This window comes from Rhinolophus hipposideros (assembly GCF_964194185.1).
Source record: "Rhinolophus hipposideros genome assembly, chromosome: 11".
Lineage (NCBI taxonomy): Eukaryota > Metazoa > Chordata > Mammalia > Chiroptera > Rhinolophidae > Rhinolophus > Rhinolophus hipposideros.
The window spans coordinates 56,955,365-57,243,722 of record NC_138057.1 but is presented as its reverse complement, the minus strand read 5'-3'; the positions used below and the strand labels follow the sequence as shown (position 1 = coordinate 57,243,722).

Here is a 288,358-nt window from a genome sequence, read left to right as displayed (position 1 = left end):
CTCACATAGGTTTGATCATTTCATCTGCAAGCAAATTAACAATATCTTAAGAAAATAATGCAGCTACAGATTGTTTTGTTGCATATGTATTCTACATTACCTTTTGTCAGATATCAAAGTCAAATAAATGTTCATGGATCAGAGATTCTCTATAAGGTACCAGATTAGACTTTAGATAGCAAAAGAGAAGTCCAACATCACCATACCAGCTTTCAATTAAATTGGAGATTAATGTGTAATCAGTGTGAAAAATTAACTCATACTTCACCATGGATGTGGATAAATATGTAATTTTTAAACTAATTTGATGTTTATCTAAAGTCCCAATCTGATTAGTGAAAATAATAATGATAATAATTTTTATTCCTATCCAGTTTAACTTCAGTCTAAGCCAATATTTAAAATAATCCCTTTGGGTAATTTTAAATGTTTTTTGAGTAAAATACGTTTAATTTCTCAGGTAGTTTCCACTTCCCAGCTTCTCTTCCCAAGATGATATCAATATACTGGGAAGAGGTAAGGCTGCCAGGGGTGGGGGAGATGGCAAAGGGAACCCCTGACCTCATGATTGTCCTTGGGCTTGCACTGTCATATTCTGACAGGGACTCACCTTCCTACATTTGCAGCTACTGCTTTAACTCTTTATCTGGATTCTTCCAACTGGGTCAGGCCTGGTATCAGTCACTGAATGACAACCTCACAGCACCTTCATCCACCCAACCAGTCTGCAGCCCTTGCTGGCCTTAGCCCCATGGTCCCTCATCTCCCCTGCCACACAAGCCCTGGGACAGGCCAGTCACCCCTCAGCCGAGCATCGGAACCACATAAGGACCTTAGAGATCTCCCCAGCTCCCACCAGTGCATCCCCTGACAACAGTGTGCTCTTATCCCCATGTTACTCTCAGCTACTTCCCTGGTGCCTGAGCCTGAACATGAAAAGAGGAAATCACAACACCTCCCTCTCTCGGCATCCATGTAGTAATCATAGAAAGATTCTAAAGATTAGCTAGTGGGTTTTCTGTGATGATCAGTTACCATAACAGGAAAATGTTCCAGAAGTCCCATGTGCAATCCTCACTCCGCAGGGTGTCCCTTCCTCCATGGCTAGAGCAAGAGGTCATTCACCCTTTAATTCACTCAAGTCATGCGTGACAGGCACTGGTGCAGGCCTGGCATTTCAGAGGTGAAAAGCAGTCAGGCCATCAGAATGTTACCTCTTCAATGGAAAAGGCAGAGACACAGACACAATCACAGCACACAGAAATATGCTGTGACAGAGGAAGCACAGGTCACTGGGGAGCACCGAGGAGGACACCTTGCCAGACGCGGGAGGTCAGGGAAGAGGCTGCCTGGTGAACCAAGGCCTGAGCTGAGTCCTGAAAATGAAACAGAAACTGTCTAGGCAACAACAGCAAGAGCATGCCATGAAAGGAAACAGCACTGGAGAAAGACAGGCGGATGTGCGAGAGTGTGGCTCATTAGCGGAACTGCCAGGTTGCTTAGTATGGCTGCCCAGTGCATACTACACATTTATCTTCCCGTTCTTCTCCTGAGAGGCTTTGAGTTTGACTTGATTTCCCACAGCCATGAATAAAGCTTTAAATGCAAAGCAGAAGTGAACAGTGTCATATGAAATGAAAAACTTGCAGATGGATACCTTTTGGAGATGAAAGCAGAAACATTTTATAACGTTTCTTAAAAGAATATGATTTTGCTTCTAAAGACTTCAGGTAGCTCTTTGGTTTTAGACAGCAGAATAATTGGCTATTGTTGTTGGTTTCTTTATTTTTTTCCCCAACATGAAAGAATTTCTTTTGATATACTCCACCAGTTACAGATTAGTGGGGAAGGTAAATCGCACAGGAAACTTCCAGAGTTCATAAATGCCATAGTAACAAGCCAGTCTACCTAATGAATGCATTCTTTAAACTACAGAATAATTGGAAAAGGATAGCATTGAGTATTTTTGCTATGGAATATTATCTGCCTTTATTCCTACCTACTTTTGTGTAAATGAGGACTCTTTACAATGTGCACATCTTACATTTATTTAGGCCATGTAGGAATAAATAATATAATTTAAGGAGAATGATATCAGCATAGAGGAGGGGGCCCAGTAAAGCACAAAAAGATGTTCAGTGGATGATAAAGCAGTAAAGGATGAGCATATTCCTAAAATACAATTTCTTTAAAAACCGTGCTATTGAAATCATTTTCTTTACAATAGATGAAGTTTACCTCTACCCCTAGAACTACAAATGTTTGTGCAGCTCACTAGAACTACCAAGATTATCTATTTACTTTAGTTGAAAGAAAGTAATTGCAGGAAAAGTGAACAAATTCATTCAAAATATATTAAATAAAATTTTAATCAGTTAAGAGAATTCCACCTGCTAGAATAGCATCTAAAAATGTTTACTTTGAAACCTTGGATCTCTCCCTGCCTATTAAAAATAATAAATATTTATCTCTACAAGAATGTATCAGCATTTCTACATTTTAGAGAAAAGAACTCCACCCTTTCCCTTCAGGACACTAGTCAACCTCTTTTTTCAAACGAGTGGATTTCACATGTCCTCCTCCTCCTTCTTCTTAGACGTAACTAGCTGTGGTTTCCCTCAGGAATTAAGTCCATGAGACAGCCTTTCTAACAGAATAAGTTTAAAGTATCGAGGGGAAAGAGAGCATGGAGGCCAAGCTGACAGAGTGTTTATGAAGTCAAGAGAGTTCCTTACTAAACTAGTCCTTTCAACATCATTTTTCCCAAGATTCCAGTGCCGAATACGCTTAACATGTCTTAAGAATTGATGAGGCTAGTGTCAAGAGATCAGTTTACAAGAAGGACTTAGAAGTCTCCCTCATAAGGCTTTATACTCAAAATAGGGAGGACTGCAGTGGAACACAGATTGGATCCAGAGTAATTGGCCAATGAGGTTAGACAAACTGGGGAGAGGATTCTAAGCCCAGAAAAGGGCCTGTCCCTGAGATTGTATTCTGACCCAGCCTTGATAGTCCAAAACATGAATTTGGGGGAAAGGCCAAAATAAAAGAGCCAGTATCATCATACTCTCTAAAACATTGAAAATAAAAGTTGGTGTCTATAGGATTATGCTAGCGATTTCATTTATTTGACCAGAATCTTACAGATGCTTCACTTGCATTAATAGGCTCAGAAAGGCATCAGGGCCCAATGTCCTCATCAGCAGTCAACACTTTGGGAATCTCTAGACAGAAAAGGAGACAAGGATATGGCAGACAACATATACCATGTTCCACTACTGACACCACTAGTTCTACTAAGAACTTAAAGAGAAGTGAGTCTTGGAATGGGGCTAAAGTTACTGTCCTTGTAGACAAAGATCCAGAGAAGTGCCATTTTTATCGTAAGACTGTTATATATAGTTTTACTCCCAGATTAATGTAGGTTGAGAAATAAGAATCACATGGTAAGTTTCCTTCTGTGGCATTCAATCATGTCTTAGAGATATGAGCTTACGAGCTATGTGTCCCATTCACACTTCAGCAGCTCATTATCTCCTTGCCTTCTGTTAAATAATTTTTCAGAAAACAGGAAAAATCAGAGGACATAATCAAGATTCTAGTTCCTTCTCCAAGAAAAAGACATAAGTTCCAAATACACTCAATGACTGGGACATTAAAAATAAGAGTACACTCAAGGGATATGTGTCTCATGAGATCAGAGACCCAGGTTATTGTTGGTCTCTGCCCATCAGGAAGATAACTGGGCAGTACTTAACATGGATTATGAAGAAGGTATACTCTAGAGGAAGAAAAGACATACCATGTTTCCCCGAAAATAAGACCTAGCCGGACAATCAGCTCTAATTCATCTTTTGGAACAAAGATTAACAAAGTAAAATAAGACCGGGTCACATACAATACAATACAATACAATACAATACAATACAATACAATACAACACAATACAATATGATATAATATAGTATATATTATATTCTATATAATATAATATAGTATAATATAATATAATACTAGGTCTTATATTAATTTTTGCTCCAAAAGATGCATTAGAGCTGATTGTCTGTCTAGATCTCATTTTCCGGGAAACACGGTAGTTGTTGATTCTACACGTAGATTTAGCATTAGCTCCCAGAACTAGGGTTCTCCTAGTCCTATTGACCTCGGTTTTCTCACTTGGAATCCTTCATGGTTTCTTTCTTTCTTTTTATCTTTTTTTCTTACGGATATAACAGAATATTTATGGTGACTGAAATGAGACCAAGACATTATCACAACATTTAGGGTGTCATTCCTTACTAAGATGTATGAGAAATTTTTGCTTGGTAACTGGAAAATGGAGGAGTTTGTTCCAGAGGGAAGCGATAAGAGGAGAATGACAAAGGAAGGAACAAGTCCCCATCCAGCTCCTTGTCTGTGTTTAAGCTCTATTGTTAGAGGCGTGAAGGACTGACAGTCACAGACCTGTCTTCATGAGGTTTTAGTCTAGAGGCATGGCCAGAATTTTATTCAACCTCTCAAATGAGACTTTTAGAGACAGAGAGAGCTGCTTTGAGGGCACTCATGACAGAGTAGGGTCATAGTCAAAGGACAAATAGATCTTCCTTCATCATTGTGAGTGGAACTCAGACCAAGTCTGGTCTTCTGAGGATTAGATATTTTAAGAGTAACTGGAGTTGGTGTCCTTAGGAAGGGCATTAGGATATTCGGGGGAGACGATTGGCAATATTGTGGATTCTCTGAGCCAAGTGATTTAGTGGATGACAACCATGGGGAAATGGAACACAGAACAGGAGAGGACAGACAGCATGTTTGCTGGGTGGCGGTAACTGCAGCTGACCCATTGTAGGCACAGAGAAGTCCACCTTCTGAAACTCTCAAAATAACTCCTGTCAGTGAAAAAGCTATGTGTGAGTAAGGTGTTGAATTTTGTTCTCTATTCAGTCCCTTGTGTCTGGTGCTTGGTGGGTGCTCGATAAATATTTGTTGTGGAATACCTGCAGGAAGCTTTAAAGGGAGCTGGTTTGCATCCATTAGTTCAGTGAGTATTTCAGCTAGCATCCTTTGACCGTTAAAATATTTGTGACATAACTTTGTAAACACAGATAAATTCTGCGAGCAGATCAATTTATTTTAGGTCACTCTGTGAAAAAGCCTTTTCTCTTTTGATCAGGGATTGAGGAGAGAGAGGCAGTTAGGGTGAAGGATGGGCATCATTCCTACACGGCAAATCGGTGGATCTGAGTAGTGGTTGTATGTTTATGTGTGAAAGGATGTAGTTGTTCTCTCCTGACTCTGCTCAGCTTTACGGATCAGACAAAGAATGGATGTGGGCAGTCTCAGAGCCCTCCAGAACTTAGCTTTCCATTGTGTGATCCTCAAATACCGAAACACGAGACACGGTAAATACAGCAATGCCCAAAGATTCCGTTGAATCAAAAACTTCCTCACACCAGTCTGTACCAAGTCTCTGATAATCCCTTATCAGGCAGTCTCTCAGCATAAAATGCCTATTTAAAATGCAAATATATTACCTCAGAGGGCTAACATATTAATCCATTACCAGCCATTAATACTACAACACAAATTAGTTTATCAGTCAGTCACTGAGTAGGCATTGCCTCAGGGAATGGTACATAGGACAGATTGTTAATTTTTCCCTGTCTTATCTTATGATTTATTGTATAAACAAACATTGCAGCAGCAATAAAGAAATCTAAAATAAGGACTAAATTCCCCTCTGTGGCCCCACTGTTGTAACATATTAATTGTTTTATCTGGGTTCCCTTTCAGCTTCTATTCAAATTCACAATCAGTTTCAATGCAAATATTTTCTCCTTTTTTTTGAACAATAATAGCTAACATTTATTAAATGCTTACTGTGCACCAGGCACTGTCCCAGAAACACTTAACCAAATTAAATCATGTCATTTTACCAACAGCTCATGAAGTAGGTACTGTTTTATCCTCATTTTACACATAAGGGGATTGAAGCTGGGAAAAGTTAAGTAACTTACCAAAGCCAGTAAATAATCAATTCAAGCACAAGCATTCCGCTCCAACATCCATGCTTTTAAACCCTGAACCAAACATCCCATTTAGCAGTAAGGAAATTGAGGCATCATGAGTTAATTAACTTGCCTATAGTGCCATAAATAATATGTGGCAGGAGCAGAATTTGGGCAGACTGCCTGGCCCTGTGCCCACCCTCTTTCCTGCACTGTACACGTGATTGACGCTTTATCCTCGTTGATACTCACCGCCTCTGAATAAAGTTGATGTCATTATGCCCATTTCACAATTTCGAGGTTCAAGAAGACTGATTAACTTGCCCAAGTACAGATCATAAATGACAAATCCAGGTTATAAATCCAGATCGTCTGACTCTGAGTTCAGTACTTTGTTTATGTTCTTTTTTAACTGCCTCTACTGACATTCAAATTTTTCAGTATAGTTTAAACAAAACACACGATCTGTATGTCTCCTACTTTATTCTTTTAATGTAATTCAAGGACACTTTCCCTTGTTACTTGGTAGTTTTCATATTTATCATTGTATTGGCAGTCCAGTAGTAGCCCGGGGTGATAAATCATAATGTACTTTAAACACCCTGGTTGAATTTTTTATTTTCTTTTATGCTTTTCTGCTATTATAAATAATATCACAATAAAGACATCTGTGCAATATCATTTTTCTTTTAAAGTGTTTCTTCAGGAGTGGTTAAATACAGCATCTCTCATTTTGTTTGATTTTCCAACAATGATTCAACCTTATGCAGAAAGCCGAACATCATCTCCTTGCAGATAGCAATAGAAGCAGACACTTCCCAGCAACCCCTACGTGCTCGCTGCCGGGAGAGACTTGAATTTTCTACTCAGTGGCCACTACAGAGGCATTCAGCACACTGAGCTGGCAGAGTAACCATTGGCTGGCACAAGGCCTTCTGCCTCCTGGTGGCAGCTTTTATACGGCTGCTGTGTGCAAGGACCCAAGCCTGAATCTCAGAATGGTTGTCAAGGTGGATTGATGCCACCTATCTGGGAACAGGGACGTTCTTTTTGGAATTGCCCAAAGCCCTGAGCACCTGCCTCAACTGTGCCTGTCCAGTTAGGCTAACGGGCACAGACGCCCAGTAATTAGTTGGACATCTCTGAGTATTGTCACCAAGACAAAGAAAAGTCTTGTAATTTTTGTTTCATCTGTTGTCTAGAATATAAACTCCTTGGGAACAGACACTAAGTCTCAGTGTGAGCCCCATACCCAGCTGATGCTCAGATATTAATTGATGTCTTCACATTGACCAGGGGGTGTGCCTTATGCTTTATAGTTAGCTAACTCAAACAACCACTTTCACTAAGATAAAAGATTGATGATTATGGGGAGAGTTTGTATGCTTTGGATTGCATTGCAGAAGTAATCTATTTATGCTAATCATCAAGTCTCCTTCCATAACACTTTCACTGAATGAAATATTTATTTTTAAAAAATAAAAGTCACCTTGAAAAAGGGATGGTTAACATATCAAGCATAGAGTTGAGGAAAATTATTATTTTTAATTAATCTAATCTCATTACATAAATAGATTTGAGAAAATAAGTATCTCGCAAAAGTTTATTATTACACAGCATTATAGTTTTCTGGAAACCCTCTGACACAGAAATAAAATAAGATCGTCATGTCTTCTTTCAAAATAAATTATTGAGTTAAAAAAGTTTGGAGTTAAAGTATCAGTGTAGGATAAAGGTAAATATTCACCTATCTCAGCCACAGGCAAGAGGTTTCCATTACTAGATGCAAAATATGAGCTGTGCTCTTGAGAAAACCTATATCTTAGGACTATTTATGTCATTATCACTTTGAACATTGGCAATATTTAATTATGAGCTTTACATTTATTGATCCTACAATTGCATTCTATGTAGAAGGTGAATATTAATTGCAACCAACTGGGAGGTAAAAAATAGAAATATATTGTGGCAACCTCTAAATATGAAACTATTAATACATCAATGTTTACAGTCAATATCAAAAGCAAGTTACAAGCTATTAAATATCACTGTTAGATAATTTTCCAAGTTATATAATTTTCATAATTATAGAGCAAGATCAATGAATTCTTATATTATGATCTAAATTTCAAATTCTATTTTTTAGAAAATAGAAAAGAGGGAAGTCAATTGTACAAATCACTGAATCACATCTGAGGCTTGTCTCTGGAATAAAATTCCCTGGAAATGGTCTGTTCTTTTCCAGCTCTGGAGTAGGTTGGGTTCCCACTGATAAGTTGATAGAGCATCAGATTAGCTATTTAATGATAAAATTCAATAGTCTTTAAACTGTTAAGAGAAAGTGTAGGGTTTGTGGAGGCCCATCACCAAGTACGGCCAACAGAAGCAGGAGGCCAAGGACAAAGATCCCAGCAATCCCACTGCGTTCCACCAGAGCCGTCCATTTGTATCTGTTTTAGAGATTGGCTTTCCAACTAAACGTTCTTTCTTGGGATTCCCAGGGGTGAGGGGATTCTGCTACTAAAACTATTGACATAATTTAATGAAGATGTTATAGAGCAAATTGAGTTAATCATTTTTCTCTTTTTAACTTCTTTGGCATTCTAGATAAAACAAAATTTTACTACAGGCTTAACTAATGACTTAAAGCAATCCACAAAGTGAAATAGGGGTTAATAGAAACGAAAAGGAATACATTTGGATCTTTAAGTGATCTAATATACTGAGGAACAGAGATAAAATAGAAGAGGCTTTAGCAAAGTAAATCAAGCAGTAGAGAAAGGAAAAAGAGCTGTAAGTCCAGAGGAGTGAAAAATGCAAGACTATGCTTTAATTATAAGTTTTGGTTCAGATATTTAAAGTGGGATGTGTTTTGTGTGTTTTGTTTCAACATTGATTTTGGCTCATCAGAGCCAAGATTTTTCATAAGTCTTGTTCAATTGAGATTATAAACTAAAAAAGAAGAAAAGAGGCTAAACCAGGAAACAAGACTCAAAGGAGGGTAGAATGTAATAAAGTGTGAGGCTTTCCCAGGAACCAAGCTTTTTCTCTGTCTGTTAGAAAGTCCAATTTACTCTTTCATGACATTATTCCTTCACCAAGTAATTACCAAGGCTTTACAATGTGCCAAGCTATTCTAGGTCCAGCAAAATATGAAGAATGATTTATTTTCTCTATTAGAGAAGGGGAAAGTTATAATAGTTGGAAACTTTCAACCCCCACTCCTATCCCACCTTCTTCTGGGTTCCTATAATAGTTTCTAATATTTTTAGTAGTGTTTACCACATGCTTTAAAAAATATTATTATTTTCACATGTGTTATTCTCTGTACTAAACTGCAAACACCTTAAGGTACAAGCCATGATACATTGCCTTCTACATAGCACATGCTCAATATGTATTTGGTGAATTTAATTTTTAAAAACCGTCAAGGTAGATATCATTTAAATTTTCATAAAACGCACCTTCAATAATGAATGTAGAGCAGGCAAAGTGTGAACTTTCATCCATTTGCTATTTTATATTAGGTCATGCTTAGAGTTACACAGTGCCTTTCCTCAAAGAGCTGTCATATATTTCATTTATTTCCACCAGCTGCCTAGAAGGTGAGTAAAGACAGGTATTATTAACTCTGTTTTAAATATGGAGCAGCTCAATAGCCACAATCATATTAAATATCATTTATTTTATAGAAGAGAAATCAAGGTCAAGTGTGCAGTTCTCATACTTTATACTGCAGTATTTTTTTATAAGTTTCCACTATCTAATTATTGGCCAATGCACTTGGCCAGCCTTTCTCTCCATTTTAGTCATGTAGGCTGGTTATACAGGGAGAGAAAACTTCCATGTGCTGTTCACACATCACAATCACACAACTCCTGTCAAATATCTACTCCAACAATCAGATCTGTATGCTGGTGACAACCACTTGAGAGTTACTTAATGCTATGTTCACACATAAGGTGCTTATACTACATACAGATGTGCCAAATACTGAAAAATCAAAACTTTGGCTATTTATCTATTTATTCAATAAATATTTTAGAATATTTAAAATATGTACTATGTGCTAGGCACTGAGCAAAAAATTCATGGAATTAACAATATAGTGAGGAGACAAAAATAATAACCAGGCAAACCCCACTGATAAACAAAAATTGTTAGATATATAATGCAATGAAAGAATCTATGATAAAGAATAAGGTGGGGAAGGAACCTATTTAGAAAGAGTAATTAATCTTTATATAACCCTTCGGAGGTGATAATTAAGCTGAGAAGAAGCCAGCCATGTGAAATTTTAGAAAAAGAGCCTTCCCTTAAAGAAAGGGTAAAATGAATAGATATTCTAAAGTGGGTGAAATCTTGGGAGGGAAAATAAAAGACAATATGACCAAATTATAGTGAAAGGGGTGAGTTGAGATTCTAGAGATATGCAGGATGCATTCCATACCAGGCCTTTTGGGCCAATATATGAAGTTTGGATTTGATTCAAAGTGCAATGGAAATCCATTAAAATGTCTTAAAGCAGGCAAGTAGCAAAATCTATTTTTAAAAGATCATTCTGGATGCTATAGGGAGAATAGATTGCAAAGAGAGGATCAGTAAATGGAGTAAGGAAACCCAGGAGACTGTTGAAGTAATTCCAAGTACTACTACATTATATGGCTTAAATTGGAGTGCTGGTAATGGATGTGGAGAGTGGTGAGATACGAGATGTAATTTGTGAGTAAAACATGCAGAATTTATTAATAGATTGGAAGTGGACAGATTGGGAGAAGAAAGCATAAAGGATTTTCCCTGGGTCTCTGGATTAAGCAGTTAAGGAGACAGTTTGTACTATTTACTGACGTGAGGAAGACTATGATGAGACAGGATTCATAAAACTGAATCTAAATGTGGAATGCCCATAAAATATCCAAATGAAGATGTCAAATGGGCACACAGATGTAAAGATTAGAGGTCTAAGAAAAGGTTAGTCTCAGAAACGTAAATTGTATGTCACCAGCGTATAGATGATATTTAAATCTATGGAAACATGTGAGATCTACTGCTGAATAAAGCCATTAGGGAAGGGGGTGGGGAATGGCCTATTACCAAAGCCTGAAGAACTCAGAGATGAGTCAAGAGGAGAGGAATCAACAATAGACGTTGAGAAGAATGAAGGGAGAAGAAACTAGTAAAGGGGAATGTTACCAAAAAAGAGAGAAGTGTTTCAGATAGATCCTTAATATCAGATATGCTGAGAAGGCCAAGTAGAAAGAGGACAGAAAACATAGACTACATTGAACAACATGGATGTGTCAGAGATCTTAACGAGAATGGTTTAGGGAAAACATTAAAGGAAAAAATTGGAGTGGGATTGACAAATGATGAACACCTGACCCAGTGCTTAGAGAACTCATTGGAGAAGGTTGGCAGCATAAGGGCCATTCATTAATTTGATTCTTTTATTCATGTTGCTCATTCGATTTGTTTTAAAAATATCTAATTTTAGCCATGAAATTTTCTGATGATCCCTTCAAGATAGATGAGTTGCAAAATGTACTTGTGAGTAATGTAGTGACTTGATCTGATACATTTAATAGTTTACTGTTAACCAAATAATTGTAAAGGATGTCTGCTCCACCAAAAAAAAAAAAAAATGATTTGAGTTCTATAACAGTTGATCTGAAACCATCTTTCTGACAGTAATGAAAAGATAGGACTGATTGTCTAATGAGACCATTACTAGCATATGTTAATAAAACCTTATAATGAGCAATATGTACTTTTTTCTTCTCAGTAACAGGGAGCATATATATTATTCAACCAGAAGGGGTTTTTTTTTTTTGGGGGGGGGGCGTCACTGAGGCACACAGTAAGTGCTAAGCTTAAATTCTGGTTCTTAAGATGCTCAAACTGAGACATGAAACAAGTACTTTTAAATTACAAAGCAGGATCAGCATAAATGATAGAAATGGTAAGAGCTGTGAGAGTTTGAAGAAGCATGAAGGTAGATCCCTTATATGTTTTAATTAAACTTACATGTTAAACAACTCACTTTTATGGATCTCAGCTTTCATATATATGTATTTTTTTTATAAAACTGTAGCATATAAGTAAAACATGCTTCATTGAGCTGTGATATGGTGTAGATATTATAACGAAACCTCATTCTTATAGAAAGATATGATTTGCTGGTAAGTTGTACCTTTCAGAAACTTATTGATACAGTGTTCTCCAACATTTTCTTTTTATCCAAATGTATTTTCAGTGGGGATTATCATATATCATCGTCTATTACAAAAGGAACAAAATAAATTTTGTAGCAGTTAATAGTTTTTCAATTGCATGTGACAAAAGACATGATTCAAAATGGCCAGGGGTTAGGAGCAATCCCCCCCCTGAATCACATCACAAAAATAAGAGATGAAACCTTTACCAAAGGTAGTCTTAGAAAGGTAGAAAATGGATATTATGCCATAAATAAGAGAGGTTCCATTGCAGTCAAACAGGATCAAAGCCACAATATTGACCAACCTTTATATTGACCAAACTTTCTAAAAACTTTCATGGGTTATAAAAATAAAGAGTAGAGAATAAGAACTATCATTTCATCAGCACAAGCTACTGCTGTAAGGTGCCTGCTTAGGTCCATTCCTTGGGGAATGTCAAATTTTAATTTTCCTTTTAAAAATTATTTTAGGTATCGTCACTGAAATAGTGATTTTCTACTGTTCTAATTAGCTTTTCGTGTGCCTCCCCAAAGACTTCTTCTGATGTACAAACTAGTGTGATATATGAAAGGTTTGCCTATCTATTTAAAAATAATTACCGTAAGCCTGAGATTTTACCAGGGAACTTAAACTACATATAAATTCCTCTGACCTATCTTTCTTACACTCATATTTAGCAATGGGTTATCCACTACTTAGCATCTTTTTAATCAAATGGTCTTTCAGGATCTTTCCATTATTGTGGGTAGAATGTTTACATCTATATTACTTCAAATAGAACACAACACACATTATATTTTCATCTTTATCTAGGAAGCTCTGCATTAACTAATCCAAGGAAATAAAATCTGTGTCAGACTATTGTACCATTTTGAGTTTACAATAAGTAAAAGACAATGCTTGTGTGCGTGTACATATAGTATCTTCTTAACTTGAAAAATATCTCCATATGGCAGTCTTTGTACTAAATAATGAATGAACAGAGCTATTTTTTTAATTTCAACATTTACCAATTTTGGGTTTTAATCCCAGAGATTATATTCAATTTCTCAAATCAAATAACTTTGAGTAATTAACTCTCATTTCACATATAGATGTCAAAAAAATGCAAAAATAACTTAATATTTGTAAAAGGGTGTTTACCAGTATGTATCATATTATATCTACTTTTACAATACCTTCTAAAATCCTATTTTAATTAAAATAATGTGTGGGCTCTAACAATTTCCTTCACTTGTAAGATCTGTGGATTCCCAGCAACTGTGCAAGGCTTTTCTGTTCTGAGGTACCTGGACTCTCAGAGATCCGCCTGGAGGAGTCAAATCACAGGATAAATTCATTAGACAGGGCTAGGTCACTGGTGGGTAACAGTTTAATACCTGCCTGAATTACTGTTATAAATAGATATCAGAAGCTGGATATGGTCATTTAGGAGAAGAAAATGGCTAAACATGCCGTGTCAAATATTCAGAGAAAATAATTGCTTTTTTGAGCCAGAATAGTTCAAGATTCGGGGACTAGACAGAGGGTGGATCCTACATACACGAAAAGGAGCAAAGGCAGAAATCCTTGGCAGAAGATGGCAAAAGAAACTGAGGCACCATGCAGCAAATGCAATTCAAGGGCCCTGCTTTTACACAAGTCCCTTCCAAAGTGAGTCCCTCACCATTGTAATCACATCCTCCCTCTTAGTAAAATTTTCAAAAGTTAGACATGTTAACAGTAAGTCGGTTAAGACCCTGTTTCTCCACTCCGACTTTCCCTCCGCTTTGCCTTCTATCTAGTGATGTGAAAGTAGTTGTGGCCACTTTGGGGATCTGGCTAAGGGGATATTTAGTGCTTGTATCTAGCTCATATATGAGGGGAATTTGATGTAAACTTTCCCCAATTTAATGTCTACTAAAAATGTACATGACATAACCAATAATAGGTCATGAAACTGGCGGAAACTTTTCTACCTTATCAATAAAAGCCAAAACACAAAGTTCTGTGCTTCTGGCCATGGCAGAGTAACTGGTTTCAGACTTACCCTGCCATTAGAAACAACCATATCACTGGACAAAATACATGACATTACTGCTTTCAAACATTAGGCTACAGAAAGGACTATAATTCATGAGAGAGGAAAGCACGTGGGGTAAATGCCACCGTGACCTTGGCTTTCTATCAGAGAGCAGTTCCCACTGTGAAACAAGGGGTGGAGGCCCAAGAAGAAAGCAGTGGTCTTGCTGAGTGGAGGCAGAGATTGGAGGGCAGGGTGTGGAGGTGGCTGGAATTTGCTGAACAGGACACCCAGAAAGGAAGTTGGTATGGGTTGTCCCCATGAGTCCTTGGGTTGCACATGGGCTGCATATGTACAGAGTAAATTCTGTAAGGCCCAACACAGAGTAGTGGTTCTGGGGTCCAAAACTAAACTGAAATGCCATATATTGTATAATGCTAAGAGACTTTGCATTCTAGCACATACAGAGTGGAGAGACCTTGCTAAGCATCACTGTCGTTCAGCTGAGACCCAAACAAGCTGCATGTAAGAGCCATGCTAGAGGACAAAGCAAAAAATACTCAAGAAGAGCAAAAGGATATAATGATATCAGGCCTCAACACACATGTGTATTAAGTAGAAAAGCTTCAAAGTGAAGCCCGGAGTATCTCCGTAGGTTGAGAAAGTGCAGAGACAGGGCTTTCTGAGAAGCCTGGAGTCAATATCGGGGACATCAGGGTTCAGCCACAGAACGTTAAGATGGGGATGCATTTCTTAGCAAAGTCTGGGGAGCACAGAAGCATTCTGCGGCCAGAGGAACATGACCAATGATCAAAACAGACCCCCAGTCCTGTTAGGAAGACGTGGGTATATGTAAGGGCCAGACCCACAGCAAGTGAAACACTTTTGAAGGTAGAACCGTTTCAGTACTTCTTGTCGCCAATCAGAGTTAGTTCTAGAAATTATGGGCAGGACTGACACTAAGGATTGGAAGCTAAGTGGTGGGAAATTATACAATCGATGAAGGGAGAAAGCTTGGTGACCATAAGTCTGGGTTCAGAGGAGACAGCAAGAGATGGGAGAGACCTAAATGAAATGTAATGGGTACAGAAGAAGCACAGTGTAAGAAAGCCCAGATGGCAGAAGCTGTCAAACCTTCTGATCAGACAGGACAGGCTGGAACTAGGAAAGCAACTTGCCTCCACTGCAAAATTGCCTTGAGGACCAAGCTGAGGTTTCTTCCTGCTATTGTAAATACACCTGTCTGGTTTTAATTAGGTCCATGAGTCACTCACAGACCAGGATAACAGCTACCATTATATGCTTCTAAAATTATCAACAAATGTGTATGTGAAAGAATAAAGTTGCATTCCTAAGATGACATTGACACTTGCTAGATTGACACCATTAATACAAATCAAAGAACTAATTAACAATCAAAGGGAATAATTTTGCCACACAGAGCAGTCTAAAGCTGAGTGCTTCTGAATACCTGCAGTGCTAGCAAATTGCTCTGGATCCTTAAGGTCAGAAAAAGTCTTTCGAATGATAATTCTAGGAAATCAAATAGGCCAAACAACAAGAGTAAGAAGAAGCCAGTCTTGGTAAGTGGGAGTTCTAGAAGGCAGGGCTTCCTGTTTTCTTCCATTAGCAACAGCAGGTTTAGGGGTTTATTTCTGCAAAACCCACAAAGAAACAAAGTGCAGAAATAGAAGGTAAAACCTTTGTAAATGAATACATATTATGAATAATTATAGATGAAATGATTGGGTATGTAAAAACACAAGTAAATGAACATTCTAGGTAATCATCAAGGTTGTTAAATACAAAAACCCATACGCTTCTAAAGTTAATGCTTCTGTTTCTGCCAACTCCCCACACTCACTGCCTGATCTACAATTTTATACCCAAGTTTTTATTATTACATTATAATGATTTCTATTAGTAATCTTCTCTTTAAAGTTTGTTTTGAAATTTATATTTTGATTACATCTGTAACCATTATAATTACTTATACCCTGCTTCCCCAGAAATAAGACCTAGCTGGACCATCAGCTCTGATGTGTCTTTTGGAGCAAAAATTAATATAAGATCCAGTCTTATTTTAATATAATATAAGATTGGGTATAACATAATATAACATAACATAACAGCATAACATAACATAACATAACATAATATACCGGGTCTTATATTAATTTTTGCTCCAAAAGACGCATTAGAGTTGATGGTCCGGCTAGGTCTTATTTTCGGGGAAACATGGTATTATTCATTTAAGGGATTTTACTGCTCACTTGTCAGTGCTCCTATGATATAACTTCACCATTCTCAGTGGTTCTTTATTATGATTCATCTCTTTGAAAGTTAGAAACTATCTCTGAGTAATACCATCAGAGATAGAATTTCTGTATTACATCTATGAGTTGTGTGTTTTGTACAATGTCTTTTTGTTGCCACAGCACAAGAAAGTCAATATGCCTGCAAGTAGGGTTTTTATTCATAATATTGTCAGTCTCTCACTTTAAAATATTGCTTCTAGCATTGCCATCTAGTAATGGAAAGAGACATCCTACACTCCACTTAGTTTGTTTTTCTACCCAAATAATCTGATTTTCCCAACTTGGATGTTTGTAAGATATTTTTCCTTTACCCTTTGAAATTCATATATCTCAGCAGGATGTGCCTAAATATAGGCTTCATTTCATTAATGCTGCCTGCTTCTTGGTGAGACACTTCATCCAGCAGACTCAATGCTTTCTTCAGTTTAGGAAAGTTTTCTATAGTCACAACTTTGATTACGGACTTTTTTTTTTTTTTACCATTTGTTCTGTTATTTTATTCGTTTATCTGTTATGTCAGTTCTCCTTAATGTTGCCTGTTTCACCTTCACTGTCATCATCTTCATATCTTAATCCTTTCACCCTGTATCCTGGAAAAGTTTCTCAAATGTGTATCTCACATTACTGGTTGCCTGTTCTGCGGTGTCAGTTTCAATCTTCATTAAAACTAATGAGTATTTCACTTCCCATATGACAGGTTTTAGTACCATCCTAGTATTTAATTACCTTGTCTGGCTCTGTTTTCATCTCAGTCTTTTGCCTTATTTCCTCTTTGTGCTCTTGTTTCATGTTCATGTTTTAAATTATTGAAACTGTAAAATAACAATTTCTAAAATGTACCTCCATGTACTACAGTATATCATTGTCATATCTGCACGTGCTCCTTAAATATTCTTCTCCCTTATGCCACAAAATTTGCATAGATATCATGTTAGTACATACTATTTTCCTATTTACTCATAATATCTGCCCAATACTGGGGGCTGGGGGTAGGAGTTCTTTATGATTGCCCTACTATTCACCTGTATGTTCTGAAAACCTCCATCTCACATATTAATCTGATCCCAGCTGATCAGCACATCTCCTAGGCAATTTTCTAGTATTTAGCAATCACTTATCTAGTGTCTCTGTGAGAATAAGGAGGGGCTACCATCGCCACACCTGGTCAGCTAAATGTGTAGCTGGATACATATTCCTGCACAATCAATGGGCGGAAAGCCCAGAGCTAACAAAGAGCAACCTGCCCACGGCCACTCTTTCTCATTAACACTTTCAGATCTCAGAATGAAAAGCATCATTTATACTCTCTTTTTCCCCTGACCAATGTTAAATTACTAGGAACTGTAGACCCTCAGTGGATATAGAAAAAGAAGTTCATTGGGAAGATTGATATGGGGGTAAGTTGGCCGCAGCTGCCTCTGACATTTGGTTGACCAAGATCTTACACTTTTGTGATAGATGCAGTCAATGAGGAGAATGGAACTCATTCTCTCCTTTTTCCTGTCTGACTTGCATTGCACCTTAGATCCCCATGATGCCAAGGTAACTGGAAATTTCTCCCGGGATCTGATAAAGCATTGGCCAAATATTCCTACTTCTGCATGTTGTTATGAATGCACGTATTTCTGTGACTATAGTAATATTTAATTGGAATTTGTGACTGTATTTGTATTTATTCAAAAACTGTGGGCTGCTAAGGAAGAGACATACTCAAGACTCCTTCATCCTTTACATTCTTTCTCCTTCTTTCTCCAGACTGCACATATTATAAAGAAGAATCTTATTAATCTGACTGATCAGTTTCCAAGAGAATGATCAGCCCACACTGCTATTTGGAGGAAGTAGCTATATGTTGAAAGGTCTTATACTCTAGTAAAGTACCTTTCTTCTATTACTGGGAAAGTAAGGTTCCCCAGGGTCTGCCTTCCCTGAATAGACCCTATCACTTTTCTCTTTCTCCTGTCCTTTCTTACAACTATCCAGAGGATAGTGAAAGCCAAGATTTGGATAGAAGGAGTGGTACTATTCGTGAGAAGCGAAAAGGCCCAAGTTCTAGCCAGCTTTCCATATTGGTGAATTTTGGACACAAGCCCAGTTGATGATAAAGTGACAGTTTCTTGTGTCTTGATCTCACTTTAGAACTATATGAAGAGGAGAAACAGTGAGTTGAGGCAGGCAGAGTTGTTCCTTGGTCTGTGGCCTAATTTTACCTAATATACCTTATTCTGTTTTAAACTTGATGAAGAAGTAAGCAAATAGTCATTTGTCATTTGCTTAACCCAACTTGTATTTGTACTAATTTAACTCACATTTAAAATATTGGAAAGAAGTATATAATATCAAAGGTGACCAAGAATAACTCCTGTAAGGAACATACTGTAGAAAACAGTGAAAGTTATTGTGCTAATATGCTAGCAAAATAACAATTTTATCTTAGTTGTTCAAATAGTACATTTATATACATACATTTTGATCTTACCTCAGAAATGATTTTTAATAAGCACAACCCCTCCCATTCAGAACTCCTATCAATTATATATGTATATACATATATATATAATAATGTAATTATATATAATATATACACACTACCAATTATGTTTGAAAGTTAACAGAAAATTATATGCAATGCTCAGATATTGTTTTAAGTGTGTCTAACACATGCAAACAATAGGGCTTCCTAATCAATTTCAGTTTACAAACACCAAATTCCTTTATCCATGGTTATTCAAAAAATATTTGCTGTAGGGCTCTTTCTTAGACACTTGGGGTATAGATAAGAATAAGACAGAAACAGTCCCTAGAACATGACCATTGATTTAATTTCTTTTTGTTAATGGGCAGGCAAGGCATTGGTTACAGTTATTTACTTGTTTAACCTTGTGTTAATTTAGAACTTGCGCACACACACACACACACACACACACACACACACACAAAATCTTAAAAAGGACCAAGAATGTTACCTCAGCTTGATTTCAAATGGATTATCAATTCCTGTTTCTGCAAGAGTTATAACTATGTTCTTAGTTACACAGAGATTGTTATGATAGGCTCACATCCTGGAAAGCACAGGCCACACCTAAATTACTTTAGGTGAGCACTACGCCATTTTTCTTCTTTCCCTCCTGATTTTCCTGACTCCCCTGAATCACTTAGCACCAGTTGGATTTTTCCAAGTGTCCTTCACTTTCCTATCCCTCACTACAGTTTAACATTTTATTATTGTCTTATATTTGTCACAGTGGAATTGCCACGTATTTTCATTTCATATAGTGGGTCTTCACTTACCTGAATAGAATTTGTGGGTTAACAAAGTTGTCGGGTCTGTCACAACTACACTTCATCACTCTATGCCTCTTGTTGGTTAAAATACTGTGTTAGTTACAAGTGTCAAAATGCTCATTAATTTTTTTTCCCTTTGACTTTCTGCAGTCATTTACTACAGTGATTTAGGGAGAAATTAGCCTCGAGTAGGTATTTGTAGCAATAAAGCTTTGCCGGTTCTCTACCTGTTTATTCCTGCTCTCACACTGAGTACTGAAATGCAATCACTCTATCATAATGATGGTTCTCCCATTTATGATGAGCTGGTCTTTTACAGGCTATGACACAGCCTGTGTGAAAATTCCTTATAGGCAGAGTTTTAGACAACCGCAATCTTAAAAGATTTCCCCAACACATTTCTAAGAAACCCAATGTTTCAGGCTGTAACATTTGTACTTTTGAACTCTACAATGTTGGTGCATTCATAGTAAGTGACATACTGTGAAGTCTGTCTTTTTTGTGAAAAGTGAAACATGTGATAGTAATTCTCGAGTCTCGGGCTTACACACACACACACACACACACACACACACGACATGTGCACACCTCTGAATATCTGTTATGGCACTTACATTCTGTGCCTTTTCCTTGTACCTGAAACCCAGTCGCTAGACACTGCCCGTATTCCAGACTAAGAGAAAATAAGGAAGTGTGTTATTAAAGAGATAAAGGCATAGAGATGTTAGATGTAACCTTGTTCCTAAGTACCTCACCAGGCAGCTGATGATACTTCTGTGATCAGTTAGATGGTACTGGAAGATATGTGCCAATAATGAATGGTAAATACTCTCTTAGCTTATTTCTTTAAGGTGTTTGTTGCCTTTTTGCTTCTTCAAAGAGAGAGCAACCAACCCTAGATTTTCCAATATGCCTGTTTCCACTTAGCACCTAATTTAATCACTTTCTTCTCATACATCTTGTGATTAAAGGTTTGACCCTATCTCAACCTCAGACTAGCAGTTTTAAAAAGCAGGTCCCAGACTTGCAGAACTATGAAACTGCATCTGTTAAAAACATTTTTATTGAGTGAGAGGAATAATACCCACAGGTCAGCCAACCCGCAAAGACTCATCTTCTGATCTTTTATCTGACTGCACTCTGGAATAGACTAGGCTGACCTACTGACCCATGTACCATTGGATTTCAGGGGCACAGAAGGAAAGCCAAAGAGTCCAACTAAATTTAAATATCTCCTGGGATAAATCTAACAGCCTTCTTTCTATTCAAATAGGAATAAACGTAACTAAGGAGATGGAAGATTTGTATACAGGAAACTGTAAAACATTGATGAAAGAAATTAAACAGGACACAAATAAATGGAAAAGCATCCTATGTTCATGAATTGGAAGACTTAATATTGTTAAAGCATCCATGCTACCCAAAGAAATCTACAGATTCAACTCAATCCCTATCAAAATCCCACAAACATTTTTAACAGAAAAAGAAGTCATAGCTCTTAACACTATCCACAACCACCTTCTTAGCTTAGTCATCAGAGTTGATTTACACAGACCTTTATTCCAACTGCACTAGACTTTTGCCAGTTCACAATCTTTGATCTCACTTGTCTCTTGAAAGGTAATTTCTACAATACACCTATTGTACATAATAAAATATTGAGAGAATTTCTAAACATTACTTAATAAAAAAGAAATGGATAAAGATACAAAATATTCAAATGTCTAAATGTTTACAAAATTGGGAAAATATTTAAGACAAGCACAAATGCAAAATACATTTACTATGTTGATGTCCAATCTATAATGAATTAATAGAAATAATAAAAAAAAGACATGGATGGTAAATGTGCCAAATATCAAAAAATGCATTTTACATAAAAAATTTCAGGGTGGCTAGATGGCTCAGTTGGTTAGAGCACAAGCTCTGAACAACAGGGTTGCCGGTTTGATTCCCCCATGGGCCAGTGAGCTGCACCTTCCACAATTAGATTGAAGACAATTAGCTGGCTAAAGTGCGAGCTCTCAATAGCAGGTTGCTGGTTCAATTCCCACATAGGATGCCTGCAACCAAAGATTGAAAATGGCGACTGGACATGGGGCTGAGCTGTGCCCTCCACAACCAGATTGAAGCACAACGACTTGGAGCTGATGGGCCCTGGAAAAACACACTCTTCCCCAATATTCCCCAATAAAATTTATTTAAAAAATTTCAACTGATTGGAAAATATATGGATAAATATTCAACCGAAAACATGCAACTTAAATAATGACATATTTTAACCTATAAATTAGTAAATATTAAAAATTATAGTAATAATGCCAGTGCATGGGGAAAACACATTCCTTAACAATTATTTTAAAAATGTTTAAACCCTGTAGAGTAGCATTTTGGCAATATATGCTAAGGGTATTAAAATTGTAATCTCAACTTTTGATTAATTTCTCTATATAAATTTAGAGAGTTCAAATTATCTGAGTGGGAAATTATTTAAATTATAGTACATGTGTTTTATTGAATCTATATATCCTAACGGTTTTTAAGAACACAGAAAAATGCAAATTAGAGAATTATATGTAAAGTATATAAAACACAAGACAATAGTAAATGCATGAAAATGTTATCAGTACTCATAAAAAGTGATAAAATAATCATTTTTCTTTTCATATATATATTTTTTAATTTTATTGGGGAATACTGGGGAATAGTGTGCTTCTCCAGGACCCATCAGCTCCAAGTCATTGTCCTTTCAACCTTAGTTGTGGAGGACGCAGCTCAGCTCTAAGTCCAGGCACCATTTTCAATCTTTAGTTGCAGGGGGCGCAGCCCACCATCCCACGCAGGAATTGAACCAGCAACCCTTTTGTTCAGAGCTCGCACTCTAATCAACTGAGCCATTGGACCGCCATTCTTTTCATATTTTGAAAATACTTTATTTTGAACACCTATTTACTTTGCATACTTTAATTTAAAAATATGTTCTACTTATCTTTCAAGTCATACCATAATTCTATTCCCCTATGAATTTTCATCAGACCAATGTAATATTTTTCTCCCTCCCTTCCAAAGCATACACAGGAATTCTACTGGAACTCTGAGCATACTACTTTGTTTCCCGTCACTTATGAGCATAGAAAAGGAGACAGTCAGGTATATTTCTTTATAGGATTTTTTAACCAATGTTCAATGCCAAATACATACCGTGATTCCCCAAAAATAAGACCTAGCAAGACAATCAGCTCTAATGCAACTTTTGGAGCAAAAACTAATATAAGACCAGGTCTTATATTAGATTATGTTATATTACATTATGTTATATTATACCTGCTATTATATTATATTATATTATATTATATTATATTATATATTATGTAATATATAAGACCCGGTCTTATATTAGATTATGTTATATTACATTATGTTATATTATACCTGGTATTATATTATATTATACTATATTATATTATATTAAAGACCCAGTCTTATTTTACTATAATTTTACAATAAAAATTAATATAACAAAATTAATTAATATAATATAATTATATTAATTTTTGCTCCAAAAGATGCATTAGAGCTGATTGTCCGGCTAGGTCTTATTTTGGGCGAAACACGGTAGCTGGCGATCAATTAGTATTTGTTGTAACATTAGTCTAACTTGTTTTAGTACATTTTCTGTTCCAAACAAGTGTAGATATTTTTCCCCATACAATTGACAGGTATTTTTTTAAAAACTGAAATTCTAAAAGGAAAAATTTAACTGTTTTGCATAACTGATATAATAAAAGAAAATCTGAAAGACAGGGCAGGGGATCCCCATTCAATTCTTTTTTAAAGAAAAAACAAGTTAGTTTCTGTACTAACTTACAGAAACAGTGTCGAAACAGTGTCTGTTTTAGTCCTGGAACCCAAAACTCTCACTAAGCTTCTTTGTCCCTTCCCTACTGGAATCAGCCAATACCCCGTGTTTACTGCTGGGCAAGAAGCACTCTCTGATGCCATACCAAAAACCTGTCAGATCCCCACCTAGGACTGGAGTTCTTTTTACCAGAGCCACTGAATTAATCATCCATTGTCAAGGTACTGCCCCCACCTGCTTGAGTTTGGAAATCATGGATCAGGAACTATCCATCATGTTTCTATGATGAAAACTATTATTGACATTTACACACAAAGATATAATGTTAACCCTAAAGTATGTGTGAGCTTACCAAACGTTTTTGCATATTTCCAGTTTTCTTGCTGTGACTGTGTAGTTAAGTAGCAGACAAAGAGATACTTTAAAGGAGTCTTCTTAAAGGAAAGCACCACACCTTTCTTCTCTCCATTTTCCTACCTTCCTGCTGACTGGAATAGAGCATGATGACTGGAGCTTGAGGGGCTATTTTGAACCATGAGACAAAATGTCAAATAAGACAGAGCATCAAAAGAGAAGAGAAGGAACCTAGATTCCAAAAGACTGTCAAGCCACCCTGAACTGCCCATCTTTAGACTCTCTTATATAAGAAAGAAAAATACATTTCTCTCTTGTTTAAGCTACCTGTTATATGCAGCTGAACTTCATCGTAACTGATACACATGGTATACATAGAACTGCTTTTCCAACAGTTTATACCAGTCTAGCCATGCTGACTATTAAATTATAAAATTCTTTTATATGGCTTATTGAGGAAAAACTCCACCTAAAAATGTTGTGCAGCGGCAGCAGAGGCCAGGAATTGAGCCTGTGAATTTTGAAAGTCCGAACATGGGCAACCACTGTTGGATTACTGAGTAGACAAAGCTGGTATCAGCAACGGTGCCAGTGGCACATTCTGGGCCCACCTGCTATTTAGGAGGAGCCCAACATTTGCTGGGGCAAACTGGCAGAGCAAACATGGTAGTGCTGATGGCAATATTATCATGACTGGTTGAAACTCAGGCTCCTCACAGATGCAGGCAGGGCAGCCAGCTGCCTTCAAGGTGGGTAAAGAACAGGGACCTGGAACCTATTCACCATCCATTGAATAAAGAAGTCACTTATGTAGTATACATGCTTCTCAATATCAAATCATCGCTCAGAGAGGTGCAACATTTAGGCGGTGAAAGCCGTGACAAAATCATGCTGTTAATTTCTAAACAAATCAACAACTGATTTGAAAATTATTAAAATAGATGAATGATTTATGTCACTAGGTAAGCAGTTGTATGAAGTTTTTACACATACATACATATTTAACTTAGAGAATAAAAGGAATTTTAAATGCATTTTTATTTATATAATACATTAATTTATATTGTCATATCAGTTGTTGCATTTTTGAATATCACCCAGGTCATTCTCAATAAAAGAAGTCCTGTTAGGTTAGAATTTTGTAAAAGGAGCTGCTTTTCTACTTTTCCCATTCTGGACATCGAATTGTTGACTACAGTTGCCACTTAGGACCTACCCAGTGATGATTTATCTGACTATAAAAATATTTGAGGAATATTTTACTTTGGGACTTTATATTTTTTAAAAAGAAGACTCTCGTGATGAAATAACATCATTAAATAACAGCAGTGAAACATGTGCAATGAGAGAACAACTTTAAAAAACAACTATAAAAATAAACATAAACTACAAAACACTATGATCTAACATTAACTAGCTACCTATATTTAATAGGAAAGCGGTAAAACCATTAGCTCAGTGTTGGTAAGGGATATGTGTCTCTTCCAGTCTGTCTCTCTTTTGATTTGACCACAGTGATTCCCTGATCCTCTTCTTTCAGGTTTCAAACTCTAAACCATTAATTTTGGAGCTCATTCAACTTCTTTATCAAGGACTTTAAGAATAACTGTGGAGAATTCTTTGTTTCATCTCAATTGCACTTTTGTCAGACTAAGTTAAATCTAAGGTCTTTTTCAACTGTATTTTTTATTATTTTTTTCCATTTCTCAGTTATAATCTGCACAGTTGCTACCCCCAGTCACTAAGGGTCGGGGTTTTCAGATACTAATCTTTTGAGCCGCTGCTTCAGAAAATCTTGCAGGATTTGTTAAAAATTCAGATTTCTGGACTGTGCTCCCATAAAGTATTCTGGGTAGATCCCAAGAAACTGTAATTTAGCAAGATTTTCAGCCCTAAAATCAAAAGCACAGAGAGATTTGAGAAACTTGTTATTTCGAGAAAGGCTGCCTTTGCTACCTGGTGAGGCTGAAGCACTGCTCTGACCTTTCACCTCCTCTATCCAAGTTCTTCCAGATCTTCCCTTCACTACAACTATTGGGAGGGAACTGGGGAAGGCTTTGAAATGTCACTCTGAATTTGGATAAACAGATGTGTTTTCCAGGTTCAAACACGGTATGAATTCAATGTGACAAAGCCTACTCCCTAAAAGGCAAACATTTTTACTATGTGTTTTTTCCTCAGAAACATCATGCCGTACCTGCTGTGGTTGTAATTGTTTCGGGTTTTACTACATTTTCACATTCATTGTCGGGTAACTCACATATAACTCTGGGAGAGATCAATGAAGAATTGTTAGGAAAGCTGTGGAATAATCAAATTAACGCATAGTATCGTGCCCAAGCATGATGAGGAGGGCTGCGGTCATCACACAGAAGCAAAACGAGGAGTTTTGAATTGCAACCAGACTTGAGCAGGTATCAGCCTGAAATCAGAGAAGGCAATGGGTCAGGAATCCAGCAAGTCCTACAAATTGAGACTTGTAAGACAGTTGTCTGGGGTCAGCAGGGAGCAGGAAAGGGGTAAGTCCATGATTTGGAGCAAGGCTGGAGAGATCAATCGAATCTTGTAGGTCAAGGCAGCTATAGAATCCAACAGCTTAGAGAATGTGAAGCAACAGCATCCATGAGTAGAAACAGTAAAGAAACTCTGAGCCTAAGGCAGTGAGTGATTTTCTCTGCTCGTGTTTTCTACCTCCTGTTGGAGACACATGGTTCTGAGACCACAGGTGTGTAATAACTGACAGAGGATCATCAGAGACCAGAAGGAACACTATGCACCTGACTGAAGGAAGGACAGAAGTGTGACAATACCTGGGAGCTCCTAAACATTAAACATACCCAGCAGGCAATTCATTCCTCATGTTTATTAATCTCTCCCCTGTACCTCACAATGTACAAAGGCAAGCACTGGTCCCTGCCGACTGTATGTTAACAGTGTATAAAAGACCTGGGGAAATCTTTCATCTGAAGTCTCTCGGGCAGTTTAATTCCTCATTAGCTTTCATAAAGGCCAATTCAGTAGGTCAAACTCTGTTCTGTTATAGAAATTAAAGTAGTGTAACCAGGGAAAGTTTCTTACCATCCACTTGAATAGGAAAATGGAAGTTGTTTGTGATAAACATGAAGTGTCCAAGCCTCACAACCATGTAGGAAAAAAAAAAAAAGAACTAAACCGTGACCTTGAACAAGTCATTTAACATCTCCAGGTCTCAATGTCCTCCATTATAAAGTCAGGAGGATAGCACCGCCCAGAATATGTCATGAGATTGTGATGAGACCAAAATAAGTTAACATAAAACAAAGCAGTTGAGAAGTAAAGCACTATTAATATCATTATTCATTATATTCATTATAGCTCTTTGGCCAGTATTTTATTTTAATTAAACATATTTACATGACTTTGTAATTGCAAATAATCACATTTCAATAATGCAAAGAGAGCAAAAACATTCATAAAAAATGGACAAAATTATAATAGTTATGTATTCCTTAAAAAGAGTACAATAAGAAAATTTCACACCAGGACAGGAGAAAATATAATCCAAATTTAACATAGTTTCTTCCTGTCATGTGTATTTTCTTCTTCTTTCTAATTGCACAAAAACACTAGAAAAAAATATAAATAGTATTAAATTCCATACCAATTGATATTTATAGCTATATATTTGTAACTAGAGGTCTGACAATTAAGTTTTCGAACTTACTGCAAAGATGTTACTAACCTTCTTTAATATCACAGGGATTATTCATTATGAATTTGTACCAACTGGACAAACAGTTAACCAAGTTTACTATTTGGAAGTGCTGAAAAAAGCTGCATGAAAAAGTTAGATGACCTGACTTTTCACCACAATTCATGGCTCCTGCATCACGACAATGCACCAGCTCACATGGCACTGTCTATGAGGGAGTTTTTAGCCAGTGAACAAATAACTGTATTGGAAAACCCTCTCTACTCACCTGATCTGGCCCCCCATGACTTCTTTCTTTACCAGAAGATAAAGGAAATATTGAAAGGAAGACGTTTTGATGACATTCAGGACATCAAGGGTAATGTGACGACAGCTCTGATAGCCATTCCATAAAAGAGTTCCAAAATTGCTTTGAAGGGTGGCCTAGGCACTGGTGTCAGAACATAGCTTTCTAAGTAGAGCAGTTCAAAGGTGACCATAGTGATATTCAGTAATGAGGTATGTAGCACTTTTTATAGGATGAGTTTGCGAACTTAATTGTCAGATCTCATGTGTCAGAAGCTACAGAAACATACTTTTTAAAAAACTATGCTTTAAGTACACATACAAATATGCAAGAAGAGCCTTCCTTCTACAGTATAGCCATTAATGTGACCCAGTTTCAAAACTCACAGTCTCTCTGCCACCCTCCTCCAAAATTCACATGTCCGGGAAATAAAATCCAATTGGCCCAGGTTTGGTCAATTATATAACCAAAAGTGTGGCGTTCAACAATACAGACATGGCCTCTCAGGCTTTTGAGGCCCTCCACTGTGTCTTAAGGCCCATTCCAGAAGGAGAAAAATTATGATTTTATTACATTTCACCCCTTGGCCACCTGCTGCCTGTAATAGCTCAACTGTCTAGATTCTAGACTCTAAACAGTAGCACAAAGACATAGCTGCTAGGTGGAAGATCTCTACATGATGTCAGTTGAGTTGTCTCTCATTGAGGAAGTACTTAGCGTTAATTATACATGTGAGGTGAACAGGGCTTATCACTTGAATAGGAAGGTAAATAACATACATTGAAAAATGTATGTTCCATGCCAGCTTTTATCAGAATTGTTATGAATTATAAACTACAAGTCTGTAAGTTAAGATTTATTATAATGCTAGTTTTCAATGTACATACCATGTGAAGAGAAATTGTATTTATTATGGAGAAAAATAGGAGCAGCAACATGTTTCTTTGAATTAATCAGTTGAGCCATTCTGTTCCAACTTTGTTTTGGCATAATTGTTTGTATGTCCTGACTCCAAGAACCACCAAAAATATCTGGTACAGATTTTCTAAGCTTTCGCTCTTGTCCTCTCCATACAAACAGAGGAATTTCATCCAACTTGACCCTTGTCTTTGATGGGGAAAAAGCCAATTCTGTTTTTGTTTTCTTAACTCAGCAAGTCTTACTTTTTAAGCAGCTTCCAAAAGCAGAATATGTACTCCAAAAGGAGTCATGGACAATCACTAAACCCTCTTCAGTGGCAAGAGCAAGAGAAAAACAGAACATCCAGATGGCTATGCTGGAAGTCTTTTCTCTCTTTTGGATCTACCCAGGGATGCATTTCTGATCAGATGGAAGCCACTGGACTCTTTTTGGGGCATTAAATGTAATTAGCTGTTTATCGTTATCGTTAAAATACTCTGCTGCGTGGCTATCAGGGCACCATCTGGACCGCTGATCAAATTCACTGGGGAAACCCGGAAATGTCCATCTAAAACTGTGTGTGTCACTTGCAGACATTTACAGTACCTGTCAAAAACTTCGTATCCAGAGGGAAACTTGTTCACAGATGGTGGATATTAAAGACAGAAATGCTCTTTGTGTGGGACAAAATTCCAACTTATAGTATTTGAACTGCTTTAAAGCAATCAGTTTTGAATAAGGTTAAAGAATAATATGTTTTCTTACATCTTTAACGATACCATCAATCTCATCCGGGCATTTGATTGCAAACAACTGTAAATGACACAGATAATCTTAAAGCTAAAAGCGAATTTATTGGAATGTTATTGAAAGACTGAAGGACCAGGCTTAAAAACTAGAAAAGTATTCAGTAAGCTTGGGAGGGCTACACAGAAGATAACCAGGGAAGATCACAAAACTCTAACAGTCACTGTATTGTGGTATCACTTGCTCAAGATTAGAAGTCCTACAAGATAACACCTGTTGGCCAAGCTGATGTCATAACTTTACTGTCTGATTTTATTGGGACGGCAAGAGAGACAGGAAGAAGTGCCCACTGTCTTCATGCATGAGGTATCCAAATTAATATGAGAATACAACTAAGAAGCATACCTGGGAGCTGAATAGCCACAAAGTGACAAACATTAACTAACTAATTTTACCACAAATCAAACCCCTCTATGACAGCTGTCTTCCAATTATGTTTGGGAAACCATTCTTAACCTAATCATTAACCAAATCTGTATTTACATTTTGTTGACAAGGTATTATAGAGAAATGTTGGGAATTTTGGATGAGGTGGTACATTTTACCTTACCTTTTGAGATCAATACCCTCAAAGGAAAAAAAAAAGACTTTCTTTTTCAAGATAGAACACTGGTCTCAATGGGCCATTTTTATGACACATATAGGCGTTTTAAAAGTTTCATTGTTTTTTCATTTATTCATTTCCTATTCATCTATTAAGATGTTTATATGTCACTATGTAAAGTTGATGGTGGGTGGATACAAAATGGTATCTAACACAGTCTCCATTTAGTCTAATTGAGAAAATAAAATATATCTATCCAAAACATTTAGTCAACCGGATAATATAAATTTCATACTTGGATGAAATTAAAATTCTATATATCCTGAGGCTTACTTAAGAGGACCTCTGTATACAGACAATATTCAGTTACCAACAAGTCTTTCTGGGCTTTAAAAATAGATATAGCAGGAAAATCAATTTGATTTTATCCTTCCCATCTGCTCTTTAATGTTACTAATTTGCTCCTTTTACCAAGACATTTAGGTACATCTTATCTAGTTCTAGCATCCTGTCACCTCCCTTTCATCTTGTTAACTCCAGCTCATCCTTCAAGATTCAATTCAGATGTACTTCCTGTAGGAAGAATTTCCTGTAGGACACACTCTATGGATTAAGTATCCTTAGTCTGTGTCTGGACATCTTCTCAATGGCACCATCCCCTAACCACTTAGGCAACTCATGCCCACCCCTTCTCCCCTGCTCCCCTACTCCAATTCACCCACCCCTTGAATAGGAGGAAAAGTACCAACAGGGGTCAAGGACAAATGGAGTGCTCAGAGATGTGCATGTAAACTAGAATACCCTGGAGAGACATTTACAGTCAGGGTGAGGCGTAAATAAAAGGATTACAATGCAAATTTGATAGGAGAAAGTGCTGATGATTGGAGATTTGGCAGGTTCCAGAAGTTCTGAACAAGTTCAATAATGACCCCTCTACTGAATCCAGCATTTCCCTCCTTTATCATGTGTAACTGACTAATTATGAACAGCACCACGGCAAGACTTGTAGATTAACACTGGTACTGTATCTCAGTGCTAAATAAATAGGAAAGGTTCGGGCTCTGCACCTCTATATCACCATCAGAGTGGCAGTGGGGCCTATTGTACATGTCCCTGCAGTCACCCTCACCAGTGATTTTAACAGAGATTTGATATGAAGAATTAATGAATAGGATAAAAGGAGTTAAAAAGCAAACCGCGAGGTATCACAGAAATGGTAACTGCAAGAAAAAGCTACTGTCTTAGGGTACCAAGAACGTAGAAGCTTCGAAGAAAGGTCCTGAAGAAGGGGACATAGACTTCTGAGAAGGGGGCACTGCTAGCTGGCTCTGGTATCTCAGGAGTTCGGAGGAGGATGCCCTCAGAGCTGGGATTCAGACTTACAAGGAGGACACCAGCTGACTAGTGGTGGTAATCTGGAGAGATTCGGTGAGGCTGGGATAGGGAACATAAAAAGAAACGTGGAAGCTGGACCCACCTGCTGCTGCTGGAGCCACCTTCTGTGCTCAAAATGAAGTACCAATACGAGGATGGCCCTGATGGGATGAGAAAGCAGAAAAGAAGGAGCGAGTCCCTTCCCTCCTCCTTCAGCTTTTCAATTACTCTCTAGTTCCCTATAGGAAATAACTGGCAAAAGAGAGTTACAGTTTACAGAGTCCCAGCCACAGTATCACAAAACCAAAGCCGAGAGATAAACACTTCTTAATCAAGTAGGGAAGGCAGTAGACAGCGAAGGAATCTCTTTAAAGTTAAAGTTAGGTGTCAGTTCTTCTTCTCTCTTTCTCTGTACAGATTTCAGTCTATACAGAGTTTAAAGTTAGGTGTCAGTTCTTCTTCTCTCTTTCTCTGTATAGATTTCAGTCTCAAGGTTGAGTTTTCAAGACTAAGGCCATCCCAAAGATACTTCACAAGCCTCACAATTACACTTTTTTATCAGACATGAACCAACTTGTCTATCCATTAGAGAATGGCCCCCGAGTTGCCTCGAAGTTGCCGGGGCAACTTCTTTCTTTAAATTGTCCATTCTTTAAAGTGCCCTGCTGATTTAAAAAAAAAAAAAAAGTTTCTAGAACGTGACTAATTTCCTGCTTCCTCTTTCATCACCATAATTTTTGATCTAATTAGAAAAAAAAATTTTTTTTAATGCAAATTTCCCTGTGTTCCCAGGAACAGGGTTTTCCTGGTCTTATCTGCAAATGTACAGACCCATTCCAACTCAAAATTTCTGACCCTCTAAATAAAGAAAGAATTACCACATTATATAGAGAATACCAAGTTCCATCTCTGGGCAGCCATGAGCTGTCAGTTACATTTAGCTTTCAGACACATTTATAAACTTTTGTTCTTCAAAAGGTTTTTTTGGGGTGTGTGTGTGTGTGTGTGTGTGTGTGTGTGTGTGTGTGTGTGTGTGTGTGTGTGTTTTAATCTCTGAATACCTTTCTCAAAGCAGCACTCACCAATGCAGACAAAAATGTAAAGTAAGTTTTCTGTGAACCTCACAGGGCCATACTCTAGCTGAGCACTGAGCAGTTTAATCAGTAAAATAATGATGAATGGATTGTTCTTTTCATACCTAAGCACAACATTGAATTAAAATCAACACTGTGTGAACTTTTAAAACTCTTCTGACAGTTCTACCCTGTAGCTTGGCCTTAAGCCTGTCTTTATAGGTGATCAGATTTGTTCAGGAATCTCCAGCAAGCAGCAGCTCTCAGTACCTACAGTTTAGTGCCTCATCATGGAGGAAACATTCTTTCCTGACTCTGAAGCTCCTAAAGCAATTTTTCCCCCTCTGATTTTTACAGCTGATGTCCAGTTGGTCAGTCAAGCATATCTGCAATGAAAGGAAAATAGCTTTGGGGGAAGTCACAGGGACTGCGTAGAGGAAAACGGTCCACATAGGAAAGATCCTATACAGTTTATTCTCTCTCCATTTTTGGAAAACATCTTTCACCCCTACCCTCAAAAATTGAGCAATATCAAATGGTTCAACTCCATGAATTAACTTTTACAATGATAACCATACACACTCTGTTAGACACAGTAAACCAAACAGAGTCTTAAAATTAAAAAATTCTTAACAATCTAGTAGGAATAACACACATTTTTTTCATTCAACCTTTTAATTTAGTCATGGAAAGGTGGTAAGTGTCTATGTCTCTTCCTTCTGATTTTGTGTGTGTTTTTTGATTGCTTTAATGAACAGAAGACTGCAGAAGTAACATCCTCAAGACAATTTGAGGTTCTTAGTCCAGCAATATAAAAATATCCCATACATTTGTGTTAAGTAATATCAAAGGTATAATTTTCTTCTTGGATTTTTCGGCCTTGACTTTGATCAAGCCAAACTATTAATAACACTAAGGAAACACTCTTGACTGCTTGCTAATGAAAATTTTCTGTACTTAAATGATTTAAATGAACATAATCCAGTGATGTTCTATCATATCTACTTTTTAGCATTGGACTTTACTGTTTCATTTTTTCGGTAATTATTTATAAGTGATAAGAACTTCTAAGCCATTTGGACAAATTAATAGGTGACTACAATAAATATATATCGCTTTAAACAACAACAACCAAAAAGAAAAAAAAGGTTGACAGAAAAACTTGAATACTTGAATGGATGTCAGAAATAACTAAAATCAACATCTTTTCATTCTTCTGTGTCCTCATCTCCAATAACCCATTAATTACATTAATTATAAGGAATTTTTTAAACTCACATTACTTCACAGTTTGCGAACTCATTCACACGTACTGTCTTACTTAATTCCCACTGTAACAATCAAGTATTTTATCAGTTTGCTACTGCTGCATAACAAACCATCACAAAATCTTAGTGACATAAAGTAATATCATTTACTTTTGCTCATGAGTTGGGGGCATTTGTTGCACAGTTTAGCTGAGTTCAGTGGGGTTCATTCAGCCTTCTGCAATCAATTGCGGGTCACCTAGGTCACTGATTGACTTAGCTGGGTTCTCTCATGTGCCTGGGCCTTAGCTGGACAAAGTGGGCCGTCTTGACTCTGTTCCACATACCTCATCCCGTAGTATGGGCATGTTCTCCTCATAAAGGCAGAGGAACAAGAGAAAGAGCAGAAGCACTTTTTCAAGCCTCAGAGTGCATCATTTGCTACTATACTATTGGCCAAAGCAAGTCACATGACTGACCCCAGAGTTATTGTGTGAGGAAAAAGATGTTGCTACAGGGATGCCATTAATTATGGCCATTAATGTAATGAATCCACCACAACTACCGGTATATGCTATTATTTTCTTTATTTTACATATGAAAAATAATGCCCAAGGGGAATCAGCCATGTGAGTGAGCCAGAAGCTCAGGTCTTCTTCAAATATGTTTTTTTCTAACCATGTCTGGCCTACACATTTGTAGAAGCTGAATTTATTGTCTCTGGACAGATAAAACCATTTCCAATTCCTCAGATATCCCAAAAACAAAAGTTAGGATTACTTACCTTTTTGTAAACTGGATAAATGCATATCCTGTTAGTTCACACTAACCTCTCTTGTCTTTAATTATCAAATAGTTATTGAGCTTTCAGGTATGCACTGCTTGTCCCTCCAGCTAAATTGCCACCCCTTCCAGGCAGAAACCCCACGTTCTATGTCTTTGTATTTCTTCCAGTGTCTGACACTGTGCTGATACAGGTAGTAGTAGGTGTACCACTTGATTGATAAAGCTGAAAGAACATGATGTCAGCCTGATAGAGTTCTCTGTTGGAGAAATTAAAAGAAAAAGGAGAAATCAAAATTGATCTAGGGTCGAGTGAAAAGAGATGATTTTCAACTGTGCTTACGTAAGAAATGAAAAAACTAACATATTTGTTTTATTTTCAAACCCTTCATTCCACCAAATATACATGAATATTTTCATTATATTTATTTGTTCTGCCTCAGAGTTGAAAATCACCTGAGATGATCTGCCAAGAGCTAATTGGTGAACTAATTCTTTTATTCAGTATAATAGCCACCACAAGTGTTGAGTTCAATGAGGTACTCGCTTTTCCATTGCAAAAATCGAATCCAGGTTTTCTGTACCACACTCTGAGGGATAACTGGGTTAATATAATTCTTTATCCTCTGTAGGTTTTTTATTCAATAACTTTATCAGACCTAGAAAAGGTAATGGTTTAAAGGAATGTGAGGTTTTGTCAAATATTTTCATTTATGGGTAAGTCAGGTTACCCCTTTCCCATGTCTGAGTCACACTCAGGAAATGAAAGAAGGGAACAAAAAGGTAATATAACAATTTCTGTGAAAGCTCTGAACATGCCATCCTCTTTCAGCAGTGTGAGTTCTAGAGGAATACACCAGATGATGCATGTTGTTTAGTTCCCATTGACAAGTTTCTCTAAAGAGAAAGGTAATGGAAAAACTCTACAGTGCTAAAATATATGGTCATAAATTCCCACACTTCAGCGAAAACTGAAATTCTTCCTTTAATGTTCAGTTTCAGATCTTCAGTTGAGAGCAACTCAAAGCCAAGTCAAAGTATATTGGCACCTGAGAATCCTTGAAAAAGGAAACTTGTCTTCCTCCTAAATAAGCCTATCAAAAGGATCCAGTCCATAGTCAAGGCTAACTTCACTATTAAGGCAACAATTAAGTGGCGATAAATGTGAAGAATGCTTCACGTTTCCTATAAATAGATCTATACTTTCTGAAACATACTGCAATAATGCCTGGGGATAAGGCTGTTTCCTTCTGACTTAGAGTGACATGGCTGAATTGTTACAGATAGGGAAACACTGATTGATAGTGACAGGTAAACCAAAGTGCTATACAAAATTTGAGATAAGCGTGATTCAATGGTAAATTATTTTTCAACAATAGGACAATGTAAACACTAGAATTTTGAGTCCAGATTTAGACTTAATCAACGTCAATTTCTGAAAATAAAAAGCATAATCACTACAATGGTTAATTTTATGTGTCAACTTGACTGGGCAAAAGTATGCCCAAAGAGTGATAAACACATTATTACTGGGTGTGTCTGTGAGGGTGTTTCTAGAAGAGATCAGGACTTGGATCATTAGACTGAATCTAGGAGATCGTCTGTCGCCAATGTGGACTGGCATCATCCAATGCACTGCAGGCCCACATAGAACAAAAAGGAAGGCAAATTCTCTCTCTTTTCTTGAGCTGGCATGTCTATCTTCTCGTACTTTTGGACATCAGAGCTCCTGGTTTTCAGTCTTTGAAGTTCAGGATTGAATTCTATACCATCAGCTTTCCTAGTTCTCTAGCTTACACATGGCAGGTCGTGGGACTTCTCAGCCTCCATAACCATGTGAGGCAATTGCCTTCCCATAATAAATCCCCTCTTTAATATGTGTCCTATCAGTTCTGTTTCTCAGGAGAACCCTGACTAATACAATCCTACAAAGAATCTTTTCCTGTGTGCAGATTGACAATTAAACAACCCCTCCCTCTAAACAACACTCACAGGAAATGCACTAGCAAGAACAGCTTCATTGTGGAATAACAACTGCACAGCGCTGAGATGTGTTCCTTCAAGACTCTTCACAAACTGTGATAACTAGCGTTTGTGTATATGAAAACTAGACAAGACTTAAAGGAAATAAGATATCCTGCAAGAATTTTTAAAATTTGTAGTAGTAATGAAATACATTTTTGAGTGACTACAGTCATGGTCACCAGATGTATTTCATGGTAATAATAATGAGGTTGGAAAAACTTATTCCGCCAAAACTTTGGAGGAATAATGATTACAAGCAGCATTGATTACTAAACTGTCTTAAGGCTAGAAGTTAGAAGAAATGGGTGCTGCATCACTATATGCAAGAAGCCTTAGGAAAGTCAGCTAAACTCTCTTGTGGTTTGCTCTCCAGCTCAGGGAACAATTGGATTATATGATCCCTAAATCGCTATGGCCACCAGGACCCAGTGACCTCTCTCTGTGGACTTTGGGAAACCATACAGTGAACTTCATTAGTATGCTGTCTAATTTTCATCATGCTTTAATTTGTTATCTATACTAATTTTCCTAAGTTATTTAATACCAGAAAACATTACTTCCTTTTTGATTCCCAATGATGATGTGGTTTTTTTAAGTCTCTAGCATTCATTGTAATTCCTTGGAGGAGAACAATAGAAAAAGGACATTTTATACTTTAGATACTATTATATAAAGATTGTGATTTTTTAAATAAAATCACAAATTACCCTTATTAATAATGAAATATTGAAATACTTTTCAAGTGATATTTTAATGCTGAATATTATGTAACAAAAGTTGTACTTCCATAAATTGCTAGTGAATGACATTGATTAGTACAACCCTAGTGGAATAAAATTTGATAGTCTGATCAAGCAGGAAAAGATTCAATATTTTGTTTCACTGTGGGCTGTAGAATTTAAGCAGTTCAGTCCCACAGAAATAAACAATTTAGAGTTCAAACCTGTATTATTATGTCATATTTTTAAAATGTTGAGAAGACAGAAAATGGGATCAAGCAGAAAATCACAAACTCAGCACTTTGGCTTGTGGATCTTAAAAGATATTTCCCGGGGTTTCAGATGCAGGAACTGTTCTATTCAAAACAAAAGTCAATACAGCTGAAGTTCAGTTCCAGGAATAGGAGGAAAAGGAAAGAACAAGAATAAATCAATCCATGGACAAGGATATCTGTTATTGCCAAAGTCTAAGAAAATAAGATGCCAGTTTATCAGCAATAAAATTTATTTGAGTACGTTGAAAAATAGTGGCTTCTATCCTTATATTGTTGTTGTTGTTGTTGTTGTTGTAGTTTATGATATTAAGGGGAGAGTTCACCAGAAAATTACTATAGCTGGTGGCAGGAAGGGTCCTGTTAATAGCCCAACACTCGGAAATAAGATAGGTGTTCACTTAGTCTACCAGGTACCATCTCTGGAGGAGGACTATGTAGGAACTTTTTAAGACTTCAGAAATGTATGTCTTCTTCATATATGTTACTTTTTTGTTTTCCCTTTTTCTGGTATGATTAGCAGCTAAGACATTAAAACCAGCAATTTCTAGTTCCTATCTTGGTATATGACAAGAAAAGAAGTTGAGTGGAGAGGAAGTACTGGGGGGGGGGGGGGGGCTAGGGAGGCAGTTCCACTTCACAGTCAGTTCCTGGGGAAGCAGACACCCAAAGGGTAGATAGATCAACTGCAAAGAAGAAAAGAAGATACAATTCCAAGTCTGAAAAGCAGGAGGATTTAGCTGGAGAAAAGTTGGGGGAGGAAGACATGCAGAGGAGAGTTCAAGCAACCTACAAATGGCCATAACAATTTTAGAAATTGATTTGAGATGAGTCCAGAAAATCAGTTTTCTATAACAATGTAGTAATTGTTTTACTCCCAAGGTTTACAACTCTATTATTTGCATCCATCTGCATTAAAATTCTTCAATGGTTGTGTTCCCACCAGGGACTTCCCCATTGGATCACACCTCTAACATACAGTGCTGAAAGCCAGCTCTGGATTTCTCCTCAGTGAAAATGTTCACAGTTTGAATTTATAAAGCAGTGATACTAATTCCCTCAAGGCACCAACCACCTATAGGGAAGTAAGAAACTTCATATTTTTTAAATATCTGAAATCTATATAGCAAATATGGCATAAATATACACATACATACATATACATACATGCATACACTGTATATATGCATATATGTACACATACATATAGCCATGCATGTATATACATATATACGCATATATATATATATATATATATATATATATATATATATACACACATGTGTATATACAATATATGCTAGAAAATTTTAAGGAAGTGACAGAATCAAGAGGTTTGCAGTCTTTTCCCAGGACACTTACCTTGCCTCGAGGTAGGATTAAATTTAAAGCATTCCATACCATATAAAACTGAAAACTAGAAAGAAATAACCCAGAAGCTCTATTTCAAATGGTTTCCAGGGGGAAAAAATTATTTCAATCACAGCCTAAATATAGCCACAAGTATTAGAAAAGAAATATTGTCCTAGAATATTGCTGCGTAGAAACCATGCATTGCTAACTTTGTGTAATAGTAGCCTCTTAGAGGTGGTTGACAAGCATGCTTCAAGTTCAGAAGAAGAAAAAATGGAAATCACAATTGTGAAAATAGAGCACAAAATGCTGTAAGATGGTACTTCGTGATTATGCTCTCCTAGTATGATTCACTTGGGAGTGGGACTCACTAGACTAATACAACATAAATTAGATAGCCAACACTAATCTACATTTAGTATTTAAAATCCACTCCCCTTCTTTTTTTTTTCTTTTACTGGCAACTAAGATTTTCTTGCTACTAGATAAATAACTTAGTGATAAACACCAAAATGTATATTCTTAAAAACATTGTTTCTATTAATTATATCATTTTTCCGTATTCTTGTTATATGTTATCAATGCTTTAAACAGTGTGCAATTTGTGCCCTGCATAAATGCACTTGGCCAAGAGGGTATGAAAACAAGAAAATGCAGCTCTCTGTCTCTTTAAGTCATATGCCCTCGTGAGGGGTTGCCTCTGCCAGGAAAGAAGGGAACCTTTTCCTCACTCGCCTACAGGAATCCTATGGGTTAACATCAAATCTGCTCCCACCTCCTACAATGATACCTACACCTCCATTCTCTAGCTTCTCTTCCTTTTTTTTCTCTATCTGCCTCTATCCCCCCAACTTTTGGGGTTGTCACCTATTTTCTTGACCCCTGCTGACCAATTTCCTCAGGGTCTGAGTTTACCCGGAAGTTCTTATTTTGGCGTTGGCCATGATCGTAATACATTTTAACCCCATCGTTGCTTCTGCTTTTGTGGCAACATGGCTTATTAGCTTTGGCTCTTGTAGCACTGGGACACAGACCTGCCTGTTGTGAAAAGCAGTGCAAGCAGCAGGCAGAGGATGGTATTCTCAGGGCTGGAACCAGTGCCAGTGATATCTGGCAGGAGCCCTGCAGTGTCCGTTTGATGGACATCTGCAGAATTGCAGATGGGCCTTCCTTCATGGGCCTCAGGGTTCTTAGGAGTGCAACACCCTCCAGGGACTCCCAGGAATAGTTGCAAGGATGCTTAGGTAAGAATGGAAAACTCACAGTGAGTGCAACTAAACCTAAAAATGACCATATTTGGTATTCTAGTTTGACCACTAAACTGGTTTCATGTAGAAAACATAACTTATATTTTTGTAGCAAGCTTATATAAAGTATATAGTGAAATATCTCAGAAGATTGAGTTCAAAACATTTACTTAGGCAGCAACTTGTAAAATTGTGACCAGTGAAGAAATGAAATTGTACAAATACATCAAGTGCTAGAGCATGCAACATCAGAGTAACATTAGAAATATTTTTAAAGGTTAAAAGAATATGATATGGAATATGAAAAGTAGAATAGCCTACAGAAAGAAATGGATTCGTTATAAAATACAGTGTGCGTATTCAGGAGATGGAGATTGTAGGCTAATAGGTTTAATCGGTAGCTACCCTATAGGATGTAAGACTATCTTTCTAGTCTTAATTTAGTCTATTCTTAATTTAGGAAAGGTACTTCTTAAAATTAAACACTCCCTAAAATTAAATCAATTTTCATCAAATGAGCCTTGTGATTAAATGTGGTAGCCTTTGTCTATTGCCTACAGGGAAAGAATATGCTGATCTGCTAGCCAGAGTAATTCAGTCCTTGCTACAGTCATATGTCTCAGTACAAGTGAGTAAATTGATATTCTAGTTTATACATGTCTCTCTCTTTTTATTGAAATGAAGCAATTTCCTAAGGTCTAATTATCTCAGAGTTCTGAAGAGACCAAATTTCTGGCCTTGCAAGACTATAGACCCTGGAATGTGATGAATCAATCACTAGACTTTACCTGTAAATGACTCTCCTAAGCTACAGCCAGTATCCTTAATGAGCATCACAACATCCTAAGTCTGGGACATCAACACACCTTGCTCTGTGAATTTCATGTACATTTCATTTGTTTCTTTTCTTAATATTTTTATTTGCTGTATTTACTAAAAGATATTTACTACGTTAGTAATTAGGGGGCATATGCAATTTATACATAATGAATAGTAAGTTAAGTAGAAGAATCATTTATACACATGCACAATTAGTTAAGTTCCAAGTATTTCTACAGAAGGTGGAGAGTGATATTTAATAACATAAAATAGGAAGAAATATGAAGCCAATACCTTTTGCATCGTATGTAAAACATTTGCCAGTATTCAGTCATTTAATCAAAAGCTAGCACAGTCTATAAAGTCTTGTTGTATCATGATACCGTGTTTCCCCGAAAATAAAGACCTAGCCAGACAATCAGCTCTAATGCATCTTTTGGAGCAAAAATTAATATAAGACCAGGTCTTATTTTACTGTAATATAAGACTGGGTCTTGAATAGAATAAAATAGAATAGAATAGAATAGAATAGAATAGAATAGAATAGAATAGAATAGAATAGAATAGAATAGAATAGAATATGGGGTATAATATAATATAATGCCAGGTCTTATATTAATTTTTGCTCCAAAAGACACATTAGAGTTGATATAAGACCGGGTCTCATTTTACTGTAATATAAGACCGGGTATTATATAATATAATATAATATAATATAATATAATATAATTAATATAATTAATATAATTAATATAATTAATATAATTAATATAATACCGGGTATAATATAATATAGTACTGGGTCTTATATTAATTTTTGCTCCAAAAGACACGTTAGAGCTAATTGTCTAGATAGGTCTTATTTTCGGGGAAACATGATAGAAGAGACAGAAACCATTTTGGATCAAAGATAGCTTCAGGAAGAATTTTTTAGTTTGTATCATAGGAAAACTGAACTCAATTTCTAATTAAAGAGCTAAGGTGCTAGATAAAGAATTGATGAGGACTGCATTTAAAATTTTATAGGTAGGAAATTACAGCTAAAGACTGAGAATTCATTGTGATTAGTATAGTATTAAAGATCTAATATTCTCTTCCCTATCCCCAAAAGATATATTTGGTCTTCATCCTTGTTTTTGGCATAGAGCTCCTAAAACCCTGAAAATTTCCTAAGTGATCAGAGCTATAAATGTGTCTTTTGTTAGGTTAATAGGGTGACTTTTGAAAAGCACCTAAGGATGATGGCTGGTTACCAGATGAGGCAGCGCAGTGATTAGAGGGTTGAAACATTCAGTCCTAACCCCCACGACCGCTCCAGGTAAGGGAGATGAAAAGGAGGTTGGATGAATCACCAATGGTCCATGATTTTATCAATCGATCAGAAGCAAGGTGACAACATGACATTGTAACTGATGTCTGAAGTCCAAAGAGGGGGGTCATTGGGACCAGTTTGTAGCCGGTGGGTCAGAAGTACAGATAACAACGTGGGCTTACTACTGACGTCTGAATTGTATGTGAAGAGAGGTGTCTGATGGGACTGAACACTTAACCTGTGGGAATGTGATGCTATCTCAGGGTAGATAGTGTCAGAATTGAGTTAAATTGTAGGACTCCTAGCTGGTGTCTGGGAATCATTTGTTGGTGTCATCACCCCACCCCCGAATATACAAACATTGGAATTGGGTCCAGGAACTCCAAAATACCTATGCTCAGGTAAATCAGCACATATTGTGTAGAGGTCCTGATAAGTGGATGTGCCATATGTTACACACTTACAATTTTCACACAGACCCTTAGGCAAAAATATGTCTGATATTCCTGTCTAACAACAGGAAATTTACCTCCCTATCTTAAAAAAAAAAAAAAAGTCTACTAAAAGCTATTGGACAAGTTTGCAGAATCATCACCAGTGGCTTCTGGCTTTGTTTCAGTGAGGAAATCATATAATGTCCCTATGTTCCCAGATATGAAATGAAAATAATCAAACTAAATAATCCATCTCTGACTGTATAAGATTCTCTAAGACCCCAAAACTGGGAGGATTACTTGAAAAATAACCATAGTGTCCTAAAAAAAATCATGTTGGAAAAGCTTTATGCAATTACGGCCAATAACATTCTCAATTCATAGTTTTTCACCAAATGTGATCCTATGGTAAAATCCTCCTGCTTATAGCAGTTAGAATTTTCAGAGTACAATCAATAGTGGAATATTAAACAGTGTTCTCACAAACATCTTCATGAATACCCTCATTATCTCTCATAGCTTCAAACTTTCTAAGTTTATATGTGAAAGATACATGGCTTTTACAACAAATACCATCTCCTTGTCTACATATATAATTAATATGTTTATAATTACTAAATTTACAAAGTATTGCAAAATAAAAGTGATTTGCAATTTCTCAGATGATTCCTACAAAGATCAAAGATTTTCACTAAAAACGCTGTTCAGTCTTTTTTCTATAAAAAGAGTGAATAATTTTTAGTTAAAATTAGACATCCTGTAAATATTCCTTTATAGCTTACATTTTCCATACAACAATATATTTAAGCATTTGAATATGTCGTTAAACATTATTAAATATGACATTAACAATTGTACAATACATCATTCAGTTCTTTATGGTGAGACATTTAGTTTGTTTTAAATATTTTAAAATTATCAATCATGCCTCAACAAACATTCCTAAATCTTTGGTGTGGTTCCTAAAAGTTTACTTATTTATTTACTCAATAGATATTTATTGTTCATTTACTATGTGCCTGATGCTGTGCTAGTTATTAAAGTCACAAAGAGATAAGGTAGTTATTTGCATTGACTATATGTTTATATTAGTCCCTAAATATTTCCCTAGAAACTTCTAGTCTACTGACTTATTTAAGGTCCAGCTTAACTACCTTATTCCTACAAATTACATTTTCTCTTTAATTAATGGTTTGGCGAGATCTTCATTTCTCTCTAATCAGCCATGTTTATTTTCTTTCCTTTTCATATTGATGAGCGATGGACTCATTATTGTTTCCATTTTAGAGTCATTTATTTTACACTGTTCACTTCCTGAAATAATAGAATCAAATGACAGAAAGGGACCTCAAGTGTCATTTTATGTAAAAATCCATCTGATCCTTGAATCCTTTATACAATGTCTTTACCGACTGTATATCCAGTCCATGTTAAAGACCTTCCATGATGGTCAACTCTTTCCCTCTGAAGGCAGCCTATTCAGTATATTTGTCCAGCAAATGCTTATTGTATCACAGATAAGTCAGGTATTATACTGTTTGCTGGGTATACAATGGGAAGTATAACACATGTGATCTTTTTTTATTTTTCATTTACAGTTGACACTCAGTATTATTTTATATTAGTTTCAGGTGTACAGCATAGTGGTTAGACATTTATATAATTTATGAAGTGATCCCCCGATAAGTCTAATAATATGTAGTTATTATAATATTATTGACTATATTCTCTATGCTGTACTTTATATCCCTGTGACTATTTTGTAACTACCACTTTTTGTACTTCTTAATCCCTTCACCTTTTTCACCCAGTCCCCTCATCCCCCTCTCATCTGGAAACCATCATTTTATTCTCTGTGTCTATGAGTCTGTTTCTGTTTCGTTTGTTCCTTAGTTTTGTTCTTTACATTCCACATATAGATGAAATCATATGGCATTTGTCTTTCTCTGACTGACTTATTTCACTCAGCAATATACCTTCTAGGTCCATCCATGTTGTCACAAATGGTAAGATTTCATTCTTTTTTATTGGCCAAGTAATATTCCATTGTATAAATGTACCACATCTTCTTTATCCAATCATATATTGATGGGCGTTTCAGTTGCTTCCATCTCTTGGCTAGTTTTACTGGTGCTGCAGTGAACATGGGGTGCATATATCATTTCAAATTAGAAAACATATCCCTCAGAGAAAGGCAGACAACAAATAAGAGAGAAACAAATGAATTTATAGTGATAGTTATACGTGTTCTAAGGAAGTGAGTATGATGCTGTGAAATAGAGAATAGCAGAGGATAGTCAGAAAAGGACTTTCTTAGGAAATAACATTTAAGTCAAGATCTGAAGGGTGATGAAAGTCCAACCATGCTAATAGGAGAGCATCAGAAAAGTTCTGGTATGTTTAAGGAATTAAAAGGAAGCCAGTGTGGTTTTAGCACGGTACACAAGTGGGGAGAGTGGCATGAGGTGAGGTAAGAAAAGAAGAAATTTCTTGTTTTGAATTGAAATCACTCTCCCTGTCATTCCCAGTCATTAGTCCTAGTTTTTCTCCTTTTGGGCCATTCAGAATAGATGGATCTGGAATGGCTGGTTAGCTCAGTTGATTAGAGTGTGGTGCTAATAACACCAAGGTTGCCAATTCGATCCCCGTATTAAAAAAAAAAAATGCCAGGCTACATGGATCTGATCTGCCTCTAAGAGGAAGGCCTTTCAACATTAACTTGAAGCATTTCTCTTGTACATCTGTAACTTCCCTTCAGTGGGCTAAACTGCCCCATCTCTTTAATCTCTCTTTCGTATGACTGAGAGGCCATACTTTCTGGGTCAAACTCCTGTATCTGTTACATAAGAAGCAGAGTGGAGGCTTGACCTGGGTTTCAAAGAATACCTTTGACAGGAAAAACATAATTACAGTATTACAAACTACCTCAAAACCAAGGAGAAAATACTTTATTACTTCCTGCTTCATTCTGTGGTTTTAAGATCCTAGCTTTCCTTTAAATGTTCTCTTTAGACAAGGGGATTTCCCAACTCTTTCCTTGCTAATCCTACCCCCACAGTACTAGCTTCTGTGAAAAACACCACCCTATCCCTAGCAACCCAAACTCCTGATTTCTACTCTCACACCGGTTTCCCTCTGTACCATGGTAGATCACCTCTGGTCTGTTACCTTCTGCTGCCCTCTATTGGCCATGATCAATGTGAGAGGATGACAAGCAACTCAACCCCTCCCTCTGAGGCGCCACACCTCCCCTTAGACAGGAAGGGCAGAAAAAATTCACCTTAATGCACAACACCTCCCCTGAGTACATGCACATAGCAGTTCCTCAGACAGAAGGTACAAGGCCCACAAGATATACCCACCCCACTCACCGTGTGTGTGTGTGTGTGTGTGTGTGTGTGTGCACGCAGGGAAATATTTCACTTACTATGCCAGTTTCTAAAAATACATCAGTAGATCAGAAATTTTTGTCATTTAAAGACTATGGCCTAATGGAAAATATAGCTATATAAACTGGCAGTAATGTATTTTGGCCAGTATTATGTTCCAGAAATCATATAATGCTATATGAATGGGGGCACATAACCGTGACTCAAGGAACAAAGAAGGCTTCAGATCTCAAATTGTGATCTGAAAATGGGAATCAAGGGTGTTCCATGCAGTACAGAGGTTGGCTCATAGAACCCAACATTTTCCGCCACCCTGCAGAAAATTGGGTCACTCACACAGTTCATGCCATCAACTCAGACCTTGGGTCACTTATTCCACTTCTAGATCTATTCGTCTATCAAAAGCTAGGACTTCATCGGCCTAAAATGACTCCTAAGAAACTGAAGAACTCCAGCCACCTACAGGGTAGAGCCAAGACTGATTATCTTGTCACTTTACTAACAGTTAAGCCCACCCACCTCAAAGCCATACTGTCTTTAGGCACCACCAAAGAAAACCTTCTTTGCTATCTGTTACCATATCAACACCTCATAATTAACACAACCACCTATTGCTCTCCTCTATTCCAAGCCTTTCCACTGTGCCCTCTAGAATCCTAAATTCTGAGTTATAAAATCCCTCTATATCTAGTCTTTTAATGTTTCCTTCATCCCTGCCTTAAGGTAAATTATCTTCATCCATTGCAGCTACTATAACAGAATATAATACACTGAGTGGCTCATAAACAACAAATTTATTTCTTACACTTCTGGAGGCTGGGAAGTTCAAGATTAAGGTGTTGGTGTTGTTCAGTGTCCTGTGAGTGCCCGCTTCCGGTTTGCAGACTGCCACCTTCTCACAGTGTCTTCTCATGGCAGAAGAGGTGACAGAACCCTCTGTGGTCTCTCATACAGGTATCAATCCCATTCCATAGGGCTCCGCCCTCATGACCTAATCACCTCCCAAAGGTCCCACCTCCAACACCATAACATTAAGATTGGGTTTCAACATATGAGTTTGGGGGTAACACAAACATTCAGTCTATAGCACTCCTCTCAAAATCTTGGTTTTCCTGCAACCTTCTCAAAGGAAGGTTTCTACTCTCTCACACCGCAAACTCTTTGTTTGTATCATTATGAAGCATGTACCTTCTTCATCCAGTCACACTCTCCCCTCCTAGTCCCCATCAGTCACCATCACTTACTATCACCTGAGTATTTTCCTCTTCCATTAAAGGGCTTGGCAATAACACACTTCCTCTGCACTCTGAACTTCAAGATCCATATGGATAATGGAAGCTTTAGTGGGTCCATTGCTTATGAATATGGTTTTCTTCTTACTCTGTGGCATTTTCATCTCAGTCTCATTTATAGACTGTATATCCTTGTATTAATAAACCACAGTGTTGGCTTTCTTTTCCTTTCATTCCACACCCTCTTCCTAGTAAATCACATCTACAACTATGGCTTCAATTAACATCTATGTGTGAATAAATAACAAATATTTACTTCCATCCAAATAGCTCTCTTGAGATCCAGAGACACATACCTATTTAAACAGACATTGTTTTTGACGGACCACAAGCATCAAAACTCAGTATGTTCATAACTGAATTCATCGCCTTTTCTCCTGAGAGTGCCACCTAAATGCTCAAGCCAGAAATAGGAGTTTCCTCTTTTATTGTTCCCTCTCCAGTTCATTTGTACACCCACCTCAAGTCCATCTCAGCATTTCCTCCTTTTCTATTGCCATTTTTCTAACTCAAATCATCATGATCCTGTAAGTAGATTGTCTTGCATCTCATCCTGCCAACTCTCCAATCCACTCTTTGTGCTATACCTACAGTGATTGTACATGTATGTGAATCTGATTATACCATCTCCTTGATTTAAAAAATAAATAAATAAAGCACTTTAATAGAACTCTTCTGCCTTCAGGATAAACTTCAAAATCCCCAGTAAAGCAAAACATACTCTTTTGATCTGGCTCCTCATTAACTCTCCAGCCTGGTCTTTCATTCCCCTCCCCAAGGCTGGGTATGCCACAGCCTTGCAGAACCACGAGGTGGCTTACTTCAGGGTGAGTAACAATTACAATTCCACTTGCATCTAAGACTAGATTTCCTTATTAAGTGTCTGAAGGTGAAGGACATGGGTTTCTAATGAAATCCATGTCAGTGAACCCCAGATCTGTGAATAAAGATAGTAGGTTACACGTACATTTGATTTCTATAGAGAATTCTGGTAAGTCCTGAGGGGACCACTAAAGAGAGAAGAAAAAAAAAACATTAACAAGAAAGCTCTACCAGTCTCCTTAAATTATGACAATGCTTACACATGATTGGCCCAGAATTTAGGCTGCAGTGAACCATCGCTAATGGCTCAATTCCAAGGCTAATAGAGCCAAGCAACTCCTTGAAAATCCTCTATGTCCTCATTTTTAAATCCCCAGATGCTGGCACATAATCAATGTTTAACTATATGCTGAAGATCCCTTGCAGGGCTTGTGCCCATGTCACCTAAATTTTTCAGAACAATTGTGATTTCAAACATTCTCCCCTGTAAACCATGGACATGTCCCATAAATTACAATTTTCATGAAAATAGTCATGGAGGGGATCAAGTAAGTAAGTACTGAAATACAATGATACACATTAAAAGGCAAAGAACAGAAAAGATTTGAGAAATCAGAGGCCAAGGAACTATTGTGATATATGATGAAAATAAAGTATACTAAGCCATGTCATACGTATCTCAGTATGTAATATTAAATGTGTACAGAAACAAATCAGATAAAAATAAATCACATTAAGGAAGTCATTTTCCTAGTTGGCACAATCTGAGTGTCAGAATTGAAATGAAGAGTGAGAGGATTTGCCTTCCTTTTTTTTTCTTTTTAAATAATTCTTAGGACTCTAGAAATTAATTGAAAAACCTGAAACCTGAATCAATTACATGAAAATTAGTTGAGAAAACTAAAACCTGAGTTAATTATACAAACAGAATACAATAGAAATTTTACAACGAAGTTAAGTCAGTATAGAAATTTATAGCTATTTTGGCTACGGGAAGATGTTTTGATGGACTCCTAGCCTCGTTTATTCACTCATTTAACCAATGCTGAGCACCTCCTACCGTGTTTCGCCGAAAATAAGACCCAGCCCGACCATCAGCTCTAATGCATCTTTTGGAGCAAAAATTAATATAAGACCCGGTATTATACTATATATATTATATTATATTATTATAATTTTATATATATTAAGCTTATATTCCACTCATACAGAGACAGTACCAATAAATGCGTAAATTAATAAATCACATAGCAAGTTAAGAGATGATAAGTTCTATGAAAAAAATGAAAGTAATATTGGGCAAAAGAATTGACTGTCAGTGAAGGGAGGTGGGTGGAGGCTGTAATATTAACAGGATGATCAGGGCAAGCTTCATCTGGAAGACAAGATGTAAGCAAACCATTTGAAAGGGATAAGAGAATTAAACAAACAGCTGAGGGAAACATGTTCCCAGGCAGAGGGGACAGCAGGACTAAAAGCCCTAGGATGGGAAGCCTTTTTACACTTGTGATTTCACATTCATATTTTGATTGTTTTATTAATCTGTCTCCTTCATTAGATTGTAGTCTCCAAAAAGTCAAGGATCGTACCTGCTAGCTCCATTTTCTCTCAAGCACCTAGTCCAGGGGCTGACACAGAGTAGGTGCTCAGAAAATATTTGTTGATTACGCAAATGAAGGAGATTAACTTGAACATTTTCTCCAACGAGCTAGAAAAACTCTTCACCTGGTTTGATGAAGACAAACATTTTCTATTCTAATGAACTCTGGATTTTGCTCCTTTTTTCATTTTCAGTGGATTCTGGTCTTTGCACTACCGCGTTACTGACACATCCTAATCTGCAATGGGATGACTGCTTCCTTGCCTCAGGATACCTATTACTAATTGTAGAAAATCTTTAGTCTCATTCTCTACATGATAACTTCAAGTTTGAGAGTTCTTATAAACCTTCCAACACCACTGAATAAATGTCTGCAACTGATTATTTTTTTTCTGTGTGAATTATTTTTGCTTTCTCCTAGCATGGCTGAGCAGGTTCTCTTTTTTTAATTCTCTGGCTAGGTGCCAATGTTCTACAGAATCAGTATTCTGCTCTGCTGTGTGATGGACAGAGTGTTATCCTCCCACTCTTTTTCTTTTTTTTTCTTTTTCTTTTTTTTTTGGCAGAAAGAGGATCTTCAAGTTTGGATCTGAGCTGAAAATGGGTAACACATTGAGAAGAAATCAGGTCATCACCACTATTCTTCCTGAGTAACTGGCTATTAAACATTTTCTTTGTATGAATTAGCTCAGGACTTTTTCTGTTTAACTATGGGACACAATACCATAAAAGATATAAAGATACATTATGCTGATTAAGTTCCATGAATTCTATAGCACATGCGAAAACCTGAGCAACTATGGTGGAGAGAAAAATACATTCTTATAGTTCAATTTTTTATGAAGTATGTTTTTAAATATTTCATTATTTATTTTATTGTTCAAATAAATACAAAGAAATTTTAAAAACACATAAGAGAAATGTGCACTGACAGATAAATGGATAAAGAAATTATAGTGTTCATAGACACAGACAATAGTTTAGTGGTTACCAGAGGATAAGGGGGAAGGGGGTGGTAGATGAGGGTAAAGGGATCAAATATATGGTCATGGAAAGAGAACTGACTCTGGGTGGTGAACACACGATATGATATATAGATGATGTGTTATCAAATTGTACACTTGAAATCTATGTAACTTTACTAACAATTGTCACCCCAATAAACTTTAAAAAAAGAAAAAAATTATAGTGTATATAAACAATGGAATATTATTCAGCCTTTAAAAGGAGATCCTGCAATTTGCAACAATATGGATGAAACTGGAGGATATTATGCTAAGTGAAATAAACCAGAAACAGAAAGAAAAAAAAATGGAATGATCTCACTTATATGTGAAATCTAAAAAAGTTGAACACATAAAAGCACAGAGTAGAATGGTGGTTACCAGTGATGGGGAGGTGGAGGGAAAGGGACATGTTGCTCAAAGGGTACAAAGTTGTAGTCATGTAGGATGAATAAATCTAGAGTTCTAATGTACAGCCTGATGAGTATAGTTAATAATACTATGTTGAATACTGGGAATTTTTTCAGAGGGTAGATTTCAGGTGTTCTCATAACAACAACAAAAAAAAAAGGTAACTAACTGTAACTAACTGAGGAGCATATATGTTAATTAGCTTGACTATGGTAATCATTTCACTTTATATGTACATATTAAATATCATGCACATTTTAAGCACATACAATTTTATTGTAAAATAAATACACAAGAGAAATCTTTCAATAGAATATGTCAAAAGGAATGTTTTTCCTAAACAATGTACCATTTACTCATAACGTTTGGTACATAATATTATAATAGAAATAAAATTTATGGAGAACATACAATGTTCTAAGATTAAATAGTATAATTCATGTAAAATGTGTGTTTATAATAGACATGTAATGAATGTAAGATATTTTTATCATCGTGAGTTCACCTTCATAGTACACTCATCCATGAGCTAAGCACAGAATAATCTGATCTCACTTAACAAATTTAATTAATCTAAGAAATATAAGTTAACCCTCAAATATGTAATATGCAGGTATTCAATAAAGGTGTCAAATAGAGTTTGTGTCAAAGGAGGAGATAATTGTATATTGCAATATTTACACTTATTAGTTTAGCATGTTGATTAAGAGTATATTATTCCAAGGCAGCCTTCAACTTCCTGAGTTGAATCTCAGTTCTGCTACTTACTAGCCACATATCCATGGTCGAGCTAGCTAATCTTTCTGAGTTTTTCATTTATAAAAGGAAACTAAAATATGACCTAAGTGTGATAGTTAATTTTATATGTCAACTTGACTAGACAATGATGCCCAGTTGTTTGGTCAAACACCAGTTCAGATATTGCTTGAGATATTTTTTAAGACATGATTAACATTTAAACTTTCAGTCAAGCAGATTGCCCTTCATGATGTGGGTGGACCTCACCCAATCACTTGAAAGTCTTAAGAGAAAAAACAGATCTTCCATAAAGGAAGACATCTCTCTCCAGACTGTCTTCAGACTCAAGACTACAAAACCAATTTTTCCCTGGTTCTCCAGCTTGCCAGCCTACATGCAGATTGTGGAATTGCTAGCCTCCACAATCATGTGAGCCAATTCCTTAAAATAAAGATGATAGATCGATCGATCGATAGATAGATAGATAGATAGATAGATAGATAGATAGATAGATAGATAGATATAAATAGATCTCTCTTCCTATTGATTCTGTTTGTCTAGATAACCCTAATACACTACCCTCATAGAACTGTTGTGACTATCTTTGCTCTGAAATCTACTTTGATTTGACATTATTATAGCCACTTCAGCTTTCTTGTGATTATTGTTAGTATGTTTTTTATATTCCAACCTTTTACTTTTAATTCACTCGTGCATTTTATGTAGGTAACATATAGTTGGGTTTTGCTTTTTCATCCAATCTGACAATTTCTGCCCTTACCTGAGGTATTTAAAATATTGCTTTTTAGGATTAGGCAGTATAAATGGGCAGTCACAAAATAGTCATGGGGATGTGAAATACAGTATGGGGAATATAGTAAATAATGTAAAACCTGTGTATGGTGTCAGATGGGTACTAGACTTTAAGGGGATCACTTCATAAATTATATAAATGCTTAACCACTGTGCTGTATACCTGAAACTAATATAAAATAATATTAAATATATATTTATATATTCATAGGATGTAAAGTACAACATAAGGAGTGCGGTCAATGGTTTTGTAATAGCTATTTATGGTATCAAATGGGTAGTAGACTTGTGAGGTTATCACTTTGTAAGCTGTGTCTATGTCTAATCATTATCTTATTTTGAACACCTGAAACTAATAAAAAAAAATCCTTTGTAAATAGAAATAGACTCACAGATACAGAGAACAAACTGATGGTTACCAGATGGGAGGGAGGCAGGGTGAAAAAGGTGAAGGGATTAAAAAGTACAAATTGGTAGTTACAAAATAGTCACAGGGATGTTAAGTACAGTAGAGGAAATGTAGTCAATAATATTATAATAACGATGGACAGTGCCAGGTGGGTACTAGACTTACTGGGGTATCACTTCACAAATTATATAAATGCCTAACCACTACACTGTACACCTAAAAGTAATTTAAAATAATATTGAATGTCAACTATAATTTTAAAATTTATAAAAGATACAGGGGGAGATAAAAAAAATAAACAAAATATAATATTCCTTTGTAGAGCTCCACATTTTTATATGGTACAGTAAGTCCTCACTTAATATTTTCAATAGATTCTGTGACTTTAAGTGAAACAACATAAAACAAAACCAATTTTACCATAGGCTACTTGGTATCGCAAGAGTTAATCTCCTACAGCATCTCATCCACATTATAAGGAAATGACACTGAACAAAACAATGTTATTAGGAACACTGATCAAAATGGCGGTGTGAGGTGAGCCTCTGTAAAGCTCCCCTGGAATTTACAACTAATCGGACAACAATAACTCCACAAAACAATGTTATTCAAGGACCTGCTCTATTATTTTCCTTCTACCTGAAGGACTTCCTTTTATATTCTTTTTTTCACCATGTTTATTTTTGAAAGATATTTGCAGTGGGTATAGAATTCTAGGATGGCAGTTGTTTTTCTTTTACTACATTAAAGATGTTACTCCACTATCTTCTCACTTACATTGCTTTCAATGAGAAATCTGCCATAGTCCTTACCTGTGATCCTCAATACACAATGTATGTGTTTTTTTTCTGGTGGCTTTTAAGATTTTCTCTTTAACAATGGTTTTGAGAAATTTATTTATGATGTATTTTGGAGTAATTTTTTTCACATTTCTTGTACTTGGAGTTCTTTGAACTTTTGGTGTCTGTGGATTTATCCAGTTGGAAAATTTTCAGCCCTTACTTCTTAAAATATTTTTTTGTCCCTCCCTTTTCAGGAACTCCAGCTACACACATTATCAGGTCACTTAGAATAGTCACACAGCTCATGAATTCACTGTTAATTTATTTTATTATTATTGTGGTTACTATTATTATTCCCTTTTCCCTTCTGTGTTTCATGTTGGATATTTTCTGTTTATATGTCATGAAATTCACTAGTTTATTATCTGCAATGTCCAATCTGTTATGAATTCCATTGAGTATGCTTTTCATCTCAGACATTGTACTTTTCATCTAGAAGTTTATTTTGGATTTTTAAAAAATATCTTTCATGTCTCTACTTAACATGCTTAATCTTTCTTTTAGCTATTTAAACATGTAGAATGCAGTTATAATACCTGTTTTAATATCAATGTCTGCTAATTCTAACATCTGGGTCAATTCTTGGTCAGTTTTCACATAGTGATTTTTCTCCTTATTACACATTATACTTCTCTGCCCTGTGCTGATAATTTTTTATTAGATGCCAGACTTGTGAATTTTAGCTTGTCTGGTGCTAGATTATTTTTATGTCAATAAATATGGTTGAATTTTATTCTAAAATGCACTTAGAAACAGTTAGATTCTTTTGGTCCTTGCTTGTAACATTTGTCAGGCAGAACCAGAACAGCATTTAGCCTAGGGTTAATGATTCCTCTAGGTTTTATCACTAGGGCAAAACCTTCCTGAGTGCTCTGTCCAATGCCTTGTGAATTATAAGGTTTCTAATCTGGCTGGTGGGAACAGGCACAACTACTGGTCCTGTATGAGTGCCACCTACTATTTCCTCTAACCATTTCAGGTTGTTCTTTCCCTCATGCCTCAGTAGTTTCTTCATGTGCATATGTTGATCAGTAGTCTGTTGAATATTCAAGAGGGAATCTCTGTAGGTCTCCAGAGTTCTCTGTGCATCTCCCTTCTATCTGAGACTCTGCCCTGTGAACTCCAGCTACCTTGATCTCACCAGACTCTCATCTTTATCTTCTCAACTCAAGAAGTCTCCTGGGGTAGACCTAGACTTCCCCCTCCCTATACATGGTATAGAAACATTCTCAAGTCAGTAAGCTAGGAAAATTGTAGAGCTCACCCCAGTTGTTTTTCATCTTTCAGGGATATCTCTCCTTCATTGCCTCATGTACAATGTCTTGAAAATTGTTTATATACTATGTCTGGCTTTGGGGTGTTTTTGGTTTTGTTGTGTTGTGTTTTTAGTTATTTCAGGCAAAAGAGTAAATCTTATCCTTGCTAGTCCATCTTAGTCAGAAGAAGTGTGGTGTCGTAAAAAAAAAAAAACTAATAAGATAATGAAAGAAAAGTGCTTAGAAAGAGTCCAATGAATGTTAGCTATCATCATCATCATCATCATCATCAGAGTTTTAAGCCATTTAGATTATACTTTTAGGAAAACCTCCCCATTATACGCATATGTACTAAGTTTTCATAAATATGAGGAAAGTATGGAACAATGAAAATATTAATAGCAATAATAATTGAGCACTAAGTGCTTTAAATTAATTGTCCATTTAATTTCAGTTCAACACTATAAAGTAATATTATCTGCATTCTATAGATGACGAATCTGAGGTTCAGAGAGGTTAAATACATTGTTCAAGGTTAAGCAGCTTCCAAGTGGTAAATAGAGAACAGAGCCAAGGTCCATCTCACCCCAAAGTCCAATCTCTAAACCTTCATGCATCACTACCAGATCACTTCTAAGCAACTGTGAAAATATTCTTGTTTCATAGACTCAAAGACTTTGGAAAAGAATTGAATAAAACTGTGTCTTAGTGTTATCATGGATTTTTCTAATCTAATATCAGAAAGGCATTTCCTCAAATATGTTATAACAGTATGGGTTTCACTGTGATTTTCTCAAGCTTGATGTCCTGCCACCTGGGGCAAATAACAAAGTTAATGATGATGTTTCCTCTTCTCAAAGCAAAGCAGATTTGATGATAAGACTGTAAGCACATAAATGGATAACATGAGTTCTAGCTAGCTTCAGTAGCACAAAACATAAAGGTAATAAGAATGATTTAATGAACTTGTCAGTTAACTGCAAAAGAACAAGGATAGGACAAGGGGCAAGGGCTGTGTATGCAATCATTGTGCCAAATAACTCATTGGATGTTTCACCAGTTGATATGGTAGTTATTGTAAAATATTCTGTTGTTTCCATAGATATACCATACAAAAAGTTAAATTTAAGATATTCTATGAGTTTATCTAAGTAAAGTTCAGATTTTGTCACATGCAAATGTACAATTTCTGAAGCCTATGCGTTACCCTAAAATAATATCAATATTTATTAGTTATTTTAATACAGAAAAATCTTAAAGAAAAAATGGTCTCCATAAATCTACTGTCCTGTTGACTTAAAAGAAAAAAAATACTAATTCGTAAATGGGGGTAAAAAAATTAAGCAATAAAGAAAGGTTAAAAAAAATATTCTCATCCAAAAACTTTTACCCTTTAGTTCTTCTCCCCAAAGATAATTATGATTAAATTTTGTTGTATTCACTCTCGGAAAACAGAGATATAGATATTCAGAAAAATCCTTCTTTAAAAATCTATTGAAATTTCTTTCATTATTTTTAGGAAATTTTTGCTTCTTTGTGGATTTTGAGAAGTTTCTCTCATTTGGAGTTTGTTTTGGAGATTTTTGTGAGACTTTTTAACAGTCTTGCCTTTTGTTTTGTGATATTCAACTAATGACCTCTAATCACAATGAGATATAATTATCTATGTGGGAATCTCTCTTTAAACAACATCTTGGCATATTCTCAAGACTGAGATTAATTTAGTCACTTATCTGAAACATATTGACACACCTGAACTAATCCTATCTTTTGCAAAACTTAAGAAAAAGTGGAACTTTATTTGGGCATGGATTCTATTCTTAATTACCATGATTTTATACTAATTCTCTCCTATGAGAAATAACAACAGATTTTGTGGAAAGAAAAGAAAACTGGGGAAAATTGAGTTTTTTTCCACCCTTTTCAAGAATAAAATGATAAGAATGTGGACCTAGAGCAGTCCATTGAATAATCTAAAAAAAATAGATCAAGAAAAAGGCTCTAAAAATCTCAGTCCTGATAATATTGGGAGTTCATAACTGATCGAGGGATGTAATTTTGAAATGTCTTTCATTCCCATACTTATTTCCATTTTTCCCTTTGTGATTTTCTATAGTGCACAGCAGTAGAAGAACATCCAAACAAAAAGTATTCCTGTGCCTGTTCAAAGGAAACGTGGGGGTACTACCTAATAGGTAAATAATTTTCTATCTCAGTTTTCTCACCCAGGTGTTTGCTGGATTCAAATCCTGACACTGTGACTTCACACTTATCTTCCTACTAGTTATTTAATACCCCTAAGTCTTGGTTTCCTCAAGTGTAAAATAAAGTAATAGTTAACTCACACAATTCTTGTAAGGATTCATGAGAAAAGTGCACCTAGAATTGTCAGTACTTAGTAAATAGGAAAAAGAGAGTAAGAGAGGAAACTAATATTTATTATATGTTAACTACTGCAAGATAATATTTATACATCTTATCTACAAGATTTCTAATTCTAACACACAGTAGCCATGTGGTTTTCCTCTCAAAAATTAGGAAACGGAAGCTCAAAATGGATAACCGACCTAAAAGCGAACATCTACTGCAGCAATTAATGTGTTAAGATTCAAATCCAGGTCTTCCTAACTTAAAAGGTTTTCTTCCCTTTGTACCACAGTGTCTCTCAAGCAAAACTGGTTGTAAATATGGATGTAGTTCTTACCAAGAAATGGTATTGATCTTCATAGGGTTTTTTGCGAATGTTTTAAAAAGATAAAACACATAGGGGCTTAGGCCAGTGCTGGACACATATTCTTTATCATTATCAGTGTCTCATTTTGCTTCCTAAAACCCACGTGGACTGTGGGATTCTGTGTTCCATTTCATATTGGTCAGTCTCTGCTGCTCTTTCTTTTTAAAGTATATCAGAGTTGATCACTTGATTCATGGGTTAACTAGAAATTGTAAACTACTAGTCTAGATGAAGCTACTAGTTCAAATAAAGAAATGGAAAAGATTGTTAACAATGAGAGGAAAGCCTTACTGCGATTTTGCCAGAAGGAGTCTTGCCCTCCCTCCTCCCTCTCCAGTTGTGCCAGAAGAGTCCTAACTTCAAATGAGCCAAGCCTAAGATATCTTCAAGTGAAGGAGCCCATCTTTGTATATCCAGATTAATATAAAAATATAATGGTAAAAGTGCAGAGTCTATATTGTCCATATTATTCAATGTACCTGAATATTTTTCCAGCTTTATTGAGATATACTTGGCATCCAACATTTTATAAATTTAAGGTGTACAATGTGATGACTTGATACAAATACATATTGCAAAATTATTACCACAATAAAGTTAGTTAACACATCTATCACCTCACATAATTACCATTTGTGTGTGTGTAGGTGTGTGTGTGTTGAAAACATTTAAGATCTACTCTCTTAGCAACTTTCAAATACATATGCAGTATTATTAACTATGCTGTATATAACTATAACTGTACATGAGATCCCCAGAACATACTCATCTCATAACTGGAAGTTTGTACTCTTTGACCAACATCTTACTATGACTCCCACTCTCAAGCCCCTGAAAACCACCATTTTAACTCTGTTATAGGAGTTCAGCTTTTTCAGATTCCATATATAAGTGAGATCATATGATATTTGTCTTTCTCTTGTCTGACTTATTTTACTTAATATAATGCTCTCAAAGTTAATGTATGTTGTTGCAAATGGCAGAATGTCTTTCTTTCCCAAGGCTGAATAATGTTCCATTGTACATATACCAGATTTGCTTTATTGATTCATCCATTGATGGACACTTAGGTTGTTTCCATGTCTTAGCTATTGTGAATAATGCTGCAATGAACGTGGGAGTGCAGATATTTCAACATCCTGATTTATTTCTTTCACATATATATCCACAAGTGGGATTGCTGGGACATAAGGTAGTTCCATTTTTTTCCCCTTCTCCTCTCCCTCCCGCCCCCACTCCGGTTCAAGCGATTGTTTCTCAGTCTAGTTGTGTAGGACACAACTCCCTGGCACATGCTGGTATTATGAGCATTGCGCTCTACCATGCTGATGCAGTCGGTTGCCCACCATCAGTCGGCCACTCACAGCAGGTCTCGCGGGCTGCTGGCTACTCACACTGGCTGCCGGCCACTCACGGCAGCCCACAGCAGCTCACAGCAGCTCACAGCAGCTCACAGCAGCTCACAGCAGCTCAGCTCCAGGTCAAGCCGTTGTTCACAATCTTAACAGGAGAGGGCGCAACTCACCGGCCCATGTGGGAATCAAACTGGTAACCTCGGTATTAGAATCACCAGGGCTCCAACCACTTGAGCCACCCGGTCTCCCTGGTAGTTCTATTTTTAATTTTTTGAGGAACCTCAATACTGTTTTCTTTAGTGGCTATACCAATTTTCAATGTAACTGCATTTATTAAGATGTTTTCTTTAAAAGAATTGGGATGTATCTCAGAGCACCTATCTGATTGTTCTGGTTTCATTTGGTGTAGACCAGTGGTTCTCAACTGGGAGTAATTTTGCCCTTTAGGGGAATTTGGCGATGCTTGGAGAAATTTTTAGTTGTCTCAACGAGATGGGAAGGAGAGGGCTCCTAACATCTAGTGGATAGCAGACAGGGATGCTGCTAAACATCCGGCAATACACAGGGCAGCCCCCCAAAACAAAGAATCACCCAGCCAGAAATGTCGGCAGTACTGAGTTTGAGAAACTCTTGTCTATGGCCATACCACCCTGAACACACCTGATCTCGTCAGATCTCGGAAGCTAAGCAGGGTCGGGCCTGGTTAGTACTTGGATGGGAGAAACTATTATCTAAATCAATAGTTCTCAGCCCTGGCTGCAGTATAGAATTACCTAAGAAGCTTTTTAAAATGATAATGCTCGTTGGATCTCCCCATACTCAGAAATTGGGACCTAACTGGTCTGGGGTAGACCTTGGTACATATAGTAAATATACATATATATTACACATTATATATGCCAGTTCCATAGGTGATTCTTAAAATGTGCTGTGCAACCGGAATTGTAAACTACTAGTCTAGATGAAGCTAACTCATTCAAATAAAAAAATCTTTACTGGGATTTTGCCAGAAGGATTCTTGCCCTCCCTTCTCCCTCTCCAGTTGTGCCAGAGCATCCTAACTGCTACCAGAGATCTCATTAGAATTCATTTTTCTGTTATGGCATTTTCCAAAACAGTATGTTTACTACTAGGAATAAATCTCATTTAAATGAGCTAGACTCAAAAAAGCAAAAGCAGAAAACTGGAGCTTACCCCACACACAAAATATTTACTACGAATAGCACCATATATATGGCTTTTACCTGCAGTCTTTCCTGTGAACAGCTATTTGGGTATTTTTTTTCTTTGTCTCTAAAATGTCTTTGTTTACCTCTCTTAACTTGTACCTGCACATTGCTATGATTCCTACAAATTCACCCTGCCCTTGGATGCTCTTTGAACCCGTGCTTAATTATTTCCAATTCATCCCAGAAACAAATCTCTTTCAGCTATATTTTCTCATGTGATTTTAAGTCAAAGTGTGGAAGAATATCGGGTCCCCTTTAAACACTGGTCATTCAGAATCCCTCTAGGGTCTCTCCTCAGTACTGGAGGTAGCTTATTAATTTACTACGATTATTGTTTAATGAAAAGTCAGAGCATGTGGGGGAAAAAAGGTTATTTAATTTCTCTAATTTAAGTTTTTCCATACATATTGATTTAGAAATCTCACTAGGCTCAGTGAAATATTTCAAGATATACTATGAAAGATGATTTGGGGCACATTTGTAACAGGGCCAATAATTATAAATGTTACACAATAAGTATATAGTTCATTCTCTCCTCCAGGTAACAGCTTTACCCTCAGCTGCTAGAAGTCCAATTTCTGCCAAAGGAGCAAAGTTATTTTAAGTTATTTGACAAAGTGATTTTACTCCCAGAAATAAAGCAAGCTGTTTTAATGTGTATCAACTGTAGACTTATTTTCTTCCTCGTGTAAAATGTTTCTGCAGAGTAAATGGAAAACTCCTACACTATGTGGAACTTGGACATTTTCTATTATAAAAAATGGCAAATGTAAATGGGAGAAGCAACGTAGTTAGAAATTTTAGAACTCTGTTGGTTTCCGTATGGCAAAGGTAATCCAGTAATACATATCGAAGAGAGAAGACCATTAAAAATAATGCGATTTGTATCATGAAAATATCGGTCATCAATGCAAAGAGAATCTGTGGGGTGTGCGAACAAGAAATAACTTGTAATAAAAACTCATGAATTGCAAAGGAACTATTCCTTCCTTAGCAATTTTATCTCTCGACTCCTTGTATTGGGTAAACCTAAAAGGTGCTGCTTTATAGCAGAGCTCTATAAACTTTTTCTGTAAATTGCCAAATAGTAAATATTTAGGCTTTGGGCCCTACTATTTGTGTCACAACTCAGCTCCACCACTGCAGCATTACAGCAGCCATAGACAATCCATAAACAAATGAGCTTGAATGTATTCAAGTAAAACTTTATTTATGGACACTGAAATTTTAATTTCATGTAACTTTCACATGTCAGAAAATATTATTCCTCCTTGTTTTTCACCCTCATAAAATGCTAAAGTCATTCTTAGCTCAGAGTCCACTGCGGCAGTGGACTCAGTTTGGCCCGTGGGCCCTAGCTTGCAGAACCCTGCCTACCAGTATTAGTATTTTTTTTCTATTATTGAATTTGAAGAACTTTTTAAATTAATTGTTGGAAAGCAAAGTCTTCAACTGAGAGTAAGGTGGAAGTCAGTGGGAAGATTTGAAGGTTTGAGAAAGTATGGAATTGTTAGAAGAGTTGAAGACTGAATGAGGTGGGAAAATATAGTATGATTACTGGTAACCCCAATCTTAAGGTTTGTGGTCATGAATTTTAAGCAAGATCATTCAGCTTCAGAAGTACAGGAAAATAGTAGGTAGAGAGCTGGATTTAATCAGGGCTGGGTTTTGGCAAAGTGAATAAAATGAATTGATATGGAAACAAGGCAGACAAAGCTGTATGAACTGGTATGATTAAAATGATTTGACTAGGTGAAGAAAAAAGTAAGTACATAAAGTGAGTTAAGGATAATTAAAATATAATAAGGTTCTGATAGGATCACATGAATGGAATCAGAATAGCAGGATAAATAGCTTGGGAAGATAGAAAGCAGTGGTCAGGCCTGTGCAAAAGAGTTATGGAGGGCTTGTAGTTATTGGTAACAACAAAGACCTTCCAGGAGAAGACAATAGAAGTGATGAGCTGGAGAACAAGCACACTGAAGGGAAGAAATTCAAAGAGCTGTGAGGCCAAGAATTTTGGAAGGATTTTCTGTGCAGAGATTAAAATTAATAAGAACTAAGTTTGGAATTGTTGAAGAGAGTGACAGTGAACCAAGAGTTAAAATTTGCTAGAAATGGTTTATATAAACCAAAAAGAACAAGACAAACAAATGAGAAACAAAAACTCATAGACACAGACAATAATTTAGTGGTTACCAGAGGGTAAGGGGGTGGGGGGAGGGTGATGAGGGTAAGGGGGATCAAATATATGGTGATGGAAGGAGAACTGACTCTGGGTGGTGAACACACAATGGGATTTATAGACGATGTAATACAGAATTGTACACCTGAAATCTATGTAAATTTACTAACAATTGTCACCCCAATAAAATTAATTAAAAAAAAAATTTGCTAGAAATGAATGATAATGGCCTACAGGATATTAGATGACTACAGCACAAAGATGTGAGAGATCGATGAAGCTTCAAACAAAGCTAAGTTTTAATGAGGCAGGATGGAGAATTGTCTGGATGTATCAGTGAAGGCTATTCTGTGCCTTGTAAGAGATTTAGCAACATTCTTGTGCTCTATCACCTAGTTCCCAGTAGCAATCCTCGTCCCAATGGTCACAATTAAAACTATCTCCACACATTACGAAATTTCCCCTGAGGAGAATTGCTCCAATTGATGACCACTGCTCTGTAGCAAAACCTCACAGCACGTTGTCCATTGTATTCAATTCCTCTACTCCTATTTTTTCATGGTTTTCCTATCTGGCATTCACTTCCACAACTCCATTAAATGTGTTTTCATTAAGGTCAGGAATGACCTTCTCATTGCTAAATTAAATGTTCAGTGCTTGGTCTCCTTTATATTCCTCCCAGCATTTGACCATTGATCATTCACTCCTCCTTAAAATACTTTCTTCACTTGGATAACAGGACACCCCACTCATAATGATTTTCATACTCTCTCACCAGCTGCTCTTTCCCATGTTCTTTCCAATCTCTGTGCTAGGTGAAGTGGCCTACAATTCAGTGTTTGAGTCTCTTCTCTTTTCTATCCTCACTCAGTCTCATGTCTCTTTCCAAGTCTTCTTCACTGCACTGAGACTTATATGGCCAGTTACCTAATTCTAATTGGTATCTGAAATTATACAAAAAATAAGTCATCTAATATTTTCCCTAAACTTGTCCCACCCATAGCCTTTCTTGTTTGATTTGATGGCAACTCCTTTCTTCCAGTGCCTGAGATCAAAATTTTGAGTAATCTTTACTCCTCTTTTTACTCCCATACCACCTCCAATCCACTGAAATATTCTGTTGGCTCTACTTTAAAAACATCCAAATTATAACCACTTTTCATTCCTTTAGTCCTACTCCAATCAAAAACATCTTCGGCATCTGAATTATTTAAGTAATATAGGAGGCAATAATAGTTTCCCATCTAGTCTCCCCTCTTCCCACTCCAGACCCCTATTGGTCTCCTTTATATTCCTCCCAGCATTTGACAGTTGATAATTCACTCCTCCTTAAAATACTATACAGTCTATTCTAAATGCAGCAGCCAGTAGTCCTCTCTAAACTTAGGCGTATGTAGACCATGTCACTTCTCAGCTCAAAGTCCTACTATGGCTTCTCATCTCCCTCAGAGTAAAAGCCAAATATGTTACTGTAGCCTACAGAGACCCCCTTGTTACTTCTTAGACCGGATTGTACAGTATTCCCAAAAAATTCATGTCTATGTAGAGCCTCAAAATGTGACCTTATTAGGAAATAGTCTTTGCAGATGTAATTAGTTAAGATGAAGTCACACCGATTGAGGGTGGGCCCTAATCAATGACTGATGTCCTTATAAAAAGAGAGAACAGAAACATAGACACAAGAGGTGGCAGTGGAGGGGAGAGGAAAGAATGCCATGGGAAACAGAGCCTGGATGGATGCATCAGCAAACCAAGGAATGCCAAGAATTGCCAGCAATGAGAGAATAAATTTATGTTGTTTTAAGCAACCCGTAAAACAACTTTGTGGTGCTTTGTTACAGCAGCCCTGGGACACTAATGCCTATCTTTCATTTCCTCTTCTTCTGCTCCTTCTCCTGCTCGTTGTCCTCCAGCTACAACCTACTGGCTAGGCCTCGAAGACCTAGGCTTGCTCCTGCCTCAAAGCCTTTCTGTGTTGTTTCCTCTGCCTGGAACATCCTTCCCATAGATGTTTGCATATCTCTTCTACTCATGCCTTGTGTCTGCTCAGAAGCCACCTTTGCATGATATCTGATGTAATTAAAAAGGCAACAGCACACCTTTCCTTCTTCCCAGCTTTATTTATCACCCTAGAAGCTTCCACCTCCCAACAGTCTTATTTTCTAAATTATTTTTCTCCCTGTACCGGAATGTAAGCACAGTGAAGGCAGCAATTTTGGTCTGTTTTGTCCATGGACACATCCCCAGTGCCCGTAACTGTGCTTGGAGCATAGGAAGATATCTAGGCTTCTGCATTACTTACCACTGATTATGCTAACTTTCGTCACCTGGACAAAGTAGTGTTTTCCATGTTTCTGCACTTACAGAAACTATTCTATATTCTTTAGAAGCAAGATGCTAAATGCAATGCACATGATTAAGGGATGAGGAGGGGGAGAAAAGGAAGTTAAGTTCCACCTCTGGAGGCGGTGTGTTTACATAAATTACCTGAAACTTCTTTAAGAAGGATTTGTTTCTTACCCATTTTATTTATTTCAATCATTTATTTGTATCAGTTTGTACTCATGTAGATGTATTTCATACTTTAGGTTATATAATCCAGTACTTATTTTGGAGCCCAATATTTTTTTTTTCTCAAAATGTTCCAGTTTTGGCCTTTAGGAGCTCTTTCAAGTTGGCCCCCGTGTCGTCCCATTAACATGCACTCATCCTTTTGTGTTCTGAGTACTTCATTACTCTCCAGCACTATAAGATGCTCTAGGTTCATGTTGTATTTTCCTTACCCCAGCCCTAAAATTAGCTACATATATCTAAGCACAGTGAAAGACTTTATTACATCTTTCCCAATAATTGGAAGAGAAAAAAGATGAAAATCAGTAAGGATACAGAAGATGTGGACAGTAAAATAAAGGAGCTTGTTCTAAAGGACACATACAGAGCATCGCAACCAACAATTGCAGACTTCACATCTTTTCAAGCATGGAAGAAATATTTACAAAGACTGACCAACTACTAGGCTCAAAATATCACTTCGGTAAAATTCAGATAATTGTATCAATCAGACCCCATATGCTGAACTCAATGCAATAATTTTTTTTTAATTAGTTATAAAAATATAGCAATGCTACAGTCATGGAAATTTAAAAGCATTCCTCTAAATGACTCATAAATCAAAAAAGAAATCATAATGAAAATCAAAAATATTAATAATAGAACAGTAATGAAAATATGACATACTATGCCTTTCTGAATGCAACTAAAGTAGTACTTAAAGAGAAATATGGAATCTTAATTGCTATCATTAAATTTTTTTTCAAAATTAATTATCTAAGCATACAAAGTTAGACATTAGAAAAAGATCACCAGAATAAAGCCAAAGAAAGCTGACAAAAGGAAAGAAAGGTTAGAGCAGAAAATAATGAAATGGCAACCAAACATAGGCTAAAGAGATCAACAAAGCAAAATGTTAGTTTTCTGAAAAAATAAACAGAGAAGCAAGATTAATCAAGAGAAAATGAGAGCATATGAGAGAAAACACACTGAAAATACTAGGAATGAAATCACAGATGTAGCAGAGACTAAACAGATAAGACGACATTGTGAATAAACATAGATAAAATGGACAAAGTCCTGAAAACTATAACATACCTAGACTGATTCCAGAAAAAATAGAACATCCTAATAGTCCCATAACCATTGAACCAGCTTAAATCTTTTTATCTAGCAAACAGGAAGTTCAGATAGAAATTCAGGTGACTTCTACCAAACATTCAAAGGCAGGTATTCCAACCTTACACAAATTCTTCGAGAGAATAGAAATAAAGAGGAAATTCCCCAACTCACCTTATGAGGCTAGTATAACTTTAATACCAAAACCTAACAAAGACAGAAACAAAAAATTAAACAACAGTCAATTTCATGCATAAGCATAAAAAATAATAATTTGAAACTTGTAAACTAATTCAATAATGCTTAAAAAATAACTAATTTTAATTAAATAGGTTTATCTCAGGACTAAGTTAGTTTAATATTAGAAATCAAAAAATAATGTAATGTACCATGAATAGATTAAAGCAGAAAAATCACATGATAATCTCAATAAATGAGAAAATCATTTTTGATAAAATTCATTATCCTTTCATGATATTAGAAAAACACAGAAGACAAGGCTAGAAGTAATCTCCCTTCACTTGATCATGGGTAGTTACCAAACACCTACCATACTACCAAAATTAAACATAATGGTATAATGTTAAAAGCATTCTTTATACTGTAAAATAAAAAACAAACAATGTCTACTATCACTAATTCTATGCAGCATTGTATTAGAAATCTTGCAATGCGAGGCTTAAGGGGAAATAAATGAAAGTTTTACAGATAAGAAATGAATAAACCAAATTGCTGATATTTTCAAATGCTATAATAGGCTCTGTGGAAAACCTAAAAAGAATCTACGACAGATTTTTAGAAATACTAAAAGCCTTTAATGATGTTGCTGAATATAAAATCAATACACAAATCAATTGCATTTCTGGTCAGCAGCAATAGTTTGATGAAAATGTAGCTTTAAAAATATAACCATTTATCATAGCAACAAAAATATAAGGTTCCTAATAGGACTAAATTTAACGAAAGATGTGCATGCCCTTTATAGATAGAAGTATAAAACTTTATTAAAAGTTATTAAAGACAACCCAAATAAATGTAGTGCTAAACCATGTTCCTGGATGGAAAGATTCAAAATCATACAGATGTCAATTCTCTCAGCTTCGTCTACAGATTCAATGCCATTCCAGTCAGAATCCCAACAGGATTTTTTTCTCTTGGAATTTAACAAGCTGATTCTAAAATTCATATGAGAGAACAAAGAGCCAAAATTACCCCAAACATTCCTACAGAAGAAAACAAGATTGGAGGATTTGCCCTGCTGACCACCAATACTTTATTGTAAGGTCTTATGAAGTCAGTGCAGTGCTTCACCAGAGTTAGTGAAATAGACCAATGGAATAGCCCCAAAACAGAGCCACATGCGTATGAAAACTGATTGATCACAGAGCTGTAGGAAAAGTATAGACTAAAAATGGTGTTAGGGCAATCAGGAGGGAAAATGGGATGGAAGTCAGAGAAGGCTGGGAGAGGTATCAGAACAAGATGCAGGTCCAACCTACATGAAGGAGGGAGAAGCAGAAAGAAAATTAAGTAGGAAATGCTTAGACTGTAGTGCCCCAGGAGAGTTTTGAAAAGCAGATGGAGAGTCCTCAATGTAAATTCACTGTTCAGGGAAGTGTATGTCTCCCAGAAAGGAACTGTTTTAACATCCTCGCCATGCTCAGTCACTGGCCAGCAGCAGCCCAGGGAAATGTGGCCTCAGTGGGAATGAGGTGGTGGATTTCAGAGCACAGCAGCTGGGACTGTTACTCTCCCTGCAATCGAAGATTCTGAGAGGCACATCTTCATAAATGCCTCAGAGAGCATAAGTAATTTGCCAGATGAAAAAATATGAAACCATTATTCAAACACATGCAGTATGCCTTCGCAACTCACACAGCTGACACCATGAAATGCTTCTGCCTTCCACCACCCCTGCTTCAAAGGATATTGGAACATATGTCTAACTCATCTCATTACCTCTGGCCTTCCTCATCCATTCATCCTTCTGCACAGAAGCCAAAAGTTTTTAAATAGGAATGATGACTGCTACCCTCCTTCTCAAAATTATTCAGTGCCTTTCACTCTTTCAGAATTAAGTTTAAAGTTCCTAACACAACATACAACCCTAATTATCTGGTGTTAATGATCTACCTCTCAAGCTCTATTTCCTGACACTCCCATTATTTTTTCAACAAAAATATTCATTTCTTCATTTTTCATTCATCCATTCGATGAGCATTTGTGGAGCACCTGCCACATGTGACAATTCTATTTTAACCACAAGAAATTGACTGAAACTACACGATGTCCCTGTTCTCGTGGTGCTTATGTGTTCTCTTTCCTGAGACAATAAGGAGCAAAGTTAATAAATTCAGAGAGGGATAAATGCTATAAACAAAACAAATTTTAAAAAAGAAATGTTATGGGAGTAACTAGATTGGGAAGGTGGGCCATAAGGCCTGAATAATAAGAAGCCAACTTTTGAAAATCTGGAGGGAGAACTTTATATGAGAGGAAACAAAAGGTAAAGTCTGAAGACAGAGGAGGTAGGCAAGTTCAAGAAACAGAAAGAAGGCAAGTGTGACTAAAGAGTTGTGGGTAGGGGGAGAGTGGACCAGGAGAAATGAGAGGTTTGGTGCTGTTGGCCAAAAGAGGGTACCAAATAGGGGAATGATGTGGCTGGATTTTTATGTTTTAAAAGGAGCATTTTGGCTTCGGAGTAAAATGTGAATTATAGGGAACAAACGTAGGAGTGGAATTTGTCAGCTTCTGGGCCTCCCACGCTTGCCTACGCCTCTGTATTTTACAGCTTCAGTAAACTTTTGCTCATCCTTTAGATCTCAGTCAAAATATTAGCAGCTTTGTAAAGTTTTTCTCATTCACCCAGGAAGATCTGAGTACTCCTTGCTCCAGAATCCCATTGCATCAGAGGAAATCAGAGGAAATTGTCAGAGCCTACATCCTTTGGAAGGATCAAAGAAGAATGGATATTTCTGATGTTTGTGTTATTTATATATATATATATATATATATATATATATATATATATGTATATATATATATCGTATATATATATATATATATATATATATATATATACGAGAGAAAATACTGGTACTGTCAGTCTATCTCAATTTACTCCAGCTTCTCAAGCTGGAAAAGAAAAATCAGTTGCCCTTTGAAAGAAGTCATAGTCATTTCTATATATGTCTGTATATGCTAAAACTCACCACAGACAAGTTAAAAGGAGTGCTTTACTATATCAAGTGCTAAAAGAAATGTCCATGTAACAAATGTTTTTATGTTTGTTTTTTATTGTTGTTGCTTTTACTACTGATCTCAGCGTTGCATAACAGATGCTGCATGGACAGCTACTGATGTCTTATTAAAGCCTGTCAATAGTCCTGAGAGGGTGGTCGCCCCACTAAAGCCATCATCAAGTGGATTTCTTTCAAGTACCTCAGGATCTTGCGTATTTATGAAGCCAGTGCTTCTCAGCTTTCAAATTCAGTCTTCAGAAGGAAGTGAAGTATATTTGATGGTTTCTTGTAGCAGAAATATATTTTTTTCTCTGACTTTCCTAATAAGTTTTTGATCTCTCACTTTTGTGCTCAGAAAACTCCCTTGTGGGTTTTCTAATCCATTGTCAAACCCTAATCCTTCTTACAGGCGTCAATATCGAGATGCCAAACCCACAGATGAAAAGCAGTTTCCTCCTGAAGTTTCCTGAAGGGAATCACAATGGACTCACAAGAACCCCCCCAAGGGAAGCACTATGGAAACTTACAAGGCATTACACCCTTTCCTCCAAGCCTTCAGAATGTTTGAAAACAAATCAGCACATGGTGAGTGCCCCAGTGCCTTTCCGCCATCCAGTTTCAATGGGGTTAAAGGGATTCTCCAACACTCTCCCTTAAAAACCAAGTGAAAAGCTTCACTGAAACTCTGAAAGTCTAATTTAGAAGTGCATTACAGTGGAAACTCAGGTTCCTTGATTAATATGATGTTTTCCCTTCACCTCCTTCCTAATAAATGGGCCATCCATTGCCTCATTGTCCAACCATTGCAACTCTAAGCTGCCACAAATGAGAAGGCCTTTGCACGAACACAGTTTCCTACCGGGGCAAAGCAGCACATACTCACTAAATTGTTCAGGGCCAGCTGTCAAATCAGAAATGAAAGGGATGATTTTTTAGGAGTTCGCAGAGCAGAAGAGGAAAACACTTTTAAAGTGTTGTCAAGGTGCAGCTGTCCTTGAAGAAATGGCTTCCTGACAGCTGCTAGTGCCTTCCTTCCTGCCAGTGTTTAATTTCTCTCGGAGAGAGGCAGGACTTTAATTAGGTTCCTAGGGCAGCTAGCTCTCTACATCTTTGACCTTATCAAAGATGCAGGATTTCAAAGCACAGGCTTAGATAGGCCTCCCTTCATTACTAATCAAAAGTCTCCCCAGAAACACTCCTGGGCCTAGGCTTCAGTTCCTCAGAAACCAAAGATGCCTTTACGTCTTCCTTCAAATGGGTCGTCTTATACCGGCATCCCTGTTCTTCAAAGGAGAAGGGAATGTTTAAAAGGCAGAAATTAGATTGCAATTCATATAAGAAGCTGTTCATGTATGAAACTACTTGCATATATCACTGTGAAGACCTTCTAATATTGGAAGAGGTTTGCTTGACTTGGTTTTCAAATGTATAACATTCTGAGTCAAAAAAAAAAAAAAATTCCTGTAATTGAATACGGGGCTTATTTTCAACCTGGTTGAGAGAGAGTAATTCCTCCAAAAAGACAGATGTTGAATTTTAATAGTGGAATTTTTTTCAGCATGTAAAAGTAAGCATAGAGCATCTGTTTTTACAATGCCAACATCTGTTTCTTTGACATCTCTGCCTTCCCTTCTGCTAGAACCAACTGTGAATTTGCTTTAGAATCTGATATGAAAAACAGATAAAATTGTTCTTGACGTGCTGAATTCTACAGGGCCAGCATACACTAGGCTATCAGGATTAAACTCTCATTCTAAAAGATTAAAAATGTCACGATACTCGGATTTCCAATTAAAATCAAGAAATGAAGAATTTTCCAAGGAGAGAGCAACATCATTTACAAATGATGTTGTGTGTTCTGTGACTTTCTTGTGAGATGCTTTCTGAAAAAGTATTTCAAAGGCAACTATTTAAGATTGTCATTAATAGTTTCACTCAATATATGTCAGTGTCATAACACCAAGCAAATTCACCCAAGAAAAGAAATTTCCTTGATTATAGGCTTTTAAAAAAGGCTTTCAGGGGCAGCCAGTTAGCTCAGTTGGTTAGAGCACTGTGCTCTTAACAACAAGGTTGCCCGTTCAATCCCCACGTGGGCCACTGTGAGCTCCGCCCTCCACAACTAGATTGAAACGACTTGGAGCTGATGGGTCCTGGAAAGACACACTTAAATAAATAAAAGTAAAAAAAAAAAAAAAAAAAAAGGCTTTCAGAGAGACTAAAATCACTAAAAATCCAATACAGTTTTATAATGAGAAGAAAATTATTGTATTAGGGAACCATAATAATCTTGTATTGAAGGAAAGCAAACACTTGGTTCAATAGTGGGCTGCCCAACTCCTTAGTAGGAACATCACTTTAATTCCTGTGTATTTACCTGCTGATTTAGCAGATGTTATTAACACCTAATTCTGTACCAGCATGGCTAGGTGCTAGGGATAACAGAGGTTACCCAGGCAAACACAGGTCCTGCCCTTATCAAGTGTAACTTCCAGTTGGGGAGACATATACTTAACATATAAACATGCAAACAAATATATAACTACAAATTTTGCAAAGAACTCTGTAGAAAAACTACAAATTGTTCTGAGATAAAGTGGAACGGTAGTATATTTTAGAAGTATTATTCAAAGAAGGCTTTCAGAGAAAGGGACGTTTAACCCAAAACCTGAAGACTGAGTGGACATCAATAATTTGAGGACATTGATAATGAGAAGTAAGGTCTTCAGGGGAAAAAGTTAGGGTGACACTTAAGAAACCAAAACAGTCCAATGTGGCTAGAAAGTGTAATAAGTAAGGGCAGAGAAGAAAAATATGAGACTGGAGAAATACAATTACTTCCATATGGATCCTACTAACTGCCTTAGTCTTGCCCTGCATAGGTCCAGAAGTCACTGTTGCCCTTGGCCTAGAAGAACCAGGAGGCCCCGGAGCAGATTCTCAGTGGTCAATTGACTGGTGGTATGACCTTACTGCTGGACGCAGTTTATTCACATGCCCACGATCACAAGTCCAACCTTGTATCCCAGTCTGAATAACAGGTTGCCTGCTGTTTTACTCCTAGCCTCAGCCCTATGCTTAGGACTCCCAATATACCCACTTCTGCTGGGCCTGGGGCCAGCCTGTTACCTGGCAATACCCCTGAGCTGATCATCAAACCTCAGAACCGTAGTAGAGCACTCTTCTATGCTCCACTCCGAGTTACAAACAAAACAAAACAAAAACAGTAATTCTTTCAAGTTCCTGCAATCGATAGGAATAATCGCATATAAAAACTTGAACATCCAGGCCTCAGGACCAGCAGAAACTAGACACTTGTTTTCATTCTGCAGCAGCTCTAGGGACCTCATGCCTCTTCCCTCAAACGCTCATCCATTTACATGACTGGGCTATTCTCTCCCTACCTGCACCTCCCTGCTTCTCTACCAGCTTTGCCACCTATCTTGTGTCTATTACCCCTGGCTTTTGCTCCCTTGTAACTTTGACTCTACTTGACTGCCATTTCTTCTCAGTATCCTCCAGAGATAGATTCTAATCAGCTCAATTTGTCTTTTTTCATCAGACCAGCTTATTGGTTGACCTAGGGTTAGTGCCATCCTTTAATCCTACTGGTTATGTTCAAAGGGCATAGAGTCTGATATCAAAAAACACTGCCCTCTCTGATTTCAAACTATACTACAAAGCTATAGTAATTACAACCATATGGTACTGGCATAAAAATAGAGATATAGACTAATAGAACAGGACCAAGAGCCCAGAAATAAACCCTTCTATGTATGGTCAACTAGTATTTGACAAGGGAACCATGGATACTCAGTAGAAAACGGATAGTCTCTTCAATAAATAGAGTTGGGAAAACTGGATAATCACATGAATGAAATCTGACTTTTACCTTACACCATTCACAAAAATTAGCTCAAAATGGATTAAAGACTTCAAAATAACACCCTGAAGCCATAAAACTCCTAGAAGAAAACATAAGGAGAAGCTCCTTGATGTTGGTCTTGGCAACACTTTTCTGGATATGACACCAAAAACACAAGCAACAAAAGCAAAAACTGAAAAAGTGGGACTATATCAAACTAAAAAGCTCTGCACAGCAAATGAAACAACCAGCAAAATGGAAAAGCAGCCTACAGAATGGGAGAAAATATTGTTTTTCTAGAGTTGTGAAATCACCTAAAAATGTTAAAATTCACATACTGTGGTTTGGATATTATTATACCTAAAATATTATTATCATTATCAAATTTAAGATACAACAGGATTCCATCATATATAGGATTCCATCATATATAGGATCCCATCATATATAATCCCTACTTTCAACATCATCTCACCTTCTTGTTCCTGTATCATTTATTATATGTTTACATCTCTTCTCTACTAGATCATTAACTCAGCCAATATTTTTTATAGCCAGACACTATTCTAGGAGTGTTATATGCAGCACTGGACAACATAGAATGGTCTCTGAACTCAAGGATATTATTATCTAACCAGAAAGACAGACAACTAAAAAGTCATACCTGTAAACAGTACAAAGCATGTGATATCTTTGCATGTCCTACTTAATCTACAGCACCTCAGTAGCTATTCATGCAAGGCAGTGACCACGTACCTTTAGGTTCTGGGACACAATTTCACTGTGGAGATAGGGGTCCCCACACTAACAAGCAATTCTCTGTAAACCAACTGGGTGTCCTAAATTCACCTCAATTCTGACACTAGAAGATAGAGTCAGATTCCACAGGTGAAGGGTTCAGTACCACAAGACTCCCCACCCCCTCCCACTTCAGACGCCCTTTGCAATCCCAGGTTATTACTTGCGCTTCTAACAGACCAGCTATAAGTTGCACGTTCCCATACCCCCTTCCTTGAATTTTCAGATGCCAGTTACAAGTCCAGATTGTTGCCTGTACTTCTGACCAACTTGCTATAACTAAGAGGTTCCCATGATCCCCTCTTTCCTTGGGTTCAATTAATGTGCTAGAGTGGCTCACAGAACTCAGAGAAACATTTTACTTCCTAGATTGCCAGTTTATTATAAAAGGATATAACTCAGGATAGTCTCTTCAATAAATAGAGTTGGGAAAACTGGATAAAGCTGTTCCAGGAACAGCTACATGGAAGAGATATAGAGGGAAAAGTCACAGAGCTTCCACGCCCTCTTCAGACATACCACTCTCCCAGACCTCCATATGTCCACCAAACCAGAAGCTTTCCAAACCCTGTCCTTTTGGGTTTTATGGAGACTTCATTACATAGGCATGATTGCTTAAATCATTGGCCACGGGTGATCGATTTAACCTTCAATCCGTCTCCCCTGGCAGTCAGGGCAGTGGGACTGAAAGTTCCAACGCTCTAAACACAGGATTGGTTCTCCTGGCAACCAGCTCCATCCTTCGGTGGGTTCCTAAAGTCACCTTACTAATATAGCAAAAGACACCTTTCCCTCTCATCACATATGAAATTCCATGGGTTTTAGGAGCTCTGTGCTAGAAAAGGGGAAGAAGAATAAATATGTATTAAATATGTATTTCTTATTATAAATCACAATATCACAATGCATAATTGTTATCATCATGCCTCTCGGTAGATAGCATAAGTGCCTGCTACCTACCAGAGGATGAACACACGTTTAATAAGTTCAACCTTGGGAAGGTTGACCAGGAAAGAGATGTACATAGTCCAGTCTGAAATGGAGAGGAGGAATGCTCAGGAAGAAAGCCTTTGCCAACTCAGAGACGCCGCTACCAAAGAGTCAGTCGGTGAAAGATATATAATTCTATAAATGGGAGCAATAGGCATATAGTAAACACTCCATAAGTGTTAGCTGCTGTAGTTATTATTATTATTATTATTATTATTACTATTATTATTGTTGTTGTTGTTGTTGTCATTTCTGGACTGCAAATATGCCATTACAGTGAAAAACCAAACCAAGCATTTAGAAGCTTTTCACATTATATTAAGAAAAGTGCACATAAACTATGTACAAAGAGCAAATTATTTGGCTTGCATTATAATTGAATTAAGGCTAAAATGAGGTGTCTCCTAGGGGGGACTACAAAATCATTTTTATTCCCCTCATTGTCTTTGAGAATGAGCCTGTAAAGGTGTAATAGAAACAATAAGGACAAAGAGGTGATGATCAAACAAGTTCTATTTTGTGAGAACAATGAATGTTCATTGTGTTTAAATTTCTAGGAATGTGATTCATTGCGTAACTGTTGTTTCACTCTTATTGCCTTCCATTAAGTTTGGAAGATTGTTGGTTGGTTATGCTGTGTGCTTGCTTGTTTTCATTATCCTTAGAGCACAAATAATAAGTTGATTTTCAAACTGCAAGTGCTTTCTTTTTAATCAAGCTTTTCCAGAGTAGAGCTTAAGTTCTAGAGTTGTTATTACTTTAAAAATCTGTTTTAACAACACAAATCATTATGGTTTCTAAGCACTCTATTGCCTCCAAATCGTGTTAACATGTGTACCCAGCAATTTGAGTGTTGGGCTAAATCTTAGAAATCTAAATGAGAAAGAAAACTAAGTTCAGTAACTATAGATAGAAAAATAGATATTGTGAATGTCCTCGTTTTTAAACACTTTTGGTTATTTTAAAGATCATACAGATAAATCATGCGAAGACATTTTCCACGTATTTTTTTCTCTCAAGTTTCTGATTCTGAAAAGTACAAAGAATGTCTTCATTGGGTATCTGCATGTATGCTGATTTAAAGAAAAAATCTTTTACAAGAATAAGATCTTCACAATTAGGAAAATGCCATATGAATAAACTCTTGCCTCTGTTGATTTCATTTAGGAATTTTTGGGGTAATAGTCCAGTCCATTAAATGATTATCCTAGGGTCCACTATGCAAATTAATGATAGAATACCTATTGCATTGCTTTTTCCAAAAATTCAAAATATGCTATGCTATATATTTCATGACTCCATAGGACGTTTGACTAACACTGAGAATTCAATAATTCTAAATATTGAGGCTGCAAGGTTCCTTGTAGTATCATTTAAGGTTTCTATGTTATCTGCATCCTGAATCTTCTCTATGGCAAGCCTGAATATCAATCGTCCTATCTCTGTCTGAACAGGCAAGGAAATTACTACAGCTAAAGACAGCTTAACAGAGATACCTGTCCTGAACTCAGCCCAGAACCTCCAAAGTTTACCATTGGAAAAATAATCTCCAAAGAGGACCAAATGATTCTAACAAAGTTCTGCTTAACTTCCACCTTTCCCTCTTGAACTTTATCCTTGGATTCCTGCAGCCACCAGCACCCAGCCCGTGAAGATTGTACTAGTCTCCAATTAAGGCTCTGTCTCAAGAAAAGATGATAACTCTTCTCTTCAATTTCTTTAGGATAGTTAAGCAGCCTGGGAGACTTCAAAATACTCCTGAGTGTAAAGAGAAAAGCGTAGAGCCAACAAAGGCTGCAGTTTGGCTTCTGTTACAGCCAGTGTTCTTCCCGTTCCTCTTACACCAAGCTCAACAAGATGCTGTCACCTTTTCCTCCTGCTTCCTTAAGACTAGATATCCAGAAGCACCTGGGCAGCTTTCGGTGCCTACAGTACTGAAGAGCAGGCTTGTGGGTCTAAGATGCCTCAGCACAACAACCCCACTGTCACTAAAGCCAAACACTGGCCATCGTATTGAGAAAGGGGGGAGAAGGGAATGTACTTTTAATGCAGAACTTAATGGAGCAGCAATGGAAGATCCTAAGCAATGTCCATAAAGTGATGTGTCATGGCCACTCCTGGTGTGGGAAACATGTATAGGTCATTTAGCAGAAGTAGGTCACTGTCACAACTATGTCTCATGTTCCTGTTTTTAATTTCTCATCGTGTTTCTTGTCTTTCCCCATCTAGTTCCTGACACTACTCTCGGTATATTCACAACTTTTTTCCCCTAGCAAATTTCTAGCCTGTAGCCTGGGAAGCACAATTCACATTATCCTTACTTTGCCTCTTGGACAGGAGACCAAAGAACAATGGTTTCTTCTCACATGCTGCCCTCCCTGAATGCTCAGTTTCAGCGGATTACCACTCCCTTTTGCAAGTAGCTGAAATCCTTCATAATGGTCTTTGGAAGTCCTCAGCCTTCAGAAGTCTGCCTGATCCATTTTAGGATCATGGTTTGGCCTGAGGTCAGAAACACAGTATCATGGGCAATCAGAGGGACTATCAAAGGGCTCATTAGAAAAAGTATTGAGAGCCATTGATGAGATCATGAGAACATCTGAAGTCCAAGGGTTCAGCCTATTTGGCCTCTAGGTGAGCTAGCCAGGTAAAAGGAGAGGAGAACCAACATTCAGAGGGCAGAGCAAGGCTGCACTGTTGGGCAAATGAGTAACAGATAAAGACAGTGGGGCTTGGGGCTTGGGAAACTAATGGTTGTGCTAAATGACTATTGCATCCCCCTATTATTTGTGTATTTTGCCTTCGAAGTGGACTTAAACACCAGGAAGCCTTTGATGTTACTCTGCCTTGATCACAGAATAGCCTCTTCTGAGTGGATAGTAAGGATCAAAGAATAGCCCTCTTCTGCAGTCCTCTTCAAAACGCAAATGAAACAGAAAGGGATAGCATGGAAGACACACACTCTTTGAAAAAAGACATATATTTATTTGGTGTTTTTTTAAATGTACTCACAAAAAGCCATGAATGTCTTTGTGTGTGTAAGTATAGAAACTTCAAACAATAGCGTCCCCACTTAACAGATGCTTTTCCCAAAATAGCTGCTACTCTGGATTATATGCATTAGGCACACATGTCCATACAGAGGTATGTAATTTTGTGTTTCTTTTTTAGGGTAATTGGTACTTTCATTTTTCTAAAAGTTTCTCTTTTTTACATAATAATGTATCTTGGAGCTTTTCAAATGTCAGTACATACATATTTACCTGATTTGGGGAAACTGCTGCATACATAGTGTTCGGTGAATGTACGTGCCACAATTTATTCAACTGATGATCAATTTATGGATTTTGCTCTTCTAATTATGCTGTGGTAACATCCTTCTGCTTACCATGTCCACATGTGAATAGTTCTCCAAAATAGGCCCCTAGAGTGACGTCATAGGAATGGCGGCAGCGGGGCACATTTTCTGAGTTCTCCTCCGGATTTTATTACAAACGGGACATATAACCCATCAAACAACTCTTCGCTCATCACGCAGAACAGCTAAGAGACTCCTAAGAGACTCGTGTAAGGATTACTTGAAGCTGCGCAAATTGGGCGAGCAGGGGAAGAAAGAAGGGAGCGGAGAGGAAACGCGCGGTCGCGCGGTGGAATCAAGCCGGCGGCGGCGGCTGGCGGTAAACTGCAGCTCTAAAGACACAGGGAGATATAGAACACGCAGAACAGCGGGGAGACTCGTGGAGGAATTTGCCTGAAGGTGTGCGCGGATTACAAGCAGGGGAGGAGGCGGGACAGCGAAGTGGAAGCGCGCCCCCCCACCCCCACCCGCGCGGAGCCGAGGCCGGCGGCGCCGGGACTACGGAGCGCAGACTCCTGGAAGCGGAGCACAGGCCGTGCAGCGTTGCTGCGCGGCTCCCAGGTCGGACGGAGGCTCGTGGAAGGTTTGCTTTGAGGTGCACTAGGTGGGCGAGCGGGGGGGAGGAGCGTGCTCACAGAAAAAGTGGAGGGCAGCACCCGGGGCTCTAGAGTCCCACGGGAGCCCAGGGTGTGGCGGAGAGCGTAGGGTCCAGGAGGTGAGCTCTTTCCCTGCGTCCCACAGTTGATCGCTCCCGCCGGGGCGGGCAGCTCGTGGGCCCTAGGGCAGACAAAGAACTGAGACGCCACACCTGGGCCCCTCACCGCGCTTTTCGAATCCTCCCCCCGCCCTTCCAGAGACTCAAACTACCCCTAACTGAGAAACAGTGTCAGATTACAGAGGGGCGTCTGCGCTCAGGCGCTGGGAAGATTGGCAGCCGGCTCTGACCATCGGAAGAGGCTGGGAGGAGGGGATTTTCGCTGGACGAGGAGAGAGGAGACTCCCACACCCCCAGCCACCACCTTTTCAGGCCTGCGGGAGGAGTGTGAGTGGCTGGCCTGGGAGGGAGGAGACCCCTCCATCCCCAGGCCCCACCCTTTCTGGCTGACCTGCGGTGGGGCAAGGGCAACCGCGGAAGCAATCCCTGAGTTCAGCAGTAAGCGGCAGTCGCAGCTCCCGGCTTTCAGCAGCTTAGAGATCTCCCGCCCGCCCCCTCCCACTCATCCTTGGAAGGAGGGCCCTAAGACTCAGGAGTACTGGGCACAGGGCTGTTGGAGCTACTCTCAGCGTGCATTTGTGCAGGAAAGGACAGAAACTGCATGGTCTCTCTGAAAACTGTCATCCAGACCCCTCAGCCCCTCGCATTTAAATCTACACTCCCAAATTCACTCTGGGCACCAGGTGACTAGCGATGCCTGCGCACTAGGCAGGGAACTCTTTGGCACAGCGGAGGACAACCTGGAGATCACCTGGTGGGCTTAAGCCAAGACTGGTGCTGCTTTCTGTTTTGCTTTGCTTGGTGGTCTTTATTTTTATTTTTTTTTTTATTTTTTTTTTTATTTTTTATTTTTTATTTTTTTATTTTATTTTATTTTTTTTTTCTTTCTTTCTCTTCTTTTTTTTTCTTTTTTCTGCTTGTTGTGATTTGCTTTGTTCTGTCTTTATTTCTTTGATATCTTTGCCTATGTAGAGTGGGGATTGTCGGTTGTATTTTATTTGTGAATGTACTTGATTTGTTTTCTTTGTTGTTGTTGTTGTTGTTGTACTTGCTAACTTTATTTGTGCTGAAACTGCCCTACCAGGGCCCAGCTTAAGAGGCACAAGATTCAACATATCCAGAAGCCAACTCTGGACCAAACCAGAGTACTACCGGGTTTGACCTACAAGTCACCCACGGAAGGAGGGCCCTAAGACTCAGGAGTACTGGGCACAGGGCTGGTGGAGCTACTCTCAGTGTGCATTTGTGCAGGAAAGAACAGAAACTGCATGGTCTCTCTGAAAACTGTCATCCAGATCCCTCAGCCCCTCGCATTTAAATCTACACTCCCAAATTCACTCTGGGCACCAGGTGACTAGCGCTGCCTGTGCACTAGGCAGGGAACTCTTTGGCACAGCGGAGGACAACCCGGAGATTACCTGGTGGGCTTAAGCCAAGACTGGTGCTGCTTTCTGTTTTGCTTTGCTTGGTGATTTTTTTTTTGTTTGTTTGTTTGTTTGTTTGTTTTGTTTTGCTTTTTTGTTTTTTTGCTTTTGTTTTTGTTTTGTTTTGTGTTGTTTTGCTTTGTTCTTCTCTTTTTTCCTTTCTTTTCTTTTTCTTTTTTTTCTTTCTTTCTCTTCTTTTTTTTTCTTTTCCTTGCTTGTTGTGATTTGCTTTGTTCTGTCTTTATTTCTTTGATATCTTTGCCTATGTTGAGTGGGGATTGTCGGTTGTATTTTACATGCGAATGTACTTGATTTGTTTTCCTTGTTGTTGTTGTTGTTGTTGTTGTACTTGGTAACTTTATTTGTGCTGAAACTGCCCTACCAGGGCCCAGATTAAGAGGCACAAGATTCAACATATCCAGAAGCCAACTCTGGACCAAACCAGAGTACTACCGGGTTTGACCTACAAGTCACCCATGGAAGGAGGGCCCTAAGACTCAGGAATACTGACCACAGGGCTGGTGGAGCTACTCTCAGCGTGCATTTGTGCAGGAAAGGACAGAAACTGCATGGTCTCTCTGAAAACTGTCATCCAGACCCCTCAGCCCCTCGCATTTAAATCTACACTCCCAAATTCACTCTGGGCACCAGGTGACCAGCGCTGCCTGCGCAATAGGCAGGGAACTCTTTGGCACAGCAGAGGACAACCTGGAGATTACCTGGTGGGCTTAAGCCAAGACTGGTTCTGCTTTCTGTTTTGCTTTGCTTGGTACTTCCATTTTTTTTTTTTTTTTTTTTTTTTTTTTTTTTTTTTTTTTTTCTGCTTGTAGTGATTTGCTTTGTTCTGTCATTATTGCTTTGATATCTTTGCTTATGTTGAGGGGGGATTGTCGGTTGTATTTTATTTGTGAATGTACTTGATTTGTTTTCTTTGTTGTTGTTGCTGTTGTACTTGGTAACTTGATTTGTGCTGAAACTGCCCTACCAGGGCCCAGCTTGAGAGGCACAAGATTCAACATTTTCCAGAAGCCAACTCTGGACCAAACCAGAGTACTACCGAGTTTGACCTACAAGTCACACACCCAGAAGGAATTCTCTGAAGGCACAAGAGCCCATAGAGGCCAAACCTCATTTAAGTGGCCAACCCTCACCCAGCAGAACACCCTGTGGTGAGCAGAGCCAAGTTTCACAACTAGACGGCCTAGGAGTTAAGCCCACCTACTCACAAGCAAAAAGCAATCAAAGTTCTTCTTGAACAGGACGATATACTAAACACACGAGCCTCCTGTGGAGCACATGCAGAGAAGAACGAAGTAGTCCAAGTCAAATATAAAAGACACATACTACATAAGATAACCCAGCAAGAACTAAGAGCTCTAGGGGATCTTCCTAATACATCAAAGCAAACACAGAGAGTCAGTCAGAATGGGGAGACAAAGAAACATGTCCCAAATAAAAGAACAGAAGAAACCTCCACAACTGGAACCAAATGAAGCAGAGGTAACCAACATGTCAGAGACAGAGTTCAGAACACTGGTGATAAGAATGTTTAAGGAGCTTAGAGAAGACATAAAGAAGGATATAGAAATCATAAAGAACAACCAGTTAGAGCTAAAAAAGGATGTAGAAATCTTAACGAACAACCAGCTAGAACTAAAAAACACAATTACCGAAATTAAGAACTCACTTGAAGGAATGACCAGCAGGTTAGATGAAGCAGAGGATCGAATCAGCGACTTAGAAGACAAGTTAGCAGAGATCACTCAAACTGAACAACAGAAAGAAAAAAGAATAAAAAACAATGAAGATGGGTTAAGAGACCTCTGGGATAACATCAAGCGCAACAACATGCGCATCATAGGAATACCAGAAGGCGAAGAGAAGAAGCAAGGGATTGAGAACATATTTGAGGTAATAATGTCAGAAAACTTCCCTAACCTGATGAAGGAAACCAACATACAAGCCCAGGAAGTGCAGAGAGTTCCAACCAGGATAAACCCAAACAGGCCCACACCAAGACACATTATAGTTAAAATGGCAAAGCTTAAAGACAAAGAGAGAATCTTGAAAGCAGCAAGAGAAAGGCAGAAGGTTACATACAAGGGAACTCCCATAAGACTATCAAATGACTTTTCTACAGAAACATTGAAGGCAAGGAGGGAGTGGCAGGAGATACTCAAAGTGATGGAACACAAAGGCCTACAACCTAGATTGCTTTATCCAGCAAGGCTATCATTTAAAGTTGATGGAGAGATAAAGAGCTTCCCAGAAAAGAACAAACTGAAAGAATTTATGACAACCAAGCCAGCATTGCAAGAAATACTAAAAGGACTTCTGTAAATAGAAGAAAGATGAAAACAATTTACTACAAATCTAAAAATGGCAATAACTATGTACCTATCAGTAATCACTTTAAATGTAAATGGATTAAATGCTCCAATCAAGAGACATAGGGTGGCTGAGTGGATAAGGAAACAAGACCCTTGTATATGCTGTATACAAGAGACTCATTTCAGATCAAAAGACACACACAGACTGAAAGTGAAGGGTTGGAGTAACATATTTCATGCAAATGGAAGCAAAAAAAAAGCTGGAGTTGCAATACTTATATCTGACAAAATAGACTTTAAAATGAAAAAAATATTAAAAGACAAAGATGGGCACTATATAATAATAAAGGGATCAATCCGACAAGAGGACATAACCCTAGTAAACATCTATGCACCTAACATAGGAGCACCTAAATATATAAAACAGGTACTGATGGACATAAAGACAGAGATCAACAGCAACACTATCATAGTAGGGGACTTCAACACACCTCTGACAACAAGGGACAGGTCCTCCAGACAGAAAATCAATATGGAAACAACAGCCTTAAATGATACTTTGGAGCAGTTGGACTTAATTGATATTTTCAGAGCATTTCACCCCAATGCTGCAGAATACACGTTCTTCTCAAGTGCTCATGGAACATTTTCTAAAATAGATCATATGTTAGGACACAAGACAAGCCTCGATAAATTTAAGAAAATTGAAATCATACCAATTGTCTTCTCTGACCACAGTGCTATGAAATTAGAAATGAACTACAGGGGAAAAAAACCAGGAAGATACACCAATTCATGGAGGCTGAATAACATGTTGCTAAATAATGAATGGGTCAAGCAGCAGATCAAAGAAGAAATCAAAAGATATCTTGAGACAAATGAGAATGAGAACACGACGACCCAAAATCTATGGGATGCTGCGAAAGCAGTCCTAAGAGGGAAGTTCATAGCACTGCAGGCCTACCTAAAGAAACAAGAAACATCACTAATTGACAGTTTATCTTCACACTTAAGGGATCTGGAAAAAGAACAGCAAAATAAACCCAAAGGGAGCACAAGGAAGGAGATAATAAGGATCAGAGCAGAAATAAATGAAATAGAAACCAGAAAAACAATACAAAAGATCAATGAATCCAAGAGTTGGTTCTTAGAGAAGATAAACAAAATTGACAAACCTTTAGCCAGACTCATTAAAAAAAGGAGAGAGAGGACCCAAATTAATAAAATCAGAAATGAAAGAGGAGAAGTGACAACAGACACCACAGAAATACAAAAAATTGTAAGAAATTACTATGAGCAACTATATGCCAACAAATTTGACAACCTTGAAGAAATGGACAATTTTCTAGAGGCGCACAACCTTCCAAAGCTAACTCAAGAAGAAACAGAAAGCCTGAACAGTCTGATTACCACCAGGGAAATTGAATCAGTAATCAATAATCTCCCAACAAACAAAAGCCCTGGACCAGATGGCTTTACAGGTGAATTTTTCAAAACGTTCAAAAAAGAATTATCACCTATTCTCCTCAAGCTCTTCCAAAAAATCCAGAAGGAAGGAAGACTCCCAAACACTTTTTACGAAGCCACTATCACCCTGATCCCAAAAGCAGACAAAGACACCACAAAGAAAGAAAACTACAGGCCGATATCTCTAATGAACATAGATGCAAAAATTCTCAACAAATTATTAGCAAACAGAATTCAGCAATACATTAAAAAGATCATACACCATGATCAAGTGGGATTCATCCCTGGTATGCAGGGGTGGTTCAACATCCGCAAATCAATTAATGTGATACACCACATTAACAAAATGAAAAATAAAAATCACATGATCATATCAATAGATGCAGAAAAAGCATTTGATAAAATACAGCAACCTTTTATGATAAAAACCCTTAAGAAAGTGGGAATAGAGGGATCATATCTTAACATAATAAAGGCCATATATGACAAACCCACAGCTAACATCATACTCAATGGGGAAAAGCTAAAACCATTCCCCCTAAGATCAGGAACAAGACAAGGTTGCCCACTTTCTCCACTTCTATTCAACATAGTGCTGGAAGTTCTAGCCACAGCAATCAGACAAGAGAAAGAAATAAAAGGCATCCAAATTGGTAAGGAGGAAGTAAAATTATCATTATATGCAGATGATATGATACTATATATAGAGAACCCTAAAGACTCCACCAAGAAACTATTAGAACTGATAGATGAATTTAGTAAAGTAGCAGGATATAAAATTAATATTCGGAAATCAGTTGCATTTGTATATACCAATGATAAAATAGCAGAAGGAGAAATTAAAAAAACAATTCCATTTACAATTGCTCCAAAGACTATAAAATATCTGGGAATAAATCTAACCAAAGATGTAAAGGATCTGTACTCAGAAAATTATACAACACTGAAGAAAGAAATGAAAGAAGACATAAATAGATGGAAACACATTCCATGTTCATGGATAGGAAGAATTAATATAATTAAAATGTCCATACTGCCTAAGGCAATATACATATTCAACGCAATTCCTATCAAACTACCAATGACGTTTTTCACAGAAATAGAACATATAATCCTAAAATTTATATGGGACCATAAAAGACCCCGGATAGCCTCAGCAATCTTGAGAAATAAGAACAAAGTGGGAGGTATAACGATACCTGATTTCAAACTATACTACAAGGCTACAGTAATCAAAACAACATGGTACTGGCATAAAAATAGATACATAGATCAATGGAACAGAATAGAGAGTCCAGACATAAATCCATGCCTATATGCCCATCTAATCTACGACAATGGAAGCAAGAATGTACGATGGGGTAAAGATAGTCTGTTCAATAAGTGGTGTTGGGAAACCTGGACGGACACATGCAAGAAAATGAAGCTGGACCACCTCCTTACACCATATACAAAAACAAATTCAAAATGGCTTAAAGACTTAAATGTAAGATCTGAAACCATAAAATATCTAGAAGAAAATATAGGAAGAAACTTCATGGACATTACCCGGAGTAAGATTTTCACTGATATATCCCCTCGCGCGAGCGAAGTAAGAGAAAAAATAAACATGTGGGATTACATCAAACTAAAAAGTTTTTTCACAGCAAAGGAAACCATCAATAAAACAAAAAGGGATCCTACTGTATGGGAAAAGATATTTGCCAATGATATATCTGATAAGGGAGTAATATCACAAATCTATAAAAAACTTACTCAACTCAACTCCAAAAAAACAAACAACCCAATTAAAAAATGGGCAGAGGACTTGGGGAGACATTTCTCTAAGAAGGACATACAGAAGGCAAGAAGACATATGAAGAAATGCTCAACCTCACTAACCATCAGAGAAATGCAAATAAAAACCACAATGAGATACCACCTCACTCCAGTCAAAATGGCTATTATCAATAAATCAACAAACAACAAATGCTGGCGCGGATGTGGAGAAAAGGGAACGCTAGTGCACTGTTGGTGGGACTGCAGATTAGTGCAGCCACTATGGAAAACAGTATGGAGGTATCTCAGGAATCTGAAAATGGAACTACCCTATGATCCAGTAATTCCACTCCTAGGCATCTACCCGGAGAAATCCAAAACTCCAATTCAAAAATCTGTATGCACTCCTATGTTTATTGCAGCACTTTACACAATAGCCAAGATATGGAAACAACCAAAATGCCCATCGGTAGATGACTGGATTAAGAAGCTGTGGTACATTTATACAATGGAGTATTACGCAGCCATAAAGAAGAAAGAAATCTTATCATTTGCAGCAACATGGATGGATCTAGAGAACATTATGTTAAGTGAAATAAGTCAGAAAGAGAAAGACAAGTACCATATGATCTCACTTATATATGGAATCTAAAGAAAAGACTATGTGAATGAACTAATCAGAGTCAGTTTTGGGGACGCAGAGAAAAAACCGAGAGTGGTTAGATGGGTGTGTGGGAGGGGGTTGGGGATAAGGGGAAAGGTAAAGGGATTTGGAAGCAGCTGGTAACCACAAGATGGCCTCAGGGTTTTTCTTTTGAAAATTAATTTGGGGAAGGTATTCTATAATGTTGTAAGGATTTTGTTGGGTATCCGATGGACATGCGTCCTATTTGGGAGACCACCTCAGGGATACTGTGGATACCTGATCATGGCATTGTACATCAGAAGCTAAACATTAATGAATGCCAACTATAATTTTATATATATAATGTGATGGTTCAGTGTGAGGTCGGAGGGATAGTGGATGGGGGGAGGGGGGTTCACAGTATGAGGGATATAAATGATGAACGTCTAAGTATTACCTTGTTTTGTACACCTGAAACTAATAAATAAATTAATTAATAAAAAAAAAAAAAAAATAGGCCCCTAGAAGTGGGATCATTACCTTGAAGATTACACAGTTTTAAGCCTTTATCAGATGCTGCAAATTGCCATCCAAAAAGGCTATACCAATTTATACAACCAATAGGAGAGCGTAAATGGGACATCCCACAACTTTGCGATTATCATGATTAAAAGTTTACCATTGTGTTAGGTGAGAATATTTTATTGTTTTTATTTGCATTTTCCTGCTTATTAGTAATGCTGAGCATCTTTTCATATGTTTATGGAGCATTTGCCTCTCTTCTGAGTCATGTTACTTTTTATTGTACATTCTCTACGTGGATTGCTTTTCTCCTGAAAAGACAGTTCAAAAAACTGGGGTTTGAGGGAATGGATGTACTTCCATAGAGAAATGAGAAACACTGTAGACAAATATCTTACATTGTTACTGAATGTCATAACTCAGAACCTCTTGGGGATAAACAAAGACAATATTGCCAGCAATTGAGTAGATTTAATGTACTAACATAAAAGGTAGAATGCTGTGTAAGTTTTACTTAGTAGTGTTTCAGGTAACCTTTGACAAATTACTTAACTTCTCTGCAGCTCAGTTACCTCATCTGTAAAATGGAGATACTGTTACATACCTGACAGAGTTCTTTTGAGGATTAAGTGAGTTTGATCTTTGTAAAGTGCTCGGAATAGTGTCTAGCATATAGTAAGTTGTAAGTGCTACATAAGCATGAATTATTACTATAATTTCCAAGAGGAATATTGTGCTCATGTGCAGTTGAGCAGAATTTATACAAACAATGGTGATTCAAAATGCAATTCAAGAAATTTTATGTTATTTTACTATAACATAAGACCAGGTCTTTATAATATAATATAATATAATGTAATGTAATGTAATGTAACGTAACGTAACGTAACGTAGTGTAGTGTAGTATAGTACAGTATAGTATAATATAATATAATACCATGTCTTACATTAATTTTTGTTCCAAAAGACGCATTAGAGCTGATTGTGAGTCTAGGTCTTATTTTCAAGGAAACAGGGTATTTAATCTTGACATATCCTCTGAATTATTTCTGGAGACTCATTCTGGAATTGTAACCTTTCACAGTTTGACATATTTATATGTCATTAAAAGTTTACAGAGATTTTTCATGAGATTAATTTTAGTTGTAGGATTTATTTTGAGTACCAAATCTGTGCTATTATGAAATTATGTCACCAGCATAAATTGTAACAACATCTTGTCCATACTTTCTTGGGGAGGGGAGGGCAAGGTGCTGGGGGATGGGGAGAAGGGGTGTGAGGAGGGACAGGTAGCAGGTTGTGGAAAAGGCCCTGAACTTCGAGTCAAAAGGTTGAATATAATCAATAATGCTGTAAAGATTTTGTAGAGTATCTGATGGACACTTGTCTTATTAGGGAGACCACTTTATGGACGGTGTAGGTGCCTGACCTCTGCAGGGTACACCTGAAACCGAAGCAGTAATAATGAATATCAACTATAATTTAATATATACATAGTCACAGGATGTGGAGTACAGCATAAGGAATAAAGAATAAAGTCAGTGGAACTGTAACAGCTATATACGATGTCAGAGGGGTACTAGATTGGGGAACAGGAGTTATCACTTTGTGAGGGGTATAAATGTCTAACTATTACATTGTTTTGTACACCTGAAACTAATAATTAAAAAAAATATCCATGGTTGTCACAAGTATCAACACTTACCAGAGAGACAAATCACTGAATTTCTTTTTTTTTAATTATTTTTTCAGTTACAATTGACATTCGATATTATTTTATGTTAGCTTCAGGTGTACAGTGAACTTCCTTTCTTCTATTTGTAAAATAAAGAACCACAGGAGTTAAAAGCTAATGTGTATAGATTTTTCCCACGATAATAGCTACCTCTATGAGTGCACACTGAATGCCAGGTACTTGGCTATGTGCATGACATGGATCATTTCATTTAATCCGCACAACAACTCTGAGTTAGGAATTATTAGTTGCCTCATTTTACAGCTGAACAGCTTAGAGAAGGCAAATAACTTGTCCAAAGTTACAGCGCATATAAGTGTGGGAAGTGGGGTTTCAAGCTCAGCACTAACTCCAAAATTAAACGTATTCACTGTTTATATGCTACTTTATTCTATGTTTTATTGGCTCCTCATACGCATATCAGCACAAAATAACTTTTAGCTGTTGTGCCAACTCTGACTCTCCAGAGTTCTACAGTTGACAAGGATTTTTCTTAGCACACCACTTATTGCTCAGTAAAATATTGTGCTAAGTGTTTTATGTATGTTTTCATTTAATCCTCATGACAACCCCACATTATAGTCTTATCCCCATATTACAGAAGAGGAAAATGAAGCATGACAAGTTCATTGAAGTCCCCAGTATCACACATGTTATGTGGGAAATCTGATTGGAACCCAGGTTTACCTGGGTTCAGGGTCCATTTACTTAACGACAGTACTGTATGGGGTCACATCAGATTCAGGTGTTAAGTTCTAAAGTCAGTATATAGGGCAAAAATTGCATATAATCAAAGCTACCACTAAAAATTCCTTTAATCACAGGTCACTACCATACATGGGCTATTCTCTACTACATTGGAGGCCAATAATTTCAGCACCAGAAATTTTTCTTGGGGAATTGGAACAATTGCTGTTTCTTCAATTTAGCACAAATGAAATAGTTTATGTTTAGAGTCCATGTTTTTGAAAAGTGTCTTTAACATAAGAATCATGGCCAGCTTGCTAAAGTGTTCACATTCTAAGTAAATGGAAAATGAAGCCAACTGACTGAATAGCAAAGGAATGTTTCCCATTTCATGCTCTCTTCAGGGCATATAGCCATCGAATGAAATGGCTCACCTGTACTACTAAATTTTTACTTTTTTTATTTTCCTTTTGAGCACACATAATGTGCTTCTACTACATGCTGTGAGGCCACATCAAGGGTCAGGAGATAATAGCGTAATCATTAGTGTTTCATGTAGGTTATGATTCTAAGAATGGTAGTTTGTGCCATAACTGTAGTAAGTACTTAAGTATTAACTAAATCTGAAGCTCACTCTTCCTTTCATGCCCACATAGCTTATACTTCTCTTTTATAAAATTTAACACACATTCCTTATTTGACTGTAAGTCCTTGAGCACAGGACCGATGACAGTTCTGCTAACCACTTTATTCAAGGTCCAGCAGAATAGCTAGCTGGAGCACACTGGCCCAACTCCAAAATGTTTTGTTGAATAATGAATGAATAAACAAATAAATGATTATGTTCTCTTTAAAGTTAGAATCTTGCTGCAATGTAGGAGAACTCATATTGTTTTATAGACTTAATCTTCACTCAGTTTAACCCTCTCATCCAGAAGGCATGGAGAACACAGTCTATTAGATTTCCTTGATCTCTACCTACCAAATGTGCTTAATATTGTATTACAGGAAGTTTTCAATAAAGGTAAAAGGATAGACTCAATAGTCAAATTGCTTGAGTTCATGTGCCTTGGCATTTACCTAACCTCTCCAAGCCTCAGTTTTCCCATCTGAAAAATGGGTAAACACAACAATTATGACTAACATTTCTTAAGCATAAATTATATGACAGCCACTTTATACAATCAAGCTCATTTGACATTCCCAGGTGCCCTGTGAGATTGCGTCTATAAGTTTAAGGAGCTTGTTCTGGATTGCACAGCTAGGAAGCAGGTAGCCGAGCTGGCATTTTACCCAAGTACCTTGACTCCAAAGCCCGTGTTTGTAACCAGTATTCTATATTGCCTCACAGTGTGGTCACGGTTAAAGTGGCCAGCTTCATAAAGCATTAGGCACAGTATCCAATGCATAGACAGCTCAATAAATGTTAGTGCTAATCATTAAGAATAACAATGATAATATAATAATTGCATGCACTGCATCCAGCAGGGAATGCTGTGGTCAGGCCACCCTAATTCCCCTTCACAACAGAGACCTCATTATCCAAGTAATCAGGAGTGCTGATGGCTGATAACCACAACCAAGTCGTTCTTAGGGAAACGCCCTCTGATAAAGGGAGCAACCTCTCCCAAGGTTCACACCCTCTCAAGGCAGCTCTTTTCCAATGTCTGTTTAATAAGGTAAGATTGGGGAAGGCAGAGCACAGGCCCTGTCCCCTTGTCTCAATTTGGCACAACTCTGAAAGGCCAGCCCTGCTTCGGAGATCACTGCGGGATCTGTTGAGGACTCTGTTACAAGGGCATCACCTTCTCCCTCTGTCCAATCCCTCACCTCCAACACAACTACCACCACCACCACCACAGGTGCTGTTCCCAAGCACATCCTCCAGAACACTTCTTACATTCAAATTTTCATGTCAGAGTCTGTTCTGGAGCACCTGACATAAGACCATAAGAGAAGAGGCCACAATACCTCACAGCTTCCTGAAGCCACAAGAATGTGTCGCAGGTGATGGTCTTCTCACAGAGAATTGTATCCCAGACCTCTTACAGACCACGGAGACTGGGTCTCTCCCTTGATGGGCCCACTTTGTTTCTGGTGCAACTGTTACAATTCTTATCTTACCCAAACACCTTTCTCTACCCTCCTATTTCTGTATTGAATCTGCCATCAACATTTTCATTGAAATGATAGTAAAAAATTACTAAGTAGAAAATAACAAGTATGGAGTGAATTCATGTACTATGATGAAAATAAATTAAAACATGCCAAAATTTTAGAGTTTTCAAGGAAATCTAAAACTGTATCCAGTTTTAAATGTTCATACATTTGTTTCTTAATTTTAGTGCTAAATTGGAACATTGTTCTCAAGGTAATTCTGATTTGATTTATACACAAATATCCCTTCTCACATTTGTAACTGGAAAATTCCAGTTATTGACAGAAAGCTGGTAATAATCTTGCAATTTCCCTAAATTATCCTGTAAAAACAGAACCTCCATCTCAGATTGTTCCTTGATGGAACCCAAGTGAGGCTGCAATTTTATATACCCTGGGTTGGTTGAGTTGAGCCTCTCTGTCCAGGGCTTCTCTATACAAAGAATTATGTATAGGCTAGTGGAATTAACCGAAAAAAGAAAAAAAGGAAAAAGAAATGTTCATAATTCTTTAAAGCCTGAATATGAAAAAATAATGATCCACTCTTAATTCTAGGAGATTTATATGAGTCACCTGCTATGCTTTGGCAAGGGGTATTGTCTCACCTGACAATTAATCAAGTCTGCTTGGAATATTACTATTTGCATGACTCTGTATTAACATTATTTTGAAAGCCAAAAGACTGTATTTTTATCAACATCTATATACTTCCTCATATGACAATAAAGTAATTGTACACTAATTAGCTAACTGAACATGAGAAGTGCTAAAGTGATATTAACAAAGCACAAACATAAGAGAAAGAAAAGAACAAACACAAGCTGTCATCCCAAGGCTGCAATCCTTGGAGGAAAAGCACCAGACATTTGCCCAGCTAGAAATGTCCGTGGTCTTCCGTCTGCGGGTAGCCCTCAGCCTCTTTTGGTAAATTAAATTGGGGACACAAGAAACATTTCACAGAGGATTTTCTATGGTCTGAATGTTTCTGTCCACTGCCCCAAATTCATATGTTGAAATACTAACTCCCAAAGGTGATGGTAGTAGGAGGAGCCTTTGGGAGGTGATTAAGTTATGAGGGTGGGGTCCTCATAAATGGGATTAGTGCTCTTATAAAAAAGCCCCCACAGAGCTTGTTAGCCCCTTCTGCCGTATGAGGGTACAAGAAGTCTGCAGCCCAGAATAGGTCCCTCACCCGACATGCTGGCACCCTGAAATCGAACTTCCAGCCTCCAAAACTGTGAGAAGTAAATTTCTGTTGTTTACAAGCCACAGTCTGTGGTAATTTGTTGTAGCAGCCTGAACGGACTAAGACAGGGTCTTCTCTAAACACCCACAGTAGCTCTCCACCACAGAAGGAGTACTTCAATTCCATCCAAAATAAGCAGATGAAGTGTTCCTCCCTTTCTTTATCAGCAAAAGGGAATGTCACAACCATTTACACCTTCCTACGCCACAAGGATGCCTCTGAAAAGGCCCACTGAGTCAGGAAAGTGGATGATTCAAAGGGCAAGATTTGACCACAGCCACCAACAGGAAAGAGCTTCTTCCCTCAACACAGTCCAGTAACCCCAGCTGTGATGACTGCCCATTCCTACACAGAACCAACCATACTAGCAGTTTTATTTTCATTGGCAGCTACTTTTATGATTCAGATGTCCCCAGTTAAGTTAATTCCTCTTTTAGGTTTCCAGAGCTGCTAAACAGCATTCCGTATTGTCTGCAACTTGACAGGGTGTTGGGGGAGAGAGAATGTAGGTAACTGACTGGATTGGAATGCACTTTTTTTCTCCTCTTAATGTTTCTTTGGGGCAAGGGACACCACGCTTCTACTCAATTAAGAGAAATATTTTTAGCAGTGCAGAGGTCATTTATTTATTTTTTTTTTTATTTGCACTTCTCATGCCATGAATTCATAGGAATGGATTCTAGCAGCTCAGGCTTCTTTCCATTGATTCTCACAAAGTGTGCTTCTCCGAGTGGAGCAGGCTGGTGTTTCAGTTGAACCCAGGTACCTTTCTGTTTGGCTTCCTTCTTTTTTTGATCATTTTTCTTCACCCGTTTCAAGAAGCTATCTGGGCTTTTAGAGTGCTTACGGGTAATATGCTTGATATGTTTTGTTCTTTACAGCTAAAGGCATACTGGTCCCTATGCTTGAAATGAACTGTTTACCAAGTTTGTAAGTTTTTAAACTTACTACTTAATAAATTTTGAGCCTAGGTCCGCATTTAAATAATGATGAAATTAATTGCTTTACCTTTTTTGCAGATCTTATTATAGAAAAAGTTTACAAAGGCACAAATTAGATGTTGTTTTTACATAGCAGATAACTCTTACCTACCAGCATTCAGATAAATGTGAATAATTCAGAAATAAGTGGTTTGAATGAGCCTTAGGATATATAGAAGGTGTCAAAAAAATGTATATACATTTTAAGAAAGGAAAATACAGTATTAAAATTGTGATACTCAATATATACCAATAACAAAAGATGAGTACAAGTCATATTTGACTTCTGCAATTACAAGAGGTGCTCAAAGTGGTTACCATCAGTGAATTTTAATGCAGTTTTTTGCTGTCTTAAAATGTGTATACATTTTTTTGGTACGCTCTGTATTTGAACGTATAAATAAAATACATTTACATAAGTAAAATAAAAAGGATCAAAATACTTTCACTTTTAATTAAAATCATATTCATTCATCTGTACATTATCATTATTGAGCATTCCTGCCTTAATTTAAGAGTGTGCTTTAGAAATGCTTATTTATATTAGAATTAAAAATGGAAAAATTGTGCACAAAGCTTTACCAATTCAGAAAATATGATATCGATGAGAATGCAAAAGCTAAGAGATGGAAGGTCTAAATAGGTGACCTCCAAAGTTCTTTCAATTCCAAGAGTCTAACATCTAGAAGGTTTTTGTTTGCATTCAGTTGAGTATTTCCCTTATTAAATTTAACAAATTTAGATAAATGTATAATGTATTATTTATAAATACAAAATGTGTCATTTGCACTCTTTTCTCTTAATTCAAACAGAATACACACAACTTGGTGTAACTGATTGATTGAATGCATAGCTAAATTTTGATCTATTATTTTCCACAAAGCATTTGAGACAACTAGCAAAAAAAACCCCAAAAAGCATTAAATGCAATAGTGGAATATAAATGGTGTAAAACACAAAATCAAGAACTTAATATAAAAAAAAGGCAAAAGAAAATGTCAGTATACTTGATTTACCTAAATTTCTAAGCTGGTACTGAGCTTCCTGGTAAAGTCAGTGAAAAGGAGTAGTTAGAACCAATTATATTTCTTGTTTCTACAAAGAAGAAAATACCATACTTCCTAAAGGGAAACCAAGATTTTTCTACAAAGCATTTATAAAAGAATTACTCACAGAGAGTTTTATATAAGCATGACTAAGTTGGATAGTAGAGAAAATCTTCAATGTTATTTCCAGCAAATGCGTTAGCAAATTTTGTTGTAGCAAAATAAACGACAAGTGTATATTATTAAATATAATTTATTATGTGCAATTTTTCAAAGGAATGAACTAATGCAATCCCAGTGTATAGGTTTGTGGTGATTCAATTTAATTGAAAGGGAGAATAAACTGATTCCTTGCCTTCTATTACAGTCTATTAGAATGCAGAGATGTTCTCTAAGACTTTGGACTTAGGTAATACAGTTTGCCTATATACTGAAGCCCATTCAGTTCTTTTGTTGTTGTTGTTTCTATTTTTATGGTACATAGGGTTTGTTTTCAGTCAGTAATAATAGTAGTAATATGGAGTACATGTTATGTGACAATTCAGAAGTTCAGAAAGATCTCTCCATTCAAAATATGAGCCTTTTTCCCCATTCATATGCTAGGTCCTTTTGTTGATATTTGACCTATTGATATTTGATCCATTCCTTCCCCTTTTCACGTCACTTACCATAGCTTTCTCTTTATGAATGTTCCAAAATCACCAGTAACACTCCCAATCACTTACCTTACCACAAAGAAACATGTATTAGAACATTTCAATCTAAGATTAGGTCCCAAATGTGGCTGTCCATTTGGCCACAGTCATAAGCTCAAACGTATCATGAAAGGGAAGAAAAGGAGTGGTGTTTTGGAGAGATTGCCTACATCTGTAGACCCTGATCTCAGCTTCTTCTACCTGGTGCTTCTTTGTCTTGCGGGTTTCTTTGAGGGTGAGGATTTTTGTTTTGTTGTTGCTCTATTGTTTTATTTCATTTTACAAAAGTATTTATGAATCATATATTTTTATGTTCTTGCAGACCAGGGAGGCTAAGGTGGGAATGAGCGCCAGAGCTGAAACTCTAGTGGCCTCTGCCTCTTATTCATTCATCTGTCCAAGTATGTCTGATACATCTATTGTTTTGATTGCTAGAAGGCAAGTAAAATATGGTTAATTCAGCTCGTATGTAGTCTGCTGGAAGTATGAAAGTCTGAATTTGCCAGTAATTATTTCATATCTAAGTGGTATCACAAGCAAGTTTGGGGAAATAGCAAAGAGTTAAGATTGTATACATCACCCAAGGATGAATGGATCCCATTATCTCTTTATATACCTAATCAAAACGTATTTTCCTGAGTTCTAAGTTTCACTTATTAAAACAAAGACATAACATAAATCCAGTGTAATCATTCAAGACAGGAAATGTCAGAGATATGCTTGGTGTGTTTATGCACATGCTTCTGTGTGTGTTGAAAAAATTACCAGCACCAAAACTATTTCCCTGAGCAGTCTGTTTATGGGTCCTGGATAATCTAAAAAATACCAATTATTCTGGCCATAAGGTCTTTAGAAAATGATAAATACTTCATGAAGTCAAAAGACAACATGAGAAAGAGTGACATGATGCCTCAAGCTCATTTCAATGGAGCACCATTTGACGCAGGTTTCTGTAGATCACAGAAGTCTTTGCTCATTATAAAAGCTTTCGATGTCCATTTTTTTTCAGGCCTTGTTTTCTTCCTCAAATCCATAATATAAAGCACTATCAAGTAGAATTCTACATATTTCCGTTCATTAAGATATTCCAGGATGACATCATAAAAATGGCGGTGTGAGGTGAGCCTTTTGAAATCTCCCCTGGAATTTACATCAAATTGAACAACCATAACTCCACAAACGACTCCCCCCGCAGCAGACAGGCAAGATTAAGAGGCGCACTACTGAAGTCATCCAAAGGTGGGCAAATTGGGGAGGGGGAAGGAAAGAAGAGAGAAGTGCGGAGGGGGATGCCTGGACGCGGGACGCAAACCCAGTTCGGTGCTCCAAGCTCGCTGCATCACGGAACTACCATAGCTATGGGAGAGGGAAGAACTCGGACTGCTAGGGCTCCACTTATGGCCCACAGGGCTGAGCAGACAGCATATAACATGGCTCAACCCAACGCTCATGGCAAAGACCTCGGAGCAAAGACTGAGGGAAGAAGGCTAAAAATGGTGGCCTAAGCCCTCACTGCTGAGCAGAGAACAGAAACCTTAGGCATTGAGCCTAGCCTCCCACTCCCTACCCTCCGAGAGCTTGTCCGGCCCACACCTGCCCCGTGCTAGAATCAGAACAGTAGCAGTATCAGATCAAAAGAACAGAATATTTACAGTTCTGAGAACTGTGGCCGCAGACACAGACCCGCAGCCCAACTAGTTCCGGCAAAGGGGAGGGAGCTGTGGAAGCAGGACTGGCTGTGATGGTGGTCTCTGCCATCGCTCTGGGCCACCTCTCACAACCCACCCCACCCCTGTCCCCACCTATCTGGGCAGATCGCTGCAGGAGTAAACAGAACTGCTGAAACACAAGGGCTCTGAATCTGGTGCAGGACGAGCTTTGGAACTTCAGAAGCTCTCCACATCCCCCCATGGGGGCTGTGCCCTATGACCTGGGTGAACTGTTCACAGAGGAGAAACCTGCCTTCCAGGGAATCTCTCCATTGTGTGAGAAGCTGGAATAGTACAGAGAGAATATAACACTACAGTGTGAGAGAGAATAAGGCTGCAGTCAGAGAGAAAATGAAACATTCTACCAACACCTAATGGAAAACAAAAGAAAGACGTCTTTCTATCAACCTGTTGCAGAACCCACTCCTGTAGATGTCTATGAAGAGAAATAATAAATCGTTTATTGCCATGAATAACCAAGGTAACAAGACAGCTCAGTAAGAAAATGAAAAGTCTCCAGAAAATGAACTTAAAGACATGGCAACATGTGACTTAAATGACAGAGAATTCAAGATGGCAGTTCTTAAAAACCTAGTGAAATGCAAGAAAACACAGATAGGCAGTTTAATGAACTCAGAAACAATCAAAGAACAAAATGAACATTTTACCAAAGAGATTGAAATTTTAAAAAAGAACCCAATAGAATTTCTGGAGATTAAGAATGCAATAAAAAAAATGAAGAATGAAATAGCCAGCTTAGGTAGTAGAGTTGACCAGATGGAGGAAAGAATCAGTGACATCAAAGATAGAAATCTGGAAATGACACGGATGGAAGAAGAAAGAGACTTGAGACTTAAAAGAAATGAAAGAACTCTACAAGAACTTTCTGACTCCATCAGAAAGAGCAATATAAGAATAATGGACATACCAGAAGGAGAAGAAAGAGAGAAGGGCACAGAGAGTATATTCAAACAAATAGTCGATGAGAACTTCTCAAACTTGTGGAAAGAACTGGATCCTCGAATCCAAGAAGCAAATAGAACACCTAATTATCTCAACCCAAATAGGCCTTCTCCAAGGCACATTGTATTGAGGCTGTCAAAAGTTAATGACAAAGAAGGAATCCTCAAGGCAGCCAGGGAAAAGAAGACAGTAACCTACAAAGAAAAGCCCATTAGATTACCATCAGATTTTTTCAGCAGAAACTCTACAAGCCAGAAGGGAGTGGGATCAAATATTCAAACTATTGAAAGAGAGAAATTATGAGCCAAGAATAATATATCCAGCAAACGTATCCTTTAGATATGAAGGGGGAATAAAGACATTTCCAGACATACAGAAGCTGAAGGGATTTTCTAACACATGACCTGCACTACAAGAAATACTGAAGGAGGCTATCTGACCAGCATAAATAGGGATAATCTGTGACAACCAAAACATAAAAGGGGGGAGAGTGAAGTCCTTAACCAGAATATGGGAATGGAAAAAGTAAGCATGCTGAAGAAAATGGAATACTCTAAATATCAAACTTTCTTTTACATAAACTTAACGGTAACCACTCAAAAAAAAATCCAGAACTGAAACATATAACGTAATAAAAGAAGAAACAGGCAAAAATCATAGAATACCACCACACAGAAGTAATAGACAACAACAAAAAGGCAAAGAAACAATGGAGACACAGTCTTACCAGAAAACGAAAGATAGAATGATAGGAAATCCTCACATATCAATAATCATCCTAAATGTAAATGGACTGAACTCACCAATAAAAAGGCACAGACTAGCAGATTGGATCAAAAAACTAAACCCAACCATATGCTGCCTCCAAGAGACACATCTCAGCTACAAGGACAAACATAGACTTAAAGTGAAAGGGTGGAAATTGACACTCCAAGCAAATGGTATCTAGAGAAAATCAGGTATATTCATACTGATATCAGATGAAACAGACTTCCGGATAAAAAAGGTAATAAGAGACAAAGATGGACATTTCATAATGGTAAAGGGTACTATACAGCAAGAAGATATCAAAGTCATCAATATTTATGCCCCCAATCAGGGAGCACTGAAATATACCAAACAACTACTACCAAAACTAAAGTGAGAAATTGACTAAAACACAATTATACTAGGAAACCTAAATACTTCATTGACAGCTATGGATAGATCATCCAAAGAGAAAATAAATAAAGAAACAGCAGCCCTAAATGACATATTAGATGAAATGGACATAATTGACATTTATGGAGCACTTCATCCTAGAACATCAGACTACGTTTTTTTTCTAGTGTACATGGAACATTCTCAAGGATAGACCATATATTGGGACATAAAATCAGCCTCAGCAAATTAAAGAAGATGAAATCATCCCAAGCATATTCTCTGATCACAAGGCTTTGAAATTGGATATCAACTGCAAAAAAAATAAAAAGGAGAAACCACAAAAATTGGAGATTAAACAACATACTTTTAAAGAATGACCAGGTCAAAGAAGAAATAAGAGGAGAGATCAAAAGATACATGGAAACAAATGAGAATGAAAATACATCCTACCAAAATTTTGGGGATGCAGCGAAAGCAGTTTTAAGAGGGACATTTATATCATTACAGCCCTATCTCAAGAAACAAGAAAAACCCCATATAAATAACCTTACGTTACACCTTAAAGAACTAGAAAAAGAAAAACAAATGAAACCCAAGGTCAACAGAAGAAAGGAAATAACAAAAATCAGAGCAGAACTAAATGAAATAGAGAACATAAAGACAATAGAAAAAATTAATGTGACAAAGAGCTGGTTCTTTGAAAAGATTAATAAAATTGACGATCGCTTGGCTAGACTCACTAAGATATAAAGAGAAAATACACTAATAAACGAAATCAGAAATGAAAGAGGGGAAGTTATCATGGACACCACAGAAATACAAAGGATCATCCAAGAATACTATGAAGGACTATATGCCACCAAATTCAATAACCTAGAAGAAATGTACAGGTTCTTAGAAACATACAACCTTCCTAGGCTGAATCATGAAGAATAGGAAAATTTAAACAGACTTATCACCAGTAACGAAATTGAATCAGTCATCCAAAACCTTCCCAAAAGCAAAAGTCCGGGACAGATGGCTTCACTAATGAATTCTACCAAACCTTCAAAGAGGATCTAATACCTATCGTACTCAAACTCTTTCAAAAAATTGAAGAAGAGACAGTACTCCCTAACTCATTTTATGAGGCCAACATTACCCTGATACCAAAATCTGGTAAGGATAACACAAAATAAGAAAGCTACTGACCAGTGTCTCTGATGAATATAGATGCTAAAATCCTAAACAAAATTCTAGCAAATCGAATGCAACAATGCATTAAAAAGATTATTCATCACGACCAAGTGGGGTTCATCCCCGGGGCACAAGGATGGTTCAACATATGCAGATCCATCAATGTGATACATCACGTAAACAAAATAAAGGACAAAAATCATGTGAGTATACCAATTGACGCAGAAAATCATTTGACAAGATACAACATCCATTTATGATTAAAACACTTAATAGAATAGGTATAGAAGAAAAACACCTTAACATAGTAAAGGCCATATATGACAAACCCTCAGCTAATCTCATAATTAACGATGAAAAACTGAAGCCCTTTGCTCCATGTTCAGGACCATGATAGGGCTGTCCCCTATCAACTCTGCTTTTCAACATAGTGTTGGAAGTCCTTGCCAGAACAATCAGGCAAGAGAAAGAAATAAAGGCATCCAGATTTGGAGTGAAGACGTTAAATTGTCACTCTTTGCAGATGACATGATGCTATGTATAGAAAACCCTAAAGACTCCACCAAAAAGCTATTAGAAACAATCAACAAATACAGTAAAGTTGCTGGCTACAAAATCAACGTACAAAAGTCCATTGCATTCCTATATACTAACAATGAAATCTCAGAAAAAGAAATTAAAAAAAAATAATTCCTTTTGCAATTGCCGCAAAAAGAATAAAATACTTAGGAATAAACTTAACCAAGGATGTGAAGGACCTATGTGCTGAAAACTATAAGACATTTTTGAAAGAAATTGAAGACGACACAATGAAACGGAAAGACATTCCATACTCCTGGATTGGAAGAATGAACAGAATCAACGTAGTTAAGATGGCCACATTACCTAAAGCAATATACAGATTTAATGCGATCCACATCAAAATCCCAATGGCATTTTTTAAGGAAATAACAAGAAATCATCATATTTGTATGGAACCACAGAAGACCCCGAATAGCGAAAGCAATCCTAAGAATAAAGAACAATGCTGATGGTATCACACTCCCTAACTTTAGCTTGTACTACCGGCAACAATAATCAAAACAGCATGGTATTGGCAGGAAAACAGACACACAGACCAGTGGAATAGAATTGAGAACCCAGAAATAAAACCACATAAATATGGACAGATAATTTTTGACAAAGAAGCTAAAAACATACAATGGAGGAAAGACAGCCTCTTCAATAAATGGTGCTGGGAGAATTGGAAAGCCACATGCAAAAGAATGAAACTGGACTGCTATCTGTCACCATGTACCAAAATTAATTCAACATGGATAAAAGACCTAAGCATAAGACCTGAAACAATAAACTGCATAGAAGAAAACATACGTGCTGAACTTAAGGACCTTGGGTTCAAAGAGCATTTTATGAATTTGACTGCAAAGGCAAGGGAAGTAAACGCTAAAATAAATGAATGGGACTATATGAAACTTAAATGCTTCTGCACAGCAAAAGAAACCATCAACAAAATAAAGAGGCAACCAACTGAATGGGATAAGATTTTTTCAAACAACGTCTCCGATAAGGGGTAATATCCAAAATGTACAAGGAATTCGTCCAACTCAACAACAAAAAACAAACAACCCAATTGAAAAATGGGCAGAGGACCCAAAGAGACATTTCTCCAAAGAGGACATACAAATGGCAAATAGACATATGAAAAAATGCTCAACATCACTAATCATCAGAGAAATGCAAATAAAAACCACAATGAGATATCACCTCACCCCAGTTAGAATGGCTATCATCAACAAGACAAATCGTAAGAAGTGTTGGAGAGCCTGTGGAGAAAAAGGAATCCTCATACACTGTTGATGGGAATGCAGACTGGTGCAGCCGTTATAAAATGCAGTGTGGAGGTTCCTCAAAAAATTAAGAATGGAATTACCGTATGACCCAGCAATCCCTCTCTTGGATATCTACCCAAAAAATCTGAAAACATTATCCATCAAGACATGTGTGCTCCAATGTTTATTACAGCTTTATTTACGGTGCGGAGATATGGAAACAACCCCAATTTCCTTCAATAGATGAATGGATAAAGAAGTTTTGGTGTATATACACAATGGAATACTATCTGTGGTAAGAAAAAATGAAACAGTACCATTTGTGACAACATGGATAGATCTTGAGATTATAATGCTAAGCGAAATAAGTCAGACAGAAAAAGTAGAGAACCATATGATTTCATTGATATGTGGTATATAAAACTTAAAACAACAAAAGAACAATACAAACAAATGAAGGTAGAAAAACTCATAGACATAGACAATAGTTTAGGAGTTACCAGAGGGTAAAGGGGGAGGGGGACTCTAGAAGAGGGTAAATGGGATCTAATATATGGTGATGGAAAGAGAGCTGACTCTGAGTGCACACACATTATGAGATATAGATAATGTCATAAAGAATTGTGCACCTGAAATCAATGTAACTTTACTAACAATTGTCACCCCAATAAACTTTAATTTAAAAAAAAAAAAGGATATTCCAGAATGGAAATTAGCACCTGTATTTGAAAAAGCCCAGTGTCCCTAACTTTTTTATTCTGTGATTAGAATGAAAACCATGGAGACTAAGAGAACCGTGAAAATTCAGAGTAACAAGGATGCTCTAAAAGAAAAGAAACCGACATCTATACAATGTGGCCATTTAAGCTATTTTGCCTTAAAATAATGTCAAATTCCAAAGTGAGTAGAAAGTACAGTAATCTGTCTGTTCAGTTTAATCCATATTCTGTTTTAGCTTTAAGTACACATATACTGCATTTAAATTTTTCTGTACTTCTAGCTAGACACTACACCAAGCACTTTACCTGCGTTTTCTCATTTAATTAACAACAGCCCTATAAATTTTCCCCCATTTTATAAATGAAGAAACTGAGGCTTAGAATTGTCATATAGCAGGTGAGCCAGGAGAGAACAAGTCTGACTTATCTGGAACTGGCTATGCTGATGTTCCAAGTTGGCAGCCAATCAGTGTCACTTTGCACAACTGCAAGACAGAAGATGCAATGAAGGTAAAGAGATTAAGGGATTTGAATTTAGAACACCTAAATTTAAGTTGCACAATCTTGAGCAAAGACACTTAACCACTTAAGTCTCAACTTCTTCTTCTGTAGAATGGGCACAATGGAAAAATAGTATCTCAAAAGTTTTTGTATGAATCAAATGAAGTAGTGCCTGTGAATGCACTGTATAAGTAGTGAGAGAAATTGTATGGATCTTGTTATTATCATTAATTTTCTGAGGTTTCTTGCCTCTCTTCTGATTATCTCTTCAAATCTGCTATGGTATAGAAATCAGTCTCACTAGAATGCCAAGTTGGTTTTTCTTCCAAATGGTTTGTTTGGTTGGTTGGTTGGTGGTTGGTTGGTTGGTTGTTTTTGCTCCTAGGATATGTATTTGCTTATTTTCTGGTTCCTATTATGTTTTAAATATGAGGGGTAACTGGGTAATTACTTTCTAGATTTGTTATCACTTTCATTTGCATATTTTTCACATTAAAATGCGTAAATGAGGTGCTTATTTTAAAAAATGATAACCATTATTTTATGTTAATATTTCTCTGATCATCTCTAATTTCTATCAATGTGTAAATGAAGATTTTTATTGCAGAATTGTAATCAAAGTGTATGCAATCCATACTTGATTTTTTTTCATATTTTTAGGTGATTTACAAAAAGCTAAGATTTTTATGTTTGTTTTTACTGACTGAATAAAATAACATAGAATTAATATGCCATAAATAGCTTGATCGTCCTCTATTACTAAATATTTGTGTTGTTTTCTGGGTTTCTATAATGTTTCAATTGTGCTGCAAAGTACCTTGATACCTTGAGCTTATAATCAACATAGGGGTATTTCTATTTTTATCAAAGCATCAACCATGCCATCTTAAGTACTTTGAGTTATTTAATTTTAATTTTCCTATGTGGTAATACTTAGCTCTTTAATCTAACTAAAGTATATAAGGTAAAAAGTGAGTTTTCTCAATGTCAATATGCAAACTTCCAAGAAGCAGTCAATTAGTAGCAATAATAGCATTCCCCACTGTTTATATTTTGAAATATCATGATATAGTTTTTCTTCTTGATAAGTAGTTTTTAATTTTTCATCCATCCCATCATTAAAATGCAGAGATGCTCTCTAAGACTTTGGATAGAGAGTTGACATTCAATTTTATTTTATATTAGTTTCAGGTGTATAGCACATATATATATAGTCACAAGATGTAAAGTACAGCATAGGGAATACAGTCAATGGTACAGTAATAGCTATGTACAGTCAGAGGGGTAGTAGACTTGGGGGGGTTATCACTTTGTGCGGGGTTGTAAATGTCTAATCATTATGTTATTTTGTACATCTGAAACTAATAAAAACAATTAGTTCAGCAAGTTTACATAATACAAATTTCTAAATTTGTATTTAATTAACTAAAATCTTAATAAAAATTATTTTATTGATTAAAATTTTTAAAAATGGATAGAGAGAGGATAAGGTTTATTGCATAATTTAAGGCAGAACATACAGGACAGAATCCTTTTGGCTTTTCAGTTCCTGAGTAGATTTTTGAGAGATGATCATTCTTGAAGGCCACATTTTCAAGAGCCAGGCTTGGGAGATAAATTTTTAGGTTTGTTTGTTTGTGTTTGTTTGTTTTAATTCTAAAAACTTTAAAGATTTAAAGGCCAACCCTTGGAGAAGTCATAAATTCTATTCACACATGGGTTGAAAAAAGTGTACATGAAAGTGTAAGACCTAGGTGAGGGAATAAAAGTATTACCAGCTGACAAGAAAAGCAGAGATGTGACTACAACTTTTCTACAGTGAGCCTCTGAGGGTGACCAGATCAATACCTCATTTGAGGTTTGTGAAGAACAGACTTCAGAGTGGCCCCCGTAATCCCCCTCTTCTTGTGTCCACACCCTTAAATAATTCCTTCTCTTGAGGGAAGTAAGGACCTGTGACTTGATTCGAACCAGTAGAATATGGCAAGTTAACAGGATGTCACTCCTATAATTACGTTATGTTTTACGAAAAAGGTAATGGATGACACGCCTATGATTATGTTTTGCATAATCCGAAGTTTTAGCGTCTCTCCTTGAGTGTTTGGTGAAATGATCTTGCATGTTAGAGAATCCCATGTGGAAAGGGAGTGCAAGCAGCTTCTGGGCACTACTGATGGTCTCTAGGATCCGAAGGCAGCCAACATCCAGGCCACCCAAATGTCAGGGCTCGCAGTCCTACCACATCAAGGAACAGAATTCTGCCAACAACTTCAATGAGCTTGGGAGGTGGGTCTTCCCCAGGAGAGACCTCAGATGAGAACACAGACTGGCCAACAGCTTGACCGCAGCCTGGTGAGACCCTGAGAAGAGGACCCAGCTAAACCATGGCTGGACTCTTGACACACAGGAAGTGTGAAATAACATATATGTGTTAATTTAAGCTGCTAAATATGTGATACTTACCATCAACAGAAAACTAATGCAGGCTTGAAATCCTCAAGGAAAAAGATGGATTATATGAACTCCAAATAGATTAAGAGGATAACACAGCAGAAGGAACTATTCTCTAGCAACTGGGAGCATAACATATAAGATTGGAAGCCTTGTAGAGAAGCCCCTAAGCATTAGAAGTGAAGGGAGTGCCAAGACAGAGGCCTGAGAGCAGCCTCCTCCAATTCCACACTCCTCAGTGTTGCATGGACAAGTGTCAGAAAATTCTCATAGCTGCCTAAGAGGGGTTGCAAAAGTGACTGAAAAAGCCAAGAAAGCCTGGAGTAGGAACAAGACACAGAAGTCATGGCCCCTAAGGCTTCAACACGAGATGCAGACCACATCAAGAAATGGCAGCAGAAGCTGGAACAGAGAGAGAAGTGCCCACAAAGCCAACTCCCCTCATCTAACACCGGGACAATTCATAAATCTACTTCCATCCCCGGAAAGGGGAGAAAGGGGATAGAAAAGAAAGAACCCAAGGGGATTGTATTAAATCCAGATTGTATTTCCTTAAATAGGCCTGTTTAAATTTTCACCACCAGTAGAAACAGAAACTTGAAAGCTAAATTAAGTTTTATTTATAGAGAAGTAGACATTTTTATAACCCAAAATGCCACCTAATGGAAGCCATAAAATTTAGAAATCCCTATATTTACTATGACAAATACAAAATGTATATTTGTGTGTTTATACATATACTAATATTATATTTGGGCTTTATTTTAACCCATTAGCTCCATTTTCTGATTTCTGTAATATGTATTCTGTGGTCTAATGTTATTTTTCTGTTGACTTCTTTATTTTGATATGTTTATAAAGAACCCATTTGCAAATCAGCAAGTATTTTCCATTTCCAGCTTTATTCCTCATATCGTTAAGGCTTTGTTGGAATGACAAAATTCTCCAACACTACTGAGATATCAAAGCAGGTACCTTTGCATTTGTGTCTGCATTCTACACCAAACATCTATCATGTCCCTAACACAGAGCCAATTTAGTTTCCACAAGTGAGGTGTCAACAGTTATTAAATTATGAGTGTTCCCAGCCTTTATCCTAACTCTGGCCACTAAAGATGAGTCTGGCTTGAAGTCCTCAGCTCCTGACAACTGAGGTTTGTTATGCAGAACCAGAAAGAAAGCCAGAGGCTGAGAAAGACTGGAAGAAAACAGGCTATTGTTCAAACAGGAAAATGTTCAAACGGGGAGGTGTGAAGATTTTAAAGACAATTTATGATGAAAGAAATGTGAAAGCAATTGCAATGATAAAGGAAATAAATGGGAAAGAGGAAGAAAATTTTAAAATATCACTGCAGTGTATGGTTCATTCTTCATGCCATTTGAAATGTGCAAATGAAGTCTTTGTTGTTCTGAGATAATTTTGTGGCTGGATGTGTTCATTTTCACCTTGACACCACTTATTCTAGGCACTATATGATTGTATGACATTGTTTTACATAAGTGCATGCTGAGCACCTTCAATTTCATGATGGTTCAAGGTCTTCATTGTGTTGGCTCATGCCAAGAGAATGAAACTTCACTGTGTGAGGTTGTAGAAGTAAATACAAGTGTTTGGACTGAAGTGGGCTTTCCCCAAGATGTACCATGGAGATGCTTGAGAGTATTTTCTTAACCGATAAAGCTCTGGTTTATCTTTGGAATATTCCTCCTAAAAGTGAGCGGGATGCATTTAATTAAAATTTTCCCCAGAGATTTATACATATGTATCAGTCACTGCTGCATAATAGAGAGCAACAACAACAGAGAAAAATCTCAGCAGCATAAAACAAAGCATTTCTTTCTCACTCACCAGAATGTTGTTTACTGAGGTTCCGCTGATATAGGCTGAGGTCAGTTGGACTTGGCTCCAAGATGCAGTTGGGTTCAGGTCTTTATGTACCTCTCATGGTCTTTGGACCAGCAGCTATGCAAAGAATGTTCTTTTTGGGGGTAAAAGGTAGGAGCTCAAGGAAACAAGCCTGTGCGAGCACATTTCAAGACTTTGTTTGCATCATGTCCACTAAAATCTCATTGGGCAAAGCAAGGGGTTAAGCAAACTTCAAGTCAAGGACTAGAGATATACACACCACCACGCATGAAATCATACTACAAAGGAATGCAGAATTGAGACTAATAATTTTACTTATTGCTAAATTACACTTGTAATACATGTATTTTATATCACATCACATATGAGTGGATTGCTAAAGCCTTTCCTAATACACTCATAGGATTTAGTGTAACCTCACTATTATATTTTCTGATCCTGTAAAAAATACAAAGATTATATTGACTAGCTTCGTTTCTTTAAACCACATCCCCTGACTGTGTAGGCAAATAAGATTTGCTGGCATTAGCAGAATCAGAATGAAATAATGTATGGGCAACCATACATGAAAACTGTATGGTTTTCATGTATGCAGAAGCCAGAAAGCTATAGACAATTGCCCGTACCCAACCCATACACATACAGATGCCTGCACCAACTGTGGATGCTGCCAGGGATAGGCTCCTGGCCACCCACTACTGGAGGGAAGATGATGTAATTTGGCACTGGAGAAGATACCAGTGGGGGGGAGGGGAATCTGTAATAGCAAATTTAAACCCCATGATGGGGAGGCTGATAAACCAGGAAAATCACAGCTTGATTTAGAAAGCCGCAGGGAGCTAGGAGGGAGACTTAAAGAGGAAGATTGAATAGCTGGTGCAATAGAAAAGGAAGATTGCTTTTGCTGAAGACCATTTTTGAAATTTCACAGAAACAGGACTGTGCTATCATCCAGATGAAGGACTCCAGGAAGAAGCCATACTAAGGTGGGAAGAAATTGCAAATCTCCCAGTTACAAAAAAGAAAAAAAACATGAATGAAGATTAAGGCAGATATGGCCATTATAAACAAATAGGTTACAAGTGTTTTTATTGCCAGAAAAGCTCAGCTTACACCTTACTTAATGGCATCAAATGTCCAAACGGGCCTTTTTGCCTGGGAGAAGATGATAGGAGGAACACTAGCCTACGTGGCACCAGCTCTCCATCTGTGCTCATAGTAGTAAATGTTGCTTCCCCACTTTGACTGCGGTAAAACAAAAGGTATTTCAGTTCTGCATCGGCCTTAAGCTGTGGAACCTTGGGCTATCAATTTATTGACTGTCTGCCTCAGGCATTAGTTATTCATAATTGATTTAAAACTATCTAAATATATTAATATGTCCACCCTCTTCTTACTTCAGAGAGATTTTTTTTTAATTCTGCAAAAATGCATTAAGCTCTTCCAAAAAAGAGGTGTCATCTTATTCCAGAATATAGTAGATGTTATTTTCATCCTGCCTCATCCCAATCAATCTCATTATACCAGCATTTTTAATGGATGAAATGTTTTCCCACTGAGTTCTTGGTAGAGTTCCATGTGATCATAAGCTAATCACAATAGTCTCAGCGTTGCCCGGTCTGCTCTCCACTGCGTGCTAGTACTGTTGGAGGAGGGAAGCAATTGATGTTTTTAATTAATGATGACACCCCAAAAGAAAGAAGTACAGTGTTAAAGCAATTTCAAATTCAGGAAGAAGACATCATTCCTTCTTCAGTAACAATTTCTAGATGACTAGCAGTCATTTCAAAGAGAGGTTCGGTTCCCAGAAGATTCTCCTTCATCATAATCATGAAACTTTTTTTTTGCGTGCATCAATTGGAAATGTCATTGAGGACAACTCTGTTTAGCAAAAGCTCATACATACATCACAATATGAAGTATATCCACTCATTTTTGAGTGAGCTAGCTTATACTATACAAATTCTTTAATCCTTTGATCAAGATAGAAGTCTTGTCAATTAGAGTATGTGAAGAAGCAGCTCTGGTCTTTCTTATAGGAAATAAAAGTTCCCCTTGAATTGAAATGTTCCTAGACAGAACATTCTGGAAGTATCATCCCTGGACACCCAGATTTTCACGTATTAAAATGGTCCTTGATATCCTGAGTATGTGGTTGCTGAACAGAGACCCTAAGGAAGATAATGAGTTATAATATTTCCAATAACATTTAAAACCACAACCGAGGTAGAAGTCACTTCACATATGAAAGAGACAAAAGATGTCTGCTGGATATTTTGTGGCCCAATAAAAGAAGAGAAAAATCATGATGATTCATGCCTATTTAAGTGTAGTAATAAACAGTAAGAAAATCATTTCTTAAGATCTTCTTACATATTAAAACTTTTAGAGTTTTCATTTATGTACTCTGACAAGTGCTAAATAATCAAATAACTTTGTGTTATGTTCATCCCTGTACATTAGCTAGATAACGGTTCTAGAGTCAGCCAGCCCTGATCATGCTTCCATTCACCTGACGATGGAAATGAAAACAGCGTAGACTTGAGTCAGAGGATCAAATCTGGGTTTGCTTCTCTGTTCTTAACAAATGATTCAACCTCAACAAGCATCAGTTGCATCATGTCTAAAATAAGCATAAACACAGTCACTTCTTGAAATTAGGAGATCATGTATGCAAAGTGCATGTAGAAATTCACTCAAGATAATAATTTCTAGAACAATAAAAAATTTTGTAATTCTTGCTCACATTCTGAAAATCTTCCTGAAAGTCTCTTTCTAAAAATACAAAAACTTTTTTTCTTAAACAAAATGTTTTTACAGATGTAAGGCATGAGATCTATGAAGGCAAATATCCTTAGAAATTTCCCAAATTCTTTTGGCTACAGTTATAAAATATATGATACAAACTGGGCACAAAAAAAATTCCTTTAGAAATGTCGCAGTCCATGATGGGCCAAGTTTTATTCCATAACTCATTTGGATAGACACTAAATTGGAATGATTGTCACCAAAAGAGAGAGAGGGAAAGAGAGCGCAACTAAGGAAGAGGGAGAGAGAGGCTGAGAGACACTACTATGCTGGCCTCTCCAAATCCTATTTGAGCTCCCTGTAGTACGTGGCTTGGAAGAGGAATGGGGAAATCCCACACTCAGCTAATAATCCTGGTGGATGTTGAAAAGGCCACGCACTTGTCACAACTGATAACTTACTCCCCTGACAACAGAAAGACTGAAGATATCACAGGATTGTTTTTCATTGCTGAAAGACAAACAACTATTGGCAAATCCTAATTTATCAATAGGTAATAGCCCTCATGTGAATTTGTTATCCAGGGTATAGGTGATGATGCGGTGCCAGAATGAAGACATTCTCCTTTGCAGGCTTCTGTGTAAGGGCAAAACTTATGCACTGTATGAAATAGACAAGAGGGACTAATTTTTTGTTTCTTTTTCTTCACACCGTTTTCTTAGTGCCTAGTACTCCTTTTCTCCTGTTTCCAGTCGCTCAGTTTGCTCAAACTTCTTTAGCGAAATCCCATCTGGTCCCCAAATTCTTGTAAATGCAAAATGTACTCCTCCTCACAAAAATTCCTGACAGGATATTCGTCTTACAACAATCAGGGTAAAACCATTTATACTAATATGTGATGGATAGCCCCATAATCATGAGTTATTTGCATTTTTTTAAAAAGTATGACTATTGCCAAAATTAATTTCTAATTAGTAGAATACAAGATAGTGTTACAAGGTATAGTAAATATAAGGCTTTTCTTTTTTAATTGAGGGAAGGAGAAAAGGATAATTGGGCTTTAAGTAGATGAGCCTTCAGGCTCTGCTCCTCTAAACTGACCTGTTCTGTTTTGTTTTGTTTATTTTCAGATTCCTTCCTTCCTCAAATTCTGCTGCCATAGCTTTTCTAGCAACTCCACACTTGTTTGTTTTTACCCAGAATGGTTCTCATAACAACAGAGACAAAGTTGGTGTGGGAGAGGGCATAACTGGGGCTTATGGGTACTATTAGCTAGAAGTGAGCACATTTTTCATCTGAATATTGATTTTTTTTTAAATCTACATTGCTACGATTGCATAAAAGCCTGACCCAGAGTTATGAACATGCCACTTAATATTATTCCCGTCTACAGAAACAAAGCTAGATATGGATAGAACTTGAAATATGTCAGGGTACAAGTCAAAAAACAAAAGAATGGTTGTACACACTTTTATCAATATGTGACTCCCATTTCCGTGGAACTTGAAAGGGTTCATAGGAGTCCACAAACTGCCATGTAGACAACTGGCAAGAGCTGTCACTACAACCCCAGTACAGGAGGAAGCTTGGAAGAGGTTAAATGTCACATCCATTGGGAAATGGTGCTGAGACTAGAATCAAAGTTCTGACTCCCACAGCGTCCCTCACTGCAGCCTTTCCTGGGCTTTTAGAATATCTCAGTTTTTAGTCTACCCATTGCTTGTACCAACAAGCACAGATGTGCACAAAAGCACATGTTAAATTGCCAGCATTTAGATTTGTTTTTGTTTATTTGACTCTCCTACATGGGTTCTTAGATTGATAGTTCTCATTTCGAATCTGGAAATAAAAAGAGCTTCATCTTCTCTGGGTAAGCCAATTTTGAAATTTGGCTGATTCTTGATACCAACAATAAAGCTGAGATAAACTTAGAATTTCAAATCCACACTGTCAGTCACTATGTGATGACTGTTTAAATAACCCAGCTTTCCACAAATACAGTTACCTATCGACAGAACTCTCGAGAATAATAACACTAACCTGATAAAGTTCTTGTTATGATTTCACAGTAATGTTATCTCTCATGTGGATTATTACAACAGTCTCATATGTGGTCTCTGACTTCCACCGTTGCCCACCTTTCATGTATTATCAACAGAGCAGTTAGAGTGGCCCTGTTAAAACATAAGTTCTGTCACTCTTCTGCGTAACATCCCCTCATTCCTTTTGGAGTAGAAGCCAGTTATTCATTGACTTACATTATCTGCCACCGCCTCAGTGCCTTCCTGGCCTCATCTGCCACCACTCTTGTCCTGGATCATTTTGCTCCAGCAACTCTGGACCCCTCACTATTCCTCAAACACACCAGAAACACTCCTGCCTCAGGGCCTTTACACTTGCTGTTTCTTTGCTTGGAAATTCTTGCCTTAAGTATCAAAGCGAATTGCTCCCTCACCTCCTTTTAGGTCTTTATTCAAAAGTTATCTTGTCAGAGAGGTTCTCCCTGGCTCCTCTATCTAGAATTCCAAGCCCACTCTCCTCCTAGTACTTCCTCTTAGTGCTTTATTTTTCGCCTTAGCATCAACTAACATGTCCTACATTTACTTACTTGTGTTTTATTGTCTGTCTCTCCCACTCGAATATAAACTCAATGAGAACATTTTCATTCACTAACTATGTGACTTTGTAGGAAATAAAACTTCTCTGAACTAGAGTTTATTCATCTATCCACAGGATAGTCTTACAGCAATGTCTGGCACTTAATAAATGGTTATTGAACTAATGACTGAATCTAAAAGACCTTTCAAAATTATGACCAGTGAAGCATGGCAAAGGGTGAGAAGAGCAAAAGGAAAAGGAAGATGTTGGGAAAGGAGAGAAAAGAATCACATCAGAGATACTCAGATTATAGTGATACAGAAAAAGAGAACCAAGCAGCAAAAGAAACAGAGGGGGAATTATAGTATCATAACTGAAAAGCCCAGAGAAGAAACAAACGGAAGCACAAGAAAGAAGGCTGTTCTTCACTGTTCATTCAATATTCACAAGAGTCAGCTACAGTTTTGTCATGAGCGAGGGGCAGGCCTATCCTCTGTCGGAATCCTCTTCTCTTCTACGAACCACCAGTTCAGCTGTTTCCTCAAGGTAGTCATGGACTTGTGAGAGGCCTAAACGGCACGCACACACGTAGTGATTGACTCCAGGATGCCATTACTCATTAGGCCCATCTGTTCTTCATCTACATCTATTTTCTTGGGAACCTGATTTAAACATATATGTAATGTCAAGAACTAAGAGAACCACTCTGGGGCAGGGTCATAAACTGGAATGTTATACTCCTCACTGCACACATACTCATATGCAAACATGCCTTGTTACTACACAATCCATGGATTCCCAATCTACCTGCAATGCAAGGAAGGACCAGGGAATGCTACACTTTTTCCATCCAGATTCCAATGAGTGAAATCCTTTGGAGCAAGAGGGAATTTCCAGCATCCATGCATGCGATGCTCTGTAAGGTCTTAGACGGAATTTTTTCCCTGTTGGCTGAGTCCCTTATAATTTTTAGTTTTTCCTCATGGGAGCCATTTTTTCCCCTGGTACCCCAGCCTTGAAAGAACTATTCTGAGTGTCAGGTAAGTTTTGTTCTGAGATGCCTTTAGTAGTCTGTGCTGAAGAAAACAACATTCACTTTGCAACCTTCTTGGGAATTTTATTTAGCTAGAGCCTCTTCATTCCAGGGATTTAAAAAACATAATGGAAACTTTAGCTCATGAATCAAAACAACTCTCCAGAGCTAAAAGCTAACGGTATTTGCATAACAATTTAACAGATCCAAACAACAGGGCAAGGTCAGGTGAAATAAATTGCCAAGGTCATGATTCTCCTGAAGTGGGATTGAAATTCAAAATTGCTGATTCCCAATGCTTGCTGGGCCATATGGATAACTCTCCTACTCACCTAAATGCTACTGTGGCATAAAATAAATTCACTGTATGTGTGGAAACCACCGACCTGCCCTTAACCCCTTCCTTTCCTTCTAATACAAGATCATTCAGATCAGGGAGGAAAAAATCATGTCATAACCCACAGACCTCACTATAGTTCCACAAAAATGAAAGAACTTACTAGAAACAGTGATACGGAGGACTCTTGGTTTAAACTAGGAAACGCTGTTGACTGTGCTTGAAACTCAAAAGTCTTTTGAATCTCTTTAAATGTCTTGATCAAATGATTGCTTCGAATTCACTGTTCTCATTCTGAGAACCTAAACACATAAGGATCCTTACAATTGGCCAAGGCCCACAGGCCAGAGAGAAGGAAGCTGAGTTGATTAAATGTGTAAACACATCTTGCTTTAATACCGTTAGCTTGAAATACCTTTAAAGCGACCCACCGAAGAGAAGCTCGTTCAAGTCACAGACTCTTTGAACTTTTCCCAGTGAACCACTGGATTTCAGATTCCTCAGGCGCAACTCCGAATTCAGAATTCCCCGCGGCTCCGAATCCTCGCCCTAGGAGGTCGCGGGGAACGTAGCAAACTGGGACTCCTAGCCTTTGAGGGGTGAGGACTTTCCGGGGGCGCGGGAAGCGCGGCGGGCGAATCTCACCACCAGTGGGCGTTTAGCGCAGCCAAGCGACAGGCTGGTGCCAGGGCTCAGCAACAGGGAGGCGCGGCTGAGGCGGGGAGAACTTTGCGCTCCGAGCACAACCACCCTTTGCTGGCCAGTCGCGTCGCTCCTCGGAGGAAGCGAACGGCTGCGGCGACTGGGCAGAAAAAGGACGAAAGGAAGAGGGAAGTAGCAAGGGAAGAAGAAAAATGAAGCCAGCGCTGGGGGAGCCCGCGAGGGGATGGCCGGCCCGGGAGCAAGACGGCTTTGGCTTCTTTTCCGCACCCCGGGCGTGAACGCCTTCTCCTGCGCGACCCCAAGGAAATAAGTGGGTCTTGCCTGGGTGGAAAAGGATGCGAAAAGACTCCAAGTGAGCGTGTTGCCTCGTCGGTCACCGTTGCACCGCTAGGAACTCCGGCTGCTTTCAGCCCAGTCTCCTCGCGGGATCCGACGCAGTGCCCGAACTGCCCTGCAGATGGGGTGGGCAGGGACCCGGCGCCCCAGCAGCGGGTGAGCGGCGCCGGCCCGCCCGCCTGCCCGGCTCCGCGCAGGGACCGGGCGGGCAGAGGATGCGTGGCGCAGGGACCCGGGAGCGGGGTCTGAGACTGCCGAGGGCACGCTAGGCTCCCATTTGGATGGCCCAGAGACCGCTACAGCCCCGGGGACCGCTTCACCTCGTCTAGTGAGCCGCGCGCCGGACCTGGGGGCGGAGACCTTAGGCGGCGGCTGCAGCGGGGCGAGCCGGGAGCTGGAGGGGGCGCGCTTTCTCCCTGCGGGTCTCAGTAATGAGGAGACTGAGTTTGTGGTGGCTGCTGAGCAGGGTCTGTCTGCTGCTGCCGCCGCCCTGCGCACTGGTGCTGGCCGGGGTGCCGGGCTCCTCCTCGCACCCGCAGCCCTGCCAGATCCTCAAGCGCATCGGGCACGCGGTGAGGGTGGGCGCGGTGCACTTGCAGCCCTGGACCACGGCCCCCCGCGCGTCCAGCCGCACTCCGGACGGCAGCCGGGCGGGCGCCCAGCGGGATGAGCCCGCGCCAGGGATTTGGCGGCCCCCGGTGCCCTCGCCCGGCGCTCGCTGGTTGGGGAGCGCCTTGCATGGCCGGGGGCCGCCCGGCGCCCGGCAGCCCGGGGAGGGCGCCGGGGCCGAGACCCTGTGGCCTCGGGACGCCCTCCTCTTCGCCGTGGACAACCTGAACCGCGTGGAAGGGCTGCTGCCCTACAACCTGTCTTTGGAAGTAGTGATGGCCATCGAGGCGGGCCTGGGCGATCTGCCGCTCTTGCCCTTCTCCTCCCCTAGCTCGCCGTGGAGGAGTGACCCTTTCTCCTTTCTGCAGAGCGTGTGCCACACCGTGGTGGTGCAAGGGGTCTCAGCGCTGCTCGCCTTCCCCCAGAGCCAGGGCGAGATGATGGAGCTCGACTTGGTCAGCTCCGTCCTGCACATTCCAGTCATCAGCATCGTGCGCCACGAGTTTCCGCGGGAGAGTCAGGTGAGAGGAGGCTGGCGCGTGGCGTGGAGACGGGCGCCGCTGGGGGCTGGGACCGTCGCAGCGGGCGGGGGGAGGGTGATAAAGAGAACGGGGCTTTACAACTTTGATACTGTTTAAGGATCGGACCAGATCTGTAGGCGGTAGGCAGAAGGGCCTCAGAAGTAAACTAAAACATTTTAAACGTAGATGGAAATAAAATGAGAGGTAGAGGTATCATATAGAAGGAAGTGGGGAGAATCAACGAAAACATTTTTATCTTTTGGCCAGCTGTTAGAAACCTAGTGGATGCCCGACGAAGTAGAAGTTCAGGCTGTTGGAATGCGATCGAGGTTTTAATGACTAGACAGGGGTTGGAGATGGAGGTTCCCTGCCCGCGAGACTTTTCCTCTCCCTTGAGGAACTCTGAGAGCTTGTGGCGGAAAGAGCAGCATCTGTTCCCTGACTTCCTTAGGTGTGCCTAAGCCTTAGGCGACGGTGTCAGGATGGAAGCACCTCCCTCCGAATTCCTCTGAGTCAACAGGAAATCTGCAACTACGTAGTTCAGAAGCGATAGGTAAAGAAGAGTGGTTAATTAGTCTTGGGTATTGGAATGCATTAGAAATATTGTGTGATAGCGTGAGAATAGATGGGATGAATCATACGGGTTTGTTTCTTTGTCCTTTCTATGTGATGTAGGTTCAAATTGGCTGTGTGCAGTTCAGCCCATTTCTGCTCCAATTATCTGGAAATAAAGAAAGAAGCATATAATGATTTAGTTTTCAATGGGTTAAAAAATTGAATATATTTTCAATAAAAGAAGCCATTTGAGAACTTAACTGTTGACGATAATGATGAGATAAATATTTAGGGAGAGGATGGAGTCCTTTAAGCAATGGGAATTTTCTGCATTTTGTGCATTATTTTTATCAAAATATCAACCTTCGTTAAACTTTGCAGAAAGTATTTATGAAACAAATAGGTAATTGGTATTGGCTTAGTGAGACATTAAGGAAAGTTCTGGGGCTTGACCAACATTGTCAGTGTACTAGTAAAAGAGTCCAGACACTGGAGAATTTCTAACTCTGTATCATTTTCACTCTGTCCCTTTAGTTGGAAAAAAACATATATATATATATATACACACACACACACATATACATATACATATACATATATACATGTATGTATATATATATGAAAATGAGTAAGAGCAAACATCAAAAGTTTGATAGAATCTATGCATAAAATATCAAGACAGTACTAAAGATTTATTTTTGTAGAAAAATGAATCTTACATTTTTAATCTTAGGAAGGGCAGGCACAAGCTACTTTCAGAAAGTTGCCCAGAAGATTCCTATTTAATGCTGAACTATAGAGATTTGATCTGTAGAGTGCAGGCTAATTAACTTTTAACTAAAATATTTCCGTCACCTGAATCTGAGTGACTGCAGGCAGCAGATGCAAAGGCATGGAAAACACAGGTGCACAATGCTGCCAATAGCCAAAGTGTTATAAACATGAAATTGCATCCATAGGGTGCATCATTATTAATATATATATATGCAGAATCAGATCTAATGAAATGCAAGAGTCAGCATCACTTGCTTGTCATCATTGCTTCTTTATTATCTAATACTTCATAAGTTGCCAATACTGTTCACAGTCTCCAGACTCCTCCATTTGTTTGGCAAGAATCTTGTTTGGCAAGATTGTTTGGCAAGAATCTTAAATAGCAAGAATTTCCTCTAAAATTAGTATTCCTTAGTTAGAAGGGACATTGTCTGTGTTGCGTGATGGATGTGTGCAGTATTATAGCACATTATAACAAGGGGACCAGAGAAACCTTGAAGCAGCATTTAGCATCAGTAGACTTTAAAGCTTTAGGACCACTAGGGAAACAAAGTCCTCCAGGGACAACATTTACAAGCAGACAAAAAAAAACGAATACTCTGCTAAGCACATTTACTTCTGTATTTCAATTCAGAAATTTATTATAAATCACTGTTGTCACTTACTTTCATGACACACATCTAGAAAGGGAGATCAGATCTAGTTTGCCCAACGGAGAACATTTTCTTTCATTTAGCTTTGTATTTTAAATTCAAACATATCTAACTTGTTTTACTTTTAATGTATCATTTAAATGTCATCCTATAATGTTTTATAGTAAGAATGTCCAGCTCAATGCCAACTCACTGTAATATGTAGTTTTAGGATATGACCATAAGGTGCAGTCAGCAAAAATAATAAATGATCTTTCCTTTGCTTCTCCTGAAAAGTGGACCTTTCTCTAATAGACTGATAGATTTTTAAAATACTATCTAAATATAGTAGAACGTCAGAAGCATTTTACACATTAAATAAGATTGACTTAATGTAGCCACTGTCTTCATTAGAGTCTATTGCCCAGTGACCCAACTTGTTGATTATGTCAGTGCCTGAATAAGAATTCTGGAAGAAAGTGGACTTGTCCCCACAACCGAGAAAAATAAAATTGTGTCTCTTATCCAGACAAATCAAAATTGTTTTTAGAGCAGGAGCAGCAACACTGTTTTCTCTCTCATTTGAGCTTCTGATTTCTTTCATATGAAGTCTTTAATTACTGAATAATGGTTTCGATGGTGTTCTGCCACAACTTCTGCAGGGAAGGCGATACCACTAAAATGATCAACCCTCTGAGAAAAGCATAACAGTTTTATTTCAATATATTGTTTATTCAAAACATTCACATAAACACAATTAACTTCCTTCAAGCAGGGAAATCCATTTAAAGTAAGATAGTTAACTACCCACTGTTGGAAACCATATGTGTATTATCACAGCATAATAAAAGCTTAATGAAACATTGCGCATAGAATAGGGTCAAAGCATGTTTCCATCCAAAAAATTCTGACTTTACTACCACATTCAAAGCTCCAGTTGAAGCTAACTCATTTTATTAAGATGATCCCTTCTTAGTTCTAAATTCTATTCCTATGACCTTCAAATTAGGATGGTGCATGTGGAACCAGTTACATTTACATATAAGTCACATTAAGTTCCTACAGTTCTTTCTCTTCCTTTCCCATAGTACTCTTTCTTCTAGGAGTTTTGATTGGTTTCTCCAAAATTCTTAAAATTCACCTGCTGAGGTAGTGATAGATACACGTTTCTTTCTAAAATGTTTTTCTCCTGTTAATTCCATCTGGCAAAGTTAATGGCGTAATATCATTGGCTTAGATCCAAACTCATGCAATTAAAAAGTAACTGCACCATTTTCAACTCTTGTTGAACGTACCAACCACAATTTGCCAGTCTCGTGAGCCATATATACTAATTATTAGGTTGGTGCAAAAGTAATTGCGGTTTTTGCAATTATTTTTAACCTTTTAAACTGCAATTACTTTTGCACCAATCTACTATATGTTTATTCCCACAGGAATGTAAGTGTTTTAGATAGTCCATTTTCTTTGACAATACAAGGCTAAGTATTAAAGCCTCTTTATTAGAATTTGACTAGCACAGCACCACTTTTGTATGGTACAGGGGTCAGAACAGTGATACCACTAATAACTTAGGCACTTCACGAGGGGACAGATGAGGGACTTTTATTTTTAAAACATCTGCTCGCAACTATGTTGGTTTTCTTTGACTTCCTCTATGCTAAGCACTGCTCTCTCTCATTTTGAGGAAATGTATTCTTCTGCATTTCTGATGAATGGCTGATAGTAACACCTGATTGATGCTGACCTAAAGATAAAAGATTTCAAATTAAGTGTCAAGTGACGCAAAACTTTTCTTAGCAGTGATCTTTTACCAGTTCTCTTGAAGAACCAAAATGTGAGATTAGTTTGAAAGTTTTTATTTTTCCTTTGGGAATTTTTCTTTACAATATTAATTTATTTTTCTATATAACTAGCAAAGGGAAGACTAGCAGACACTGTTCATTGGGCAATTAGTCTGTCTCACCAACTTTTCTTTGTTCCTGCCAATGTAGTTATAGAGAGAGAGTATTTGGTTTTGATCTTCTTTGACTATTACATCTTGAAATTAAGTTATGATTGAATCAGCTGAATTAAATATCTGAATCATTTGAAGACCAATTTCAATATCTAAATCCTTAATGTTGTATCTTCTGCTGTTGCCAAAGGCACCTGGATTTTGTGTCATTAGATTTTATTTCATGAATACCTCCAGTTAAAATGCAAGCACGTTGGTTAAAAGAACACAATATAGTGGAAGGTATATTAAATAGTAGAAAACCTCTCAGCCAACCTCTGCCTCTTACTGGCCATGTAATCTTGGGCAAGCTTCTTTATCTCTGAGCATGTGTGCTTATCAGTCAAAAGAAGGTATCTAACCAATCCAACAGAGTAGTTTTGTGAATCAAATGAGAAAAGTGAAGTACTTTGGAAATATTAATAGTGTCAGCCAAATACCTAGTAGAGAGGTGTTTATGATCTGATATGAATCATCCAAGTCTTAGTTCTCCACTAATTCTCCATTAGCAATTACTAATCAAAATGGGATGTGATTCACAGTGTAACATGTCTTCATCCTTCACCTTACTCTCTACCCACTCCTTCATTTTCTTTCTCTTAAAAAAAAAAAAAAAACTAAGTGGATTTACCACCACCACCCTTCCCCCACCCCCCCAAAAGCGGTGGTGGTGGGGTGGGGGGGGAATGAACTAAGTTCCAAAGTAAATTGCATATTTGCCTAGGAATAGAAGACATGCCAATATACCAATGTACCAATGGCAACTTTTTACCTATGGTACGTCTAACAGAGTTTCTAGAGCCATAGGTATTCTCATAAAAACTTCAATAAGATGCCCGAGGTTTTTCAGAAACGTTGGTTTCTCACATTGCTCATAAGTTGTTCCTATAGACAAACTTACAATAGATCATTCTTGAGATCATGGCCACACAGTCTAACATCTCCATCCCCACTCTACCTGCTATACCACTAAGTACACTTGCGGCTCATCTGACATTACTTTCACAGCATGTCTTTTTCGATGAAGAAAGCAATGTGTTGGTTCATACTGGCATAAACTCCTTATCTCATGGATGGATAACAGTTTGCAAAGCAGCTACTTTGAGTACCATTGCCCTAGACAATTATGTGGGGCTCTAATAGTGAGGTATTGTTCATTTTAGTGGCACAACTACATGTAGATAAGAGAATCTCATTGCCCTTTCTCTTGCCTACTCTAGCTATTCCCACTCACATACGCAGAAGACTAGAGGAAACTGTACAGCACCAGAAATGTGATGTGAAATCCATAAAACTAGGCAAGAAGGAAGTAAGAACATCTCAGCATCTGCCACATTGATTTTTGAGTGAATACGTACGTGAACAAATTAATGGAACTCTTTAAGCCACTCATTTGTCTTTCTCAGATCCTTCCTTTATGGGATGGTGGGAAGAAAGAGCAACAGGGAAAAAGTGAGCAAGGAGTAAGCCAGCTGTCTGCCACCTTCCACCTCCTCCCCAAACCTAACACGTCAGCCAGATTCTCAGATCTCCTGAATGTGTAAGATTCAGCCACTTTCAGGGGGCAGTGTGTTTGATTTCCTGCATTGAAGGAGCAGGTTGATCATACTGACCTGGGCTGGTACTGTGTCAGCTGGAGTAACCTCTGACACTGAAAGCTAGTATCTGATTGGCTAGATGGTCTGCTTACAGAGATGAGCCCTCAAGGGTTCAAGTGGTAAAGAATTAAAAGGATGACTTCTTTCTGAGTCAGTCTGATATATGTCTCATGATTATTCATGTGAGACAGATTTAGGAGAAAAAATCCAATCGTATACACACACATGCACACTCACACAATAGACAGTGCCAAAAAATGTATACACATTTTAAGAAAGGAAAAAACTATTAATTGTAGTACTCAACACACACCGATAACAAAAGATGAACACAAGTCACATTTGACTTCTGCAATTACAAGAGGTGCTCAAAGTGGTTACCATCAGCATCCAGACACTTCTGATTACAGCAAACTGCTGCTTGAGCATAGATAACATATCTTAAAACGTGTTTTAAGGGGGTTTTTTGGCACCCCCTTATGTGTGTGTGTGTGTGTGTGAGAGAGAGAGAAGAGAGAGAGAGAGAGAGAGAGAGAGAGAGAGAGAGAGAGAGAGTTTGTGTGTGTGTGTGTGTGTGTGTGTGTATGTGTAGCGTTTACGCTTTTTTTTTTTTTTAATACGAAATGCTTCACGAATTTGCGTGTCATCCTTGCGCAGGGGCCATGCTAATCTTCTCTGTATCGTTCCATTTTTAGTATATGTGCTGCTGAAGCGAGAACACGTTTATGCTTTTTAAGGCTTCTTCACAAACGTGGTCCTGTAATCCTTCTAACAGTCCTGTGAGGCAGGTAACAATGAGTAGGCAACATATAGTGTACTAGAAAGAGCTGTGCATTGTAGGAAGTGAGAAGTCAACAAGAAAAACAAGACTAATACCTCCTTCTAAATTTACTGTATTTGTCAGCCTCTAATCCAATTACAGAGTGGATCCATCATTGCTTTTGAATTATCCCAGAAAAAGGGGTAGAAGAGAGATATCTATTTCTAGGTGTGATTGTTAAAAGCATATTTCCCACTAAATATCCAAAAATGGAAATTAAAGGAATCAGTGAATCATGATATATATTTATAAAAATGATGCAGGAAGAGTCTGAAGAGAAGTCACTGTGATGATGTGGAAGTGGAGATTGGAGTGATGCACATGGAAGATGGAAGAAGGGGTTATAAGCTAAGGAATACAGGCAGCTACCACTAGAAGCTAAAACAAAAAATCCAGGACGTGGGTTATTTCCGCAGAGGCTCCATAAGGAATGCAGCCCTGGCCATTACCTCGACTTTAATCCAGTGAAACTGATTTCAGACTTATGACCTCCAGCCATAAGTAATGAGAAAATAAATTGTGCTGTTTTGGATCACTAAGTTTGTAGTCATTTATTATAGCTGCAATAAAGACTTAAACACACTTTGTGACACAGACTTATGGAGGCGGTAAAAAGGAGATAGAGTCTGACATGGCCTAGCTTCTTCTACGGAGGTAGATTCTGGTTCACCTTACACGTTTTGCAGCTGGACAAAATAAAATATCCAAGGGAAGCAGAGCTTGAGTCTTTCAAGATGCAGTGTCCCCACCCACGTGTAACCATGACCCAATTGATGTTTTAGGCTTCTTGGAGGAGATTGGGTTGTGAGAAAGGTCAGAGTCTAACTTGACATGGATCAAAAGTTCAGAAGTTTCCCATTTTTCATACAGGCTTTATCTGTACTAATGTAAGTGACTTGTGGCATACATTCGCTCACAGTTTAAGGGACAATAGCCCTATTATATACTAAGGCTTATAGACAAATAATACCTGTAAAGCAAACTCTGCCTTTTAATGAATGCTGACTGTCTTAAAACCATTTTATGCATACAACTTTGAGGGACTCGTTAAATGCGTGTTGTTTTTATGATTATAAAAGTAATGCATATGCCCTACTACTCCATGGGTGTCCACAAGTCACCTTGAGTAATGTTTTGATGCGTTTAATCTCTCACGGCTATAACAGTTTAAAATTTTTAGAAGCAGTTGGGGACAATTAAGGAAAGCTTTATATCAACACTAACTGGACATTGGCGTCAAATAATAGAAGAAAGGAAAACCTTTTCTGAAACTTTTTCAGAAAATTCAGAGTTGACATGGCTTTTTGAAGCTTGGGCACTCTGAGTTGATGGTATTTCTGTATTAAAAGGTGGGATTTTCCTTTGTTTTTGTAGTCTGTCTTTATATTGTCATCACTGTAAAGTGGCTGTGTCTGCACAGTTGCAAACAGTAGCTCTGTCTGGATGTCTCACTAGCATTCTTAGAAATGACTTAGAAATGAGTTGCCAGTACGCGTCTCTCAATTCGGCATGGTTATTAGCTGAACTTTTAATATCAAGCACTTAGATGGCTGTACAACCTGCATGCAATCTATTCATGTTTTATAATAAACCACCTCCACTCAAAGTCAAACAACAGTTGAGTTTATATTCTCTGGGTTAAAAATAAATAAATAAATTTATTTTCATAAACAAAGTTAGATGATCAGCATGTCTTTATCTAATAGAACCACAATCTGGCTCAGTTATAGGATTCTAGTTGTTCGTTCCCAACCAGAGGTACTTAAACAGGGATTCCATTAAAGAAAGAATTTGCTTCTCTATATGGTGAATTTAATAGGTACAGATAGAGAGCTGCTGTTATGTTGGTACCATTCGAGGAATTAATTTGAGTCACATCACACACATTGTGTTATACACATAAGGAAATGCTTCAGTGTATATCTGAAAATGAATGATAAATCCATACCTGAATTAATGCAGTGTGCCTTCACCTGGTCGCAGGCACAGAGAGCCATCTAGTGGCCTCTACAATATAATTTTAAGTTAAAGCGTCGCAGGAATCCAACCTCACAAAACAGGAACAGGGCTCCAAACAGCTTTTAGTCTATTTCCTGGTCTTTTGACTGGAGAAAATTTACGTTAATCCATCGAAGAAAAGACCTTCTCCCTTTTAAGAAGATCCAAGGATCTCTGCTGTTCTGTCACCATATCTATAATTGCAGTTCTAAACAATTGAGTAAGGTATCTCAAAGTATGTGTCTAGAGGGGTTGAGAGAAAACTGTGAATGACTCTGATTAACTTTAAAAATATTGAGTGGTTAATTATTTTAGTAGCTGTATTTACTATCACTTTGGTTCATAGTGCAGTGTGAAAAGATGCAGCCATTGTGTTAAGCATATCATTTGTTTCTCTTTTCTGATTATAAAAATATACATAAATTCTTTGTGGATAAGTCTGAAATTAATAAAATGACAAAGAATGAAATACAAATACCGATAAACCCTCAATCGAGAGATCGAGACATATGTGTGTGTTATAAACTTGGGACTGTGCTATTTTATGATTTTAACTTACCCATGTATTATCAACATCTTCTCATGTTATTAATATTTTTCCGTTATATTGAAGGGCAGATAGTCTGTCTTTGAATGGATTGTTTCATGATTTGTTTAACCCCTCTTATTTGAATCAGGTTTTTCCCGTGAAAAAAGAACCTTATTTGAATCAGGTTTTTCCCATTGCTACTAATGGGACTTGACCAGACTCGTCCTCCTGAACATTCTTGTCGGTTTTGGTGCCGTGGAGCACTCTCTGCTTGGGGTCTGTGATACTGTTATGGTTTCCCTCTTTTCGTCTCTTTTGTTGTCTTTCATTGATTGTGCTTTTTTTTTCTTCCCCCCTTGTAGTAATAATCATGATGCTGTGTTGTCTGTCCAACAGGAGAGCTACTAGCTCTCTATGAATACTCGAGTTAAAATAAAGTAAAATGATAGAAAATTTAAGCCAGTTTCTCAGGCACTCTACCCCATTTCAAGTGCTCAGTGGCCACAATTGGGTAGTGACGACTGTATTTCACAGCACATATGTACATTTTCCATCTTCACAGAAAGTTCTGTTGGACAGTTCTATTGCTGTCTCAGGGCGTGCAGTTGCAAGGAACAGAAACTCACTCCATTGAGCTCAGAAACAAAGAATTTGTGCTGAAAAACTGCAGGAAAATGAAAAAGAGCAGAATTGCATGAGGTACAGCTGGGCTGTACCATTAGGGGGCGGGGGAAGTGTCAGGGCAGTTACTCCTTCCTTCCTTCCTCTGGGGCCCAGTAGCTTGTCTCTTGCCTTCTCACTTCATATCTGCTCCGTCTTCCTCTCTGGATACATGCTTCTTCCGCTGCCCTGCCGTAACATTTGCCTGAATTTGGCTCTGATTTACCATGACAGGACTGAATTATATATGACTTTACAATTCTAACCGAATCAACTATGTTCCTTATATCTCTTAGTTCACATTTTCCATACATCTGATTGGCTCAACCCACATAGATTGGTTCCCTCTCCACCCCCAAGTTATATGCCCTCCCTTAACCCAATTAGCAATTACCAGATTCCTGAGTTAAGGGCTCAGTATAAATCTTAGAGTAGAGCAGTAGATAAAATAGCAAAGACCCTGCTCTCAAAGAACTTACATTCTGATGAGGGAGACAAACAATAAGACGTGCAAACACATAAATATATAATGTGATATTATTAAGTAGAGACGAGTGCAATGGAGAAAAATAATGCAGGGTAAAGGATTAGAGAACGACTATGCTTAGTCAATAAGGCTTGTCTGAAGAGGTAACATTTGAGCAGAGAATGAAGTAAGGAGTAAGCCATGCAAATGTCTGAGGGAAGGGCATCACAAGCAAAGAGAATGAAAGTGCCAAGGCTCTGAGGTAGGAATGAGCATAGCAAACAATATTTATTGAAAAAATGAATAAATGGACTATCCTTAGTACTATTCACTACAAGATATCTCTAGTATGTTTTTCTCCATTCTGCACACTGCTGCTAGATACATCTTCCTAAAGCAAAGCAACTTTCATTCATTTACTCATTCTTCATTCATTTAATCAACACTTATCAAGTATAATGCACTGAGCTTCATGCCACCCTCCTGCTCAAAAGGCATTTTACTTTACTATGACAGTGTGATCGTTCTTTTTTCCATACCTCAACACTCCTGAAGGGTGAAACACACACCTTAACATCAATGATTCACTACAAGAGTAATTTGCAACTTTGGAATAGGGCACACCACTCATATGAGAATGTATCAGATTGTCTGGGTTTTATGAGTTCAGTTCAAAAAAGCATTCCATCCCCAACACAAGACTGTGACAGGCATCCCCGGAAGCCACTGAAACGCAGGCTAATAATCATCAGCAAACTTACAGAACCTGATTCTCAAGGCCTTCCACAAACATGTGTAAATAACTTTCTTTTCTTTTTAAATAAAAAGGATGTTGTTTTATTTAGTTAGTTTTGAATTTGTTATATGTACAAAATCTACAAAATTCAAAAGGTACCAAAAAAGCACATAACTTCCTTCTCATTGTTTCTTAAAGAACCTGTCTTACCGCTGCCCCAGGTGCCACGTGCATCTCTCCAGAGATAATGCATGCATGATAAACATGCTCCCCTATTATCCATACAGAAGGGAACATACTGCACATACCATTTCACACCTTGCTCCTATTGTTATTAACACACACCGAACTCTGTTTGTGAAAATAACTTTCTAATTTGTGACATTCTGTGGAGATACTGGTGCCCCCAAAATATTAATGTCTCTAAGAATAGGAATATTGTTTGATTTTTTTTAATTAATAAGGAGGAATCATTATAGGAAGAAGCATTTCTCTATTATAGAGAGGGTGCCAAAAATGTATACACATTTTAAGAAAGGAAAACTGTATTAAAATTGTAATAATATATACCGATAACAAAAGATGAATACAAGTCACGTTTGGCTTCTGCAATCACAAGAGGTGCTCAAAAAGGTTACCATCAGCATCTAGACACTTCTGATTAGGGCAAACTACTGCTTCAACAATGTTGACCAAAGTGTCCACTTGTATACATTTTTTTGGTAACCCCACTATATCTATAGTATATAGAAAGACAGATATACACCGAAGTTGTAACGATTTGCAGATGAATTAAGCTCCAGTTCAGAATCGATTTTTTCCATTGAAACAATGTTATCTGTGGCTATTAAGACCTCAGGCCAGGCTAAAATGCCTGTCTGACCCATAATATAGCATAGCTCTGATTTTAATGGTTCTATAGACACTAAACACTGTCTGTAACCGGTTCTTTCTGTTTGAGACCAGGGGGTTGTAGAGTGAGGGGGGAAAGCAGAAGACTGGCTTCAAGTTATAGATCCAGACTCATCTGTATAGCCTTGGAAAAACCTCTCTGAGCCTCAGTTTCCTCTATAATAAGTTATAAATAGTAATTAAACAGGTATTCATGAGTGCCTACTGTGCTATTTTAAAGAATCGATATGGGTCTCAGTGACTTAATATCCATAAAAAACACTTCATAAATTCAAATAAAAAAACAGCAGATGAGAAGACATTATCGAAATGTCTTTTTCTTCAGGAAATCGCTCCTAGTTCCAGTTTTGGAAAACCAGGGACATCTTCCTGTGTACTAATTTGGCTGTGGGAACAGCCTGCACTTGTTCTATGCCCTTGCAATGAACCAGAGTGGTGGTACTATAGCTCCTAAGTGGTCAGCATCAGCACAAAGGGAGGAAAGGAGTGCAGGGGCCAAAAGGGACAAAAAGGTGTTTATTCTAAATGCCCCCATAGCTTGCTGCCTAGCCTGAGGAGAAGAAGGGAGTCTGAGAAGCAGACAGGGTATGAGGACCACAGCCAGGACACAGATGAGAATGAGAGAGACACCTTGGGAACCAAATATTAAAGCTAAGATTACCTGCTTATATTCGTAAAAATAAATTAGTTAAGAGTTTTGAGATTGCATCCATTTCTTAATAATACTCTATAATGGGTTGGGATCCTGGAAAATAATTAAATCCCATTCTAACCTTAATTCCAAGACTGCCTGTAACAGTTGCTGGGCAGTGGCCATTTAAAGATTTTGCACCTCCATCGGGACTTAGCCAGGACAGAGCACTTAGGATTCCCTTGGGCAAAGCAACACTAAGAAAGATCAGGAATGAATAAACAGGCTTAATTAACCATGGCCATACCATCTCTGCCTATAGTATTTCTTTTTAAAAAAAAAAGACTTTTTTAATTAAAATATAGCTAACATGCAATACAATATTAGTTTCAGGTCTACAGCATAGTTATTCAACATGTATATACCTAAAGAAGTGATCAGCATGGTAAGCCCAGCAACCATCTGACACCTTACCACGCTAGCACAATGTTATTGACTGTATTTCCTATTCTGTACATTACATCATGTCTATAGCATAGTGCTTAGACATTTATATAATTTAAGAAGTGATCCCCCTAACTAGTACCCACCTGGTACTATACATAGTTATTACCATATTATTGATTATATTTTCTATACTTTACATCCCATTGACTATTTTGTAACTTCCAATTGTATTTCTTAATCCCTTCACCTTTTTCACCCACCTCCAACCCTCCTTTCATCTGGCAATTATCAAAATGTTCTCTGTATTTATGAATTTGTTTCTGTTTTGTTTATTTGTTTTGTTGTTTAGATTCCACTATTAAGTGAAATCACACGACATTTGTCTTTCACTGTCTGACTTACTACACTCAGCACAATACCCTTTAGGACCACCCATATTGTTGCGGATGGCAAAATTTCATTCTTTCTAATGGCTAATATTCCATTGTATATATGTGCCACTTCTTTATCCATTCATCCATTCAGGGACACACAGGTTGCTTTCATATCTTGGCTATTGTAAATAATGCTGCAATGAATGTATGGATGAACACATCCCCTCAAAGTAGCATTTTGGGTTTCTTAAGATAAATACCCAGAAGTGGGATACTGGATCCTTCTTTGTCTCTTATTTTAAAGTCTGTTTTTTCTGGTATACGTATTGCTACCACAGCTTTTTTGATTGTCTCCATTTTCATGAAATAACTTTTTCTATCCCTTTACTTTCAGTCCATGTGTGTCTTTTGATCTGAAGTGAATCTCTGTAGGCAAAATATGTATGGGTCTTGTTTTCTTATCCATTCAGCCAGCCTATGTCTTTTGATTGGAGCACTTAATCCATTTACATTTAAAATGTTTGTCGGTAGATATGTAGTTAATGCCATTTTATTGTTCATATTTTTTTATCTTTGTTTTTTGGTCATATTTTTTATCTTTTCTTTTTTCATCTAAAGTTCCTCATAATAATGGTTTGGTGGTGATGAACTCCTTTAGCTTTTTCTTGTCTGAGAAGCTTTTTATCTGTCCTTCAATTCTAAATGATAGTTTTGCTGGGTCTAGTAATCTTGGTTGTAGGTCCTTGCTTTTCATCACTTTGAATATTTCTGACCAATCCCTTCTGTCCTGCAAAGTTTCTGTTGAGAATTCGGCTGACAGTTTTATGGAAGCTCCCTTGTAAACTAACTGCTTTTCTCCAGCTGTTTTTAAGATTCTTTCTTTGTCTTTAACCTTTGGCATTTTAATTATGATGTGTCTTGGTGTGGGCCTCTTTGGGCTCATCTTGTTTGGGATGCCCTGTGCTTCCTGGGCTTGAATATCCATTTCCTTCTCCAGGTTAGGGAAGTTTTCAGTCATTATTTCTTCAAATAGGTTTTTAATTCCTTGCTCTCTCTCTTCTCCTTCTGGTACTCCTATGATGCAAATGTTGGTACACTTGATATTGTTCCAGAGGCCCCTTAAACTGTCCTCGTGCTTTTCCATTATTTTTTCATTTTGCTGTTTTGTTTTGGTGTTTTCTGCTACCCTATCTTCTAAATTGCCGATTAGATCTTCTGCTTCATTTACTCTACTGTTGATTCCCTATAATGTATTCTTCATTTTATTATTGTATTCTTTATTTCCGACTGGGTCATTTTTATGTTTTCTATCTCCATTTTTATGTTTCCTATCTCTGTTGAAGTTCTCCCTGAGATCACTGAGCATCCTTATAACCAGTGTTGAACTCTGTATCTGGTAGGTTGCTTGTCTCCATTTTGTTTAGTTCTTTTTCTGGAGCTTTGTTCATTTCTTTTATTTGGGACATGTTACCTTGTTTCCCTGTTTTGGCTGCCTCCCTGTGTTTGTTTCTATATATTAAGTAGGGCTGCTATGTCTCCCAGACTTAGTAGAGTGGCCTTATGTAGTAGGTGTCCTGTAGGGCCCAGTGGCACAGACTCCCTGGTCACTAGAGCTGGGTGCTCCAAGTGTGTCCCTTGTGTGGGCTGTGTGTGCCCTCGTGTTATAGTTAAGCCTTGGTTGCTGTTTGTCCATCAATGGCAGGGACTGACCCTCAGGCTCATTGGTTGTGAGGACTGGCTGTGACTACAGTGAAGGAACTGTTGTGGAAAGGCTGACCCTATGAAGCAAGATTCGCTTTAGCAGGGCTTTGGTGCCTGCCAGTGTGCCTTTTGGGCATGTCGTCCTTGGAGGCAGCCAAGTGATGTTCTATCTTGGTTCAAAGCTGGCCACTGGGCATGCCAGCCCCAGCGCCACCCAGGAGGAGACCTGCTGCATGCCGAGTTTGCACCTGCCTGGGGCCACCTGGCATGAATCACAAAGCAATCTGCAGATGGCCACTGCCTGTGCTGTGCTTGTAGCTGCCTTGAGAGGCTTAGCTGGGAACCAAGGCCAGCTTCCGCTTGTGCTGGGTTTAGGGCTGCTCAACCAGAGGTACTGGGACACACTGAATCCAGATGCTACTTTTTGGGGTTTTGTGAACCTTTGAGAGACTTTAGAAAAGTTTGCAGCATGATCCAAGGCAGGCAGTTTGTATGAAAACGCCATTGGAAGCAGCTTGCATTGCCTGAAAGTTGGGTGGGGCACAGTCTCAGGTAATCACCAGGGTGGGTCAGATGAAAGGCGGTAGCCAATTTGACGGAGACTCAGATATGGTGGCCACCTGGGTTTGCATGGAGCAAAGGGGAGGGCTCAACAAAGAAACAACAGCTTCTGCCAGCTCCTCCATCCGGGAGAAAGCCACCCCTCCAGCTCTTACCCTGAAGCTAGACAACTCAGTTCCTCCCCGTGTGTCCCTGGTGCCTTGTAAGCTGCTGCCTCAGTGCTGGAGCTCAGAGCCAGTGAGTCCATCAGCAAGTAAGTCCATATATGGGCCCTCCAAGAGGAGCACCTTGGAGTGTAGCTGCCCTCCATCCCACTTAGCCACAATCTCTGCTGATTTTCATAACCAGAAAATATTGTGACTTCTTTCCCTGGCACTGGAACCCTGAGCTAAAGAGCCTGGTGCAGTTCTGGGACCCCTCGCTCCTCCACTGGGTACTTCCACAGCCAAGATATCCCTCCCAAATTTTAATGGTCACACGCAGGTGTGGGACCAGCCCGTTCTGCAACTCTGCCCTTCCTACCAGTCTCAAGGTGGCTTCTTCTGTATGTCCTTAGGTGGAAGGCTTTGGTTCAGCAAGACTTCAGGCAATTCTCAGTGATGGTTGTTCTGTAGTTTAGTTGTAATTTTGATGTGGTTGTGAGAGAAGGTAAGCACAGTGTTGACCTAATCCGCCACCTTGATTGGAAAGACTATAGTTTTTCAATGACCTCCTAACTGACTTCTTTGCCTCCATTCTTGGCTCTCCATTATATTTTCCAAGCAGCTGTCAGGAAAAAAACAAACACTTCTCTAGCCTTCTTAAACCCTTTCACCACTAAGAACAGCATTATTTCCCTAACTTTAGGCATTTATGTACTGCCTTCATACTTTTTGCAGTATCTCTGCATCATCAATTGCCATTAATACTTGAAATTAACTGTTTTACCTAAATAAATGTATTTAAATTTTTTTCCATCATGATATTAATGAAAACCCTTGCCATAAGTAGAAGTTAACCGTAAAAATAAGTACACACTAAAATCAAAACAATTTTCACCAGGTGCCCTTGCCTGAGCCCTTTTTTTAAAAGGAAAAATTTCCAGATGTTATAGAAGTGTTAAGGACATACTGACACCAAACTAAGGCTTTCTCCTTGATTTAACAGAAGGATTAAATGCTAATTGAAAAGGGATTAACTTGCTCACTTTGTGATTCAGTGTTATTTAATGTCAGGTCCCTGAACAACCTAAATTCTCTCATGAAACCACCTACACTCTGCCAAACTCTAACCCATAGGATGAATTCTGAGCAGCTTGTTGCAGCATTCAAGACCTTTCATTACCTGAGCTTTGTTTAACTCTCCTCATTTCTTCTAGTCTAACCCTCACCCTTTGTCCTCTGTGCTTAGCAATGCCTAATGTACTATGCTGTACCAAGCCTTGGCACATGCTGTTCTCACTGCTTGGAATGCCCTTTCACATTGTGTCTGCCTGAGACTCCTATTCAACCTTCAAACTTTTGTTCTAATATCACCTGTGCATGGTTCACTGCTCACCCGCTTCTTACCATTTTCTACCCTCTCTCTTTCACTTCTTTGTGATGTTTTTACCTGTACATATATTCTCTACATCTATAGCACAACGGTGTAATTATTTGTTAATGTGTGTCTCTCTCCTCCACTAAACTGAACCCTAGCTCCTCACACAATGTGTGGCTCATAATTGATACTTATTGACTATTGATTAAACCCAATTAATGGTCCATTTCCATCCTTTCCAGTATGACAGCACTAAGTAACATCTGTGGAGAGCCCACTATCTGACAAGGTAGGGTGATGTGAACTTAAAAAAGTGTACTGTCTTATGAAAAAGGGTGCTCATTTGCTGTGGTGAATAGAGTTCATGACCACCCAGAATTTACTGTGTTATGTAAAACAAAGCTGGGAGAACAAGGCATTGAGGAAATTGATTTTTGTAAGAAATAGAAAGCATGTTTCTACTACCCTATTGGACTTTTCACATGTCCTTTATTGTCCTGCAATTGGTTTTCGATTTCCTAGAGACCACAGGTGATAGAAAAGTGATGTTGTTCTCATGTCTTTGAGCCATTGCTTTCCCGACTTCTCATCCCTTCCCTCTCTTCAGCCAATTTCACTATATTGCGAGGCCAAAGATTCTTGACATGTAAAATTAGAGAAAGTCAGAGTTGATGAAATGTTAAGTTCCTGGAAATAATCATCAGTGAAAAGGAGAAAAAGCCTGGAATTGTATTATCGTGTCATCACTTGTCAAGCAAAATATCAGGAAAACAGACAAGAATTCAGGTCTGGCTAAGATTAGCCAGTTCTATTCCTAGCTTCCCATTGTACTCACTGCCTTTCCTTCATTAAGTACAATTCCTTAGGCGTTCAGCCCCCTGGAGTGGTGGCCATCTGTGTGTTAGCCACACAGATCCAAGTAACTTTTCAAAATCTAGATTCCCAGACTTATCACATCAGAACCCCCTGGGGCTGGAGCATAGAAATCTATCTAAACAACAAACAACCTCACAGGTGATTCTGTTTCCAGGTGATTCTGAGTGTATTTTGGGTCAAAAGAGTTCCCCTTAATGTGATTTTCAGACTGACCAGGAACCACCTGAAACAAAATCACATTAGGTAATTTTTAAAGTGTACATTCTGAGCCTCACTGAGTTCCACTAGATTATATGCTATGACCTAATATCTGCATTAAAAGAAAACTCCCCTGGGGATTCATATATCCATCATACAGTTTAAGAGTCAATGACATAGGGCAGAGATCTGAAACTCAGATGCCTTATAGGGGCCAGGAAGGTAATAAAAATGTGAAAAATAATCCCAGATAATACAATAGGAAGTAGTAAAACTTGTAGGTAACCGAAGAGTGCCTGACCATTCTAAAGGAGGCAGCCAGCCCCCAGTCAGCTGCAAACAGTCAGCTGTTTCTCATGAGGATATTGCCAGATAGTCTGACTTTTCAAAGGATGTCAGATTGGATTTTTTAATGTAAAAGTTTCCTTAAATGTTGAAAACTCATTCACTTTTTTCAGCTTTATTGAAGTATGACAGATAAAATTATAATATATTTAAAGTGTACAAATTATGATTTGATACATATATGTAGTTGACCCTTGAATAATAACACGGGGGTTAGAGACACCAATGCCCCTGCACAGTCAAAAATTCTTATGTAACTTTTGACTCCACAAAAACTTAACTATTAATAACCTACTGTTGACTAGAAGCCTTACTGATAACATAAACAGTTGATTAAAACATATTTTGTATGTTATATGTATCCTATAATGTATTCTTACAATAAAACAAGCTAGAGAAAATAAAATGTTAAGGCAATCATATAAGGAAGAGAAAATGCATTTATTGAAAAAACTCCACGTATAAGGGAGACCCTTGCAGTTCAAACCTGTGTTGTTCAAGGTCAACTGTGCACTGTGAAAGGATTCCCCCATCAAGCTAATTAAGTAACTCATATTTTTAAAAATAATCTGCAGACTCGGTAGGGCTGGAAGGTCACCAGCTTGACACATGTGGACTAGGAAATGCCATCGCATTTGTTGTAGGCAAGACTTAAGCAGAAATGCCTCAAAGCCTGGCTAACCAGTAGGCCTGTAACCATAACATCTTAAAGTACAGTAGCTTTAAGATGCAGCTAGAAAGAGTTAGAATAAATACATGTTGTAAAGGAGAGGTGGCCACCCTCATTTAAAAGCAAAAGAAGAAAATAGGCACTAAGTCATAATGAATGGAATTCATTCCAGGTGCACTCATAAATGAATCTTGGAAACCTTACTTGTAAAATAGAGATAATGAAATAATAACTACTTACAGTGTTTGAGGTATTGATTAAGTAGAATAGCTTATATCAAGTGAATTCGCCAGTCGTCTAACATATGGGAGGTACTCAGCTTTAAAAAAAAAAAAAATGCTAATTCGCTTATTTTCTCCTAAGCCTCTCTGTTGCCTTGCACTAATATTCAAAAGGCACTGAAGAAAAGCAGGTTAGTGGCAAAAAGCTGACAAACTCCCTTGGTATTCATGTTTCTTTTTTAAAGAAAACTGTTAACATTTCTATGATGAGATTATTAACAGGGTAGTAATGACAAACGATTCAAGTCCCTCATAAGAAATGTCATTTCCAATAGTTTAAAGGTTACCAGAGGGTAAAGGGGGTGGGAGGTGATAGATGAGGGAAAAGGGGATCAACTATATGGTGATGGAAGGAGAACTGGCTCTGGGTGGTGAACACACAGCGTGCTATGTAGATGATGTATTACAGAATTGTACACCTGAAACCTAGGTAACTTTACTAACACTTGTCACCCCAATAAACTTTAAAAAAAAAAAGAAATGTCATTTCAAAATACAAAAATGTCCTTGCATCTCACAGTGGCTTTCTTTCCTCTACTGTAGTTCAGTGATTCTAAATCCTGTGCAAAAGAAGGAGATAAATGAATGGCCTAGAGGATTCTTGTGGATAATTCTGAAAAAGCTACTAATACTCTGATCTAGGGAAGTTGCCTTTACTTTATTGCTTGCAATTATTCATTGACTTTTTAGAAATTAATTTTATATGAAAACAATGTAATGTGATATGAAAAAATGTATTTATAGTTTTAAAGACTAATAACTTCATCACCTTAACATACCAATTTGTGTCCTCTTGTATACATGTCTTTATTTCTATGAGGTCACTGTTTTCTATTTTACTTGCCATAATAATCCCAGGGCCTGTAACAGTCCTTTGCACATAGCAGTCACTCAAATATTTATTTAAGGAATGAGTGAACTTCTAAAGTGATAGACAATTTGTATACTGCTTTGCTCATTTCCATTATGTCATGAATCTTTTATAGCTCCACAAACTTCCAACAAATTGTATTTCTCTACGTGTTTGTTTTGTTTTTTTCTAATTATAAAATCAGAAAAATATGAAGACCAAAAAAAATTTTTTTAATCTCACTCCAGAAACAATCACTCTTAACTTGCTGAAGTATTTCTCCTAGTATTTGTTACATAAAACTTTTTATTTAAATGTGCAGAATTTCTAGTCAGATTCTTTCATTTGATGTGACATTGCTAGTGTTTTCCACTGTATGGAAAAGTCTTTGTCTCCATTAGTTTATTAACTGCATATTGTCCCAAGCTTTTGGATGTATCTAGAATGGTGACAATTGAGTTTTTTATAATTTCCGTCATAAAATGTTCCACTATCAAGGTCTTTATTCATAAACTCTTTGTCCACTTTGTAGATTATCTCCTTAGCATAGATTTATGGAAGGGGGAAATAAATGTTGGTTAACTGCAGTATTTCCAGGGATCTTTTTCATATGGGGTATGTTTTCTATACCCTTACATATCTCAGCCTGTCTTTGTTATTTTTCTTACAAATAAAAGATAGATTGACAAGGCATAAAATTCTTTCCCAAACAAATTCAACTAGATATTACTTTATTGTCTTTGAGCATTTAAGGTATTAGAAATAAGAAAATCATATATACATTTATCACTTTGAAATTTACTTTTTTCTTTTCTTTCTTCCTAAATGCTTGAGTTTTTAAATTAAAACATTTGCCAGATAAATCTAAGTACAGTTCATTTTTATTGAGTTTGCTAAGAATGATATGAGTCCATCAAACTGAGTTTTTTATAACAGAAAATTTTTCTTCAGATATGTCTTTGATTATTCTATTCCTGTGGTTATGGTGTCTTTCTTAGTTAGGTACACCATAATCCTTTGATTTGTCCCCCATATTTAAGTGACCAAACAGTTTACATACAAACCAAGACAATTGTAAAAGTGAAAACGGGGAACAGTTAATTACTACACGGAACAATAGGCATAAAACGGGATTTGTCTGAGTGCAGACACCCAGCCACCCTGCCCAACCTTTTTCATTACTTGATTCTTTTGTTCTGTACCCTGAAAGGTTTTCTAAATTTGTCTTCTACATCACTAATTCAGTGCTTTGCAATATTTATCATGCCTTTTATGCTTCCAAAGCATATTTGAAATCTATTATTGGATTTTCAGTTTGCCTGTTTCTTTACATATAATAACACTATTCTTTTTCATTACATCCTATTATTGTTCATCTCAACATGTTCTCCTCTTGTGAATTACTCATGTTTCATGAAAGTCATATTGTCCTGCTTATTGCTTCAATGTCAGGATTTTGTGTTTATTTGTTTTCTAATTTTCCTTTGGCTTCTAAAATAAATCATTTGCAGAATATGTCCTTTTCTTTGCCTCTTCCACAGCATTCAGATAGGGCCCGTGTCGATTTGGGGTTTTTTTTCAGGTGGGGAGAAGAGTCCTTATTCTAGAACAACAAGAAATCTATCTATACTCTCTGTATAGGTTGCTTAGGTTGCAGGCTGCTTAGGTTGCTAATTGCCTTACTTTGAATTCACTTATGTTCTGGCTGAATCCCCTTCTAATAAGTACAGCTGGAGACGAAGTTGCTGTGCATAACGCCCAAACCAAATCCCGTGCATGTGTTGTGACTGCTGAACGGAGCTGGAATCTGCTTCGCCCCTGCTGAGCTGCTTACTGATAATGTGAACCAGTGGCTCTTAATCAGTTCCTCAACCTATGCAGCCTTTTCAAAATATACACCTAGGCTCCATCCTAGACCTCCTGGCTCAATATTTTAGGAGACATAGGCTGGTGTATGTAAAAAACTTCCCAGGTATTTTTGATGTGCCTGCTTGATTGAGAATTGCTGATCTGAACCAAAAGTTCAATACACTAATCTGTACTGAATGAAGTACATGAACAACAAAAGCAGAAACACAGCTGTTGGTTTGCATGTCTACTAGGGTGATTTCTGATTCTGCTACCTTCTATAATGCTTTTCTTGTGAGAATTAAACATCTCCCTTACACACTCCTTGAAGAAGCAGGTTTTATCTAGATATAGAAATAAAACTACTAATCAGAGGAGGGAAGTGATGAAATATCATTCTGACTACCTCAAAATGCAGAACCCTTACAATGAGAGGCCATGGTGAGTCTTCTAATTGAACTAAATAATAGAAGGAAAGAGATGATGGTCATTATAGGTGTAAAGAACCAGAGGACCCAGACTGCCTGAGTGTGAGTCCCATCCATGCCACATACTAACTAAATGCTATTAGGTAAGTCACTTAACCTCTCTATGCCTCAGTTATCTCATCTACAAGACAGGGATAATAGGATCCATTTCATTGAGTTTTAAAGAAAATTAAATGAAATAATTTATAGGAAGTTAAGAAATGCCTGGTGTATATTAAGCATTCAAGAAATGTTACCCTGTTTTCCCCAAAAATAAGACCTAGCCGGACAATCAGCTCTAATGCATCTTTTGGAGCAAAAATTAATATCAGACTGGGTCTTGTATTATTTAAGACCCAGTCTTATATTATAGTAAAATAAGACCAGGTCTTACATTAATTTTTGCTCCAAAACATGCATTAGACCTGATTGTCTAGCTAGGTCTTATTTTGGGGGAAACACGGTAGCTACTATTATTTTCAGACACAATATCAACGTAATATTTTTTTCTTCTGGTTCCATCAGCTTGCAGTTTGTGCAACATTCTTCCATCCCAGCAATAAGTTTATTGTGAATAGAAGTTTCTGGAGTTGTGGGCTTTCACATTTTTATGTTTTATTTGATACTTTAGTAGGTGGTTGAGGAATGCTGCATCAGATCAGTTCCTGCATTTTATTGGAATTTTATGGTTAAGTTCTAGAATGGTGATCCATCACTGTAGTTTCAGTTTGAACGGGCAAGCAATCATTTCATTTCTGTCCATGTTTTCATGCTATTTTCTACTGGCTGCCTTGTCTATTTCATCTCTTCCACCTAGTTCTGTGACTTTGGAGCAATAACCTGGTTTGAAACATGTCAATACTGGATACCCTAGTTGAAGTCCAGGAAGAAAGTTGTTCTGTGTGGTTCCAAAGGCCTCCCTGGGTAATAGTCACCAGCAGAAAGTTTAGCTCAAAACCAAGATCTTTCTATGCTGTCCAAGTGATTTAATAAACTGTCCGATATTGAGTGTGTCAGTGAGTGCCACTCAGGAAATAGAAACCACACCAGTTATTTGAGGAGAGAAATTTTAATATAATGAATAATTAGCGAGGTGCAAAATTTAAGTTAGGAAGGTTACTAAGAGAACTCTAGTATGAAGATAGCAAATTCTGAAAGCAGTTACCATCTCCAGAGCTGAGGAATCAATAGGAAGAGGCTGGAATTTTAACACTTAGAAGCTTAAAGGAAAAGAAAGCCCTGTGAGGCTGAAGCTCAGACATCTAAGAGAACGGAGTGCTTTCAGCTGATGAGTGTGTCTCTGAGCTCCAAGAAGGGACCCAAAGGGGCTCAGATCCAGACCTCTAACTGGCAGGATAAAGTGGTCATTGCAAGTAAGTATTGGAAACACTGCACTGGATTCAGCTGCTGTCCCTGGAAGGAACTGCTGAAGGGATGAAGAAGCATTGCTGGGGTGATGCTTAAAACCACAAGCAACCGAAAACCCACAGGAAGCAAACAGAAAGCCAACTGGAGGAAGCCAAGTTCCTTCTCTTCCCTTTAGCTTTGTAGTACCCTCCTGGTGACCTCTGCTGGCAGAGCCTACTAGGATCCCCCTGGAAAAGCAGAAATGTGGTTTGTAGAGTCCTAGCTCCAGCACCCCAAAGGACAGAAGTGGAAGGGTTTGGAACTGAGGGAGAAGAGCCATATCTGACACATGGAGTCAAAGTATCAAAGAAATAATAGTGATTGCTAGCATTCATTGCAGCATTACTGCAGGCTAGGCATCATACTCTACCATATTTAATTCTCACTAAATCTTCTCTCGCAGCTAATATTTGTATCCTCACATTATTGTGGAGAAATTAGGTATTCTTTGCTTAAGGTCACTCAACTAGTAAGAGGCACAGCCAGGAATCAAGTTCAGTCTTTGTAGCTCCAAAGCCTTTAACAGCTCCACTTCCTACAGTGTATGGCATTGGTGCTGTGGTTTCTTCGAACTCTGCGATGCGTTTATGAGTAATTAATGTCTCTTTGCTCAACGTTGTTTGATTTTGTTTTATTATCAATGAAATTATTATTTCACAACATTTAACTCAGTATGTCGGGCATGTGTGCCTAACTGCAGAGAGCTGTGGAGACTGGGCAATTTTCCTGTTCATCTGAACTAAATAGATAGTGAATCAGACCATACAAAGTTTAGAAAAAATATATTAATGTGAATTATTTGCTTTGGCCATGTACTTTGTCTTTTAGATTATCTGGACCAATGCTTTGTTGCCAATTGACTTTATGCCACGTAATGTCACTGTAATTGTTTGGCAAAATTCCTCCCTCAGGTACCTCATCACCAGAGGTTGACTCTCCTCAGTAGCTTCTCCATTAGAAAAGCAACTTGAGTAAACTGATTATATAATTTTGCCATAAATAGAAATCTCTGAGTTACAGTATGGATCTATGAAATAGGGTAAAAATTGGAAAGTATCAACCGACTGCAGGTTTCTAGACTAGAGATCTCTATTTAGTCAATTAGTCAATTTAGCAAATTATTGTTTTTAAGAATAGACTTGGGACATCAATCATTGCCAAACCTTAATATATCCACTGATTTCTGCAAAAGATTACTAATATTTGCACATATTTTGGCATTCACCATGCAACAATAAATTTTTGCCTTAATTTACATTTATGCTTAAGACTAAAAGTGTAATAAGAATTTTCTGACATAAAGAATTTGGTTGAAATACAAAATCACTATTATCTGTCATTCAAGATTTTTTGAGACCTAGATCCTTAATTATCTTAGCTCCCTAGTCTCCTCTCACCCACCCCTACGCTGCCCAGATTATCATTTACCTATAAATACTAGTCCAATTTTTAAGGACTGGATTGATACTGCCAATACATCAAATCTAATCTTTTTATAGTTCCTTCTTCCAGCCTCCCAAATTCACTCGGAGTTCTCTAAAACAAAGAACTTCTCAGAGTTCTTTAAAACAAAGGATTTCTATGAAAAACAATTTAAAACGAGTGCTAATAAAAGAGATACATTGTAGATACAATAATTTTAAGTTCGGGATATTCAAACACTTTTTAAAGGCCTTTTACACCATCATATTATAGATATGATAGCTCATAAAAGTACTGTTCCTGAATGGAGTAACAGACTCTTTCCTAACTGAACAAGAAACAAGTGCAGTGTGACATTACCATGGTCTCATTTCCTTTAGGTCTTGGGTACAGGACATGAGCTTTTTTTTTTTTTTTTTTTTTTTGTAGCTGTATGATAAAAACAATCACGCTCACTTGATGAGGATTTTATCCTTTTCAAAGTAATTTTAGTTCACATAACCCCACATACACATAACAACCTACAATAACACTAAGAGGAAGGTATTACTCCCCCAACTTACAAATGAAGTTATAAAGAAACTGAACCTCAGGTACGCTATTTTACCAAGCAAGTATTACAATGAAATTTTCTGATTTTAAGTGCAGGCCTCTGTCCACTAAGTCACTGCAGATTCAGAGATTCTTCTTAGGGCTTAGTGAGTGTAGGAGCTGCTGTGACAACGTAGAATCCAAAGGTCCTGACTCTTCTCAAGATCGTAATCACTAGACTCTGTTGCCTCAACAAAACCAGGCATATTCTGTGAAGGATCCCATCAGGAGAAAGTTGTACTCTGTTTCAATACATCATATATTCTTTAAAGCTACCTTTAGGTTATGCCTTTGGCATATTAAAGTGTTATTTATTATCATTGGAAGCTGCTGAGGTGGATAAATAATGAATCTTGTTTCTTTCTGGAGGAGATTGTTTGAATTTTCTATTTGACCTTGAATACAGATTCACATATTTACCATTAGTTTCCCTTACACATCCAGCATCTAGAAATCATAAGCAACCCATCTTCCTAGGAAAAAATCGGTTTCAAAAGAGAAAAAAAAACAATACTTAAAGAATTGCATCATAGGATAGGACTAGGAAAATATGAACATACTGTTAAAAGAGTGATTCCACTGCCCAGGGTTATTGGAGCATAGTGAAATGGCTTGTGTGTTATGATCATTTTGAATCCTTTTCAGAGGTTTTTGAAAACATTTGCCGCAGTTAAAAATCTAATCTTGCGCTTTCTACTATTATGTGGGATTCATAAAATATGTCCTATACTTATTTGGGGATTTACTGCAAAAGTTTATGTGAGAGCCCACAAAGTTACTTGGAAGATTTTTAATAAACATCTGCAAGACATTAGTGTAGACTTGATAACTTTAAAGCTGTAGGCTCACTCATCTGGTATAAAAATTTCAAGCTAGCCATGGAAATGCATAAGACAAATCATCCTATTATTTCTGAAGATTTATGCCTTGAACAGATAATAAATTTAATTCTGGATCTCTAAACCAAAATGACTCATTCATTGTTAATTTTAATTATATAAATAGAATCTTATGGTAGGTGTCATACAGATAATACCGAGGTCACATTAATATCTATGATCTTGAGCTCGTGGAGGGGTAGGATCTAGCCACCATCCCTCCTTTCATGCAGAGCATTCTACACTCATTATAGCTTAGCAAGACTATCAGATAGTCCCCTCGTGCCAATGGAGCAAAGTATGCTTTAATCGTCTCTACACGTATGTATTCATATAAAGCCATTACAAAAATCACATTATCTTCTTTGAAAAGATACTGGAAAAATCATATGATGCTACTCTCTTTGCCATTGGACAGCACATTTTCCATGATAAATGATATTAAATCCCTGAAAAATCATAAAATTCAATTAGTTATTCAAGTTTTAAAATGGGATTGCATTAGTTACTTAGTGATCTATTTGACTACTATTAGCTCTCAATCACTCACATGGCTTCAGGACCCTTCAGAATGAAAAATATTTTATTCTCATCAGCTAACTCATTTTAAACTCTTCACCCAATAGTAGGATTGTTCACATTTTCTTTTTATCTAAGTCTGTTACATATTCAGTACCTCCAAGGACCGCCCCCCTCCTACTTTTTGTATTGAGAAATTCTTTCTTTTCCTCACCTGGTAATTAGCAAGACGCAACTGTTTAACAGTAAGGGGACAGCCTTGCCAAAGCACTATCTAACGAGAAGTGAGCAAATTCTGACTTTGTGCTCCTTTCTACTCTCTTCCTCTGCAGAAACTTGAAACGTGAAGAATGGTAGAATGTTACCCTTGCCCAGAGGCTCCTAGAATTCCAAGAGGGAAGTCAAAGTTCACTATCTACTAATCCCAAATCCTTAGGTAGTCTTCCACCGTTAAGAATGAAAACAATTGCCTTGATATTATCTTAAAACTGTAGGCATATTATGTAGTGTTAGAAATGTCTACTTACACTAGAGAGGTAATTGCATTAGTAGTTTACTTTTTAAATAAGATGACTCCATCTATATCCATTTTTTATTTCTGAGGAGCTGTCAATCTGGGATATTTTAAAAGACGTATGAAGAAGGTATCACCAGGGCAGCCAAAAAGAAGACCTTCCTTGACTGTGCCAAAGATATGTACGATCAGGCAGTAAACTAGCCATACAGAACAGCAGTCAAATGGGTGTATGTAGGATTTGGGTTTGAATTCCATCATTTAAACTTATTAGACATAAACAGTTACTGGTGATAATAAATTAAGCTAGCCAGTGTGTCCCCAGTTCAGTACATAAATGATTACCATGGACAGAAAAGTGAAGACATTTCTGCTGATGTAACTACAACCCTAGGGCTACTTGTGGACTCTTATGCATAGTGCTATACTCCATAAGACAAAATATACTGCTGGGAAATTTGCATTTTTAACATACTATTTCCACAGTTGACATTTAAACATCATGATTGTTTACTCTACTGGGAAATACTGACATCTTTTGCAGATTTCAGTGGCTGTTGAATAATTGCTGTTGGGATGTTTCCTGCTTACCATTTGCTGGTTTAGTCTCACCACCTCATTACAAATCTGTGATTTCTTTTCTGAAATCTGTGCGTTTCATTGGCAAGTTTAAAAAAAAAAAAAGGAGATCAGTCCTTTTGGGCTTGGTCATTTGGCAATACATTCATTCTCCTCTTTCTCTTGGTCTCCCTTGTGTGCAACATTCTATAGTTTTAGATAAGCGTAGGGGTGAAGAATGAAATGTGTCCAAGGAGCAAACTGAAGCTTCCTGGTCTATCTGGGAATTAAATGAGCTGTGGCTTCAAAGGATCCTATGATGACCCCTTCTGGCATCACATTCTAATGCTCTGCCACATGGGCAGGGAGGACTTTTCCTAACGACCTGCATTACAAAGGAGAGGCACCATTTCCCTGAAATGATTTATTATCTAATGTGTCATAAATTAAATGCAATAATGTCAGTCCTTCCAGCTCCCTGATTGCGTAATCTGATTGCATATTTTTTAATTTTTCCTCTCCAAACTATAGCTTCATATACTAGTGGCTAGAATCTACAGAAGAATGGAAATTATTATTGTTCACTTCTTAGGGTTATTATTGAAGGTGTCATATTCATGCTGAATTCACATTCGTCCTGAGACAGACCATGACCATGTAGGGAGTTTTTTGCATGCATTCACATTTATTCAGCCTGACTTTGCATTATGTTAAACAATAGCAGAGATTGATTATATTGTAGGAAGTGGAAAGGTCAGAAGAGTGAATTCACTACCAAATTGTCAATAAGGAGCCTCTGTATTCCTTTGAAAAGAAGGTTCTAGTATTAGGTGGAGCAGAACAGCGTTGGAAGGAATTAAGTACAAATTAATTAAATCCTTCCCATTTCAGTTTTAACAGCTTTTCCTTAAGAAAATCTTCCCTGATTCCCCAGACTCAGTCACTCTGGAATGTACTCTCTATACTCTACTTTAGGTTCACGGAACTTATCATTATAACTGTGAACTTACTTGAAATGATTCTTGCCTCTCTCCCTCTTTTTACTTTTTTTAAACAAATCTCACCATGTAGTTAACACATAGAGATTAAAAAAGTATGGCTTCTCGAGCCTGATTTTGAATCCCATCTTGGCTTATTACTAGTTGTGTGACCTTCGTCTATGAAATGTTAGTAATTCCTACATCATAGAGAGTTTTGGTAAGGATTAAATGAGTTAATAATTGTAAAACACTTAGCTGCCTGGTAAACAGTAAGCATTCATTCAATAATCGTTACCTAATATTTATTTTATTAATATCTATCTCGCCCCCTAAGACTCTAAGCTCCATGAAGACAAATGACATGTCTGTCTATTTTGTTCATCCCCATCACATTCCCAAAATGTGTTACAGTTCCTGGCACATAGTAGCAATTCAACAAATATTTTCTGAATGAAAATATATTTACAATATATTGCCTAAAAACATGAATTACTCTGGAAATGAATATGACCTCAAACACCAAAGGATTAAATAAGACCTCTCTCTATGACATTACATTAAGCTATTGAATGGACTAGTCCTATTCTATCGAGAAACACTGTGGGAGAATAATTTAGGAAACTTGATTGGATCCGCAGATATCCAATTTTGCAGAAAAGAGCTATGTCGCTGTGAGGTTTTTTTTATGTATATAAAATAGCTCAAATATCTCATCTTTTTAAGACAATAGCCAATGCAGCAAGCTGTTTGAATATGATGATAATGGTTTCTAATGCTCCGTAAATACAGTCACTTGCCATTATTGCGCTCCTTTTAAAGGAAGCTCTTTGCCTTTTTTAAAACAGGAGAGAAAGCTAGAGATAGAGCCACAGAGGAGATAAAAGTTAGATAAAGACATTTAGAGACTAAGGTAGATCAAGATCAAGGCAGAGACAGAGACACAAAAGAATGTGGAGGCAAAGGAAGCGCCAGATGGGCTTGGATGGAACCAGGGGTAGCAAAGAAAGACCGATTTCTATAGGTCAGCCACCCCAGAATAATTCCTCTTAGATATGTCTCATCAGTCAAAGAATGAGCTTTTGGAGTTTTGAGTAGAAAGATAAATTCTAACAGGTGATAGAGAGGAATCCTGTGTCAGTGAGTCAGTCAGCCAACAAACGCCTCTAACCATTAATCGAGTCCCCAAGGATACAGTGAAGATAAGTGTTTGGGCCCTCTGGACACTTCCATTTTAGCAGTGAGAAAATAGTCAACAAACAAGTAAGGTAATTTCCTTATTGACCAGCTCGCCGAAGAAGGTAAACTTGTGTGCTATGAAGAAAATGATGGATTTGGTGGTGGACGGTAGAGTGGGGAGGCTCCTGCCGTTAGATGGAAAGCCGGAATTGGAGCTGAGGCCTGAATGGAGAGACAGAATCAGTCCTCTGGGGGAAGAGTATTCCCACCTTGCATAAAAGAGAAGGGACAGCAAGTACAAGGTTGGGGCATAAAGGCTTTGAGACCACACAGGTGGAGTGTGAGTGAGCTTAGAAGAGGAGGCAGGGCCAACATTTAGGGCATATTTTGCTCTCCTTGCAGTGGGAAGCTATTAAAGTGTTTTAAGCTAAAGAATGATGTGGATTTAGATTTTTAAAAAGATCTCTCTGCCTGTTATGCGCAGAACTGATTGCCAGACAGGCAGTGGTGGAGGCAGGAAGACTAGTGACGGGCTGTCACATTAGTCCAGCTGACAGATGGAGGCTTGCTCTGGACGCAGTGAGATAATGAAAGTGACTGAATTCAGGATATATTTCAGAGTGAATGAGACTTACTGATGGATTAATGAGTGATGTGAAGGAAAAAAGGGGTTAAACATTGACGGCTTAGTTTTTGGTTTGAGCCATTGGTGTGCATAATGGTACAATCACGGTGACTTGGGGAGGGCCTTAAGGGAAATGGATTTGGCGGGGGTATCTGGAGTGAGGGTAAGAGGAAAGAGCACAGTGAATCGTTTTGGATTTGTTAAGTTTCAGTGCCAAATAGGAACCCAAAAGGAGATATCCAGAAGGCAGTCAAATACACAAGGTCCAGGTTAGAAAATAAAGGGTATATAGGTAGTGCTTAAATTTAGTGGGCTGGAGTATAGATAAGAAAAGGAGATGTGAGTACAGAACGAGCCTTGGGGTACCTCACCTTTAGAAAATGATGCCCTGAGAAGAATCAACTGGTGAGGTAGGAAGAAAACAAGACCGATGGGATTGAAAAGCCTAGAGGATGAAGGGTTTCAAAGGAAAGTGAACAACTGTGTCAAATGGTGTTTACAGGTGAGAAACAGGTAGAATAAACAACAGCCTTTAGTTTCAGCAGTATTTGGTCATCAATTGCTTTAATAAAAGTTGTCGTGGTGAATTTGAAAGCTTGATTGGATGAGAAAAAATGGAAAATGAGGAAATGGAAATTTTAAGCATCGATAAATCTTCACACTTGTGCTGAGGAAAAGAAGTAAGACCTGGAATAGTAGCTGGAGGAGGAAAATGGGTGACATTGAAAAACAATTGTGAGCTGATCCCAGGGGAGAGAGAGAAACTGCTGAAGCAAATTCTAGAACAATTCTAGAACAAGAGAGGAATGAAAAAACTCCCCGTCTTTTCTATAATTGAAAGTTGCCAGACACTTCAGGAATGAATTCTGGGCCCACCTCATAGCATTCTGCGCTTTATTTCCTTGAGAAAGAGTAAGCATCTTTACTCTTTTGCCATATACAAGTACGTACATTCTGTGGCAAACTAGACTAATTCAGGGCAAGGAGAGGTTTATGCCGTGGTTTCACTGTCCATATTACCCTCTCCCCATTCGCCATGCCAGTGTAGCTGTGTTTCTGAATTCAAGTAAACAGAAGCCTGATTACTTTCTCTCTCTTTTTTTTTTTTTTTTATGAAAAATGCCAGATACTTTCTTAGTCGTAATAGGTGTGGTATTTTGTTTTAAACTCCTGACAAAACTTCTGTTACCTTCCTTTACCCTTTTCACAGTCCGTACGTCACTCACATAGTCTTCTTCATTGACTGTCATTTCCATTTACTTTGTTGGAAAACCATTCTAACTTGGTACTGAGATTTCAGTTATGTCTCCAGTTCTTTAATGGTACCTCACTTTAGATAACAGATAAGTAACTAAAAGGTTACCTCAATATGGATAGCTGTATATATTGAATCATGTTTTAAATGCACCAGTGTTGAGCATTTAAACAAGTTCAGTTATGAATTATTTATAAAGCACAATAAATAGCTCCCCACAACCATCTTGAGTGTAAAGAAAATGAATGACACGCATTGAGTTTGTGCATATCATGATTCACTGGTATTTCTAAACAGTGCCTCAGGTGCATATGCACTTGAACAGTTCTGTCAATCCTCTCAGTGTTCAGGTGCCACTTTTTGATTGACATCGGAGAAGATTTGTGTCTTCTTGGAAGGATAAGATTTTATGGGATTGCGGATAATAATTACACTTGCATCTGGAGAGAAACCATATTAGTCAAATAGGAAGGAAAAGAACTCGTAAAAAATAGACACACGTCTCAGTAAAGGTCAGGCTTCTCTGTCTAAATCTAAACTACACATCACCGTTTATTCATTCAACCCACAAATCTTCGCTGTGAGTCTCTTATTTTCTGGGCACTGTTACTCAGAATTTTACTATAAAAGACAACATCACTAGCCCCCACATAGTCCAGGGAAGGAGAGAAATGAATAAACTAATAATGACTAGCCATGTAATCAGTGACTAGGGGTATGTACAGAGTATGGTATGGCAGCAGATAAAAGCGAGGCAAGTAATTCAATTTGAGAGTGAGGCAAGTCAGTAATGTTTACGTGGAGAAAAGCCTGAGCACAGCCTTGAAAGATGATAAGGGATTAGTGACGCAAAAAGGAAGGTAAAGAGTGTTCTGGGCAAAGAAAGTGACCTATCCCATGGCTGTGGAAACAAGAGAGCTGGAGCACTTGTGTGTTCCAAGCTTTTTGGAATGGCTTCCAAGATAAAAGAAAACTAAGATATACTTAGAAAATTGAATAAACGGGACAAGATGACACCACTGTTGTGTTTCAAAGGAGATAAGCATGAGGGCTGGAATACATAGAGATGTAACAGCCTGCTCTGATGGGTCTTGCATAATCTGGAAAGAGGAGCAAGAGATATGATATCAGAGAAAACCATCAACATTGTGAATTTAGCATTTTGAGATGATGGACTATGTTATAAAGGCGAGGTTATCAATTTTCTCTCCCTCTCTCTCTCACTCTCTTTTTTTTCCTGGAAATAATAAAGACCTCTCAAGGTCCCTGAGACTGTGGGTCTATGCTCCCTGGACTGACTTAGAAAACATAATGATGGTCTTTGGCAGTTCTTGCCATTTTAAAGCCTAAAATCTTTTGGTGTGATATGTAAGAGTTACAAAGAAAATAGTGCTAATAGAGGCTAAATAATGCTAACAGAATGTATATACGTGGACTGTAAATAATTCCAGAAAAAGATAATTCAGGGTTCATATAATCAGATGGAAACCCAGAAAATTCATTTCATTCGATTGATTCTCTTTAGCACTAAATATATTAATAATTAATACATCTGTGCTCTCAAGACATGATATGGTTGTATATGTTTGTCACAGTGGAGAAGAAAAATTAGTGAATTCATAAATCAGTGTGCACTATTTACGAATGTCTGACAATTAAGCTCGTGAACTTGTTGCAACAATGGTGCTAACCTTCTTTGATATCAGAGGGATTATTCATTATGAATTTGTACCAACTGGGCAAACAGTTGACCAAGTTTACTATTTGGAAGTGCTGAAAAGGCTGTGTGAAAAGTTAGACGACCTGAACTTTTCGCCAGTTCATGGCTCTTGCCTCACGAGAATGCACCAGCTTACACAGCACTGTCTGTGAGGGAGTTTTTAGCCAGTAAACAGATAATTGTATTGAAACACCCTCCCTCCACACCTGGTCTGGCCCCCAATGACGTCTTTCTTTACCCAAAGATAAAGGAAATATTGAAAGGAAGACATTTTGATGACATTCAGACGTCAAGTGTTATAGGACAACAGCTCTGATGGTCATTCCACAAAAAGAGTTCCAAAATTGCTTTGAAGGGTGGACTAGGCACTGGTGTTAGTGCATAGCTTCCAAGGGGAGTACTTCGAAGGTGACCATAGTGATATTCAGCAATGAGGGATGTAGCACTTTTTCTAGGATGAGTTTGTGAACTTAATTGCCGTACCTTGTATTTATACGTCTCTTATAAAGGATAATTACTTGTGTCTTCAGGACTACAGAGAGATATTAGAATGTGCAAGTTGGGCTGAGCCTGAATCCTTTAAAATTCAGGAGATAACATTAAATCCAAGTAGAAATTCATAAATATTAAAATGTAGTCATATTCACTAATCACAATAATGAAGACAGACCACCTCAATTAAACAAATTATTAACCTTTCTAAAAGAAAGAGACATGCCTTTAATTCACTCTTACCCCCTAATTCATGGCATTCCATAACTATCAGGAGTTTGGGTTAGGTGAGCTTTAAGGTCCCTTCCAAACCAAATGATAAAATTCTAAGTGCATAATTGGTTTTTGGTGAATCATTCAAGCTTTAATATTTCTGCCCTATCTGATGATTATCTGGTTATTGAATGGATATGGGCAAGTGAATTCATAACAGGGCCAGATGCAATTCAAATTTTAAATTTGAAAACTAGCCAAGTGGGTCTTTTTTTATTTTCTCATCAGTGACAAGGCTCACATAGACCATCCTGAGAGAACACAGGCCTGTTCAGTTAGAGTTTATTGTCCTGGACCTGAGGTCACCAGAGCTGCTTCAGGAGCCTTTGAGTTTGATCACTAATTCATGAGAAAGGACTGCCTCCGTCACCAGTGACTTCAAGAACTAAATTCAACATTTCCAGTGCCCTCTTACGTTGAACCAGGATTTGAAAGGTATAAAGAATTAATTATGCTAATGAGTGCTTAGTAATGCAAGTGAAATAAAATGTCATTGCTTCAAAGCTCAATCATAATTAGTAGATCACATGTTTTGAAATAAGGTGCTAAAATGAAAATTTACTGAAATACTGTTTAATGGCATGCTAATACTATTTCTAGTGTTGAACTGGTCAATGGTAGGTAGCAGGTAATGAATGTGAGTCACTAAAAACCTCTAAAATTTCCAAATGAAATAAGAAGCCACTATGCAGTTACACTGATTTTATAATTATGCAATTAAAATGAGGTGCTAAACCGGTATATATAAAAGCCATATTACATCACAATTAGTTGAACCATGATTTAAATGTATAAAACATGTACTTGTATCTGTAAAAAAAAAGATGTCTTATGGAATTGAGGAAAAAAGTTTATGTCAACTGTGGTGTTAGTTCTAGAGGGTATTTAAAAAAGAAATAATCAGCATTTAGCTGAGTTTTCATTCTCAGTGTAATAAAGCAAATTAGCATGTGACAAAAGCCATCTCTTAATAATGGTTTTAAGCTGCATTGACATAATTACATTTCCAGAGGAAATTTAACTTGCATGCTAGACAGTTTAATTATCTGGTGCACATTTCAATAGTTCCTGGCCCTGTTGTGAACTCACTTGTCAAAAATATAAAAATATTTTTGTAAGAAAATATGCCAGAGTTTATCACCAAGAGTGTCTATAATAATAATTTGAATATTTTGATAAGTTTAATTTACCATGTAAATCATCTTCCTACTGATACATAGAAATGTGTAGGCTCATTCAAATATTACTTAATTTGGCCAAACCTGGGTGGTGATATAGGAACTAAAATCAGTCTTAAGCCAATATCTTTATTCCAGAGTTCTTAAAATGTAACAAATAATCTTGTTCTCCTTAATATAAAGATGGAAAAAGTTGGCATAGAATTTGAAAATTATATCTAACTTTAAAATTCTACTCCAGAAATGTCTCCTTTACCTCTGTCTAGATTATTGACCCCCTCCACCCCCTACTGTCTAAGAAACACACATTCAGATGCATTGTGTCTTCCACTTTTATAGTGTTCTTTACTTCATAAAGCACCCACATGTATAACATCATGTCATCCCCACTTTGCCCTGAAGTAGTTGGTTGACTGTTAATTATTATTCTCTTGTCACAGCTGAAGAAATGGAAGTCAAGTTCCTCAAAATAATCCTGATTTCAAATCCATCCACAGCGTCTTCAGTCCTGCTAAAACTCATCCATTTTGCTTATAGGATGGTTTTGATGTACTTTATTTTTATTTTAGACCAAATTATGACATGATCATTACTTTCTTTTCCTAGCTTGAAGCGTATTAAATGGGGCTGCAAGGAGGTGTTAAAAGTAGGCATGCTGACAAAATCAAAAGGGATAGTAGTTAACCTGACACCATGGCAGGAAAGAGAAAATACACTTTCTAAAGAGGCTCAAGAGCTCTGCTATCACCATAAGCTCAACTCCATTTGGTTCAGTCAACGTGGAAACCAGATGTCTCCACAGGCTCTGAGCATGTCATGGTCCTGCAGCTGGGCACAATGACTGGTGTTGACATCAGAATGCTGTGAGTCATTGGGGAAAGATCAATTATGCCAGCCCAAGGAAGGAAGTATGCTAATTTTAATAATAACAACAGCAGTAGCAATAAGGCTAATTGTTCCAAGTGCTTACTACATATCAGACATGTGATGAAGCCTCCCTGATTGTCAGGTTCTGCCTTCTTCTAGCCTCCTCCTCTCTTCCCAATTATCCATGGTCCCGTGACCTCCACCTGCAAACTTGGTCCTTCCTGCCCCAGTGCTCAGGGCTCATTCAAATGTAGGCAAGAAGGCTGTGAAATATTTGCCTTATAATCTAAGACTCAAAAACCAAATCACCATTCCTTTCAGTCGGGCTCAACCTATGCCGTATTTCTTATCATGGTCTACTGCCCTATTCCTAAACCGTTCCTCTCTATGTGATGCTAGTACCCTCTAAATTTTAAACTCCATGAAAGAAAAGACCATCTTGGTCTTACTAACTGCGGTAGCCTCAGTAGTCAGTATCCAATGCCTGGCACAAAATATGTATCAAAACAGGAATTCAACTGTCTGTTAAATAAACTGAAAATACCAGTCTAGCTAGCCCTTATACGTCAGTTCTCTTAGTGTAACGTTCCTAATCTCATCAGCATTGTCATCATCTTGTTTATAAACCACCACTTATATTTACTGTGTACTGATGCTCTATATACATTAATGTTATTTAATCCTCACAAACATTGCAAGGCAGGTAGTATTATTTTCATCACACAGAAGAGGAAAATGAAGCTTTATGAGGCTTCATGATCTTCACAGAGCCTGTCACGTGACTGGTAAATGGCAGAACTACATTTCAAACAAAGATCTGAGTTACTTCACATAGTGCCACCATGTTCTCTCCTCTGGACTCTCCCGGGAATTGCAGTGATCTTCTAAACCCCAGACCAAGGTTTTGGACTTTGTTGCTTGCTGATAGTCTTGCGTGATGTCAAATGCCCAGATTTCCAATGACGACCTGTGGCTGCTTCACCCTTTCCTATGTTGGGCATTTTGCCTGAGCTGACTGTTCCCCTAAGCACCACATGACCGCATATCTTTCGTAGCCATATGCTCTCAATCAAAGCCCTCCCTTCCCCAAGTGGATGACAGTAGTAAGCCTGAAGGGTTGCACCTGCATAGGTGTGTCTTGTATAAGTGGGCTGGGAGAAGAGGGCTCAGAGAGTGAGTGGCAGCCAAAGGTTTTCAAGATTACAGAGGATCAGGCGAAACAGTATAATTATAGGGAACAAAAGGCAGAAGTGGGGTGGGATACAGATGAATTAGTTGAGTGTCAATAATTAGATGGGACTAGAATGGGGGAAATAATGCATGATCGAAAGCTCAGTGCAAGAAGCTTGAGTAATTGCCACGAACCAGTCTGCTATGCCCCTGCCTTTCCTTTTTGGAAATTGGCCTGGGAAAAAAGATTGAGTTGGTTCAAAGGGAACCCTATGCATGCTTCTCCTATTGCTTCTGCCTATAGACATGGATCTCTGTATCTTAGCCTGGCAGATACTAGGCTTTCGACACACGTTTTGTTGGAGGAGCAAATCCACTAGGATTGATGACAGTGTTATGCATGTCAACACTTCTTCCTAAGACTGGGCCAGTCTACCACGTCTGCTCTAGTCCAGGTGAGACCAGACTTCTCTATATTGCTTCAGTGAAATAGACCGCACCTAGCATGATGGGCAATATTAGGCCAACTGCACCATGCATCCACAATCCTGCCATATGAAGCATTCGCTGCATTTTACTACTGTTTTGTACTGTTTGATAAATGTCACACAAAATTCTGAGGTATATGTCCTAAAATCTTTGTTGACAACCTCATACATATTGGTTGAACACCATCATGATTATAGCTTCAACCATGAAACTCAGTGAAATCTAAATGAAAAATTTAAGTGAATTTTTCCAAACTTTCTTCTACCAAACACAAAACTGATGTCATTAATTATGCAACTGTCTTTCTTTGTTAAATTACCATTAATGAAGAAATGCAAGCCTTATCCTTTCACAAGAGTTGTTACAAAAGGGAGGATGAACGAAGACAATGTCTGGAAAGCCAGGTGCACATTGGGCAGCAGGACAACCCCCTTGCTGGCTGCCCGTGTGACACAGGGCATGTCACTCTGACCCATGCCACAACACATCATAAAAGTGACTTGACTCCCTGAGCCTTTAGGATTACTTGCCAATAATTAAAACTATAAAATGTCAAGGCTCTACTTCACACATTGCTCTTATCAAGTGGAGGGAGCAGTACTGGCCAAAAGCATAAGTCCTACACGTTTGGATTTCGGATCCAGGCTCTCTTTCTTAGTAGCTGTGCAACCTTGGGAAAGTGACTCACTCTTTCTGAGCCTCACTTTTGTCATCTGTTAAAAGAGGCTAATCACTGTAGTCTCCTCATGAGGCTATTGTGAGGATAAAATAAGACAATATGCATAAAGCACTAGGGACATTACCAGGTATTCTTAGGTCTTCATTTGTGTTATTTTATTAGATTACAATTTCTGGGCAAGATCTCTGCATTATGTTTGCCTGAATCCTTAATGCAACCGTAACAACAGTTAATTTATTTAAAAGCCTGGGCTTCTAAGCGAATAAGCTTTAATTTTCAGAAAAAAAAAAGACTTCTCTATAATATAGGTCAAATGAGGTGTGAGATAATGAGACACAGAAAACGTCCTGCAGCCTCGTTGGCTGAGCAGAAGCGATAGCAGCATAGAAAGCTGGTTCTGAGCCCCTTAAACACCTCTAGTAATCAGCAGACTAATGAAAGGAAGGGGATTTCGTCTCTGTTAAAAGAAGTGGAAATATTATGCTCACTTGAGCTTTCTGAGCTTTGGCCTAGAAGGCAAAGTTAAATGGGTTTGCTTGCCAGGAAACAGCTGAGAGAATTTCATCTTTCCTCCGTTCTTGAAGTAAACCCTGCTTCATTACCTCTTTTCTTCTGTCAAGGGAATATCTCAAAGCTTTCTGGCATGTTCTTTACTGCATCCAATCCTGTTTTTAAAACTTTCAGTGATCCAGAAAATAGCTGAATCTGTGCTCTCAGGCAGAACAAAGATCGATGGGGGATCTCCAACTGCTGGCACCAAAAATTCCTTCGCTTGTGACACTAGAACTAGTTACCAAAATGTAGGGGAGAGAGGGTACTCTGCTGTAAACATAATATCTCCCAAATCAATAGCCTCTGTCATCCTGAGATAGAGTTGCTGTTTTCCTACTAAGGAGTTGGTGTAATTGGTATTTGTAAAAGATATCTATTTCAGGGACCATTGTGTGACAGTAGACAAGAGAAAGGAAAAAGCAATAGCAAAGAAAAAAATGTGGTCCTGCAGTCACTTTAGCAAGCACTTCCAACACAATGACTTAACTCTAAGCCGACTGTGACAGCTACCACTTACTGACCCTCACTCTGTGCCAGACACTTTCCACGCATTATCTTGTTCTCACATTTTAGTCTCAAAATGGGTCTGTAAGGTAGGAGGTATTATCCTCGTCTTGGAGATGAGGAATTTGTGACTGAGAAATACTAAATACCTTGTAGAAGGCCACTCGGCTCATAAATGTTAGAGCCAGAATTGAAGCACAAATTGTGCTGACTACTAAACCCTAACCATTATACTTTACTGCCTCTCAGAAGAGGAGAGAAAAGCTCAGCTAACTTACTTTACTGCCAGCAAGGACAGCTTAGGACTTACGAACGTTGTAGATACTAAGAAAAAGGACAATCAGAATCAAACAGTGGGAATATAGGAGTAGGTGGTGACTCCAACCCTTTATCTGGGACTAGAAAGATAGTACCTAGTCAGAGAAGAATGAATGGTCTAAACAAGACCACATTCTTAATTAAGTATGTATGTTTTTACAAATCATTATATATGTTTACCTACATATAGTGAGCAATCATCTTCATATACATCCCTTGTTTTTTCTAAAGTCCCAATTATGGGATGCTGATCTAATGAGAATATTTACATCCACCTACCCTTACGAATCATAATTATTAAACTTTTCTTGGACCATTCTTCCCCCGATCCCCAGTTTTGCCACATCCTATCACATTTGCAATAATTTCCATATTTTATAATTACATTAAATGTCTATTTGTCTACTTACTACAATCATGTCTTCTACTTTGAAGTATCTGGACTGGGTTCAGATATACACCCATTCCTCTTTCCAGAGGGTCTAGCTGACAGCACAAAAATCTAGGATGGGATCAAAGGGGCACTGATATTTTCTGACTTGGACATAGTTACCTGTTTCTTTCCATTAATAAAGGAAAATGAATCCTTTCTGTCACTTTCAGCAATTAAGTATTAAATGTGAAATGAAAAAATAAGATAGTGTCTATCTCCAACCCACTTTATAGGCAACAGGAAATGTTTTGCAGAGGTCAAGGCGCAAAAGCATTTTTATTGATTGAGTGAGATTAGTCAAGGATTCTATTTCCTGATTGATTAGTAAATATTCTCTATAATTTGTGAATATAACTCTTTGTCTATCAATTTCATTGCAAATATCCTCATGTTTCTCATGTTTCTTTTATGATAGGTGTCTAATGCTAGAAATAAGGTATATTGTGGTATTTTTTTAAGGTATGATTCTGTGATTTCTGAAGCATATTTACCTATTTGGTCTTTTAGTGATATGACATTGTATTTTCACTCTTAAATGGCCTAGAATTTACTTTTCATATATGGTGGAATTAGGAATTTAAATGATATTATTTTTCCAAATAATCCATTTTTCAACTCCTAATCTCACGTTTCTTCTATACTCCTTTATAACTTAAATGTATAACATATTAATACAGTATATTAGCTCAATGTACTTCTTCATATGCACTTACATCTGTTCTATTTATTTATCTGTTAATCCTTTTGTTAGTACTTCCCTGTTTTAATTATGAATGTTTTATAAAAATTGCATTTTCTTATGTGTTCTAATACTTTTTAAGGCAAGGCCCCTCTATAATTTTTCTTTTTCCAAATGTTCTTACTATGCTTGCCTGACTTTTCTGTCTGTGAAATCTTAACATGATAAATCCACTCTGATCCATAGCAGATGAAGTAGTCTCCCCCTGCACCACTGAATGATTCTCTAACGCATTTGCAATCCTCTGACACTGGCACCTGCATTGTCAACTTGGTGACTCCTCTCTCCCTCCAGCTCTGCACTTCACTTGTGATTTCATTCATGAGTGCACTTCAGCATGGCTATTTCCCATCCATACTTCTTGCCCTAGACTTTTGGACATTTCTGCTTCCAGAATAATGTAGAAACAGATAATGGAAATAAACCCCTAAAAATCTGGATTAGAGTAGCCTGTCATCTTCGGTAGAAATAAATATTCAGTTCAAAGTGTAGGAAAATTACATTTGAAGGTCCTTTAAATTGCCTATTTAGTTTGGCATATATGGTTTTATGTATACAACTATGTGTAACAATATATATTACAATTCATAAATATATATATTACACTCATTATATATATATATATATATATTACACTCATTTAGGGAAAGGAGAATTATCAGCTCTATTTAACTTCATATTTTCTCTCCCCCTACCTCCCTTTACTGTGCCTATTTATTTTAACTTACATAAATTGAATGTACTTATGAGGCAGTTTTACTCTATTGCATGGTTGAGAGAGGCTTCCTGATTCTTGGTTTGTTCTGTTACTGGATCTCTAATTTAGGAGGTAAGCTGTAAAAACTATTTTTAAAAATTATACCTTCTTTCAGGTCATGGGTTTTGCCCTTTGCAAAAAGCAAACTATATGTAAGACATAGGTTTTGTTTTTAAATTTGGTCTGATAGGTCTTATTTAATTTTTGTCCCAGATTTGATCAACCTTTACTATAAAGGTTGAATTTTAGTGTTAAAAGTTTTCATATCTGTGTGTGTGTGTGTGTGTGTGTGCACATGCACCTGTGCCTTTACATTATATGGAGAGAAATTGGGAGATGCTACATCTGAAGGTGCTAGATAAATACAATATAACTTAGATACTTCTAAAGTATTATTGAATAAATATTTGTTTGAAGAATTGTGTTCCTTGAATCTATGAAAGAATTAATTTCAACATCTGGAATTTCTTAATTGAATCGTTTGTAGGGATGAGCGTGATTACATGGATTAATGATTATCCATGGGAGTGGGGGGATCAGTCTTCATTTTACTCCCATGTCACTCTCTGATGCCAAATGCATTTGTTTCTCTGTCTGGTGCTAAGTGCTCAATATGATTAGCTATTTCACTTCCCAATTTAGCAAGAGGAGAACATTTTCATCCCTATCTCCGTTAGAGCTTGCTCCTTACGTTAGAGCTTGCTCCTTCCTTTTAATGAATCCCTCTGTAGGAAATACATGATGGGTCTTTGTTCCAACTGGGCACAAAATACTGGGGTTTGAAGCTCTGTTAGGAAAGATCTTCTCAGTCTTTCAATGAAGAAATTATCATCATAACCCAGGACTTGAAGGAAGCAAACAACAAAAAGAATTCTGTTTGACAAACAATCTCCTGTTAACTAAGAACTGTGCTAGAAGAGATGGTTGAGATGTGGTCCTGGTCCTAAAGTAGCTTCCAGTCTGGGGTGGGAGATAAACACATAACCAGTTAGCTACACTGTGGTGTGAAGAGTTCTGTAAAAGAGGGGTGAACAAAAATGACCCCATGACACAGACACGAGATGATTAATTCTGCTTGGTCAGCAGTCAGAGGAACACTCCAACAAAAACTCGATTCACCACTGCAGGATATCAACGGGGCAAAATTATTGTGAGGATAAAAAAGATCATCAGCAGCAGAAACAGCTATAAGTGCTCCATGAACTAGTTTCTGGAAATCTGTGTGGAAGAGCTGAGTTTTGCAGGATGAATATGAATACAGGCAAATGCATTCCCAGGTGGAGAGATCAACATATCAAATTTGTGTAGGCATGAAAATGCTCTCTCTCATACAAGAATAATAAATTGTCTTCTATGACTTGTCTTGATGTACATGTTTGGAGTATTGAGAATTAAAGACTAGGAATGGCCTCTTAAGCAGTATTACTGATTTTGAAGTTTATCTTATGGGTGATTCAGAGGTCATGGTGCGGAAGAAAGACATGGTCATATTTTTGTTTTAGAAAGAAAACTGGCAACAGGATAGGGAGCTGAGGCCAAGAAAACAGTTGGGAATAATTTGTACCTGCCAGGTATATGTAGAGCTTGCCTTCCATTGCTCTTTGCTCTGGAAGAGGGTTAAAGCAGAGGAGGAAATAGAGAGGAAGAAGGAGAGGAAGAAAGCTAAAAGAGGAGGGCGGAAAACTCTTGAGCAATTTATATTAATCACGAGTAAGAATAAGGAAATGAAGCTTTCATTCCTCTTACCTCAAGATCTTATATAGCTTCTCAAGCCTGTAAACCAGGCACTACCTACTGGCTACTGTCTCCCAGTGTTTGACACCTTTCTCTCTTTTGCCTCTCATATCTGATCATGTCTTTAAATTTTAATTTAAAAACAAACAACAACACAACTTTTCTCATTGCCCTTGCCACCATTCATTTTCAACACTGGCTTCCAGTTTAAGCACTTAGCACTAATTAAGATCCTGGAAGGCCTGTTTCCCCTCTTCCTGTTGAATGAAGCCTATAGATGATCCCCCCAAAGCTCTGGTTTTATCATTACAAACCCTGCTTGAAGTTTAATTTGGAAGGCAAAAGTCAAAATCTCAGAATAAAGTTTAAGACTCTATCCTACCTGTCACCATGATTGCTTTCATTTACTGCCTTTGGTCATAGTTTTTGTCCGATAAATTCCTTTGGAATCTTCACTCCTCATTCTACATATATCAAAACACTTTCAGTCCTTTAAAGAATTCAAAGTTCAACTCAAATCCTATTTCTTGTTTCACATTTTTTGACAGGTAAGGGAAGGCCACACTTCTTTTTTACAAAGGCTTGAAACTTTACTGAGAAAGTCCTCCTCATTTTTCTACTTAAATTATTGACCTGAATGTTTGGCACTTTCTCAAAAATAGTCTAATAGTCCAATAGTTCCCAAAGGGAACATATTTAGTTCAATTTGGCCAATACAGAGGGTGCTAAAGTACACATTTTAAGAAAGGGAAAAAACTGTATTAAAATTACACTGATGGTAACCACTTTGAGCACCTCTTGTAATTGCAGAAGTCAAATATGACTTGTATTCATGTTTTGTTATCGGTATGTATTCAGTATTACAATTTTAATGCAGTTTTTTCCTTTCTTAAAATATGTATACGTTTTTGGCACCCTCTGTATTTACTATGCACCTAATGTGAAAGAAGTTGTAGTAAACATTCTCAAGATGTCAATATTAAAGGATAGTTACGTTGAATGTCTGCTTTCAGCGAGAACAGTTTAACCAATTTATTCATTAGAGGACTACTGCCACTTCACCTATATGATTAATAACTTGTGACTCTTCAAATAAGATACTCTTCCTTCATTGAGTTGGTGAGTTCTATAAACAGATAAAATTGTGGTGGAAGTTACATAAGCACACATTTCACAGCAAGAATCCTGTCTCAGTAGATACAGAAATGTAATCAAGCCTTCAGTATTGGATGATTCACTTAATCTTAGTATATATATTGTTAATTATTCCACATGTCTTATTCTGTTCAGGCTGCTAGAACACAGACTGCTTGCAAACAACAGAAATTTATTCCTCACAGTTCTGGAGGCTGGAAGTTCAAGATCATGGTGCCAGACTGGTTGGGCGAGGGCCCCTCTTTTGGGTCACAGACGTCAGCTTCTCACTGTGTTCTCACATAGTAGAAGGGGCAAGGGAGCTCTCTGAAGTCTCTCAAGCATTAATATCATTCACGAAGTTTCCACCCTCATGACTTAATCACTTCCCAAAGTCCCTACCTCCTCATACCATCACATTGAGCATTTGTAGTATTTCCACATATGAATTGGGGGAAGCACAAATATTCAGATCATAGCACCACATATTTTAGAAGAAATTCTTCCTCGGGAGCTAAAAGTTTCGGAAACTGATGCATTCATTTTCCACACCATTCTTTTGCAAGTCCCTGCTATTGATTTTAAAGAAAAGCGAAAGTAATTTCTTTCAATTATTTCACCTGAAAGGAAAATTTAACAAACAGGTTAATAACAGCAATAGTTAGAAATGGGATGCATAAAGGGAACAGTCTGTAAGGAAGTAAACAAGATTGATAAAAATTTAAGACCAAATGTATGTATGGTTGTGTCACTCCTGCTGTCTGATACCCTTAGCAAACATTATAAGGAAATCAGTTGTAAGAAATCAGTAATTCCATCAAAATTCCCGCAGCTTTCCAAATGATGGGAATTTTATCCCAGAGACATTCGAGTATCTCAGGGAAAAATAAGAGATTAAGCCTCATAAGAAAACAAAATACCTTATGTTATAATCTTTGGCCGAAGCTTTCTAATTCTTCTTTTTCGTATCTTTAAATACAGAATCCCCTTCACCTACAACTGAGTTTAGAAAATTCCTTAAGTTCTGATGCTGATGTCACTGTCTCAATCCTGACCATGAACAACTGGTACAATTTTAGCTTGTTGCTCTGCCAGGAAGACTGGAACATCACCGACTTCCTCCTCCTTACCCAGAATAATTCCAAGTTCCACCTCGGGTCTGTCATCAACATCACCGCCAACCTCTCCTCCCCTGAGGATCTCTTGAGTTTCCTGCAGGTCCAGCTTGAGGGCATTAAGAACAGCACACCCACAATGGTGATGTTTGGCTGCGACATGGAAAGTATCCGGCGGATTTTCGAAATGGCCACCCGGTTTGGGATAATGCCCCCTGAGCTGCATTGGGTGCTGGGGGATTCCCAGAACGTCCAGGAACTGAGGACAGAAGGTCTGCCCTTGGGGCTCATTGCTCATGGAAAAACAACACAGTCCGTGTTTGAGTACTACGTACAAGACGCCATGGAACTGGTTGCAAGAGCTGTAGCCACAGCCACCATGATCCAGCCAGAACTTGCACTCATTCCCAGCACAATGAACTGCATGGACGTGGAAACTGCAAATCTCACTTCAGGACAATATCTGTCAAGGTAGGATGTAAGACCTGGGTCCTATCTCCACTCCTGGGGCTGTAAGGGAAGTAAAATTTCCCTATCGATCTCTTCGGCAAAAATCTTGACTCCGAATAACTTTAATAATATTTCTGAGAGGTTTTCAGGTTACATAAGGTTAGTATTTCATGATCTGTCACCTGGAATTTGATCTACAGACTTTTAGCACATGGTGTATTGTAGGGAACACTCAATCCTGCTTTTAAACCCGGGCTTAGTCCCTTACTACTTGTATATTCTTGGCAAGTTATTTAACAACTCTGAGCCTCGGTTTTCTAATCAGTAAACTGGGTTAATATTGAATAGCTTGATATAATAAAGATACCATGAAATTATATATGAAAAGTACCTAACACTGTGCTTGGCTCGTAGTAAACAAGTGTGTCTATCCCTGCCCATATTTTCCCATAACAACATACCTGAGAAACATCTCCCTAAATCTATACAGAGAAAAAAATTAGTCAAGCAAGAAATAGACCTTTCTCTCTCCTCCCAGGCATTGATGCTGAAGGCAGTATAGAGCAGTGGTTAAAGGCATAGACCCTGGAGCCAGACTCTGAACTTGAATTTTAGCTCTGCCTCTTACTACTTGTGTGACTTGGTCGAGTTTTACTTAACTTCTCTGAGCCTTAGTTTCCTATGTTCTACATCTATTTATATTATCAATAGATCCTACTATCCATGAAGTCATTATAACAGATAGATGGATAGATACATAGATAAAATGAACTAAAAGCTTACAGGAAATGATTGTGTGTATATATATATATATATATATATATATATATATATATAGAGAGAGAGAGAGAGAGAGAGAGAGAGAGAGAGAGAGAGAGAGAGAGAGAATGTGTGTGTGTACATTTTTAATTTAGGTACTTTTCCTCTCTAGTTCCTCAGACTGGTTCAGAAGCTGTGATGGAAAAAAGCCCATTTAAATTAAAGAATAGCCCATTTTATAGAAATGGTTTTCATGATCCCCAGAAAAAGGAAATCATCCTTAAAGGATATTTTATAGGGGGCCTAGATTTTTTTCTGAAAAGAACCACATATAGTCAGAGAGGCCAAATCAGAGAATCATTGCTTATTCAGAGATGAAGGCTCAGCTCTAGGCGAGGCCCCATTTTTAAGCAGTCCTATGGGAACAGGGACACTTGACTGTATTGAGGAACATAAGGCAACCTCATAGTGTCTTGCCTTTCAAAAAGATGATTATTTGATGAAAGGTCAGGAGGTCCAAGCATTTACGTTTAATTTTATATATGTGGATTGAACACCTACCATGTGCAAGGCAACATGCTAAATACCATATATATGGCAGAATTTAAGCACAGCCTATACACTCCCTAAAGAATGCTGTTAATAACATAAAATAATTGAAAACTCATTTGTTAGTGACCTATTAATGATAAAATTAGATGTTCTACCATAATCTGACTTTTCCATTTTTTTCAATTTTCAAATGAATTGCCACAAGAGTAAATTCTGTGCATATTTTTATTTTACAGCCGCTGTCCAGATTTAATCTACTGTTTTCGAACATTGTTGCAGCTCAGAATTTTATCTAGGATAAGAAGCATTCTCCTTTGTAACAAAAATATAAGCAAAGCTTTTGTTTATATCATAAAATAGTCATTATGTTGAAAGGACAATCGGAAACAGCAGACAGGAAAAACCACTGGTGGAAACTACATTAAGTTAGCATCTTTTTGTCTCACATGAAATGGAGACTACAGGAAAAATGATTCTGTTGGATCCTAAAAATGTCTAGAAACTACAGGAAAAAATATTTGTTAACTTAGGTTGTCTATACCTTAGGGGATTCATTTTATCAAGATCAAACTGATCTTTCTGGCTCCTCAAGATTTAATTTATGTTCAAGTTACGTGCCTCCTTCCACAAGGATCCCAAGGCACTTTGTACCTGAAATTATATGGTGGTACTTAGCCTGTTCCACCGTCACTATTTGCCTGTGTCTGACTCCTGAACTAAAATATAAATTCTGTTATGTGGAAATATTATTCAGCCTAGTTTAATACCTAGCATATAGCAACCATTTAATAGACCTTTATTGACATTGATGTAAAAAGAAAGGAAATTTTCTATTATATTTACACCCCACACCAAATGTAGCTATAGAAGAAAAATGAGTGGTTGCTAGATAAATAAAATTTTGTCTACACTAAAAACATAGTGTTTTTTTTTTTAAATTTACCTGGATACCATCTAGTTTTCATCTATTCTATTTTTTTCTTTTTAATGAAATGTTAGGTTGGTGGATAACTTTGCCCTTGTGGCTATTTCCACATGTTTATTCCACAAACTTTAAAAGCTATAAAAAAAGAGTGTGAGGTTTGAAGCCCAGCAGCAACTCACAATGTGTAAGGGTCAGTGACAATATTATTGCCCCCATGAATGTGTTTGAGAACGAACACAAAACACTTCAGGAAATATGTCCAGGACTTCTTAAACTCCCTGAGGAACACAGTCAAAGAGAAAGTTTCAAAGTGTTCAGGAAAAGGTCAAGGGAAGTGGGCTAAACCCTAAACGAAGTCTTTACAAGGAATAACTGAAAAGCTGCCTTAAGCTATAAAACATCTGTGGATTTTTCATCATCTTGATTTATTTTGTTGAATACAGTATTTTAGAAAGTTCTTTATTTTCAGTCCATAAGTCACATCTGCATACAGTAATTTTCTTAATTGTTCCTGAATTTTGTGAAGCTGACCCCACTTCCTCACTGCATAATGAAAGTCTTGAGGATAATGAGCCATGAATAGCAAGCATCAAAGTTGTGCAAGCTTTTCATTTCTCACACAGTCATTTTCACTTGGGGCTGACAGAATTGTTAACATTTTTAAATGTTAATGAAATCACCAAAAGCTTGGCTTTTTCAGCATAGGCTTTTAGACTAGAAAAATCATTTCTCATGGCAGACTAGACAGACGTAATTACAGGTATAAAAGATTGTGTTCTTCCTGGGCCCCCACATGCCAGAGCAAATGTCCATCACAACGAAATGTAGACAAAACCATTTGAGAGGCAAGTTCATCGTGTGATCTTTTAACAATGTATTGGCAAGTTGTTTTATTAAATGCTAATTATTTGAAGCAGTGAAACCCAATATATTATTTGGTAATAACTTCAGAAATACATGTGTATGGGCGTTTTTATGCAGCCAGTGACTCTTTGTTGAACTAGGGTGAGATAGACAAAAATGAAGATTTGCAGCCTGCCATTTTGGAGCTGACAGCTTAGAACATGAAGTTGGAAAATAAGAAAATGCTTATAAAACAAAGGGATATGTGATTCTTAAAAGAGCTATGTTCAGATACATAGGGGAGAAAGTAATTAACTCTTCTCAGAGACTAGGTGATGAGGGAAATAACACTGAAATTGGATCTTGATAAACGAATAGAAGTTTTTTGATTTGGAGCAAATTCACAGGCAGTGCAAATTTACCAAGACCTGAACGAGAAATTGAGTATAGTTGGAGCATACATTGCATATGAAGAGGATTTGACATGATTCTGGAAAAGTAGTTAATTTGATAACACGCCACACAAGGCTTGTATGCCAAGCTAAGGAGTTTTCATTTTATATGCATGCTGGATATCACTCGAATGGCAGAACATTAGCCATGACATATTATGAAATCATAATCCTGTAACAAATTAATCAAATACAGTAATATAGCATAAAAACCTTTCAAGTAATTTTTTAAAACCATTAGGATACAATTTTTTCTTTTTCCTGAAAATTGGTTTTAACCTTGCCCGTGTTTACTCCTTTATTGCATTCTAAACAACCAGGCTTTGGTGAAAATGAATAGAAGTTTGAGGACTCACCTACCTGCTCATCCTAGGGTTTTCTGAAGGTCTTGGGTGTTAATGCACCTATTCATCCTGGAGAAAGAGCTTCCTGGGTTCCTCATAGCCTGGTCAAGGCAATAATTATTTTTTAAGAATTCCTAGAGTCTAGACACTGATAGACATCTTTTTACCCTTGGCCTGTGTGCTCCTTTGGCCTGTGTGCTCCCTTACCCTCTGGCTAATTAATCATTTTCCCTATAGCTATTGTAGTTTCTAAGTAGGATATGGAATCTTGTCTTTGTTTTTTGAGCAGCTTATGTAGTTCAGTTCTGTATAAAGTAGGTAGTGATTAATTCATTTATTCATTCACAGACATTTGTTGAAGCTTACTAAAATTAGGCTAGGCCTTGGCTAATGCTAGAGACACAAAGAATAGATGACAGAGGCCCTGCTCTTGGGAAATTTACAAGCCCCTTTTCTGTTCTCCAACCAGGAGAGGATATGCTCCTCTTACTATCTGTATTTTTTATCCATTTTCTTTGACCTAACTATTATTCTTCACTGGGACAACACTCATTCTACTTGTGATTATCCTCTGGCATTAGCTGGTATTTTAAGCCCCCTGCTCAAGGCTGGCCTTGCAGAATGATCCAACATCCTATAGACTCTTTTCCTTCCAAGTTATGTTCATTTTTATGCTTGTATGGTTAAGCAATACCAAGATTCACCAGCCTTTCATTAATAGTAGATGTTGCTTTATTTATTGATTCTACACATAATATTCAGAACCTATTATGTGAGGTACTAGGGAACTTCAGGAAAAAAGAATAAAACAAATACCCATTCAAAAATCCCGTGGTATAAAGTCATGATGGTCCCTATTAAATATTAGAAGAGTTACAGAAGAACTTGAGGCTGCATGATATAATTATAATTTAAGGTATTTTCATCCTCCTTTATATTAATATACAATCATTGTGACCCTGGCAAAATTATTTAACCTCTGAAAAATTTAATTTCTGAACTATAAGGATTTTGAAACCTTGAAAAGTTAAGTGGTAAGCCTAAGGTCATTCAGCTAGTACTTTATAAGGGGAGATTTAAACGAATTCATCTAAATCGAAGTTCCAGGCTCTTTCAGAATTAATATTAACTTTCCTTAATTGGAATCCCATTAACATTGCAATTAATATTCTTTCAGTCAAAATCTATATAAATCAGGAGGCATGATTGCCCATGTATACGCATTCTTGTTCTAAGGACCTCTATTGAGCCAAACTAATTAGCCTATATGTTTCAACAGGTACTGAGAAGAAATGCAGTTTCCTTGAACATGGAAGACAGGGTTTGGGTGCTGGTAACACTGGTTCCTTGGATCCCCAAGGAGAACCCATTGCTATGGGGTGACCTACTTTGTCCATTTGTTACTCCTAGGTTAACTTTGAGTCAGTAGGTATTATCAATCAGGCATCAACACTTAAGGTCTGTGCTTCCAGATATTTGCTATAGGAACCCCTATCACCGGACTAATTTGGCTAAAATCCTTGGAATTTGCCCTTCCTTCTATGTCACTTAAGTCATGCAAAGAGCTGAGTCTGAAATTTTCTCTGAGTCATGGGAGCCTCAGATAAGGAACAATGGAAAAGTGTATTTCATCAGGACCCTATTTTGATGATGTATCAGCTTAAATTTGCTAATCTAGCAAACAGTAGGTATTAAACTGAAATTTTTCCAAAATAGGAGAGCTTCCAAGCTTTTATTTGTCTGAGAGGTAACTGTGTTCCTTTGTTGACTTTTTTACTTTGTATGCACCTACTATAAAAATTTGAAACTATGTCAAACTATGGAGATACAAAGGGCAATACTGCAGCTCTACTCTGAATTCCAGATCTGTCTTTTGGAGCCACTTCAATCTCTAGATCCTGTTACTCTTTGTACGGAGGCTTGACTGGTAAATACTGCATAATGTCCCATTGCCAGGGCTATGCTAAGGGAAGATATGTCAACACCTGGACTAGTGCTGGGGCCAAATCTAGAGAGCTAGAATGAATTAAGTGGGAGTATTACCCGAAGCAACCAGGAGCAGTCCAAGGGCTGGGCACAGGCCATAACTATGGAGAAGAGTCAAGGTTCATCCCAAAACGCAAAGGGAAAGAAAACAACCAAAGGGTAGGGAACAGATCTGACCACCATGTGGGTGAAAAACAGAAAAAAGTGTCAGCTTGCCAGTTGTACTATATGAAAGAAGAGAAAAGAGAATGCTATATCCATGTGTCTGAGTTTTTGGTGTAGTGACACGCTCACACACACTAATAGTAATACAGCCCAAAATTTATATTAAAATAGGACCCAATCACATAGATTAGTGTTTTTTCCTTCTTGGAAAAAAGTCAAGAAGGATAGGAGCACTCCTTCCACTCTACAGTTTCATCTATAGGTAACCGAATTGTGCAGATATTGGCAAAACGTAGACCCAAATAATTAATATATGTGTACATATATACATTTAACGTTATTAAATTACTATTGTCTGTTAGTGGATAGAAGCCTATTTTAAAAGGTGAGCTTTGTAAGTTGCTTTTAAAAATGATGCAATCAATGTTTACAATGTGTGGGACCCTCTGCTCTGAAGATTGAAATTTAGCCGTTTCTCATTCCTATTAAATTCCTTATCATCAGAGAGATTTCCCATTGAACTACTTTCTATTATCGATACTATCCATTATTCAGGGGGAAATGTGTTGGACTTTTAATGCTTTGAACAATCTATACATTGCAAATGCAAATACTTCCTGGCTGATTGAGCCCTATTCTTCTGGCAAAGTGATGAAGAGATCTCTTTAAGAGATGCATTTCTGATCTGAGCAGAAGACAGGTGTTTTATTGCATTTACCCCTCAAACATTACTGAGCAGTTATCCTGGCCAGGCACTGTGTTTTGCCTGAGATCCAAAGATGACTCAGTGAGATAAATGCTTGGGTGAACAGTGAAGTCTCTTCCCACATGACAGCCTGCAGTGTTATGAAGCAGAGCAGTGGGAAGGGGAGGATGTGTTCATTCCTAACAGCAACTCTGGAAGAGACTGTTCTCGAAATGTGGAAAACATCAAAATCCATGCGTCTTAGGGGACCTAGAGTGGCAACAACAACAACAACAACAACAACAACAACAAATAGTTAAGTTAACTAGGTATAGTCAATAGCTGATTTAAGATAAGATCTCTTACTAACAGGATGGAATATTGTTATTTCCTTTGTACAATGTCCACCGAAAGGAGGAGAAAGAGGGAGAGGAAGAGAGGACAGGATAAAATTCAGAAAATAAAATATGAGAAAGAACATTAAAAGAATAATGAGATAAACATAGATTAAACCACATGCCAAAAACTGGGAATACCGGAGGAAGAGGAAATAAACTAGAAGCTGAGGAAGACACACAAAATGAGAATAATTTAGGGAATAAGAGGGATTAGGGAAAATGTCATGAATAATTAAGAAAAATCACACACAAGGATTAAAATACAGACATAACAGTATAAATAGCTAATAATTCAGACAACTGGAGATCTATGGAGGCTGTGAAAGATGAGAATTGGGTATAAGTTTTCTAAAAGACATGAGATTATCCAAAGAGAGAATAATTTGGGACCCCTCAATGATAAAGAACAGAAAGGAAAAAAATGATGTAAGTATGAGCTGATACAAAGAAAGTTCACAAAGAGAAAAATAAATTTTAAGGCTTTACAGAGCAAAAATATTCCCATGTACAGATATGATAAAAGGAAGGCAACAATCTGGGAAAAGAGCAAAGATAAGAGGGCAATTTAATAATAAATAAGAACCAATGCAGTCGTGTACAACTGTGGAGGATGTGAGGTTTTGATTAGAAGATTCATTACATGATGGTAGATATGAATCACATGAAGAAAAGATGGGATTTCTGAATATCAATGGGTCTCTTCCCAACTCTTCTTCTCTTCTCCGGGAAAAAGAATGGGAGACTTTGGGAGTATTCCTCTGTCTTATACTAAAAGGGCTTTCTTGAGCTTTTCCACTACCGTCAATAGATCGGAAGCTAAATTAAACATAACCGAGAAATAAATATTTAGATTCAGTGCATAAGAGAAAGTAAACCTGACAAGAATTAGGTGGTGCTGGTGGGAGGAGAGTTGGGGAGAATGTCACTAGCAATAACATAGCCAAAGATTTCTAATCAGGCAAAGGTAGAAAAATCACAATTAAGTTCTCACAGGCTACGAAATTTTATAGAGCTTTGGAAGATGAACAAATCTCTCATTCTTCAGGGGGAAAATATCCAATATGATGAGATGATCATGGGAAAAGATATTCAGCTCATTTTTCAAGATATAATTGAATGAGGATACAGATTTTTTTTTTAAATGATACAAAGAAAGTTCCCAAATGGAAAAATAAATTGTAAGGCTTTACAGAGCAAAATACTAGATACTCTCATGTACAGATAAGATTAATGAAAGGCAACAATATGGGAAAAGAGCAAAGATAGCAGGACAATTTAATAAGAAATGTGAGATGCAGATCTACAAAGAGACAAGTTGGTGAGTAAAAAAAAAGACCAAAGTAGAAATAAATACACAAGAAATAAATAAACAATTGGGCATGGAAGAAGACACATGAAGATGATGATGTATTTAAACAATACAGATAGATTTATATGTCTCCAAAGTGAAGACTGGAAACAATGGCATTATTATAGAGCTAATTCAAAGGCAAGAAAAGTTACAAATTTATAATAAATATAAAAACAATATTAGTAAAACTTTATATGCTGTATAAAATAGAAGAAAAATCAGGAGGCAACAAGCCTTAAAATCTTTAAGATCATGACAGTATTTGTAGTGGAAGATTTTTTATGTAAGTTTAATAAATTTCAGTAACTTTAGAATTGGGAAGAGATTCATAGATGTTCAGATTTTAGTAAATTTTAGCAAGTTTTATAAAAGTAAAAACAGTTCATGAATAATATCATTAATCAGATAAATGAAGATAAACACTGCAGTTAACATTCTATTATTAAAGAAGATTATGTGAACACAAGTATGTCCTAATCCAAGAAAACTAGAAAAGCGAGAGAGGTGGGAAGAGACGTACAAAGAAGGAATTAACAAGACAAAAATCAAAATTCACTGAGGAGAAATGCTTAAATTCGTATAAATGATACATGCGATTCTATAGCAACAAATTCCTAGAAAAGTATCATTTGCCAAAATTGACCCACAGAAATGGAAAGCCCAGTAGAAGAGACTGAAAAAGTGATTAAACAGTTACCATTTTTTTAAAGTGCCAGGCCCAGATGGTTTTACCACTGACTCCGACAAATTCAAAAGGAAAACAAAACACTAAACAGTTCAGTTGACATTGATCTACATTTCCTGGAAAAATTCTTTGCTTTCTGTACTTTTAAGAGTACCTTTGGTCCCACGTTGAAAATAATACCATAACACATCTCTCAAATGAATTATAGGGGGATAGTATAATGAGATTTACTTTTTGCCATAAAATGAGTTAAAGAGACCCAAAGAGAACTTCCACAAGCTCTCTTCCCCACATCCACATCTCTTGCCTCTGGGCCCTACCTTTTCTCTGCCTTCTCTGTGCCCATACTCTTCAATTCGTAGCAAGAGCATCACCGATACTTGCACCTTAGTGCACCATCCCTTTTGCTCCTCAAGGGCACTGTCCCAGGAATTTTCCTCATTCTCTCCTACATCAGTAATTTTTCTATTTTTACTGGATCATTTCCATCAGCATAAAATCCTATCCTTTTATATACATCATATACACACATGTATGTTTACACACACACACACACATTTGTTTGCTTGATTTTTCCCTCCACCACTATTTTATTTATAGCATCATCCTCTAAAGAGTGATCTCTCGTTTTTCTCCTCCCATTCTCCCTTGAAGCATTAGGCTCCAACACCTCTCAAGTTACTCTAATGAAGTCACCGGTGGCTTACACATTTCTAAAGCCGATGGTCAATTCTCAGTCCTCATTGTATTTGATGGGTTAGAAGCGTTTGACACTGTCCCCTCTCTGCAACACCTTTTTCACTTGGCTTCTGGAACACAACACAGCCTGCCTTTCTCCTACTTTTCTCCATGTCTGGTTACTTCTTAGTTTCCTTTGGTAGTTCTTTCTCACCTGTCCCACTTCCCAATGCTGGAGTGCCCTGGACTTATTCCATGGACTTCTTCTCATCTACAAATACTCACATCGTGATCTCATTTGGTCTCCTTAAATACCACGTAGAGAGTGATGCCTCCCAAGTCTGTATCTCCAATCCAAACCTCTTTCCTGAACTCCAGGTGATCTCCAACTACCTACGTGACCTCTCCATTTGGATGTTTACAAGTTATCTCAAACGGAACAGCGAAATTGAACTCCCAATAGTTCTCACCCATCTCCAACCGTTTTCTTACAGTTTTCTTAATGGCAACTCCATCTCTCAATTACTCAGGGCAAAAACTTTGGTGTCACCTGTGCCTCTCCTTTTCCTAGCAACCATAGCTGAGCCATCAGCAAATCCTGTCAGTTCCAGAACAGACCAAGATCCAACTAATTCTTCCCACCTCCACTGCTACCATCTCAGTCCAAATCACCATCTCCTTTTGTCTGGGTGTTTGCAACATCCTCCCAACTGGTCTTTCTGCTCTTGTCTCTCTTTAGTCCACCGTGACAATCCTGTTAAAATGTAAGTCATATCATATCGCCTCTCTGCTCAAAACCCACCAATGGCTTTCTATCTCATGTAGAGAAGAAACAAAGACCTTACAAAAATCCTATTTTCCCCAATTCCCACTCCCTGTAAGTTTTCTCTGACCTTGTCTTCAGCTCTCCTTCCCTTCTCTCCTGTAGCTTGTCCTTAAACATACCAGGTATAATCCCATTTTGAGGACAATGATCTTCTTGCTCCCTATAGAGGGCGTGCTCTGTACCCTGACACCCTCCTGGTAGAAAAAGTGATGAAAAAGAGATTAAAGCTGGGGGAAAAAATTCCCTTTCATCAGCTTTTTACTCAAATATCACCTTCTCATAGAGGCCATTTTGTCCTCTCTAATCTAAAATTTCACTCCACTACCACCAATCCTGATGCATTTTATTTCCTAACTCTGCTTTATCTGTCCTCCTTTGCACTTAGCAATATCTAACATCCCATACATATTACCTATGTATAATATGTATTATGTCTCCTTCAGTAGAATATAAGCTACATATATTGTTGTGCTTTGTTCACCCAGGACCTCGAACAGTGCCTGGCACATTGTGAGTATTGTTAAGTGAATAAATGATTGAATAGGTGATGTGTTGTTTTGTTAATTTCTTTGTTCATTTGTTTTCATGAACAAGAAAGCTCTTTAATTAGTACGTCAAGTTTTGTGTGAAAATGTGGCTTTCAAAATATATCTTAAGTATATTAAACACTGATCTTACCTATACTGTGAACTGTCTCAAAAATATTTTTCACATAGTTTGCAAAGTGCAAATTTTATCTCAGCTCCTATACAAATCAACAAATTCTTAATTAGTGACATAATTGGGAATTTTTACTAAAGTAGTAAATTAACTAATGAGCTTCATTCTTTTGAGCAGAGTGGTATCTTGGGGGTTTGCTGATAAAAAGAAAGAAACATATATACCTGAACTGCTTTGTTACACACTCACCAGGTGCGAGGCACAGTGAAACTACATTCTCACTCATAGAGTGCGACATCAGACCCTTGGCATACCATGACAACTATTGTCAGATGCCTCTCCATGGTCTCCTGGCCGCCATCTCTTCCTTCCTATAGATGCGTTTTATCTGTTTCCAGATCAATATTACTAATGCAGGTTTCTGGTTGTATCGTTACTGTGCTCAGAAATCTTCATGGTCCCCCTTTTCCTATGAAAATAGGAAAATCTAATCTCATACAATAGACATGCGAAGCTTCTACAGTCTAGTTGCAATTTGCTTTTCCTATATTATTTTCTCGCACTTCTCTACCCTGTTCTCCAATTAGATTGTTGTGCTTACCACCCCTGTTATGTGTTCCGCCTCCTTACCTTTTCTCATAATGTTCCTGAATCTGGAAAATTTATTTAGCCTTCATATCTAGGCTGGAGCAGCATGCGATCAGCAGTGTGGTGGTATTATGGGCTCCTGTGACTCAGGCTCGAAATTTCTATTTAAAAAATTTAAGATTACTTTCCCCTTTGATATGCCCACATTGCTCTATGGACTTATACAGAATTGATATTCAACTAAATACTCCAGATCTTATTTATATGACTTTCCATCAAGCCAAATTTTACACATTCTTAGTATGGTTTGTAAACTAAACGCAACCCTGTGCATTTGGCTCTCTTAAAATCACTCCTCTTTTTTTGAGATATGTGTCTGTTGATTATGCCACCTTCTCTCCACTTCTACTGCTGTTGTCTTAGCCCTTATTCTCTTAAGCCCCTTGTGAAACAAGCACAAAGAAAGGAAGACAGGAAGCAAGAGGGGGGGAAGGAGCACTATTCCTGACATCAGAAACTACGCTCAGCCCCCTCTTCTTTCCAAACCATTTCCTAATAGCTAGGGGGAAACATCTTTCTAAAATTAAATCTGATGATCATGTGTCTCCACAGATGAAATTCCCTCCATGGCTCTCCATTACCTTCATCATGGCCTCAGACCTTTTGTAACTCATTTTCCATCTTTGTCTCCAGCCCTGTTTCTCACTGCTTGTCATCCTGTGGCTTGCCCTCTCTGTTTCTGACTTTTACACATGCATCTCCCACTGTAGTTGCTTCTTCAAGATTCAGCTCCAGCACATCTTTCCTCTAAGAAGCCTTCCTTGTCACCCCTAGAGTAAAATGTGCAGGTGCTCTGCTCTCTGTTCCCACGGCGCCCGGCTTTACTGCTATTGCACTGCTTTACAAGCAGAGAAAGCTTGTTTACTTTGCTTTCGCCCCATTCCTAGATTTTGAGCTCTTTGGGAACAATGAGTGGCTTTCATCTCTATAACTCTCATGGCTAGGAACAGTGCTTGGTTTTTATATCCGTTTACCTTGCCAATAAAATTATTCCCTGATTTCTCTTTTTCTTGTTCATCCAAGAAGAGACCGGGGCAAGATAAAAACGAACCTGGTCGAATTTGATTACAACAAAACCAGGATTTTTTAAATCTTTTAATTATCACACTGAGTATTGAAACTTCACTACACATTGTCATTGCATTACACAGAATGTGAAGTACGACAATAAAAGCTATCAGTGAGATCATTTTAATTTACCTTCACCATAAAACTGAAAATAAAATAGGCAGTAGTAATCTATCATAAATAGAGATTCTCTGAGACCCAGTTTCTTGATGCCAATTGCATAGTGAAATAAGCACTGGATTTTCTGGTCTGAGGAAATTGAAGACATTTAGGTCCTGATTGATTGGCCTTTCTGTGACAAATGAATGCCTCAGAGTCGGCTGAGCATTGTCCTTCAGTCACCGCCATCTTGAATGTTATTTAGTACCCACAACGAGGCATGGTTTTACTGGAATAAGGGAGTTATGTGATCTCTGAAAGATTTCTGATGGCGTCTAGTGCCTTCTTTTCTGAGATCATTTCAGTACATATGTATTCATTGGTCGTCTTTCAAGAGTGCATCCAGTTAAAAATCTATAATCATTAGGCCCCAAATATTCTTAAAGTAATGAAGGTCTCCTCTTTCTACAACTTTAACTTTCCTTTCTCAGTCACTCAATTAACTAAATGAAATTAACCTATTTATTACTAACCATTTTATTCCCCAGGCAATGTCAGCAAGTGTGTGTGTTTGTCGTGTGTTTCTTGACAAATCTAAAAGTAGGCTGCTCCTCAGAAACACAACTGTAGTCATCCTTTCCTTCTCATACCTAGGTAATTATCCATTGATTAATCTGTATGTTTTTATGATTCGGATCCCTACTTCTCTAAAGAAGCAGAAAACTATTTTAAAGTCTAGGATAACTGAGACTTCATTACTTGTGGCAAAATAGAATTCATTTTAAGTGGTAGCGTCCCACTGGGGAGTGCTAACATGAATAATAATCATTACGTGCAATCTACCAAAATGAGTAATTTCATTGCATTTAGTGATAGCATCTTCAAATGTGATTTACATTTATATCTCTAATGAAAATTAGTACATTCTTCACACTTTCTGATTTTTCTATCTCCTTTCTGTGGCAGCATAACTTCTTACTACTTGTATTTGCATTTGTAAATTACTGAGTAATGTTTGTGGCAGGCAGTGTTCATCCGAATGTGTTTTGCTTAGAGCCTAGACTTGTATCATCTGATTCCTCAAAAAAATCTTCTGTGGTACATTCCACATTTCAATTTAATTCCTTTTCATTTGAAATGTGTCTTGAGTACCCTCTATGAGTTTATCATAATGTAGTACTTTGCGTTTCCAATGAGAAAAGTTCTACTAAGAGATGGGAAAGTGACGTAGGAACAGCCTTGATTGAAAAAACTTGAATGACATTAAATAATAACCACCATATCTGGAGTACTTGTTCTATGTCAAAAGGTGTGGTCTGTGCTTTATGTTCCTTATTTCCAACCCTTATAATGGAGGAAGTATTATCTTCCCCATTTGCTGATTATGAAACTGAAGCTTAGAGTTAAGTAGATTGCCCAAGGACAATGCTAGAAGGTAGCTGAACCAATATTGAAGCATAGGTGTCTCTGATGTCAAGTCTGGGCTTTTATTCTGACACAAGGCCATAATTAAGAGTACAGAGGTGCCACAAACTTACCATGTTACCTCTGATTGTCTTATCTTCCCAAACTCAAGACGACAGAGGCTCTGATTAAGCATCTTCCTGCCTTGCCCATCTCAGAATGTAGATGTACGGACAGTGCCCTGGTTCCTGGGGTTAGGAATCAGTATGTCATTCAGTTGGTAGTTTTCCTTTCTTTGACTTCTGACAGAAGCTGTTTCTAGAGCCAGAGCCAGCTGTTTTTCTCTAATGACTTAAAGGGAGGATAGCGTGAGGCTATATGGAGAACTACAAATCTGTTTATTATCTTTTTCTTAGTTCTGTGGTTGATAGCCAACATGCAGCTTTAACTGGCCTCATGGGGACATATATGTTGATTGTTTCCACTCCACCAAGAGAAACACTGGTAACAAGATCTGGCTATTTTCTAGAATTATGAATACAATTTTTAAACAATTATCAAAATATGTTTACCAAAACTCATTCCTCACACCAAAAAAATAATTTGTCGAGCTGATTTCATTGGTATTCAATGTAGCAAACAGTAAAAACGAGACATGTTAAAGAGGCTGAGAACCTCTTTAGCTTAGAAAGTTGTGAGACTACATAATTAACAGTTTACAACAGAAAACAATGAACACGTCTTAACTAAGAATAAAAAGATTTGGAGTAAGACCAAGAACCAAGCACCTAGCGTGGGTATTAGAATCTGAGGGTGATCTCTCAATGAAATAGGATTCTTCTAGAGAGAGTCCAGCTGATTAATTCTTGAAAGATTTATAGTCAATGCCTTTATTTAAAAAAGATTAATTAGAGTTTCTTTTTACTAAGACAAAAATAAGCACTGCTTCCTTTCTTGGGCTTAGCCTCCCTGCCTTACCTTTTGCTTTTTCTCCTCTTTGCCAGGTTTCTAGCCAATACCACTTTCAGAGGCCTCAGTGGTTCCATCAGAGTAAAAGGTTCCTCAATCATCAGCTCAGAAAACAACTTTTTCATCTGGAATCTGCAACATGACCCCATTGGAAAGCCAATGTGGACCCGCTTGGGCAGCTGGCAGGGGGGAAAGTTTGTCATGGACTATGGAATATGGCCAGAGCGGGCCCAGAGGCACAAAACTCATTTCCAACACCCAAGTAAGCTGCACTTGAGAGTCGTTACCCTGATCGAGCATCCATTTGTCTTCACACGGGCAGTAGATGATGAAGGCTTGTGCCCTGCTGGCCAGCTCTGCCTAGACCCCATGACGAATGACTCTTCCATATTGGACAGCCTTTTTAGTAGCCTCCATAGCGGTAATGATACAGTGCCCAGTAAACTCAAGAAGTGCTGCTATGGATATTGCATTGATCTGCTGGAAAAGCTAGCAGAAGACATGAACTTTGACTTTGACCTCTACATTGTTGGGGATGGAAAGTATGGAGCCTGGAAAAATGGGCACTGGACTGGACTAGTGGGTGATCTCCTGAGTGGGTCAGCTCACATGGCAGTCACTTCCTTCAGCATCAATACCGCACGAAGCCAAGTGATAGATTTCACCAGTCCTTTCTTCTCCACCAGCTTAGGCATCTTAGTGAGGACCCGAGACACATCAGCTCCCATTGGAGCCTTCATGTGGCCCCTCCACTGGACGTTGTGGCTGGGGATTTTCGTGGCTCTGCATATCACTGCCATCTTCCTCACGCTGTATGAGTGGAAGAGCCCCTTTGGCATGACTCCCAAGGGGCGGAATAGAAGTAAAGTCTTCTCCTTTTCTTCAGCCTTGAATGTCTGTTATGCCCTCTTGTTTGGTCGAACAGCAGCCATCAAACCCCCAAAGTGCTGGACTGGAAGGTTTCTAATGAACCTTTGGGCCATTTTCTGTATGTTTTGCCTTTCTACATACACAGCAAACTTGGCTGCTGTCATGGTAGGTGAGAAGATCTACGAAGAGCTTTCTGGGATACATGACCCTAAGGTAAGTACTTATTTTTTACTCTAGCTTTATTTATTGTCTGTTATAACTCCATATATTGTATCTTATGCTGTAGTATGTCTATGTTTCATCTAACACAAAATATTCTCTCAGCCATCTATAGAGAGTAGTTCCAAAGTCTGTTGCTTGGTGGAATTAAATATCTTTTTGTTGTATTAAATAAAACAAAAAGAGTGAGGGAGGGTTAGGGAGTTGTCTGTTCCAGAGAAAATATTTCTGGTAGAAACATCTATTACCTCAGTTTTTCTTTATTTGACTATCTGGCAGAATGTTTATCAGGAAATAGTCTTACAAAGTATATTCACCCAAAGCAGACTTCAAAAACTGATTAATTACTTATCTTGGGAATTAATGGACATAAATAGTGAGATCCATATTTTGAATAGCAAAGAATCTTTTCTTTTTCACCATAAAAAATATTAAATGGAAAGAACCAACTTTTTATCATAAGATCCCAAAGTTAGGTACTAGAGAACTCAATGGGTCTGGATTAGGAGTGCTGAACTAACTGAAGTGGCAGGATTAGCTAAGAACAGGGTGCCCTTATAGTAAGGAAAGCTGTATGGCTGGCCACCTTGGGTTGAGGGGAGGTTGCCACAATTACATTACAATGTCCAAAGACATTTAAGAAAATTGTATCTATTCTAGGCTGCCTTTGATATCCTAGATATTTGACCCTAAGGATAGAAGGGAGGAGGAAAAAGAAGTTCAGGTGAATAGGTGAAGCAGTGGTGAGTTTCATAAATAAGAACCAAGGATTGCCAAAATTAAGTCACAATGCAATGCATAAGAAACCTGAAGCATTATTTTAGGGGATTAAAAAGAAAATCATAAAGATAAACCACACACAGCAGTAACACAATTTTTTAAGCAAAAAGAAATAATCATTCCATTCCCCAAGAATAATAGGTGACTTTTTTATCAATCTAACCTAGCCCACAGACCACATGAGCAGAACTAGACAAAGTCGACTTTCTGTTACAGCCTATAAGTTCTTAATGAAGTAGGGTAAGGCTAAATCTAAACCATTTTTAATTTGAAATAATAAATGAATTTCCATTAACGTTTCCAAAAATGTATATATCTGTCCTAGTGTTGTTTCCATATTAAAGTCCCTCATTTATAGGTTTGTTTTTGGTTTTGTTTTCATATAAAGACACCCAGATTATTTAACTAAGCAATACTTGGCATCTGAACTTTTGGGGACTAGTGTTGGTGACAGAATCATTCATCCAGATATGTGGTTTTATATAGACAACATAATGTCTTCACCCTCCCACAGAGATCAAAATAATTTCATGATCAAAATAATTTCTATATCCTTTCAGTCACTCATCATTCGTTCTTAAGTATGTTGAAGTTATTCACATGAGCACTTTTCTCTCCTCCCAATGTTCAATTCCTTGAGGGACTGTATCTTTTTCTTACACTAAGTAATGTGGAGAAATTCAAAAGTAAATAAATTAAGTAGGGGAGAAAAGCTATAAACATAAGGAGAAACAACTTAAAAAGCTATAAACATGCTGAAGTTTAGTAACAAATGAAATACTGTTGAAGTTCAAGAAAAGGATGATCACCTTCAACTTAGTGCATCAAGGAGAGGCTTAATGAACTAAATAGAATGTGTGCTTATTCTTGAAGAATATTTGGAATTTGGACATAAGCGTCAAGGGAGGAGGAATGCACATCCCACGCAAAGGAGCAGAATGAGGTACTTGGAGGGAGAAAATATAAGGAAGGCACAGTCAGGATGTCTTGGGAAATTCAATTTAGCCACAGCATGCTACATGAAGGGAAGAAGAAAATCTGAAAAGTAAGTTCAGTTGAGATAACAGAGGCTCTTTTTTTTTCTTTTTGTTTTTTTAGTTTTATTGAGGAATATTGGTGGACAGTGTGCTTCTCCAGGGCCCATCAGCTCCAAGCCGTTGTCCTTCAATCTAGTTGTGGAGGACGCAGCTCAGCTCCAAGTCCAGTTGCCATTTTCAGTCTTCAATTGCAGGGGGCACAGCCCACCATCCCATGCGTGTGAACTGGCAACCTTGTTGTTGAGTGCTCACACTCTAACCAACTGAGCCATCTGGCCACCCCAGAGATAATAGAGGGTCTTTGACATCAGGCTAAGAACAGTGAACATCTGACAAGAGAGATCCACTGACATTTTTGAACAATGGACTAGCACAGACAAGCAAGCAGTCTTCATTTAGGATGGTTGCTTCAGCAGCAGCATGTAAATAAGATTAGAAGAGAAAGTCAATGGACAGAGTTGATGTTATAGGGATAGTTACTGATAGAAAGAAGAAAGGATGCAAGAAGTACCCTGTTTCCCCAAAAATAAGATCTAGCCGGACAATCACCTCTAATGCGTCTTTTGGAGCAAAAATTAATATAAGACCCAGTCATACATTATAGTAAAATAAGACTGTGTCTTATATTAATTTTATAAGACTGGGTCTTATATTAATTTTTGCTCCAAAAGATGCATTAGATCTGATTATCAATAGCTCTCTGTAGATTGGATTTTGACTTTTTGAGATAAAGAATGATATTATCCCACCTGCAATGTCTAACTTCTTGCAGTGTTATCAGGGAGGACTAGGGTTGATCAGTGCCTATTCCAAACCATGAGTATTTGTGTGCGCGCCCGGTCACGTGTGTGTGTGAATATCTAATGAAACTGGTTTTAGGTGGTTTGCTTTTTTTCAGTATTTCTCAAACTTCTGTTATCGTTTTTCAGTTTCACTTGATAGTATTTTATTTCTGTTGAGTAAAAACATGTCATTTACAACATAGAAGTCACAGATCTTTTGTGGTTCTCTTAGGACCTTTGCTATCCTGCTGTAAGGTGAAAAATCTCCTAAATCTAAATGAGAGTTGATATATACAGAGTATTGGTCACACCCTGAAAATTCTTTCACCTCTGACTCATTACTTTTCATATTCTTTTATCCCCCTCACCTACTAGATATTAGGACAGTTCCCATTACACCATGCTGTGAATTCCATCCTGGTTTTACTACTCACAGCTCAGTTAACTCACCTCAGGCAGATTTCCCTGGGCCTCCAAATTAATGCTCTGAACACCTACCTCTTTCCCTTCTCTAACTCTTCTTTAGTCATCTCAGGATCATCTCCCCATGTCTCCCTATAACTGTATGCTGAAAACTTTGAGAATAACAACTCTCAGGCTGCCCTAGAAGAATTTTATTAAGACATGCTCCTAGGAATTGATGTCTTCTCCTCTTAGAGGCTATTTAAGCAGTCAAATTTGAAAAAGAGAAGACTTCCATCTACTCTTCCCATAAAACTACTTTTCTGTTGCATATAATATCTTAAATTATAATAATAGCACTTTCTTATTTTTATGTAAATAGTTTATATTGTTAGTCCAAAATTTTGACTATTTTTTTTTACATCAGTCTCAGAATCTAAACACCACTTATAAAATATTCCTATGGTAAAATGTGTTTGGATGAAAACATACTTAAAAAGTAAAATTTGTGATTTGTACTTGTATACAGTTCATCAGTGAATTGAGTCCTGGCTGCATAAGTATCTGTAACCATGACATCAGATAACTTGCAATGAATGTAATAGCTCCATTTTTCTTCTTGTTTAGTATGCTGGCTATACATTTAACACGATTAATAAAACTGTTAAGAGTTAAGAATATGAACATTTGTCACCATTTCAGAGTTGAGAATTCACTTGCTTCAACCAACTACTTTGAATCAGAAATAAAAGTAAAAGCAAAAGGCTGTGCAGGATGGGCCAGTTTATGATTTACTACATGTTGCAGCAGCCAAGGCAGGTTGGAGTACTTTTTTTTTCCAGACAGAGGTCAAAGGGAAGCCACCTTGTTGTGGCTGCCCTTACAGATAACCCCAAGGGAGGGGCACTGGCCCAATGTGCAAATGAAATTCAAGAGAATGGTTTTATTCTCACTTAACTATTTTTGCCAGAATAATTTATTTTACACTAAAAGTAATACTCATGGCTTCCCACTGACTCTTCTGGGAAGCAAGCTCTGTGCTTCAAAGCAGGTGGGCTTTTCCAGCATGAGACCATGAAAGAAAGAATTTAGGAGTGATATATTTCATACAGATTATATGGGTATTTCTTGACATAAAACTAGCAGTATTCATTATAGGCAGTGCAGAAAATAGAGTAAAGTAGACAGATGGAAACAAGCACCCATTGCCTCATCATCCCAAGTCATTTCCTCTTAGCATTATTGGATGATTGACAGGTGGATAGAAACTCCAGTATTTTTATCCAGTGAGGTCTTCATCTGGGTCTATGATCTAAGTTATTGACCTGGGCGTTCTTAGGACCTTACAGCCATTGACATTCAATCTGCTGATATATAAGACAAGATAAGAAAATCACTTCCTACATTGTAAAGTACCTTGAAAAATAAAACCTAACCTCCCTTCATACAGTTGAATTGGGCCAGTTAAAGGATACATGGGCATTCGAAATGAGCTATTTCCTGATTTTAATGGACTTTCTAGTTCTTCTTTCCAGCTTCTCACATAAAATGCCCCTTTAGCCCTGTTTCTATCATATATATATATATATTTTTTTTTTTTCCCCCAAATGTCAGCTCCTTAGAAAATAGGAGGTTAGTGTCATTTTTGTACAGGCAAATTATGGTGCTGCTTTAGAAAAACAGTGCTGGTGAACGTTCAATATTAAAAAATAAATAGACCTTCTATAAAGGCAAGAGCAATTTTAACCAGAAATATTAAAGGACATTCGCATAGCCCTAGCAAGAAATGATAAGCATTTCCCAAAATAATAAAAACCACCTTTATTGATCTTCATATAACAGTTTGTGGCTGCCCCGTAAAACATATGAATTTATATAATAAAAGCTGGCTAGCGTAGAAGAAGGGAGGGATGGCAGAACTCCAAGGCAAGCAAGACACTAAAAATGGAGTTTGAGGTGAGGGGAAAGAAGACTGCACTACACTAAACCATTCATTTGTTCTTTCTTTGATTTATCCAGTAAGAGCAACTTCTGTCTGAGGCACCGTGCTAGGTGTCTGGGAATTCAGTTGAGCAAAACAGACACTGTCATTGCAATATGAAGTTTAATAGGAAAGAAAGACATTCATTAAGGGAGCACATAAATCAGCTAATGATTTAAACTGTGATAACTTACTACAGAATCTGAGAGCCTCACCGGGGACCTGATCTGAATGGAGAATCAGAGACGTGCTCGCCCACCCCCACCCCTTCCCTGAGGAAAATAAGTCTGGCTGAGATCTGAAGGATGTAAATGAGCTAAAGGGGAGCTGGGGGGTATTAGAAGAAGAGGATCTCAGGGTGACCTGGCAGCATGTTCAGAAGTTACTAGACAGGAGGGAGAAGGCTACAACTGTGACCACCCCATCCTGAGCTAAGAAATTGGAAAGCCAGGAAAAGGGCTCAAGAATAAGACAAGAAAGGTGGTGGATTTTGATGACCAGTCTAGAGAGAAAATTTCTCAAAAGATGAAAAATCCAAGAAATGTTATCATCTGAAGAATGCTGTACTTCCCTTAGGCTCCATGTACTTCCAGATAGAAAACATAACAGGAGAAACATCCCATTCACTCTGGCAACAAAAATCACAGTATTCATAGATCAGGGAAGTGTCCTCTATAGGAATTGTGTTAAAAGAAAACAGTTTTTAACATACAAACATAAAAGATGGTTTGGATAAAAAATTGAATGTGCTGATGGTTGCACACATCTTGTCAATATACTTATACTAAACACCATTGAATTCTTATACTTCAAATGGGTGAATTGCATGGTGTGTGAATTATATCTCGATAGAGCTATTTTGTTATAATAAACAAACTGCCATATTACCAAATTGGAAGGCTAAATATTTGGAGATGTTAAATTTTCCCTTAGTTTATAGGTCTAAAGCGATTCCAATCAAAAGGACATTTTTGTTTGTTGCTTAATCTTCTAAAAATAATATATTAAAGCTAATATAAAAACAGAAGAGTCAAGAAATTTGATATTGAAAAACTTATTAGTAAAAATAACAGAAAAGCTAATACTCATTGACCACTCATATGCCAGACAGTATTGTAAATGACATTAATTAATATAGTATGTCTCACCATTAAGTAGTCATGGAAATTAAAATAATCCAAGTGAAGTAATTTATACATAAAATAATAAAAATAGTTAAGCCTTGTCAAATCAAATTTTAATATCAATACTAATTATATTTATCTTGAACAATTAGTTCTCTTTCATCCTCTTTCTCACTGCCAGTGTGAACCCAGGAAATGGCAAGATTCTCTTATTGAGCTAATGTCTAGAGAGAGTTTGGAGGCAAGCTTCTTGCCCACTACTAGCAGATTTCTTGTCAATGCAGGATGAATTTTAAACATTATTCCTGGCTTCATGTTGTTTCTTTTTCTACTTCATCCTATTTTTAATGTATACTTTCTTGTATTTTGTGAGTTTTACGCTGCCTTTTCCAGGAAAGAACAAGGTATACCTTAAGTAATGCTAAAATTAAGTAATAAATAAAGAATATTAACAATTCAGAAAAAGAAATAAAATTGACCAAGAAATATAAAAATGTTTAATTAACTGTAATCAAAGAAATGCTAACTGAAACAGTAATGAGATGTATTTTTACCTATCAAATTCAGACTCTTTTACTGATAGTTCTTAACCTTGAGGGAAGCACATTAAGACTGGCACCAACATACACTGCTATTGGGAGACAAGTTGGTACAAGATGTTCATAAATCAATTTGGCCATTTGTATCAAGAGCCTTATAGGATCATGCCTTTCACCCTTGACTTCCACTTCTAGGAATCTGTCCAAAGGAAATAATATATGAACAACAATTTATTGCAAAGGTTCATGGCAGTCTTAACTCAAAATAGCAAAAACTTGAAAATCACGTAAATGTCCAACAGCAGCACAATATTAATATACTATAATATTCCTGTGTGCTCTGTAACGTAGCCTGGAGAGATGGTTTTGAAGAGTTTTAAAATGCAAACAATCAAAATATCATGTTAAATAAAAAAGTTAGGATACAAAACCATATACTAGGTTTCCAGTTTTGTAATATGCATATGTATCTGCTATAAAGAGAAGTGATTAGAAGGAAATATAACACGCTGTTAACACCATTGATATCTGAGCAATGTAACTACTGGAAGTATATATTTTCTTATTTCCATTCCATATTTTCTACAGTGTTCATATATTATTTATGTAATGAGAAAGTAAAGAACGAGCCAAGGATGCATGAGAAAAATTCAGCCACGGGACAGTAGTCACGGCAGCAGTGTTTGTGCCACATGCCCTGCAGCCTTCCAACTCCAGGAAGGGTGACTCCCTCAGTGAGCATCACTCCCATAGTAAACTGTGTGCATCTTAAAGATGCTATGCCTTCCACAGAGATTTGCCAAAGCGAATTTTTATTCCCACCCAGTTTCTTCCCTTCATAGGATGTAACACAATCTGAAATTGTCCTGGTATCTATTTGTTGATTTGGTAATTATCCCACTGTGTCTCGCTCATCACTGGATCTACACAGGGTTGGGTGAACTGTAAATATTCTGTAAATTTCATTCAATTAATAAATAGGTGAAAATGGCAAGATCATTGGAATAAAGGTATAACCTTCTCCAGAGATTAGTTTGAAATCAATATTTTTGATAAGCCCATTCATAACCATTCTCTTACTAGATGCTATGGGATGAATAGAAGGAAAGCTCCAGTAAGGGGCAATGGTACTACGTTACAAAGGGCAAAGTCCCAGTGTTGGACAAATCTAAGTTTAATGTATGCCTCAATCATAGGTTAGTTGTGTGAAGCATAGCAAGTTACTTACATGGCCTCTGTGTCCCTACTTGAGAGGATCACAGGAGATAATGGATGTGAACTATCTAGCTGAAGTTCTGATTCCATTTACCACTAGATTATAAACCTCATGAGCATGGAGACTTGATCTCTTTTATACACCTGTATCCCTAGAACCTAAGTATACAGCAAACACTCATTCAGGTAAGTGTTGGGTAAATAATGGACTTGGCCGTGAAGCCAAGCACAGGTACGGTATCTAATAGGATAGAGACAAAGGGCAGGAGCACCTCTCACTTGAAGTTAGAGTGTAGTCAAGTGAATTCCAAATTATATCCAAGACTGACCCGGAGTGTTTGAGCCTTGAGATTGATGTAATCAGGTCATCTAAGTAAAGGAAACCTCAGACCATGATGCCTGTCTCTGAAGTAATGGTCAGAGGTGTATTATCCTTGAATGGGACCACAAGACGATAATTCTGCCATAGCCTGGGTGGTTCAGGGTCCCCAGCAGCAATCAGATTGTGGCATTAGGTCAGAAACATTTAGTGTTTCGGTAAGGATGAGACACACAATACGCGGTACTTACTAGGAGTAAGCAAAATGGGTATTTCCTTTCCCTTCCTGAATGTTCTTCAATTTAAGGAACTTTAGGAAAACCATTAAGACTTAGTTAATTTAGGTTGACAGGAAAACTGAACAAATAAATGTGTGATCTGTTTATTGCCTTATCTACTTCTAAAATAATTTTGAGATGGTATCTTTATAGAATTTTTTAAGTAACTACAGCTTTATTACTTTCAAATGGATACAGTAATTCATACTAACTGCAGCAAAGTGTTTTCAATTAGACATCCTGCTAGGTTTGCTTTAATGAATGTCTAAGATCACTTCCTTCATTTGAATACAAATAGAAAATATGCCAAATTTTTGCAAAACCCTTCTCTTAAAGTAGGGAGAAATTGGCTTATAACTTTGTTTATATTATTAACCTGCTTAGCAAGCACTACCTTTATGCATAGATAATTTCTATACCAATGAATATGTCATAGGACATCTATAAATATTCACATATATCTTATATAATTATAAACAATTATCTGCATACATGTCTATGGACTATGTATTCACATACATACATTTATATTATTTTAAAAGTTAATGCAGGTTAATGGACACAGTCATTTGTAATTTGGGAAAACGAAGTTACTCCAGGTCACTCTTGGACATAATGTAGAAATCACCTGGCTGCAACCTCCAGCTGCAAATGAGAGGTGCTCCCACCCTCTGCCTCTATCCTGCAGGGCTCACCTCAGCCTCCTAACCATTCAAAACCATTCTCATACTAGATGCTGTGGAACGAATAGAAAGAGAGCTCCAGTAGGAGGCGATAAACTGTGATTCAAAGGGCAAAGTCCTGGTGTTGGACAGATAGAAATTTGATCCAATTTAGGTTCGATGGTTTGCCCTGTGAAAAATCTCATTTTCACGTTCAATAAATACGTGTGTCAGAAGTTGCAGGCAACCCTCAAAGGAGCTCTTTTTCTGTCTAAAATACATATTTTAGCTCCACACACAGTACGAATTAAGGTGAATGTTGGATTTTTATGATTTACCCTCAACTTGACATTTTGATCCTTAATCAGATCACGAGCAAGCGTGACCTAACCAGGAAGCTGGACTATGAATTCGGCTCTATTCATAGAAATTCATATGGGAATTCGGCCAGTTAGCGCTCAGTTTTCCTATTGCTACTGCATACAAACCTGCTTCAGCCAATTGCATATCTACATATGATGTTATTCACAACTTAAGTTCAGAAAGACATTTTGTCAGAATCCATTAACATTTTTCAAACTCAAGAAATGCACTTAATGGCCACGGCATTTTATCAGGATGTTGCTTTCTTAAAAAATGCCAAAAGACAGAAAATTTTAACACTGCCAACCAAAATAGGACTTAGCAATATTTCCCTACGTTATATGTGAGCTGGAGGTTTTTTCCCTACATGATCGGAAGACATAGAATTAATGGAGGTGAATCTACTGGCAAATAAGATTGTAAATGAATGTAGATATATAAATCTGCATATTCTGTAGTTCATGTGTTTAAAATGATGATTAATCAGCATGCTGGAGGTCATAAATAAATACTTAGTTTCAAATAAGACCATAGATATAATTTCATAACAGGAACTGAAAATGTCAATAAATAATAATATAGCATTTATTGGATGCCTTCTATATATAAGGGACTAAGCTAACTTTACATGGATTTTTCTCGTTTAAACTTGACTGCATCCATGCAGCTGAGTAAACAGGCCTAACAGAAATTAGGTAGCTTGACTAAGGCCATATAGCTAATCAATGATATAGACAGAATTCATACCCAACAATATCTGATTGTGAAGGATTTCTAGTCAGTTTTTTATTTTACATGCAGCCTGATTTATTCCAGCCAGCCCTTTCCCCACCCCTGGACTTAGTCTAGGAAAGCTGCTCACACATGAATCATCACAAAGATGAATCAAGGGCAGACAATGCTGCTGAGGCTGTGACGTTGGAATTTGTGCACACACAGCATGTAATTGAGTATGGCATGAAGGAATGACAGAGACACAGATTAACTCCCACCCCACCCTCACCATCCTCATCACTACTACCCTAGTGTTGCAGCACCGGGTACTTCAAAACCTAAGAAAAAGGACCTATTTATCGTCACAGCGCCTTCCATCCACCACTGCTGTGGCACACTGTCACAGCGTCACACGATGCCCTGCTCCCTTGCCACCACGCCCTGTGAAATGGCAGCTTCTCTTGGCTTGCATTTGGAAATCTCCAAATGTAGCTGTAGGGTCTGAGTATGAACTGGTGCTAATTCATCTTCCCAGCAGTAAATCCCTCGAGCTGTTACTCCATTCCACCTTCAGTGCCATTCAGCTCACGTCAGTTTTGTTCAAAAAGAACAGAGACCACAAAATCAGTCTCTGCTCATCAAGATATTGTTTCTACTGTGGAGAAGCTATAAATAATCTATAGTCATTAAGAGGAAATTGGTTAAAGTAGTTCCTTTACTGGAATATAATGTTGCTATGAAGAAAAAGAATCAGATAGATAGATAGATAGATAGATAGATAGATAGATAGATAGATAGATAGATAGATAGATGATAGATAGATAGATGGATGGATAGATAAATACAGATATATATACACATATATGTATATACATATATATATATATTCAAGCAAAAAAGTAGATTTAAAAAAAAAAAATATATATATATATATATATATATATAAAACAAAATAGTCTTTAAAACCATTCTACTAACATTTTTGGTTTTATTGAATTGGCAATCACGTAAAAGGGTTGCTCACCACTAGAATACAGTGATATCGGGGCATCTCAAATCTTTTCCTGCCACAGATCTCCCAACAGCCATTTTTTTGTGTTAAAAAATTTCCTTCCAAAAGGCTCCTATATAAACTGCATATGTGTCAAGATAAGACAAATGTTCTCTGACATAGGTGAGACTTCTGTTAGTTTCCTATATGGGTTATTAATTTAGACTAGATGATTCTGCTTACATAGAGAACAAGTTACGTACCACTGGGCAGTTTCATGAATTTTAGAGGGAAGACAAAACCATAAGATTTGTGGAAAAAGAAACCAAAAGAAGAGGCAGACAGCATAGCTTCCTGTCAAGATTCAGCCTCCTCTTACTTTCTACTTCTCATAGCTGAGGCTACTTCACCCTCACATTCATTCACAGCCCTCCTCCTTACCTTTCCCTCAACAAGGCTCAGGAAGTAATCCTATTCTCATTCAGGGAGAATTTAAGATGCCCTGTCCAGATCCTTTCTCTTCACAAGTATGGTCTAAGAACCAGCAGTTTTAACATCTCCAGGAGCTTGTTAGAAATGCAGAACCTTGAGGCCAGCCCGGTGGCTCAGGCGGTTAGAGCTCCATGCTCCTGGCTCCGAGGGCTGCCGGTTCGGTTCCCACATGGGCCAGTGGACTCTCACCCACAAGGTTGCCAGTTCCATTCCTCGAGTCCCGCAAGGAATGGTGGGCAGCGCCCCCTGTAACTAACAACGCAACTGGACCTGGAGCTGAGCTGCGCCCTCCTAAGACTAAGACTGAAAGGACAACAACTTGAAGCTGAACGGCACCCTCCACTAAGATTGAAAGGATAACAACTTGACTTGGAAAAAAGTCCTGGAAGTACACACTGTGCCCCAATAAAGTCCTGTTCCCTTTCCCCAATAAAATCTTTTAAAAAAATGCAGAACCTCAGGCCAGACTCCAGAACTCCTGAACCAGAATCTGCATTTTAATAAGATCCTTGCATGTTTCATTTGTACAATACAATTGAAGAATTAGTGCTTTAAGTTAGTTCCCACATGGCCCAGCATCAAGCTTCTTTGTTACTGGCCTCATCCTTATCTTTACCCTTGAATCAGTGATGTGTTCCAGGACTAAACTTTACCTCCATCTTATAATTGATGTCCTGCCCTATTAACAATTTTAAGGTTCCAGTGACTTCCATACTGTGTGATTCTGCTCAGTATCGGGGAGATGCTTTGACTCAGAGCCCTAGCCTGCCAGCTACAATTTTAACCCAGAGAGTAGACATCTTGGATAATGGATCTTTACAATTGGATAATGGATCTTTACAGTTGTGTCCACTGTCCATTCAGAATTCTCCCACTGCCAAACTGATCTGTGGTACTTCCATGCATTCTAGCCAAACCAGCAAAACACCAGTTCGTCTTCTAAAGAATTTCAGAAAAGAATCCCTGGTCCTTGCCACTGGTCTACCCTCACTGCACATAAGTCTCCCATGATTTTTTTCTTGTTGTTGTTTTTTGTACGCCTTTTTACTTTTGTTCTTTTCTTTGTGAAGATAGTGACCAGCTTAGCAGCTTCTTCTTTGAACCACTATGAGCCCATGTGTCACCCTGCTCTTCAAATCTTGTAAATGCTCAATACATCATTGCATCCAGCTTGTCTGGAGGAATGAAAGGTGCTGCCCTGTACTCACATGCTACCATCAGCTCACTCTTGCACAGGTTCTTCTCTGCAACTGAATGCTGAAAGAAGAAAAAGTATTACAGACAGGAAATAGAAGCTCTGACCCTGACCCAGTGATTTTCTTTTTGTTTTTACATGCTTTTAGAAAATGACTATTTTTGCTTCACTAATATGACAAATAATAACGACACACACCATTTGTAAAGCACTCCATCACTTCCCAAGTACTTTTAATCCAACACCTCAGTTTATCCCCTACATCTGGTGGCAGAAAAAGTATTTAATAGGAGAGAAGACTGGGGTTCAGAGAAGTTAAGTGATTTTTCCAAAGTTCAGGCTGACACTAAACTCAAGCTTCCAAATTTCAGGTCCATCACAATTTTCAGTACAATATGCTCCCTCCTATTAAACTATACTAAAAAACAAAACTAAGCTGACAAGGATAAGAATGCTCATGGCTCCTAAAGCTTTGCTCAGCATTTCAGGAAGGTAATTTGAGAAAAATAATTATCAAAACAAATAAAAAACTCATAATATGTTTATTGAATTACTGCTGAATGTATATCTACTATTTGTGAATTACCTTAGGTTTTTAGATGGTTTGAACTTCCAGGGAGCTGAATATTGTGCAGGACAAATAGAAAAATCAAGCAGCCAATATACTGAAAGCCAATCTCCAGTCCAAAAATGCAGAATATATTTTGCTTTGTGTCATGTACCAAATGACTAATAGGTAGCAAGGGTTTTCAGGGTTATAATTTTAGCCCAAGGTACTGGTAAATACATGAAATCCTTGAGTGGTTTATGATATCATAAGGTGAAATTATAGCCCCTGTGGGCAAAAGTTGTAGAAATGCTTTTAACCACTGAGTACCGTAACTAGCCTGTCCTTTATAGCAATCATAAGAAAAACTATATTAAATGCCTAGTCATTTTGACAAATGACTTTAAATATAGAAATTATTTTTTTTAATGAAAATGGCAGGCAGGCGATTTATTCATCCATCCATTCCATGAATATGTATAAGTCACCATATGCCCAACACTAAGATAAGGGATGGAGTTACAACAAACAAGTCAGGTCCCTAACCCTGCCCTCAAAGAACTTTCATTTTAGCAGGGGAATCAGACATTAAATGACCATACTATGGGATAAGTGTTGTGATGATGACCAGAATGCTATGCCAATGTATTAACAGGAGCCTGACAAATTTGGAGGATGGGGGAGACATGCAACCAGAGAAGGCCTCCTTGTGGAAGGAATCATAAGACTGAACTATGAATGATGAATCAGAATTATGAAGGATAAGAGGAGGAGAAAGCTCATTCTTAAGAAACAGATAATGAGAGTAAGAGAGAAAAAAAGAGACTTTGAAAGGAGAACACTTTCTAAACTCCTTTGAAATAACAGGAACAGCTGTATGCAAGAGGAAAAAGTAGGAAAGAATAAAAAAATAATGTAACAGACATTAACAAAAAATATATATGTACATACATGTGTGTACATATAGATACACATATACATATATGCATATATATATTTCATGTGTATATATATGAAATATATATTTCATATGTATATGATATGTATTTCTCATATATACACTTATAACATGCATGTATTATATATAGTTATATCATAATATGTTGTATATAATATATGCATATAGTGTTGTGTATATGTGTATTTTATATGTTTGTATATGGATATACATATGTATGTGTGTGTACCAGCTACCAGACCTGAATTTGAAATGAGAAAACACCGAGCCATATTCTATAAAATGCCTCATCTCCAGTCACAAAAGCAAAGAATAATTTAAGATTCAAAGACTATAGAGATAATATTCTAAGAGTACCTAATTAGGATGATGAAATCAGATAAGATCATGAAATATTGCATTAAATGAAACTATAGATACAAGATTCTAAAAGAGACCAAGAGGTTATTTAATTATATTAAATGACACATTTACCTAGTGCAGATATCATTCATTTTGGAGGAGAATATAAAGGTTGCCACCAAATGGAAAAGCCCAGAAAGAATTACTGGTCACACAAGTCGTCTCTCGACAATATTTCAATATCATTTCAAAGAATTAAATTGCATTATTATTTTCAGTAATAATGCAATTTGTATTGTATAACACTTTACAATATGCATAACATTTCTCAGTAACTAGGTACACTAACAAAGTTTCAGCGTATTTAAATATAAATAAATCATCTAAAGTCATGCACATAAAATGAAAAATAGACACAAGAAAGGTTATCTTTCAGAATATCAAACTATATCAATAATAGGTGGCAGGAAAAAACAAATTAGAGACACAAACAAATAGAACAAAATGCTTACTTACGTAGGTGCCCCACATTCTAAATAAAGATTCTTAGACACAGGAATTGGTTTTGGTTTTAGGATATTTATTAGTAATTCAACTCCTCGAAATTAGGTTTTGCTAAGAAAATGACATTTTTAGAAAATGTCTCAATAATGTGCCATGTACAAAAGACTCACTTAAAACAGATCTAAGCTAAAAAATTAAAAGCTTGATTAGTATAATTCAAAAAGTATAGAAATTATTTTTAAATGTATTTTGCTACTTTAAATTCAAAAATCATAAAAGCAACCTAAATATTTCCTCTCTGAAAAGCTGTGTGCTAACCAAGCATTGCAATGAAACTCTGAAAATAATGAACTATTTAAACCATTTGTGCGTTAAATACCATTATATAGTTACATAAAGAATGAATCTAGCCTTTGGGAATTATAATTCTTATAAAATCTTACTCAGGTGTCATTCCTGAGACAAGTGACGTGTAATGACTGAAGTCTTCCTACCCATTTATACTTGGAATCTTTTTATGCATTAATAACACGTGGAGTGAAAATGAACAGCATTTTCCAAATACAATAACTCACAAATAAATAGAGATGTTTGTGCAAATGTTTCATTTTTTGAAAATCACCTTGTGCTGAGTCAAACCATGGAAAATTTTAGCTCAAAGGAAAATTCTTCCTCCCCCGATATTCCCCCCAAAAAATCACAAGGATGTGAAAACGGGATTATAATGGAAGCTGTCTTGCAACATTAACTGCAATGTTCATTCCCCTAAAAGCCATAATTCATGGCTGTTCTACAGCCTCTTTCTTTTAGCAATTATGCATATTAGAGGAAAGTTTGAAAACTAAATGCTGGTAGAAAACCAAGCCTCATAAAAGGCAAGTTTACTTGACCAATTTGCATTGAAGGAAAATATGAAAGCTCACTAGCCTGTCCAAGTCCCAGGTGTCCCTCGTCTAAGGAGGTCAGGGAAAACATGAAAACTCCAGTCGCCGGGCACCGCTTCCAGCCTGGGATAACTGGTCAACCCACTGGCCGGTACTTCCATCTCTAGGGGACAGTGTCTTCTGTGAGAGGAGCACGTGAGAACCACTGGCTTTCCTGGGAATTCCGTGCAAAAGTTGCTCTTCTAAATAGACAAACAGCTACATAGAATATTCAAACCCACTCTTCTTTCCTTCATTTCCTCTTTTCCTCTCTTCTGAGATTCTTGGGGTGACATGGAAAGCATTTCATGAGAACTCCCCAGACCATTGTCAACATCGTTATATTTCCAGAACCTAGTACATAGCCTAGCACTTAATAAACATTTGCTGAAGAGAGAAAAAAGAAAGATCTCTAAATCCTGTTTCAAGTCAGAAAACTTGTGTTTGATCTTGTCTCTGCTACATAACTGAGCTTTGTGATTCTGGACAAAGTATTTAAACACTAAGCCTCAGATTCCTCACCTAAGAAATAGAAATGAAAATTAATACCTACTCATAGCACTGTCCTTCGGCACTTAGGAGATAATGTATGTAAAATACCTGAGCACAGTGGCTGGCTTGGATCAGTGTTCTGTAATTATTTGTTAAATCTCCAGAGTTGTAGATGACCAGATAAATGAAGAACAGATTATATCTAACATAAACGCTGAGGCTCCGTTCTGGTTGTTTTTCTTATATCTCTAACAATAGGCCAAGACCAAATGCATCCTTGTGTTCTTCAGGAAAAATTACAGCCAACATTCTTGACATTCAGGTTTTATGCTTTGACATACATCTTTAAAATAAAGCTTGTGATTATTTTTAAATGGGAAATCTCAGAAGAAGTCTAAAAGTATTACCAAGGAATATTAAATTTATTTGTATAATTTAGAGACTTATAATAACCCTCCAAGCAAATAGCATAAATTTTAAAATTTGAAATGAAGACACCACACACACACATGCACACACATACACACACACACACAAAATGAACTTATTGTGCCCTTTATTATCAGAATAATAAATCAACCAGCAAGTTATGCTCTGTGTCTAGAGTCTATGGAAGATATGAAGAACAATGAACACAATTTTGTCCTCAAGAAATCTATAATCAAGTGAATGTTACAACACTGCAGTAAAACTAGGAAAGGAAGTGTGTTCACCATTAAGCACCCAATATCCTGATTGCCCTATCAAAAGTGCCCTTCCCATCTGACTTTTATCTCATCGTACCATTTTTTTCTTTTCTTTATTTTTTCTCATTTTTCCTCTTCTTTTATTTATTACTATCTGTAATTATCTGGTTTGCCTTTGTAGAGACCTTTTCTTTATTATTTATAGGGGGTTATCAACTGGTGCACAATATAGATTAGATAGATGACACGTAGGTAGGTAGGTAGATAGATAGATAGATAGATAGATAGATAGATAGATAGATAGATAGATAGATAGATAGATAGATGCATGTGCTGAATTAATGGATTCTTTGTCCTTAAACTTATCGCTTGACTCAGAGATCCTTACTTAAGTGGCAGGCAAGACCAAATCAGAAATATGCTTGAAATCTTTCAACAAGAAATCATTCGTTTCTTCTTCCATGTTCCTCTTTCTACCAGTTAGTATAATTCCAAAAATATTAATGAGATACTGTGATGGTTTCTAAAAGAGTTCAGAGAAACTCATAGTCCCTTCAGAAATACATACAAGTAAATAACTAACTCTACTACACTGTGATTTGTGAAATAATAAAAAGATGTAAAAGGGAGAGGTGGCACCCAGGAAGATAGTTATCTCTTGGGAAGATCAGAGAAGGCTTCTAAAAGGAGATAGTACCTAATCTGGATTTTAAAGAAAGAATAGGAGGAACCAACAGAAATGGGAATCCCAGGCAGAGGTAATAACAGGTACAAATGCAAAAAGGCAAAATTGGGTCAAATGACATGAGCACTGGGCTTAGAGACAGAAGATCTTAGTTAAATTTCTGGATTCTCATTTATAGTTGTTACCACTGTATCAGTTATCTGTTACTAAAATAATACCACATAACCAACAACCACAAAACACCAGTGTTATACAACGAAAAGCTCACAAGCTTGCCAGGTTCAGGTGACCTAGTCTGGGCTCACCTATTGTGTGGGGGTCAGCTAGCTCTTGGCTTATCTGGGGTGACTCCAGTAGTTGCTGGGATGATATGGCTCTGCTCCACATGGCTCATCTTCCAGCAGACTAATCCAGGCATGTCTTTCTCATGGTGACTTTTCCAAAACTGTGCTTACATCCTATCTGCTAACATTCCAGTAACAACAGTAAGTCACATGGCCATGACCAGAGTCAGAGAAGGTGGGCACTTATAGTGGCATGGCAAACAGTATGAATCAAAGAGGGAAGAAGAATTGGAACCATGAATACAATCAGTCGACTGTACTACTTAATCTCTCTAGAATTTGGTTTCCTATTTTATAAATGGAGAATACAACCATTCTTCATCTTGATATCCCAGGATTATTGGGAGGAAAGTTAGATAGAAGGTGTTTTTGAAGTTCTTTAGCTGGGAAAAAATAGACAAAAAAGTTATTGTGGAAATCTATGAGATTGGTGTCACTCTGTGGTTTGCACACCAGCTAGCCACACCTTTAAACTTAAACTCGTTGCATGCTCCTTGGACAGAATAATAGTCTCGACCAAGGCTAGTACATTTTCCAGTCTGTAATGAAAAAAGGATGTCTAAGTACCAAACGCGGTCTCTTAAATAGTGAGATGAGCTCAGTAATGCTCATCGTGGTAACCACTAAAATGTCAGCAGTGGCTCCTTCTAGAGGAGGTTACAGCAAAGGCTACTTCTAGAATCAGGGAGGAAAAAGAGATCCTGTAATGTTTTATGCCATAAAACTTCTGTTTGTTTTTTACAGTGAGAATAGATTCACTATTCACTGTTTTACTTGTGACATTAAATAAATGAAGATGTTTTTGAAAATTTTTCATAAAGTGAAATTAGTAAGTTTTTCCATGATTTCCTTTTCAACGGTCCAAACATCGATCCAGATCTTCAGGATTGCTTCTGTCCAATTTTCATCCTTAAATAACCGTGGATTCATAGACTTTTAACATTTATTTTTATTTACATGATTTGAGTAATCTCAGGATAGTGGAACCAGAAACTAGGTTTTGGTCCCAACTTTGCCTTAATCAAGTCTTGAGCCTTGGACAAGTCATTTAACCTTGATCACCTCTGGTTTCTTCATCTGCAAATTAAGGGTTGTGAATTAAATCATTCTAACATAACCAGGTCTAACATTTTATAATTCCAGGAAGAAATGGTCCATTTGCTAATGAGCCAGCTTCTCTGAAAGTTATCTGTGAGAATAGGAACAAAGAAAAGAGGAAGGAAGAGTTATTTCAGGATTTAATAAGTAAACAAATTTTTAAGCCAATTTTTCAGTTCAAAATATTTTATCTTTTAGTGTATACTGATGTAACAGATGATTTTTAAACAATCAGTTAGCTTCCAGTTACAATTACTTTTCATGCCAATGATTACACTTGACTATTTTTAACTCCATGTAAATTAATTAACATGAGTTTTCAGGTTCTGAGTCAACTTCCATTTTTTTCTTTCTCTACACTATGGGTGTAATCATTCATCAAACACTAACTAAGTAAGCATTTACTGCTACTATCTAGTCATTAGAGACAATTCATAGGTCTGTTCTTCCAGTTTGCACCAAGCCAGTTTCTACAGATGAATCATAAACTCCTCATGTCATGCTCGCAATTTGTTTGCCATGAGGATTACTCAAGAGAGTGGAATCAGAACTTACATTCAGGTTAAGTTCCAGATGCAGCACACCATTCAATATGTTAAATGTGTGCATAGCTCCACTTATCTTGGCCAAGTTGCTTAATCTTGCTGATCCTCATTTTTCTCAACTACAAACTTTATGAATCATTGCACTTTTTTTTTATTGCTGCATAAAAATTTTCTCATATTTACAAAAGAAGGAGAAAGAGGATGTCTTTTTAACTCAGCTGACTGCTGCCCTCTGATGCTTGGCTCACAAAGCAAAATGTTACTTTAGTTGTGCTGCTCTTGTGATTCATATAACAGGAGCAAATGTGCTGAACAGAAAAGAAAGACAAGCAAACACCAGCTCACTCATAAACTGGGAGATGGTATCAAGTGGAAAAGCTGGGAGCAATGCTACAGGCAGGCTGCCCTGGGGGAGGGGGAGGTGAGGTATCTTCTTCTGGACAAGTTGATTCAGAGTAGATGTTTGAATCTTTGAGGGCCCCTCCATCATAATGGCTCCATCACGGATTCCATGAGCATTTCAAGGCAAATACAGATGAATTATTCATCCATGGCCAAGAAGACTATTACATACAGCCCAAGGGCTAGTCTAAAAAAAAAAATAAAGCAGGAAAGAGGAAAGGATTTCTCTTCTGTTATTCAGTAGTTTGTCTGTCTTTCTGTTTATCTGATGTTTTCCTTTCGCAGCTTCAGTAAGACACTGGTTTTTTAAGGTCCATGCTGTGGGGTTACTGACCTTTAGACTAAACCTCCTACTGTATTTTCACACCCAACCCATCCTGAATGAAGGCCACACTCGACATGCTTTAATACTTAATTCTGTGTTGTATAATTCAATCAAAACTGGCATTAAAATAAGTTCCTCTGCCACAAAGATGTGGGTAGAATTGTGCCAAAAAGCTTACATCACTAGACTGAAGGGAAATTTATAGCTGTTTTCATTCATTTGCATTTAATCAGCCCAGAATTGCTGACTCTAGTTTGGGCACGGACCTTACAGCCGGCTCAGTCTGCTGGAGACAGTACGACTAGTGATGGACAATGACTCAAGAGAGAGGTTTGAGTTCCACCGTCCACACCTCATTTTTCACCTTGAAGTTTGGCTGGATAGCAAGTCAACGATATAAACAGAAAGCCAGGGTTATTCTGATGCCATGGACTTAAAGAAATCCTCCCTTTTTCCATAAAAAGCGTCTGTTCTGACCTCAGCTGACCTGCTTCAGGCCCCAATTCTGCTGCTTACAGTGGAATCACATCTTTAGAGCAATCATGGTCCTAAATTAATTGTGTTATGATCATAATTACCTTTGAAAATCCCCTTAAAACAGTGTCTTCCATGTAGTTGGGTTCTAGAGTCAGCTGATAATCACTGACTCCAACAGCACGGGCTTGAAGAGCCTGTGGAAAGTTATTTCATGTCTCTGAGCTTCACTTCCCTCATCCATGAACCGGACTTTTAACAGAACCTACCTCAGAGGGTTACAGGAAGTCTGAAATGAGATGGTGAATGTGGAGAGCCATGCATATCATCAGCACAATAACTGATGGCTACTAGTATTAATAGATCGTTAGGGGCTCATTAAGCTCCCCCAATTGGCCTTTGGGGTACACATACAATGGCTACACTCTTTCAATTAGCCACTTTGCAGATTAAGGAATTTAGTCAGTCTCACAGCAATTAAGGGAATAACTGGTAAAGCAAAATGCTTTGTACTGCGTGCTGTAGTGGTCAAGAGGATAAACAATGGAGCCACACAGCCTGCCCATTTCTGCCATTTGCTTAAGTTTAGACCAGTTAGTTGCTTTTGTGCCTGAGGCTTCTCATCTATAAAATGCACAAAATAATAAAATCAGCCTCACAGGATTGTTGGAAGGATTTAAACAGGTAATATGTCTAAAGCATTTAAACGATGCCTGGCACCTGGTCATCGTCACCACCATCACTGCCATTGTGATCATTACAATCCCATGCTTCCTTATTTGGAAACACCAGTAGTGTTGGTGGTATCCGTAGTGAAATAATTAGTCTGACATATGGGGAAGAAAATGGACTTCGCACCACAGGATCACTCAGCATAAAATGGGATTTCAAAGGGATTTTGACTAAGACAATTGGAAGGGTCTCAGTGAACTGAAAAGGATAGGCGGCGCCAGATAAATGGAATAAGACACTGAAACCAGGGTCAGAGAAGAAGAAAAAGAAAAGAAAATGACTTTACCTGAAAAAAAAAACAAGAGGGGAAGAGAAAACAAGGGCATAGATAGATCCTTTATAGCAGAATAACGATACTTCCCTGTAGAAATTCTATCATTCTTTGGTTTGCTCTCCATAGTGCGTACGCTAGACACTATAAAGTCATGATCACAGGCCCTGCCCTTGTGTTACTATGCATGAGGCAGAAAGATACCGGGGACTTTCGGAGGCCTAGTAAATGAGTACTGCAGGGCCATGTCATGGATGTTGCTGAGCAAATTTAATTCAGGTAATTATCTTTTAGAGAAGGAAATAAAGACTGGAAACTTACGGTTTCACAAATAGTAGATAGGGAGGTGTTATTGAACCTAGCATATTAAAAAGAAATAAAGAGCAACTATTTTCATCAGCCATATTCATTTGGGGAAGGGATTCTACATTCAACAGGGTTATATTTAAGCCTGAGTGAGGGTTTTGTAAACTCGCCTTTGCATTACTTGTGTGACCTGGAGCAAGTCCCTTCTTCACCTGTCTCATCGTGGGCCTAAATCTGGAGTCTGACGAAGTTCAGAATCCTCCTATATACTTATTGGCTGAGTGATCTTGGGCGAGTTATTTAAGCAGAAGCCTTAGTGTCTTGTGTGAAAGTTCGAGATGATAATAAATGACTCATAGGGCTGTTTACGAGGCTTAAATTACATAATCCATGTTAAATTTTTAGCACAATGCCTGACGCATGGGAAGTGCTTAATAAATAGAAGGTACCTGTCTTGTTATCTCTAAAAATAAATGAATGGACTAAATGATCTCTAGCATCTCCTCTAGCTCTTTACCTTTCCATTAGCCTGGGCTCTATATTTTTACAGCCTCCCCACTTTGACATCTCTCTTCAGGGTCAGTCCCTAGCCTCCATCTGTAACCTAAGTAGAGTAGGGGGAAAAAAGCATTAAGATGGCCAGTGTGGCAACAGAGATGTATGTGAAGATGTGGTGAGGCTGGCAGGGATGGAAGGGGCAGGGCTCAGACCTCCTACCACCACCCTCAAGACTGCTGAATACTGAGCTCAAGTATTGGACCCCCGTGGACTACAAGATGAATGAATGAGCTTGTTTTAGGGAGCTTGGTCCATCCATCTAGCTTTTTTTTTTTTTTTAACTTCAATGCATAGAACACAGAAACTATCATACTGCTTGTGCTTAGTGAATGGAATAATATGCATGAATGAGTTTTGTAAACAGCACAGTTCAGATGTTGTTGTTTTTGCAGCTTTTGCTATAACTGATAAACACCTTGTTTAAAAACCCAAAGGATATAGATTCTTTGTCTCATTTCTTTAAGCTTGCACAAATTGTTTGGACTAAATTGAACCTTAGGCTTGAGGAATGCCTCTCTCATCTATATAGCTTCTCAAAGAGAAAGAATCTTTCCCAAAGGTAGTATAAACGAGAGATTAATAGTACAAATACTCAGGTTTCTGGATTCGGTTCCTTGATCGGCCACTTTCTGGTTTTGTGGCCTTGGGCAAAAAGTTGTTTAACCGCTTCAAGCTTCAGTTCCCCCGTCTTTAAAATAGGGGTAATGATTATGTATACCACAAAAGGACAGACGCTGTGAGAATTAAATGAAGTGATGAATTTAAGATCTTGGCACAGTGCCAGAAGTGAAGGAGCTATCCAATGATAGCTAACTATTACCATTATTAAAATAAGAGAAGAAATAATAGCGAAAATAATAAAGAACTCCAGCTTTGATGAGATTGCAAGTACCAAGTTTGCATCCAAAGGATGAGAAATGGAGGAGAGTGACATAAAAAAGGGTGAGATGAAGAAATAACTCAGCTAGAATGAGTATGTGTATCACTGGCCAGTTCTTGTAGCCTCAGGCCTCTGGAGGCCCCTGCAATACTACCTGCCCCTGGGATTAAATTTCAAATTAGTCCAAGCATCGTACTGATGCTTCAATTTGAAATTTTATAACTGGAGTTTTTCTATGACTGGTCCTAGAAAGAAACAAAGGACTATAATGGTCAGGATCTCCTGTTGGGGGATTGAACACTCCATGCAGCTAGAAATGAGATGTATCATCATACTAAAGCCTTAGTCTGGACAGTGCCGGGAAGCCAGACTTGATTTATCAAACCTGTCTTTTTTCATTTACCTGGAAAGGTGGCATCTCTTAAGTGACCAATGGGATTTTAGAATAGAAAGACAATTTGAAATATGGGAGTCAAGGAGATGGTTTGATTCATATTGTCTATACCCGGGGCCAGCAAACATTTTCTGTATGGGCCAGATAGTAAATATCGGGGGTGCCAAAAACATGTATACGCATGACTTGTATTCATCTTTTGTTATCTTTTGGTATATATTGAGTATTACAATTTTTTTAATTGAAGTTTATTGGGGTGACAATTGTTAGTAAAGTTACATAAATTTCAGGTATACAATTCTGTATTACATCCTCCATAAATCACATTGTGTGTTCACCACCCAGAGTCAGTTCTCCTTCCATTACCATATGTTTGATCCCCTTACCCTCTTCTACCACCCCCCTCTCCCCTTACCCTCTGGTAACCAGTAAACTATTGTCTGTGTCTATGAGTTTTTGTTTCTCATTTGCTTGTGTTGTTCTTTTGCTGTTTTTGATTTATGCACCACATGTCAGTGAAATTATATGGTTCTCTGCTTTTTCTAACTTATTTTGCTTAGCATTACAACCTCAAGGTCCATCCATGTTGTCACAAATGGTCCTATTTCATCTTTTCTTGCTGCCGAATAGTATTCCATTGTGTATATATATACCACAACTTCTTTATCCATTCATCTATCGAAGGACATTTTGGGTGTTTCCATGTCTTGGCCACTGTAAATAAAGCTACAGTGAACATTGGAGCACACGTGTCTTTATGGATGTTTTCAGATTTTTGGGGTAGATACCCAGGAGAGGGATTGCTGGCTCATATGGTAATTCTATTCGTAACTTTTTGAGGAACCTCCACACTGCCTTCCATAATGGCTGCACCAGTCTGCATTCCCAACAACAGTGTATGAGGGTTCCTTTTTCTCCACAGCCTCTCCAACACTTGTTACTATTTGTCTTGTTGATGATAGCCATTCTGAATGGGGTGAGGTGATATCTCATTGTGGTTTTTATTTGCATTTCTCTGATGATTAGTGATGTTGAGCATTTTTTCACCTGTCTATTTGCCAATTGTATGTCCTCTTTGGAGAAATGTCTCTTCAGGTCCTCTGCCCATTTTCCAATTGTGTTGTTTTTATGGTGTTGAGTTGTATGAGTTCCTTGTATATTTTGGATATTAGCCCCTTATCGGAGGCACTGTTTGCAAGAGTATTACAATCTTAATACAGTTTTTTCCTCTCTTAAAATGTGTGTACATGTTTTTGGCACTCTTTATATTTTAGGCTTTGTGAAACCACATAGTCTCTTTCATACCTACTCAACTCTCCTGTTGTAGTGTAAAAGCAGCCATAAACAATATGTAAATGAATGAGCATGGCTGTGTTCCAGTAAAACTTGATTTACAAAAGGTGGTAGGCTGGATTTGGCCCATGGGGCATAATTTGCTGAGCCCTAGTCTATACAAGGGATTTGATGCAATGACCCCAGTTGTCAGAATAACGTGGGCTAAAGCACATGTAAATCAAAACAACGTCAAAGAATGTTGTTAACTAGAAATTAGCTGACCTAACATACAGGGCTTCAGACTGAAAATGAAAAGAGAGGCAATAAAATGCTTAAATTTAAATGGAGAATTTAGTTTCTTTAGAAGAAAATAGGAATAACACGGAAAAAAGAATTACGACATACATGATTCAGTAATTCACATTAGAAATTGGGGAGGGCTCAGAAACATTCACAACCTCATTTCTCTATATTTTAATGTTCAGAGCATCAGTAATAATTCAGCAAACACATATTTCTGTTTGCTGGGGACCATCCTAGTGTGCCTATTTTTGCTGTGTAATTTTCAGTAGTGTCCCCTTTTAAAGAAGTGTCCTAGTTTCCAACATAAATTATATGGCCACACCTATAATAACCAAAATGATTTTGAAATTGTAGTGCATACAGGTATGTATTATTTAGAGGTATCCTGAAAACTTGGACAACAAACGTCAATAAAGGCAGAATGTAGTGCTAGATAAGGTTAAGGGCTTCGAGTCAGACAGTCCGATTCAGATCTGAATTTATCACGTTCTGCTGGTCTTAATGTGCTGAATATCCCTGAATCTCAGTTCTTCATATGCAATAATAAATAATAACAGCAGTAATCTTGTTAGATTTAAATGTATTAGCATATAGTAAATATTTGAAAATAGTAGCTGTTATTTCATTATTATTGTTGTTGTTGTTATATATTCAAATAGATAGATTGGTTGGGTGGGATACAAATTCATCCTTCATATATAGAAGATGTGCCTGAAGAGGAGTGATTTCCTTATCACTGGAGACATTCAAGCAGAGACTTAACAGGCACTTAATAGTGATGATGTAAATAAAGCTTGCTACTCAAGTCTGGTCCGTGAACCAAGAAATCAGCATCAACTGGGAGCTTGTTAGAAATGCAGACTTTCAGGCTCCAACCAGGACCTAACAAATCAGAATCTACATTTTGAAGAAACTCCAGGGGTACAGGAGTATTTAGCTTTGCTATCAAGGATTGAGGTGGACGATTTGAGTAGATGACTTTTAAGGCCCTTGTGAACTCTGAGACCACCCCATATTATAGGATTTAAGTGGATAAAATAATGGATGAGGAGGAGCCGTGGTCTCAATACCTAAGATACCCCATTCCACTGGGCAAGTTAAGAATTTCTCTTCCCACCCAGTTTCAAAGGACATGATACCAGGTCCAGTGACTACATTTCATTTGTTATTTAAGTATTAATCTCAGATAAATACAAATGTAGACCTTAAATGAACATATTCAACATTAAGATTGCTTTTATTCTAAAGCATCACATTTACCTTGGACATAACAGCTTGATTATTTCTTGAGTTTGCTTCCATTTTTTTGTTTGTTTGTTTAAGCATATAAATATAGTTGTATATAATCTTATATTGGTTATATTAGTTTCATGTGTAAAATATAGTGATTTGACATTTTTATACCTTACAATGTGATCACCCACTAATTCTGGTAACCATCTGTCACCATGCAAACTGATCACAGTATTATTGACAATATTCCACTTCTCCTTTTTACCTATTCACCTCCCCTTCCCTTCTGGTAAACAGACCTTTGGTCTCTGTTTCTATGAGTCTCCTTTTGTTTTGTTTTGTTTTGTTTTGTTTTGTTTTGTTTTGTTTTTAGATTCCACATATAAGTGAAACCATGTGGTATTTGTCTTTCTCTGCTTGACTTATTTCACTTAGCATAATACCCTCTAGATCCATCTATGTTGTCACAAATTGCAAGATTTCATTCTTTTTTATTGCTGAATAATAGTCCATTATATAAAATACCACATCTTCTTTATCCATTTATCAATGGCTACCTTGGTTGCTTCTGTATCTTGGCTATTGTAAATAATACTGCAGTGAACACAGGGGTACATATATCTTTTCGAATTCTTGGTTTTGTTTTCTTTGGATAAATACCCAGAAGTGGAATGACTGGGTCATATAGTATTTCCCTCTTTAGTTTTTTTTGAGGAATCTCCATGCTGTTTTCCATAGTGGCTGTAGCAGTTTGCAGTCCCACCAACAGTGCACAAGGGTTCCCTTTTCTCCACAGCCTCGTCAACACATATTGTTTGTTAACTTTGATAATAGCCATTCTGACTGGTATGAGGTGGCATATCATTGTATACTATCATTGATTTCCATTCCCTTGATGATTAGTGATGTTGAGCATCATTTTGTTTTGAGCCATTTCTCTGCTTCTTGCAAAATGTCTGATTATTCTCTGTGTAGCTGCTCTGGCTAGAGTTCAGCATTCCATTAATAATGAGCAATTCACATACAAATAGTTAGCTTAACCTTACACATTTCCCCAAGGCCTGAAAAGGTTGACACAAATAAAAACAGAATTGGAAGAACTGGTGAAATATTTATCTGAGACTTTAAAGAAATTCTTTTTTCTCTGGGACTTTCTGGTAGTAGCTGTAATCCAGCTCAAATCATTTTTAGCTCTTTGTATGCAGTTATCCTCCCTCTTTGATTCAGACTTTCTGACATCACTGGACGTTTGAATTACACACCACGTGGACACACAGGGTAGACTATGCCAGTCGATCGGGTTGCACCAATTACTTCTCAGATCTTTTTACTGATTCTATTATTCCGTGACTGCTGAGTAGCCCATTGTCTTTTCCATTAGAATCTCACATGCAGAAATGAAAAAGAACATATTGTTTTAAATTAAGATAAGAATTAAGGGGAAATTTTTAATTTTTTTCCCCTTTCTTCCGCCACTCCGGTTCAAGCCATTGTTTCTCAGTCTAGTTGCGTAGGACACAGCTCCCTGGCCCATGCTGGTATTATGAGCATTGCGCTCCCCCCACCCAGGCAGTTGGTCACCAGCCGTCAGGTTGGCCGCTCACAGCAGCTCACGGTAGCTCTCCCTACGCTGGCCACCGGCCATGGCCACTACGGCAGCACACAGCCTCCCGTGGCAGCTCACGCCAACCTCTGGCTGCTCAAGGCAGCCCAGCTTCCTGGTTCTACTCCGGCTACCCTTACCTTCTGTTGCTCCTGTTGTCTTGCATACTATTCCATTTGAGCAAATACACAGCATGACTCAACATTGGTTAATATACTGACTTAAAGGAAAGAGATCATTTCATAATAACACCAAAAGTAAATTCAACAGACTTAAAATGTAGCACAGTAAGTCCTCACTTCATGACATCAATATGTTCTTGGAACTGTGGCAAAATGACATATAACAAAACCAATTTTACCATAGACTAATTGATAGAAACCAGTTAAGTTCCTATGACATCTCATCAATGTTACGATGAAATGACGTTGAATGAAATGCCATTATTCGAGGACCTGCTGTAGAGCATAAAGACAAATAAACATAACAGAGATGTGTTCACTGCTTTGGATCAGGTATATTTCAATCTCAGGATGCAAGGTTAAGTTATCCTTTGTGATTTTCTAACCAAGGAGGTGCACAGTCTTTAATGTGTTACCTTAACTGTATACTTTACCTGAAATGCAATTTGTAATAATGAGGCTGATTCTACATACCCATTTATAGAATTTCTAAAGAATTCTGATAAATTCTCAATATAAAGAAGAAATTGTTTTGTATTTTCTGTTTGTTATTTCCCTCTGTTTGCTTCTGAAGATAGTTAATTACTGATGTGAAAGCTGGGATGTGAAAGAACATCTACCTATGTCTACACATTTCTATGCGCATATTTATGCCTACGTGTAGCATAAAATTCTACATTATTAGATTCCAAGGAACAATGGAAAAGGAAATTTTTGAAAACAATCCTAAGACTAATTTATATTAAAGACATTTCTGTTTCTCCCCCATAGTTACATCATCCCTCCCAAGGCTTCCGCTTTGGAACTGTCCGGGAAAGCAGTGCTGAAGACTATGTGAGGCAGAGCTTCCCAGAGATGCATGAGTACATGAGAAGATACAATGTACCAGCCACCCCCAATGGAGTGGAGTATCTGAAGTGAGTGTCAACCTCTGGGGTCCAAAAAGTTCTCACTGAAATAAGTCATTTATGTCCTGATGTAGTGTTTGTTAGTTTTTGAAAATGACAGCTAAATATACCCACTGTGTGTTCAGCAATACTGCTCACACTGTATGAGATCCAGGAGGCAGTCTGGAATAGTGTGCATTTAATGATGTGACCTAGATTACGACTTACTTGCGTGGTCCCAAGTTAACAGTATCTTTGCTCAAAGTGCCAGTGGTCATTAGTGCAGCAGATGGTGAGGAAAGTAAATGTTGGTTTGACATCACTTGAGGAAACAATGGCGCAGAAATGATCAAACACTGAGAGAATGTAGCCAGAGGATAACGTGTCCCAAAGCAACCCCTTCCTTCACAGTGAATCTCTAAGCTGATTTCTAGACTGTCTCCTCTTGCCACAAGGAAGTAGAATTTGTCATAGAGATTTCCTGTAGAAAGGAAATAAGATAAAAGGCAATGATCTCATGCCTGCATCCTTCTCATCAGGATTTATGAGAAACAATCAAGAACAAGCACATTTCCATGGCACATTATCAGACCCTGTGATTCAGTAAGGCTGAATGCAAAGGAAGATGGTACAGTTATGGATCTGCTCATCTAGTTAGCCTGGGAGAAGGGAAGGAATGGCTCCTGATAAGCACTATGGCATGACAGTATGTAGTCCTCTCCCTTTTGCCTAATGGTCTCAGGACAAAGACATACATTCAAACCTCCCATCCCTAGAACTGTGCAGCATCAGGAAACTGGTGTCTCTGTAATCTTCCCAATGGAGAGCAGGACCTGCCACCTCAAATTCTTTTTTAAGAAAGAAGGGACATAAATAATTTCACGGGACATAAGGGCTCTACATTTCTCAAGAGGTCTAGTAATAGCTCCCTAAAACAATTTTATGGAATTTTGACTATAGTCTAGAGAGGAAGCCTTGCTCTCAGATCTGCAAACTTATATATGGTGCTAAAGTACTATGAAATGGTGCTTTAATTTTGCAAGAACATTAAAACAGTAGAGTACTTCTCTGACAGAGATTAGGGCTCCTTTGCCTCCCACCTCTTCTTCAGGCAAATTTGTGGCTGAGAGAGAGAATAAGATATCAGGGTGACAGCAATGGCTCCCAGCTAGATAGTAATGGCCACACTAGGCCCTTCTGGTAGTGTGAAAGGATGAAATGAGCCACTGCTACAGTCCCCAGTTCCACTTCACTCTGGATATCCATTTATTCTGGAGGCTTCACCTGAGAAGACCCCACTACTCAGAGTTGGCCCCACTCTAGCCTGGAGAGAAGAAATAGAAAAGCAGGCATAGATGAAGAAGCTGAAGTCCAAAAGAAGCAACTTGTCCCTGGAAACATAGCTAGCAAGTGGCAGAGTCGGGACTAGAATCAGGTCTCTAGAATGTAACCACTCCTTCTGGCTAGGAAAGGAACCATAAGAGAAAAATGGGTCCTTGATGTTCAAAGAGAAGTCCATGTGCCAGCAGCATTCATATTCCAGTTAGCACCTGAGAGTTCGTGAGAAATGCACAATCTCAGGCCCCATCCCAGAGTCTGCATTTTCACAAGCTCCCCGGGTGATTCACTGATCAAGGTGAAATTGGAATCTAGGCAGAGCTTACCATTGATGGTCTCTCACTTCTTATCTCTGGGCCTTTCTCCCCACGTTTGGCCTAGTCAAACGTGGGGAGCTCTTAGCCATCACTCCAAGCAACCACAGTCCTCGTGTTACCCGCTGACATCCCAGTGCCCTGACCTACAGGGCACAACCCTTGGAGTCTGCACAAGACAGGTTCCTGTCTTAAACCTGTCTCTCCCCTCTCCTATCAAAATTTCCCTGGGCTTAGTCCTCCTTACTTAGGGCCCTGCTTTCTCAGGTGACAGTTTTCCAATAAATTAATCCCTGTTAAAGTATTCATTTCTTTCAGTATGTTTATGTGACTGTATTTTGTGTTTTATGAAATGAATGCTCAAAAAGACAGAACATGAGTCTATAACGAGAGAAACAACTGGAGGGTCTGCCAATGGTAAGGATGATTCAGCCAGTCCAGAAGCTCCTTGTACCTGGATCACACCCAGCCACTTCCTTGTCAGTGAGTCAAGGCCCCACGAGAGTCTGTGAGCTGATTGCTTCTTGCTTTCCTACACAATACAGACTCGTCATAGCCAGCTGCACTTTGCAGTCCAAAATCAGAAGTCGTTACTTTAAGGATACCACTGAGGATGGACCTCAGGAATTACTTGTTAGAAAAAAAATGTTTTTTTCTATTGTTATTGCAACCACACATATTTGTGGAGTAATGGTAAACGGTAACTTGTTGCTATGTAGCCCCCAATGTACATTCTGCTACTGTGGCAGTAAAACTTTGATTAAAGAAACATCTTTCAGTTCCATTTTTATCGCCGAGGTTCCATTAAGGTTCCTCATCCGCAGCTCCTGGGGACAATTATATCCCCAACACTTTCTGAAGCTTCCCACAGCTGTGGAGCTAGGAGATGTTCTTTGTTTCAGTTAAAGTTAAACATAGGCTTCATTGTAACTTCAATCCAATACCATGGACAAGGGGATGTATTTTGAGTTGGCCATTTTACTTCCTAGGAGAGTAGAAGAAAGAAGCAATGGTCATTGGCACCAAGAAGGGAAGTTGACCTACTTACTGTGTGTCCACGCATGCCCCAGAAAACACCATCCATATAAAAATATATTTCGCGCCCAGTGATGAATCTTAGAGGTGTCTGGGAACATCTTCACTTTTAGATTTTGATGGGCCCTAGCCATGTCTTCCGCTGAGTTTAGATGCCCTTCCTTTGGATTGAATTCCAACAGCCCCATCTTTGGCTCTAAATGAGGAATGACTGAGCCTGGATGGGATAGAAAAGAACTGTTCTCTTTTCCAAGCTGTTTAGACAACACTGAGGGTCAGAAAGCTTTTCTTAAATGGATGTCTGTCCTGCACCTTTCCAAAAAGGATTTGAGGTGACTGAAAACAAGACTCGTTGTGTACACCTTAAACAGTTCCCTTTGAAACTCCTTCCTTGCTCAGCCAGGGCCGAGGCATAGCCTTCCTTTGGACCATCTCTGTGCCTAAGTCCAAAAGATGGCGAGAACACATGAAGGACAGGCAAGGCATCTGTGGGCATCTGGAGCCTAGTCCACAGCCAATTCATTGATACCGTCCAGGAACACCTCCTGAAATGATTCTTGCCTGAGCTCCCCCTGCGGTGGGAGTGAAACATGAATGTCTGGAGATAATAACTCCAATCACTGAGATCTATTACATGTGCTTCCTCTTCCTTTGATTGAATGTTAACCTACGGACTTTAAAGAGACCTTGACTCCCTTTTCCCCAGGAGTGCTAGATTTCTTACTTGCATTTTTTTATATCTACTTCTAAATAAGAAATAATGCCTGATCTCTGAAGAATATGATAGTAATCATAACAGAAAGAAATAAGAATTTCCACATACTAACTAATGAGCCCACCTGGCTCCAATACTTACTAGCTGTGTAACCTGGATCAAGTGACTTCAACGCTCTGAATCTCAATTTCCTCATCTGTTAATATGGGCTAATACTCCCCCATCTCAGAGTCATTATGAGTGATAAAATGTATTGCGAACAATAAATACAATGCCTCACACAAAAAAGTCACTCAGTTAATGTAACAGAAATGACCCTTCCCATTCAATTCAGAGGCACTCTGGCTTTGTTGTTGGATTAAGCAGTAATGAGGGAACTGGTAGATGAACCCATGGGAGAGCGGTCATGCTGTCCTATAAGACAGCATGTTTCCCCGGGTGCGCTCTCTGTACGTCAGTGAGATGTCAGCAAGGCCGAGTCAGCACCTAACTAGCTTGTACTGCCCTTGGTGTCCAGGTTTCTGTCCCCTAAACAAAAGCCAGCTGTCAGGCTTAGTGCTTCCTGTCCATTAATGAATCATTCTTCTCTTTTCTTCTCTTGGTCTTAAATATAGGAATGATCCAGAGAAACTAGACGCCTTCATCATGGACAAAGCCCTTCTGGATTATGAAGTGTCAATAGATGCTGACTGCAAACTTCTGACTGTGGGGAAGCCATTTGCCATAGAAGGTATTAATCAGTCATTCTTAATTCACTTGTACTCAGGATATGCTCATTTTGCCAACCTTGCAAGTCACACATACCAAAGTCAAGGCAAAATGCTATTCATCTTCCCTTGTTTTCATTTTCAACACATAAGCACTTAGCTATTAAGTTGCTGAAGTTAGGAATTTATTTTTCACCTACTCTACAGACATTTTTTTTTACCCAGCTGTTCAGAAAAACAACAACAAAAACCTTGTTACCCAAACGATGATGGGGGTGGTGGCATCATGTATTAAATGGGGAGTCCAATTTGAAGTTAATTTGTATTTTCTAATGGCCAAATCCTATAATGAATCTGACGCAAAAATTAGAATGATTGCAATTTACAACTGGAAGCAGACCCCAATATTGATCTAATCCAATCTACTCACTTTATACACAAGAAAGCCCAGAAACATTACATCACTTTTTCACAATCACACAATTAGATGATAATACTGAGATTAGACTCCAAATCTCATGGTTCTTAAATAAATGTTTTTCCACTAGTTGGAAAATAAGCAGGAAAAAATTCTCATTGTATAGTTTAATAACCTTTAAGAGTCCTAAACAAAACCTTGTTTGAGACCTCAGGTTTGCCTTTCTCCCCACTGGCAGCAAATTTTTGCTTCTAACTTAATCAACCAATCAATCAAACACCAGGATCAAAGAATTGCTTTGTCAGTAGCTCCTTTGATATTGGACAATAGTAGGTATATGGAGCTGATAGTTTGAACCAACAAATTTCATGTCTCCCCAATTCCCAGCTTCCCTTCTCTGACAGCACGCAAGTATGCTGGCTCTCAAGATAGCCGTGTTCTTGTCAGAAAACACTGACTTGAAACATCCCATGGGGGTGCCCAAGTTCTATTTCCCAGAAAACTGTACCTTCCTGTATGTTAACTAGTGTGTCAAGACTATTCTGATCCAATTTCCCAACCATGGCTGCTCTCTGTCTCCCTTAAACACATCAGCAAATTTTATACTTAAGTCTTTGCTTGTGTGACGAACGAGAATGTAACAGCTGTTTCTTTGTGCCTTCTCCTAAGAGAAATCAATCACTATAAGCAAAGTGACCTCTACCTGAACCAGGGACAGAACTCAGGAAGAGACAGATTTAGTAGTAGTGGTCGTCTATTAAGACTGCAGTCTAAGATAGCAAAGGCACAAAGACAAAAGAAAAAAGCTTGGAAGCCAAATGAACATTCATTAGGTAACCCCATTTTGATGTACCCCATTTCCATTTTAATGGAAAAATTCCCTTTTTTGTGGCATCTGGAGATATTCGAGGTTCCCTTCTGCCATTAGCAGCTAACAATGATGCTTCACTGTAACGGGCATAAGAATAAAGGACTCCATTTTTCTACCTTGGTATTCAGGAGACAGCCCTATCTTGTCAAAAGGGAGTGGTGAGATGGCTCGTTTGCCTCTGCTAGACCCCAGTGCCAGATGCCACACCATTTACTTCCCACTGGTTTCCTGTTTATATTTCCATCTGTGCTCCTAAGACTTAGTGTCTTGCAGTTCCCATCATCTCCGAACACCACATTGTTTTAAAAAGGGAATAATTACAGAATGGCCCATGGAAGAACTCTCCTTGCAAGAGAGCAAAAAGACTACAGCTTTGAACAGAGAGAACATTCTCCTCATTGTTGTTTCATTTCTAAAAAATACCATTGCTGGTTTATTCTGGGTGAGGTGCAAATCAGAACATTGAATTCAATACTGCCCATGCCAAGAAGTCTACAACCTAAAACCAGAACTTGGTAAAACACAAAAGGAGGTTACTTATAAGCCAGAAACAACAATGTCATAGAGATACTAGTAAAAGTCTTGATTGCTGCTTTAAAAAAAAAAAAAAAATCTTAATCTCAGAGATTTTTAGGGAATATTTCTCTCTTAATGAAATTTTTAAAAATATTATATGCTTTCCTTTAATAAAAATTAGATTTTTGGAACTTATGAAAATGTGGACTTTATTATTGACTTATTAGACTTTATAGGCATAGAAATATCATCAAAGCAATTTATGAACACTTCCTCCTCCTTATAGGAATGTTTCATATGTCCAGCTATATATCCTTTCATAAGACCTAGTAGATGCTAGGCATAGAACAGTTATATAAAATGATGTATTACCTAGTATATAATTCATTAGGTTAGATTTGAAATAAGTACGCAGTTCACTTACTAACGTAGTTAATCAAAAGCACCCTGCTAGTCTGCCTATCCTTTCCAAAGTGCTTAAACGATTTCAGGAACTTAGGAGGGAAAATGGAGTCCATTGATTCCTTCATGCTCAATATACATTCACTCTATACAGTATTGATGAAACACCAACTCAGTGTGACTACTGAATACCCCTCCCAACTTCACCATTCTGCATTTATTTAGGCTTAAAAGACAAAAGGTGAGGCAAATGAGAGACTGTGGCTCCACTGTGAGTTTGAAACCTTTTCATGAGTACTTAGCACAGCAAATCAAAACTATTAAGAATTCAATAGCATGTGGGAAGTCTTTGGCCATATTAAATACTCTATACTCCAGGGGCACAAAGACATATTGCGTGCTCTGGAAAAAAAGAAAGTGCTGAGATAAATGAATACATGTCCCAAATTTATGCATTAGAGTGAGCTTGACAATAAAGGTCAAATGAGAAGAAAGAATAATGGACCTGCACAATAATGATTTGTGACCTTTCTGCCAAAGACCTTTGCCTTTTTTTGAGTTTATTCTTTTACTTGCTTTTCACTAATTATTTAATACAATGCTTGGAGCACTAGCTGTGGAGCCTGAGTGTTTGGGTTAGAATAGAGTGGCTGTTACTGACTGTGCCACACTGGGCAAGTCACTTAATCTGTCCTTCAGGTTCCCTATCTGCATAGTGGGTTTACGAATAATACATCTACAATAGAGTTGTTATAAAAATGAAGTACAATAATACATGTAAATCATGTACAAGCACATAGTAAGTGCCCAATAAAGTATTGTTCAGTATATTGATTTAATAGATTGAGACCAATTCACTATAAAATTATCCCAGGATAGGTAGCCTTCATATAGCTCAGTTTCTCCCACACACTTCTCTCTACATTTTGATGTGCTAGAAGTAACGGAAACCCATTTTTAATGTCTCCTTTATAGTCAGGACTATTACAATATGTTCTTAACCATTGCCCCAGAGTAGCTACATATGGTATTCCAAGGACAGGCTGCAAAACTGAATTAGTCTTTCTTCTTGAAGACTTTTTTAATGCTACCCGAGATCTTATTTTCAAAATATCTATTTTCCAACCACATTTTAGGAAGTTTTTAGTGTATGAATTTCTAACTATATATTTGCTGGCCAAAATATATTTCCACCACTCTTGGCTGAGTAAAGCTGATTTATCCATGGGGAAAAGATCAGGATTCTATTCTGAAAATTGTTCTCTTGGGCTATTAAGCTGTATCCAATTTCCAGGGTGCCTGATGCCTTCATCTTTAGGGTTGAAGGATTCCATTCTGCTTCATCCATCAACCACAGAATAGTCACCCTCGTCTTTATTGCAGAGCCATGTTTCTAATGATAATGAAAGCAACTCAGGCTGCTAAGTTGAGTCAGCAATTTAAAAATAAGAATTCTTTGACCAATGAACACAATCAAATTTGAAAAGCAACTGATAAAGAGATGGATAGAAATGAAAGCTTCAAGGATTTACTATTTTATATCTGAGTAAAATGTATTTTTATTTTTTTTAACAAATGCCTATTCTCATCACCACATAATTTTTTTATTTCTCCCTTTGTTCCACATGCACAGTTTATTTTAATTAGCTAATGATTATTATTAATGTTAAAAATCATTAAAATGTCAATACTCAATATATGCATTAAAATAGAAATTTAAAAAGGACAGTAATCTATTTTTAGCAGTCAATTACAAATTGAAGTTGACATGATGGAGTGGAGTGATTTAATATTTATTATTCCTATGTAGCAATTTTTTTATAAATGTTCCTGCAACTTCAACATAGCTTTTTCCCTAAGGCAATTTTAATACTTTTGTTGTAGTGCCAAAATTCTATTCTTAGAATATGTAGATTTTTCATAAGTATTAATTTCAGATTTTTAAACTTTCTTATCATGTATTTTTGTCTTATCTGCCCAAAATACCACTCTCAAGAATCAATCGAAGGTGTCTTCTCTCATCCTCTTATCCGGTAGCAATCTGTCATTCCTCTGAAATCCACAGAGTTTTATCCATCCTCCTCATTGCATCCTAATCATTATATTTTTACTTTTATTGAATTTATGCCTCACCTATCTTTTATCCCAAGGAAAGTCCTGTAACTTCCCACCGTGCTGTGTGGTTATTTATGGATGTCTCATCTCCCCTGTGCCACTGTGAGCTTCTTATGGATAAAATTGGAGTTTGATTTAACTTGGTAACCTCCCTGGCACTTAGCAGGTGTCTGGTACAGAATAAGCATTTAATACATGTTTGTGGAATTAATGAATAGATGAATAAGTGAGCAACAAATGCCTATCAGGTGAAAAATGAAAATACGTCTGCCTTTATTACACTAATGTGGGCTGAAATAATTTAAGAGGATTTTTAGGAGGAACAATATAGTTAGGGAACATCCTTGCTCGTTAATTTCTTCATGTACATATGGTATGTGTGTGTATACAGTTAGGGCTGTACTTACACTATATTTATACAACTTAATGAAAAGTTGTGTAAACACAATCTGCCCATGAATAATACATATTTGTGTCTGCTGCTGAAAACAAGCCACCAGTTTAAATGATTGTGGTTTTTTTCACTTAATTGCCTGGTTTGGGAGAATTACATCAATATGACCATAGTGCTAGGGCCTGCAATGCAGGGGTGAACCTAAGTCAAGTATCCCCTTGACTTGGTTACATGCTACACTACATACGGTGGAACGAGCATTGGCTTCAGACTCCAACAGACCTACTTTCAAATGCTAGCTTTGCCAACTTTGAGCTGTGTGACCGTGGGTAGTTTCCTTATTCCGTCTTTAACACTGTGATACTTAATTCTATGTGGGTTCATATAGGGATTAGACACATGTGGAATAGTGTCTGGCACACAGTAGGGCTCAGTATGACTAACTCTTATTATTAGAATCCCAGAGCGACTTAACTGAACTATATGCCACAGTCTAGTACACAGTCTTGGTCTAATGCATGAGCTACAAAATGGGCTACGGTATGTAAAAAGTTATCATACAGCAGGACTGGGTATATAGCCCTTGATGAATATTAGAAGTTACTGTTTTTGTTGTTGTTGAAAACTGTTGTTTCAGCGGCTGAATATTATTGTATCTTTTACAATATTTTATAATACAATAGTTTGTGTTGTATTGTAAAAAAATATATAATAACATTGAGAAAAGCTGACCTAATGATCCTGACCATCAACCCATTTCCACCAGTTCCAAGTCCTCCTACTCTCTGTTCGCATATGCCCCAGTTCTTCTCCCTCACGGCAGTTATCTCATTGTAATGAAATAATCATGCACTGCATTGTTTAATATCTGTCTTCCTAATAGAGTGAACACACGGCGACAACAGCAACCATATCTTCCTTGCTCGCTGTTAAATCCCGACCACTGAACACAGTGCCTATTCACTCAGTGTATTTGTTGAAAGAATGAATGAATGAGTGAGTGAATGTGTGAGTGAATCAGTAAGTCAGTGAATATTATTGTACACATGCCTAGGATTGAGCCTGGCACGTAAATAAGTACTGAATGAATGTATGTGCAAGTGAACTGTCAATAGCACTCATTATAATAAATATTTCTAAAGAAAACTGCTTCCTTCCTTATAGTTACTCATTACAAAAAATGTTATTTAATGATAACATCAGGAAAAGAACAGGCTGCCCATGTAAAGCCTTTTGTTGTCAGTCTTGCCTTTCAAACCAAAACTATTAGGCACAAAATAGGCACTCAACATAGCTTTTTGTATGGAAAATTCTAATCATGCTCTTGACATTGTCATAATTTCCTTGACTTGCCATTATTATGGAACAAACAAAATTATCAGGGAAAAGAAAACATACAGCTCTTTAAAACTCAAACATTTTTTTCTGAATTATTTATGAAGGAATTCTTTTATTGGTTATACGCACATCTCAGGCCTTATCTTTTTTTAAAGAAGGATTTCTGTAATTTATGTATCTGCAATAAGAAAGGAACAAAAACTAATGTCCTTGGAAATAAATTGTAAGATACAATAATTATATCAGGTATTTGTTTCCAGTAAATATCTTTGTAATTGTGACAGCCCTTTAGTTTTTCTCTGTAAAAAAGGAAGTAACTGTATTTTTAATTTATCTTTCTCAATCATCTTGAGGGCAAAGCATCTTTTTTTTACTCTGCTATCCAATAGCTAAAGATAAAATATAGGTAATTAGCTCTTTCACATGGCTCATCAAAGAGATTAACAACGCAGTAACAGTTTGGAAAGCAAATAAAGCCACACAGAGTGGGGATATAGGATCCAACCTCATTAATAAAACTGACAACAAATTACATCCACCTTTATGTTCCTCCTGACACTTGTCTTGAGTAACTACTATCCTGGAGTTTTGCTTTATCATTTCCTTGATTTTTTTCTAAATATATTTGAATCACATACATATGAATTCCTAAAAATACATTGTTTTGTTTTTAATGTTTCTATATTTACACAACGGATTCATGCGGTAATCTTCTGGGACTGACCTTTTTCACTCAATATATTGCCAAAAGTCATCCATATTATTGCTATGTACTTCTAGTTCGTATATTTCACACTATATAATATTCCAATTGTGTAAATATTCCACAATTTATTTACCCATTCTCTTGTTAAAGAACATTTGGGTTGTTTCCAATTTTTGCTATTATGAACAGTGGCTCTAAGAATATTCTCATATATATCTCCTTGTGTGCTTGTGGAAGAATTCTTTGGGAATGTACTTAGAATCACTGGTCTTAGAGAGTATAAATGTTCAACTATACGAAATAATAGCAAACTCTTTTCCAAGTGGTTATATCAATTTGCATGACCACAAGCAATATGTAAGTGATCTTACTGATCCACATCTTCTCTAACACTTGGTATTACCAGACTCATTTATTTTTTCTTTGATAATTGAAGTTAGTAGTTACAAGTTCTTTGCTGATATTTTAGATTCTCATGTTATATTATATGCTCAGATGGTCTTATTGTATTTGTTAGAATAAACAAAATAAAAGCATAAGTGTGTCATGCATGACCAATGATGAGAATATGTCATAAACCAAAGATTATGATTAGCCCACTTTTGTGTATTTAAGGTCCAGAAGAGGGGTTCTAGGAGACGTGGATAAGGAATCCTGGCCCTGGTAAAGACCTCAAAGATGGCTTCTAAGAAATATCTTGAAAGGAAGGGCAGAAGGCCTTGGAATACAATGTGTCAGTTGTATACTATGCACAGCCCATTCCTCTCCTTTCCAGACTCATCTACTCGGAGAGGCAGCAGACCTAAGATAACCATAGCTTGGATATATTTGAGTCCTTGAAGGCATGATGGTGACAGTTCACCATCCCTTTGTTACTGGGCCTGCTGGCAATATCACACAAGTCATAGCAGCAACCTCTTAAGAAACTCGCAGGTGAAAAACTCATCTGAGATGGTATTTTTCTCCTAGGTTACGGCATTGGTCTCCCACCCAACTCTCCACTGACCTCCAATATATCCGAGCTGATCAGTCAATACAAGTCACATGGGTTTATGGATGTGCTGCATGACAAGTGGTACAAAGTGGTTCCCTGTGGCAAGAGAAGTTTTGCTGTCACTGAGGTAAGGGAAAACCACTGATAACATTGACACTGTATGGCTTCACCTTGAAGAATATGAGGAAGTGCTGATCTCTGTGCCTTGTGGTCAATAATCCAAACTATTGCGTCCACTAGCACTCACCATGATATTTGGATTACTCCTAATTTCATTTGAACAATGCTCCTTCCTATAGGAATTTGTAGTGAGATGTGTTTGTCTTGGATTTAGAGGTGATGCTATTTTGATGAGTAAATGTCTGAATTTCTACTTTTCCCCTGTGTGCTCTATCCAGAAATGCAGAAGAGATGCTGTTCTGAATTATAGCAATAGAATCTGAAAATGGCAATTACAGTGCTGATCATGATGTAGACTTTAAATATCCTTCAAGGTCTAATCAGAGCTAACTTCCAGGGATCCAGTGACGAATCCTTTGTGGGTTTAGAAAAATAGAAATAACTTAACCTATAATTCTTAGATTACAGAATCATAGTATGTTTTTGTTTTTGTTTTAACTGAAAACAACCAATTCCCTTCCTTTACAGATGGGAAACTAATACCGAGAGATCCTAAGTGATTGGTCAAGGCGCACAACTAGTTAGAATCTACTTCTTTCTGTTGCAATGCTCTTCCTTTACGATGCAATTATAAAGAAACCTGCAAAGTGAGCCAAAAATTAGATGATTAAGATAGGAGACTAAAAGGTATAACAAAGCCACAGAGCCTGGGTATTTAAAAGAGAAGCCAAATAAACCAGTACAAGGTCAGCCTGACATTTAAAAGAAAAACACCTAAAGCCAACAATGATGGCTTCAAATAGCTTATATTTGTCAGCAACTCCCAAATATGTATTTCAACACAGACTCCTCCTGAGTTCCAGAACCATATATCTAATTTCCAATTTGACATCTCCACTTGAATATCCCACAGACATCTCACATTTAACTTGTCAAAAACTGAACTCTTGATCTTCCCTCCTAAATCTACTCTTACCCCTGTGCTTCACATGTTGGTAATGGCACCACTGTTCATCCAGTTACTCATTCCAGAAACTGGCAGGAATCCTTAATGCCTCCCGTGTCTCACCTTCTACATCCATCACTAAGCCGTATATTTTCACTCTATAAAATATGTCTCAAATATGCCCATTTATTGCCATCTCCACTGTCATCGCTTTAGTCCAAGCCATTATCCCTCACCTGGACCACTGTAAAAGTCTTCTAACTGGTCTCTCTGTTTTCATCCCTGCCTTTCTTTGTTTTCTGCATGGTAGATCCCTCTTCTGCTTAGAAGCCTGCAGTGGCCTCCCATGTTAATTGGGGCATAATCTGAAATACTGAACATGGCCTACAGTACCCTGTGGGATGTGACCCTGCCTACTTCTCCAGCCTCATCTCATGCCACTTTCCTCCTGTCTCACTATAGCTCCACCAGAATGGTCATTTTACACAGATCTAACCCAGTGGCTTCCCTGCCTTAGGGGTATCTGCATACACTATTGCTTCCTCCTCTTCAAATACTCTTTCCCTGACACTTACCCAGCTAATGCCTTCTTCGTTATAAACTCCCAGCTGAAATCGCCTTTCTTCAGAGTCTGTCATTGTCCTTGATCCAATCTGAATCATATCTCCCTTTAAAATCTTATATCTCACATTATTTCATAGCACTTATCATAATTTATATTTTTTTTCTATTTGTCAACATATATTCAATCAGATTATTATTTGTTAGTATATTTCTCCTTCATCAGACTGTAAGACTTCTGGGGGTAAAGACTTTGTTTACTAGCATATTCTCAATGCCTGGTACAGAGTAGGACCCTACTAAGTAATTGTGGCATAAATGAGTCAGACAAACTGGAGAACATACCTGAGAAGAAGTTGGGAAGCAGAAGGTAAGAACAGAAGGCAAGAACAATATTAGTAGTGTACTGATTTGAATAGTGTTCACTCCAAAATTCATGTCTACCCAGAACTTCAGAACGTGACCTTATTTGGAAATAGTCTTTTCAGAGGTAATTATTTAAGATGAGGCTACACTGGGTTAGGGACTGGTGTCCTTATAAAAAGGCCATGTGTAGAGACATAGAGGGAAAAAGCCCATGTAATGACATAGGCAGGGACTGAAGTAATGTAGCCACAAGCCAAGGAATACTAAGGATTGGCAGCAACCATCGGAAGCTAAAAGAAAATCGTGCAACAGATTCTGCCTCTGAGTTTTCGGAAGGAATCAACCCTGCTGACACCTTGATTTCAGACTTTTGACTTTGAAATGTGAGAGAAAAATTTTCTGTTGTTTTAAGCCACACAGTGGTAATTTGTTACAGAAGTTTTAGGAACCTAATACAGGTAGATGATAGGTAGATAGATGATAGATAGATAGATAGATAGATAGATAGATAGATAGATAGATAGATAGATAGATAGATAGACAGATAGATAGATGATAGATAGACAGAAATAGAAGATGATTCTGATAACATCATGTGTGTAGAGATAGGAGGGCCACCACCCCCCAGCCTCGGGGAATGTCATGAACACACATGGAGCTATTCTTCTTCAGGGATGGTGGTCTGCACTGTGGTGGATCCTGGCCTCAGCAATAGCAAACTGATTTACAGTGATGCTCACCTGGGTGCATTTAAACAGCAGCACACATCCTGTGCACTGACTGGCACGTTTGTCTTGAAGAGCCTAAGTCAGAATTTCAGGATGTCACCCTCACAGAACCTAAAGGTAGAATGGAATTAAATGAAACCAAACTTCAGCTCATTGGCTGAACCTCATTTCCTCTGTGAAGACCCTCTGATTGCTGGATCTCCCTTTGATCAATCCATGAGTTTCCATCTGTCCCCCCCCCTTTTTTTTTTTTTGGTTTTCTCCCGGAAAAGGTCTGAAGAAGGAAGCATGCCTGTTAATGCTTTGTTTGTCATTCCTTTTGCTTCAAATATCATGCATTGCTGGGCTGTGTTAGCACAGAGAAACAGGACTGGCTTTGAAATCAGATAAGCCATATTGGAAGCCTGCCTCTACCATCAACATACCTTGGGCAAGTTACTAACCTGCCTCAGTCACAGCTTCTTCAGCTCCTCAGTGGCTCTGTTGAAGAATCAATAAAATGGTTGTTTAATGACTATGTCCCACCTCCTTCCCCTCTCCCCAGGGCAGGGGTACGGGGCACGGTGCAACAGAAGCAGGTATATTCCAAAGGGTACCCCCACCCAACCAGTTCGTTTGAGGAAAACGGTCTTCTGTTTATTTCTGACCCTACTTCCCAATTGCCAGGTACAGTCCCCGTCTATGTCTGTTGCCACAGAGTAATTAACATCGTTTCACACCAAAAAAAAGATTCTATGTTGGCTAAGGAAAACGTGAAAGGTGCTTCCCCCTCCCCCATTTTTGGCAGTTGGGCATTAATACTTGGTCCCCTGTGAAAACCTTGATTTATTCACCTCTCATCTGTCGGCTACCCCAGAACTGTCTAGCTGCAGTTTCTCTGGAGAATAAACTCATTTTGTTTGAATTCCAGGGCTTTATCTGCTCCCCAGAGTCACCCAGGAAATTGCAGGGCCAATTCTGCAGACTAGACTCCGGCAATCTTCAGAGAGGAATTTTAAATTGACCTCAGATGTTTCCATGATCCTCCCAGGACAACTGTGCCTCTGCCCACAATAGACTCATTGTAGATCAATCAATTCCACTGGGGAAAATGTATGGCAGGCTTTAAATTTCCTTCATTTTCTTTGACTCAAAAAAAAAAAAATTAATATTTTTTTTCAAGTCACTGAGTGAATTGAAAAGCTCCAGGACAATTCTGTGAAATCTGTTATTCACAAATCAGGAAAAGGAAGGCAGCAGATTACAGTTTAGCAAACCTCCAAAATTCTTCAAGGAATTATTAAGATATATGGTGATACCTCTTTTTGAAAGTCTAAATAATTAATTGAATAAGGCATCTTTTAACCAACTGGAAATAGTCAAGAAGAGTAAACAGTGGTCTTGGCAAGGAATAGATACACACTCAAGTAGTCTGAGGACAATTCTCAAGAAACTATTTGCAAAAAATATGGTTTAAGGAAACCAACAAAAATAGTACAATCTCCCAGGGCAGGTAAAGTGAAGGAGCCATTACCACACCTAGGCTCGAAGGGAAAAATGGAGAGCACTATTCCTAGAACCCAGCGGGAAACAGGCAAGGGCTTTCTAACAGGAGCCATAGCCTTTGGTTAAGGACAATCCACAGTGACCTGGCTGAGAGAGAGCCCGGGAATAAAAACCTGACCAGCTCAGTCGCCTCCTGCCTTCCCAGCTTCCACCACTGCCTTAGGTCAAGGAAGCCATTGATGGGATCCATAAAGGAACTTCCCAGGGCACAAAGCAGAATGGAGAAAGGTGGAGAGTACATCTGGAAAAGCAACAGAATGTTCTGCATGGCCCCTTGTGGTAGATGAAGGTGAGGCTGGGGCCAGCTAGAGGAAAGTGCCCACAGCCTGACCACCTGAGAATGTGCAGCTTCTGCATCCACAGACAGAGGTCCAGCATGCAGGAGAGAGACCATGCCTTGCACAGGTCAGAAGGGAGAAAGAAATACAACCAACCCCACTGAACGACCCTGGTCTTGGGAATCAGACCACCCTGGCTACCATTACTGTGAGGAGGCAGCTCTGAACCCCAGTTTAATTCATATCTTGTTGTGTTATTACATGGTTTTCTGTCTCTGAATGCAGGGGCCTCACATTGTTATTGAGTGGCGAGAGAAACAAATACTCACTAAGCAAGAGATCAAATGTTGTTATGAAAGGAAATCTATCTCAGGAATCCAGAGAGCTCTATTACATTGGGTAGGGAATAGGAGAAGTAAATTTTGATACAGTCTAAAAGGATATCATTACACTTTTCAGTGTTTGTTTTTTTTTAATCACCAAGGGAAGTACACAATAGGAAACTTTGCCCCATTCCATCCCTAAACTCATCCTCAACTCGACCTTCGTCCCATCCCTGAACTTACTTTATCCTTCACCTCACCCCATTCTTAGCCACCAACCCCAACCTGACTTTTAATCCACTCTTGACCCTTCCCATTTTTGGTTTCCCCAGTCCCAAACTTTATCCAGTAAGGGATGGGGCACAGGGCAAGGATGAAGCAAAGATGTATGTTAAGTTCATTATTAAGTAATTTTTAAAAGCTGAAGTTTAAATGGTTCGTTTCTAGGAGCACTGTAGAGATACAAATGTAAAAATACCCATGGTGTCAAAATATCCACATCAAAAAGGTGCATGAAAACACCATGAATATAAATTACTTAACCTCTCTGACTTTCCTTCCCTGCAAAATAAACAGAGCAATATTTGAGGTTTTTGACGTGGCGTAAGGAACAGAGATAATGTAAGTAAAAGTGCTGTACACGTAGTAGGCACTAAATGGATGGCAGTTATAATATTCGTCCCTACCGTGTCACGTACCAACTGAGTGACCTTCGGCAAATTACTTAAACTTACTTCCTCACCTTAAGATTGAGCCCTGCCGCATATCCTGCTTAGAGAGTGCTGTGGTTTCTCAAGCAGGTTCATTGAGAGGATCCTGACCTAACTAGCTAAAGATATTGATCCTGGGACACAGAAAAGGACAGTGAACAAACTGGCCTCTAGTCAGGGCTCTTCATCCTGACCACGGCCCCAATCCATCAAAATGGGCATCTAGTATGAAACCTGTTAATATTTGTTCACTGAGAAAACAAGAGTTTTCTCATGGCAGATCCATTCTTCCCTCTGTTAATTATTTTTTTGGCGGGGGGAGTAAGGAATGGTTAGTCAACTATACATTGAAATCCAAAGAGATCACACAAGCCACATCAAGAAGCTTCAATGCCGGTCAATTTTCTGTCCAGTTTATTTTTAAAAACCCAAAGGGGGTGGGGGAAGGGTGACTTTTAACGCAGTCTTTTCGGCTCTTGACAACTGGGTCACATCTCAACATCTTCCTGCCCCCTCTCATTCCTATCCTTTCCTTTTTTCAATTTAAAATGTCACTGCTATTCAATCTGATGAAACTTATGGTGAGGCAAGGAAAGTTAATGACTGTAGATTGCTTTAAATTGAAAACCCGTGTATGTCGAGAGCCACCTTGACAGCTGAGTGCTTCCCTTGGAATAGCCTAAGTAATTAAGTTTAATATTTAAGCCAGGCATAAGGTCAGATGCACTCTATCCAGGGAGTGCTTTCTGGAAACCTGAAGAAGCACAAAGCCGTTCATGTGTCCTTTTACGATGTGGCATGGAATTGCACTGAAGAAAGGGAGACCAGTCTCAGAAAGCCCTCACCTTTTACTCTGCTACCAGACAAAGTCATTCATTCATTCATCACTCACTGAACATGTACTGAACTCCTATGTGCCCTCCCCATGCCAGGTGCACACCGATGATGGAGAGATGCATACAGAGCTCACAGGCAGGGAGAGACATGTGAACAAACCCCCTCCACATGCCACCACAGGGCCAACAGAAGAGACAAGGTAGAACAGTGACACAGGAAAGCTCATGATTCACTCATAGAAGAGCAAAAAGGTATGAGAGAAGGCTTCCTGGAGGAGGTAACCCTCATAGAGGGGCATACCCTCAGCTAAAGCATAAACAAGACACTGAAGCATGAATTTATAAGCAATGCAATTTGGCCCCACGCTCTAGAGACACCATGCATGACCATGCTGGATGGACAGGACTCCGTGCCCTCTTATTGGTGCCCTCATCAAGGATTCTAAAATTATGGATGGCCACCTTCCCTGGCCCACTTCTGATGCAGCCACAAGAACGAGAACCAGGAGAAAATTATATGCCTTTAACTTTTCCTGTGTTCTGGCTTGTAGCCAGTCCCCCTATACCTCTGCAAGAGCAAGGACGTCTTTTCTAGTCTCTGTAGGGAAGGGAGTCTAGGATAACTGAAAAAACTTCAGCTTTGGAAGTGGGCGTACAAGGGTTTGACTCCTGTTTCCATCATTTGTGTCTATGCAAGCCATGCAACTTCTAAAACTTCAGATTTTCACCCCAAACTGGCGGTAATAAGAGTGCTTTGTAAGTACAGAAATACGTTTAATGAGCTAGTTTGTGGAGAACACCTAGTTTAACAAATGTTCTCTCTTTCTTCCCTAAGTTTAGGGCTATGTGCACAGAAGAAAAAGTATTTGGTAAATAATAAGCATATACAAGAAGTTAGAATTGGTGCACCCTTCCTCATGGACCATCTGCTAAAAAGCAGCAGCCTTTTATAATTACAAGTATCTTAGAATTCAAACCTAAATTTTTTTATTGTTTATTACTTATATATGTTATGCAACTGAAGACTTTTTTTGCAGGACTTGAGTAATACATGATTCTGGAATTTTCTATTTTGCAAAGTGCTGGATTAGCCAGCTCTTATGGTATCCTGTTATTCTTTTCTTCCAACTCAGCTTTGAGGTGTGAGTGGGAAATCATGAAGATGTCTTATACAAGCCATAAGCTGCACTTAAAACAGATCGTTAAAGAAACAACACTTAACTGTTTTCTTTAAATGTGGTCAATGGTATTTCAAGTTGCGTTGCAGTGTAGGTAGGCTGGAGACCAACAATTCTCCAGTCTTGTTTTTCCCCTCCTTCCATATCATCATAAAGCCAGGGCTGCTTCTCTGTTGCTCTCAGATTACAGTAAATGACAGAAGTTTGAATTCTAATGAAAACTAATTCCAGCAAGTACCCCTCCTCCCCCCACCGTCACCCTTGCTAATGACCACGTAAACAGATCTCATGGAATAAAGGTCTCCTCTTTTATATATGAGAGATGCTTGAGCACATATTATACCCGAGACCACATACTGTTAATAGTTCTTGCTTTTCCCCTGGTAAAATTCAACGAATTCATGAATATTTATGAATGTTATTTACGATGCAACTAAAGGGTATGAACAGTGCTCAAACTGATTAGGACTATTGTAAAAGCGTCTTTCTTCCATTTTTTTTTAGATTTCCATACACTGAAATCCGTGGGGGATCACAGGAAACAGGACTCCTCCCTAGTTATTCCCTTTACTAAGTAGTTGCCTTCAGGTCCTGTAGATTCTTCCCTTGAAGTAAACAGACAGTGTGGGAATGTGTGAAGATTGCCATCTAGTGGCTATGGTATGAGACGTCACAAAATGTCAGAAAAGCCATCTTTTTTTGCTCCTCATAAAGGGCATTAACCAAGCCTAAGGATGTGAGAAATTGCCCTGACATTTCCTCTGTCGTACTCAAGGCTTCTGAAGACAATTCCTACCCATGCAGCTGTGACAGCTGGTGGAATCTCAGCACATGGTTGAGAAGGCAGCATTGTGGGGGAGCCCTCAGTGCCTTACATGTGTTCAACCCTTTACATGTCGAAACACAATTGAATAAAGTATGTCCTGTATGGAAAGATTGAATAAACACTGCCCTTTGTTCAGTGTCTAGGGCATGGTCAAACCATCTCTTCACTTTATCTAATACCACGCTCTCCCTTGACCTCCCTGTCCCAGCCACACTGGCCTTCTTTAAGTTCTTCCTGCTTACTGTGCTCCTCCTGCCCCAGTGCCTTTGCATTTGGAGTTCCTTCTTCCTGGCACACTCATCCCTGCCCAGCACATCCAGTTAACGTCTTCGCCGCCTCCTTGAGATTTCAGCTCAATCACCACTTCCCCAATAAAAGTTTTGTGAATCTCTCTGACTGGATCAAATTCCTCCTCGCCAAGCTCGCATCTGTAACACAGGTGTTCCTTTAACATTTATAGGCATGTAGTTAATGTGCATCTTCCCTACATAAGTTCCATGAGGACCGAGACAGCTGGGAAAGTGTCTGCTTTAGATCACTATTGTATCCCTCCCACATATTAGATGCTCAATAAATATTTACGGAGAAAATAAATAGTTGAATATATCGCATGCATCTATATGAATTTTCCAGATGAGCCTAAAGTAAGCAATAATGATAACAGTACCTACTATGCTAAGCATTGAGTCTATTTCTTATGTGTTCTATCCCATTCAATCCTATAAATGATGCTATGAGTTAGCATTTGTATTTTCATTTTACAGATGAGCAGTGACTCAGACAAGTAACTTTGCCCAAGATCATCGTTATTAAATAGAATAACTATGATTGGAAATCACATGCTCCAAAGCTCGTATTAGAAACCATCTCAGAATTACAAAGAAAATCAAGCATATTACTTTTGATCCTTTTGAATATACAAGATAAATATAAAAGACTTAGCAAATAAATCCTCAAAGCCATACTTCTTAGTAAACTGTAGATTTCTCAATGGCAAAACTGTATATTTTTCAAGGGACTGTGTTTTGTTCACCACAGAAAACTCCATTACCTGGCACAGGTCCTGGCACAGAGGAGATGCTCAATATATTTTTGTTAAGTGGATTTAAATTGGAAACCAGGTTGGTCACATCTAAAGAAGATAAAACACAGATAGCTAGAGTCAAATTTTTGCTTTAGAAAAAGCCAATAAAGGAGAAGGAAAGGGAAAGTTAAGGAGACGGGATATAAATGCACCTACTGTGTGCTGGCCTGCTATTTTAGATACTATTTTAGCACCTACTGTGTGCTGCTATAGTATTTAGATACCATAGTATAGCATTTAGATACTATAATAGCACCTACTATTGAGCACCTACTGTGTGCTGGCCTGCTATTTTAGATACTATTTTAAATTATTACTTTAGGTATAATCCCACTTAAACCTACAATAACTGTATGACACTATTATATTATTCCTGCTTTGCAGATGAGAAATCTGATACTCAAGAAAGGTTTTAGGGGCGGCGGGATGGCTCAGTTGGTTAGAGCGTACGTTCTGAACAACAGGGTTGCCAGTTCGATTCCCACACGGGCCAGTGAGCTGCACCCTCCACCACTAGATTGCAGACACCAAGCTGCCGCTGAGCTTCCGGAGGGGTGGCCGGAAAGCTCAGTTGGTTAGAACGCAAGCTCTCAACAACAAGGTTGCTGGTTCAGTTCCCACATGGGATGGTGGGCTGAGCCCCCTGCAAGTAGAGATTGAAAATGGAGGCTGGACTTGGAGCTGAGTTGCGCCCTCCCCAACTAGATTGTAGGACAATGACTTGGAGCTGATGGGCCCTGGAGAAGCACGTTGTCCCCCGATATTCCCCGATAAAATTTAAAAAAGAAAGAAAGAAAGAAAGGTTTTAAACTCAGGGCTGTGGTTCCACAGTGTATATGGTAACTAACCTCAATACAGATAGATGTTAAATACAGTGACTGGCAACATCATAGGAAGGGGAGGATTTCCAGCTAGAGGTCAAGGATCACCTGTACAGCTCCCAGAATAGCCTTATATGAGCCTCAGGTCTCCTCACTTACATTTCTTTTGGTTTTATTTTCCCATGTCCGTTATTTTTGCAAGTGATCATCTCAAGAGTTCTTCATCTGGAAACTGTTGAGAAAGAAAAAAAATGACGTGTTGAAATGGAAGTGCCATCAGACTCCTGATTTGTTCCAAAACAATCTGTCAACCCTTTTAATTTTCTTACTACAGTGAGTGTCCTACTCTCCAGATCCCTACACAGTTTTAAACGGAAAGAGTAACAAATACAGTTTTCCATAGAAATGACTAAGAATAACGGTCAGAGTAAATGGAAACAATGGCATTAAATCCCATGATAATGTTGAACTACAAAGTTTATGAAATGTGGGCGGCCTCTTCGCTCAGTTTATTAGAGGGCGGTGCTCTTAACAAGGTTGCAGGTTCGATCTCCACGTGTGCCATTGTGAGCTGTGCCCTCCACAACTAGATTGACTTGGAGCTGATGGGTCCTGGAAAAACACACTAAAATAAATAAAAGATTTTAAAAAAAGAAAAAGACTTTAAAAAGTTTGTGAAATGAGCGACTCAAGTTCACATTGACTAAAACTTCCGATGAAGTGTAGCATTACATCCTCTATAAGGCAGGAGTAAAGCAATTCTGGTTGCACCCTTGAATTATTTCAGTGAAGTGGTACCATCTTCCCGGTATTGTCTGTTCAACCATTAAATTAGTTAACTCTTGTGACAATATTTCTCCTCTTACGTAACATTTCTATATGCACTCCCTCATCTCACTCTTACAATAACCACACACAGTAGATAAGGCAGGTAGAATTATCAGCTTTTACAAATGAGGACACTGCAGCTGGGACAGTCATGGCTTCTCTAAGGGCTCAGCGCTAATAGAAGCAGAGCAGGACCTTGGGACCTGGTCTATTTAATTCCTATCCTCTCTTCACTGACCCCTCGATACCTCCTACTAACATACCCTCATAGAGGAATACACATACTAAGACCCCTTTCTAAATGACGACCATCAAGTTGTCACTCAGGAGAAAGTCAGTGAGGATCTGTACAAGTGCTTGATGGGCCAGTGAAGTCAGTCACTGGATTCCCCAGGCCTGTGACAGAAAGTCTGCAGTCAATCCCAAAGAATGCTGAACGAGAGGAGCCAAAAGTAGTGCTGGGAAAGTGCTTAGAGCAGTGAGTGGCACAGTGTAAACACTATATGAGATGTGTTCATTAAATGGACATACATGCTCTCAAGTGCTCAAGCTGCCAAGTATTGTTTCTTTAAGAATTAATCTCCACCAACATTGTAAATAGGAATAAAATCCGTAACAACAATAATGATAATGATTCAGCATATTGGCCAATATCAACCTTAAGCCTCATATAACTGTACGAAATATATTACTGGCCCCGTTTTACAGGTGGGAAAGGTGATATTAAGCAACTTGTCCAAGGTCTTATTGCTCTAAGATTTGATGCTGAGTCTTATGATTTTAAATTCTTTATATTCTATAATCTTTCAGAACTAGTTAATTCAGGCAGTCAGAATAATAATTCAATCATCAATATTTTGGCCTTCAAACCATTTCTTACCCTCCTTAAACTGTCCACATCTAGAAGTTAGGTTTCCTGTGGCCTTGTGCCAGTTTCAGCACGGTTACCTTTAGACGGGTATTTTGGCTTAACTAAAGCAAGGAGAACATGCCAACATTGTTTTAAATGAGGGAGTTTTTTTCCCCTTCCATATGATTTTGTGGCCTAGGGTTTCCCCATATCCCTTTGAATTGTATTGTCCTTGAACCAAATTTATTTCTTACATATTTAGAGTAACTGCTGTGCTCCCAAGGAAGGAATATGAGGGCGTGTGAGATTAAGCTCCAACAAAAAGGACAAATCCAGTAAAGGGGGAAAGAGTGAGACAGCCTAGGAGCCACTGTCACCTTCAACACACTCAAAAGGCTTCTCTTGGGCACGTCGCAGCCATTCCCCAAAGGCTCTGCAAGAAAGACATCCACCAGGTTCCAGTCCAACAAAGACAGGGACTGTGCATGATGAGATGATGGATCTGAAGTAATAGGACGACCTGTGTCTTCTTTGAAAATGCCCCAAATGCAGTACCGTGCATTCCTCAGGAATACGTTATTACCTATAGCGGATCCATGTGAGAAATTCTGTGCGATATCTGAGGGATCTCTTACAAAGACCCCGCACCTGATGTCCTGAAAAAGGTCAGTGGCCACTGTTCCAGAAGGATGCCAATCCTGGCTTCTCCTGCCAAAGAATTTAGGAAATACATAAGGACATCACTGCTCTGGTCTGTTCTTTCATTTAGTCCTTACGTTAGGCAAAGTAAGCCTAAGTTCACTCCGTCATCCACCTGCATTTACTAAGCACATACTGTACATGAGGCACTGTGCTGGGGTTACTGTAGTGAGTAATGTAAATGCAGCCCCTTGCCCCCTTGGAGTCGGTCGTGCAAGGAAAAATGAGTAAGTGAGAAGATGAAATAATAGCAAAGGGGGTAGGGGTTTCCTAATGGAAACCTACAGGGGGGTGAGAGAAGGAAGAGAGGAGGGTAGCCCTGCTCCCAGCCTCTTCCGCTTCAATCTTCCTATCTCCTCTGCCCTGCAAGCTCCCCCCTTCCTGTTGCGTGTCCCCTCTTCCTCCCCCCCTCCCCCCACCAACTCCCCTCCAGGGCTCCCAGCATCTGGTGGTCGAGGGAGCCGTAGTGGTCGCGCGGGCCCACCCCACCAGGACCCACCCCTCCCACAGCGCAACCGACCCCGCGCGAGCCCACCCACGGACCCTGAGGACGGAGCCTGCAAGCCGACCCAGCCAGCCAGGGTCTGTTGTCCTCAATGGGAAATGAGGCCAGTTACCCTGAGGATATGTGCTCCCACTTTGACCGCGATGAAATCAAAAGGTTGGGTAAGAGGTTTAAGAAGCTGGACTCGGACTCTTCAGGTGCTCTGAGCGTGGACGAGTTCATGTCCCTGCCCGGGCTGCAGCACAACCCGTTGGCGCAGCGAGTGATCCAGGTCTTTGACAAGGACGGCAACGGAGAAGTGGATTTCGAGGAATTCGTCGTGGGGACCTCCCAATTCAGTGTCAAGGGAGACCAGGAGCAGAAGCTAAGGTTTGCTTTCAACATCTACGACATAGATAAAGACGGCTACATTTCCAACGGGGAGCTCTTCCAGGTGCTGAAGATGATGGTGGGGGACAACCTGAATGACTGGCAGTTACAGCAGCTCGTGGACAAAACCATCATCATCCTGGATACCGACGGCGACGGCAGAATATCCTTCGAGGAATTCAGTGCTGTGGTTGGAAGCCTGGAGATCCACAAGAAGTTGGTGGTAGTGGTATGAGCTTTCCTTAAGAACACCACCCAACCACTACTTTTACTTTGTCTTGTCTCTTTCAAGATCATCTCACAACGCCCAGCAACTGTCTTTCTGACCTTCTTGGAAGTATTTCTCTTTGTAAAGCCAAATTTTCTGACACAAACTTCATGACCAGCTCAGCGTTACTAATTCTTCTCTCAGTGATTCAGGGTAACACCTCAGGGAGCCTGGTGGGGAAAGAAAGTAAATGGCTTTTGTAAATGTCTTATTTTGTTTTGATGCAGAGATCAAACTGGAAAGAGGCAAGAAGAGCTTTCAAAGTTCAAAAAGAAGAAAGTATACGTCTTGACCTTTATTTCTCAGGGTTTTATATATGGGGGGAATGTACAACTCAAATCAGGTGTTAGGTGGACAGTTTTCATTTACTTGTGGTGTTCAGGTGTCTTTTGACAGATTGTTAACTTCCCATGTAGCAACAGGGACAAATAGATTTCTCTTGGCTAAGCACTTTTAATCATCTTTCTCTGGGCAGCAAAACCCAACTTTTCCTTTTCCAGGCTGCAGCCCACTCCCCATGATGTATGCAGAAATCCCTCAGGAGGGTTAGGAATCCAGTCAGGCTCCTTCTGTCTCATTGCTCCAGCTCCTCAAAAGAAACTGTTTATCTCAGGGATCTTGGAAGAACTGCTGAGCCTGCACTAAGTGCCCATCCCAACCGTCAGCCTCAGTGGCAGTGAGTTTTCAGGGTTGGCTGCCCACCCTAGTGTCAAGTTCAGTTAAGGGGGCTTGTACCCAAATAGAGCAGGAAACTTTCTGGAAAGCTCTCTCACGTCCAATAGTCAGCCCCACCCCTGCTGGACAGAATGGGACAGATAGATTCAGAGTCATTCCTCCCACAGGCAGAGGCAATGAAGATTCTGGTGGCAGAGGACCCTCTCCAAGATGCTGAAGTGGTGTTGCTCCTTCTACCATGTTTCCCGAAAATAAGACTGAGCCAAACCATCAGCTCTAATGCGTCTTTTGGAACAAAAATTACTATAAGACCGGGTCTTATTTTATTATAAGACCCAGTATAATATAATATAATATAATATAATATAATATAATATAATATAATATAATATAATATAATATAATATAATATAATATAATATAATATTACAATAATAATAATAATAATATAATACTGGGTCTTATATTAATTTTTGCTCCAAAAGACTCAGAGCTGACGGTCTGGCTAGGTCTTGTTTTCGGGGAAATACAGTAATCAAAAGACGCAAAGATGGGCAAGCACATGCCTATAGCAGAGGTGAATGCTGTCTGCACTGACTAAGCTTAGTTTTAAAAATCAGACTTGAGGCCTGGAAGGGAAACTGAGAGCACTCTCATCACAGGAAGCCGTTTCTCTAATGTTACACTCAGGCCAGAGTTCCTCACATCCTAATAAACCTGCAGTCAAGGGGCATGCTGGAGCCTATTCACACTGGGCAAGAGCCAATGTGTGTTCATCTCTCCCCAGCTCCCCAGTTGAAATCAACCATAGTGGGGAAAAAAGCAGAAACTTCTCATTGGTTTGGTTTGGTTTGGTTTGGAGAGCCAGTGCACCGGTAGGTACACTGTTGCCTGCCCCCTAGATGCTACCAATTCTGTGAGGTCCCACTTCACACCAGTGTCTGCCACTTCACACCAACCCTGTTTCTCCCAGTGGAGCAGTCCCCATAGACAGTGCTGAAGGCTTTAAAACAACAGGACAGTGAAACATACTCTCCCTACACATTCTCAGCCAAGAGGTAAAAACCAGGTGATCTTCCTCAAGACAAGGAAGATTCGTTTCAAGGAGATTTGTTATCCTTAAATTTTGAAGAAGCTGGTAGGTAGCTAATCTTGACCCTCCTTCCCCCACCCCACCCAAAAAAGTAGGAAAAATAACTCCACAGATTTCATTACTCTCTGGACACCCATTTATCAAGCCACCCTGTCATACTTTTTATTTAATAGATTACTTAGGAACCACAAAGAATAAGAGTCCTTGTCCCTTTAATTCCCACGCAGTCCTAAAAAAAATGTATTAATAACGCATTAGTGATATGAGTCATATCCCATTGCAAGATAACGTAGCTCTAAAACTCAGACACACCTGGGTTTGGATTCAGTTACAACTGGGTTTCTATCACAGTCACCCCTTAGCTGTGTGAGCATGGATTCAAAAAGGTCATACTTAACTTCCAAGCGAGAATGCTTTGATTTTTCTCTCTGTTTCTGGTTGCCAACAAATCTAGTTCTGTACAACTTTTAGAGGTGATAAATAGTACTTAACATTTACTGAACAACTGTCCCAGATACTGTTACATTTGTTGTTTCATTTAATCATCATAACAACACTGTGAAGTGGGTGCCATCATTTCGGTTTTACAGATGATGCTGTAGAGAGATCTAGAATCTTCTTCAAGGTCTCCCAGCTCGTAAGTGTTAAAACAAGGACTTGAACCAGGCTCTCTGACCCCAAATGCTGAGGTTTTCCACCTCACTGCATTGCTCCCTATTTTTATGGTTTCTGCATTTACCTGCATGAAATTATTTCTGATAGTTTTATTAATGTAATCAAATCAAGCCTCAGTTTTCACAAAAAAGGTGAATTGCTTGTCAAATAGCCTCACCTCTTTGGTTCTATGCATTACAATATATACAGAAGATGCAAAAAAAAAATGTCTACACATGTTAAGAAAGGAAAAAACTATTAAAATTGTAGTAATATATACCAATAACAAAAAATGAATACAGATGCATATACATTTTTTTTGTACCCCCAATATTAGGCAAAGCAGTCTTAAATCATCTTCCACCTTCATCTCATCTTGAAAAATAAGTGGTGGTATTTAGATTAAACTGATAACAGCAACCAATATCTGTTGAGGCTGTAGAGATTCGTAACGATATGTTGTTATGAATCCTGTATTAATGGATTTTGTCTGCTCTCTACCATATGTTGCAATCCCCAAACCACTAGACACTTATTTTTTTTGAAGCATAGAAAAAATATGGCCTTAGAACTGTTGGTTTGTCCTCTAAATCTATCATGCTTTAGAAGAATTCACAAGAAAAAATCTTCCAGGATTTTTTTTTAATTACAAATTCCATTTTTCACTTACACTATTGATTCTCTCTGTTAGGAGGTAGAGTAGATAGTTATTCTGGCTACCATGTTTTATCTATTTTGCATGCCTTGAAAAGAGAGAGGCTGGGATGTTTTTTAAAATAAGGTGGCATCATAATGAGTCTGAACTGGACTTCTCTGCTCTCTACCATAGCTATCCCAGTGGTTGGTGACTGTGAATACAGTGTTTCCCCGAAAATAAGACCTGGCCAGACAATCAACTGTAATGTGTGTTTTGGAGCAAAAATTAATATAAGACCCAGTCTTATTTTACTATAATATAAGACCGGGTCTTTAATATAATACAACATAATACCTGGTCTTATATTAATTTTTGCTCCAAAAGACACATTAGAGCTGATTGTCTGGCTAGTTCTTATTTTGGGGGAAACATGGTAGCAGCAGCAGATCATATGTCAGCTTTAAAAGGCATTAGCTGATTCATAATGAAAAGTCATAACGCTGAAGGGAGACTAACAGCAATAAAGGTGTGTAGATCAAAAGATACAATCTGATAGCGCATAAGCTAAATCTGACCCACAAATAAATTGTTCTGTTGTTAGTTTTACATGGTGTTTGTTTTCACAATTTTTTTATTTGCCAATATTTTTAAAATCTGAAGATTTTTAAAAATCAAATTAGCATAAAGGAACACGGGCCACGCCAGGATAGGGTGGTCCTTTTATTGGCTAATGCATCTCTGAAGCATGGGGCTGGGATTAAGTCTCAATGAAGAAAAACGAATGTGTTCCACTTTTTAGTACAAAAGCACAAGATGGACTGAAGTGTTCATTATTTTTCAAAAATAAAGCAACTGGTCATAAAACATTTATCCCACCACATGATATTTTCTAACAACTGAAACAACAGAACAGTTTACAATAACACAAACACAGCTGTATAAAATTTCAAACTGTTGTAAAATAGAATCTAACAAAACAAAGGTAACAGGAAAACTGAAAAATGGAAAAATATGTAACATGTTAGGAAAGGGGTTGATAGCTTTTTTCAAACTTTTCTGAAATGCATAATTGGGCAAAGGATATAAACATATGATTCATACAAAAGGAAATAGGGAAAACAAACATGAAAATCTAGTCTCAGTAATTGAATAACTAAAATTAGAATATTTAAAACAGGAAAAAGATGATTAATTATCAAATAGTGTCGTTCAGGATGTGAACATCCTGTGCATTGGGGCAACTCTAGTAGCACTGGGAATGACCTTCACAGTTTACAATGGCTGTTTCACACACCACAATGTGTCAAAACAGTTATGTCATCTGACCTGGTAATCCCACCCATTGCAATATGTATCTCAATGAACCAAAATGATTTTTTTTATTGCAGCAATATGTATCACATATATAGATGTATAAATAATATAAAAGAAAATTAAACACCTGACATTTTCAGAGGACTTAAGTCAATTATTACACCTCTAATTAAAACAAGAGGTGAAAATATAAAGCCATTAAAATTAATAAATAACATGACTGTATGTAGGAGCTATCGATATATCAGAAGCTCCATAGCCTTTCTTTCCTTTACCTCTCAACAAAAACATTACTCCTCTCCCACACCAGCTCTCTGATTGAAAATTATTTAGAACACCAGGATTTAGCTTTACAGACTTAGAGATCACACAAAGTTTAATGTACTAGGTCACTGAAAAATAAAATGATTTGCCCTGGTAGTCATTTTGCTCTGGGGAAAAGTACTTAATAACAGTAAGTACTAGAAATCTCGAGAGTAATTGTAACAAAGTTCTTTTTTCAGGTATGTACTTCATTTAATAAGCATTTATTGAACACCTACTATACACTTCTAGAGGTACACAAAGAAAGGCATGACCTCAGTCATTCATTTCAGTGTTCTGCATGAGAAATAAAGTCTATCTGAAAAGAGGTTATACGAGTATATTCTGTCAGGAAAAAAATAAAGCACGGTAAGAGGGATAGATTGTGTCCAGAAGAGAGAGAAGACGGCAGGATTTGACTCTTTAACCCCAGTGGTTAGGGTAGACTTCACTGATCAGTATCATTTGAGCAGAGACCTGAAGAAAATGATGGAAGGAGTAATATTGGTTCCTGATGGAAGAGTTTACAGGTGGAGAGAACAGAAGATGAAGACCCTCCAGCAGGAATCTGCTCAAGAGATTTAAGGAAGAGTGAGGACGCCCACGTGGCCAACTGGTTGAAAAAGTGAGAGAGATGAAGGATATGAAGTTAGGGAGTGTGGGACTAAATCATGTGAGGTCTTGAAGGCCCTTGTAAGGACTCTGACATTGACTTCTGTATGACACAGAAAACCATCGCTGGGCATTGAGCACAGGAGAGATGTCATGCAGGGTCTCTGGTCCCACTCCCTGCACAAGAACGCAGGACATGGTGAGGCCAAAAAGGAACACCCACAGAGCCATAGATAGGGGAGTCATGCCACTATATTCTCGATGGCATCTGGTCGAGACTTAAAAGCAAACATCCGCCAGTACTCCAATGAGGTGTCTTCCTGCACCCCCGTCTCGCTGGCGGCCAGGTGAATCACAGGAAGTAGGATCAACACGATCCAGAATCCACCGACTGCTTCTCTTCCAACAAACCCACCCCCTAGCGTAGCCATGGCAGTTATATTAGTGGCTAATGGCTAACCAGTAACAGCTGATGGCCACCCAGCCACAGCGGATGGCCATCTGATTACAGCCAATGGCCATCTAATAACTGAGCCAGCACCTTCCCACATGGGGTCGAGAGCCTGGAAACTGCTCTCCTGGCTCTGTCCCCACAAGTGATATTTTGAGTCATTCTGACTGCTATGCTGAAGATAGACTGAAGGGGTTGTTTCAATAGTCTGGGTGAGAGATGATGGTGGCTTTGACCAGGCTAGGGGAGGTGGTCGGAAGTCATCCTATTCTGGACATGCTTCAAAGGAAGGCTCCACCGTATTTGCAGACACACTAGGTATAGGATGCTAGAGAAAGAAAGGAGTCAAAGGTGCCTCTAAGTTTTCTGGCCTGAGCAATTTCAAGGATGGATATTCATTAAGATGGGAAAGACTGTGTGAAGAGCAGGTTTCAGGGGGAAAATTAGCAGTTTATTTGGATGTGTTAAGTTTGAAATGTCTATTAGATATTGACGGAATGAGGCTAAATTGGGAGTTCGGGAAGATATAAATTTGGAAGTCACTGGCATGTATGTGGTGTTTAAAGCCATGAGTCTGGATAAGAATGCGAATGTAACTAAGTAACTGTAGGCCTACCAATGTTTGTAGTCAGAAAGATGGAGAGGAAGTAGACCAAAGACAGAGGTGAAGAAAATGTTTCAAAGAGGATTAAATAATCGACAGTGTCCAGGCTGATACAAAAATAAGGTGAAAATTAGCTATTGGATTTGGCAATATGGAGGTCATCCATCGATGGCTGTGACAGGTGTTGTCTAGGTTATAGGTAGGGACAAAAGCCTGATTGGCGTTGGTCCAAAAGAGAATGGGAAGGGAGGAATTAAAAGAAATGAGTATAGACAACTCTTTAAAGGACCAAAGAAACTGGACAGTTGGGGGCCAGGGAGGCTTAGTTCATAGGACTTGGCCAGTAACACCAAAGGCAAGTGATGAGTGAAATACTTTAACTGCATCACTTGCTGGAGGTTTGAGAACTAATCAGTTATCTAACCAGCTGTCAGATATTTCAAGTGTCTATATCTGAGCAAGACACAAAGCAGGATTTGGGCAGCAACAAAATGGCTGGTCTCGGCCTCTACCTGTCATCACTGGAAAAACTGATGATCTGGACAGAAACCACTCAGAACATTTGATAGTACAGACATCTCCCTTTATCACAATCAAGTCTGTTCCAGAAAATGTGCTGGCTAGTGAATTTCCAGATGGTGGGAGTCCTTTCCATTATATTAAAAGGGAAAAACAATAAAGCATTCTCACCACTTCATCTAAAATCTCAACTAGTTTCCCTAAATATCACTAAAACACTCTTGGAAACCTGTAGGTGTTTAATATCTAATGCTCAATGCATGGATTGTTATATATGACAATCTACTTATATTATTTTTGAATAAGGCATTTAAAACACATATTTAATCCTTAACACTTCTTTAATGCTTAATTAGTGGGTATTCGTGGGTGCGATATATAGAATATGCTTTCCCTTGGCAGGGCAATGGACATATGTAAATGCACAATAAAATGTTAAAGAAACAAGTGTAAATACTTAGCAAAATAAAATAAGCAAGCAAGGCAATTTTTTAATGGTTGCTTATTGATTAAAGAGTTAACTGAGATTGGGTGGGCTACCGTGAGCTGGAAAGGACTAAGTGAAGCCATAAATGGCTGAGATTTGTCCCTGGCTATGTCCTGGGACAGTCTTCTCTCCTTGGCACACAAATCCCCAAAAGTGTGTGGCTGTGAGCTAGCTGATAAAGCTTCAGGTGAAGCAATGTAATGAAGAAAACAAAAAACTTAACGTTTGTTTGCATTTCTTTCCTTTCATTTATGGAGCTCTTGACAACCTGAGTCTGGGCTGTGATTGCATCGCTGAATGTGATGTTTCTACTCGTGTCACTTGGAACTGCATTCATCATTTTGTCTGCATCATTTACATTTATTTTAAAGACTTGACATTGAATATTCATTGCTCCTCTTCTCCTCCTTCCACTGACCAAGGGTGCATGTCAAGTTGAGCCAGTGGCACCTTATTAGAACACAAGTTGTCACGTGATCGTGTGGGGCAGATGTACCTATCCACTGTACAGCATATTCACACAATGTGGTCCTGGAGGACGAGCAGCTGGATTACAACTGCAGCTGTCCATCTTATCACTGAGACTCAGACACAATTTAAACATTTTCATTGGAGCTCTCATCAGATTATAGTGGGTTTTCAATTCCAAGGATGAGTTTTGAATAAAAATTTTTGTAAGTTATTATAGGGAACAAACGGTAAGAGTTCAGACAGCAAGGAGTCTGCAAATGGTGTTTGATTGAAAGGCAGTGCAGGCTTTGGCATCAGACACAGACCTGAATCCACAACCTGGCTCCCCCATTTATTACCTGTGTGATCTTGAGTAAAGTAGTTAATCTCTATGAGTCTCAGTTTCCTCAAATATGAGATGAGAGTAATGTTTCATTTACAGAGTTATTATAAGATCATACATGCTGTGCATATATGGTGTCTGGTACACATATTAGATGCCCAATTAGGAAAAAAAAACTTTTAATTTGTCTATTAGTATGTGGATGTAAACAAAAACTTAAAGAAAGAAATGTGTAAAATAGACTGAATACAGCATATTTGTTATTGAGGTACTAAGAGGAAAATGAGACTGATTATGGTTATGCACAAGAAAACAGACGGGGAAGCCATGTATTTAAAGGCAAGATGATTCACTGTAGGTTACATTTTTATTCTCTGTCTTGACAGCGCCTTATAAAAAAGCAGTGTCAGTCTGTTTAGTATTTTGCTGAATGTTTGATGATGTTAGTGTTCAAGTCCAAAATGAATTGCCCAGTTTGTTCTTCACCCATAGCAATAATAACATATGGAATCCTTCTATGATAGCCGCATCCTGTATACGTTACCACAGGTCCAGGCCAAGGGCTATTTTCAAACACATTTATATATACTTTCTGGAAGTCAAGGTTATAGGACTGGTCACCCTCTGTAGGGAGATGTTCCAGGAAAAGCCCGAGTACCTTTATAGCCCTCAGTGCCCAGTATACCTCCTCACCACACCCTATCCTAGACCAGCATTCCTTGCTCCCTGGGGCTATGCTTCCACCTGCATTCTCAGGTGGCCCAGCTAGTTTTCCTGTCTGTGTCTCAGTCTCCGGGACTTGGTGTATGCTCTATACCCCTTCTCACCTCTACTCATTAGTTCACCGTGGATCCTTGCACCCCTCTTTGAGCCACGGCCACTGCCTGAAGTAGCGTCATAGAGGAAATGAGATTCCAAGGCCCTGGCTCCACAAAGCCTGAAATCTCCAAGCTCCGCCTCTGAACCCTGCCCCCTAGACACACTTCCTGGAATACTCAGGAGGTCTAGCCATGTCTGATCCAGGCCTGGCTTGCTGTTTCTCCATGATTGGGGGTGGAGGTGGGGAGAATGAAAGAAAGGAAAACCACTTCAAGATGGGAGGGTCACCCACATCAGTCAAATGAGTGTAGGCTTTGGAGCCAGACTGCCTGGATTTGACTCCCAGCGCAAGTTGCTTAACTCCTTTGCTCCTAAGTTTCCTCATCTGTAAAATGGAGATAATAACAATAGCTATCTTATAGGTCATTAAGACTAGTAAGCAAGTTGCTACATTGATAAAGTGCTCAGAACTGTGCCTTCCACATATCAAGTATTACCGTGTTTCCCCGAAAATAAGACCTAGCCGGACAATCAGCTCTAATGCGTCTTTGGAGCAAAAATTAATATAAGACCCGGTATTATTATATTATATTATATTATATTATATTATATTATATTATATTATATTATACCTGGTCTTTTTTTTTATTAAAGTTTATTGGGGTGATAATTGTTAGTAAAGTTACATAAATTTCAGGTGTATTATTATAATTCTGTATTATATCATCTGTAAATCCCATTGTGTGTTCACCACCCAGTCAGTTCTCCTTCCATCACCATATATTTGATCCCCTTTACCCTTATCTACCACTCCCCACCCCCTAGACCCGGTCTTATATTGTATTATTATATAAGACCCAGTCTTATATTATAGTAAAATATGACCGGGTCTTATATTAATTTTTGCTCCAAAAGACGCATTAGAGCTGAATGTCCGGCTAGGTTCTTATTTGGGGGGAAACGCGGTATCTATCTATATCTGCATCTCTCTATCTCTATTTTTGTCTCTATCTCTCAGTCTCTCTCTAGAGACTGTAACGTGTCCCAGACTCAAGGCCTCTGCATAAGGCCAGGGACCACTCTCACAATAGGACTTCTATGTGAGTAACATGCCAGGAACTGCTCTGCAACAGCCCTCCGCCCTGGCTAGATTCCTTTCACAGAGTAGTATGCCGTGAGGTCTGCAGAGCACACAGGGAGGACAGTGTCCCGCTCTCTCTGGGTCCAGACAAAAGAAGGTGTGTCCTAGAACGAACAAGTGTGGGGCCAGGGGAACATCACCTCCATGGTCTTTTTTTCCTGTTGCCACAGACTCTGCAAATGGGCATCAAACACTTCTCTGGACTCTTCATGCTGCTGTGCATTGGGCTGGGTCTGTCCATCTTGACAACCATTGGTGAGCACATAGTGTACAGGCTGCTGCTACCACGAATCAAGAACAAATCTAGGCTGCAATACTGGCTCCACACCAGTCAGGTAAGTGCCACAGGCATCTTGCTCCAATCGTCTTAAACGTCAGTATTCCCAGTAATGGGAGAATGCAGAGCCCCAAGTCAGACCGACAAGTGACAAGTTACCAAGAACTCTAGGGTGGTATAGATACTCTCCATGTAGAGGATAATGTAGAAGATAGAGTTTCTTCTATCCCATTAATTCATTTCCCCTTAAATTAAGCTATCCCATAATGCCCCTTCCTTTCACACAACCCTCCACTGCTGCTCACAGTGGAAGTCATAGAATTGTTTTTAAACTGGTTTCATTTAATAGTGACAATCTGAAGAGATGGTATTAAAGATTTGTTTCCTACAGATTCTTTTTTGCCAAAATTGAAACCCATTAAATGAGCTTGAAGTCTCTGCATCCCTTTAGATCAGGGGTGTCCAAACTGCGGCCCGCGGGCCAACTGCGGCCCGCAATCCATTTTTAATTGACCCGCAGCAAATTCCAAAAATATACTTAGTTTACTTAAATAAACCAGGTGAGGCAATACGTACTTCACCTCGAGTGAGTGACCCGGCTGTTTCTGTATTTTACCGCATATGGCCCTTGGTAAAAAACATTGAAAAAAGTTTGGACATGACTGCTTTAGATGAACCCACTGGCCCTGTTCTCTCTGTATTTTCAATGGTCCAGAAAATGGGGCCATTTTCACCCCATTCATCTGTTTCTAGGTAGGTTACTGTCATTGTCTCCGTTACACTAGAACCCTATTTTTCCTACTTTCCTCCTAGGAAGTATTTGGTTTCCTAAGGAGAACTCCCACAGACAACTGATTTTCTCCATTGTATGTTAACATGATTGGTTGCTTTCTTTCTTCCCTTCTTTATTTTGGCTGCTAAGAAGTTCAGACAAGTTTTTGACTCATCTTTAGCAATTACACAAGGCTCTTTGCCACACATTAGTTACGATAGCTCTACTTTACATCACATACTTTTTACAACCCAGAGCATTTCTAAGCTTCCTATCAAATTGTTTGTTTCCTCCAGGTAGAATAATAACTGATAATTAGAATTCTTGTTCTCTTGAGATTTGGGAGTGAATGTTGATCTGTTTACAGGCATCCCTGGAAATTTATTTAAAGAGCCCAAGGTTTGCAGTGACGAGATAATCTCAGACGGTACTTTGTCCCTGACTGTGTGTTTCTAATGATCTCTATGCGTGAATCTGTTCTTTCCACCAGAGATTACATAGAGCACTAAACACATCATTTGTAGAGGAAAAGCAGCCCCGTTTCAAGACTAAACGTGTGGAAAAGAGGTAAGAAGGGGCCAGTGCCAGGTTTCTTCAAATTTGTTACTATAAAAGTTTACAGATGTAACTGAGATTCCATGCTCAAAAGGGGAATAATGTATAAATAATTCAGATCAAATTAGAACCAAGTTGCTGATAAACACAATCAGTAAAAATAGATGTGGTTTCAAATAGAAATAAAACAGACAGAAACCATATCTGTACATATCTGAACACTGAAATGCAGTATAGGCAATGTATGTTGTGGTTGAAAGTGCAGATGTGGTTTCTAGAGTCAAGCAGCTGGATCCAAATCCTGTCTCTGACATTTACAGTATGGGTGTCCTTGGGCAAGTTATTGATTTAACCTCTCCATGCCTCCATTTCCTCATTTGTGAAATGGAGATAAAAAGAGTATGTACTTCCTAGAGATGCTATAAGGATGAAATGAAATAATACATGTAAAGCCCTGAAAACAAAGCTCTTTCAGCAATCACTCTTGTGTACCAAATACATGTAAGGCTTAATTCATGAATACTGCAGGTAATTGATTTCATGTGATATGGCCTTTTTGGCATGTTTCCACTCCCCACTCCATTCCAGCACTCCTAGGAATCATTGAAATCTGCAACAGATGTGTTCTGCTTAATCCATTTCTTGGCACTCTTCCTACAAACTCCCCAGAAAGAAGCATCTCATTAACAGGAAGTAGCATGCATTAAATGCATAGATGACATTTGAAAATTGGAACTTTGCACCTTCCCCACATCCAGCCTGTGGATGACTGTTGTGTGTTTCATTCCCGGTGGCAAAAGATGTCACAAGCATTTGGGTCTGGTTCCTGCCTGGCGGCTGTTGAATGCTGCCTTAAGGCGGCCCTCCTGCTTCTTTCACAGGCCCAGAGACCTCATTTGAGGGCATTATCTCCAAGTAACTGTCATCTATGGCAGATTCTCAGCCCAAAGCTTGGCTTTCTGGGTAATTTTGAAATCTGACACTCACACTTCTCATTCATCATAGAAGAAAAGGAAAAAGGTGAAACACATGATTAGTTCTTATTATTTGAAACTCCCCTGAGACTGCTTGCAGTCGTCTTCTCTCCAGTGTGCCTCTAGCTTGTCAGAATCACTTCCGATACATTCCTTATAGCCTCTCTTTCCAGTCTATGAGCACACACCCCTCTCCCTCTCAGTCTGTGGTCTTCCCATATCATACTGCAGCGCTGTGAGGAACAAGCTGCAGCCTAATCAGGTCACAGCTGTTCTATGTCATGTTACATATGTTTTTTTCTGTGATTATTTTTGACATAAATTTTTAACCATAGGAACACAAGAAGACATAGCAGCAAAACATCATCTTCTAATGACAAAACATTTGTTTTCCAGCCATAATAGAAGCAGGAAGCCCAATAATCCCATTTCCAACTGTGATGAGATTCTTATTCCATCTCTCTCCCCTAAATTAAGAACCAAATGTGTTTTTCACTCGACTAATCCACTTTTCTTTGTGAATTCCCTTCTGGAATTCCTTAGTTTGAGCAGATAAGGCAGAACACAACCTTATGGCTTCCCTTGGGCGCACCTGTCCTGTGCCACCTCCCTACAACCTAACACTCACTGTAACCTTTCAAAGGCAATGAGTGTTTGAGGTCCCATAGCTTTCAGTGTCTCTTCTGAATGGTCTATTGGAGTTTCGAACCTCAATGTTACATAATTGCTCTGTGGAAGCTTGTTTTGCTCATGTTTAGTGTTAAATACAGTTCACTCACTGGTCACATTACATTCTAAGGCTGAGGAAGGAAGGCTTGATACAAAACTCAACCTAAACACTGTATAGGCCAGCAATGTAACATGCTCATTCCTTCAATTAGACACTAAGTCTGACACTCAAAATCTGTCATCTTGCATTCGTAGGTGGTCCAGAGCCACCTGTCAATGATCAGAGCAATTGTGATGCTAGTAACTAGGGTTTGTTGTGGAATCCAGCTTTTGTTTATCCTTCTATATTATATTCTCAGAAAAATGTACAAAGCTCTGGAGAAAACCAGATTGGCTATATCTACTTACCTGATTTCAGGGGTTGCCTGGACAGTCCAGGAAAATGAGTAGATGCCCTACGCCCAGGTTTTCCCCATTATGAATCATATTGTGGTACTAGAGTTAGTTCTGTTGGCTTGAAGACATTCTCTCCCTCTTTGGAAGAATATCTATGCAAATGCCCATGTCTGCTATGACTTGACATTCCTCCTGTGTGTCCCATATTTATTGAATGAATAAAGCAATAGATAAATGAATGAATTACTAACATGTGGGTTTGAAGAAAGGCTCAGAGAAATTTGGGGCCAAGGTATGAAAGTAGATGTTGCTCCTTTTTTATGCAAAGCAGAGAAAAAGGTAGATATTGCAAGAGACTATTTATTTACATATAGTTCTTGCTTTATTCAACATGTGATTTCATGTAACTTTTGGTCTATTCTTCACCCCTGGCTTTCTACTATGGCTTTCTACTATGCCATCTGGCTTTCTACTATGCCATCTTTTTTCCTTTCTACTGTGCCATCTGGCTTTCTACTATGCCATCTTTTTTCCTCTCCTCTCGCCCCAAGATACACAAACATTGTAAACTACATAACACATACCACAAATAAGATTGTTTTGAAATTATTCAAACTCAATTGGAAACGATTTAAAGGAAAAATTAAAGGGAAGTGTAAGGCCAGAAGGAAAATTATAACCACATCTTTGATCCAGGTGTAAAACCAGTAGAGCTAGCTATAAATGGGTTCATTATAGAATTTTTACCCAGCCTAGGACACATGAAAGCTGAGCTCTGGTGCACCCTGCTCTTTTATATGAGATTTAAACTATGAGAAATATTAAAGACCTACAGGGTGTTTGGCACGTGTTTGTGTATTTTAATAACTTGTGGCATGTATCAGTTAGTTATTGCTGTGTGAGAAATTATCTCAATACTTAATGTTTTAAACAACAGTGAGTTGCTTATGAATCTATGGGTCAGCTGTGCAGTTTACTGACCTGGGCCAAACTTGGCTGATCTTGGCTATATTTGCTCCTATGTCTCCAGCCAGCTTGGGGACAGTGGGGAAAGCAGCTAAGGGCTGGCTGGTGTCTGATGGCCTCAGCTGGAGCAACTGGAAAGACTGGGGACTCTCTCCACAGGGTCTGTTATCATCCAGCAGACTAGTCTGGACTTGTTCACAGGCAGTGGCAGGTTTCTGAGAGAGACAGCAGAACTGTGAGAGGCTTCTTAAAAGTTGAGGCTTAGAACTGCCACCTGCCACTCCTGCCACTTTTTATGGGCCAAAAAAGTCAAGAGACCAGACTAAATTCAAAGGGAAGGGAATGCAGATGTTCTCCCCTTGCGTTACCCCCATAAGGGTGAGCTGCAAAGTCACATTACAGAGGGGCGTGGATAAAAGGAAGAACAAAGGATTATGACCACTTTTGCAATCTACCACAGGGCAAAACGAAACAAAATCATCCTATTAAGTTCTTGTGTTTTCATTCCCATCCATGTAACTGAATCAAGACTTTATTAATTATCTCTCCCTTTCTCCCAGTCCCTATAGGTCCTTTCCTTCTCTTCCAGCCAGTGAGATTCCAGTAGTAAAGTTTTGACTCAGTTATATGGATGGAAACAAAGCACAAGGACTTAATAGAGTGTTTCTATTTTGTTTTTCCCTGTGGTAGGTTGCTAAAGTGGTCATAAGCCTCATCCTCCTCCTTCACATCCAACAAGGCTAAAAGAAATCAGTAGCGATGCTGCTTAGGGCTGTAATCTGTTCTTATGGCAAGAAACTCTTCTCGTGGCATCCAGCTGTCAGAGTGTATTTCAGAAACTAGATCCCCCTCTTCCTGTGCCTGGCCAGCAATAACTCTCTGGGTGTCTACAGCCATCTCTCTGAGATGGTGGTAGGTGGTTCAATGCAAGCTTGAAAGAGGATTGTGAATCCATTTCTATTTGACTTTCATTATCCCAGCAAAAATTTGAGGCTTTCTTGGGGGGGTTTTGTTAAGCTTCAGAACTGAGCTATCAGCCAAGTCATCCCTATAACGGGAAACTTTTTGCTGAAACTTGCAGCTTGTATGCTTTTATTCTCCTCAAACTCAAGTAGTAGTAAACATCCGAGTGGTCCTACGGGACTAAAGATGAGACTATTATAGTATCTATCATCAGGCTCATGCTTAGAGCCCAACAGCTGAATAAACCAATTCTTTCTTTGACCAGCTTTCTAGCCATAGAATGTTTCGAGACAGTGCTGATTTCTGAGCCTCGCTGGCAGGAAGGAAAACAGAAGGCATCTAGGGTTCTTCATAAAAGAATGTGCCATGCTCTAGTCCACCAGCCCTCAGATGATACACCCATGCCCACTTTCAGGACAGCATGAGACTTGATAAGACCTTGAACTTCAGTTAAAAAGAATTGTATTGGCTCCTTTTGTACCCATAACACTACCATGTTTCCCCGAAAATAAGACCGGGTCTTATATTAAGTTGTGCTCCAAAAGACGCATTAAGGCTTATGTTCAGGGGATGTCCTCCTGCAAAATCATGCTAGGGCTTATTTTCTGTTTAGATCTTATTTTTCGGGGAAATACGGTATCTAGCAGTCTGTCTGTCCATGGCTTTGTTACTCATCTCTGAATGCGTACCCAGCTCCATATTATTCACACAGGAAATGGCTTAACAATCAGGCATAACACTTTGAGAGCTGCAGAGTGAAAGGTCAATCTAAAGTGCCCCTTTGGTTCCTAGGTCCAATGTGGGATCCCGTCAGCTCTCCGTGTGGAATACTTCCAATCTGAGTCATGACAACCGACGAAAATACATCTTTAGTGATGAGGGAGCACAAAACCAGCTGGGCCTCGGGACCCACCAGGACATCCCGCTCCCTCCAAGGAGAAGAGAGCTCCCTGCTTCGCTGGCCACCAACGGGAAAGCAGACTCCCTAAACACAGCTCGGAACTCAGTGATGCAGGAGCTCTCGGAGCTGGAGAAGCAGATTCAGGTGATCCGGCAGGAGCTGCAGCTGGCGGTGAGCAGGAAAACGGAGCTGGAAGAGTATCAAAGGACGCACCGGACTTGTGAGTCCTAGGCGACCATGTGCTCCCGTCTCAGTTCCTGGACTTCCTCCGAGCCCTTGAGACACTTTGTAATGCTCTTTTGTAACGACTGACAAAGGTGTGGGAACCTGAGGTCTAGGTCTTCTTAGCGGTCAAGTCCGCTCTGCCCAGCCTAAAAAGCAGCAGCAATCCTTCCCAAGCTCACTCCCTAGGTCTCCAGGGTAGCAGTCTTTCAGAGCGAGAATCTTTAAATAGCCAGGAGTGAACTCTGCGTAAGGGATCTGTGAATAACCACACAACCCCAGCTCCTGTTAACCTTTTCACCAGGTGCCACAGTAATATTTCTGGGTTTGCAGTCCTTTCCCTGCCCTATCAATAACAAGAGGGAAAAAATGATTCCTCATACCTGTGTCTTACTGGGTTGTTGGGTTTATTCTTAGTATAGAACAGGATTATTCAGGGTTGTGGCTTTTGATACAACTCCCCAGTCTAGATGCATTCCTGCATTCTGAACGGGGAACAGGGTGAGAGCTAGAGAAACTTAGGATAGGGCAGTGGGTGCTTAAAACGTTAACTGAACTCATTAGTATCACAGCAGGCCAAGGATTGATTGGATCGGGCAAGAGCCATGGTATCGAGAGGGTCCTGGACCTCTGATACCATCCTAACATTTAGTAGGAACACGCTTACGTGCCACTATGAAAGGGGACAGGGATGTGGTGAGTGGTAACAGAGGACAGCACGAAGAGGCATTAAAAATGTACATGTGCTTTTAGAACAAAAGCTCTGGGCCAGAAAAGCACTTTGGCTGAGGAATGAATAGGACTAGACTTCTAATCTACCGAAGCTTCTCCACTACAGTGTGTGCCTTTTGTGAAGGAAAAGGAAAGCGAGGAAAGCAAAGCAAGGATGTGGCCTTAGGATAAAACTGGAATATCCCTGATTATTGTGTGTACAGGATATGTGAGCTAGGGCTTAAGTGAAAATATTCTGCAGACCACATACCAGGCCATGTTCGGATCGGCAGTTTCCTCTCTCTCAGCTCTCAGAATCCCAAGTGAATCTCAGTCTTGTGAACATCACAAGCTTCACCATTCAGGAATGTACCCTGTGCTTTTCATATCTGTATTGCAAATTTCCCGGCCTCACACCCACTCTCTTCCAAGGACCTATGAACAGCTTGGTCCCTCCAGTTCTCCCCCAGCTCCATCTAATGGCCCCAAGAGATTGATACCAGTAATAGTTTTTCCCTCTGCTGAGCCATCCCTTTCCTAGTGTACAGCTGCTGGACATGCAGAAAGAGGAAGGAAAATGGGATCTATAGAACTTCAGTTCCCAGTGTTAGGGTAGATAGGAATCATCTAGGAGCTCATTAGAATGCTGATTGTCAGGACTCTTCCCCAAAGATGGGGGGATAGGGGGAAGACTTGAGGTGAGCTCAGAAACTCTGGTTAACCAACATCCCCGGGTAATTGACACATGTGGTCCAAAAATTACTCTTCAAGAAACGCTGTTCTGGACATGGAACTGTCCCAGGGAAGGGGAGAAGTGGGAAGAGCCTTTCTGAGAGTTCTTTGAACTTCGGCACACACCTGCTGATTCACCTTCCGCACAGCCACTCCCACCCCAGGCACCATTGAGGACTAGGCCTCCATGTTTATCAGTTGTTTGCTTTATCTTCTCAGTGCTCTTCCCTGTACCCAATCCATTCCAATACCTAGTGAGTTTGCAGTGCTGTGGCAAGCCCTGGTGTTGATCCCTGCAAAGGCACGGCGCTCTCGCTAATTTTGGATGGAATGAATCCCTGCCTTTCCACCAAGGGCGACCCAGTCTCCCAGGCAAAGATAACACCCTGAGCTGTAATTAGATAACACTTTAGCAGTTAGTTAATTGTCTGAGAAAACCCACGGGTGGCTGTAGGCGCAGAGATGCTGATGAGGGAGGTTGGAGGGTTCTAAACTTAGACTTCATCAGCCTCACAAATGAAACAGTTCAACAGTGAGGGAACAGGTGGGCCCTGGTAACAGAAAGCACCACTCTGCTTTGAATGAAATGCCCTCTCCTCCCATGTTCTCACCCCAGACTCAGAAGTAGGTTTGCAACTGCCTTTGGAAGATTATGCCCCTTAGCCATCCCTTCCCATCTGCAACTGCTGAGGATGCTGTAGACTCTGGCATCATGCTCTGTGCACCCCTAAACCTCTGTGCAGCCTGGGAGGCTAACTCCACGTGTACCTCAACGCACATAACAGCCATGCTCCTCATGTTGTACGTGAACGTTTTTTATAACTCAACTCACTTCCTGACTGTATTTGAGAAGCTGGCTATTGAAAGGAACCCAGAGGTGAATTCTTTTGTAAAGAATCCTTTTGTAATGCAATTACTTATCCCTTAATGTATCTGTTTTGTAGGTTTGGATTTTTGTATATCAGGTTTACCTTAAACTTCTCTACTGAGGCATTCTGAGCAGAGGTGGTAACATGCCAGACCGCCCTGCCTGTCCACAAAGTAGACCACCAGTGCACAGCTCGAGTGTCTTCTGAGAAACTATGGGGCTAAAACTGTGACCAGGACACGGCAAGAGCAGCAGGGACTGAAAGCAGACTTACAGCTTGAAATGCCTTGAGGTTCTAGATAAACAAAAACAAAGCATAATTGCTTGCGGTTAAATGAAGCCGTCTTCCTGTTGATTAGCTATGGTAATTTTTATCGGTAGTGATTGAACAGTGTTTTGCAATTTGTGAAACAGTGTGTTGTGTTTTGTAAAAAGAATTCATGAAATGGTGGGTCCTTTCAAAACCCTCCTTTCTATTCTGTTCCACCTCTGTTCTCTCAAGTCCCCTCAGGCTCAAAAACACGAGGATCACAAGTCCTCAGGTGGAGGGTGGTGTTTTGGTAAAGAAAGACGTGAGGCAGGCCACCTTGCCTCTTTGAGGGCTGTCCTACTTCATGAGATCAGGAAGGCCATTTCTTTTTCCCCCAGCTCTGGTGCTGGGAAACCTGGAACATGACAACCTGATTATGTCGCACACCCCCAACCTTTCTTTCCAAGGAGGAATTTCTGGAACTGGAAGCACACAGTGAAGTAAGACTCGGGGAGTTAGAACAGAGAGAGCACTTGGTTCATGTAAATAATAAGGTCCCCAGAGTACGGATGCCTCAAGGTAGAGGAGCCAAGGGGATTCCTTCCACAACTAAAGACAAGTTGGAAGAATGACTGGGACAAACAAGTGAGGCAGCCACAGGGACAATCAGTGGAGGTCTTTAATGTGCCTGGAGGTGACGCTCCATTATTCATGAATCTTGTTGTGGCACAAGTTCTATAAAGGAGCGGCTGCTTCTGTGCCAACCAGAGAAGTGGTAGGTGGGACAAATGCCAAGGAAACAGAGCCAGGTAATCTGGCAACAGGCTTCTCAGTGTTGGTGTTGGGTCTGTCAGAGCTTAGGAGCTAGTGAGCACTCCCTGGTGTGGATAAAGGAAGGAGAAAGGAACTACTTCAGAGCCTCTCTTCCTCCCCACTCTGATTTTTGATAAACAAACCAGAAGATCCAAGTCTTCAGAAGAAACTGCTTTCTAGTCATCAAAACCACTTCACTATCTTCACTGTTTAGTTCTTTCTTCCCCCACAGACACTATCCATCTAATCCAGAATTCCCTCACTCTTTTTTTTTCAGTTTAGTTCCTAATTGTTTTATGAGAACAATGTACTTAAAAATATTTTCTTAAGGTTTGTAAAGAGTGTTTGCATTGTGTCTTCATTTCAGTGTGTTTGCAATCGCTCCGCTCCAGGAAGAACTGAAATGCTGTCTTGTGAGCATGAAGTAAACAGGCTGTTTTGCTCCAGCCACTTTTCTTGTACAACCACGTGGATGGACTAAATGTCCTCAGATCTTTTCCATCTTCAGTTTCTATGACTGTGGAATAAATGTTCAGTTAGAAACTTCGCTTTCGGATGTACTGCTGGCATTGTCTTTGGGGATTCAAATGTTGATATGGCACCAGGCTCTTCCTAACAGGGGACTCACTGATGCTGTGATTTATGCTTACTTCCTTGGTATAGTCCAAAGTGGCACAAAATATGCTGAAAAAACTCTGAACCCTGGCATCATGCCGTAGAACTGAAATGGCTTCTTCTGAGACATCCAAGAAAAGCCACAATATTAAGCTCTGCCCGGACCACCCTCATTTAGTAATTCAACAAACATCTTGTAAACAGCTTGTATTTATGTGCCAAGTGCTGGAGACACAATGGTGAATAACATGGGCATGGTCTCTAACCTCAGGGACATTCTCACAATATGTCCTTTCCATCACCTCTAAACAGACAATACTGTAAGAGCTAATATTTATTACTTATTTTATAAACCATTTTAATCTTCATTAAAACCTCATGACATATCTACTCTAGACTTTCTAGAGTAGATAAACTAGACCTCTAGTTTACAGACGGAAAAGCTAAGGGTCAGGGAATTATGTAGGTTATCCCAGGTCACATGGCTCGTAATAGTAGCAGATATTCTTATGTAGGCAGTGCAATTCCTAACAACCTGCTATATCATCAGAACTGATCACTGCCTTACAACTTCCTCTTTTTCCTCTAACCCCTTTTAGTCTTTCTGCCCGGCCTCAGCCTGGCCCCCAGCTTCACGGACATGGAAGCATGTGGTAACTGCACCTGCATTGGTCTACTTGAACTCAACAATGAAGCACACGAGTGACACAGAAATATTTTAGGCATCTCTTTTGGCTGCTTTCTGGTCCAATCATGAACTGGTATAAACACAGCTGAAAATCACCCAGCAGTCTTCAGTCCCCAGTATCTGTCTCTGACAACGCTGGCAGTTTTGGCTGCTGGCAAACTTGCTGTTGTGAGTCTAGTTAGCGCTGATGCATTCTTCACATGCATTCTTTTTGGAATATACCCAAGTCAAATCTCATCAAAATATAAATCTACTTTAACCTAATTTGACTAACTTACCCAAGGCATTTTTTGGGGGTGTGCATCAATCATTCCTTTTGGGGGGATAATTTTGAGCCAGGCATTGGGCTAGCTGCTGGAGATAGAAAGATAAAACAGCAGATTCTGATCCCATGGAACTCAAGTCTAGTGGGGATACACACACTGGCCAAACAATGTGGCGTGTACTCTGATAAATGCACATCAGGTATTACAGGAACAAAGAAAACACTTGTGTGTGTGTGTGGGGGGGGTGCATTGAGTTGGGAAGGTGTGGCAATAGGGCAACTTAGAAATATCAAGTAGTTAATATGGCAGAAACAAATTCAATGTGGGTGGCAAGCTATAAAGACTGGAAAGAGAAAAGCAGAGGCAAGATCACTGTGCTAAATTGGACTTTTACACCAAGGGCCATAGGAACCACTAAAGGATTTTAAGGTGAAGAGGGACATATTTAAAAGATCAGGGTCCTCACCACTGGGTGGGACTGGTCAGTCCCATGCATTTGGTTTGTTTGTAGGGCAGTGAGCAACTGAAGTTAACTTTTTGATTCTCAGGAATGACTCAGGCATGACACCATTTAACCAGGACAGGTGGCCTTAGAGATGCAAACACATGTGGCCTAGATTCCAAAAAGAATGTCAGTCTTTTTCTTTTCCTGGAAATGGGAAGAAAAAGTAGAAAAATTGACCTCTCAGTTTCATTATTCATAATAATAAAAGTTAGTATTTTGAATATTTATTAGGTGCCAGGCACTGTGTTAAATGTTTTGCCTACCTTGGCTCATTTCATCCTCAATACAATGCTGTAATGTAGTTATTATTACATATAGATGAAGAAACTGACACAGAGCTGAAGTAACTTGCTAATAAGTGGCAGGGCCATATTCATCCGAGTCTGACTTCGTATGAAATAGGTTTAGCACAGCACCTGGAATCACAATAAGCATTCAACAAATACAGAAACAGACTGGGTGAGGAAGAAGAAACCTAAGATCCTTTTGGTTCAATTTTACTCTACGACAAAGTGAATAGGAACTCAATGAATAGATCAAAACGCAGTCCTAATCTGCGGCCTGGTAAAGAGATCCTACTCACATTAGAACTATCAAGGATAAATACACTGGGCTTATAAAAGTCTTCGGAAAGATTCAGAGAGTATTTTCACTTATTATCTCCCTGATGACAAGCACTCTATTGATACAGTTTTCCACTTAGGGTAAAAAAAAGACCAGTAGAGACCACATTTTGATTCTGCTACTAAACTGAGTGACCCAGGAGCCTGTTTCCTCATCTTTAAGGACATGGCTTGAGGTCCCTTTGAGCTCGCATCCTAGATTTCAAATCATTCTACTGCGTAGATTTCAGTAACCTGAAATCCTCAGAGCTTATCATTTTATATTAATGTGAATATGCTATGATTCCAATTTTGTCTACAACTTCCCTCAAAAAAAAGGTTAAACCTACAATAAGAGAAGCCCTCGCTATCGTGAGTTGCCTCTAACAGAGGTATTAGTTTCAGAATTCATAATTCCGAATTTTGTTATCACAAGAGAAATTTAAAATGCAGTCATACATTCTAAGATAATCCAAATTCGAAGTTACTTCAATATGTGAAAAGAAATTTCCACCTAGGGGGTGAAAAAAAAACGAATAAGGCTTGAATTCATACACTGGTCCAATAAAGCAGACTTCTGAAGATTTGTTAGCAGAAGTATGGCACTCAATGAACTTAATCACGCAAATCCTTACCAAGTACTGTGTACAAGGCCCTCTGCTGGACTCTGAGGAGTAGATTAAGATATTGTCCTTTCAATGTCCTGATTGTAGTAATTGTGAAGTACGGCATAAGACCTGAATATCTAACATTAGATAAAGACCAAACTTGGGCAGAAATCCCCAGAAGTAAAATTCCATTTTGGGGATGGGACAATTACAGATCTAGGAGATTGTATAGTTATGTTCATGCCAGGCATTTCCTATTGTGTAAACTCCATCTGACGTACACACAACCCACCAATTATCTACTTACTCTCAGTGTAGCTGTCTTATCATGTCAGGCAGGTAGATTTTTGTGACAAGAAATAGTCAAAACTTTTCTGCAGAGCCACTGGTGCTTGGGTTTATCAACCAATCGACAGTCCAGGAAAAACCTCAAGGACCACAATTGAAAGGCATTCCACACCAGCAGCAGACCATGGAAATAGGTGAGAGCTGCATACGGTTTTCTTCAAGAGCATCACCATCCCAGTAGGTCTAAAAGATGGGTGATCGTTATCGTCCTCCATCTCCCCAAGAATCCCCATGATACTGAATCACACTCACCACTCAAGTGGCAGGCACATCGTACTAGGTGCACAGAATCCCTGCCCTTGAGAAGCAAAGACGCTTGTGGATCTGGACAAAGAAACGAGGAATCCCAATGGAAATTCATGTAAGAATGCAATAGTTAGCAGAAACAGCTGAACATCTTTCAAAACGATCTCTATACGTAGTACCATGTATCCCCCAAAAAAGACCAGGTCTTATATTAATTTTTGCTCCAAAAGACACATTAGGGGCCGGCCCGGTGGCGCAGGCAGTTAGAGCTCCGTGCTCCTAACTCCAAAGGCTGACGGTTCGATTCCCACATGGGCCAGTGGGCTCTCAAAAAAATTAATTAATTAATTAATTAATTAAAAAAAAAAGACACATTAGGGCATATTTTCAGGGGATGTCTTATTTTTTCATGTACAACAATCTACATTTATTCAAACACAGTCATGTCATCTTCTGGAAACATCGTCATAATGTACTAAACACGTCTGTCTGGCTGACAATCTTAACTGGGGCTTATTTTCGGGGTAGGTCTTATTTTGGGGGGAAACACGGTAGGTAAAAAGGTAAGAGCCAAGCAATGTAGTTAAAGACATATACCCTAGGGCACATCAACATTGATTTTGGTTCAAATGTCCAAGGAAATTCCAAGATAACAAGAAAGGAAAAAAAAAAAAAAAAAGAACGAGAGACAATCCCTACAAGACCTGAAAAATTAAAAAGAGAAAAAGACTAGTACTTCTACAATGATCTTTGAAACTGGCATTTATAGGCATTAAAGAAATTCTCTTTTTAAAAGTTCCTTATGGATTTAGTAAAGAAGTGATTGTCAACTTTTGGGGGATTTTTAAAGTTTCAAAATTCCTTTAAGCATCTGAAAAGCTAATTAATACACACACAACACAAACAAAATCTGGTATACAATTTGTGGGTATTCCTGAAGCCCATTCATTGGCCTCTTCTGTAGTGAGAAGCCAGATTGTCCAAAAATCACCAGTCTTTGGTCTTTATCTGAAAATGACTTTAGCTCTCCCTATGTTGCTTGGACTTTAAGCTAGTGGGACTGGGGGCTCCCTGCTTTTCCCAGAATTTTCTAGAGGAACTTCCCCTAAATCCAGCTTCTCATGGGACGAGTGGTTTCCTCCACAACCTTCCGCAGGCTCCACTGTCCTGATGCTGGGCAGCTAGCTTTCCTAGCCAAGTGTCATAAACAGTTAATATACAAACCCAAACCACCTTCTGCCCAAGTAGTCTATTTGCCCTTGAACCAACAAAGTTCTGTTCAAGACTGCCCTATCAGCACAGAGCAGCAAGGGGAAAGTGTCCTATTACAAACTGCAAATGCACTGTGTGCCCAGGAGCATGGCCTGACTCCATCATAGCTCTGTGTGTGTGTTTTTGGGGGGGTTGGAGGAGTGAGGAGATTGAAGGACCCGTGACCTCTTTGATAACACTATAAGATTGCTTAGTTAAACTTGTTTCTTAACTCAAACCACATGACTGAAATTCATCACAAGTCCATCACAAAAGAACACGGAATTTGTCCTTACCCATCTCCTAGAACTCGTAGTGATCAAGAAGGGATCCATTTTACACAACCCCTTAACGGAGACAGAGAAGACCTCTGGTTTGCTGGTTCCAACAAACTTGATATTCGAGAACTCTCAACCTAACATGCCAGGCAGCCTTATACACCCTGGAAAATAAGTCACAATCTCTTACGCCCATAATGAGCTATGGAAGAGAACTGAGAACAGTCAAATAATCCATCATCTTTTAGGCATAATCTCTCCTGAGAACAGACTCAATAAAACAACTGGTAGAAAAGTGCTTCAATTAATCAAAGAAATAGATCACTTAAACACAGTTAGCCTCTTAATCTAAGTTGATTATTTCTGTTCAAGAGAATTCAATTCTAGCACAGCAGGTGCAAAATCAACTAATAATGACAAATACAAAAGTTTCAAAGAAAAACACAAACACAAAAGCAAACTGAATCCTGCTTTAATCGAAGCCTGTGGAGTATAAAGCCCTATAGAAACATTACAGAGAAACTTCTGAAAAACGGGGCTCACGACAACCTCTGTGGAGAGGCTGAGAGTAATTCATAGCTCACCAAGGCTCCCCTGTATCGAGTTCCCAGAGTACCCAGATCTCTTCACCCTCAGTCCTGTTCCCCATCCTCTCCAATCTTGATTTCATTTTTAAGATAAAAGGGGCTATAATATCTGAAATTATTCTGGCCTCAAGAAATTTAAAGACTTTAATGAGTAGAACATTCGAAACTGAAACAACTTCAACAAGGAAGCCAGCTGACCTTAACAAGGTACTTTGCTAGTGAATAAAACACGGACTGGCTCATCCTAGACATAATTTCATTAAGACTTCCACCACCCAGCAAAGAGTAGCCAATTATACCATTTTATAATCCAAGTTTACAAAAAGTTTACTACCCAAATCAAGACATGTTTGTACCCACAGATAGCTTATCTCCAAAGGCTCACGCCAGCCCCTCCCCCCAGTGGTCATGTGTCTCCTCTCTTCTTTGTTCCATTCTCCATGTCAAAAATACCAACTTCACTTCTTCAGGAGGAATGGACAATCCAAGATTATACAGTGGGCCTCAAGAAGAAACTGTTGAAAAGTCTAAAAGCAGGAAATAAACAAGGCTGGTTTATTCTTCAAATAAGAATTGCTTGTTTCTAATTCATTTTAAAACCCAAGACTTGCATTTACCAGTCCTTTCCCCTGAAGCCAGCTCACTGTTAGAAAGGCGAACCTGGACGTGAATTCACGTCTGTGAAGGACAGGTAGTGGAGAAACACCGTGCAGGTGACAGTCAAGGAGAGGGGACGTAGGTGGTGGTTAATGAATAAGTGCCTGTCCAGCCAGCCCCTTCTTCTCCTGGCTTGGATCAACCAATGTAGATGCGGTGGAAATCATTGGCACCAAAAGCAGCATTACACTTGGGACATTTGCGCTGGCGGGTGTCGTAGCGTGTCTTCACACACTCAAAGCAGAAAACATGAAAACACTTGGTAAGTACAGCATCCTTTTTACGCATGTTGCAACACGGACAGGTCAGGCGTGCCTAAAAAAAGAAAGAAGTCAGAATCTGAACAACCATAAAGATTTACGATCCAAAGGGCTCACATACACAAGCACACATAAAAACAAGAAAATCCACTAAGCATTAAAACAAGAGTACCATTTCCCTATCCCCCCAAAATAAGCCATTCTCTAGTTAACTTCATGTAAAGAAGTCCAGTATTTATTCTCCCAGTCTGTTAGTAGGCCACTTCAGGCCTTGACCAAAAAAACATAAAGCAATCACAGATCCAGTTTTTCTAACCTTGTAATCCTTAATCTCCTCCATCAGAATCTCATCACATTTGGGTACATTGTCTGGTTTCTTTGTGGTCTCCAGCTTCCTTCGAAGCCTCGAAATGTCCTCCTGTGGTAGGATAACATACCCATTAGACACACTCCCTTCGACCTGCCATTTTTGAGAAAAATAATTGCTCCAACTTGAACATTCTGTTGCAGAAAGAAAGGATTTTCGATCTTTTCACATCCAATTATCTTTTAGGAATGTGGGGAATTGCAAATGGCAAGATATTTTCTTTTGTTTCAGAACAGGCAACCGTAATCCTATCACCAAACTAGAGCTGCACTGTCAATTCAGTTCTGTGAAAATACAGTCTAAGAATTTAGAGGGATGGAAGATAAATAAATAAATAAATAACTTGATAGGCCACTTTAAGGTAATTAGTTTTAAGATGAAAGTAGACTGGACTGAAAACATTTATAGGATAAGGATAGAAAAGCACCACGAGAAATAGTTGGCATGCCAGAAAATAAAAAAGATAGAACTTTAAAGTCCTCTAATACAGGTTTGTTGCTATTTTACGAATTCATTCATTTACTAAATATTTATCTCATGCCCACTAGGTGCTAGGCACCATGATTGGCCTTAGGGATATGGCAGTGAAGAAAACAGACTCGGTCTCTTCACTCGAGGAACTTGAGTCAAGTAGGAAATGACATACCATTAGATCAATGACTCCTTCATAAGATGGGTGATTTCAGAGCTCAGAAAATACCGAACAAGTAAAATGTAAAGAAAAACAACTGCGTTTACCTGGGCTCGTTTGAAATTGAACATGTCCTTTTCTTTGGTGACACTGTTCTCCACAATCTCATCTTGAAAATCATGCAGCTTCTTCTGAGCCAACTCCAATTGTGCTTTGAGGTCATCTGCAAGCTGGGCTGCCTCCATTGCCTATGTGGGATGTACAAACGTCACCTTTAACACCCCTTACTTCCAGTGAGGCAAAATGTTAATTAACACAAGTCCAAGGAATAAAGTGAGCCTATAATTTCATCAGTGTCATACTTATTTGTTCCTTGGAGATGAAGCGTCACTCTAAATTACAGAGTAATCCATCATACCTTGCGTTTATTCATCTCTAAGGCTTGGGTCCTAAGACCCAACTCCTTCTCTCCTGTGCCAATGTTGCTTTGTAACAGATGCTCCTTCTCTTCCAGTTTCCTTACTACCTGTAACTGGGCATCAACCTTTGAAAAAGGAAAAGCATTTTAACATAAAAGGGAAGGAAAAAGAACTGCTTAGGCTCTGTTAATTCACAGGCCCACAAAAGAGATTTCTGAAATAGAAATTTCAAACTTTTACTGATTTTACCCATGAACCCTTCAAAATACATGCAAGACTACAACAATTAAAAGCTTACAAGATTACAATAATTAACTTTTAATAAAAAAAATATTGATGATTCAAATAAAGAGTCTGAGAAGCCACTGAAAAGATTCTCCCCCAAATTGCCAAGAACAGGAAATTACATTTACAGATATTTATCTGCTCTGGCCACAATAATCCTCAAAGCCTGGAAATTCATACCAGATCATGTAAATTACAGCTCAAGCGAAACTCCAAGTATATCTCTTTCAGAATGGCTAGAGGTTCTAAAGTAGTCTTTTTCTTGAAACTCATGCAAAGTCGAACGAAATACTATTAAGGGGTAAAAAATAAAGTCACACACCCATAAACTCTCATCCCAACATCCAGACGTAATTAGATAACCAGTCTTACAGTTTCTCATGCAACCTTCCAGAAATTTTTAAAATACACAGCACATGCATACAAAAACACACGCATTTTTAACACAAGAGATAATAAAATACATCACTTAGTAATATATTTAAGACATTTTCTGTATTAGCAGATCAGTATTTGTTTGAACAGCTACATTGTACGCCTTTGCAGGGATATATAATTTATTTACCAGTACCCTACTAAGGTACATTTAGTTTCCTGTTTTTCCTATTGGAAAAAAAATGTCACAATAATCATTCTTTTATGCATATTTTCACATAGAAAGTACCCTCCTTCAACAGAATTCTGGGAAGCACTATTCACTCTAATTACCTGAGTCTTCAGGGTCAAAACCTGGTCAGCCAGCTCCTCCTTCTCTTCTTTAAGTAACTTATGGATCTGATTGGACTTGATACGTTCTGACATGAGCTTGAAATTCGCATCATCCTTCTCCCGCAGCTGCTGCATCAAACGGATATTTTGCTCCTGCATGTCTTCAAAGGCCTGGCCTGTGACATCCATCTCAGAGAGCAGAGCTTCTTCCTCCTAAAATAAGGAGGAAGAACTTTCCTTTTAACAGAATCTTCTAACTCCAAAAAACTGAGCACAGGAAACTACACTTGCTCAGTGTTTATTTAGAAATAAATTAACCTAGTAACAAAGACAGACTTAGTTTTAAGCTTAGTTTTGCCACTATGTTAGCCCTAGGAATACAAAAGAATTATCTGAAGCTGCTGGCACTGATTACTGGTCTGACTGCTATTAGCTGATCTGTACTCAAAGTCACTTAAAACAGACAAAAAATGTATCCATACCATGATCTAGCAAACCAATCAAGTAGCAGCTGATTATGACAACTTCTAACATCAAACCTCATTTTCTCATACTTTTCCACTGTTATAATTCTGAATTTAACTTATTGATTTTCCAACAGTGTCGCATAACTATCTGACAGGTGAAAAAATGGTACCTAAAATTGTTTGAACTTACATTTGTGTTACTGTAAATGAGCATCTTTTCATATGTTTAAGAGCCATCTGTATTCTTTCCCGTAAACTATTCATATTTTTTGCTTATTCTTCTACTGGGTTGTTGGCTTTCCTACCCTGTTATTTTTTTAGGCGTTTTAATATATTAGAAAGATAAGCCCTTTTGTGAGAAGAGTTAGAAATTTTTTTTCCTTTTTGTCATTTATCTTTGGGCTTTGCTAACAGTGGTTTTTGCCATGTAGAGCTTTGTGGTGTTTTATTCAAGTCAAAATTATCCATCTTTTCTTTCATGTTTTAGACTTTTATTAATAGTTTGAAAGGTCTTCTCCATTCCAATATGTAAACGAATTTACCTGTTTTCTTCCAGCTCTTTTTTGAATTATTTCTTTAATATTGTATCTATGATACATTTGGAAATTATCGTAGTATAGAGTGTTCAAGTACATATCCAACTTTTTTCCAATATTATTTTGTTTATTTTTTCCCCCCACCTTTAAAAGGCTTTCTTTTCCCCACTGATTGAAAATTGTATCTTTAGCACATATTAACTACCCATGTGTACTTTGGTCTATTTCTGGACTTTCTGCTCAGTCCTAACAGTCCGTCTGTAAGCCCCAAGCTATCTTACCTACTTAAACTTTGTTTTAACATCTTTTAAAGATAGGAACTGCCGCCCCTCAATCCCATTGCTCTTCTTTTTCAGTTTTCCTGGCCATTCGTGTTTATTTTTCCATAAGTACTTTAAAATTATTTTGTCTAGTACCCAAATAAACAAAAACCAAAATTAGTATCTTTATTGGGATTACATTCCATTTATACTTTAACTTTGGGAAAATTAACATTTTTTAGATAATGAGCTGTCCTACATAAGAACACTGTGTGTCTTTACACTTGTACTAGAACCTAACGTATTACAGTTGTCTGATAAATACTTTAAAAAGAGAGAGAGAGAGAAAAGTAGCAATCAGCAGATTTAAGAAAAATCAAAACCCCACTTTTTGTAAAAGGAATGTATATAGGTTCTAATAAAGTTCCTCTTTTCAAGGTACTGAATGATCAAGTCACCATTAAAACTACTTCACCGCACTGTCATTTTGCTATTTCTTAGAAACAGGGAAGGTGTTCCTCACGGTAAGCATATGTGGTTCTTCCAGCCAGTTTTGGTAACTTTATTATTGAATGCTAATAAAATTCATTGGGACTTAAAAATAAACAAATACATGCTCATTATAAGAACGGGAAAAATCTCTATAGTTCTATGACCCAGATACAACCACAGTTAACATATTATTTATTTACTTGGGCTGCATGTTTTTCTTAGTTTCATATATTTATAATCATAATGTGTATAAAATGTAATCTCTTCTATTTCTTTTTATATTCATTACACCCCGATTCCGGATCAGCAGAGAAAAGCTAGAGCCCGCAATAAACAATGGTTGAACAGCTGGCTATCCATTTGAAAATAAAAGTAAACTTCCTGCCTGGCAAACGTATAAAACAAAATAAAGGATGAAAGACTTCAGTGTAAAAACAAACATACATATAGGAGAAAAAAATATTTTTAAAGAAGACTGGAATGAAAAAGCAAATTTCACTGTCAATAATTTACTTGTACAGTAACATTTACTTTAAAAGCTAATTAAATAAAGAAAGTGTGCCCACCTGCTTGGCCATGGCCAGCTTCTTCTGTAAGTATTCTATCTGCTCCTCTACTGCCCGGATCTTCCTCAAGGCGTCCTCATCAGCCATTTTCTTGTTCTCTTTTTTCTCCTTATCCTCTAGTTCTTTGAGTCTTTGCCTTAGCTCTTCCAACTATAGGAGGAAAGGAATTACACAAAGAAAAAGCTATAATACAATTTCAAAAATTAATTAATACCGTGCACAGATGGAGGGCTAATAATATGACAAGAACCTTTACAAAATTATGAAAAGAGATAAATGATATACTAGTACATCACATCACAACATTATTTTAACATCACTCCATTCCAAAATTACATGCTTCTTTCTATAAGGAACATTTTTGAGGAGTGTACATGTTTCTTTAACATAGTTCTCACCCTTTTTCTCTCTAGGCCCCCAAATTTTAAGAGAAGAAGACATTCTTCCCAAAAGTAATCAGAAAAAGAGAATCATTATAACAATGATTTAGATGGCATAAGGGGGGATAAAAAGTTTGAAAAGCCCTATTCCTATCCCTAGTAAGGTATATTCTAATATACCTTACCACCTAGTAGAGAATTTGGAAATTTCTATTTTAGATGGCTTTTGAAAAGGAAGGAAACATTGCTGAGTTTTAAACACTAACTTTAAAGCTAAGAAAAGAAACTCTATCCTTCAGAAGTGTGTCGGAAAATCCCACAAATGAAGATTTTAATCCAAATGACAGGTAACAGCAGACTAGCTTACCTCCGCCTTAGACTTCTTCTCAGCTGCCATTAGCTGAACTTTGTCCCTCTGTTCCTTTGGGGCAGAGCGGTACATATCTAGCAATAGTTTCATCTCCTTTTGGCTCTCCTGTACCTTCCTATGATGAGGGCGGTAGAGGAAGGAATGGTGTAATGAGAAAACAAAGGGCATCAGAGCAAGGGAATTTCAAACTGAGCACAATATTTTACAACAGTTCTATTTTACACTTTACATCACACATTTAAAAGACAAAACTTGCACAGACTATCAAGAGACTTCTCAGAAAGTACTTCTCAGAAAAGTAAGCTGTATAAAGGAATCATTTCTCCCTTCAGACCTAGTTCTCAAGTTATGAAATAAACATTTGAGGGGCAGCCAGTTAGCTCAGTTGGTTAACAACAAGGTGGCCAGTTCAATCCCCGCATGGGCCACTGTGCGCTGCCCCCTCCACAACTAGATTGAAACAACTACTTGACTCAGAGCTGATCAGTCCAGGAAAAACACAAATAAATAAAAGTTAAAAAACAATAAATAAAAATAAAATAAACATTTGAGGCCCTTATTAAATAGGCAAATTTCTGGAGCCCCTTTCATAAAAACTGAGATTCAATAGATTTGGGGTGGGGTCCAGGAATGTATTTCAAATAAGTCACCCAAGTGATTCTGATACTATACTTGAAAAATATTTGCCTTAAAGAAACAGATCAAGAGGAACAAAGGAAAAAAGGAAAAAATTAAAAGTTTTAAGTATACTGCACCCTCAATTTGATAATTAAGTGATTAACCATCAGCTAAAGACTACAATTTCATCTCTTACTAAATTATCAAACCTCTTAACTATACTTTTATATACCAAAGAAGTTCAAACATTTCGAGCACAGCGGTCCCTCAAATCCAAACATCACTGAGGCTCAGCTGTGACCAGTGCAGGGAAAGAAGTAACCAGTTCTACCAGAGAAGAGTCTGGTTATGCCGGGACGGGGACATGTGTGAGGCTGTGTCATTGACTTCAAGGTCTGTCTTAATGTTTTCATGCCTGTAGGAGTAAACCTCCTGAGAAATCGCTTAAAATGATCTGATATATATGCAAACGAGTCAACTGCCAGGCCAACAGATTAATATTGTTCAAATTACAGTGCTACATACTCTTAGTATAATTTAAATTACAATTCATGCCAGCAATCTGCCAGTAGTTAATTCCAATAATTCTCAGGAGTGTCACTTCCAACATGAGACCTCAGTCCTTAATTTGGATTCATGAAAAATAAGGCCACAACCACAGGGTTTATTGAGACCTGACCACGGAACAGGACTACACAATAGCCATGCAAGCCATTTTGGCTGCACACTTGATCAAGAACGGAGACCACACTAACGGTGCATTTAGTTATACTCAAAATAAGAAATTATCAAAGCCATCAGAGGAACATTTCATGCACGATGTCCTAAACTTAGCTTTTGAGTCAGAGAGTTACTCTAAACATTGCTCTTACTTGAGTTCAATCTTCAATTGTTTGATAATTTCTGCTTCCTTTTTCCTTCCATCGTCATGTTTCCCTTTCTCTTTCTCCTTAGCAGAATCTCTCTCTTTTTCTGACTCTTTCAGTTTCTGCTTCTCTCGTTCTCTCTCCTTTTCCTTCTCCCGCTCTCTTTCTCGCTCCCTTTCTTTCTCCCTCCTTTCTCGCTCTCGCTCTTCCTCATCTCGTTTGGACTTCATTTCATTGGCTTCCTCCTGAGATGCCTTCGACGCAGAGGCCTGGGCGGGTACGTCCTCGAGATCGTGTTTAACCTCTGCAGGCTCGTCCTTAGGGTCCTCAGTACTAGACTGAGACTGCAGAAGGGCACTGCCACTGCGCAGACGTGTCTGCAAGGACAAAGAAAGGAAAGGAGCATATCACTCAGGGCGGCCACACTGCTGTCCTCACTCGAAAACAGCTTACACACTGAATAGCAAACGATACTTCTGCTCCTCCCAGTTACCTTGTTCAGGTCAGACTGGGCTTCTCTCAGTTTCCGCTTATACCTCAGGACCTCCCCTTTCAGCTGGTGATTGTGATTCTGCAGGCTACTGATGAGGTGGCGCATCTCCCGGTTTATGGGGCCTTAAACACAGCAACCGCAGGTTATCAACAACTGTGATGTGAGCAAAGGCAGAGCGGGGAGTGCAGAACACACCAGGGACCAATGAGAAAGAGGGAGAACTGCCGAAAGAAAGGGTCCTTCTCAGAGGATGGAAACAGAACTGGCCAACTGAAGTTAAAAAACGTTCAGACTGTGAATCAGAATGAATTACAGGATTTGACGTAAGGTTCTTTAGGACTTCTGAGCTCCAGCCAGTGCTAACAACTCCTGGTGACATGCTGGGTCATTCAAGGAAGGCATGTGCAGCAGGAAAAGTGCAGGGAGCAGCAAAAATAACTGTACCTGCTTGTTCATTGGCAGCAAGCGTCTGCTCAAATTCTATCCTCAGCATCTCATATTCCTTGCGGACCTGGGCCAGTGTGTCTTCTAGCTGGATCACTTCAGTCCTTAGCTTCTTATGAAGACTAACTTCATCGCGCTACACACAGGAAAAGGAACCAATGAAAAATTCTTATCATAATGTGGAAATACCATCATATTCTATGTTTCCTAAATTTGATCTCTAAGGATCTAATAAGAAAAAAAGAAAATACCAAGAAAAGAGGTTAAAATACCAAGAAGAGATTACTCTGAAAAGTTCCAATTCAATTGACACTTAATGAGCATCAAATAGCTAAAAAACACTCATGTGATAATCAGCAGGATACTAAAGAAATAAATGAAACAGCCCCAACTCTGAGAATGTTACAATTTAGTTGGAAAACTAAACAATAAAACAGCATAAAACATATGTAAAGTAAGATAATTCATTTGGCAGACATATAGCAAAAGGCCAACTATTATAACTTAAGGACTACAGAAGATACAGAAGTGAACACATGAATATTCTGCCTTTAAAAAAAATCATTTACACATGTGTTATATGCTATAATGGCTTGTAAGCAGCTTCTACCCACTATCCTCCCCCATGCATATAAGGCTCCCGCCATACTAATCTATTTTTATATCTGTCATTCTCACTGTGGGGAATGTCCTTCTCCTGTTTTTATCTACCAGTAAACTTGTATTTATCCTTAAGATTCAAACTTCACTTTGACAAGTGGACCCAGAAAGGTTCCACAGTCAAGTAAGATGTTCTGTCTCCTTCATCAGTGCACCCTTGGGGTATGCCTCTACTGTACCACACAGCATCCTAATGCATATTAATTCTCCCCACTAGACTGTATGATCCTTGACGGCAGGGTGCCCACCATCTAGCAGAGTCAAGACCCATAGCCACTATATAAATGTTTGCAGAATGAAAAAGAGAATAACACATTAGAGAATAATATTATAAAATTTATGAATCAGAAAAACTTAATACCAGACAAAACTAGGCTGTTACCTCAATGAGCTCAACCTGGCGCTGGTGGGTCCCCCTGGTGCCATGGAGCAGGGTCCGAGCCTCATCCAAATGTGCTTTCAACTGCAGGCTTTCATTGTACAGGACAGAGAACTGTGACTGCATGCAGCGGTATTCCGGAGTCTCCTTCACCACTTCCTCCACTGCGCTCCGCAATTCCACCTTAGGAGGGCACAAAGAAAAGTCAGACACAGAATCTAGTGTCTGTGCCCTAGACGCCAGACAGGAAATAAAATCCTAAACTCACTGAAGTCTTGTGCAATTGAGAAAAGCTTTATGAAGATTAGGAAGTAGATCTACCCATTCCTCTTATTATGTAAAAATCTATCCCAAATTAAATTAGATCATCCAAGAGGTGGTCCCTAGTACCTGTATTCTTCCACCCCAGAGTTGTTTTGGTTGATAGATGTTTTACATTATATGTTAATCTAGACCAAAGGACACTAGAAGAGCCCTATGAAGTTTGTCAGACCTAGGGACAGAGGTGAGCACTATGAAATTTGTCAGGATGCTTATTTTAGGAACATAGATTAGGATCCCAGTCACAAACTTATTCTGTTTCTTAACAGTCACAGAGACAAATATTTTTGACATTACTTCAAAAATAGTTATGCTTCTCCTAAGCAACTGTTTACTTTAATTACCCAAGGCTTCATTTAACTCAGGTTTTTGTTTTTGTTTTGTTTTCAATTTAAACATCTTTATTCATATATTTACCTAGAAATAAATCAAGTTACAAAAGACAGGTGGCTATGATTGAAAGAGGGATGGAAGCCTTTCAGAATCCACTTTCTTCCCCCACAAAAAAGCTGGAGAAAAAATTCTAATGGGCAGGTTTGAAAACCAACAAGATCAGGGACTATATTTCTTTTCTCTGTTTTGGCAGCTAGAGACTGCAGGGCCAAATTCTGTGGCTCACATCTGGCAATTACTGACACGTGAATGGCCTATCCTGCTAGTCTCTGTGTGTGTGTGTATGTGTGTGTGTACATACAAGCCCCATTTTTTAAATTCATTTTAGATCCTCACTCTAATTTACCCTAATACTCATTTTTCTCAACAATTCCTAAATTACAGCACCTTAATTCAGTCTATATATCTTTATAGGTTGCTTTAAATCTTTTGCAGAACAAGGCAGGGTACAAACATATAATATATAATAAATAGATATACCAACAAAACTTACGTTTTTCTTTTCCCTCACAAATTATGAGGGTTCACAAGTATGTATGTGAGGTGGTTAGCAAAACGTTTCACTTTACTCCCCCTCAGAGATACATCTCTCCTACCTTCAGCTTTTCATTTTGCGTAGTAACCTCCTCAAAGTCTTGCCGAAGTTTCTCCAGCTCACAGTGCCGGTTCTGAGCCAACTCTTTGTTCTCCTCAAGCTCTGCATTCATTTCCTCAAACTGAAGAGAAGCAGAAAATTAGCCAAATGAGAATAAAGAAGAATTTTTAAATCATTCCCATCCCTAAGCCTCCATTTTCACGGATCCACTCTTCTAGCAAAAGTGCACTTTGCCACTTGTGAACACAATCCTAAGTACCTAGCCCAACACCTGACACCAGGTGTAATACGTCTCCTGAGTGACCCATTGATTTTACCTTCCGAGCATTGATAGTGATTGTGCCGCCGTAGAGACTGCTCCCTGCTCCATATACCTTATAACCTTTTGAATTCACCTACAGGAAAGACAAAGATTCTTTAGTGAGAGACCTGAAGATTTCAGTCTGATAACCAAAGTACCTCCAAAGGAGTCCGTTTGGCCTCAAGTACTGCTACCCAGTCCATCCTTTCTGAGTAGACTCCTCAACATGATTCTAGTCTCCAAACTATGAATAAAACAGCACTTGCCCGCTCTAGGACTTCTGCTAAGTGTCGGTTGAGTCGCTGTTCCCTCTTTCGAATTTTGTCAATATCCCACTGCAGGTCATCAATCATGGACTCCAGGACAGACACTCGTGACTCAGCTGTCTCCACTTTACTCTGCAACTTGGAGAACTACATCCCAAAGACAGGAGTTCAGAAAAATACAGGGGGAAAAAAAGACCAAGTTAGAAAAAAAGGCCTTACATCAATACCTTCTATCCAGTGCAAGAGTATAAAAATGAAATTGTAAGTTTTTTTAACAGTTCTGCATCAATTACAATCATGAAAACCATAGAAGTCTATAAGAGCATTCATGCAAGGGGAAGGCCACCTAAGAATCAATAATTTTTCTACCTCTGAGAAGCACCATTTCCTTAGACAGTTAATAGTTACCATTTATTTAGCACCTAGCACTTAGGCACTTTATGAATATTATCTCTAATGGTCAAATAAACCCTTCAGTAAATGGGTCTTTTTTAAGAGACAAAAGATAACATCCTTGATTTTACCAAATATTTTAGGAGACAAAAACTTAAATATATGTTCTTTACCCCCAACTTTCCCTTCCCACACTTTCACAAATGATAATCCGAAGAGAACAAAGGGAAAACTTCTATTCTCTTTTTTAAGCTGATCCCAGGACAATCTGGAATCAGACACTAGAAAGATACAAAAACTTCTGTTTATTTTGGAGCTCTGCACCAGCTAATGCTGTTTAATACTTTAACTACAAAGTTACATGGTCACAATTATCTATACACACACTTTGTGTTGATTTAAAATATGGCCCCCAAATTCCTTGATAGTCCTCCCATCAAGAGGTGGAGTCACTGTCTCCTCCTCTTGAATCTGGGTCCACTTTAGTGATTCAGTGGAAATGATGCTACATGTATTCAAGGCTATGTCTGAAAGGCCATGAAGGTTCTGCCTGATGTTCCTGGGACACTCAATCTCTGAAAGAAGCCAGCTGCCATGTAAGAAGTCTAACTCCCCTGAAAGTGTCATACTGGAGAGGCAACATGCAGGTGTTCCAGTGAACAACTAAGGTGAGCTCCCAGCTGAGAGGCAGCATCAATGGCCAGCCACAAGAGCCACCGTGGACATCAGCTCAGCTGAGCAAAACAATGTCTCTCTCCAGGTTAGTAATGCTAAGTGAGACTTGGGGAAGGCCTGCAAGAAGACCTTTTTCATCTTGGTAGCGCCTGGTTTATGTCTTAAGGCATGACAAAAAAGTTCTTTTACTTTTTCACTACACTCCAATTTCTTTAGAAGCACTGCTATACTCGAACTCCTTTGAAGGTTGATGAGAATCCATACGTCTTAGTGACGTTCCCAGACGATTCTCACAAGCAGCCTAGCATGGACCTTGGCCCTGGAGTTTAGGAAACGAGCACAACGAGGAATACAGGCTTTGAAGCTAAACGGACTGACATCCAAATCAGAGTACAGTCACCTTCTGGCTCTGTGCCCTCAGACCAGTCACCAATCTCTTTTAATTTGTTTTCTTAGCAATAAGATGGGTTTATTTGATCATTAGAGATAATATTCATAAAGTGCCTAAGTAAATGGTAACTACTAACTTACAAATAAACGTAAGAGTTGGGTGGCCAAACTAAGGTCCAATTGCAGCAGAACAGCCTTTGAACTAAACCAAAATGATAATCAAGAGTGTCAGAAGAGCCTTGTAAAGCCTATCATCATTTTATCTCAATCGTTTTATACAAACAAACAAATCCCCAATCTTGACATGGTTTGTTCATGGCACTATTTCTGTCCAAGTTTGGACTGAAAACCTATATTCCTCAAGTTTCTAGGCCACCATCCATGCAGTAGTTCCTACGGTCACGTCCTCAGATGAATTTCTACCAACCCATTCCTCAGTAACGTTGTACATGGTCTTTTATATTGAGAGTAATTCCTTGTTTGGGGGTTTGGTGCGTTGTTTTGCAAAACCCTGTATGATGATATTTCTTGCTAAAAACTAAAATTCTAAAATGTCTGTTTAAACAGAGTCATGGTCAAGGATAGTCAATGATTTTCTTCCTTTAACCTTTCATCAGATTTTGATTTCTCAGAGCTGGCTGCGTTAGCCTGTCCTGCATGCTCTTCAATATACAAACAGGCTTTCTAGAGTAAGATCTTTCTGGTCAAGTACCTCCTGAGACATGGTGTGATGCTTCTCCTGAAGGAGGTCTGTCAGTTCCTGTAGCCTCACATTCTCTTGTAGGAGGAAGGAATTCAGCTCCTGCACTGCTTCCTCCACTATCAGATTATCTGAGGGAGAAGAACTATAGTTTAGCATCTGTAGTGTCAAACTTTAAAACTGTGTATCCCACCAAAGCATTAACACGCTACCTCACTTAATTTTCCTGAAAACTTCAAGAATTGGGCTGGTTTTTCTATTATCTTCTCATGACAGATTAATTACCCAGCGGACAGGTAACTTGCTTAAGGAAATGATCCAACCTTGTGCTTTGCAGAGGTTGACACAGAGCCAAGGTCACCTAACTCCCATCTCTTTCTATATAGTCAAAATGCCTTGAGAAAAGAAATGGAGAGGTTCTACCATAACTTTATTCAGATAAGGCACAATCACCCCCCAAAAAGGCATTTTAGAATTGTAGACAAGACAGAGGTATCTATAATCTGTCAGACTTCATAGCAATAAAATTCTACTTTATAAGGCTATCACAAATTCCTATTATTCACTAACACCAAAATGAAGCGTCTTTCTGTTGGAAGAGAAGGGGGGGCAGGGAGCAGAAATTTCCTTGTTCAAATGAGCACCTATGAAATCATAAAGAATAAGGGTAACAGCATAGAGTTCCTTATCATCTTCTGGAATACTAGGCTAGGGGCACTCCTGAAGCTCAAAACCCAAAATGTACAGTAACATTTACAAAGAAGGTAGGTAAATCTATAGAACTAATTACATCAAGTTAATGTATTTAAAAGTAGAGCCACAAATACCATAGCTCAAATCCAAACATTAGTAAATGAAGCCAGATACTCTCGGGATATAAACTGCTCTTTAGAGACAGTTATCAGGAAAAAAAATTGTGCCCTTATACCACCCCATGGCAGCACTCTTAGAAACACTACAGAACAGGCTGGTCATGTGGTGATTTCCGTGGTTTTCCACCAGGATTGCCCATCTGAATCAGAACTTTTAAAATTAGACACTCCCCTGGGTCCCATCCTATATCTACTAAATACGAATCTCCATAGGCAGGGCCAAAAAAAAAAAGCATGCTTGGAAAACTCTCAGAACGATTCATAATCCAAATTAAGAACTAGGGACTGAACTTTAGTTCTCTTAATAAACTAAAATATTGAGAACAATAGAATACAATGAGAGCTCAGTAAATATTTTGTGAATTAATAAGCTGATAAATGCAATTTTTTAAATCAAAAACCAATAAATATGGGGAAAGAAATGAACTATCAAAAACTTATAGTTGAGGGGCGTCCGGTTAGCTCAGTTGGTTAGAGCGTGGTGCTCCTAACAACAAGGTTGCCGGTTCGATCCCCACATGGACAACTGTGAGCTGCGCCCTCCACAACTAGACTGAAACAACTACTTGACTTGGAACTGATGGGTCCTGGAAAAACACACTTAAATAAATAAAAAAGTTTAAAAAAAAAATTATAGTTGATTCTACGATTCATACCTTATACATCTCTACCTCTTAGAAAGTTCAGCTTATCAATGGCAATTGCCCTTGATATAAATAAGAGCTTAGCAATTTGCAACGTGTAATGTTTTATTTTTTAATTTAAACCCTACTTTAAGATGCATGCCATCAAAAGAATAATTTTAAAATACTGTTTAATATACTACTTGTTTTAGTTCCTTTTTAAATATAGCAATTACTTTACTTGATATTCATTTATAAAATCAAGTTTAACATTGACATAACCACTGCGTGTGGCATATTATCCATGTATAATATGTACATGGTATGTACCATAATGCGTATGGTATATGTGTGTGGCATATTACTGCAATTTAACAATACCATCAAACTGTTCAAGTACACCCAAGGGAGAAAACAGTAACACCACTCAGTTTACATTGGGTGACAGGGAGGATTTATAGCCATTCATTCACCACTAATTAAGCACCCACTAGATACCAGATACAGTGCTAGACACTGGAGGAAAAAGGCGAGTGAGCCAAGGCACTCCAGCAGGAGACGGGTCAGCTGGAAACACACAAGTTGATGTAATATATGAATACATAAAGAAGTCTGGGAGGACGCAAACCACGTGTTCTGGGAAGCCAGATGGGAGGACTTTATAATCTACTTTTATGTATTTCTGATCTGTATATTTTTAAAACAGCTATCTGTTATCCAAATAATAAAAACAGAATTACACACACTAATGGAAAAGCAAAAGAAACCCTTGCCCACCAAATTTTCACAAGTATTTTACATGTCTCTTCTTTGAATTCTGTTGATAATTTAACCCAAATATCCTCAAAAACAAAACTATAGTGTAATAAAATTCTTATTTGCCCACCCGATGGTTCAACCTCCATTACATTCAACATATTTCCTTCAGAAATGAAAGGTTAAACATCTTAAGGATAATCAGAGAAATTAAGATAGTACAATGAGACTATGAATTATTATTGAAAATATGAAACCAGGGGATTTAATAAGAAGATGCAATCTACCCGCATAAATTACAATACTATACAAATACAAATTTCTGCATTAACACTGAATAGTAACATAATTATTTCAAACGATACTTTTATTTCAAATAGACACTTTTCTATTCATACATTTTCTACTTTATCTTTTTAAACACAGACATCATCTAACTCTAAAATCTGAGCCAACTCTTTCTGAAAATATTACGATAACAGAAACACAAAAAACAAGATATTAAAATTGACTTTTTGAAGTCAAAAATCAGTTTCTAATAAACAAAGGAAATTGTTAAAAAATATAAACACCAATACTTAAAATATTTATTATCACTAATAAATCAATGGCCAATATTACACAAATGTAAAGAAAACAAAGCTATTTCTTAAAGAATAAAACTAATTCCACTACTTATAAAAGTGTCTAATTAATAGGGAGCATCAGAATGGGGCTGATAAAATCTTTCCTCAGCTTCTCATAGGATTATCACGTGGCTCAAAATGGGAAGCACTAACATGCCATAGTAATGACATTACTGGAAATGGCGGCGATTAGGACTCCAAGGAATTTAATCAGAAGTAAATATGCAAGCTTGTAAAGTACAAACGAGCATGCAAATGTGAGTTCTTGTTCCTCCCCCTCTGCTCCCCGTGTCCCAGCTCTTGCCTCACCTCCACTGTTCAGCTTCCTGGATAAGAGCTCCACCTTTTCTTGCAATTTATCATAGACAGTCACAACCTGGGACACAGCTCGGCGGGAGGACTCCACACGCTCCTGCAGCTGAGACTCTATCTCTTCGCTGGAACTGCTGGCCAAAGTAGCAAGGAAAGAGAAAGCTGGCTCTTGCCCTTCCCCTGAGGACACAGGGGGAAAAAAGAAGCCCCCTGCATTATTCAACTGGAAATACCAAATCCATTTTTTTTCCCCTCAAATGGAGATTCTCAAAGCTAGGCTCTTCAAAACAAAAAACAGCCCGCAGTGGTCAATCCACCACAACACTAACCTCTTTCTCGGTCATCTTTCCGTTCCTGATTGCTGTCAGAGTCTGGTTCTGGTTCAGGTACAAGGGCTTTTCTTTCTGCGAGTAGGTCTCCCAAACCCTGCTCCAGATCGTAACGTTTAAGTATGATACGGATGTTTTCATCAAACTGGAGAAGATCAGGTATAGTTAGGGAAAAACAAAAGGACACAACTTTGGAAATGAAGAGTGTTAAGGAGAACTGAAACGCTCAAATAAAAATCTGAGCAAACAAACAGTTGGCTACCTGACTCCAGTACCGGTTAACAATCAATAATGAGGCATCGTCGGTGGCCTGTCTTCGTTCCAGTTTTTCAATGTGCTCGCGGAGCTCATCTTCAATGGCCTGCCGTTGATCCACCATTTCCGCCAGCTTGCGATTCTTGGTTTGCAGTGTTCGAATGTCTAATTCCTCCTGCCTCAGGAAACCAATCTTATTAGTCTCTATAACGAAATTAGATAAATCAGTTGTGAAACTCAACAAGACCTTATTAGTTAGTTCCTATGAATAAAGCTATTCATTCAAAAATAAAACTTAAAACAATTAGATTTGAAGTAGAGGCACAAGGAATACAGGAAAGGGTCTATGATTACGAGGAAAGAATGATACACACAATGATACCAGGACTTCGAACTCACTCATCTCAGTTCTATTCACATGTACATACCCGAAGTACTGCTAATGAGACTCCACCGTCCAGCTAGATCACCCTCCACCCCCATCAACATGGACACCTAGCTCCTAAGCACTGCCCTTCACTCCTTCAAGACTGTGGCACCTGGGTCCTTCCCTATCCCAGTCCCTGCCAACACATCCAGTGACCTCAATATACATACGGACAAGGACACCTGTGGACAAACCACACCCTCTAGCATCTAGGCTGTATTTTGAACTCCTTAACTTCAATGATTACCTCCTCCACTGTGCTTCAGCCATGTATTTCAGAAGCCACGTCTTGGACTTTTGTCATTCTCTGGAACTGTGCCACATCTGAAATTTTAAATTCCAACCTCCCATTTCCTGAATAAAGCCATATCTTTCCAGGTATCTCATGCCCTTATCCCAGTACCAGCCCTCACCTAGATCTCCAAAATTCTGAATTCTCTCCTTTCTCCACTAGTCTCCTTCAGTCTGCACTATCTCCTATACTTGACTATACAATATAGTTTTTCTTTCAATCTCCTGCCTATCAAGCTCCTTAATTCTCTGCCCTTAATCCTTTTATTCCACCTCTGCAAACAAAACCCAATCTGAATTAATCCACATATCTGACTACTCCAGTCAATACCCAATATGTGGGGACTTCTAGATAAGGTCATTAAACCAAGGACACTGTTGCCTTTAAAAATAAATTCCTAACCTGAACAGATCTTAGAATCTGTCTGGAAATGTTTCTTTAACAAGTGAACTATCTCCTTCCTATTCTCCATTGAGACAATATCAAACTACCAAGCCTTGCTTCCTCACACTAAGCAGGTGACTTTGCTTCCCATTTTAAAGAGAAAATAGAAGGTATCAGACAGAAAGTTCCTCAATTCCCCATCTCCTTGACCTCTTCATACCACTTACCAACCTATGTACACATTCTTAAACCCTCAACCTGTACTCAGAATCCCATTCTCCTCTGTATCTGCAAAAACATCACTCCATCAGTAATTTCACACCATTCTTAGTATCTTTAACTTCTCTTTCTAGCTCCTTCCCTAAGACAATTGGGGATGGGGTGGGGCAGTATCACAGGCAAAGAAACAGGATTAGAGAGGATTTGCATTTTTACTTTACCTAGGAATTGTTAACATTTTAAAGTATGTTGTTTCCCCGAAAATAAGACCTAACCGGAAAATAAGACCTAGTATGATTTTTCAGGATGACATCCCCAGAACTCTCTTAATGAAGACTCTTAATGAGTCTTTTGGAGCAAGAATTAATATAAGACCCGGTCTTATTTTGGGGGAAACACAGTAAGAACTGCTTATGAGTGCACCAATTTCTTGTTTTACTTCTCTTCCACTTTGGCTAAACATTCTTGATATAACAAGAGAGGCAATAGTTTCCCAATGTACCAGTTTATGAATACTATTTATAAACTATATCCTCAACCTCTTCTCTGACACTGCCTTCCCCTTCTTGATCTATTTGAAAACTGGATAAGAATACATTTCCTACAGGCTTCTGCACTAGTGGCTGTCTCTCTCCCATGCCCCTTGAAGTCCTGAGCCTGGAGACAGAAAAGGTGTCCTCCTTGTTCACCACTGTCACTTCCAGGCCATTATGGCACCCTCCTCCCTTAAAACCTCCTAGCTCTGCAGCTCATGCCACTGGTCTGTATGTACCACCTGCCACCCTGCCTTGCTGTACTCATCTCTACATGCCCATGTCAGTCCCCCCCATTTCCTGAGGATTTAGCACCTAGATTATTATCACTCTCTGCAACACTACTCCTGGTTTCAATTCCCATACAGATAACCTTCCCTATACATATCAGATCATCAACTCACTGACCTCTTCTCTTCCAATGATCTTGTCCTTTTGTTCCCTCAATCACCAATCTCCCAGTTATTCCTAATCTTAGATATACCCATATGTTCTCTAGAAGCTCAATTTCAAACACCTCATTCTCCATAATTACCACCTATTTTTCCAGCTCACTCTATTTCCTGACTCCAACACTTCTTCAACTCCTCCAAGATCTACAATCCATTGGTCCTATACCTTTCTCTGTCCTTCACTCCTCTCACTTCCTTCCTTATGGAACTTAAATTCTGTGGCCAAGCCATTATAATCATGCCCTTTTATAACACTCTTCTCCCTCACTGCTCCTTCATCACACTTGCCTGGTAAAAACCCCAATCTGGGTAACATCTAACTCTCCACCTACTCCAGGCCTATATCCATGCAGCTGAATGTGACTAGAAAAAATAAAGCACCATGCTATTTGGCTTTACTTTAAATTCATGATCACAAATTCAAGTAGGTCCTCAGTGCCGCCCAGCAACTCTACTCCATCTCTCCAATCCATTCTCTCTCTAAGACAACTTCTTCCTACCTTCTTCTGTCCCTTCAAACCTCCAAAACTGCCTCCCCTATATCACTCTCAGATGAGTCTTGCTTCTGATTTCAATGGGGAAAAAAAAATAGAAGCAATCAGAAGAGAATGTCCACAGCTACCTCCCATAACCACAACTACTGACCTGTCTACATCTCTGAATCCGTATCCCCTACCTCCTTCTTGTTGCTATGGGCAAACTGTCCTTGCTCTAGGTAAGGCCAATTCCCCCACTTCTCTCAACTATTCAAGGATATCACACCAATAATTGCTACATCATCCATTTTATCCTCTCTACAAAATCATTAAAAAAAAGACCTTTCCTCGACCCTACATTTCCATCTGGCTACGGCCCCATTTTCTTTGTTCTACTTTACATCACACTCCTTTATATACTGCTCCAAAGCACTGTGTTACCCTCTTTTTCCTCGTATTCTCTGAAGCTAACTGCAATCAGGCTTCTATCATCACCATTCCACAGACATAGTTCTTGTCAAGTCTCCAGTGAACTTTCTATTGTTAAATCTACATCTCAGTCTTCCCCTTACTCCACCCATCAGCAGCACCCGATAAACTCCTTCTTGAAACACTTTTCTTCATTTGGCTTCTGGGACCCCACTCTCTCTTGTTCTCCTACTTTATTGGCCCCTTCTTTTCCTGTCTCTTTGGTTAGTTTCTCCTCATCCCCTTGAGATCAGAATGACGCAGTGCTCCAGGGCTCGGTTCTCAGTTTTCTTCTCCATCTATGCTCATTCCTCACAGGAGAGCCTCTAGTCCCACTTTAAATACCATCTACAATGATGATTCCCAAATGCACAGCCCAGACCTCTCCCCAGACTGCAGATTACTATATCCAACCATCTATCCACTCAGAGGTCTAATAAATATCTCAAACTTATATGTCCAAAGTCAAACTCATGATGATTCATCCTCCACAGCTCCCAAAAATCGGCTCCTCTCATACTTCTCCCTAGCTCAGTAAGTGGAAGTACCATACTTCCAAAATCTTGGGGTAATCCTGCCTCCTCTCTCTCATACACTTCATCCAATCCATCAGAAAATCGTGTCAATACTACTTCCACAGTGATCCAAGCCAACACGATCCCTCATCGAGATTATTCCAACAGCCTCCTGCAGCACTTCTGTGCCCCAGGTCACGTCTTGTCAGGCTGCCAGATTTCAGCACAGCTGTGGTGGACAGCTCCGTTCACACTGTCAGCGTTCCCACTTCAAGCACACTTTGGAGTCTTAGTTTTTTGTTCCACAATCGCAGCTGGCTCACTATAGCAACCTTGAAGTACAGAGAAGTTACTGCCTTTAAGGGCAACCTTCATCCAGCTGAGCTCCCCATCCTTAGAGAGGTGCAGTGGGACGGGGAAGAAGGAGAAAGAACAAGGAAACAATTTTGCTAACTGAACCCCTGCTTACAACCCTGGCTCCTCTTCAGTCTCTCCTGCAGACATAAGTTCAAGCGTGTTACTCCGCTGCTTGAGTCCTTCCAATGGCTCCTCGCTGCCTTCTGGATAAGGTTCAAACTGGGACGTGTGCTCTGTGCTTCCCTTAGAACATGTGGTTATCCTACAAACAGCACACATCCCACTCTAACAGTCTGCTCCCTTGTCAGTGCCACCCTACAAACTGTAGTCCAAGAGCTGTCCTCAGTGTAAAGCACACTGTCTGGCAAATAACGGATGCTCAACAAATATTACGGAATGAATCAATATCCTTGGGAGCGTGATGTGAGACAGTGCTAAGACAAAATCACCTTCTGGCAGGAGAATGGAGTCATTGAACCCCAGACAGACTCAGAAATGACACTTTATCAACAATTTACTCTGAATGTTCGTATTATTCTCTCTGATTCTCAGCCTCAATTCGAATAAATAACAGATGTGGTTTCATAAGCTATACAAACGTAAAGCATTTTTAACACCCTAGCCCTATGACTGAGTTCCAAAATATAGACTCCTAATCTAAGTCAAAACCTATTACAGTGAACTTCTGATACCTAATGAACATATAACATACCATAAGTTTTTGGTATATTATAGTCTAAAGAAACTGTCAACACCATAAGAGCAGGACAATATTGGGTAAATCATTTATCATACTATGAATACCATTATATTGATAGTATTTAACCCAATAATAATTATTAACAGCTCAAATACATTGAGTACTTACTATGTTAAAGGTAATTTTTTAACCCTTAACAGAAACTCTATCCTCTTAACAACCGAATGAGGTAAATACTATAATTACATTTTACAGACAAGGAAACGAGAGGTACAAGGGGGATAACTAGGAAATGGTAGCGCTGAGAGTTGCCAGGCAGTCTGGCCTCAGACTCTCACTCTTCACCACTCTGTCCGTGATGTTGCTACATTACCTCTTAGTACTGGGCACCTAATTTTTTGATAAATAAAAAAATGAATGTACAGTTTCACACTTCTAAATGCCTACAATCAGTGTGTATCAGACACCAGGCTCACCAAAGAATATAAACATGCCTTTGAAAATAAAGATCAAAGTCAGTATCTCTTTTTCACAACTGGCCACTACATCATGTCACCTACTTTTGTATGTTTTATTTCCATCTTCTTTTCAAACCAATTCCCCTCACTCCACAAAGTTTCCATAAATTCTTACTTTCAGTTTGCAACTGACAGAAGAAAAGCACACTCTCATAACACTGTTTTCACATACCGTTGAAGAGACACCCCCCAGCTTAATTGTTTCCACTGTGGTCCCTGAATCTTCAACAGCTGTCTTCTTCTCCGGGGGCACAGATGTGCCAGGCTCTCCAGCTGTTCTTTTATTTCCAACTCCTGACATCTTGGCACAAGATGATAGCCGTTTTCCTGGAGGAAACAAAAGATACACACTAGGTAACATATGTAAGGAGAGCGACAACAAAGAGAGACCACCTATGATGTAAAAATTAGCAACTGATAGGGCCAGCCTTTTAACCTGGATCCATTAATTCCACACCAAGCAACACGATCCCCAAATCTCTCTTGGAAAAAAGAAGTAAATTGTGGAGTAAGAGTCAGGGCCGAATTTACATGACTACAAATTTCTAAACAGGATACTAATAAGAAATAAGAAAACAGGCAAAGGATTAAGAGACCAAGAAGAATTTCAGAAATCTCACTTCCTAAAATGCCAAAAATCAGAAAACTACAGTTCGATTAGGACAGAAGTTAATTCCACTGTGTTGGAAGCATCAAGAGCTGAAAAGGTATCCTGAGATGTCTACTAGGTCATTAATATTGGATAAGTCATTTATCATCCGAGCCTGTATTTCCTAAACCAGGAATGAGTATGTGCTTCCTACGACCCTAATAAGGAATAAGTATAGAAAGAATTTAGCATAATGCCCGACGCGAAGAACGCACTCAGAAATGCTAGCTCTCCTTTTCGTATGTGCAGTTTCTTCCCTATTTCCAAAGCTCTCCCCATGATTTTCTGCAACCTAAGGAAGGCAGACGTGGCTGCGAATTCCAGTTCTACCTTTGAGGGAGCGGTCCTGCCTTGAAAGAGCGAACTCTCCAGGACCTTTAGTTTCCTCCCCGGTGCAATAGACGTGAGCGTATGTATTATTTTGTCTGCCGTCTCCCAGGGTTTCGGAGCAGATGCCGAAACACTTTATTCCTTAGAGGCCACCCTGCTCTCACCGAGACACCCGACTCTGTTCCAATTCAAGCTCCAGCAGAAGGGATACCGGTGGCCGCAAGCTGGGTCGGCCCTGGCCTCGGAGAGAGCGGGGCCAGAGGAGAGGACGCGGGTCTCACTCCGACTCCGGACAGGCCCAGGCCCCCGGCCTCCCGCACGGCCAATTGCAGGCCCGGAGGGAGGTCCCGAGCCGGAGAGGGCGGAGATTCCCGGGGGCCCGCACAAACCCGTCGCGCCCGCGGCCGAGATCTAACCTGGCTTCTCCTAATTCGCGTCGTCGTCCGAGAGCGGAACTCGGGTCTGTTATTCACCACGGTCCGCACAGCCCTCCCACCTTTCACCCCTGACCCGCAGGCCAAGACCCATCGGAGCTTCCGGGAGACGGAGCCAGAGAAACAAACAAGGGAAAGGAAAGAGGAAGTCGCTTCAACCAACCGGGAGGATGTGACGAAACGCTAGGGCGCCGAGTCCCCGGAAGTGGGTGCCGTCTCTCTAGCAACGCTTGGGGGTGGGGGGCCAGCTGAGACTTTGAGGCGTATCCCGGCCTCCCTGACGCTAGCGAAAGCGGCCATGATTTTTTAGGCTTGTTGGCTTTTTACTACGACCTGATTTTTCTACTGAGATGAAGTGCCTTATTCTCTTGCCTGTTATTGGTTCTCCGAGACTCGTTCAAACCGCCGATTGGCTGATGGTCCCGTCAATCTCTCCGCAGAAAAAAAATTAGCCTCAGATACTTCGGGAAAATGTTGCTCGGAACCCCTCGTGCTGGAATGAAGGGTTCTGGAGAAAATTCAAGATATTTCATAGGTTTCATGGCTTGTAGGTTTTTCTTAAAGGGAACTGTATATACAGCCCCCTGAATACACCTTAGAAACATTTGGAGAGTTTTGGTCCCTCTGGCATAGGGCCTGGACATGGACAGTTGTTTTTATAAAAGCGTTTCCCCAACCCTATCCCACTCCTCTTCTTCCCTCGAGATTTGAAAACTGCGAACAAGATTGACAATCACTGCATTTGTGCTGCTTTGGAACGTGAAATTGACCAGGAAAGAGATAAGAAAAATCAATAAGTAGCTTCTGATCTCAACATTAGTCTATTTTAAGCTAATTAAGCAATGATTTTTTTTTTTAGTCAATAATGAACTGCTTTTTCCCATTCAATTAAACTAAATATGTTTTAATAATAGGAAAGTAATCAAAAATCTAACTTACCAATAAAAAGTTGTATGCTCGCAGAACTATGTAAAACTAATGACATCAGATAGGGGACCAGAGATGGAAGAATGATTGCTATGTCTCTAAAAAAAAGAATAAGGAGGAGAAGGAGAAGAACCAATGGAATTTAGGCATCTTTGGAAAAAAAAAACGATCAAACCTAATCCACACTGGATTTCTAATAGTATGAAGACTTTGTGCCCACTGGGTCTTACTGTGGATAAGTAAA

General features: G+C 38.5%; 3 protein-coding genes across 5 annotated transcripts; 2 read left to right on the top strand and 1 right to left on the bottom strand.

Annotated features, from left to right (window-relative positions):
* The first annotated feature begins 116,102 nt into the window (after positions 1 to 116,102).
* GRIN3A (glutamate ionotropic receptor NMDA type subunit 3A) lies at positions 116,103 to 257,321 on the top strand. Its single transcript, XM_081067844.1, has 9 exons — positions 116,103 to 117,518; positions 163,907 to 164,511; positions 180,023 to 181,070; positions 210,784 to 210,929; positions 214,916 to 215,031; positions 222,738 to 222,889; positions 246,876 to 247,040; positions 248,245 to 248,321; positions 253,070 to 257,321. Exons 1-9 carry the CDS (start codon positions 116,820 to 116,822, stop codon positions 253,407 to 253,409), a joined length of 3,348 nt encoding a protein of 1,115 aa, XP_080923970.1. The 5' UTR covers positions 116,103 to 116,819; the 3' UTR covers positions 253,410 to 257,321.
* Positions 236,058 to 236,570, top strand: PPP3R2 (protein phosphatase 3 regulatory subunit B, beta; the record flags this gene model as incomplete). Its single annotated transcript, XM_081066671.1, has 1 exon — positions 236,058 to 236,570. The coding sequence occupies one exon, from the start codon at positions 236,058 to 236,060 to the stop codon at positions 236,568 to 236,570; it is 513 nt and encodes a 170-aa protein (XP_080922797.1).
* Positions 257,322 to 262,637: 5,316 nt separating the features above from the next.
* Positions 262,638 to 287,361, bottom strand: RNF20 (ring finger protein 20). 3 transcript variants are annotated; one of them, XM_081065303.1, is made up of 20 exons: positions 287,170 to 287,361; positions 285,947 to 286,101; positions 280,441 to 280,608; positions 280,179 to 280,323; positions 279,847 to 280,029; positions 276,673 to 276,791; positions 274,503 to 274,649; positions 274,253 to 274,330; positions 273,937 to 274,056; positions 272,630 to 272,809; positions 271,588 to 271,723; positions 271,144 to 271,265; positions 270,657 to 271,027; positions 269,164 to 269,281; positions 268,417 to 268,566; positions 266,096 to 266,308; positions 265,102 to 265,227; positions 264,791 to 264,931; positions 264,002 to 264,103; positions 262,638 to 263,740 (listed from the first exon to the last, which is right to left on the bottom strand). In XM_081065303.1, the coding sequence occupies exons 2-20, from the start codon at positions 286,073 to 286,075 to the stop codon at positions 263,564 to 263,566; spliced, it is 2,925 nt and encodes a 974-aa protein (XP_080921429.1). In that variant the 5' UTR covers positions 286,076 to 286,101; positions 287,170 to 287,361; the 3' UTR covers positions 262,638 to 263,563. The 3 variants fall into 3 exon arrangements, with proteins under 3 accessions (XP_080921429.1, XP_080921430.1, XP_080921431.1); XM_081065304.1 differs by having other exon boundaries at positions 286,918 to 287,247; XM_081065305.1 differs by having other exon boundaries at positions 286,754 to 287,198.
* Positions 287,362 to 288,358: the final 997 nt, after the last annotated feature.

Bases quoted from the DNA above. Each gene is read 5' to 3' on its own strand.
- RNF20 (XM_081065303.1), bottom strand. From the start codon at position 286,075: ATGTCAGGAGTTGGAAATAAAAGAACAGCTGGAGAGCCTGGCACATCT. The intron at 276,792-279,846 runs GTGAGGCAAGAG...CTTCTCCCTCAG, and splicing joins CAGGAAGCTGAACAGTGGAG to ATAATCTGATAGTGGAGGAA. The intron at 266,309-268,416 runs GTGGGCACACTT...TCCTTATTTTAG, and splicing joins AGCTGGCCATGGCCAAGCAG to GAGGAAGAAGCTCTGCTCTC.
- GRIN3A (XM_081067844.1), top strand. From the start codon at position 116,820: ATGAGGAGACTGAGTTTGTGGTGGCTGCTGAGCAGGGTCTGTCTGCTG. The intron at 164,512-180,022 runs GTAGGATGTAAG...CCTCTTTGCCAG, and splicing joins TCAGGACAATATCTGTCAAG to GTTTCTAGCCAATACCACTT. The intron at 247,041-248,244 runs GTAAGTGCCACA...TCTTTCCACCAG, and splicing joins ACTGGCTCCACACCAGTCAG to AGATTACATAGAGCACTAAA.